This window comes from Aulonocara stuartgranti, assembly GCF_965226115.1.
Source record: "Aulonocara stuartgranti genome assembly, chromosome: 23".
In the NCBI taxonomy this organism is placed as follows: Eukaryota; Metazoa; Chordata; class Actinopteri; order Cichliformes; family Cichlidae; genus Aulonocara; species Aulonocara stuartgranti.
Window position 1 is genome coordinate 53,237,342 of NC_138958.1, and position 233,570 is coordinate 53,470,911.

The following is a 233,570-nucleotide window of genomic DNA, read 5'->3' on the forward strand; positions in this document are numbered from 1 at the left end:
TAACGCTTCTGAAATCTCTGCTTTTGTAATTCCGGATCATTTCTTCCAATACACGGTTATGCCTTTCAAGTTGCAAAATGCACCTGCGCCATTTCAACGTTTACTGCAAAAGGTTTTGTTTCAAGTGAAAAACTGTGAAGCTTACTTGGATGACATACTCATTTATTTTCTGACATCGTCAGAATATCTGCAGACGCTCTCTGTTGTGCTCAGATGTTTCCACGATGTAACTGTCCCTGAGACAGTTAAAATAAAGTTGTTTATTTCACATGTTTCTGTGATAGATTCATGCTTAATTTAGTTCATTTATTTGTTGGAAAGAATTAAACATGTATTGGATAAGATGATAAAAGTGTAGCATTGATTAAAAAACCTTGGCTAAAGTATGTGGTTACAAAATAATGGTTTGTTACAGATGTAAAGTGCTGTAGAGTTTGTATTAGGTAGAGTTTGTAATGGTCACATGAGCAGAGTTTGGTTGAGAGCACAACCATGGCATTGTGGGTCAGAAGCTACAGATGGGGCTACAGCACAACATGAATGTTATTCTGCGTGTGGTCCAAGAGGCGCACACAGCATGGTTTTCATGTATATCGTAAGGTTGCATACACGTTCTACATTGGTAACAAGAGGACATTTTCAGTAATATCCATTATTTTGCATTTTTTCTGTTCTGCTTGCTCAAAACATGAGACTCTGATAAGATCAAATACATTTATGTTGTAAACCTTATGTTTCTTCAGTTTTCACGGTGTCTGAAGACAATAGAGACTCACAGACCACGTGACTTTTGCACATTGCATTGTGGGTATGAGTGGCAACAAAATCAAAACACTGCATTTCCAGCACCGGTAATCATTAATTCTGCGGTTTTAATCACTACTTGCATTTTATTTGTCCCAAAAACAGTTCTGTACAAAACGACGGAGAACACGGCAGCTGCGTATGAAGACAGACGTGACGAAGAGGCAAAAGAAAGTACGAGGAACAAATCAAAGGAGTGAAAGGGTCAGACCCACACGAGCATACAGAGTGGAGTAAGGACGTTAGCGTGCTGCCCAACTTTCATCACGCACATATTTATTATTATATGGTCCTAAGTGAGAGTGCACACACTCACAACATGTTTAGTAACTTCAGATCCTGCAACAAGCCCAGGTCCAGTTTACTTTGGTGATTTGGACGATTCCATCTCACAGCTGTTGTTACAGGCCAACGCATCTATTTGTCCTTTCAGGTTGTAGTGTTACACAACATTTTCAGATCTAATAGAAATAAAATAAGTGTTTCATAATTTACTCAATTTATTGTCTTTATTTATAACTGGCATTATTATTTAATTCTATTATAGAATCTTACAAGAAAGAGGCAAAATTGTAAAAATCCATCGTGCTTTATTAGCTGCTTCGGTGAAAAACAAATCAACAATGCAACAAAAAACCAACAACATTGCAAAACATCGTACTGGAAAACAGTTATTCATCACTTGATTGCTTCAATACAATGATATTGTATTTTATGTTATGATAACTCACGTAATAACTATTAGGAGTTGGTGGTGTTTCTCTGGTGTGGTGTCACGGGGTCTGCTTCTGTTTTCAGCACAGGTAGGCGGGGTGGTGTGTCACAGGATGCTGACACACCGGCGGTGCATCAGACGTCATTTGATGAAGCGTTACTCAGGAGCAGCGCGACTGACGTCTGGTGTCGGAGTATTGCCACCTCCTCGAGTGGTAACGTGTTTGTTAATTCTCCGCGGTGTGCATTACGGCCAACCTATGTGTAACAGTTGCTATCGTAATGCAGTGTATCACCACATGGCGGCGCCTCCTGTCTCACGACTGGTGTCACCCCCTTTTTGTTCTTCTTCGCACTCCTCCTGTAATGGATGCTCCCGTGTGTACGCGGACTAGTGTGCTCTTCAGTAATGTGTGGTAGAGGTAGCACTTATTTTTGATATTGTAAATAAATGAGTACTTTTTGGAAAGTCAGAAGCTGTTGCTCATTCGCTATCCACCTGCACACCTCCGCGGCTGGCTTCATCTCCACCGCACGTTACATATGTCTGGGATTTTGTTCGCTTACCTGTTGTCCTGTATCCTCAGCCGGATCCATCACCCGCTTACCTGTCAGCTGTTTGTGAAGCCGCATTTCCGGGATCACTACGGAGATCAATCACAGCGTTTCTCCCACATCCCGAGAATCCTCGCCCGAGCCTGTACAGGGCTCGGGCTAACCCTAACCCTCGCCCGAGTGTGACAAGTGAGCTCTCCAACTCTCCCCATGTTTATTGCTGTTTCTTATCGGTGGTTTGGCATCTCCCCCTAAAGTTTCGTTTTTCTTTTTCTCATAGATCCACCCTGCGTGTGCGGGTAACCCCTTTCCCTCCGAATGCGTGTCCTTCTGTTCAGAGGATGAAGCCGACCCCAACTTAACACAAAAGGTCCTATTTAAGAGATAGGACTTTAACCACAAAAGTGCCGAACCAGAAATTCCCACACAGTGCTGCGATCAGCAAATCGTGATCCACTGTGTCAAATGCAGCGGTCATGTCCAACAAGACCAGCACTGCATATTTACCACGGTCTGTCGCTATCAGGATGTCATTCATAACTTTTACGAGGGCTGTCTCCGTGCTGTGGAATGGCTTAAAGCCGGACTGAAAGATTTCTGACAATTTAGAGTCATTCAAGTAGTCCATCGACTGAGTATAAACAACCCTTTCCAGAATCTTACTAAGAAAGGGAAGCTTAGAGATGGGTCTAAAATTTGATATGACTGAACTGTCTAAGCCTGGTTTCTTAAGTAAAGGATGTATGACTGCTTAAATTCCCTAGGTACTTGACCAGACAAAAGACTAGTATTAATGATGTTCAGAATGTGTGTTCCAATGACAGGAAATACCTTTTTAAGAAAACGGGGAGGAACAACATCCTTTGGAGAGCCACACGGTTTAGCATTCAACACAAGTTTCTCTAAATCAGATAAAACAATTGGTAGAAAAGCAGAGAACAGACTTGAGCAAGAACCATGCATGGCTGGGTCAGCAATAGGTAGAGTCGGAGGTCTCAAACTAGCAACCTTATCCACAAAATAATTAAGAAACTTATTGCACATAACCGCAGAAGAGTGCAAAAGAATATAGCCTTCCGGATTAAGTACAGAATTTATAGAGTTATATAGAACACGAGGGTTATGCGAGCTGGCAGCAATAAGTTGAGAAAAATAGGAGTGCTTGGCAGCCTTTACTGCTCCCTGATAGACTTTCCAGCTAGTCTTAAGAGCTTCCATAGAGACGCACAGCCTATCTTTTTTCCACCGTCTTTCACATCTTCTACATTCTTTTCTAGCGACTCTGGTAAAATCAGTTAGCCAAGGACTAGCCTTTGGCTTGCATCGTCTGAATATAAAAGGAGCGACAGATTTACAAGCAGAATCTTAACAAGAAACTAATCCATCTGAGATGGACAACTCAGGAGGATAAGAAATAAATTGGTCAAACAATATGGAGAACCGCTCGGCGGTATCTGAGCCAAAAGCACGATAACATCGAGCAGGTACAGCACGCTTAAGAACAGGACTTCAACGCTCATGTTGGCTGTTGTGGAAAAATTATTTGAGAATCGAAACCAAACTGATTTTCTGAGATTTATTGAACGAACGTTAAAAACTTTGCAAAGTGATCAATAATAATAATAATAATGGGGTTTGTACCAGCATTGAGAAAAAGACAAGATTCCTTCCTCAACTCAGTGGCTGGGAGTGAAATTCTCACCATCATGACACCAGCTTGATAATGAAGTTTGTCATGGTCTTGAGCAAAGCTTACAGTCAGTTCTTTTCCCGTCTTCACACTCGTTGTACAAAGCATTAGTTAGCACATAGTACATTAGCATTAGTTGTTCTACTGCATAAAGAGAGCTTTAAAACTTTATTTAAATAAGTTGTTCATTTATGTGAGACATCTTTATCAAATGTTATATTTAAATCCATCAGCCAATGTTTCTAATTTACTGACTGTTTATGTAAAAGAACTATTAGCAGCTGTATTGTCAGGGATGAAGGTACAACATGCATCACCAAACATCACACACACCCTCCTTTTGTGCCATTATATTTTGCCATGTAATGAGGCTCGCGCTTGGTGTTGACTCTCACTGCGGTAGAGTATCCCTTTCTGTTCCTGTTCCAACACACAGTGGTGCTTTTGTGTAGCTTATCTGCGTAGTCAATTTAATTAAAAACGAAATAATAGACAGTGTGTTATTTCATAGTGTCATTTTCACGTGCTTTATCCAAAGTACACTCTCTGTTACATTCACAGTATTCACTCACTGTTTCTTTTGTGATTTGCTAGCTTACCTCAAAGCTGACTTGCTAGAGGTACGGCCTCTTCACCTGTCCCTCCTGCAGTTTCCTGCTCAGTGTGTCAGATGTTTAGTTACTCCTCAGCCTCCTCTAGCAGTAATGATACTTGTAATGAATGTAGCCTGTTTGCAGTTTGGGCTAGGATCACTGAATTTGAGAGTTGGCTTCGCACCTTCAACAAAACTGTAGCTAGCCAGGCCTCTGTAGCTGGTGCAGCTGAAGGTAGCGTAGGCCCTGTTAGCATTTTAAAGAGGTGCAATTTCACAATTTGTGTATATTTTCTAAGTTCACTATTTTGTCATGTGTTGAGAAAAACACAGATTTAAAAATTACATGGTCTAATATTTACATTTAGCATAACTGCAACATTATTTTTTCGTTGTTTTTTTTAAAGACTCGAAAGGACTTGAAATTCAAAATTTCAGACTTGTGACTTTACTCGGACTTTTACACCAGTGACTTGAGACTCGACTCTGACTTGCCTGACATTACTTGAGACTTGACTTGAGGATAAAGACTTGAGACTTACTTGAGACTTGCAAAACAATGACTTGGTCCCACCTCTGCAAGTTTCTGAGGTACTCTTTTTTTTTTTTCCTTTTGCCTGTCCCATTTGGTTCTTTAGCCGTCAGAATTGTTGTCTGAAGACCAACAAGGAGACCCAATGGATTTACTTTGCCAAATGGATCATCAAGGCCTTGCTTATTGGTCCATTTGATCGACCTTTGTTGTTATTATTTATTTAATTTTATTTTCAGTTGTTACAGACGGGACAGACATGACTGAGGGATAGAAAAGGGAGAGAGAACGATGAAGGAAAAGAAAAACAGAAGGGGAGAGGGACAGTGAGAAAGGGCACTTAAAAAGAGAAAGAAGAGAAAACAAGCAAAAACAACAGAGCAACATACTAAACACAACACCATCACGTTAATCTAGCTGAGTGTAAACAGCAGTAAATACTAAATATTGAATGTTGTTGTGCAGCAAGCAGGACAGACAGCGCACAATGTGCTTGGAAATAGCACCAATAGAGGTGTAGTTTATGTCTATGAACAGTGAACACCCGTGTGCACACCTGTGTGGATCAGCACGCTTGTATTCAAATGGTTTCCCCATGTAACGGTCTGCTAGAGGATGTAGAGAGCCATAGCCCCGCCCCCCAGGGCATGAAGCAGGCATGGAGGAGATCCAGGCTCCAGACATCCAGAGGCCCCAGAGGGCGAGAGCCCAAGGAGGACCACCGGAGGGGCATCCGTGCCACCCTCCTGGGAAGAGCTGAGGAGAGCCCCAGATGCTGAGGTGCTCTTGTGATATTTATGGACCGGATTACATTTTTTTTTTATTTCTCTCTGATATCCGATCCAGTAATTTACGTCAGTATCGGACCGATACCGATACGCAATATTGAATCGGTCCATCTCTAGTTGAGACATTGCAACCTTGTACTATCCTTTGTCACCGAGTGGTATTCAGAAAGATACTCAGCTTTGTGTATATCCACAAAATACACAACTACATCATTTGATGGCTTTCGATAACGTTTGGCACATGATTTTAAAGTTTTTCAGATTCCTGGCACATCTTTTGAAGTAACTATGTTTACTTTTAAAATGCATAGCTCACCTAATCAAGGGGCCAAATTTACAAATAAGTGCAGGATAGTGGCTCAAGAAATTGTGTTTGGGTTTTAGTAGACTCTCTGGAAACAAACACTTTCTTGAATCTCAATATTCTTGGATTATAAGGTCAAGATAAGCTACCTGTGACAGTGAGATCTTTTGTACACGAATCATTTCAACTGTCTTTAAGCTGGAGCATTAACTTTCGTACGTCATCCTTTGGGTTTTGGACTTTATCACCATTTATAACATGCAGCAACCTTAACAAACTCCAGTTCTGAATGGCTTGACCTGAAAGCTTGGTTAAAAATGGGTTGACAGCACACGGCTTTGTTAGCGCACCAGCTCCTTTGTACTTGAACTGTTTAATGCGTCAGTTCAAAAGTGCACATGTAAGTCGCTTCTTTTCCTTAATGAAATACTTCAGGTACACTGCAATGTCGTAGGCTAAGACACCCTCAAACATGTCGTGGCCTAAACCAGGTTGGCAAACAAGAAAAGATTTCAAAGTATTAAAAACAGAGTTTATCCCTTTGATTTCTTGACTGCCTTCAGTTTGTAGATTGTCCACAACAGAATTGTAGCTTTCAGATGTGCGCTGCGGATCACATGCATTTACATCATAACTCTGAAACTCACTTTGTGTGATTTCATAGTATCTGTATTCAGCGCGACTGAAGTTCTCAGTAAACCCACCAACGTTGTGTGAAACCAAATTATCCCCAGAAATACAAGACAAAGCTGCTTTGACTGTTTCATCACCAGAAATGATACCACTTTCCTCCAAATCTCTTAAATCTTCTAACATTTGTAATTTCAACGTGTTGTCGCCTCTTGGCCAGGACTCCCTTGAAAAAGAGGTTTTTAATCTCAATGGGACTTTTCCTGGTTAAATAAAGGTTAATAATAAAAATTTTTGAGAAAACCTTTGTTCTTCCAAATTTTTATTAAGGTCATTCTCTCCACATAGGAAGATAAGAGACATGTGATCAGTACTGGACCACACATGAGCAGGCAGATTTGCCACAGACAGACAGACTCCAACCACTTTGTGTTTTTTCTTAGCAAAGCCAAGAGGATTAACAATTTCAAATACATCCTGGGACAGAATTAGCTTCAGGCATCCTGGATTTTCAATGAAAAACTTGTCAGACTTTTCCATTACGTATGTCTCCAAAAGCATCCGAGTCAGTTTCACCAGACTGCTGTGACACTGAATTCGTCCATAATTCTGATTTTAATAAGCTGCTGTGTTTGTTTCTTTGGTATGTAGAAGGAAATCCTTGGCGTCAAATTTCCAACATTTCCTGACGTTAATTCTTTAGGCTTCAGTATGTTGTTCTCAGTGGACTTGATACAATCACAGATTTTAGCAATAGCATCATCTCTTAGGCACAAATCATTTTTTAAAAGTGACTGTAGTTTACCTAAAGCATAATCCTGACCCAACTCGTGCACATTTTGCATCTCTTGAGCAATTGCCTGTATTGTTGAAGCTGGAGGAAGAAGCAAAACAAACACATTCCTAAGGAAGGCCTCACTGAAATTCTGTGGCACTTCAGAAGTTTGTTGTTGCCTCAATTAAGCTCTGGGGAGCATCTTCACATCCAAATAAAGCGGTGGGGGTGGCTGTAGCTCAGGAGGTAGAGCAGGTCGTCTAGTGATCGCAAGGTCGGTGGTTTGATCCCTGGCTCTCTAGTCTGCATGCCAAATGTCTTTGGGGCCCAAGTTGCTCTCCGATGCATCCATCAGAGTGTGAATGATAGTTATTGAGCACTTAAAAGAATAGAAAACAGTGCTAATGTGGCATGTTGTATACCGCGTTGTTTTTCTCTTAATTTTTTACTGCTCTTGTACTTTCTGCTGTGAACAATCATATCTTTTCTTTAATTATCAACATTGGCTGATGGATTACAGTAGCTGTACATGTAAGGAAGAGGACTCCCTTACTGCATTTATTTATATTATATGTATAGCACTTCGGAGCACACCTTTCACTTTATTAAAAGCACCTTATCAAGCACTTTATTTAGCATGGCACTTTAAGCATGGATTTGCACACAAGCAGTTTAAATATTTATTGACTATTTATTGGGAATTTTAAAATCAGTTGGTAGCCTTATTTCAGATCCTGCACAGCTGCTCCTCATCAAGGAATGTGGTGGTTGTCTGTCAGGAGAGAAGAATGGTGATTGAGATTGTGATTAAGGTTTACCAATAAGGAAAACTAATGCAAGTGTGTGTGAAATCTAGGGATAAAAGTGGTGCAAATAAGTGTTTGTAAGTTAATGATTACTCACCTTTCTTGCTTGTGTCCTCTTCAAGGTGTTTGGACAAATGTTTCCCCGGGGGTCCAGACACCATTTAAAGGTTCCGGGAGAGACCATTGGTAAAGAGAGTGTGGTGAATCTTTGTGCTTGGGTTTCTGGGTTTTTATAATATTGGGTTTGGTGTAACATTAAGTGTGAAATATTTATTAATGTGAAAATGTATTTATTTATTCTTATTGATATATTGTATACTGTGGTGGAAGGTTGGGATTTAAGAATTTACCTGAGAGTGGAATAATGGTTTAGTCTGTGACAGCTGAACATATTTAAGGCTGCCAGTTGTCATTAGAGGGGGATTTTTTGTGCTGTGAAGAAGCTCGACAAGTTAATTGTTGTAAGGAGAGCTGTATAGCAAATAAATAATTTGTTCCACTACTCTTGCCTCGGTCCATCTCACTGTGTTTCCAGCCGCTAAGGGCCACCCTGTAACAGTACATAATGTACATTTGTGAGGTTTATTTGTAAAATAAAATTCATGAAGCCATTACTACAGTGGCCCTGAGAGGCCAAACGGACTGCAACTTCAGAAAACACTTGCAAAAAGAAAAACGCTGAACATTGGAATCTGAACATTGTCCAAACTGGTAGTGAGAATGTCCATATCAATGTTCTTGATGTTGCGGAATGAGATGAGACGGGTTGGCTTGGTAGAAGAGCAGCAGAGTGTGAGGTTAAATGAAAGGAGGAAGTGGTCAGTTATGGGGATTTCAGTAGCAGAAAGATTCAAGGGAGTGAGACCAGAACAGCAGACCAAGTCCAGGGTGTGTCCTTTAGAGTGAGTGGGAAAGTCGATAAATTGTTGAAATTCAGAGCCTTCGAGACAGGAGGAAAAGTCTCTGGTGAGCAGAAGGTCATTATTGTCCATGTGAATGTTGAAATCTCCCACCAAGATCACATTTGGGGAGAGAGATGAAAGATGGGTTAGTAGATTAGCAAAGTCACTGAGGAAGACAGGGTTAGGTTTGGGGGGAGTGGTATACAGTAGCTATGATGGTGGGAATGGGTCCAGTCAGCTCACATGCAAGGACCTCTAGAGAACTAAAGGTATCAACGTTAACTGGCAGGACTTTCAAGTGCTGGCGAAAGAAGATCGCGAGACCACCCCCACGACCTGAGCAGCGGGGTTTAGAAAAGTAAACAAACCCCAGAGGAGTAGATTTGTTTAGCTGAGAAAAGTCATCAGGTTGTTGCCAGGTTTCAGTTAAGCAGAAAAAGTCAAACTTACGGTCAGATAGGAGGTCTTGGATGAGGAGGTCCCTTACTTGTCAATGAACGAATGTTTAGAAGACCGAAGTTGAGTGGAGTATTTTCTTTTTTGCTAATCGTGGTGGGCGCCCTGGGCAGGTGGGCTAGAGATCGATGGTTGACAGCCCGATCAGGGTTCCTGCGAGGGCGGCGAGTAGCAGACCAGAACGATTTAGTTCCATGCGGGACCCGCGATGGATGTATCTCCGGCGAGGCTGGAAAGTGAGGATGGTGGACGAGCGTCAGGAGAATCCAAAATAGTGTGGACCAGCTCAAGAACATCTTGGCCCACATGTTGAATTATGTGGAGGAAAAGGAGCTGGCCGGAGCAACAAACAGGTAGGCTAAAATAGCTCAAACAGTTAAGCTAGTGCAGCTCACTGAGAAGAAGACGTCAGAGCACATTCAGCTGAAATAGCAGATGTTGAGGACAAGCGTTGCAAATCAATCCCTGGCAGAGATCGATCTGGTCCTGAGTGTGAATGTTCCTGTTCATTCAAGTCTGAAGCCAAATAATCGAAAATGAAAATGTACTGGTGAGTAGCGGTAGCCAGGCGCGGCGCAGCGGTAGCCAGGCGGTAGCCAGGCGGCGGCAGCCAGCAGGCGCGTTCACTCAAGCCGGAGATTGCTCTCCTTGATTATTATCTCCTTCTGCGCATCAGTGGGAGAGTTACAATTGTGTATGGGGTGTTTGTGTGTGTCTGTGTGCATGTATGACCATGTTGTAGAGTCTGACAGCAGTGGGGAGGAAAGACCTGCGAAATCTCTCCGTCCCACACCGTGGGTGCTGCAGCCACTGATGGCGCTGCTCAGTGCTGTCAGAGTCTCCTGCATGGGGTGGGAGATGTTGTCCAACAGGGATGACAGCTTAGCCACCGTTCTCCTGTCACTCACCACCTCCACTGGGTCCAGAGGGCATCCTAGAACAGAGCTGGCCCTGCAGATCAGCCTGTTCAGTCTCTTCCTGTCCCCAGCAGACCACACCATAAAAGATGGCCGAGGCCACCACAGAGTCATAGAAGGTCTTCAGGAGTGGGCCCTCCACTCCAAAAGACCTGAGTCTCTGCAGCAGGTACAGCCTGCTCTGCCCTTTCCTGTAGAGGGCGTCTGAATTAACAGTCCAGTGCAATTTATTGTTCAGATGAACACGAAGGTACCTGTAGCTGTCCACAGTCTCAATGTCCATACCTTGGATGTTCAGTGGTTGCAGTGGAGGATGTTTGTTCCTGCATAAGTTTACGACCAGCTCCTTGGTTTTTCTGGTGTTGATGTGGAGGTAGTTCAGCTGGCACCAGTCCACCGGGCCACTGTAAATATAAAATGTAATAAATAAATCATATAATACAAAAACCAACTATTCACATTTCAACTTTTAATTATTTAAACTTTCAGCTTTTTCCTTTTAAACAAATTTAAAGTGAAACAACACAAAACACTGCAAACCACAACACAATTAAATATAAATTATAATATGAAAACATAAAGATGCATATTCTCTGTCATATGGACCTGCATGAATAAACTTTCTGAATCCTTTATCATCTGCAACTGAAAATAGTTGTGGATGATTACTATACCTGTTTTGGAGGAAGGAAGGTTCAGGGTTTCAGTAGTCATCATCATGGGCTCATCGGATTAGAATGAGAATAAGCAGTCATCATTTGCAGGTTTTGTCGTTTTATTGTATAACAGGTAAAGGAAAGAAAGACACACATGGACTGCTCTCTCTAAAAAGGACATAAAGTACGATTTAAGTAACTCAAAATGATACATGAACTCAGGAGACTCAAAGAGAAACTCACCTCAGCTGCCGCCCCATGTGGGAGTGAAGAAAGAGTGAGGGGTAGGTGAGTGCAGTCCTTATATACTGTGTGACATATAATGTGTGACAGGTGAGTGCAATTAAGGCCAAGCACCACACCCAATCAAAGGTGAGGAAAAGAAACAAGGTGCATCTGGTGAAGTGAATGTGCTAGAAGGTGAGCCTTTACAACAGCCGCCCCCATATTTCTACTGAGAAATATGTTCAAAGGATCAGAGATGCTCCTTTTCACAAAGCGGGGGCAGAGGAATCAGACATGCTACAGGTCTACTATAGGTCCAGGGGGTCGACCTAGAGGTCGACAATGCAGGCTAGACAGTTCAGGGGGCCGACCATGTAGCCAGCGGTGGCGGCAAAGCAGGTCCAAATGCCAACCACCTGGGATGCAGCGGCAGGCCCAGACCTGCAGACCGTTGGGCAGTTTTGCAGGTGCTGGGGGCAATGTACGGGGCTTGGCAGAGGCAGGACCAGGTGATGCAGGAGCAGGCAGCGCCCTGACCACTGGCGGGATGGCAGCCACAGGCGGTGGAACTGGTGATAGTGGCACTGCCAGTGACGACGTAGGTACTGCTGATGGTAGAGTATGAGGTGGCTGAATGAATTCAGAGCCATCAGCGGACACAAGGATGTGCTGGAGCGGTTCTCCTGAACCTGAACTGGAAGATGTGAATAAACATTGGGCATGTGTGGAACTGCTCTGGGGTTGGAAGTCTGTGATTGGACCTTGGAGTGTCCATCCTAAGCAGGTTTTGACTGCTGCAGGAGATCCGAATGGTCCATGTCTAACTGGTGCAATAGGCGTAATAAGGTGGGTATGATCAGAGCCTATGAGCAGTAGTGGAGCTGCTTTGTTAATGAAGGTTAATGGGATACCTTGAAGATGCTTGTATCTCCGTTGAAGAGAGGATACGGGGTAGGTGTGGTCTGAAAGTGCTAAGCGACTTGTAGCGAAGGCATTATTAATTGTGTAAGTTTTCTCTGGATGTGCGATGGGAGAAATCTGGAAACTTACACAAGAACCTTGAATGGTTTCAACTTCTTGATGGACAGTTCTGAGTGATAATTTTTCAGCTTTCCCGGTTAGGTGGAGATGCTTAGCTGCAGATGTCAGAAGCATGGTACGTTGGGAGCCATCGTCAAGTATTGCATATGTTTCCAGGGTTCTTTTGCCATTACGCAGGAGCACTTTCACAACCTTTAATAGTACACTAGGGCGATCGCTAGGTCTATCAAAGTACAGTGTCCTCACTACAGGATTAGTTTCAGTTCTAGGTCTCTGATTCACCTCACATAGGATCTGTAGATGTCTTTCCATGCAGGTGGCACATGCTTTCCTCAGATCACACTTTGCGGCCTGATGAGTCCTAGCACAACGCCAACACCGTTTGTTTGCTTTTATCCAGTTTATTTTCTCATCCTTTGTCTTGTTAATGAACTCAGGGCACTTGCTAATGTGGTGTTCAGGTGAGCAGCAATATGCACATCTAGCCTTAGTCATTATGATGGGTTGTGCTGCCTGTACAGGATCGGATGCATTTGTCCCATGTAATATTGTTGTGAGTGGAGAGGTGTACTTATGGGCAGGTCGTGGCTGGTTAAAGGATGAAACAGGACTGTCCTTTCTTGATTGACACTTGCATTCCATTTGCAACCAGGATGAGAACAAAGGTAAGTCATACGTCATATCTCCTTGTTCCCTGTAAATGTGCCGTTTGAAGCGACTGGAATGCTCTGCGGGCAACTTTTCAAGTAGGCGATCGACATGGGAGCCACAATTTAGTTCTGTCCGTCCTTGATCACCCATAGTGCTAAGCAAACCAACTAAAGCTTGCACACGAAGAGCAAAGTTATCCAGAGTCCGACCATCACCTGCTCTGATAGGAGGAAGCTCCATTATATTCCGTAGCTCTTTCAATGCTAGCTGTCTTGGTTGCCCATAACGCTCATCAAGAGCTTTGATGGCTTGAGTGTATGGGTCAGGAGCATAGGAAAAGGAAATAGCTAACCGTTTAGCTTGGTCTACTTTCAGATGATCGAGGAGGACATGATATTTAAAGTGCTCCGTCTCATGAGGGTCAAGCAGGTTAGTAAGGGCCATTCGTAACAGCCTATACTGGATTTCATCTTCTCTGGTAAGGTCTGGGAAAGAAGGACCCTCAAGCTTATACACATGTGTTCTAGTGCTAACAGGGTGACTAGAACTAGCAGTAATGGGCACTGAAGGGTTTTGTGCATGCAAACCATCAGATGTAGCTGGTTGCTGCTTTACAGGAGGGTGCTGCCTTGGTTCTGGAATGCAAACGAGAGGTTGAGCTGGGTCTTCATCTAGAGCAGTGCTTCCCAAACTTTTTCCAGCCACGTACCCCTTGAGACATGTCACCCTCAGCTGCATACCCCCTACTACGAACGACTCTTAATTAGTGTCTATAAATACATTGCAATATCGCATGCATAAAGATAAATACTGCACAGTCGATTATTTCTCACCACCAAATGAATTTATCAATATTTTTTAGTAATGACAGAGTTTTAATAACAAACTTTACTACTTAATACTAGCAGTGTATCAAAGGATTTATTAGAATTCACTTTTTTGTCGAGAGCATAAAGGCCATGAACTTTCATTAAACAGAACTTTATTTAATGTGATGGATGTGCTTGAGCAGAGGCACACAGCTCTTCAATGTTTGGCTCAATTTGGGAAAGGCTGAGTCTTAAATCGTTTTCCACACAAAGTCTTGCTCTGTATTTTGTTTTCATGTTTGTTAAAGCAGAAAATCCCTTTTCGCATAAGTATGTGGTGGCGAAAGGCATCAGAGTCTTGACAGCGCGCTTAGCCAGCGCGGGCTGTTCAGTGCGCAGCCCTATCCAGAAATCCGCCAGGTTCTTTTGAGCGTGTTCAACTTTTAGAGATCCATCTGTGGCGATTTCAATTAGGCTCTCCTGGTCAGACGGTGATAACGAAGTAGGCACGGCGGTGAACGGGTGACGTATCCAATCATTTGAGCCGTCCGTCTCTGGGAAGTATCGGCGTAACTGCACCTCCAGCTCCTCAAGGTGCACATTACATTCGCGCTTTACACTTTTAGATAGTGTGAGATCATTAGAGCACAGAAAATCATGCAGCACAGGAAAGACTTCAGTGTTGTTTGTATCCAAGCAGTTCTTCCAAAGGTTTAACTTCTTTATCATGGCCTCAACTTTATCTTGAACATTGAATATAGTTGCAGAAACGCCTTGTAATCCGAGATTGAGCTCGTTCAGACGAGAAAATATATCACACAGATAAGCCAGGCAGGTAAGGTACTCTTCATCATGCAAATGTTCAGACAGCTCAAAGGGATGGTTACTGAAGAAAACTTTAAGTTCATCCCTCAACTCAAAGAAACGGGTCAGCACTTTCCCTCTAGATAGCCAGCGAACCTCTGTGTGGAGTAATAATGTCTCATGCTCGCTGCCCATCTCATTGCACAACGCAGCAAATAAGCGGGAGTTCAGCGGCCTGGCTTTCACAAAGTTAACCATTTTTACACTCGTGTCCAAAACATGTTTCAAACGGACAGGTATTCCCTTTGCAGCAAGAGCCTCTCGGTGGATGCTGCAGTGTACCCAGGAGGCATCTGGCGCGACTGCTTGCACACGCGAAACCACACCTCCGTGTCTCCCAGTCATGGCCCGTGCGCCATCAGTACAGATGCCAACACATCTGTCCCACACGAGTCCATGTGTGTTCATGAATGTGTCCAGCTTTTGAAAAATATCTGCGGCAGTTGTCCTTTGTTCCAGCGGTTTACAGAACAGCATGTCCTCCTTGATGGTTCCTTCATGAATGTAGCGCACATATACGAGAAGATGCGCCAGGCCAGCCACATCCGTGGACTCGTCCAGCTGTATTGCATAACATTCACTGTGGCGTATGCGCAGAAGTAGCTGCTGTAAAACATTTTCTGACATTGCATTGATGCGCCGTAAGACAGTATTGTTTGATGATGGAATGGACTGTATCGTCTTTTTTGCCTTTTCCCCCAACATTGTCCCTACCATATCTAAAGCTGCAGGGAGAATGAGGTCCTCCACAATAGTGTGGGGTTTGTTGTTTTTAGCCACTCTGTAACTGACCATGTAAGATGCTTGTAGTCTGTTTTTATTCATAAGATCTGGCACCTGAATGCAGGTTTTACTTGTTGAAAGTGATTTTAGCTGTCGCTCAAAATATTCCCTTGGTTTATTTTTCAAATGGGGATGATTTGTCTCTAAATGTCTGCGCAAAGGTGAAGGTTTCATTGAGTTCTGAGACAATACTTTTGCACAAATAACACACTGTGGCCAGGGAAATCCACCAATATTTATACACGTAAACCCCAGCGAAATATAATTGTCATCATATTTGCGCTTCTTTGATGAGGTTGTGTTACAGTCCGTGCTGTCATGCTTTCTCCCACTTTGACGCTCCGCATCAGACACTTCATCACTTTCCACATGGCTGGCTCCAGCTATGCTAGCCACTTGGCTAGTAACCACAGATACATCCCTGCTAGCACTGCTAGCATCCAAATCTGACGAACACATTGTTGTTGAACAATCACCTGTGCGGTCACTGGAAAATGCATCTTCAGATATGAGCTTATTGGTTGTTGTGGCCGGTGTCTCTGTGGTAGGGCCTTTTTTTCTTGTTAACCACTTGTCCATTTTCGCGCTGCACTGAATGCTTGGAGGCAACTTCAACTGTTAGGTGTCAGTCATTTGGGCAAATCACGCCCATGTATTTTGTCAGAGCTATTTTTTTGCTGAACACCAGAGGGTGGTATATAGTCATGTATTTGACAGGCAAAAAAAACTGCATTAGCGCAAATTTCGGCTTTTAAAACTTTTGATCCCCACTCCAACCCCAACCCACGCGTACCCCCTACAGCCACTTGCGTACCCCCGAGGGTACGCGTACGGTAGTTTGGGAACTACTGATCTAGAGGAACAGCAGGTTGAACACATGAAATCTGGTGGGGACCTTGCAGTGGTGTGGCCAGGAAATTAAAAGGAGTCTCATCTGGTGTCGGAAAAACTGGTCTAGGCAAACCACTTGAAGGAACTGCAGCATCTAATATTGTTGAATTAGGGAAAGGAGGGCTAGCAGCCAGAACTGCACCAGAGTGACGGCTAACCTGGGGGGGCTGAGAGGGTGATTGACATGTTGCTGGATCAATCACTGGGAACTGCTCATGTTGCTGATGTGTTTGGGGAATGGCTTGTAAACCGCAAACTGAGGATTTGCTTTCATCAGAGACAGTGTGAATTGAAGATCTGGAGGAACTGCGAGAATGGGGAGGAGATAACTGAATCATGAGTTGCCTAATCTCCCTCATTGTCATCAGGAGTTCCCTCATCACCTCATCTTGATTGGTGGGTAAAGGAGCAGGGGATGTCTCTGGTTGTCTTTCAAGGTTCTTTATTTGTCACATGCATAGTTATACAAGTATAACACACAGTGAAATGTAGTCTGACATGCTCCTCGACATGTGAAAAAAATGGGGGGGGTGGGTGGGTGTAGAAGACAGACAGACAGACAGACAGACATACATACATACGGTGAATGTGCAGTGGTAGCAGCTAGCAGCTTTCTGACTCTCCGACAGGATCCTGCAGCCCATGTGTGTCTTTGTCACTATGTTGGCATTCTGTTTGACTCCCTGTCTCACATGTAGCTCTTCTAGCTCCAGGATACTGAACGTCATACTGCTGCAGGTAGGCAGGAGGTCGACTATCACGACCTGAACGTCTCAAATCTTCAGTCAATGGCTGCTGTGAATCCATGACGCTAACGCTACTCCGGCTCGGAGGACCATGTTTTGGAGGAAGGAAGGTTCAGGGTTTCAGTAGTCATCATCATGGGCTCATCGGATTAGAATGAGAATAAGCAGTCATCATTTGCAGGTTTTGTCGTTTTATTGTATAACAGGTAAAGGAAAGAAAGACACACATGGACTGCTCTCTCTAAAAAGGACATAAAGTACGATTTAAGTAACTCAAAATGATACATGAACTCAGGAGCCTCAAAGAGAAACTCACCTCAGCTGCCGCCCCATGTGGGAGTGAAGAAAGAGTGAGGGGTAGGTGAGTGCAGTCCTTATATACTGTGTGACATATAATGTGTGACAGGTGAGTGCAATTAAGGCCAAGCACCACACCCAATCAAAGGTGAGGAAAAGAAACAAGGTGCATCTGGTGAAGTGAATGTGCTAGAAGGTGAGCCTTTACAACAATACCTTTCTAATGTGACGTTGCTCTCTTTCTCTCTCTCTCCCTCCCGCTCTGTTCCTGTGCTACTGAGTGTAACTACCGCCCCTCCCCCCTCTGCCCAGCGCAAAGCACAAGGCTCGCGTGCAGAGTGAAGCGGGAAAAAGTGCGAGAGAGAGAGAGAGAGAGAGAAAGAAAAAAAAACCTACGGCTCGCGTCGTTCACGTCAAAGACCCGGCTCTAAGAGCCGTTTCGTTTGCGACCGACACATCACTATTAGGGGCATATTGTACCAAATGATTCGTGACGGTTGCACTAGAGAAGAACACACCCAGTTGTTGGTGCCAAAAAGCCCTCAGGAATTAATTTCCCAGGTGGCTCATTATAGCCTGATGGCTGGTCACATGGAGTATGAATCAACTGTGGATCAACTTATGACCTGATTCTATTGGCAGGAGGGCTGTGCAACTGGTTTACCAGGCTGCCAGTTGGTAAACCAGCTGGCCATTTCAAAAGTGTTGTTGGGTCTGTTACCTTGAATTCAATTCAATTTTATTTATATAGCACCAAATCACAACAACAGCTGCTTCAGGCACTTTATATTCTATGGTGAAAATCCTACAATTATACAGGGAAAACACAGAGGACGTCCCAGTGTCAGGTGAGTTACAGGGTCATTCTAAAGAGATCACTAAATTCAGGTGTTAGCTTGTAGTAGCATGCCAACTTTGCAACAAGACATCTTCCCTCCATAATGAACTGTAATTGACATTATTGCAAAGGACTTGGGAAACCCAAGCAACTTCAGCATGAAGTTACAGAGTTGGCACTTTGTGTGTAGAAATCACTAGTGCTCTGCTAAGCGATGAGTCACTTCTTTTCAAAATGATATAACCTCCCAAAAAACTACTCTAAAAACTGTGTTTCTATTTTAAGATCCATTTAATTCCCTCTAATAAAGAAACAACTGTCCAAAGAGATTTAGTTGTTGGCGTGAACATTCAAAGTTTGAAGTGGAACAATTAGTCCTGACATCCATGCTAGAGAAAATTCATTTAAATTCAATTCAATGTTATTTATATAATGCCAAATAACAGCAACAGTCGCCTAAAGGTGCTTAGAAAAGGTTGGATTCAATGCCAGTAAAGACAAGGCAGCATTTATGACTTATAGAGTTATACTTCTTATCCACATAGCTGCAAGGGCCCGCATGATGCAAGCTTTCATCGGCATGAACCTGTTATACACTGTGCCTTTATCACAAAGTGGAACTACAAATCCTGTGATGTTTTTGAATTAAGTGAAGACTATATTTTTCATTTATGTGAGAGACATAAGGATGCACGTAATCATTCTAACTTGTGCAAACCAATTTGACACTAAAAATGTTTAATAAGATTAGTGTGTGTGTGTGTGTGTGTGTGTGTGTGTGTGTGTGTGATAGAAAACATGAATTATTGCAGTGATTAAGCGTGCTGTAGTTATTAAACGCAGTGGTTTGTATCATATCTATCTAATAGACTCCAGTTTGTTCATGTAAATGGAGAGTCCTCTTCACACACTGAGGTTAATTATGGAGTTCCACAGGGTTCAGTGCTAGGACCAATTCTGTTTACATTATACATGCTTCCCTTAGGCAGCATCATTAGAAGACATAGCATACATTTACACTGCTATGCAGATGACACCCACCTTAGGTGCGACCATAAAGGGAGTGACTTTTTTTAAGTGGCAAGTAATTTCAGATGCAACGTTTCTATCAGCTCAACAAACTGCACACAAAATGTTTGTGTGCAGTTTGTCTCACAGTGTGTTGCCAGCTAAAAGGTCCAGCTGCTTATTTCACAGGAAGAGAAAAGAAAGAGCTAACCTCACTCAGAGATGGAGAAAGATAAGAAAGACAGGAGAGGAAGAAGAGAGCTTAGATTTAAAGGGAAGGATGATCAGGAGAAATGTAAAGCTCACATGTAAGTCGTCATGTTTTTAAATCAGCTCTTGGGTCTGTACATGTGACATTATGTTTTTTCATATTGTGAAACCTGCTGCTAAACAAACTGAGGCAGAATAACAGTTTTGTAAAGGCTGCATGAAAATCCTCTGCAGGTTAGTGCAGGACAAACAGGTTAGTTTGCTGCACTGTGATGGATTTAAAGTAAAGGACAGTGTGTGACTGGTGCACAGTGGCTGTGGTTTCATCGTTAGGTTACATCAAGTGTAGCAGAGATTCATATACATTGTAGCTGATGATGCTGAGATCCATTGACTGAATTCCACCTTCACACCAACTGTATAGTGTCTAATATAAAGACAGCGTAAACAGTCAGTGTAAAGGATGAAATCAGCCAGGACCGCTTATGAAACATCTGCTCACATCTGGTTGAATTCAGCTGTGTACATCCACAGCGAGCAGCAGATCAGCTGATCACAGCCTGTACACTAAAAAAATCTGCTGGAGCTCTGTTATGATTTGTTTCACCACACTGAGACATTACAACCCCAGCCTGCTGAATCCCTCCTGACTGTACATATTTTACAATGTAGGCAACAGAAAATAGAAATAGATTTTCCTTCTTTTTCTTCAGATTGAAGCTGATTATAATTAGAATTTAAAAAATAAATTCTATGAACGTTTATATGTTCATAAGCAATTCTGCTCCCAGGTCACAAACATAAAGAAGAACTAGACTAAATAAGCTGTAATATGTTATATATAAATGTAACTGTAACGATTACAAGGACCTCACAGCACAAGCATTACTCCCAACCTATTATAACAGCGTCTTGTACTGTAATATATGTAATGTTTTATTTATCTGTTATCTTTACAAATTTCATCAAGCAAAGGGAGAACACAGCAAGACACCTGATCAAACAAGGAAGGTTTCTTCTTTAAAATGATTCATTAGTCGAGTGGACATCACATCATTGTTCAATCAAATCCATGTTCAATGATCACTCAGAACGGTCACATTATATCAAACAGAACCTGCTAACTGAGCTCTGAGAGCGGGCAGTTCATTGAACTTGTAGATTCAAGCTGCGTTTCATGTTTTTGCCAAAATGATGGCACCAAAGCAGACTGTATTGAAAACTTAACTCAAGCTTCATTAGGCCATCACTACTGAATAGCCATTTCAGTTTTATTGTAGTGTAGGTGGTAGGCTAAACACCAAGCATGTGATTAATAGGTGACCTGCTGAACTACAGCCAAAGATGTGGAGAATGAATCTGCTGAAGACCAGAAAATGTCTGTTTGTTAGCAAAAGTATGTAGACAGGTGGAGTTACAGCTAGAGGTTTTTGAAAACCCATTTATCAAAGGAGCAGTGTTAGTAATTTAATTTTAGTGAATAAAGCATGTGACCATAGAGTGGAAAATCACTAATGCATTACACTGTAAGACAAAGAGGGAAGTGTTTCTGGAGATGCAGATCTGGGTTTTATACCCACATAATCTCACCGAGTGCGTGACTAATGACAGATTTGTTGCATTCCTTTTTTTGGGAATATCCAGCAGCATTACAAAAGATCAAAACTGATTGGCCTTTTACGGTGGCCTTTGATTTAATGAGCCAAATATTCACTTTTAAAAACAGACTTTTATTGTAGTTCTGAACATCAGTGTTACTGGTGACGAAATCAAGAAAAAAGCTTTTGACACAATTAATCATGACATATTACTTGATAAACTGGAGTACTACGGCATTAGAGGAGTGGTGTTAGAATGGGTAAAGAGTTATTTGAGAGACAGGCAGCAATTTGTGAAAATTGGGGAATATCAATCAGAGTGTATGGACATTGTTTGTGGAGTTCCGCAGGGGTCAGTATTGGGACCAAAGCTGTTTATCCTCTATATCAATGATATATGCAGAACATCAGATATACTACAGTTTATTCTATTTGCAGATGATACAAATATTTTTTGTGCTGGAGAGAACTTACAGCAGCTTTTGGAAATTGTCACACAAGAAATGATTAAACTGAAAACATGGTTTGATAGAAATAAGCTATCATTAAATTTGGAAAAAACTACATTTATGTTATTCGGAAATTGTAAAAAAGATGCAGGAGCAAAATTATTAGTAAACAATGTTGAAATAGAGCAAGTTTCGGATACAAAATTTCTGGGTGTGATAATAGATAACAAAATCTGCTGGAAACCTCACATAAAGCATATACAAGCCAAACTGTCAAGAAGCATCTCCGTACTAAGTAAAGTTAAATATTTTTTGCCTTCCAAATCACTCCGGGTACTTTATTGTTCACTTATATTGCCATATTTGGAATACTGTGTGGAAATTTGGGGAAACACATATAAAACTGCACTTCAACCAATATGTAAAATTCAAAAAAAAGCAATCAGGATGATTAATAAAGCAGGATTTAGAGACCATACTAACATCATGTTTTTGAAATTAAAAATACTGAAGTTTATGGATCTTATAAAATATAAAACTGCAAAAATTATGTACAAGGCCAGATACAATATGTTACCAGGAAATATACAGAGGATGTTCTATGACAGAGAAGGAGACTATGAATTGAGGGGGAAATTGAATCTAAGGATTCTTAAAGCACGGTCAAAGGTTAAAACCTTTTGTGTCACTATTTATGGGGTAAAACTGTGGAATAGTTTTACTATAGATCTACAGCAATGCTCAGGAATTAGTAAGTTCATGAAAATACTTCGAAAACTGATTTTGGAAGAATATGATACCGATAAAGATGATCACCCATTGTATGTATAAAAATATCAAATTATATCCAAATTATATCAGTCACGGTAGCCAAGTTTATATAGGTTCTCCTCGTGTATCGTGTGGAGTATGTGATGATGGGAATTAGGTGAATTATGTGGGATCAATAAGATGTTGAGCAGGGGTAGGAATTAATAAGTATGTTCATACTTCTTCCTACTCCTTTTCAGACCAAACATTATTACATTATGTCAGACGATTTTGTTTTATTTCATTATATATTTTTTGTTTATCTGAACACATACGTGTGTGTGTGTATATCTACATATATATTCGTATCTGTAAATGAAAATATATGTAGTGTGTATATATTGTTTTTTGTTTTATATGTCTGAAACAAATAAAGATACAATACAATACAATACAATACAAGATTTGTTGGATATTTGCAATAAATCAATCATCTGTAATCATGTGTGCTTTTGTTGGAACGAACCAGGAGGAGCTAGATTAGAGATGAGTTTATCTGAGAGATAAACTAGATGTCCATGGAGGCTTTTCTGTGTGAACTAGAGATGGCACGATACCACTTTTTTATGTCCGATACCGATATCATAAATTTGGATATCTGCCGATACGATATGAATCTGATATAGTGTGTTTTAATCAACAAAACTGTTTTTTAAATATCTTGCTGCATTTTGTATAAGTTCATACTCAAGTTTAAAACAACAACTACACTAAAGCTATTCTGTTATACCTGTATGCAAAAAAAAAATTTCATAGTTCAGCAATACTGATCAATCTAATAAACTTAAACCTACACCATCCTCCCTATTCTGGTATTTTAAAGAGTACTTAGTGTAAATATTAAGCAACCTAACTAATAGGGTTCCAACTCCCAGCAACAACAAAAATAAATAAATAAAAAATAAGGAACCACCCCTCACGCTCCACCTCATGATGCTTAATCGACGTAATCAACCTTAATTTGATGCAGTGTGAAAAAAAAATGCACAGAAATCAATTATTTTTCAAGAAATATTAAATAGATTCAACATCTTTCTTCAACAGAACTGCAGACTGCACAGATGGTACCTTCCCAAAGAAAAAAGTACTATAGCTTACTAGGGTATATATATTAGACTTAATAGTTACTATATACAGTAATGGACTTCTATTTATTTTGCATCAAATTAAAACTTTGGGTGTCAGATAATTATTTATTAAAAGCTAGACATTTTAAATGAGAATAAGAAAGAAAAGTATGTCTTTGTGCCCCCTTTTCCCTGTTCATGCCCTATCGGCCCCCCTGGCTAAACTTTGCTAGATCTGCCCCTGCACAGTTACCAGCGTCAGCTACGTAGAAAAAGATCCTGGTGTAGAAAGTAATATTAAATACATTCTAACAACAGCTGATCAAGCTTAAACGTGCTGCTGTTGTTCAGCCGCTGGTTTCCTCTTTCTGGTGCAAAGTGGGCCAAAAACAAACCAGAGAGACGGACTCGCGACAGAAAAGCCGATCAGCTGATCGTTAAGCAGTTTCATGATTGAAGTAGCAGCAGGAGAGGCAGTCGCTCCATATATCGTTTGTTAAGCTTAACGCAGGAATGCTTTACAAACATTCAGAGATGGACTTACACACTTGCTTTACTTCTCTCGGGATAACTTTGTCGGAGATGAAATGCCAGGTTGCTAGCGAAGCTCCACATGCTATCCAGACCACCGACAGGTCCCGCATGCCACAGCCGCTCTATCACGTGATGCATACTGCTCCGACGTGCTAACGTTCTGAGGTGAGTTACGGCGTGTTGCAAGTTTTGTGAGGTGCTTTCGTGATATTTAATGGATCGGATTACATTTTTTATTTTTCTCCGATATCCGATCCAGTAATTTAGGTCAGTATCGGACCGATACCGATACGTAATATCGGATCGGTCCATGTTTAGTGTTCGCGTTTATAAAACAAATATCTCTGTATCTTCTATCATTGTAGGATCTACTGTACAATATAAAGCACCTTGAGGCAACTGTTCTTGTGATTTGGTGCTATTTAAATAAAATTGAATAGAATTGAGTCATTCAGAAAGATGTTTCAGTCTAAACTATCATGTGATAGATTACAGTCTCGTGTCACAGTAAAGCTCCCTCAGCAACAACAGAAAATATCTGAGCCTCACTAATACAGCAAGTTTTACATGTTTTTATTGTCTGTATTTCTTCCAGCTGGTTATTGTCTGCCAAGGAATAGAAATTTCGGTTACTATGGCGAGTTTGGTTAAGCTGGTGGAAAATATGACTTTGACATTTAGCTGATGTGTAACCTAGTTATTAGTAGTGACGGTCTGTGAAGCTCCAGTGCATGTGACAAAAAACAAACCACACTATGCTTCAGAGGCTCTGTGTCAAGGTACCCCTGTCCCCCCACTGGGACATATTGTTTTATTGTGTATTCTATTTTCATTGTTGTTAATGTTGATACCAATAGACATGTGGCGGGTCTGCACCTCATCTCTGCCCCTACTTTAACCCCGCTGCTATGGCCCAATAAATATACCGTCTGAATAAGGCCATCAAACAGCTCACAGCCTCTTCATCAGAAACTACAAAGTACCGATACTGTTATTATTGTTGACATAACGACAGCAGATGCATTGACGTGGCTGTTCAAACTAAACACTGTTCACAGCTTTAGCGGAGAAAATGCGTTTCAGCTCATTTGGTTCCGCCCTCTTTGCGTCAAAACTTCTTGAGGGCGGAACCACTGACAGACTTATCCCAGTGAGGCGTCCACACGGACTCATTAACGGAAGCGCACTCGGACTCGGAAGCGTTTCGGTGTGGGAAGCAGAAGGATGTCTCTTCAGTCGGTGCTGGTGCCTCTCTTCAAACTGTACTTATGCGGAATTAAAGTTCTTCTCTACCAAATTTTCAACCGCTCCTTTACGCTCCCAGGTCAGTCCCGCTTCTCTCTTACACAGCTCTGTGTCTGCTGGTTTGTGCCTGATGCATATTTGTCACCATGTGCGGTACTGATGTCGTGTCGTCGTCGACAGAAGCGCCTGCAGGTATAGAACTGCTCGGTCAGCTGCAAGAACAGGACACGGAGAGTTTGAAGTACTCGTTAGTCCGTAATTCCGATCGATAGCGTGAGGAAGATGTGATTTCAGCCAGAGCCGTGCGGTGCGTGTGTTTGCGGCTGAACAGCAGTTAAAGTAGCGTTTTCTAACTCGCAAACGGTTTTATGCTGGGATGAGATTAAACTGAGATGATTCTTACGGTGAGTCCGTCTCCTCGTGGGCTCCTGCGCGGGCTGTGACACAAAGGGGACTCAGATCGCATCAGAGCAATCCTGTTTTCAAAGGAGGTTCATTTAATTTTCATTATCAATCATTTGTTTTTATTTCTTACACTGATTCATGTTTGTACACTTCCTGTGATGGTGAATGCACTGACCTTTACACGCACGTTTCTATGCTTTTTCTATTGACGTGCATTAATGTCCCCAGGGACAAGCTTCATACCCCACTGAGCTCATAGGCACTGTGGTAAAGGTGTGACATGAGAGCCGCTTTGTCTTTACAAATGCAAAGAAAAGCCTGTGGAGCTGTAACAGCCTGGGCCCATTAAAACTGTGACAGAGGTCATAAGAAGTGGCTCTCTGAAGCATGTTTTACCAGCTGTTTTAGTCCGAACTAAACTATATTTATATAACATTAGTGGTGCAACGGATCCAAAATCTCACGGTTCGGATCAATTTTACGGATCTGCGAAAAAAGACAAAAATGTAACATTTACTTATTGAAGTATTTTTGCCTGTTAAAAACATTCAGCTCAAGACTCATTCCACGCAATTATAAAAAAAATGATGGTACAATATGGGGCAGTACAGTCTTTGTATCTACCACTCAATTCAATTTTATTTATAAAGCGCCAAATCACAACAACAGTCGCCTCAAGGCGCTTTATAATGTAAGGTCGACCCTACAGTAATACACACCGCTCGTTATATCGCACTCTGCTGTGATATAACGAGCGGTCACGTAGCTTTCCGTTGCCCTGGAGCTCCACCCGTTTGTAGTAGTTGGGTAACAGAAGATGCCTGGGACAGTTCAGCCATAACTTTAAACTTTTCCTGCTCATACATGCTTGGAACGATGTTGCCACTGAAGTGGACGCAAACGGGATATCACAGCGTGGCTCAAGCACGTCCATCATAGTTTAAACCCCTTGTTTTGCGCAACAGAATACGGCCTCCCGTCTGCAGCTAAACACCCCAACAGCTTCTGTAATAGCTTTAGCCCGGGGGGGAGAGCTGCTAAAAGCTGTGAACTTCCTTTTGTGTTCGTCTTGATGCATTCTCAATCATCCAGGGAAATAAATCTCCAAAAGTCACCAACTTGGAGTGTTTCAGTTTGCCATCTTAGGGAGAAATCAACACACTTGGGTGTATGTCCTTTGTTGCTGAGATTTATTGATAAAAACAGTATAAAAAACCAACCATTTGTACACATATTTACAAATAATAATAAAAAGTGAGTGAGTACATTTCAACATTTTCAGCAATCACTCACAATCCTGGCACTGCCATGGTATCTGTAGTCTGCATTTACCACATGTGTATCTGTAGCCAAACGGAAGAAGACAGTCTATATTCTTAGCAGCATGCACGGCGTGGTTCAGACTGATAACACCACCAAAAGGAAGCCAAACACTGTCACCCTTTACAACAAAACAAAGTGTGGCGTGGATGTGATGGACCAGATGGTTCGGGAGTACACTGTCCGCAGAGGAACACGGCGCTGGCCAGTTGCCGTGTTTTATAACATGATTGACATGGCAGCACTGAATGCACATGTGCTGTATCAAGCATGCACCGGGACGAAGGAAAGACGGGTGGACTTCCTGGTGGAGCTTGCAAGAGAGTTGGCTCACTCTCATGTAGCTGCGAAGAAGGCAAGAAAAGAACAGTTGCTTCGGACACAACCCTCCACACCGAGCCCTGGAAAAGAGCCACGTGTCAGGTCAAACACAAATGCAAGAACAATCATGCCACTATGCGACGTGTTCACTGCTACAGATACACATGTGGTAAATGCAGACTACAGATACCACGGCAGTGCCAGGATTGTGAGTGATTGCTGAAAATGTTGGAATGTACTCACTCACTTTTTATTATTATTTGTAAATATGTGTACAAATGGTTGGTTTTTTGTACTGTTTTTATCAATAAATCTCAGCAACAAAGGACCTACACCCATGTGTGTTGATTTCTCCCTAAGATGGCAAACTGAAACACTCCAAGTTGGTGACTTTTGGAGATTTATTTCCCTGGATGATTGAGAATGCATCAAGACGAACACAAAAGGAAGTTCACAGCTTTTAGCAGCTCCCCCACCCCCTCATCCACACACCCCCACTCCCCTCCCTCCAGAATTCCCAGGTAACAACCTAATTTACATATGAATGACTAGCCAATTTAGCTTCCACTTGGCTGAAGCTAAAGCTTAGCTAAAAGCCTACCAGCCATTTGGCTGGAAGGCGGGTTTTTAAAGGTAGAAAGGTAGAAGGCTGGCCGGCGGGTGTTAAACTCCTCTGCTCCTCCACTTGGACTGCTAGCGCTAACCATAACTACCACTTGACAGACCCACCACGCCACCTTACACATACTTGTTTTTCTTCTGTTTCCTATCTTCGGATCATGTGTGTACCGAACCGTGGAGTGGGATCGGTTCGTATTATGGATCAACGGTGATCCGTTGCACCACTATATAACATGTAATGAAATAATAGTATATGTGAATCCAAACTTTTATTTTTAACCCAGACAGAACTCCTGGGTTAAAGTGGAGTTCAGCAGGCAGGGGAACATCAGCTGTAGTACTTTAACATATCTGAAAGGATCCCAGTGATTCGTGCTGTGAGCTCCAGCAGATCTTTGTGTACCCGTGATTAGCTGCCACGTGTGACCACTGCTGCTCCATAGTGGACTTACACAGCTGACTTCACCATGATCTAACCCAGTGTTTCATTTTTCCATTCCCTACACTGAGGTGGTTTTTCAGGTGAACTTCTCATCGCCAGAAAATGTTTGTTTTTATTTGTTTTTTCAAAATCATAGCAAAAGTATGTAGACAGGTGGAGTTACAGCTAGAGGTTTTTGAAAACCCATTTATCAAAGGAGCAGTGTTAGTAATTTAATTTTAGTGAATAAAGCATGTGACCATAGAGTGGAAAATCACTAATGCATTACACTGTAAGACAAAGAGGGAAGTGTTTCTGGAGATGCAGATCTGGGTTTTATACCCACATAATCTCACCGAGTGCGTGACTAATGACAGATTTGTTGCATTCCTTTTTTTGGGAATATCCAGCAGCATTACAAAAGATCAAAACTGATTGGCCTTTGATTTAATGAGCCAAATATTCACTTTTAAAAACAGACTTTTATTGTAGTTCTGAACATCAGTGTTACTGGTGACGAAATCAAGATTTGTTGGATATTTGCAATAAATCATCTGTAATCATGTGTGCTAGATTAGAGATGAGTTTATCTGAGAGACTGCTCAGGTTGGAGGCGGGGCTTTAGACATCTACACAGTAGGATTGTCAAGAAAAAAATGTTACTCCAGTATTTATTGATACGAAAATGAATACAGAATTACGATACTTTGCATCAATATTGATACAAACAGCTTAAGAGGAATGTTAGAGGTCTGTAAAGCTCCCGTTTCAGCAACATTGAAGTTATCATAAATGTTAACCTGGATGATGCACACATTAACATTAGACACTTAACTATTAGTTCAGTGGCTATCAGGTAATTGCTGGGTAATCATTGCTGTGGCAGCTAGCAAACTGTAGCTGGATAGAAGAAGAATTGTTCCGGCTCAGCTGGTCACAGATGGAGTGACCAGGGCAGATTATATTGGCACAATATAAATATTGTTTCTTATTCTTTTTTTAAATGTAGTTATAATGTATCGGCAATTTTCAATTAAAAAAATTCAAGGGAATGTATATTTCTAATCTTCAGCTCATTGTTGTTACATCATAATATAATAATGATACAAAACAATTAAAGGAACACTTTGAAAACACATCAGGTCTCAATGGGGAAATAAATCTATACTGATATGGAGTGGGTTGATAGAAATGACACAAGACTGAGCATTTCCTTGCAGCAGGTGGGACCTAGAACTAACTGCATAGGGTTTGACAGTGGGTCTAGGGTAGTCTGAGTGCTGTTATCCAGCCTGTAGAGATCGGTGCGTTGCTCCATGGATATACCCTACCAAACTCTCACTGACCCACGGCCGAATGCTGCACGTTCTCCGCAGTATTTCCAGACCCTTTTACATCTTTCACGTGTACTGAGTGCTGCAGGTACTACGGCTGCTGCTTTGAAAACCACAGAGCCCCACTAGTGGACGTGACAATTCCAAAATTCTATGGCAAATGCTAATTAGGCTCCACAGGGCCAAACAGTAAGCACATAATCTGCTGGAGGACCTCGGACCCTCAGGCCACTCTCATGAAGTCTGTCCCAGGGACAGCAGCAGGGAAGCCCAGACCTCCCTCTTGCCACTTCTTCCATCTTATCTGAAGGAACATCAAGATGTTCCCAGGGAACAGATACACACTCTCCAGTGTGTCCTGGGTTTACGCCGGGGCCTCCTCCCAGTAGGACATGCAGGGCTGGAACACCTTATCCAGAAGAGGACACCCTTAGCTGTTTCCTTTCAATGTGGAGCAGTAGCAGCTAGGGCTGTGCGATATGACCAAAACCTCATATCCCGATATCAGACATCTATCGTCCGATAACGATATAAATCACAGAAATGTAACATTTCCTGTAAATTCTGTGAATCTCGAGCAGCTCGACTTGCGTGAAGTGTTTCCAGCTGCGCGTCGTGTAGCTGGAGTCGAGTGTTTTAACCGATGCATGAAACGATACGTTTTTAGACATAAGTTGTAACAGCTGTTGTTTTCTTTGTGAGTATTTATTACACGGCGTGCTGCGGGGAGAAGCCTGTTCTAACGTTTGAGTCTAAGGTTTATTTTTTAGCACCTGGCGGCTCTTTTTACTTCTCATCCGTAAATAATCTGCTCTTTCACGTGATTCAGTTTATTTTGAAAAGTCTCAACAGGATCTTGAGCTTTATTGTGAAAGGTTTATGTGGAACATAAACAAGCGGACATGCGATGCTGTTACCGTCGTTGTTGCTAACGACAACGCATAAAAACAGGCGCTTGTCCGTCCGTAGTGTGGTTATATTAAATATAAGAGAAAGAAGAAATTAATACAGCCGCTACAGTGACCATCAAAACCATGAAAAAATATTGCCGTAAACAGTTTATTTTGCGACACCACGAAACAAACGATAGCGTAAAATGAAACGATGGACGTTTTTATATCGTCATCCGATATATATGGTTATATCGAACAGCCCTAGTAGCAGCTATACTCTGAACCCTTCCCAAATGACTGAAAGCCCATCCAGGAAAGGTGGAAGCTAATATTCGCTATATATGACAAAAACATCAGGCCAATATTAACCATTTCACCATTTGTGGCATCTGGTGACAAATGGCTGCCACCAAATGGCAGATGGACACAATAATTTACCTGTATTGGGCATCAATTAAAATTTTAACAATTAAATTAAGCAACTAGTGTGTCTGGTACCAACTACTGATGACAGCAACAGTCGGTTAGTCTCTAGTTAACTCTTCATCATCTACGATAAAACCACCACCAAAAGCCACCAGAGCTTATCTTTGCATTGTTACAAGCTGTAGTGCTATGTTTTTTTTAATTATTTTTTATTTAAGCATTTCAATTTATTCTACATGGGTGGCACGGTGGTTAGCACTGTTGCCTCACAGCAAGAAGGTCCTGAGTTCAATTCCACCATCAGGCCGGGGTCTTTCTTTGTGGAGTTTGCATGTTCTCCCCGTGTTTGCGTGGGTTCTCCCCGGGTACTCCAGCTTCCTCCCAGCGCCCCCCGCGACCCTGAAAAGGATAAGCGGAAGCGAATGGATGGATGGAATTTGTTCTACATCAGTATTACATTTTTTTTTTTTATTAATCCTAATTTTATCAACTTTAGTTCATAGTAACTAAATAAATTGCTAAAAAGTGCAATAAAACCACAAAGAAACTGAAAGCCATTTTTCTAGATGTAGACCTCAATTTATAAATAAAAGGTTGCACAAAATCCTTTCAAACCACCTAAAATTAATTTTTTGTTTTCATAACTTTGTTCTTGATATGTATTTATTTTTATATATAAACTATAGCAAAAATGAGAAAAAAAAACTGTGTATATTGTGCTCAATTTATAAAAAGTCATCAGTACTAAAGTAGTGCAATCAAAGTGTCCCAGTAACCAACAGGAAATGTATATAGAAGAGGAAGTATATAGAAGGCCACAAAGTTAAACAGTATTTTTTTCTGTTATTAATTTCAATAATGCCAAAGCAGCTGAAGCTGATTGACAATCCTCTCGGCTACTTAACTGACCATATCAATGTCTCAGAAGTTTAATTGACTTAGTGCTGTACTCTGATTAAAAAGTGTCCCTTTAATTTGTTTGAGAAGTGTGTTTATATAATTAGCGCGACCTGTGGCAGTCATTTTCACCAGGGCTAAACAACCATTACACAAACTTGAAATTTGGTTCCAAGAACGTGAACGTAGTTGAAGGATTCGGCTGAAGAGCGTGTGAATTGACCGTGTCACGTCACATGTGCCACTTTGGAATGTGAACAGCATTTCACACACATTAAATGCGCCATGCTTTAGCAGTATTTGCAACCGATAGCCTTCATTCCTTAAGGTTAATGTTAATATGCCTGTTTATAATTTGTCATTCCTGTAATTAAATGGTTATGTCTGAGTACTCTGACTCACAAACATTTATTTTGTACAGCCAAATATTGGAGAACTGCAGCTCCATTTGGCTGTTATTGGTCTTGAGTTAGATACGATGTGGCTGCCAAATAGTTGTGGGTGGAACCGTAGTGTAGTAAAACCAGCAGTTAAATGATGTGGTAAACAAATTAGATATGAGTAATTTGTTTAATTGACTAATATTTCTGGTGGCGACCTAAAAGGGCAGCAACATAATCGACTTATTGAAGGTAGGTTTAAAGTGGACATGAAACACTGTGTAAAGGTTAATTTACACTATGGAGGATGCGCTGTCAAAAACTGACATAGATGTGACACTTAAATAAGAATAAGTGCTTAAAGGTTTTAGAACATGCTTGGCACTATCCTGTGCCAGTACAGGATGTGACATCACAGAGTTGGTTGGTTGTGGTTAACAGACTTCTATAAGTTTAGGTAAGCTAGTGACGAAAACAAGAATACTAAAACTAAAAAATGTGTTCAAAGGGTAATTTTTTTTTAATTACTCCTGGCTGCAACAACGAGTTTTTGTTAATCTAATGTGGGTCTATCAGTTGCAAATAACCAACCAACCTGGTGACCTGATATTCTGTACTAACTCAAGATGGTGCTAAACCAGTTCTAAAAATTTGAACTTTTAAACAGTTAATTCTTAAATCCAGCTTCAGAGGCAGTGTTAAATCTGTCAGTTTTGAGAGCAGGATTGCATAGTGTACATGTAGTGTCTCATGTGGCATTGTTATGTTAGGGTTACTTGTGCAAACCTCAGTATCAGTGTTAACCATCATGCAAATTCCTATCTTAGCCAGATATTTTATCTGCTCATTTGCATGTTACTTGTTGGGAGAATTGTAAAATCCAGTTCTCAAACACTTAAAATGTTTTTATCACCAAAATCAAATGTTTATTTCACTGTTCTTGTTAGGTTCTCGATAAGAGAAGCCATCCTGATGGACTTTATACCTAAGGAGCCAATGGAGGGTAAAAGTTCAGGACCTTCGTGCTCAGGCCTCAATCTGGTCGCACACCCACGTGCCAAAAGCAAAGTGTGGAAGTACTTTGGCTTTGACACAGATGCAGATGGCTGCATATTACACTGGAAAAGGATTTACTGTCGTGTATGTATGAGCCAAATTGCCTACTCCGGAAACACCTCAAACTTGTCATACCACCTTGAAAAGAACCATCCCATAGAGTTCAGTGAGTTTGTGAAAAGCAACACAGATCAGATGCGGGAAGCTTTTGCTACGGCGTTTTCTCGGATAAAGACTGAGCCTACAGTTTCACAGCAGCAGTCCCAGGAAACCTATTTAAGGCAGAGCTTAGACTCTGAAAACAAACGACACAATGATTTGACAGTAGCTATTATCAACTTCATTTGTGAGGGGTTATATCCTGTATGTACAGTTGAAGAGCCTACGTTCAAGAATTTAATCGGTATTGTCGACCCTGGATATTCTCCTCCAAGCAAAAGTGACCTCGCAGCCAAAATGGTTCCTCAAATGTACTGCCGTACCCAAAATGTGGTCTTTAATGAGCTAAGTGGAGTTATGAATTGTGGCATTGCTACAGATCTGTGGCAAAGCCAAACACAAAACAGAACGTATATTTCACTTTCTGTGCATTCAATCAATTACAACAGTGCATCTGGCTTCTCGGTGACCAACAAATGCCTTAAAACTTTTGAAGTACAAGAGGACAACAGAGCTGAGAATATCACCAGAGCCATGTATGAAGCCTTTGTGAAGTGGGGGATAACTCATAAAGTCATTGGGGCTACCACAGATGGTTCGGTGGATGTGGTGAAAGCATGCTCCCTCCTGGATCTGACAGTGGAAATGCCCTGCCTTGGACACACAATCAATCATGCAATGGCTGAAGCCTTCCAGCTGCCACGAGTGAGTGGCTTTTTGGGATGCTGCCGCAAGCTTGTCGATCATTATAGAGAATCTGCAATGTATACAGTACGAGAAAAGCAGAAGCAACATGGCCTTGCTCAGTGTACACTCATCACAGACCAGGACAGGTCATGGTTTGGTACATTGGCAATGCTACAAAGACTGAAAGAGCAACAGGCTGTTATAAGTATGACACTTATAGAGAGTTCCAGTAGCCATCATTTCACCTTCAGTGGTTCTGACTGGGCCTTGTTGGAGGGCTTGATTGAAGTCCTCCAGCCCTTTAAAGTTGTGGCAAACATGATCACTTCTTGTAAGTATCCAACCATTAGCATGGTGAGACCTGTCCTTCATATGCTGCTGAACACCACCCTCAAAATTAAGGAAGGGGATCTCAAAGAGATCAGCATGAGCAAAGAGCTCATCTCCAAGGTCTTGTCAAGCACATATTCACAGAATTCACAGTTATCCCAAGAGATCGCAACATTCCTCAACATTGCTACATTTTTGGATCCTCGTTATAAGAAACTGCCTTTTCTTTCCACCCAAGAACGCTCCAAAGTTGAGAGTATTATTATTGAAGAGGCCAAAGCAATCCTTGAGAAGCAGATTTCGGAGCGATCGGGCCTTGATGATTCTTCTTTGGTGTCTGATGAGCCACCTTGCAAAAAACTGGGACTTCTGGGTGAATCTTCTGCCAGCACTTCAGTTCAAGACAACCCTTTGGCTGCCATATTTTGCCAGTCAGATGCAGACCAGAGCCAGGAGGAGCTACATGCTCAAGTAGTAGAGGAGCTGAGCAACTACAAGTCACAGAGGGTTCTAGGTCTGAATGAAGACCCTTTGCTTTGGTGGTCGAACCATGCACCTTTGTTCCCCACACTTCCTAAGGTGCTCCAGAAGTATTGGTGCGTTCCTGCCACAAGTGTTCCTTGTCATAGGTTGTTCAGCTCATCAGGTACTTTTCTTTCTGGGAAAAGAAACCGCATACCTTCAGCTCTAGTGGATATGCAGGTTTTCCTGTATGAGAACTCTCGGAGCTACTATGAGCCTGAACCCTGTGAGGATGAGTTTGAAACTGTTTTGGAAACCAACTCTAGTTTGGCTCAGCACTAAAGTGACTGAGGTTTGAAAGAACTTTATTTACTTTGCTAAAGGCTGAGGTTCTAAAGGCTGAAAAGCCACTGGTGGCATAAAGGGACAACGTTTTCAGCCTTTATAACATATGGGACACTTTAGCTTTTAAGTTAACTGCTGTAAACACATTTCTCCTTTACAGAGCGGATGTCCTTATGCATTCAAAATCTGCACAGAAACTCTATTGTATTAAAATGAAGTGGAAGGTTACAGAAGAAAGATTTATCGTTTATGTAGCAATATTGTGTTTTGTCTTTATTATAAATGTGTCAGCTGTTTTTTGTTTGTTTGTTTTGTTTTTTAAATTTGTGGCCATTCCCAAAGTCTTGCTTGATGGTCTCACCTGTACACATCTCGGTGGGGGAGCGTAGTGCACAAACACACCTCTCCAGGTAAAACATTTGCTGCCCATGTGGGCATGGAAATTCCACAGTAAGGGCTACAAGCACACTCTGCCATCCTCTTTTTCATTTAGAGTAAGTACAGAGTGGAACAGGGTACAGGCCAGGAAACTGGTTCCAGTGCCCAAGCTGTGCACTGAGGTGAGCCTAACTATCTAGTCGCCGTCACTCGCTTGCTTAGGATCAGACTCCTTTCCCACCAGTGAAGTGACACTGCATGTACCACAAGCCAATGTTGGAATGATTAATTATATCTCTTTAAACTTCATACATTTAAACATGATATTATGTGATAAGGAAACGTGTGAATTATTGGTTCATAAATATCTCTTAAGAAATACCACTAGGGTGATCAGTTTAGACAGTCTGAAACAACAATGTTTTATTTGCTGTTAAATTTAATTTTCAGTTGCTGTTGAGATTTATGTACCAAAACTACATTGCAATGGTTAGGAGAAGATCATGGTACAGATTAAAATAGAATATTTTAAACTCATTAACCATGTGAAAATCTTCCGGTTTGTATGTTGGGGGACGAATGCCTCGGCAGACTTACAGAAACCTTTGATAGTAGTTGGGCGCATCTTACCTCACCGATCAGTTGTTGTGACTTCCTAGTATACTCTGATGTTTAGTTGTCCTTTTGTCCCCTCAAGTGTCATTCAGGCTATGTACTTTGTAAATACTTGTCCACATATTGCAGAACTGACTGATAATAAATGTGAGTAAAGGTTTTGCTTGTCTGGCTGCTTGATGTCTTCACTTTGCATGGGAACAATGTTCAATATTTGAAAATGCAATGCAGTCATACAAACGGATTTCACCAGTCTGTTCTGGAGCGGTGCATTTCATAGGTTTCATATATTCCTGCTGTTTTCCTGGGTTACAAGCAAAACAAAGCAGAGTAACTGGTATTTATTTCTTAACGAGCGCTACAAGAAAGGTTCTGTGAAAATTGATCTAAGAAATCCACATGTCATGCTCTTCATTACACTATTAAAAAATGTCAGTCACTGGCCTGGGTAATTGGTCATTGTATTTCCCAGTGGCAGTCAAGTAGAATGACATGTCATTGCATTCATAATTAAGTTCAGATATGTTTCTAAGTTCTATACAAAACCAGCTGAGTAACTATAGAAAAAGCTTCTTGTAAATCACCTGACTTACAAAAGTGTGTATAGCCTTATCTGCACTCACTGTAATTCTGTTCTGTTGATTCTTCGAATGCTGTGTTGCTGCTGCATATTTACAGATGACTGTTAATAGATCAGTCACGGAAGACTTTTGTCCCAGCATTGTCTTAAACCTCATCGTTACTGAACCTCGCCAGAGTTTAAATGAAAGATTGTGCAATGTTCTTATGTGGTCCCCTCTCTCCTCCTACACAGTCTTACCCAAGCAAAATGGAAGGGTTGCCATTGTGACTGGGGGTACCAGAGGAATTGGTTTTGAAACAGCAAGACACCTGGCAAGCCTTGGCATGCATGTTATCATAGGTAGGCTAATGTCCGATCACATGCCTTCACTCAGTCAGTTCCCCTTTCTATACTTTTTCTTAGTTGTGGCAGTGCCTTAAAGTTGCATTGTTTCAGATGTCCCGCAGGCTGGGACTCTGGTCTCAAAAACTGTGTGTACAACTATGTAAAAAGGAACCTACTGCCCACTTGAGCTATAAATATTTTGTATGTTGTCTATGGAACTAAACAGCAGTTGTGTTTAATATGAACTTTTTGACCTTTTATATTCATTTATTGAATGACTTGCACAAAACAGCACTGGAATCTTTCCATATATGGAGCTGAATGCTTCATATCTGCACTGGCAGTAGATCCTAGGTTCTCAAAGTGTAGCCCACAGGCCAGCTAAATGTATTAATGAAAATGAAGTGATCTACAGGGTGGGACAATTATATGGATACACCGTAATAACATGGGAATGATTGGTGATATTAAAGTCCTGTTTGTGGCACATTAGTATATGTGAGGGGGCAAACTCCTCAAGTGGAGGTACAGCATACACCACATTGTTAAGTCTGGAGTTTTGTCTTTCAGGTGAAAAACTCCAAAACACAGACTTAACAATGTGGTGTATGCTGTACAGTGCAGCGAGGAATGCCCAGACCTCTACATCGGAGAGACCAAACAGCCACTTCACAAGCGCATGGCACAAAGTAGAAGAGCCACCTCCACAGGACAAGACTCAGCAGTCCATCTGCATCTAAAGGTCACAGGTCACTCTTTGAGGATGCCAACGTTCACATTTTGGACAGAGAGGACAGATGGTTTGAAAGAGGAGTGAAAGAAGCATCTATGTCCACTGTGAGCGACCATCTTTGAACAGAGGCGGGGCTTACGACACCAACTCTCTGTCATCTATAATCCAGTTTTGAGATCCCTCCCAGACGCCTTAACGCCCACTCACATCCTGGGCCATCTGACCTCAGGAAATCACATGATAAGGTGGGGCCAGGTTTCACAATGAGCTCGCCCGAAACTCTGGCTGATTGGGACCCATGCCCAGTTTCACACCTTGGCTCAGGCGATTAGAGGATCATCAGGTGGTCCTTTTGTCCCTCTGTGGGGGGAAACTCCCACTAGGTTTATATCTGGGACTCTCCACCATTTGACCTTAGAACTGAAGAAGCTTCTCGGATGAGAGGTGAAACGTCTTCAACTTTGACTACGATGACCTGGATGACTGAGAACCTTCACAGACATCTTCATTAGTGACAGTTTTCCTGCGTCCACATTTTGGCAAATCCAACACTGAACCAGTTTCACGAAACCTAGCAAGCAGTTTGCTGACTGTAGCATGGGAGATGGGTGGTCTCGTAGGGGGTCTTGCATTGAAACCTGCTGCAATGACCCGGTTACTGCGTTCACCAGATATCAACACAATTTCGATCCGCTCCTCACGTGTTAACCTCTTCGACATGTCAATGGCTGTGACCAAAGAGAAACTTGTAAATAACTCATGAAAGAATAAAGTTACGTTGAAACCAAGCACACCATTGTTTTTCTTGTGACATTACCAATAAGTTTGATGTGTCACATGGCCCTCTTCCTATTGAAAAAACAAAAGTTGTATCCAAGATGGCCGACTTCTAAATGGCCACCATGGTCACCGCCCATCTTGAGGAGTTTGCCCCCTCACATATACTAATGTGCCACAAACAGGACTTTAATATCACCAACCATTCCCATGTTATTACGGTGTATCCATATAAATGGCCACCCTGTAGAATGAATCTACAGTTCATGCAGGACCAACTGAGCGCTTTACTTGGATTTAAAATCTTTAACTTTTCTAGCACAATAGGGCTAACTAAATGTTCCTGGTGTCAATGCATGCCACCTTACTACTGATTAAAGATTGTTACAAAATGAGAATTCCAACAATAAATTCTTTCTGAAAAGACATTAACATACAAACTTTGCAAACCCTAACTCTGGAGCAGGGATGTCAAACTCATTTTATATTGCAGGCCACGTACAGCATTTTGATCTTAAGTGGGCTGAATCAGTGATGCCCTCGTTTCAGTCAGCGTAAATACGCTAAACTACACCTTTTAACCCCCTTAAGTCCAATTTCAACAGTACGTCTCATTTTTACTACAAGATGCTGCTGTAGTGATTGAAAGAAATCTGTTTCACAAATAAATGTGTAAAATTATAGAAAGTTCTGCTGTCTCATCGCCCAGGAGAGTAATCCACATGAATTCTTCTGTCTTTTAATTATTGTTTATCTAATTACTGTGGTGTACTATGAATGGTCATGGTACTGGTGTTCATCAGCAGGAAAAGCTGTAAAACCCATGAAAATACAGCTAAAAGTCCAAAATCTATAACTTCCTAAACATATTCCAAAACCATCCAGTGGGCCCCATCGGAGTCTTTGGCAGGCCGATTCTGGCCCCTGGGCGTCATGTTTGACAACCCTGCTCTAGATTATTTTTTCATTACCTCCATCATCCTGATGACGACGGACTAAAATACCAGAATATTACCTTCCCCTGTTGATAGACGCGTTGTGATTGGCTTTTTCTCCAGTGTTCATTAGTATCAGTCGTACCAAAGGTTTTGTTAGCGAGTGTAGGCTGTAGCATTGAGTGGATCAGCTGCTGGATATCTGCCCACCAAGCCTCTCTTTGATCTTCATCATCTCCAGCTGGGAATGAGAGAGAAGAAGGTGCAGCAGCTGTTAGGAAGATTCACGAAGAAGGGACCGAAGGAACCGGTAAGTCCAGTAACACGGAAGCTCTCATTCAGTATTGTCTATGAAACAGGAAGTGGGTCTTCCAAAATAAAAGCTCAAATTTCAGATAAAAATGTTATACCATGGCAATGCTTTACATCATAAATACATATATGAAATAATGTCAGCTGTGATACTTGCTCTCTGAAAAGCTAAATAACAGGATCACATCTGAGTTGACACAGAGAGCAAATGAAAGCCGACTGTAGACCCAGGCACAGGCTTAAATAAGTTAAAATAAACTGTTAGTGTAGTCCAGCCTAACTGGAAACTCAAAAAATACAGTGCAGAAAAACACACACACCTTTTATCCCTACACATGGTGAGTATCAGTCATCCCAGCCTGTAGCAAAACATAAGTGATAATCTAAAATAATGTCAATGACAATAATCCTGATTTCTTCCTAAAAATGATACTTTAACAGTAAATAATCGGTGTTATGGACCAGGTATGTCACATTTTCTTCTCCATTACCATGGCAACATTGAGGGTGTTAAAACCAGTTTGACCTCGGACATGACCTCCCCTCAGAATACAAAATGTAAATCCTGACAAACCAGCATCTCCTGCTGTGTAACGACACGTAAAGAAATGAGCATGTGTGCTAATGCTTACTAGTATAAAGCCCTTCGTCGTACATATGTTCCATACTGTCCTCACTTGTTGAGATGTTTGCTACCTTTAGGGACTTCTGGGAGACAAACTCAATCATTTCTGCCTATTGATGGTGGGGCGTATGATGTGGCGTGCACAGTGACCTCGAGAGGTCACATGCACTGCAGCTACTGACTGCTGTTACCTGATGACAGTCAGGATTCAGTGCTGTTCTTTTCTTACTGCAGCTGAGTTTGTCTTCGTGGACATGACGTCACTGAAATCTGTGCGACACTTTGTGCGGTTGTTCAGGGACAGAGGTCTACCCCTCCATGTCCTGGTTAATAACGGTAGGCTATACAAACGCACACTGATGATGGTCTTTGCAAAGTCACGCACCGGTTTACTACATATTAAACTTGTTCCTTTCACGTAGCTGGGACCATGATGGTTCCTGACAGACAGACAGAGGATGGCTTTGAGTACCACTTGGGCCTCAATTACCTGAGCCACTTCCTGCTGACCAACTTGCTGCTTGATCTGCTGAAGAGGTCAGGAAAACCGGGCTGCTGCTCTAGAATCATCAACATGTCCTCTGCTACACATTACGCAGGAGTCATAGACATGGAGGACTTAAACAGGAGGTGAGAAGATCAATCAGTGGGTGTGAAACCCTCTGAGTCTGAAAGAATACAAAAAGTTTGAGTGATTACATTTTATAATAATCACACAGGAACTCTGCAACTTCACTGTCATGTTTAAACTGGAACACTTTGTCATCTTCATTCCCCTAGATCCCAGCGTTAGCACTGTTAGCGCTCCTGCACACCACTAAAAACAAACTACAGAAGGTACATCCTGCTGCAGGTCACAGCGTAGCTGCAGACTTTAATCAGACACATCTGAAGACTGTGCTTCCTGATTTCAGCCAGCATGTATTCTTAGCATGCCTACAGAGCGGCGGGCCTGTTGGAGCATCTCTTACTGCTCCTGAGTAGGAAAAACGAGGCACACGTGTTCAAAGGTTTTATCTTAGTTGGATTACTGTGTGAGGATACGGGGTAATGCACACAGGCACACTAGATAAGCTGAATATGTGGAGCACACAAACTCGTGGATGTGGTCAAATAATGGACAGGAAACAAAATAAGGTTCACAGACAGAGACAAAGGAGGGTTATGAGCTGAAGGCTGCATTTAAAACCATGTGCATAACAGTCTATGGACTGAATTTTATAGAATCTGGAGAAGTTAAAAAAATCAGAATCAGAATACTTTATTCATCCCGAGGGAAATGATTTCCAACACACTCTTTGAAGTGTTTTTATGGTGTTAAATGTTTCCATGGTTGTGATGTATGTTACATAATGGGCTGGGATGATGTGTGAACGTGTAGACAGGACTGAGAGCAGCACTCTCACAGCAACGATGCCTTTTAGAAGACTGTTGAATTTCAGACATTTAAGGTTTTTGTTCACAGGAATTGTTGGTTTGTGTTCTAGTTGGGAAGAGTGCATGTTCTCACCCCGAGATAACGAGAGTGATAATAGGATGTCGGAGTTTTCATGAACGCAGCACTGACCTGGACGCTGAGAAAGCTGCTCTCAGCTCTGTACCGGCTGCAGTACTCTGGGGAAGTTTGGGATATATAAAAAAGCCAGGTTAACTCTGATTCTCCCTTCACCCTCTTCTTCCCAGGATCCAGTACAGTTCCCATGGTGCTTACTCCCAAAGCAAACTGGGTCTGGTCCTGTTCACCTACTACCTGCAGGAGCAGCTGACTGCCAGCAGCTGCTCTGTGACTGTGAATGCTGTGGACCCGGGAATGGTGGACACGGCGCTGTACGATAACCTGTGGACTCTGGTGCAGCTGCTCAAGAAGCCAGTAGCCAAGATATTGTTCAGGGTGAGGACCAAGTTATTGTCTTCAGCTGGAAGGTTTTCCTCCGTTATTATTACTCTTTGTTCATGTTTTTGAGTTTATGTTTGGGAATTTCAGAAGCAGGAGCAGGCCTCCAAACCTTCCAGCTGTCATCTACAGAGGTTCCCCCAGTTCTGCAAGCTGTTCATTCTCCTTTACGTGCCCTCCCTCCCTCCCTCCTTGTTCTCAAATCTTTAACTTCTTCCTTTCTATTTAGTACACGGGGATCTGCCAGGCCCAGGAGCCGTCACCAGTCCCCTTCGAGGCCTTCCCCAAACCGCAAAATGAGGACGTGGGCCCAGCGAGTGAATTCTTATCTCCGATACTGATAATGATGCATATAAAGACCTGGTGTGTGTGTGTGTGTGTGTGTGTGTGTGTGTGTGTGTGAGTGAGAGAGATCCTCTGTCAGTTATAAATAGTGAGTTGTCCATTGATATTCATCATCACTCACTCACTCACACACACTCACTCACTCACTCACTCACACACATTCACTCACTCACTCACACACACACACATTCACTCACTCTCACACACACACACACACACACACACACACACACACACACACACACACACACACACACACACATATACTCACACACACTCACTCTCTCACACACACACATTCACTCACTCACTCACACACACACACATTCACTCACACACACACACACACACACACACACACACACACACACACACATATACTCACACACACTCACACACACTCACTCACTCACACACACACACACACATTCACTCACACACACTCACTCACTCACTCACTCTCTCACTCACTCACACACTCACACACTCACACACACACACACACACACACACACACACACACACACACACACACACTCACACACATTCACACACACACTCACACTCTCTCTCTCTCTCTCTCTCTCTCTCTCTCTCTCTCTCTCTCTCTCCCCTCTCCCTCTCCCTCTCCCTCTCTCTCTCTCTCTGCAGGTGTAAGCTGCTGGTCAGCAGCTGTGTGTGTGGCTGATGTTCTGCACTAAACCTTCAGTTCAGTTTGAACCACATGGTTGTGAAACTTTGTGTGATGCTGTTATGATGACATGATGTGTTCACTGACAGGCACAGAAATCAGACATGCTGCAGCTGAAGTATTCTAAAGCATCTTTATGAGAGGAAACACTCACTTTTGGAGATGTTACGAGGCTTTGAAGCTGTTGTTGTTCTGTGCTTTGCTCAGACTCCAGCAGAGGGAGCCTCTACAGCCGTCTATGCTGCAGCTGCTTCTGAGATGGAGGGGGTGGGTAGCTGTTACCTGTACAACGGCCAGAAGACGCAGTCTGCGGGTGTTTCCTACGACTCTGAACTACAGGCCAAGCTGTGGAAAAAGAGCTGCCAGCTGGTGGGTCTGCAGGAGGCCTGACCCACCAGCTGACCTTAAGGCTGGATACTTCTGCATCCTCAGTCCTCACTGGGACAATCTTATCTAACAATGTTTCAGAAGCCAAACATTTCAAAGTTTTGCAACAATACGCTTGATTTCATATATAACTTTTACTCATATGGACGTGTTCATTGTGTTATGATTTTAACCACCTCTATTTGAACTTTACCTGACAAAAAAGATAACTATACCAAAGGAGCAATTACATCCACGGCCTGTGGTAGGCCCGAGCTCATGGCCCATCATATGTACCAGACATCACATGTGCCTGTTTTTAAACCACACCTTAATATGATTAATATTCCACACAAAGACAGACGTAGAAAGGTCTGAGCTCACATGAAGCCTTCGTGCCTTAGCTTTACCTGTTCATGCCTGTAAATGACTTCTTACTGATTTATTCTTCACTTTATATTTCACTGTGTGCTGTGATGTTGCTGCTAAAGGAGCAAAGCGTGCCTCAGGAGTGATGTATGCTTTATCGGTTTTATTTATATAGCACCAAATCACAACAACACTCACTTTAAGGCGCTGAAATGACTGGAGGTGGAGCCGGAGGTGGAGCTGGCAGAGTTCAGTACGCTGTGATTTTCATTGGCAGTGAGCAAGATGGATGCCAGTGTAAATGAATATTGTCTGCTCAGGCTGGGACAACGTTAGAGGTGAGACGTGCATATGCTGGACAAACACAGCTGCCAGGGTCAAAGAGGAAGTTCATGGATGCAGTGAAGGAGGGTGGGAGCCAGGTGATAGTGACAGGTTAGGATGATCTGCTGTGGTGACCTCTAAATAGTAAAGGTACACAATAAAGTACTACACTGATGTGTTTTACTGCAGAGTAGGTGAGTACAGTCAGACTTGGAGCTGAGAGCAGTGCCTTTAACTCGGGCTGTAAATGGGTGGAGTTGGCTTCACCCACAGACTTAGTGTAACTGTAATGCTTCATGAATGTGACTCCATAAAAGAAACATGAACCTGTCAGTGTTAGTAAAACTAATGATCACTGCTGCTTTAGTCTGGTTTGCTGTAATGAACTCGTCTCCTACATGTTAACTCTCAGACGCTGTCACAGGCTCACAGCGCCACCCTGTGGACACTATGTACATTCTGCTCTGTTTACGCACTTTGGACCAATGTAGCCATGTTTCTGCTGTCTGTGCTGTTATTTGATCTCTGAAATGGTAAATAAAAGTCACGTCTCGGTCTATCAAGGATTGGTGTTGTTACTCTGTAGCTTAGTACTGTTGTAAGTACTTTTTCTTGCATGTACTCTTTTAGGGAAGAGTTTTTAGAAAGGTCTAAATCAAAGTCACTCACTGGGCTTTTGTAAAAATCTGCATCTCTACTGAAGCAGCAGTTTGCTTTAACGGATTTGGTAACATTACAAAGACGAATATTTCCTCAGACCAGGAAACCCAAGCTGAGCTGAAACAAGAGTTAAATCAGATGTTTTATTTAATAAGTAAAACAAACATTCAAATGGTGTCATTAAACCAGGTAAACGTGCAAAAATAAATGCTGAAGTGCAAGCTGTTAACGATTAAACGTGCAGCTAAGAGAAGAAGTGCTTCTTTACACACTGATGAGAAACAAAACTTCTATACATCCACACAACATCAGGGAGAAGGTTTTCCCAGAAATGAGATGCCGGGTGTGAGTAGAAGGTGAAGCAGGGCGTTTAGTACATGCGTGGCTCGTCAGCCTCTGTTCCGCTTTGCTGTGCCTCCACCTCAGCACTGCTGTCCTCACATACAGTAAACCAAACGGATCACGTGACGTGCACTCGGTGCTCAGCGGTCACACAAAGTGCTCACACAGAGCTTCTCTGTCACCTTACACTCCCTCACAGCCTCGTGACACAGTAACCTGGATCACTGCAGGCGGATTACTGACTTAAGGTCCACGGGCTTTAGTGTCAGCTGTGGATGGATAAAAATACCCAGCTTGGCCTGCAGAGGGAGTCTCACCGTCTGTGATCTGATTTAAAGGCTAATAGCAGTTACTGTTGTGAACACACAGTGTGCGTTTGTTGTACATCATGGAGCTGATCATTACTGTTCCCTTAGTTTATTTCATAAAGAAAACTAAAAGGAGAGAAAAGCCGTTAAAAGTACACTCGCTCATGTCCACCTCCACTGACCCCACAACCTTCAGCGGGCCACAGTAACCATGAAAGCTGCTTCATATATTCACCACACAGAGAAGTTCCCGTCTGATAATCCAAAGCTAGTAAAGCATGTTTTTCACGTTCCCATTGAATCAACACGATGTTCAGTCAAGTCAAGCAGACACTGCACTGAAAGGTCGTTTGCAATAACGATGGATGAAAATAAGCTGGGAGATATAGGTAGTGCTCCACCACATCCTGGGTCAGTACTGATCTGACCCAAAGAAGTGGCTCCTGGCTCTGGATCTAGAGGCTCTCTTTGACCCTCCCTGTTGCTCTTTATCTTTGAATGAAGTGCTGTGCACGATCTGGGATGTCCTGTCACGAAGCTTCTGCAGTTTGGGCTTCATCCTGCTCAGTGAGGACTTCCTCCAGAGGGGCATTTCCCTGGGTTGGCCCTCACTGTCCCCAGAAGCACAATCGTTGGAGTTCAGCTGGCTGAGGGGCTTCATGTTAGAGATCCTCCAGCGTCTTCCGTCCCTGAGATGAGAGTTCTCACCTGCAGAGCACTCACAGCCTCCAGCGATGCTCCGTATCTCCACGCTCACGTTGTCGGTGAGGTACTGGCAGGCCTTCCTCCCACTATAGTCTCTGATCTCCACATCTGCATTGTAGGTTCTGACCAGAAGCTTGACCACCTCCACGTGACCGTGCATGGCGGCGATGTGCAGAGGTGTGTAGCCGGTGCTGGATCGAATATCAATACTAACAGAAATGTTGTGCAGCTTGGCAAAATTAATAATCATGGCTATGAGCTCAGGCTTGCCGTGCTTGGCGGCCCAGTGCAGGCAGGTGAAGCCAGTCACAAAATCCTTCTTCAGGATGAGGCTGGGTTCTGCGGTGAGGAGGCGATGCAAGCTGCTCCACTGCCCGTCTGAAGCGCACATCATCCACTCGTGCTCCATAGGCTCCAAGGCTACAGCTGTCCTGTCTTCATCCAGGGTGGAGGAAACCATAGAGGTGGAGTCAGCTTCAGCCCTGGGGGACAGGTAAAAAGAGCGCCGAATCCCTGGGGAGCTGTTCATCATGACCTCTATGAAATGCTTGCGACTCCCTCTCGGGGTGCTGTTATCGTCACTTCCAGACAAACTGTGCGTATCTACGCGCTCCTCCTCCTGTGACTCCGGCGGGCCAAAGGGAGACCTGTGCTGGGACTCTGCAGACTTTCTGCACATGGTCACACTAAGCCCCTCTGCTGCGCTCAGGCTTTCCTGTGACTCAGCCTGCTGCTCAGCAGCAGTAAGTACCTGCCCCGTCCTACCGGTGTGTGCAGGCCCGGGTACGCTAAAGAAAGATCTCTCTGGAGCGAGCGGCGACGCTTCGGCCACTGTAATTTCTGGTACGTTGGGCTCTTTTCCAACCGGCTCCTTTCTGGACTCCCTGTCGTCTCGTCTGAAGCTTTCCCAGTTTCCCATCGCCTTCCAGCTGCTGTCCTCTGTACAAACACACCGAGGACACTTTGTCCTGTCAAATTCTTTCAGTGTTGAAATTATGCGGAACTCTGACTTGGCTGTTATTTCCGTAACCTGAACCAGGTGTTTCTCCTCACTTCTTGTTCCGCGGGCTGGCTGTAACGCATCCACTAAAACTACTCACAGCTGTGATTCACTGGACTTCTACTTGTTAAGTACCGATTGCGCCAAAGCACCATTTTTCTTTGAAACAGGCAGCGCTTATGAAACTAAAATACTCGCAGACTTTTTATTTACACGTGTACCTGTGTGCGTAAAAACCCACGACGGAGTGTTAAAGCCACATTAGGAAAATATTATCGCTCAGTTTGAGAAGAAAATCTCTTGCAGAGGCTTTTTTCAAGGCAGTAATACCCGCAGGAGTCCAACTGGACCCCACCCAGTGTTTACTGGACAGGATACTGGGACTAAACCAGAACTGATGGGTGTCTGTGCCGCACTCACAGCATGTATTACAGTCTAACCTCCTGTTTCTTACGACTTTACTATAAAGCTTTTTCGAGGGAGATGTTATTATTTTAAGTGAAATAGTAATTTGGTGTATCATGTTAATAGTTCCGTTGGATACTTTTAAACTAATTATCTCTCGCTTCACTGTATACATTGTTTTATTGTTTTTACCTCTGATATCTGCGCAAAATGCTGAAGCGTTCTTGTCCTGGTGATTTTCTCAGAGCCGTTTTCAGCTCTGAGTCAAGTTAATTTTTAAAAAGTCAGGTTAGACAAATAACCAGTTTAACCTTTTCTAAAAACAATACCTGAGAGTAGCTATGAAAATATTCTGATAACATTTACATTTCTTTACGGCTGCTCATCATTTTACCGTCACATTTGTTCATTCTCCTTTTTTGTAATTCGATGAAGTAGGAACTGTTTTTAAATCACCTTCAGTCATGTATGTATTATTGTAGGGTCTGCCTTACAAAGCGCCTGAGACGACTGCTGTTGTGATTTGGTGCTGTATAAATAAAGTTGAATTGAAAATCTGTTTGTCTTCTGGGATTCTCTCACTTTGTAAATATAAATAAACAAGTTGACTTTTTCATTACCTGAACAGGATTTTTTTCCACCATCATTTAAACTTTATGCGTTAAATTTCCACCATTTGTGTCAGAGAGTTAGTTCTGTTCCAGGTTTGAAAGTAATAGTGACGCCACAATGATCAATAATTTTTATATTAAGGAGTGCGCATGCGTCAACCGGCATGCAGCCTGTTTCAGTTGCTCCCGCTTTTCTCTCCATACTTTGTCTTACTTTTAGTTAAAGTGCTCTGATTCAGATGAATGGCAGCTGCAGAGATGTTGGCTTGCGACACATTTAACAAATATCTTGGGTAACAAACCAAAAACTAATTCTTGATCAACAATTTCATTTGGGTCTGATCCATGAAAACCAGCTTATTATGGGGTTAAATGTGTCCATACACCAATTACATTATTATTATTCAATTAAATTCAATGTTATTTATGTAGCACCAAATCACAGCAACAGTTGTCCTGAGATGCGTATTAAAAGAATCTTTGGATTGTGTTCATGGTATAAATAGGAGACTACCACACCATTCATCAGGGCCACAACGAACACCAGCTAATGTAAAGTCATCTGGGTATTTTGCTTTTAGATCTCCAATAACATCTCCAGTAATATCTTGTTCTTAGAGTCTCCATTATATCCACAAACATTCAAACGAATAAAGACAGACTGTTCGACATTCAAAACTGCAGAAATCCAGTTTGTTTCCTGGGAAACTGTTCAGGTGTACGGCTAATAAAACTGTCCCTCTATCATTGATTACTCCAAAAGTTCGAGTCTTCCTTACTGGAATTAATTTTATTGTAGAACGACTCAGAGTTCATCATTAGTTTACTTCAACATGATTTCTTCTTGAATCAGTCGCACATGAATATGACACAACATCTCCTCTTAGTTTCACAGGGTTACCTTTTCTCTTCACGACTCTTCAATCACAACATAATCTAAAATCCCCTTTTCAGTCGTACATGGTAAAGTCGGGGCTTCTCACATATAACACACTACCTGCTGCGCTCTCACAGCAGTGATAACAATGCTCCTGGGAGTCAGGGTCAAAAGGTCAGGCCTACAAATCCTTTCCATCACTCAGACTACATTTCTCATTCATGAGTTTGATTATATTCTGATTAGGATTTATTTTATTTATTTAAGTATTTATTTTCATTGTCAGAGAACAATGAAATTGCGTTTGGGGCTTCCGTACAACCCGTAAATAAAATAATGAAGAAAATAATAAATACCCCTTAAAACCCAAGTGTAAATATTTAACCCAGTGTGACTCCAGTGCAATAAGACAATCCTTAGCAACAACATGAGAACATGACAAGTAATGTTCATAAGAAATTCAGACAAAGACCTGAGAAACATGACAAAGTACAACAATGCAACCCATTCAATATTATTGTACTGTGAGATATGATGTCAGATATGATAGTTATCTATTTAAGAAAGAGAATAAAGATATGATGCACCAATGCAGCCCAGCTCAGTGCTATTAAGAAGTTGGATATGGTTATTGTCCGTGATTAACCATGATTCATCAAACTGCTAGTAACTGACAAATGCTTTATTCCTCCCATGTTTGGGGCCTGCTTTTGTTACAGCTATGTACACATGTCAAACACAAGTGCTGACAGTACTGACGTGATTTTCAGAGACCACACCTCCTACGGCACCACCACCATCACATCGTGCCTTTAACTCATCTACTCCTGCCAGGTTTACAATGGTAAGTATCAAAAGTGTAAAAATCTGCTGGCATCATCCACACAGAGGTGAAAACAGCATCAGCCATGCTTTCAGGCAGCTTATAAAATAGAGGTTTGACTAAAAACAAAAAGCTGATCAGGTCACTGTGCTGTTTCTGTCAAAGCCTTCAGAGCTGGCAGGATGTTGTCTAGGTGGCTCACTCCTGTAACACACAGAGAGAAGAGCAGCAGTAGAAATCTCAGGCTTAAAGTCAGCTCGGCCAATCCCAGCCCAGGATCGTCTTAAAATCACATGACAACGAGCAGTTCACAACGAGTCAGTGCTCGGAAGGCACCCAACACCACAATGATTCTGACTGCGAGCTCCTGGAAACACCACGATCTGTTCATCTTCATGTTTCCTCAGTAATATTGGATGAGAGTCCTGGATTTATTTCTACCAAGAAGTCATTTGTAAATAAAATAAATAGAGTTGGTTGAATTTACCTAGAGTCTGTAAGATTCCTGTAACCAGGGCATGGAACGCAGGGAAGAACTCCTCGTGCTGTTTCACCTTCATGATGATGCTGAAAAACAGGAGCAAAGATTGAAGCAGGCCTGAGCAGCTGCCATCTGGTAGTCCAACTCATGTGTGAGAAAAGCAAACCTGTCAATATCAATGTCTCCCAGCAGCTCAGGGAACCTCGCCATGCTTTCAATGGAGGACACCAGTCTGGACACATGTTTCACAACTTCAGCAGGAGAAACGCCACCGTCTGACAAAACCACAGACAGCCCTGTTAGTCTCATGCTGAATGATGCTGAATGACAGTAATCCACTCAGTGTAATATGGAAGACTCTCCTGATTATGGAAGCAGCATGAAAAAGAAGCCGTTATGAAAGCTACTGCTGTGGTCAAGGTCAGGAGGAAGATGCTTGTTAGTAATCGAAAACAAAGAGTCACAGCCAGTGGAGACATGACACTAATCTAACCACACAAAAACAAAGAAGACGATACAGTTATACAAATATTCATTTTTGTCAGTCGGCCCCATCTAGTGGCCAAGGCGTGCATTAGCAGATAAGTGTAGGTGATGCTACCTGCAGGGAGTAGCAGTGTTCGGCAGGTCCAGGCCTCTACAGTCACTGCTCTTATGTTCCAAACACTCATTGTTTTTAGTTTACTCTGGACAGTGTGTCTGCCAACAGTTTTAATTAAGCACTACTGTGCAGTACTTTGGAATATCTTGGATGTGAAGAACGAGCAGTTCACATCCACATGTTTATACAGTCAAACAATGGATTATCATGAGGACAGCAGCACGGTGGTTAGCACTGTTGCCGCACAGCAAGAAGGTCCTGAGTTCAATTCCACCATCAGGCCGGGGTCTTTCTGTGTGGAGTTTGCATGTTCTCCCCGTGTTTGTGTGGATTCCCTCCGGTTACTCCGGCTTCCTCCCACCGTCCAAAGACATGCAGCTTGTGGGGATAGGTTAATTGGATAATCCAAATTATTCACAAACTAGGTGTGAATGGTTGTCTGTCCCTGTGTGTTGGCCCTGCGACAGACTGGCGAGAGGCAGGGTGTACCCCGCCTCTCGCCCTATGACAGCTATCCCTGAAAAGGAGAAGCGGAAGCGAATGGATGGATGGATGGCATTAGCACTAGTACCTCCTCGTACAGGTCTACTCTGCCTCCAGGAGTGAGTTTGCTTATTTTAATGACTCTTAGTTACTTTTAACTTCAGGGTTTCAATCCAAACGAAGGAAAATGTGTCCAGGAGATGCTGATAGAAGCCCAGACTGTCATACTGCATAAATAACATCCATAACTAGGCACTGTGTGTAAGTCACCTAGATCAAGGATATCTCGAAGGTTCCTCATGGCATTGGTCATCTCTCCCAGTTTAGTGTAGACCTCATTCATACGGGGGTACACTCCTCTCAGAGAGGTGACGTCAAACAGCTTCTGAAAATGAGACACCATGGACTCCAGAGTGTGTCGAGTGGGGCTTCTGAGGACCTAACAAGGAAAGAAAACGCTGCAATAAGCAGGCTTCTCTGAAGTATACGCTCAGACATGTGAGCCACCGCGCCCTGCAGTGTCATTTACACAACAGCCTGATAAAGTACTACAAACAAGAGTAACAAACTTGTACCTTATCATCAGCCGAGGCATTTTCCAGCATGGCGTCTACAAGCAGCAACATGTCTCCAACCTCTGCTGCTTCGTCAGTGTTATAACCACCATCGCATGGTTGTAAGGGCATTAGTCTGACAGACAGTTCTTTTAAACTGCACTGAAGACCCTACGTACAAGCACGCATGCACAGGAAGTTCATCTTCAAAGCAAACGTCACATACCTAACCGAGGGCTCGAGATAGTTTGGCAGGTTGTTGGTGTTTACCTTCAGCAGATCGAGCTGCTCTGCCCACACTTTCAGTGTAGACAGGACATCCTGGAAGTCCGGTCTGTGCACTCTCACAGGACCTTTATGATCAGTTACAACTGCACTGATCTCATTCAACAGCTGAAATTTCAGGAAAGAAAAGAAGAAATATTTCTGTTATGTCAGGAAAAAAGGCTCAAAGCAGTACGTGCCCGAGACCACATCAAGTCACACTTACATGATGATAGTAGACACACAGCCGGGCTTCCTTGGCTGGGTCACTGATGAGCTCGCTAATCTCAGCTGTGCCGTCTTGTTTTGGCGAGCTCCACAGGAAGTTGGCTCTGCGAATGAGAAATGAGATGAACTCCTGGATACAGAAATTCTGTTTAATTTCAGGAACAGGGGTCAAATTCACTTTGGTCCTCTTCACACGGTTAAAGTCTGGACAGCAAAAAACTCACGAGACTCATATTTAAACACTATTTGGAGGCTTTTTGTTTGTCAGTGGGAGTTCAGTTTCTACTTAAATTGGATTTTGTGTCTATCATGAGTCACAATGCAGTGCATGACCATTTCTAATGGAGTGTGACTGACGATAGGGCTGCTCAATTAATCGAATTTTAATCTTGATTACGATCTGGGCTTTCAACGATCATTAAAAATGACTGAGCCGATTATTAGCCCCTCCCTCGTGCTTTACAGCTGCCGTGAATACTCAGAATAACACCTCTGAGCGTATATTGGGTTACATCGTAGAACAGCTGACTGCAGTTGTGAGTTTTCAGAATCGGCTCTCCGAGCAAAAAATGACAACACCACGGAGCGCAAGTTTGATACCATCATGGGGAAGCTCACGGTTCTCCAACAGGAGATTGAGAGACCAGTGTCGGTGTCGGAGTGTTAGAGAACAGCTTGAAATTCTCATGAGTTGTTGCAAAAGAAAAATTACCATCATAATGCAGCTACCCCTTGGTGCCAGCTGTGGGCTCAAGGCTGGAACTGAACAACAACTCCCTGATAACGACTGTGTTGAGTCTGTTCCTTCCCTTTCCCTGCAAGGCCACCTGGGTTGGCTGGAAGACTGTTTACTTAGCCTGGCAGGGCGAAGGACACTGTCTCAGCTGAACTCTGGACTAGGGCTGGCACGATTAGTCGACTATCAAAATCGTCGACGACTAATTTAATAGTCGACGCGTCGTTTGAAGCTTTGTAAGATCCCAAAAGACGCAGGAATAAGTAGCAGGATTTAAGAGTGTAATAACGGACTGAAACAGAAGATGGCAGCACTGCATGTACAAGGATGCCAGCTGCCGTTAAACCCCGAAGAAGAAGAAGCTGTGTCCCAGAATTCATAGCGCGGCCCTGCTCAGTTTCCAACAATGGTGGCAGCTAGTTAGTTTTAATATTACTCTTATTATTCTTTCTGGGTCACAAAATAAACGTTTAACATATTTTCAAAAGCGCTCCGACGTTTTCGGAGACGTCTGTTACCCACTAGCTCGATAGCTAGCCGGGGGCTAGGCTAACTAGAGCCGTGAGAACACCGGACTCCCGGCAAATCGTTTTCAAACCCACCGCCGTCTTTCGCTACTCAGGTTAAACATGATATATGAGTCACTTAGATAACTTAAAAATGTTATTGTTTGGCTTTTTTCAGTGTTTTATTTGTTCCTGAGTAAATCGGTTTGGCTGAGATTAAAGTTATAGTTTTTACACAGCTGAATAAACATCAAGCAGACAGCTGATTATCAGAAGTGTGAGATGCTCGAGAATTTACTCCGGTGTCCTGTTATATTTTAGATAGCAAGGAGTTTATTAAACTTCACCGAAACAATCTGCAGATTTCATTAAAATTCATTAAACTATCATCTTGGCTTTATTCTTAGTTAGCACCTTAAACACTTAAAGCTGTAAGCTAATGATAGTTATATAAGAGCAGATGCTGCTGGTGCAATAAGCTGTACGTTTTACGTCCAATGGATGATGATCTGATTAGTCGACTAATCGCAAAAATAATCGGTGACTAGTCGACTATCAAAATAATGGTTTGTGGCAGCCCTACTATGGACACGCACACATATACTGATACTGATAAGCACTCACTGATGCATCACCCTCCCTACCCCGGATCCAACGCCACCTCTAACGCTTACCTCGCCTCTGATGTGGACATCGGGTCAGCTGGAGGCGCAGTCAAAGATTGCAGCGGTCCCAGATCAGATGTACACACTGGAACTCTTTCCCATGTTGCTGTCTGTGTTTATTGTGCTGTGGTGTGTTGATATCTGTGCATTCCTGTATTATCCTTCTGTGTTACACATTTTGATGTTTTTTTTCCTCGCTACCTAGCCTGACCTGTCTCCCCAATGTGATGTTTGTGTATTGTATGTACGGTCGGCAAGGTCTGTCATCTCGGTTGTGGGCAAAAGACCTGCAACTGACAAATCTCATCATCTCTTTACTCTCGCGCTGCTCCGTGTGGCAAATCGAGCACACCTCTCTGCGTTTCTAACACGTGTCACAACAATTAAGTTGTGGGCCTGGGCCCTACAGTGGGCACGGGGCCCTACAGTGGGCACGGGGCCCTACGGTTATTATTGAGATAATCGCTGATTAATCGACTAATTGAAGAAATATTAGGCAAATTCGTCAACTATCAAAATAATCAGCAAAGCGGTTGCTGATAGGTTTTTCCGTCCCTTCTCTGTATTATTGTGGGGTGTTTGCTTTACAACAGTAAGCACCTTGATGCGACTGTTGTTGTGATTCGCTGTTATATAAATAAATAACAACACTTCCTCCTGATACCAGGACTCACAGTGGGCCATAGAGGGCCCAAGGCTGCTTAAGAACAAGCTGCTCTTTACCACATAACTGACTTGGCAGATGTTTACACCCGATTCCCCTCACAGTACAACCTACAAGGGTTTTACAGTATTCACTGCCCTTCACTGGCTCCACATTTTGTCAGCCTTGTTTGAAACTGGATTCATAAAATGCAAATTCATAAAATAAATAAATGTAACTTTAACAAAAGTGTTCATCTTTTAGTCTGTGAAGGTTGTCAGTCATCCAGGTCATTGTAGTCTAAGGAGCTCGGAAAGAAAAGGGTCTGGATTTCTTTGAAGTAGGGGTGGGCGATATATGATAGAAACGATATAAATTTGGCCAACGATAGAGATTTAGACTATATCGCTCTATTGCGATAGCGCGTGTTGATGATGTCATCAAGCTGCGCCGGCTTTGGCCGAAAGCGTTGCAGCGGCTACAGCCATTATCATCTGCAAATTATGCCGACAGTCACAGCAAAGAGATGAAGCACTTTTGAAATATGGGGGAAGCCAAAAACTGCGCTTCCTCCACTTCCGTAACATTGATTCATTAATGTTGAATTCTCTCGCAGCTGCTCTGTTCCCATGTTGTTACTGTATATTAATAACTAACCTCGTATTGTGGATGAATGATCTCAGTTGTTCTCCTGACTGAAGTTTGCCCCGTGTACAGCATCCTGCTATGCGACTGCATTTGTCCCTGACCACCAGAATCCCTCACGTTAACTTTTATCGTGTGGAAAAAAAGTTGGCTTCATCCTCCAGCTTCACTGTGCTAATGTTATGCTAACATAGCTGTGTCGCTAGCAGTCACGTAGCACAACATTATATACCAGCTAGTCCAACTCCAGTAACCCTCCAAACGCCACTGCTGTTTAGTTTTCTGTCTTCATTTATGTTGGAAGTGATAGCAGAGCTGTACATTTGAATTAGTTAAAAAAATCTCTGTCAGAACATGGTATGAAATGTTTAGGTGGAAACTAGCGAGCTAACTTCCTGTTAACTTCTAACTCTGTTAAATTTAATAAATTCTGTTTGCATGGATGTTAAACTTAATTGTTACACCTGGTAAAGCAGCAACGCTGATGATTTAATTAAAGATGAAATAATTTAGACAGTTTAACTCTCAGTGTTCGTTTGACTTTGGGACCTGAACTGACGGAGTTTTGGACCCAGATTACTCCGTGAAGCTCCTCACTACGGCAGCGTAATGCTCTGACATCCATCAAGCAGTGCTGCTTACCAAAGTTGTACTAAAACATTTTTTAACAGATTTCTGCCAAAATCGGTTCGAGGTCAGTAAGCACAACCAGAAATCATACATGAGGCACACTCTCGATTTTTGAGAAAAATTAAAGGATTTTAAGTCCTTATAGTGTGAAAAATACGTTATACAGAAGAAAAGAATATATCCTGATATATATCGTTACCGCACATGCTTCAAATTATATCGCAATATGAATTTTAGGCCATATCGCCCAGCCCTACTTTGAAGGTGTTTCATCTGAGAAGTTTCTTCAGTTCTAAGAGGAGGAAGTGGAGAGTCCCAGCTTTTATTACACCAGTTGCTCTTAGAACTGAAGAAGCTTCTCAGATGAGAGGTGAAACACATATGTCTGAACACAGACAGTGGAAAAATGTCAGTCCTAGTTTTACTGGATCTCAGTGCAGCATTTGATACAGTTGACCACAACATATTACTCAAACGACTGGAGAACTGGACAGGTCTTTCAGGAACTGTACTAAACTGGTTCAAAACATACTTAGAAAACAGGAAATACTTTGTATCAATAGGTAACTTCACATCTGAGCAGACAAGTATCACATGTGGAGTTCCCCAAGGTTCCACCTTGGGACCCCCTCTGTTTAACATTTACATGCTCCCACTGGCACAGATTATAAAGAACAACAAAATAAACTATCACAGCTATGCAGATGACACACAAATATATATCACGATGTCACCAGGAGACCGAGGCCCTGTACAGGCTCTTGGTAAATGCATTGAGGAAATCAATGACTGGTTGTGCCACAATTTTCTCCAGCTAAACAAAAACAAAACTGAGGTAATAGTCTTTGGCGCCAAAGAAAAACGATTACAGGTCACCAGAGAACTTCAATCTATACATCTAAAAACCACAAACCAGGCGAGAAATTTGGGTGTAGTGATGGATGCAGACCTAAACTTAGAAAAACACATTAAGACAATAACAAAGTCAGCTTACTACCACCTCAAGAATATATCAAGGATAAAAGATCTGATGTCTCAACAGGACCTGGAAAAACTAGTCCATGCATTCATCTTTAGTAGGCTTGATTACTGTAACAGCATCTTTACAGGTCTACCTAAAAAATCAGTCAGACAACTACAGCTCATTCAGAACTCTGCTGCTCGAGTCCTCACTAAGACCAAAAAAGTGGACCACATCAGTCCAGCTCTGAGGTCCTTACACTGGCTGCCTGTCCGTCAGAGGATAGACTTTAAAGTTCTGATGCTGGTCTATAAAGCTCTGAATGGTTTAGGACCAAAATACATCAATGACCTCCTGACCCAGTATGAACCTTCCAGATCCCTCAGGTCATCTGGATCCGGTCTTTTATCAGTTCCCAGAGTCAGAACCAGACACGGAGAAGCTGCATTCAGCTTTTATGCTCCTTATATCTGGAACAAACTCCCAGAAAGCCTCAGATCAGCTGAAACACTCAGTTTATTTAAATCCAGGTTGAAGACTCACCTGTTCTCAGCTGCATTTGAATAAAGCACCAAATCCACACTTTAAGCTTAAATTTCAAAACTTACATTTAACTACTGATTTTATCTACTGTTCTGATTTTATCTGTTTTGATTTTATATACTGTTTTGTTTGTTTGTTTGTTTGTTAAGTGGGTTTAGAGCTCTGGGTAGCTCCCCAGCTGGGTCTAGACTGGGTCTAGAGAGTATTTTAAATTCAGGGAATTTAAAATAGAAAGTAGCTCGTCCACAGAAGGACTGGTAGCTCCCCTTACGATAAGGGTTCAGATCGCGCGAACAGGTGTGAAATGTGTGTGTTTAGTTAGTTTGTTTGCTTGTTTTAATCAATTTTAAATCATGCTTTTTATTTGTTTTTGTTTCTAATGTCTCTGTAAAGCACTTTGAATCACCTTGTTGTTGAATTGTGCTATACAAATAAATTTGCCTTGCCTTGCCTTCAAGAAACTTAAAGAAGTCCAGAAGCTTTTCTTTCCAAGCTCCTTAGACTGCTTATCTTTTAGTTTCTACAACTTGGAGTCCACCTGTAGTAAATTCAGTTGACTGGATACATGTTGTGAAGTAGCACACTTGTCTATATAAGATCCTATAGTTGACAGTGAATGTCAGGGCACAAGTCCTGAAGTCCAAAGAGCAGTCTGCAGACCGCAGAGACAGGACTGTATCGAGGCACAGATCTGGGAAAGACTACAGAACAATCCCTGCAGCACCGATGGTCCTAATGAGCACAGTGGCCTCCAGATGGCTCTGAAGCTCAGACCTGGGCAAAGGTTTATCGTCCAAAACGACAATAACCCTAAGCCCACAGCTGAGATAACAAAGGACTGGCTTCAGGACCAGTCTGTATATGTCCTTAAGTGGCTCAGCCGGAACCAAGATACAAATCCAACTAGACATCTTTTGAGAGATCTGAAACTGCTAGCAGCAGCCAGTACTAGCCCTCAGCCTCCTAACAGGTTCAGAATCGCCTTGTTTTAAAGTTATTGCATTCACTGAATTTTCAGAAAACCTGACCCCTGATCTTGAAGTCGAGGTCACCAGGATTCAAACTAGTCTCCGATTTGTTTTTATTACATGTAACTATGGTATCAATTTGAAAATCCTACATCGCATTGTTCTCGAGACATCGCATTGACAATGTGACGTGCACTGACCTTGGGTCAGATTGGTCTGTTTCCTCCAGGTTCTTCTGCTGGTGCTCTGACTTAGAGGGGTAGAATGAGGCCAAATCTGAGGCAATCTGAGGTCAGATTAAGCCTCGCTGACTCAGTCAAACTTCCCCAAAAACTCACAGCATGTTCCCGTCTGCATGTCTGAGCACGTCTGGGGCACAGGCCTGACTTTTGAGCATGGGCCCTGCTACAACATGCCATGTTTGACTGATGTGGATACGCTCACTTTGACTTGGTATTGTTGTAGTATTATTTGATATGAGCCCTCCTCTACAGATCTGCACAACAGTATGGCTGACTGCCCTCCCTAGACAGTCTAGAACAGACTTTACACACTGTTCAATGATCTTGTGTGTGAGGTTTTCAAATATCTTACTGTTGATCTGCAGGAGACCTCTGCTGGGAGGCTTGACGCTGCAAAGCCAATCGCTGCTCTTCTTTTTTGGTGATGAAATGGAGTTTCCTCTGAAGCTGGGTTGCCTCCTCTTTCTGTTTCGACAGCTTTTGCTCTAGAATCTCACACCGTCTCTGAAAGTACGCAGAAGGTTTTTCTTTTACCAGTACACGGAAACTGCAAACCACTGAAACATGAAACATAACATTAATGTTTAAATGTGTGCTCTATGAGAAAACATGCAGTCGATGAAAATAAACACCTACACTCATCTTAAAGAGTTCAGGGTAGCCTGTTAAATGTTTGGGAAACAGCTCAAGGTTCAGTGTTAACTTTAGTGACTTTGTTCATTACAGATAATATGTTCACATCATGTAAACTTTAGCAGACACCTGGAGACATCTGCTTATATGAACTATAGTGTTTTTTCAGTGTTTTACATGCACAGAGCTGTTCAGCATGACTAAGACTTCCAAAAGAAATTTAATTTACTTGGTGCCGAGTTGTAAGAAGTAACTGTGGCTTCGAGTGCTTGTGCCGTTTGTTTTGACTCTTTGTAAATGCCCTTTTGTTAACGGGAAATTCAAAGACAGTGAAATAAAAAGCTGAACGACCCACGTGTGCTTCCAGTTTTTCCTTCTGCAGTTGCTGTGTGTGGCTGTGCTGCTGGACTGCCTTGCTAAGGTAGCGGTCCTCCAGATCCTGGACTCTGGTCTTCACCTTGTCCAACAGTTCCTCCAGCTCTGTGACCCTCTGACACTGCTGAGCTGCTCGGCTCATGTGCTCCTGAACCTCCATTCTGACGACACACAAAGCAAAGCATGTCTGCACCTGCTGACTGCAGTTTGTGTAGTCCTAAGGCCCTGAACGGCTCACTGAATACTTTATGGCAACATGACTTCAAACTTCTACGTAAAATTATTAAAACAGCATCAACAAGTTAAAATCTCAAAGGGTGAGAAAAGAAGAGCACATGTAGCCAGAAGAATGTGCCAGACTCTTACTCTGGATGGCATCACCATGTCGTCTAATAACACTGTGAGGAACCTTGGAGTCATTTTTGACCAGGATATGTCCTTCATATTAAACAAATATGTAGGACTGCTTTCTTCTATAGACCTCTCTGCATTGAATCATATCTGTTATTAACCTCTGTCTCTCTTCCACAGCATGTCTTTATCCTGTCTTCCTTCTCTCACCCCAACCAATCACAGCAGATGGCCCCGCCCCTCCCTGAGCCTGGTTCTGCCGGAGGTTTCTTCCTGTTAAAAGGGAGTTTTTCCTTCCCACTGTCGCCAAAGTGCTTGCTCATAGGGGGTCACATGATTGTTGGGGTTTCTCTGCTCTAATTTGGAGTCTTTGCTTGAGAATATAAAGCGTCTTGAGGAAACTTATCATTTGGCCCTATAAACATAAACCAGACCACCCAGTCTCACATTTCATGCCTGTACTGGTCTGTGAGGATCAAGAAATGTGTGTTCCTGATACTCATCTGATGTTGGAGAGGTTAAATGACAGCAGGACAGGTGGTCTATACAACACTGCATATACATTATTAATATCCAGCAGTAGCATTGCACATGTGTCACTGAAACAGACCCCAGCTCTCCTAGCCACGTTACAGGACAGTCTGAGGTTCAGTCCAGTAAGATGACATTCGTAACTGCAATAATGTCCTTGGGGTGGGGGGCTATTTACAGTTTCCATGTTTAAACAGATAGTTACAAACACGTTTCACTGAAAACATCACTAAATAACATCCCAGCACCACTTAGGATGTTTCTTACACAGTGCTGAACTTACTTGAGCTGGTTGTTGGACATGACAAGCTCCTGGATCAGGGCCTGCCTTCTCTCCGAGTCTGTGAGCATCACCCTCAGAGTTGTCCTCAGCTCAGCAGCCGACTTCTTATCCAGAAGGACCAAATCTGCAAACACACAGACAACCGTATACATTACTCATCAAATCACACTGACAAGCCAAACATTTTGCTTAAAACTCAAAGTAGAATTTATAAACAAGTAAACAACAAAAAGACCATTTAAATCATTCTTTTCATTTAAAGTTGCATGTAAATTAAATCTATTGAAATTTAACACAGTAACTATATTGTTGAGCCACTTTAATTTTAAACACTCTGTCCTTAGCCGTCTTCAATTCTGATTTTTGTTTCCATGTATAGTTGTTACAGTCTTCAGCCTGATACGATTGTTCACTTTCGGCCACCGTAACACGTGACCTTTGATAAAGTCTCGTAGTGACAATTCTTACCTGCAGGACTCTTATTCTCAGCGGGATCTGCAAAAAACACCGGTTTAAAACCATGATGTTGTAAACGTTTGTTCACGTCATCCCACTCCACTTGTTCCTGCTGCAACACACACAAAATAAAATAAAATAAAATAAATACAGGCCATTTACAAACCGTCACTGACAGCGGAGTTCAACACTTTCCAGTTAACACAAATACAGCTCTACCTGAAACTGCTTGTAGCTCCACAGATAAACATATGTTTGATTTCTTGACTGTAAAGCATAAGTAGTCCTGAAGTCCATATCCACGCGTAAAAACGTCCCACTCAACGTAAACCCAGCTTTCATTAACAATGCAGCTCGTGTATCGGAGAGCGGTCGCTAAGCAGTGTATGAAAGGCGATCCAACAACCCAGCAGCCTCGGACCACCTTAATCATGCTGTTTTAATCACGTAGCTTACCTGTTTCATCGGTTCGGTCTGCAGAAAGAAATCAACAAGTGTCCAAAGGGCTTCAGTGAAAAGCTCTTCTTTTGGCGTCTCAACACAACTCGGGAACCTTCGTTTAATGTATTCTTTACTCAGCCATTCACATTCATTCACCTTAGACTCCCTAAAGTGGTTAAATTAAGTCCTTACTGTAAGTATTTCCTGTAGAAAGTCGATAAATAAACGTCCACTTAAAAATATAATTGTAATCGAGCAAACAGGCACAGACTGTGTTAGCAGCACTAGTAGCTAACAAGTTAGCGTTGGCCCTGAACGTTAGCTTAGCAAACGTAGTGAACAAAGAAGGCTGGTTAATTTAGTTTAAGTTACCAGCTGTTGATGTACACTTTGCTAATTTTTAGACATCTCATGCAGAAAATATGCTCCTTCCGTCATTCAAATAAGTGCGCGATGATGTCACTATAGTAAACCAATAGGAAGTGGTTATTCGACTTGTTGACCAATCAGCTTACACAAAAAAACTATCCGACAGGGTTTTTTTTTTTTCAAACAAGTGTAACAAGCAAACTATCCGACAGGTGTCGTGCCAAGGTAGGTACCCCCCCCCCCTTCTCTTCTTCTTCTTCTTCGTCTATCTTGTCAAACTTCAGGTGCATTACCGCCACCTTCTGGGCTGGAGTGTGGATCGGAACAGTTTTACACCTATGGTCTCATATAAATACTTATTGCTCTTTAAAAACCCAAATATTTCCATTAGTTCCTTTTAAAGGATACTCCGGCTCAGCCCCTCACTTCCTGGCTGCTAAACAGGCTTGGGAAAGAGACCTAGGCCGCTCTAGAAATGGTCCAGACTGGCAGGAGATTTGGGCCTGTGTCTCTAGGATATCTGTCTGTAACCAAGATAAATCGTTTCAGTTCAAAATTGTGTGATGTATTGATTGTGCATACATCACACCCTCTTTAAAAAGTAAAACAGATGTAAACCGCTCCCCTGTATGTTAGATGTGAATGGGGGGGGGGGACTTTATGCATTGTTTTTGGTCATGTGGGAAAATTCTAAGGTTTTGGTCTGATGTTGCAACGGTGCTTTCAGTTATTTTCATTCCTGCTGTTCCTCTGGACCCTCTAGTTCTTATACTGGGAGTAATGGACAATCTGGTTTTCTAAGGCAAACACAAGAGGCTGTTCCAGTTGTTATTTTTCATCCAGAAACAATATCCTGCTCCTCTGGGGCAGGCTAGCCATCCCAACTAAGAAATCCTGGCATAACATTGTACGGACTGTATTCCCAATGAATATATAACTTGTATGCTCAACTCCACCTTGGACTCTTTCCACAGGCCTGGGACCCATATCTACGTTGGACCTGTACTGGCATCCTCCTTGTTGCAGGGCTTTCCCAAACTGAATTAATTTGCCTGACTGTTGGTCTTACTGTGATTTGTTTTGATTCCTGGAGGGGTTGTGGTTTACCTCAACTGCCTTGTATGTGCCTCAAAACAGCCTGAGCTAAGTTCTGGTTTTCTTTTGTCTTTGTCTGTTACTATGAAGAAAATCCTAATAAAAATATTAAAAACAAACAAAAAAAAAATCAAATATTTCCCTATAAACTACACCACCTGTGTCCCTTTGAAATATTTCTTTTACCCTTAATTGAACTCTATTCTTCTTCAATTCAGATTTGAGCATTTGTCTTTCCCGTCTATGTTTACCATATTCCAACATCACATGTTCAAATGTTTCCTGTGGTCCACAACGTTCACAATTCCCTGTCTCATTCTTGTTCATCTTTTTTAGTGTTATTTAAACCTATGTGACCAAATCTTACTCTTGAAATGATATCTTCTTTTACTTCTATGACTTCTTCTACAGTGTCCCACTGCTCTCTGTATACTATAATAATATACCTTTCCCTGCTCTGTTCCTTTAACCTCACCTTTACTGTATATTATATTCATATCTACATGACTTTTTCTTGTTGCAGCTTTTGCAAACTTATCAGCCTGTTCATTTTCATCCAAACCGACACGGAAAATGTATTTCTATTCCCGTATGTTTGACTCTATAGATTAAATGGTAAATGGTCTGTATAGCGCTTTACTTGGTCCTAAGGACCCCAAAGCGCTTTACACTCTGCACAATCATCCACACATTCACACACTGGTGATGGCAAGCTGCAGTGTAGCCACAGCCACCCTGGGGCGCACTGACAGAGGCAAGGCTGCCGGACACTGGCGCCACCGGGCCCTCTGACCATCACCAGTAGGCAACGGGTGAAGCGTCTTGCCCAAGGACACAACGACCGAGACTGTCCAAGCCGGGGCTCGAACCGGCAACCTTCCGATTACAAGGCGAACTCCCAACTCTTGAGCCACGATCACCCAGATCAAATGAATTATATCAAAAAACAATATTGTGTCTAGAATCCAAACACATATCACATATGCTCAATGGTGCGCTACTAGAGTCTGAGTAAGGCAAGGCAAGTTTATTTATATAGCACAATTCAACAACAAGCTGATTCAAAGTGCTTTACAGAGACATTAAAAAACAATAAAAAGCATGATTTAAAGTTGATTAAAAAAAAACAGTAAATCAAATATTTGTACTTCCAGTAGGTGTCATGGTCTGCGGTGGGTGGCTGGAATTTCCATAAGGCTCCTGAACTGACCTGGGATCCGCCCCTGGGCAGGGCCAACTCCAGCTCCCGCACACCTGGAGCCTATTGCAGGCAATCAAGCCAGAGGGATTTAAACCACACGTTGATGTTCATTCACTGCCGGTTCGTCATCAACACATGTTGGTAACAGGCCGTATACGTTAAGTTCTTGCTGTGAGTCATCCTGTTAACACGACTCGCTTGTGCTACAGTTGCTGTATCCACCTTGGCTCACACTCCACCTCTGGACTCAGGATACCTAGTAATCATTCTGGAAATCTCTCTGTGCCTCACCTGCCTGCCCTCCTGCTAGTGATGGGCAGATGAAGCCCCATGAAGCACTGAAGCTTTTCATCCAATTGGTTCACCCCAATGCGAAGCTTCATGAAGCTTCATTTGCTCTAGCAGGACACCTACTGGACGTAAAAATAATAGCTGGCATGAATTTGAAGAGTGTGGCATTTTGCACACAGCCTGTAAATGTCAACAACAAAAGGAGTGTGTAAAACATGTATATTGTAGTGATGCAGTATACTGTGTATATTTATAGTGGCAGTATGGAAAATGATTATTTGGAAATGCTTGAAATGGAAATGATCATTTACTGTGAGGTGAGGTGTGGTTGGGGTGTGGACAGTGGTTGTGCTTTTGTAACGTTGAGGTATGGACAGCTACACACTGAGGCTTTGAGCCTCAGTCCTGCCTGTTCACATTTTATTCTGTAAAAACTAAATTTTCACTGCTTTTATGACCTTTTTAGTGGGGAGAACATAGCTGGGATTTAATGATTTAACAAATCTTTTGAATCCTTTGTCCTCCACAATGCTAAATAGCTGTGAGTCCTCAATCACCATGCTAACCAGGTCTTCATCTATTTGAGATTGTTCTCCTGAGGAAAGACAATAAAGATAAAGCACAAATATAAATATCACACACGTAACTTATAACAGTTGTATAATATTGTTATATCATTTAGTAACATTACAGCATGCTATATTATCATTGCATTTGATGGCTCACCTGGTCTTGCTCCACAATCGGTGTTCCCCTTATTCTCATGCAAAGCTCTGTAGTGCCTAAGCATGGATGAGGTGTTGTTGTTATATCCCAGCTCCCTGGCACATAGCAAACACTTCACCTTGTACAAAAGTACAGACAGCTTAACATAAATTGTATTGCACCATCAGTATTATGAAAATACATCTTCTGTAGAAATTTACATACCTTGTTGGGAGGAATAAGATCAAAATGTTCCCACACAGGGGAGGACATCCTCCTCTTCTTAGCTGGCCCCATTCTCTCCTGACTTTCTCTCCTCACTCTCATAAACCTCCAAACGGTCTCCAAACTCTCACTAACCGCAACTCTCCATCAAACACCCACATTTTGATTGAAGTCTGAGGGGTTTATATCGCTGTCATAGCTCGCGGCAAAGTTCGAACCACTTCATGAACCAGTCACGTGGTACAGCCGGGCAGCGAGGCTTCGGACGTCATCATTTTCAGCTCCTCCCATAAATGAAGCAAGCCTCGATACGCGCTTCGCGGAAACGCCCCCTCCATTACTCGACACACGCTCCGAAGCCTCGATACAGAACGTCACATCACTACCTCCTGCCATCACACTCCATCTGAAGCCCCGGATCTCAGGCCAGCTTTTCCACGCCACTCAGCCTCCCCTGGATCTTCATCACCCCCCTCTCAACACTCCAGGTCCCTAACTGCAAGTAAGAATTGCTGCTCTTACAACTGGCCACTGCAGAGCTGCCTTCACTACCTACCTAACTCCTATATCCTCTTCCTTCAGTGTGACTGTTCCCCACTCAGCTCCGTTCCGCAACTCAGGCCTCATTCCCTCGCCATAGCCACGTTCCCCAGGCCACGCCGCACCAAGACTCCACGTCTCGTTGTTTTTTGTCTTTGCCACGTTTTTCTCTTGCACTTAAACCTAATAAATTGTTGCATCATCTGCTGTCTCCGCTCTGGGTTTCTGCACCTGAGTCCTGTTCAGTACCGGCCACCCGGCCACGTGACAGTAGGAAGCACAAATACTTCCTACTGGTGCCTCCTCTACCCAGTTTGAAGTGATTAAAACTGCTACAGTTCTCCAGTATAAACTGTTAGGTCATCAGCCGAAGGCTGTCCAAATTCTTGTTTTTTTAAATGAACTTTATTTAGAACAAAAACAATGACAGTCTCAAAGAGACAAGCAACATATTGAATCATTCAGAACAGAATCACACCTTTTTTCTTTTCTCCCAATCAGAGGAATACACATCACTGCCACAGTGCAGTTGGTACAAGGCTGTCCAAATTCGTAGACTCCTCCGAATGCAGCCGACAAATGCGTCCTCCTTTTTCCCGAATTTGAAGGATGGGTCGGGTGTGTCCTTCATGGCCTACCATATCCCAGAATTCATAGTGCTAGTGATGGTAAATTTGATTCTTTTTACTGAATCGAGTTTTAATGAGTCACTCACCAAATTGAATCGGTTTTTGAGTCATTTGATTCACTGAGTCAGTCGACCAGAGAGTGCAAAAAAATGTACATTTTCACTCAAACTTAATTTGTTTCTCTTTTCATGTAAATCCCACTGCTAAGTTGAATGATTCTAAAAAAACAACTATTTTATGGAGCAAAAAGGAGCAAAAACATTTCTAAAATTAAGCAATTTCCTATCAAAATTGCTTAATAAACATTTATTTTGTTTATTTTTATTTTATTAGCATTTTCCTTAAACGTGTCAAATATATATTTTCTCATCTAAATGTCCACTGAGCTGTGAGCCAGGGGGCGGTAATGCACCTTAACATTGGTTGCCAACCAAGCATATCTATCTATATATATATATATATATATATATATATATATATATATATCATATATATCGCATATTTGCAAAAGTGCTTCGACGTTTTCAGAGACGTCTGCCACCCACCAGCTCGATAGCAAGCCGGGAGCTCGAGGGTCACTGATGCGGCCGAGAACGGCACAACTCCCGGCACATCATGTTCAGATCACCACGGACTGTCGCTGCTCGGGTTAAACGTAATATATAAGTCACTTAGACAACCTAAAAATTTTATTGTTTGGCTTTTTTCAGTGTTTTGTTTGTTCGTGAGTAAATCGGTTTGGCTGAGATTAAAGTTATTAGATTAGATAAAATAAAACTTTATTAATCCCCGGGTGGGTTCCTCCTTGGTTTTCACACAGCTGACTAAACGTCAGACAGAAAACTGATAAACAGTGTGTGAGATGGTCGAGAGTTTACTCCAGTGTCCTGTTATATTTTAGACCGCAAGGACCCGACGGCCGAGTTTATTAAACTCCACCGAGACAGCGGTGACGCAGATCAGAAGGCTGGACCGTCCAATTTCACAGCCGTTTACTTCCGGCCTACCCGACCTTCTGAGGACCCGGCCCACGTAGACCATGTAGACCGGGTCCTCAGGAGGATGCAGCCCATGAATTTGGACGCGACCTCTTTCTCTTAATTATACACCTTGCTTCCGTGTTTATGTCCTGAGCAGAGATGGGCAGTAACGCGTTACAAGTAGCGTGTTACTATAATCCGATTACTTTTTCAAGTAACGAGTAAAGTAAGGGATACTATTACAAAAAAGGTAATTAGATTACTGTTACTTTCCAGTAAGCACGCTGCGTTACTAAAACCGTGATTTCTTTGCGTCTCATGACAGTGACGTAAGCGTGTGCGACGTTCGTGACAACAGCTGTGTGCAGATCAACAATGGATCATATAACACGTGCTGCAGATAGTATGAGCGTGCAGCGTTTAAAGCGTGGAAGTACTGACCTTACTTTGAGTTTGATTCCGCAAAAAGTGACAAAAACATTTGCGTCTGCTGTTCACCGTGTGGGAAGAAAACTTCTTTTTACAGCGAAAAAACCCCTGAACTCCCGAGCAAACGCCAAATACGCTGCCGCTGGAATGTGAACTTCACAGAGACACTGCCGTATCCTTCCACTGACCGCTGCGGCACACCTGCACCAGGGTAAACCTCCGCCTACCTCACTCCTGCTATACAGGTGAAAATAGAGCAACAGGACCGCTAGTCTTTGATTTTATTTATTTTCTGCTGTGTTTTACTTGCATCTATTTGAAAGACTGAGTGTAAACACAAAAAATATTTTATTTTATGAGCTGGAATGTGCAGGAAATAGGTTTAAATGTTAAACTAATTTCTTCCAGTCAGAGAATGTTGCATATAATCTAATGTTTGCTTGATGCATAAAGTTAAAAGGTTAAAACTAATAAAACAAGTTTTAAAAAGAGACTTTTCCATTTGATTACATTTTGTATGATGGATTATGCAGAAAAAGTAGAATTGGGCTGAAAGATCTATCGCTTTATCACCTATTCAGGTTGTAAATCGTGTTTTTAAAAAGTAACTAAGTAACTAATTACTTTTGAAAATAAGTAATCAGTAAAGTAACAGGATTACTCTTTTCAGGAAGTAAACAGTAATTAGTTAATGATTACTTTTTTCAAGTAACTTGACCAACACTGTCCTGTGTAACTGAAAATATATTCTATTTTGGTTTTATACATTGATTAATGACCTGCAGAATGTCCTTATCATATTAAGTGATTCATAATTGTCACTTTATGCTTTCTCCATCTCTAACGTGAAGACAACAACAATGTCCACAGCACAACATTGTGCTGTGGACATTCATGTGCTTTTTTGTGCAGAGGAGTTTTTTGTTTCCTGTTCTCGTGCTGTCCTACCATGGAAGCACAGCATGAGTGGAGGTCTCTCTTTTGCCTCTTGTACCTTCCCGTTGTTATGTACTTTTCAGTGTTTTTCAAGGTCGGGGGGTCCCATTTCACTGCAGGGCAACCTGCTTGTGACAAATAAAGCTTTGATTGATTGATTGATTACATACTTTAGGTTCATTTTTTGCAGGTGGGTTTCTGACAGAGAACAGGCAGATTTAGAATATAACAGCGGCGTTCTATAGATGGATACATAAAAAGATCAAAAATGACATGTATGTGCTAACTTTCTAAACACTTTGTTACATTTATGATAAAGTAGATTAAACACATTTGCGTCGGCCTTGGCTCATAGTTCTTGTCTTTAAATGAACTTTGTCTGTGTGTGTTTCAGGTCCTGCACTCTTTAAGACTAAATGAACCAGCATTGCAGCCATGAGTCACTGTGAGCATCACAGGGAAGGTTGAAGCCGCCCACTGCACCTGTAAGGCCGGAGTCATGGAGACCTGCACCCACGTCACTGCTCTTCTGTTTAATGTAGAAGCAACAGTGAGGATCTGTGGCACAAGGACTGTTACAGATGAACCTGCATACTGGGTTTTGCTGGGTAATATGACCAAGATACAGCCAGAGGTTGGCCATAAGATAGACTTCTCCTCTTCAGCTGCCCAAAAAAAGGCTCTTGATCAAAACATAAACAGACCATCTGTAGTGACAGGTAAAAGAAGCTGTCCTCAAAAAAGAAATCCCACCTGCTACTGTGGAGGAGTTGGATCAACTGATGGGAAAATATTTCTCCAAGCATAGTTCCGTTCTGAATAACCCATAATGTTTTAATTTAGGGGGGCATGTAAATAATTTGCATTTACTGATAATGTAGTTACTAAATACCACTGTTCAAAAGTTGAATGAAGAAACAAACAAATGTTTGCCTATTTTTAATTAAAAGCACTTTGTAGAACATCACATCAGTTACAATGTAGAATCAATGTCATGTATAGTTTACAAACGACAAAATGTTCACATAAAATCATGACAGCATTTAAATAATATCACCCACTATAGCGTTCTGTAATTTACTGTCACTACATAAACAGCACAAGACTTTTAAGAGTATTTAAAAAGAGCATTTTCCCTGGTTTTACTGCCACACTGGGAACCTTTGCCATCAGAAGGGTCGCCTCTTCACCCCGACATGGATGACGTAATCTGATTGGCATGCTGGTATGTAGCATGTGGTTTGAAGCAGGGATTTCGTAGTGCCCCATGTGTAGCGTCGGAACTCAGTCACGATGTGTTTCATTCATTTCATCGGCTGGTTTGCTGCAATAATGAAAAACAATTAGCATCTCTATAAATAGAAGGTAGTTCTGCAAAATCACTCATTAGGATGTTGTTCTAATTTGCTATGACCTCAGAGCGCAGTGAAAATAAAACTAATGGGCTATAAAGAGTGATATGAACTTATTTAGATCTTACCTGAATGAAAATGTGTGGAGCACCAACAGATATCTGTGGATGATAGAGAACTGGATATCAGCTGGTCTCACAGCTGCTATCCAGGCTAGACGCCTTCTCTTGGTAACATCCGATACATGAGCTGCCTCACGTTGCTTCCAGGTGAGGAAATGATAAAAAGAGAGCCCATTTTCCAGCTTATTCCCTTCCCGAAGTGCATGCTATTGCTGATGCTATCTGTGTGCTTTCGCTCCTTTAGCCCTAAGCTTGACCTGCTAAAATGGCGCTTCGGTGGTTACGCCCCCTCCCGTGACATCACGCTCCAAAGCCCTATAAGAGGGGACTGAGGTAACACCCCTGTGGGACACCTACATTCAGAGTGAGGGTGGAGGAGGTGTGCGCTCCCATCCTGACGTTCTGGGGTCTGTCACTCAGGATGTCCAGTATCCAGCTGCACAGTGAGCTGCTGGGTCTCAAGTTGCTTAGTTTATTAACCAGTTTGTGGGGTTGAACTGTGTTGAAGGCCGAGCTGAAGTCCACAAACATCATTCTAACATAGGTGTTACGACTTCCAGGTGTGTGAGGGCTGTGTGAAGAGCTGTTATTATGGCGTCCTCTGTCGACCTGTTTGCCCTGTATGTAAACTGGTGTGGATCGAGGTCTGCAGGGATGGCAGCTTTAATGTGTGACATGATGATTTTCTCAAAGCATTTGGTAATTATGGGTGTTAAAGCAACTGGACGATAGTGATTCAAGCAGCTCACTGTGTTCCTCTTGGGCACTGGAACAATGGTGGCTGACTTAACATTAGCTTGCGGCGGCACATAAACTGCTATTATTGTGATCGCTGTGAGCTCTCTCGGCAAGTAGAAGGGTCTACACTGAACCATCATGTACTCTGTGTCCGGGCAGCAGTGTTGTTAACTGTGTTGTTGGTGTATAATGTATATTTTATTTTATACACACACACACACATACATATATACTGTATATATACATATTTGGTATATTCAGTAATGTGCATACATTCTTGTACATATATTTATTCTTATAATTCTCAGATTCCCATTCTTATATTTTGCTTTGTTCTTGTTGTATTTTGCACACCTCTGTTACTTGTGAAGCTCGCACACAAGAATTTCACTCGCATGTGCTGTACCAGTGTACCTGCACATGTGATGCTACAATAAAAGTGATCTGATTTGTTGTTCATTGAGCGTGAGTTGGTGAGGAAGAGACTCGGAATAGCCGGTCTGTGTGGGTTAGCACGTAGCCTAGCCCTCAGTCCCGCTCTCTTCCCTGTGCCTCCGTCGCCTACGCCACTTCAGCGGTGGCATGGTGAAATTAGAGTCTGTGTCACTTTGGATCTCTGGGGGGAGTGAGTCCCAGTCACTGTCAGCGAAGGTGTGCAGGTTTTTGTGGTTTAGAAGCGTGAGCAGTTCAGCCTTACTGTACTGCATATGTGCTCCTGCATATCGGAGGAAAAGTGAAACAAAAACACACAAAATAAAAAGAAAGCCGCAAAGTTGTGGAGAGCACCGGGCTGCTGTGACTGCTCGCGCCGCCCTCTTAGTTAAGATAACATCATTAAGATGTTAAATTTGCCGTTTAATAAATCAGGATGCTGTCACTGTCACTTGTTCAGCCTACTTTTGCTTTTTCTTTCTTTGGAGGACCAGACCTGGATCACTCTGTTAGAGAAGCATGAATGTTTACAGGGTGGTCAGGACATTCCCATTACCATGGCAACCATCCTTTGTCCTCCAGTCGGGCCTGTAGACTTGAAAAAGGTGGGAAGAGTGCATTCCTCAACAGGCCCAGGCCACATTCCTTTGAGGGGGTCTGTCAGTATCACAGTGTTACAGACTGCTTCCACCAACACCAGCTGGCATAAAACACGATGTTCTGGCACAGTTTCCCCGACGTTCACGGGGCCGAGTGATTAAATGGTGATTTTTAGGATGGTAGCGTTGTCTCTGGAAGGAGGAGGACTGATTATAAAGCCTAATGCTATGTGTGACCAGGGTCCTTGGGCAAGTTCACTGCACTGGTTTGTTTAGGTACTAATTCTCTCTGGATTGGTTAAGCAGGCACACTCCACCCCCTGGGTGGATTCTGGAGTTCCCCACTCCTCAGACAGACCACCTCATCATCTCTGTTTCTTACAGGGGAGAGCCTCGTTTGGTCTCTAAACGGTCCACACTGTTCGAGTCCAAAGAACAAATCCTTCCAAAGCTTTCCGTCTTTCTTAGTCAAACGTAGGATAGTAAGGGTGAATATAAATAATCTACTTTAAGAAAAGATTTTCAAAGACCCAAACAACCCAAAACAAAACACTTCAGTGCATTTTATTTGATCATTATTTCAGTATTCATTAAATCAGGGACTTGACTGTATTTGTATATATTAGACACTTACATGTTACATGCTTAACAGGTAGACCTCACACATTTGGCCCCGAGGGGTTGTTTTATTTTATGGAACGATAACAAAGTGAACAATCTGCAACCAAAGAAGCTCACCTGTTAGTGGCACATGGAGAGGAAAGATTCAAGCACAGAGGGGTCAGGTTCACAGGTGCGCAAAGATGGGGCGTGTCTTCAGCATTAAACTACGAACAGCAGGATTCACATTACTTTCACTCTTTACAAATGTTAAACTAGTTAAAAATGGCTTTTGTTGGTTGCAGTCCATTCACATCCTCCTCTGAGGCTTGAGATATAAGGTCTACTGAGGTATATTACAATTATAAAAGAACAGCAGGAATCCTGGAAAAGGTGGAATTTCACAGGTTTTAACTGGTAGTAAAAAGGACTACAGTATCTGTGCCAACACCACGTCTACAACCAGATATGCTGGATTCCAGAAGTATTGTGATTTACTGCCTCTGTACAAATGAAGATGTTGGTTTAGTTGAGCTTCGCTGCACAAAGGTTGGTACTGTACTCTAGTGTAAGAGGGTTTGTGTAAGGAGAGCAGTTTCACTGCTTAAGTTGCAGTTGGGTATCTAGTTAGTGCTAGGTATATAGATAACTGCAGCAGGACCCTTCCAAACGAGACAACTAAAAACTGCAGGACTTAAAGGCAAGGTGTGTACAGTTTGTGACATTTGGGAGCAACTCCTCATTCTGAAAGGCAAGCAGCAGTCTTTTAAGCAGTGCTGAAGGATCACGTACACTATGGGAGACAGAACATGATTTCAGATTGATAATACAAGACTGAGAACTTGTTTGAGCTGACTGATCATTCGTAGTGTTGGAGATTAAGAGTTGAGTGCTAATCAAAAACACCCACAGACGACCTCTTTGGTGACATTAACAGTGTTGGATTTTCGTGGGAAGCTCTGGACTCTCACGTGGCCTGAAGTTTGCATGAATATTCTGTTTACAAAGTTACACTGTTGGGTGTAACTTTGTATCAAAACAGTGTGGTAAGAGGGAGTATTCAATAAAGTCATACTGTCAGACTTGTAGCTCAAAGATACTCGAGAGTGGTCTTGGTCTCATCTAGGTCTCGCTGTCTCGGTCCTGCGTTCTCAAATCGACATAGTGTTCGTGAGATTTGGAGTCAACCATCAGCGGAGCGGGGGGGTGGCATACTGGGCTTACGCCCAGGTCATTTTTTCAGAAGCATGGGGTCTTTTGGAGTGTAATTTGTTAGTTAGATGCCTGGCTGACAACTGTATAAAACAAAAACAGCACACGAAGCACAGAGCGCACCGTCGTAAATTCCCCCTAATTTTGGTATGATCCGAGCTCAGGCACTAGGCGACTGAGCACAGCACCCATGTGAGCGAGGGGGGAGAAGCTGCTGCCTGCGAGTTTGCTGCAGACAGAGGAGAGCTTAAGTTTGACCAGGAACCAAAGCAAATCATTCGTACTGAACTAATAATGTAAATATGACGGTGTATCACAAAAGATTGATATCAAACTGATCACTTGGTTGCGTTACTTGCTCTTCGAGTGAATCAACAAATGGACAAATAAAAAGCCGAACAACAACAATGCTGTTTATTTTTAGAGAGTCTCAGCTTACATTTCATATTTTCAGTTGTTTCCCTCCACGGCTAAACAAACTCTCTAAATCGGTTTCAATTGCGTACTGATGAACACAACAATGGACACAAAGAGCTTCTTTCAAAGAAAAAACTCTGGTAGATGTTATTTTATATATTATGCTTTGGATGTTGTTCAGTATATCTATGCAAAACAAGAGAAATTTCAATACACAGCAGGATATTCACAGTTGAAACCAGATATTTACACTTTAGGGAGAAAACAAAAACTTTTTTACTGTTAAACATCAATTTAGAGTAAACGTGTTTTGATTTAGATAAAATTCCAGTCTGGTTTTAAACCTCACCACAGCACCGAGACAGCCCTACTGAGAGTTTTTAATGACTGTTGATACAAGGCGTCCTGTGGTTTTAGTTCTTTTAGACTTGTCCTCTGCCTTCGATACGGTTGATCATGACATCCTCCTTTCAAGGCTTGAACATGTAGTTGGTCTTAAAGGCAAAGTACTTTCATGGTTCAAATCATACTTAAATGAGAGGACTTTCTCTGTCTCTATGGGGAATCGTTCTTCCTCCTCTGCACCCCTCTGCTGTGGTGTGTCCCAGGGGTCTGTGTTAAGTCCTACCCTGTTCTCTTTGTATCCGTTACCCCTGGGACAAATTTTCAGAAATCATAATATTTCTTTCCATTGTTATGTGGATGATATCCAAATCTATTTTCCTCTGGATTTGGATCTCCAGTCCCCTCTATTGCCTTTGTTCAACTGCCTGCTGATGTTAGAGACTGGCTACTGCACAACTCTCTCACCCTTAATGAAAACAAAACAGGAATGATCATCTTTGACAGTCACATGCCCTTGAAACAGCTATCGGATACCTCTGGAACAGCTTGCCGATGGATGTCCGTGCGTCGGAATCCATCCAATCCTTTAAATCACATTTAAAAACCCACCTGTTTAAGCCTTCCAAACAACTTAGTTTTTAACTTTCCCCCGGTTCATGCTTGTTGTCACGTCACCCTTTTATAACTGTATTTCTTTTGCTGATAATTGTATTTCCTGCTCCTTTACTGCTGTAACCCCACAAATGTGGCTCGTCTGTGAAGCACTTTGATGTACCTGAGACTTTTAAATGTCAGAATAAAAAGAGGGAGCTTTCATCAAATTTAGGAGCACATGTACACTAAGTTTATTGTTAATTAATAAGAAACTCCAGACGATTCCATTCTGAGCTGAAGAAGCTTCTGATTGGTTCGTAGAGTCCATGTGAGTAAACTGGTGGCACAGCTGTGGATGCATATAAGGCAAAACACAGAGCCTGTTTCTGTGACATGGGAACATCAGGAGATGTCAACCAAAACACCAGGAACAGAACTGTGGAGCTCCATAAGTGTGGCTCAGTTTGAATACAATTTGGTGCCATTTACAATTAAGAAATACAGACAGTTTCTCTCTTTACTCTTAAAGTTAACAAATATGTTTTTATATTTATCTAAAAAATAAACATTTAGTCTGATTTGATGTTACAATTAAAAAAGTGTTTTTATCTGGAGAGTAAATAAATATGTGGTTTCAACTGTATATTTGATGATTGTCAGCACAAAGAGGGAGAGAGGAGCAGAGAGGGAGAGAGAGGAACAGAGAGGGAGAGAGAGGAGCAGAGAGGGAGAGAGAGGAGCAGAGAGGGAGAGAGAGAGGAGCAGAGAGGAGCAGAGAGGGAGAACTCATCAGAACATGTATCCAGTGTAACTTTTTAGATACCATTTGTTACTTTTCAAATTCTACATTTATTAAGTTCTGCAGCTTGTTTGCACAACAAGGCTGAATAATTATATAAATGTTTCTGAATCTAAATATTGTACTTTGGTAGAATTAAAAAATAAGTGTAGTGCAGGTCTATGATGATTTTTAGTGCTACTATCATCTAGTTTTGTTAAGTCCTCAGTAGTCCTGATTTTGAACTGTTGTAGTCCTGTTTTAATTCCGGATCAGTTCTGGGTCTGGTTGAATTGGGGTTCAGTCCCTGTGTCTTGATACAGCCCTGACTGTGTTCTGCCTTGCTGCTTAATTAAAAAACTAGTTTAAGGTGTCCTGCATATGTGATATTTATTTTTTTCCTACATGAAGTCATTCTTTTTTGAACAAAACTCAAAACAGAGCCTATTAATCTTTCAGTCATTTCTACCCTCACTTCATTTCCTTTTGCTGCTCAGCTCTCACACAGTGGCTCTGCTACGCTCCAATCCCTCCATATTGTGGCCAATCACATGCGAGGATATAGGATAATGTCATTGTGTGAAAAACAGAGAGGGTGAGAGAGGCGACAGTCAAGTGGAGCGTGCGTCCGTCCTCTCAGTAAGTGAGTGAGACAGTAGACAGCGGTGAGGAGGGCTGTGCGAAAGCAAAAACACATAACTATGCCTGAAACCCGTAAACGAAGCAGCATCTGGCTGCAGTTTAAAGACTGTTTTTGACTCTGTCTTGGTCTCGTCTCGACTTGGTCTTGTCTTGGTCTCAGATTAGGCGGTCTTGACTGCAAGTCTAACAGATTCAGTCTGTGACTGAAGAGTCACAGACTGCTAGAGTGCTTGTTTACTGTGAAGAAAGATGGGATTGAAAGATATTGAAGTCTGCCCGGCATACCCTTCATGAAAAACTGAGCTAGACCGCAACACTCTGCAAATCTTGCAATTTAGAAATCCTGGTAACTCCAAAGTGTTCACAAAGGTCTTTTCTGACTTTTTGTTTTCCCACTGGAACTCAGGAATTATTCTTCATTCACGTTTCAGTTTCTGTAATTGATACGAAATTGACTAAAAGTAATTAAAATATTGTAACTGTTCCAACAGTTACTTGGTTGTGAACATGGCAGTTTAAGTGTGCCCAGGCATGTTAAACCGCCATGCATAAAAATAAAGTTGATAAACAGACTGTAGGTGTGCTTACCTGAGAACAGAAGATGCAACGACACACATTTTTCAAGCAGATAAGACATACGAGTGTGTGTATTAGAACTCAGAAAGAAATGCTGTGTCCTTGTGAGTTTAGTCAGTGAGAGATGTGCAGCTCTGATCATTAGAGCTCCCAATACAGAATGTGAAAACAAAGGTTTTCATACTTGATTAATTTTGCATAACCATACCTGAGAAAGAACTAACAGTTTACAAAGTTGCTGCTATTCTCGGTCTGTTTTTACATTTACCCTTCGTATGAAGTTGTATAATTGACTGAATATTGACCTTTTTAACATGTAGTCCAGGCTAAGAGGGAGTAGCACAATGCTACAAAATCAAGGTAGAATGAGGTACATCAGCTGGAGAGAGCAAACTGGTCCTGCTCTATAGGCTTCTTTATCCACGCGCCCAGTCCAGCATTGTGGAAGGCCCTGAAGAGTGTCTGCTTTGCAGAATGATATTCCTTTGCTGCCTGTTTGGCCTCATGGTAGCTTCTGGGTCTCACCGTTCTGATTCGCAGCATGGAGGAGAGCTATGGTATAATGGAGACAAGCCTTCACTTAGACAACAGCAACAATGTGCAACAACCAGGAATGACTTTTTAAAAATACATCTTTTTGACATTTGCCTTTATTGGACAGTGCAGGAAGAGAAAAGAGCTCGCGCGCAGGCTTTCTGGCCAGACCTCCTGCTCACACACTTTCATTATTAATCCGGTCGTTAAGTCTGACGTCATTAGCCGTAACTGGGCCCAAACTCCGCTGCAGGTCACACAATCACTGGGACATCACAGAGAGTTAAAAGCTGTCTAAACTCTTTCATCTGTAATAAAATGATCAGCGTTGCTGCTTTACCAGGTGTAACAATGAAGTTTAACATCCAGGTATCCATGAAAACAGGATTTATTACATTCAGAGTTAGAAGTTAGCAGGAAGTTAGCTCGCTAGCTTCCACCTAAACATGATATAACATGTTCTGACTGAGAGATTTCTGAAACATTAAAACGTACAGCTCTGTTATCACTTCCAAGATAAATGAAGACAGGAAACTAAACAGCAGTGACGTTTGTAGGGTTACTGAAGTTGGGCTAGCTGGTATATAATGATGTGCTACGTGACCACTAGCGCGACAAAGCTATGTTAGCATAGCATAAACAGTAAAGCTGGAGGACTTGATAAAAGTTAACGTGAGGGTTCCTGATGGTTAGAGACAAATGCAATCACATGGCAGGATGCTGTAAACGGACCAAACTTCAGCCAGGAGAACAACTGAGATAATCCATCCACAATACGAGGTTAGTCATTAATATACTGTAGCTACATCGTAATTGTTTAAAAACTGAGCTTTAAAATGATTAGCGATAATAAAAACCGAGAGGCCGACAGTGATCACTGACTGTTTTTAGGGGCTCGTTGAGATTAAATAGAACAAGATAAAAAGCATTAAAACATGTTAAAAACACAACAGCCGTATTAAATGCAGACTACTTTGGGCCCGGAAGCAGGATTCATCACGTCATCACTTAAAGACTGGATAGATACAGTATGCAATCTCACACTACAGTACATGCATTGAAAAATCAGCACTGTGTTACCTTGCAGTGTAGATTCATCCATCGGCTGTAGAGGGCATGTTTGCAAAGCCTGGAGGGTCGACCCAGATCATCTTTCCCAGTGGTGGCATTGATCAGCTCTAAACCCTTGTCCCCCACCGTCCAGTTCACACTGAAGTTTGGAGCTTTTCCTGGCTGACGGGCCTCTGTGTTACTTATTCCTGCATATTGGGCACATTAAACCATTTTAAAAAACATGAATGAGATAGCTGTTTGGCTGTACAAAAGGTCAGAGTTTCAGAGTCGGCTCATTGAAAACACCAATCCAGCCCACCGGACAGTTTTAGAAAAGGTGAGGAAATGTGTGTGTGGTGGAGGTGTGGTCCCTGGCGTAGCTGCAGCGGAGGGGTGGAGTGGTGAGCTCAGGGGGGTGGTACCGGGAGGCAGGGGAGCCACAGGTGGTGGCGATTGTATCATGAGTGTCTTCCTTCTGTGTGTCTATATAGTGACGGCAGAGTCGAGCGGGAGGTTGGCTGGACTGGAACGAGCTGTCACGGTGCATAGGTGTGTGTGTCGCATACTTCACAAGTGGTGCTAAAACCCAGTGTGGGATGTCTGACCCCCATGATGCGTCGCCCACTCAGCCTGTGCAGTTGTTGGCACAGATGCTGGCGGAGTTGGCGACGATGTGCCGGGACCAGGCCGTGGCCCAGCGGGAACATCTGATGAAGCTCCAGGAACATTCAGACCACCAGACCAAGGTCCTGGAGCAACTGGTCAAAAGGTGCTGCGTCGCCGAAGTCGCCGCCTCTGTTAGTGGTGATGCCCAGGATGGGGGACGGTGACGATCCCAGGTTTTTTTTGGAGGCGTTCCGTGCTACAGCGGAACGTGCCAGTGGCTGCGAGCGGAGTGGGCCCACGGCCTGCCGCCAGCCTCGTGGAGCAGCTTCGACGACGTGTGCCGGGCCATGTTGGACCGGATGGGCCTCACCCCGGAAGACCTTCGCCGGCGGTTCTGTGCCTGCAAGCTGACTGGCGAGGATCGGCCGTTCGAAGTGGGGTGCTCGACCTAATTAAAGAAAGCTGGGAGGATGGTCCGAGCGCCGCAAAAAGACGAGATTCAGTACGTGTTGGACCTGAGAGGGAAACTCCACACTTTGGGGAGGTTATCACGGAAGAATTTGCTCCAGGCTCAGCAGCGTCAGCAGCGCCTGTATAACAGAGGGGCTAGACTCAGGCAATTTTCACTGGGAGACAAAGTGCTTGTATTACTCCCTTCTTCTAGCTCAAAGTTACTCGCCAAATGGCAAGGTCCCTTTAAGGTCACACGGCGAGTGGGGGACGTTGACTATGAGGTCGCACGAATGGACAGGGGAGGGGCCACGCAGATTTATCACCTCAACCTCCTGAAAGCATGGAGGGAGGCCGAGTCTGCTTCTCTAGTGAGCCTGGTTAAGGAGAGAGATGAGTTGGGGCCAGAGGTGCCAAATTCTATCATTCCCGCCTCCCTCCATTGTGATGACCATCTCACACAGGCCCAGAGAGCGCTGCAACAGCGCTTTGTCGACATGTTCTCCCCCCTGCCCGGCTGAACGTCTCTCATTGAGCATCATTTTGAAACACAGCCTGGCGTGATGGTGCGTTCATGGCCCTACAGGCTCCCTGAACACAAAAGGCAAATCGTTCAGAGGGAATTGGCCGAAACGCTGAAGATGGGAGTAATAGAAGAGTCGCACAGCGCCTGGTGTAGCCCCATCGTTCTCATGGTGAAGAAGGATGAGACCCATCCTTCTTCACCATGAGAATGATGGGGCTGGATGGCTCCCCGGCCTCAGTTGTGCGGTGGGGGTGTGTGGGGGAGGTGTGTGTGTCGCATACTTCACAGTGTGGATTTTAACTTTTAACTGTATTTTTGTACATTTTACTAATTATTCTAATAATAAAGACCCCCACGGCCATGAATGCCATCCACACTACTGGCCCACTTCACATCAGAGTGGGCTGTACATGGCCCATGATGTAAAATGGGTTTGATATCAATGCTGTGTATTGTACACAGGTTCAAAACATGTGAACACATTTTGCCAGCCATTTTCATTACCTCATGGATTATTTTACTAATTAATTGGCAACCTTTCAAATGTTAAAAATTAAAACAAAAATTATATCTCTTGGTTTGGGAATTTTCCATAAAATCTGTGAGCAGGACCTGGTTTCAGATTCTCAGAACAATCAGGTCCGAATGAACAGATCAGAGAAATCAGTGAACTGTGGAAAACTACAGTGCCTCTCACCACTGAGCAGTGGCCTGTTCAGGCTAAAGGACTGTGGCAGCTCTTCAATCTCAGTAATCCGCTGGTACATGGCTCTGGAGAGGTGGTCGGCATGGTACAGGCTGCCCAGGATGATGCTGGAGAAATAGATGGGCTCAGTAAAGTAGCTCAACAAAGAGCCTTGAAATCCGACAACGTTCCACCTGAAGGAACAGAGTAAAATCTTCAGAGAAATTGACAGAAACAAAGAAATAAAGCAGATTAGTATTTCCTGAAAATATAAATCTGATACAGGCACAGAGGGGTCTGCTGCTGTTAGTGTCCTCCTAGATTCAGCCTCTGTACACATCAACAGGATTCCCATTGATTTCTTCCAAAACACTTCAAACTAAAGTGATTCTGCAGAGCTGGTTTTAATATTTAGAACAAATGGATAGTACAAGGCTATAAATATGAAGATGGAGTGTTAAACTTGTGCATTTAGACGACAGCATAGACAATGGCTAGTAGAAATGAGTTCACACCAAAATCTATTTTGCCTATTCGACGACCTGTACAATCAAAATTCTTCTTCGCCACCGCCTTCTTCTTTGCCTTCTCCTCTGCCGCCTTCTTCTTCTCCTCTGCCGCCTTCTTCTTCTCCTCTGCCGCCTTCTTCTTCTCCTCTGCCGCTTCTCCTCCGCCGCCTTCTTCTTCTCCTCCTCCGCCGCCTTCTTCTTCTCCTCCTCCGCCGCCTTCTTCTTCTCCTCCACCGCCTTCTTCTTCTCCTCCTCCGCCGCCTTCTTCTTCTCCTCCTCCGCCGCCTTCTTCTTCTCCTCCTCCGCCGCCTTCTTCTCCTCCTCCGCCGCCTTCTTCTCCGCCGCCGCCTTCTCCTCCTCCGCCGCCTTCTTCTCCGCCGCCGCCTTCTTCTCCGCCGCCGCCTTCTTCTTCTCCTCCTTCTCCTTCTTGCCATTAGCTCACTCTGAATTAGGAGGAAACCAAATGTGTCCAATGATGATGATGACAGCTGAGCCCATTTCATTTAAGTTTGCCTGGCTAATGTTATCTCACGATGTGGAAGCATAAGATGCTTGTTCATAGTATTCCCAGAGTACTATTATTTATTTAATAAAACATTAAATAAAACCAAGGCTCATGGATGTACTTGGTTATTACATATTGTATCGGCCCAGCCTCTCAGCAGTGCCTTGTATAATTTTCTTTCCAGCCACAAAGGCCACCTTAGAAAGTTAGTAATTAGGGCACATATCATATTGAAGAAGGTAAAAAGGGTTAGTATGTTTATAAATGCTATGTTGAAAATCCCTTGCTCAGCTAAAAATGAACTTCAGAAATTTTTGACAAAACTCTCAAATTTATATGAGGGGGTGGGGAGGGTATAATTTTAATGTTATCTGTATATCTGTGAAGGTTCTCGGTCATGCAGGTCATGGTAGTCTAAGGAGCTTGGAAAGAAAAGCGTCTGGACTTCTTTCAGTTGCTTGAAGACGTTTCACCTCTCATCCGAGAAGCTTCTTCAGTTCTAGAACGAAGCATCTATGTCCACTGTGAACAATCATCTTTGAACAGAGGGCGGGGCTTACGACACCAACTATCTGTCATCTATAATCCAGTTTTGAGATCCTTCCCAGATGCTTTAACTCCCACTCACACCCTGGGCCATCTGACCTCAGGAAATCACATGATAGGGTGGGGCCAGGTTTCACAGTAGGTCCACCCGAAACCTTAGCTGATTGTGACCCACGTCGATTTTCACACCTTGCCTCATGTGATTAGGTAGTCGACCATAAGGGGGTCCATGACCTTCTTGGGGGGACACTCCCATAGGGCTTAAAATCTGGTACTCTCCACCAATTTTTCTTAGAATTTAAGAACTTCTCAGATGAAATGTCTTCAAGAAAACTTAAGTCCAGACGCTTTTGTTTCCAAGCTCCTTAGATTGTTATCTGTACTTTCATACTTTACAAAGATTATATAAAGGGCCCAGGTATAAGAGCTTTTATGCCCTTATACCTGGCCATAAAAGCCCCCAGGAAAGGACAACATGTGATGTTGCTAATCACCATGTGAGCATGTAACAAACAAAACAGACACCTTGCAATCTTGTCGCTGCAAGACATGGTAAGCAGCCTTTCTCCGTGAAGAACACCGTCCCATGTCTTGATGGTGTTACTGGAGTGCACAGGTATGGTTCCCTCACCAGACTCAATTTTAGTGCGCAGCTGCCCACGGGCCTTTCTGTTGGGATGTCCATCTCCCTGATCTGACACAGGTAAAAAATCACTGACGACATAACAGTAACCTACATATTTTCAGGCAAACAAATATTGTTTCATCACTATGAATCTCTATTTGTAACGATCATAATAATCCACTTACCGTCCACTCCGCCTTCATGAGGTGAAAAGATGCGAGCATCTCCACAGGGGGAGGTGCTGATATACAGGTGGAATTGGACATTTTCCTTTACTCTGAAGCCTTGACTGTTATCGCACCGCATAAAAATGGATTTCTGATGTTCTTCTTCACTGTTACTAAAACAGAAATGCAGACAAAAGACTGGTAGGCTAGCAGTGCTTTCTGAAATGTTCAGAACGGCTGGTTGACAGTAATTGCTCATTTGTTAAAACACTAGAGGGGTGTGAAAAAGTGTTTGCCTCCTTCCTGATTTAATATTTTTTCCATTTCTATTACACTTAAATGTTTCAGATGATCAAACAAATATAAACATTAGAAAGAGATAACACTAGTAAACTGAAACCGGTTGAGATGCTGTGGCATGAACTTAAACAGGTGGTTAATAGTCGAAAACCCTCGAATGTGGCTGAAATACAACAATTATGGAAAGTGGGCCAAAATTCCTCTGCAGTGCTGTAAAAGAGTTATTGCTAGTTATTGCAAATGCTTGACTGCAGTTGTTGCTGCTAAGGGTGGCCCAAAGAGCTATTTGGTTTCGGGGCCATCGCCAATCACTTTTTCCACACATGGCCATGTAGGTTTGGATTTTTTCCTCCTTAATAATAGACACGTTTACTTGTGTTATCTTTGTCTAATATTTATATTTTTGTTTAATGATCTGAAACATTTAGGTGTGACAAACATACAGAAAATAGGAAATCAGCAAGGACCCAAACACTTTTTCACACCACTGTAGAAACAGTCAACAGACCAACTGTATTTAGTTCTTTTGATTCAGTAAGTAAGGGTAAAGACTGCTTTGGTAGACTCAGTTCTATGTACAGTGTTTGTAGGGAGCACTTTGAAAGTAGGTGGGAGGCTTTTACCTGAGGAAGTACTCCAGCTGGGAGTACAGGAACCTAATGAGAGACCGACGAGCTACAATCTCTGCATGGCAGTCATTGAGGGCCAAACCTCGGTTACTCATGTATTCACGACCGATGCACTTTGTCCCTGTGGATACGCAGATGACCTGAGCCTCCTTCACATCTGCACCTGGATGGGTAAAACATTGCACTGGTTCATAAGGTCCCTAACATCTTGTCACTTCAGCCGAATCAATTTGACCGCTTCAACTTCAGCATATTTTATTATCCAGAAAATTTAAAATGAATAGTGTCTGGAACAGTTTTTCTTCAAGGAAAGATGTCCTGCTGAGAAACCACTCTCAGAGTAACCAGGCTACCACGTGCCTGCTTATGTGGCTTCAACTGAAAATCTCCCTGTTTCTTTTATCTTTCCACATATCTTATCTTCCAATCTGCATAATAAGGATACCTGTCCAAACATGGCCCTGTCTCCCTCCTCTTACCCCAGCCAATTGCTGCATATGGCTGCCCGTACCTGAGCCTTGTTCCACCAGAGGTTACTTCCTGTTAAAAGCTGTTTTACCTTCCTACTGTCACCAAATGCTTGTTTATAGGAGACCAGTAAGCTCCAGTATGAAGAGTTGGACAGCATCAGGCCCTGACATGATTCATGCCGGCTGAAGGAGCTGCCTGGACTCCACAAGCGTCTGGCAGCACAAACCAGCTGATCTGGAACCACATAACTACTGACCATTTTCTCCTGACCCATTGTCCGCAACAGAATGCCAATTTTCCTTCCTGAAAGATTCAGCCTATTCATGAGCCCATCAGTACAAAATGAAGCTGAACTCCCAGGATCTAGAAAAGCAAAGGTTATCAGTGACTGATTACCTTTCTTGGACTTCACTCTAACTGGTATCATGGACAGAGCACTATTTTGCTCACCAGCCCCAGTAACACCACTGCTTTGCACAGCACACGAAGGACCTTCATCTGGTGGTTCTCTCCCTCCTATAGTTTGCATTGAAACGCTTTCCCTCTGCTTGGAGTGGATATGTAAGAGTGTGGGGTGTTTCTGATTACAGACTTTACACATGAGACGTTTCCTGCAGTCCTTGCTTCTGTGCCCAATGCGCAGACAACCAAAACACACCATTCTCTTTCAAAAAAGATAATCTTTCACAGTGCAACTTTCTTTCAAATGAAGGACACAAATCCAACATATGCCCTGCTCCACAAAACAAGCAAGCCTTGGTCACAACTGAACCACTCAAACGCCTCAACACTGGCTCAATCTTCCCTTCCACCTTGGCCACCGTAGTAGCAAAACTACTCCTCTTAGCCGTAGGGTAAAACTGAGACTTACCATTCCTCGCCTCTTTTCTGATGTCTGTTGGAGGATCCTTTATGTCTCCAAACAATGGGTCACTTGCGATCTTCACTTGCCTTTCGACAAACTCAACAACATCGCTAAAAACCACTTTACGTTGAAACCTCTCCTGCAGATTGCACACAACATTCCTCCATTTATCCCTGAGCTTATAAGGCAACTTTTTTATAACTGCTTGCATATTAGCAGAGACATCCAACTCATGCAAGGACTCAACGTCTCCCATTGCATTGCAACATTGCCTTAATAAAAACCCATATTCCTGCAAAGCCTTCACGTCATCAGATTGTATAGGAGGCCATTTACTGACCCTTTCAATGTAGGCAGCAGCAATTCTCAGCGAATTGCCAAAGTTCTCCTGGAGCAAAGATTTAGCTTTAGCATATCCATACTCAGCAGTGCACCAATACAGTGAGTCCATTTAAACCAACGCACTTAATCAAAAAAGGAGCAACTCATATGGCTCCTATACCCCCAAAGGAGGTGGAGAATGAACGAGCTAAGATCCTGTGGGACAGATAGAGCTTTCTTGCTGCCACTCGTCCTGTCAAACCGGCAGCTTGCAGTTTTCTCTTCACAGCTGAAATTGAGACTTTCTCACTACGACCACTATTGAGCTGCTTGAAGCTGTTGTCCTGTGAGCCGCCATCACACAGCTCTTAACTTTCAGAAACTTTTCCTCTGAGTCAGTCGTGTCTTTGGGTCTGCAGACCTCCTGCTGTCACAGTTTCTGAGCCTTTGATGCTGAAGGAAACTGGACTCACTGACACCTTGACTTTCTTTGCAGATCTACATTTATAAGTGTTATGATGGTCTGTCTCTCTTCCATTGGTTTTTCTCACCATGTTTGTAGCAACACATTACTTTCTGCAGTACAATACTGTTCAGCTGATGCTCACGAGGGTACATCAGTGTGTCCCAGCACTGCTTTTATGCAGACAGAGGGGGAAGTAATCCAGAAAAGTTGGAACAGCTGTGGGAATTAGTAGCAGCAGCTTTCAAGGCTTGATCAACCTGCATTGCTGCAGAACAAGTTACACTGAACTGGACTTCCAATGATGGACTAAATTCGTCACTCACCTTTGTTTGGTGCGTGTTTATATATCACTAATGTATTTAATCATTAACAATCCTTTAGTTTACCATATTTCCAGTCTCTCTCTCTCTGCTGTCTTCTCTTTACTCTCACCTCAAACATGATGGATGACTGTCCCTCCATGAACATGGTTCTACCAGATGTTTCTTCCTCTTAAAAGATAGATTTTCCTTCCCACTCATGCTTGCTCACATGAGCCATCTTTTGTTGTGAAGTAGTGCTTTCACTGAACTGAAACTTATCAACTTGGTAGATTAGTGTTTTCTATTTATAACCTTTACTCAATTTTGATGTAACATCGTCCATAATCTCTTCACTAGTACATTTCTGATCATGACATGACCTCGAACAATTAGCCGGCCCAAGTTATGATAAATCGGATTTGCACTGGTTCTTGAAGAGCACTGCAATGCACAATGAGCAGCATGATTTAAACTTGGAACTTTTAATTACTTTAGTTGAAACACCTCCACACAATGATCAAGCTGTGACTAACCTAATGTATTCAAAATATTTGGTGTCATTTATTTTGGAATTTGCCCACCGCTGACAGAGCTCTACCCATTTTACTCACCAGAGGACACTCAGTTTATATGCCAAGAATTATGCATAAGTTGAACAATATATAAACACATTAGAACATTTACAAATGCAGGATGTATTTGTATGAACCTGAATTGCTTGAAGCATGATCATGCACCATGTTTGGTTTCACTCGTGTCTTCTCACTGTTGAGACTGTCAGAGACTGCTGATTAATTTTTAAATGTTTAATCCCATATAGTCCCACACGGGGGAATTTCTAGTCCTCTGCATTTAACCCATTCACTTAGTGGGCAGCTACCAATCCAGCACCTGGGGAGCTGTGTGTAGAGATGGAACCTCAGGGTAACCGCTCAGTGGATTCAAACCCCCGACCCCCTTCTGATCATGGGCCGACCACTCTACCTACTGAGCTATCCCTGCCCCAGCTGGTTTAAAGAAGTTCCTGAGTTCAAATTGGTTGATTTGATTAACAGCAGTTGCTTGACCTCCAACCAACGGCCACTTTGCCCCTGAACTAATGGTTCAGCTGATACTGTGATTTAGATGCATTAAGATCAATGCCAGGCCACCAGATGTTGACATGCTAGGAGTAAGGGTTACCTTAGCTAATGTAAATGTATTATTTTCATACCTCCTCTCAATGCCTCCCCCTATTGTACCTGTGTCCCTTTGTGTGCCTGCTGTCATGTATAGAAAATATGCTCACATGTGCAGTTACAGTGCAGCCCAGAAGAAACAGAATATTAAGTATCCCAATAGTCTGGTCTTTGTAAGAAGTGTAAAAGTTTATCAGTAATTGAATTTGCCTAATTTACATATTTGATTCTAAGCTGTAGTTATAGTAAGATTGATCTTTCTGCATTAAGCCAGCTTTACATGTAGTACTAGTAAGGCTTTCATTCAAACTAATACTTCACTATTTGACTTGTGAATAAACAGATTATAAAGAGAGATGCATCCATCCCACCTTGGATCCATCCCACAACTTTATTAAACCCCCCAAAATATGACTATCCAGAGTTGGGACCAGGAAGCAGAGTCGCAGTCTTACACGCCTCTCTGCAGCTTCTCTCCTCCTGCTACCCCCCAAACCCATCTCCACAGAGACTGTGTCAGCTCCCAAACAGACAAAAAACAAACTAAAAACCAGCAACAAACAACTTAAACATTGAATTCAAAATCCTGCTCCTCACATACAAGGTCTTAAATAATCAGGCCCCATCTTATCTTAATGACCTTGTAGTACCATATCACCCTATTAGAGCACTTCGCTCTCGCTCTGCAGGCCTACTTGTTGTTCCTAGAGTATTTAAAAGTAGAATGGGAGGCAGAGCCTTCAGTTTTCAGGCCCCTCTTCTGTGGAACCAGCTTCCAGTTTGGATTCAGGAGACAGACACTATCTCTACTTTCAAGATTAGGCTTCAAACTTCCCTTTTTGCTAAAGCATATAGTTAGGGCTGGACCAGGTGACCCTGAATCCTCCCTTAGTTATGCTGCAATAGACATAGGCTGCCGGGGATTCCCATGATGCACTGGGAGTTTCTTCTTCAGTCACTATGTGTTAATAGACCTCTCTGCATTTTCCTTCCCACTGTCACCAAAGTGCTTGCTCACAGGGGGTCATATGATTGTTGGGTTTTTCTCTGTATGTATTGTAGGGTCTACCTTACAGTATAAAGCACCTTGAGGCGACTGTTGTTGTGATTTGGTGCTGTATAAATAAAAGTCATTTGAATTGAGTTGAACAAGTACGCGTACCTCACTATAGATCTCCTGCAGATTTGGTTGGGGGTTGGTGGCATGAGCCTTATGTACACATTTAAACTCTCGGAGCAGCTGGGATCAGACTAGCAACCTTCTAATTAGGAGATGACCTGGGCTACAAGAATACCTGCTGTCATGACAACACCTGCCAAGACTTTCCGTTGAGCATGTGGAGCCCTGAAGTTATCCGTCAGTTTGCTGAACTTATCAATAACTAGATGAGAGACTGCATCTGCCAGGACCTGAGGAGTGACACATAAGTGCAACAGTGAAATTATGTGAAATAAGACATAACAAATATCCAACCAACAATTTTAGAGAAGCAACTGTTATTCAATTGTATTTAACAAACATTAGCAAAAGAAAATGTTAGTGAAGGAGGATAAGAAGTTACTTAAAGCAGCTTAAATCCATATTTCAGTATATCATTCCTTATTTCATTAAGGAATGCTGCATAACTGTGAAAGCCAAGCAGGGATGTGAGTAGCTTCAAAAAACACCCAAATCCTTTAATTCAACAAATGACTTGGAAAGGCTGGTATAACAAATTGCAGTGTTTGAATAGCACACAGAGGGTTAACATAGCAGCTTTGTTGTAATATAGGAATTGGAAGCATGTTTATATAGCTTCTCAGCATCATGAAAGTTATCTCCTAAAGCTATCATCTTCAATCAGCCTTAGACAGCGTGGTCATGAGCAATGAGGATCTGTCCATGATCAATACAGCCCTGCCTCATTCAACTCAGGCTGTAGTCCAAAAGAAATCCTCACTCCTGATTTCTTTTTCTTATATTTGTCACTTACATGGTTCAGGTAATCACTTTAAATCCCCCTCATCAGAACAGGAATGGATTTGTTGCACAATCACATCCGTATTCTCCAAAAGTTGATTCTGTTCATCTGGATGTTTTCAGTGGGAGAAACATTTCGTCATCATCAGGTGACGTCTTCAGTCTCAGCTGACTGCAGGTTCCAATCTTATAAACAGGACATTTGCATAATGACTGAAACCAGCCCACTGAAGGAACAATGGGCTGGGAGGTCAGCTCCTTAATCTTAATTATGCAAATTCTTATGACCATTGATCAACAACCACTGATCAATAACCATGAGTCCCATTCACAGAGAGGTGGGGAATGGCTGCAATCACAGCATTGTAAGATGGTGACAGATGTACCCTTAGGCCCCTCCTCGATTCAGAGATGGTCTTTCTCTTTTCACGTAAATGGACTCCTTGACTCCGCCCTCAAACCAGCGTTCCTCCCTGTCCAGGATGTTACATCCTCATCATTGAAAGAGTGTCCACTGGCCTGTAGGTGTAGATAGACTGCAGAGTCCTGGCCTGACGAGGTGGCTCTGCTGTGTTGTAGCCAGAGGTTGTTTGGTTTCCCTGATGCATAAATCCTGGCAATCCTCCTATGGCGTTATCTTTGTGCCACTATTTTGAGCGCACGTAAAAAAAAGTTTGCAGGTGCAAGTGTTGCATTTTGAGGAGAAATTTATTTTGAGCGAAGAAAAGCTGAATTTGAGTGAACAAAATTCATTGCTGCGTGCAAAACATGTATTTCAGTGTTTGCTATTATCCACACACACAACAGCAGCCCCTCTCGCTCAGTTTTTGCATTTGCGCTCGATCACAATGTGTTGCTCACGCTCTCAACATTTCTGCCCGTGCCTTCAACTCTTTCTCTACACCGTTATATTTGTGCCACAAAACCAGCCAATCACAGACTTGGATGCAAAAAAACCTGATTGGCTGTTCTGGTCTCCAATCAGCTCGAAATGACAAAATGCAATATCACAGAATGCATTTCATGCAAAACTCAAACGAGGCAGTGGCGGAGGAACACAGAGGGGCGGAGTTTGAAATGTTACTCTTTCTGGGTCACAAAATAAACTTTTAAGATATTTTCATGCGAGAATGTTTCTGTGTAAACTTCAAATATCTGCTCGATTCATCAAGACATCACATATTTACAAAAGTGCTCTAACGTTTTCGGAGATGCCCGTTACCCACCAGCTGACCGGGTGGTCACTCGGGTTAAACATAATATAAAAGGCTGAACTGACAAAAAAATCACCGACTACACCACCAGGTGTTACAGGAAAAACCACAAAGCCTTTGAACTAAAACAAACACTGTTGTGACAGTGATGTACACTGTCTTGTTGGTATGATTTGTATCACCTTCATGTTTCCCTCTCACCACGTATCCAAACCGATATCATGAGCAGCAGCTTTTACAGCAATTTTTTTTTATGTGCACTCAGAATAGTGGCTGGGGAAACCTGCAGTCAGCTGAGACTGAAGAAGTCACCTGGATGAGTGACGAAACGTTTCTCCTGGATGACTGAGCATGCATCAAGACACATCCGTGTTCCACTTTTCCATCGTTTCTGGTTAAAGAAAGGGGCTCTTACAGAGTTCAAGAACTCTCAAAATAGAGCATCGCTGAAGTTCATCAGAAACCCCGGCCAGCAAATTAGATAAAGGATTTAAACATGAGCTAAGATCAAATGCAGAGTTACTCTTCTATGTAGTTACGGTCAGCTAAGCACCTCGAAGAAACTGTTGTTGTGATTTGGTGCTATTTAAATAAAATTGAATTGAACAGTCTTTGCTGGTCCCAATGCACAGACATGCATAATTCTGGCCCTGTGTATTAAAAGAAATCCAAAATAAATACAAACTTGTTTTTTAAAGTTATTAAAGATGCTGTATAATCATCTCACTCTCACCAATGATGATCTGAAACATGTGTGACAAATATGCTGTCATCAGGAAGAGGCCACACATACGTCAGTCTGTCAGTGAGTCAGATGGAGGGACAGACTGATTTCTTCCATGCTCACCTGTGGCTGGTGAAGCTGCAGTCCCTCTCTGGGTATTGGCTGTCGTGATGGTGTCTGGTCCAGCTGTATCTTAAAGAGAGCAGACAGAGCAGCTTGGGCAGCCCGAGTCTTGGCCAGCTTCTTATTGCGCCCAGAACCCTGGAAATTCTCAGAGTCTACCGTCACCGACATGACAAAGTTCTTGGCATGACTCTCCCCGCTTTCTGACACAAAGTCATACTTGAGGCCTGGCCGCACCTCATTGAGAAACATGACAGGATTCTTGCCGGCTGTTAGGGAGATGAAGGCGGAGGGTGCTGGAGGTATGGGAGACTGTGCCAGGTTTGGGACAGGAGAGGATGGCAATGGGTACTCTATTCCCAGTGAACTGAAGAAACTGGTATTGGAACCAAGGTAAAAAGTGTCTTCTGTAGGGTTGAATGTCTCCGATGCACTAAAGAGCATATCTGGAATGGCATGGTCCGAGGTGAAGTCCGTGTGAGCAGACAGGGTCCGGCCCATGGCAGCATGTGCTTCCGATGCATTAGGAAACTGGACGAAGGAGCACAGTGCCTTTTCTGCTGCACTCAGCTTAGCCTTCTTCTTGGTAGGACCCAGACCTTCAAAAACCTGCCCATTGACCTCCACGGTCATCTCAAAGACTGGTGCATGGACCGGCCCAGTCTGAGAGAGGAGCTTATACTGCAACCCTGGCTTGATCTCGTTCAGCTGCATAAGAGCATTTTTGGGCGGTATGGGCCGAGGGACTTTCTTACGCTTCCTGGGCCTGTACCTGGAATTGGTATGTCCATTATTGCCTTCTTCTAAGGGACGTTTCCGCCCATGCCTCGCATTCCCACTGGGGAGTTGAACAGCCTCAGCTGCAATTCCCTCTTTGGAGACGTGGTTGTCCCGGTTCTGATTTTCCTTAACGCTGCATGAACCTGCAGTGCCCAGAAAGAGTAACTCACTATGCCTTTGTTGAAGGATCTTGTAAATGGAAAATTTAGAGATTGCTTTATCTTGTGGATGTAGATCGTTAACATTTAATACTTTCCTTAACATGGAAAGCTTAATATGTATCTCATTATACATTACTCACTATGTATCTTTCCTGAAGTCTTTCTCGAAATGATTTTATATTTTGGGAATACAGTAAAAGGAGCTTGGAAAGAAAGTGACTTTAAGTTTTGTGAAGACATTTCACCGCTCATCCAAGAGGCCTCGTCATTTCTAAAACCCAATGGTGGAGAGTCATTGGTGTTTAAACCCTCGTGGGGGTTGTCCCTACACCGCTTCGACCTGGATGACTGAAAACCTACATAAACAGTCTGGGGGCACACATCACAAGGCCCGGTCAACAAAGCCAAACTTGGTGCCAATTTTCATTTATAACATCCTCACGCAACAGCTTAATAGGTTACTCTGTCCAGTGTTACGTACAGAAAACATTCCTATAAAATGCAGGATTCACCTTATATATATGTAGCAAAGGTTTTAAGGAAATGTGGTTACCAGAGATTAGAGTCAGCAGCATCTGAACAAATGTGGAGTAAACCCATAATCTCCCCTTCTGTTTTCAGACTATTATGCTTAAAATGTTATCTTATTTAACAGAAATTGTATTCTAATTACTTTGTAAATTCTGGATATTTGGCCAAAAATATCCTGGAAGCGACGCTGGAGGAACACTGGGCTTACACAGGACAGGGACAGGATTACTGCTGTCTAACACGAATAATAAAGTGTGTACTGTACTACTTCTGGAACGTAACTCTTAGGGGTCTTTAGAGGGAACTTCTTTAAGAGCAAGGGAACAAGCATAATCTGCCATCAAATCAGACTGAAGTCTCATAGTAGATCAATCCTAAAAAAAAGCTAAAGATGATACATGTTCAAGGACCATCCTATGTGAATATGTGGGATATTTAAATAATAATTGTGTTTCCTCATAAAATACCTGGACATATATTATGTATTATTCATTTATTTTTAAATTTCAAATGAAGACTTTATCTTTAGCAGGATTTGAAACAAAGACATTAGTGACTCACTCATGCTTTCTACTTTGTGTCCTCCAATGATGAGCAGCCCTTCACCTGCAGGAAACATGCAAAGTTGAGTCAGATATGTTACAGGTGTTGACCATTTCTAATAAAAAATGTAAATATTGGATTTGGTGGAAGAGACTCTGTTTTTTGTTTTTTTTCAGCACTGTTATATTCATATCGTCTAGAGTCGGGGTTGTCAGCAGAACTTCAGACCAAACTCAAGCAGCAGTGCAGAGGTGGGCGGAGTCAGAGAAGAGGGGTTGTATCAACTCCTCCTCATCAAGGAGATCATCTTTTGTGGTTTTGGCCCAACAAACACAGTCCTTGTACTGTTTACTTTCTGAATACCATAGACTAAATTTAATATACCCACATGGGGTAAAAGATTCTAAATCGCTGTGCCAGCTGAACTCTGAACTCATGTGAAGATTAAGAGCCCTCCAGTTCTGCAGACAGTGAAAATATTAGCAGCTGTTGCACAATGAATGAATGAATCTCTGAAACTATGGGCTTGAACACGAAGAGTGTCACACTGAGCCAAATCGGTTGACCATACATACTGTATATGGGGAGCCAGAAGCACCACATCCATGTACCATAGATGCCAAAATTGTTATTGCACCTTGTCATTAACTTGACTTTATCCACAAGACCTCACAGAATGGATACAAATACCTATGGTTTCATGAAGCTGCTGATCAGCACCATAGTAACATTCTGCATTCTAGTTAATATCATAAAGGTGATGAACAGTTTGAACATTATCCTGAGAATGTTTAGTGGATGTGATGCCCCAGTGTTTAATCAAGCCAAACTTGACCTGCCTCGTGGGATCTGTGAGAGCTCCAGCACTGGTGTGTAAAAATACAGTGTAGTTAGTAATTCAAATCATTTAAGCCACTCCAGAATCTGCTTGTATTTCATGTCATGTGTGATGTCAAAGAACATCCAAAGAATTTTAAAGCTATGGGATAGAAATAAAATAGCCAAAGTAATTCTGAGGTATGTGCTTCTGCAATAAACACATTTTCCCTCAATCTTCAGTCTTCAGCTCAAGTTCCTTGCTGCCATTTTTCTTTATGTTGGGAGCTTTTATCTGTAAAGCCACTCCACTGAATGAGTCCCCAGAGCATTGCTGAATTTCACCAGCACAGAGGCCGTTCGATTGACTGTCTCTTACTGTATTGGAAAATGTCTGTCTTTGAGCCGGGTCTGTCACAACCCAGCTCAAAGGAAGTGACAAGCAAGTGGGAGACCACACACAGGCTTTTAAAGGCTGTACGATATATTTAATGAAAATAAGGTGAAGAAACTGAAACACAATTGAAATGATATAACAGCCGTAACTGAAGCCTCAAATAAACACGATGGATGGAGACAGCCGCCCATGGTTCAGTCAAGATGTCTTTATATACTGGGACTGGCCTTCTCAGGTGTGCTGCATCTATAATTGGGTCAGCTCCACCTACCTGCAAGAAACAGGTAACAGAAAAAGCAAAACAAAAGGCCAGCCCACTGGCTGTCACACTCCCCCCATAGAATAGAGTTTCACCCTGAGGCGACAAACACAATCATGTACATTATGAATTTGCAGCTAGAAGAACGTGTAGAGATTAATGTCCAACATATGTACACCCACGCAACACCTTTCTGCATGCTCAAAGTCCTTCCATCTTCAGCACATTTCCAACCTCAGCAACCTTGGTACCTAGGAGCAATTTAAGAGGAAGGAAAACGATACTGGAGAGGACATACTTCAAAGCATATGAGGAGTGAAGCTGCTGGTTACAAAGGGGCACGGGACAAAGCATCTGCCAAGACATTATCTTTGCCCTTAATGTGCTGGATGTCCAAAGTGTAAGGCTGCAAAAAGAGAGCCAATGCATGAGCCTCTGATTTGGGTTCTGCAATGAGTTCAAGAAAGTGAGAGGGTTATGGTCAGAAGATACCTCAATTGGCCGAGCAGAATCCAAATATACTCTGAAATGCTGCAAGGCCAAAACTAATGCCAAAGCTTCCTTTTCAATGACCGAATAATTCAGCTGATGGGAGTTGAACTTCTTGGAATGCCAGGTTGATAGTCAGATTTCCCCAAACTAGTCGTTCAAACAGAGTGCGAATACGATCCAGATGATCATCCCAGGTGCTACTATATACCACCACGTCCTCTAGGTAAACAGCACAGCCTTTCAGCCCATTAACAACCATATTTATGAGTCGCTGAAATGTAGCTGGAGCATTGCGTAAACCAAAACCCATGACTGTATATGAATAAAGACCGGATGGCGTGATGAAAGCAGATATTTCCTGAGCTCTGGGAGTCAGTGGCACCTGCCACAAACTTGCTCACATATTCTGCTGCACCAACTTGGTCAATACAGTCGTCAATATGAGGCAAAGGATAGGAATCGGGTTTGGTCACTGCATTTACTTTACGAAAGTCTGTGCAACAACATGGTGATTTATCAGCTTTTTCAACCAACAAACATGGGGAAGCTCAGCTTGATGACGACGGCACTGCAGTGTTGTTTTCCAACATGTACTGAACTTCCTGCTCAATTATTTTCCTCTTTTCCTCAGAGACTCTGTAGAACCTCTGCCGGATTGGTTTTGCATCACCCACATCAATATCATGCTCTATCGAAGTTGTTTTAGAAGGTGTGGATACCTTTTAATAAAGGTATGAACGAATGCTGAGAACTCCAATCTTCAGTTTTTGTGTGTACAGGTGGACATCACATTTTTAATTATAGTTATAATTATAGCTTGTCCTGTAAAGAGGCTCTTTAGCATGGTCATCAGCAGCTGGGAACATCAGCTCAAGCCTCCCTCAGAGCGTTTCCACTGCATCATCTGTAAACTTGTTATTGAAATAATCGCTGACTAATCGAGTAACTGAAGAAAAATTAGGCAGATGATTGGATTAGAAGTACTCAAAGGAGTAAGAAGCTTTACAAGTGATCAGTAGAGCACTTATTAGTGTTTAATAGTGTGCCATTAATAATACAAAAATGTTACTGCTAGTTTGATTAAAAGCCTTACAGTAGCATTGACTGCAATCTACAGTCTAGTGACATCTAGTGGTGAGATTTTGCACACTGTATGTCTGATCGTGAACATAATGATTGTGCCCACTAACTTCACTATTACAAACCTGTGAGACACTTTTAATAGATCATAGATCATTTAAAGTCTACATGTGTCAAATATGTGATTAAACTTTCTTACTACTGAGTGCTTTAAGAGATGAGACCTCATTATTAGAAATAACTGAACAAGCAACAATGAAAATGAGGGCAAACCTCAGAGATTCAGCTTTTTTGAACATTGTTTATAGGTTCAGACCAGTAGTAATGTGCGACAGAGACCATGTAAACTAATGTACATGCGAAATGGGTCGTACTTTCAAAGCTGATGTAAATCTAACAGCCTGCAGCTCATATCTCAGACAGCCCTTCAACAATCGATAAGACCAGGTGTGCAACACACTCTTTCAACTGTTTCATGGAGGTCAAGTCAGCACTGTGGAACTTCATGTTCACTCGTTAAAGTGGACATTAGCTGTAACTATGTAACATCATGCTGTGTTAGTTTGCTATATAACTAAACGCTCTGAGCTACCACCGCCTCCATAAACAGTGAGTAAATCTGTTCAGTATGTAGAAGCTCTCCTTGTCCAGAAAACTTTCATCACTTAAAACTCATCATGTACCAGTCAGAACTTTGGACACTAGGGCTGCCACAAACGATTATTTTGATAGTCGACTAGTCACCGATTATTTTTGCAATTAGTCGACTAATCAGATCATCATCCATTGGACGTAAAACTACAGCTTATTGCACCAGCAGCATCTGCTCTTATATAACTATCATTAGCTTACAGCTTTAAGTGTTTAAGGTCTGTGCTAACTAAAAATAAAGACAAGATGATAGTTCATGAAATTTTAATGAAATTTGCAGATTGTTTCGGTGAAGTTTAATAAACTCCTTGCTATCTAAAATATAACAGGACACCGGAGTATATCCTCGAGCATCTCACATTTCTGATAATCAGCTGTCTGCTTGACGTTTATTCAGCTGTGTAAAAACTATAACTTTAATCTCAGCCAAACCGATTTACTCAGGAACAAATAAAATACTAAAGAAAGCCAAACAATAACATTTTAAGTTATCTAAGTGACTCATATATATTTAACCTGATTTGCGGGGAGTCCGGTGTTCTCACGGCGCTAGTGAGCCTTGCCCCCGCCTAGCTAACGAGCTAGTGGGTAACAGACGTCTCCGAAAACGTCGGAGCGCTTTTGAAAATATGTGGTGTCCTGATAAACTGAGCAGATATTTGAGGTTTACACAGCTACATTCTGGCCTGAAAATATGTTAAACTTTTATTTTGTGACCCAGAAAGAATAATAAGAGTAATATTAAAACTAACTAGCTGCCGCCATTATTGGAAACTGCGCTGGGCTGCGCTATGAATTCTGGTACACAGCTGCTTCATCTTCTTCTTCTTCGGGGTTTAACGGTAGCTGGCATCCTTGTACATGCAGTGCTGCCATCTTCTGTTTCAGTCCGTTATTACACTCTTAAATCCTGCCACTTATTCCTGCATCTTTTGTGATCTTACAAAGCTTCAAACGACTCGTCGACTATTAAATCAGTCGTCGACGATTTTGATAGTCGACTAATCGTGACTAGTCGACAAATCGTGGCAGCCCTATTGGACACGCCTTCTCATTTAATGGTTTTTCTTTATTGTCATGACTATGATATCATGCATTCTTATCAACAGTAATTTCACTATATGAAAAACATTGTCCTTTAATGAAGATCACTAGAAAGCATCACAGATCAAATAAGCCATGGATCACAAAGGGGATAGAAGATGCATGTAAAAAGAAAAATAATCTATATAAGAGATTCATAAAACAGAGGACAAAAGATGCTGAAATAAAGTACAAGTTATATAAAAATAGATTAGTAAATATTATAAGAACAACTAAGAAAGAATATTACCACAAATTATTGGAGCAAAGTAGTAACACACAAGAAACATGGAGGATATTAAACAGTCTAATCAAAAAGGGCTCAAAAAATAAGAATTATCCAGATTATTTAAAAAAAGATAAAGATATTGTGCTTGATAAAACTAAAGACATTGCAAATGAATTTAATGATTTCTTTGTAAATATTGGCTTTAATTTAGCAAAAGAAATTCCAGAGTCAAGAAATAATAACGACCTAAATAAACATATTACTCAGAATGTGTCCTCCATGTTTATTGGTGCTGCAACTCATAGAGAAATAATTAACATTGTGAAGACATTTAAAAATAAAAAGTCCACTGACTGTTTTGGTACTGACATGATATTAGTTAAAAGTATTATAGAATATATAGTGCAACCTTTCGCATACATTTGTAATCTGTCCTTTCAAACTGGTGTGTTTCCCTCACAAATGAAAATAGCAAAAGTTATTCCAATCCATAAAAACAGAGAGAGATGTCAGTTTACCAATTATAGGCCAATATCACTACTCCCACAGTTCTCAAAAATTTTAGAGAAGTTATTTGTTAATAGACTTGATAAATATATTGAGAAGCATAATCTCCTAAGTGATAACCAATATGGCTTTAGAGTGAAAAGGTCCACTTCGATGGCAGTGATGGAACGTGTAGAAGGGATATCTAATGCTATAGATAATAAGGAATATACTGTGGGTGTATTTATAGACTTAAAAAAGGCGTTTGATACAATTGATCATTCTATATTAATGAATAAACTAGAGAGATATGGCATAAGAGGGATAGCATACAAGTGGATGAAAAGTTACCTGGATGACAGATGTCAATATGTCGAATTCAATAATGTAAAATCTAAGCAGTTGAAGGTAACTTGTGGTGTTCCTCAGGGCTCTGTGCTGGGCCCTAAATTATTTATATTATATATAAATGACATATGTAGTGTTTCCAAACTGTTAAAATGTGTATTGTTTGCTGATGATACCACTCTGTACTGCTCAGGTAAAAACTTAGAACAGCTTCTGACTGCAGCGGAAAAGGAGTTAAATATATTAAAAAACTGGTTTGATGTAAATAAGTTATCATTAAATATAAAGAAAACAAAATTGATTATTTTTGGCACTAGACAAATGAAAAATGTATCTAAAATCAGGGTTAATGGAATTGAAATTGAAAGAGTGTACGAAAATAAATTTCTTGGCGTGATAATCGATGATAAGCTGAGTTGGAAGTCTCATATAAACCACGTGAAAACAAAAATGTCAAAAACCATTGCTATTCTCTATAAAACAAAGCATGTCCTGAACAAAAAAACATTATACACACTTTATTGTTCTCTGTTGCTTCCATATATGACTTACTGTCTGGAGATATGGGGTAATGCATATAAAACGAACACTCTTCATATTTTCAAGTTACAAAAAAGAGCTATAAGAATTATACACCAATCAAACTATATAGAACCAACTAACATTTTGTTTATTAATCTGAATACCCTGAAATGTTATGATTTAGTTGAATATAAAATGGCACAGATAATGTATAAAGCACAAAATAACTTGCTTTGCCGCAGTACTCAGAAGCTGTTCAAAGTCAGAGAGAGTCAATATGACTTAAGGGGAACAGATTTCTTTAAAAAAAAACAAGATAAGGACAAATATAAAGCAGAGATGTGTTTCTGTTAGAGGAGGTAACCTGTGGAATAGTTATGACAGTGATTTAAAAAGGTGGAGTTCATTCTCCTTGTTTAAAAATATGTTTAAAAATAGAGTATTAGAAAAATATATAAATCAAGAATGAAAAGAGCAAAAAAAAACAAAAAACAAAAAAAACCCCTCTTGATTCTTTTGCTTTGATGTAGTTACTTATCTAAGGTGGACAGGTTTTTTTTTGTTTGTTTTGTTTTTGCTTTGTTTTATTCTTTGCTTCGAGCCCTGTGTACAGGAGCTACACGCAAAAAGATCTTTTGTTAAAGGGTTGGCGTAATAAGCAAACGCTTCAGCCAGTACCTTTTGATTAGCCTTGTCTCATGCTTTCTTGCTTTGTGGTAGATCTTTGTTCTGTCTTCACTGAGATATTTGAATGCTAATCAATAAAATCAAATCAAATCAATGATTGGTTCTTTTAATAATATGAACTCTAACAGTTGTCAAATAGGTCTGTCAGCTGTGCACCAACCTGACTGCTGCACAACAGTTGATCTGATATCCTCGTGTTGGTGTTGTTCCCAGATCATCATACTAAATGTTGTTCCAGGATCAACATTGCAAGTGACCAATCAGAATGTTGTGACGTCATACTTTTGCGACTTCGGGAAAAACCGGCGTAAAACAAAAAACTGTACTTAAGCTGCGTGAAACCGCCTCTGTCCGCCGATCAACGGACCCTGACCCTAACCGTAACCCTTTAATAAACAGTAAGCAGAATTGATATTGTCCTTGCAACACTGGAATTTCATAAATGCACGAATGGCTTGGTGCGCAGAAGAATAACGTCACAACAATGTGATTGGTCACTTGCAATGTTGAACCTGGAACAACATTTTCATGATGGTCTGGGAACAACACCAACACGAGGATATCAGATCATCCGCTGCACAACACACCTGATGGTCCCAACTAGAGCAGGGCGATATGACCAAAAGGTATAAAATTACCCAACATATCCTCAGCATAACCATGTATAATATCCACAAAACTTAAAAACAGTTATACACACACAATACGGTAACATTATGTTGAAGCACAGTACGTATCACTCCGCGAGGCTCCGCCTACGACAGCCGTAACGCTCCGACAATCCATCAAGCGGTGCGGCTTCGTAGCGCAAAGTCGCACTAAAACATTTGATATTTGACATAAAATCGTTTTGAGGTCAGTAAACACAATCAGGATTCATACATAAGGACACGGGATTATAAGGGGCTCTGTCGATTTTCAGAAAAATCAAAGGATTGATTTTAAGTGCGCCGTATTTTCCAAACAACACGGTAATAACGACGGCCCGCTAGCATGCGCTACCAAAAATAGTGCTTTGTTGTGTATCTGACGGACGAAAGCTAAACCAGTTCCACACCACTGAAGCTGCAGCATTTTTACAAACCAGTTCTGGTTCATCTGTTTCATTCAACGATCCGCTTTCGCCCTCCTCATTCTGCGTCGCCACCGTGTGCGTATGAAAACAAAGGCACTGTGCGTGAGCATTTTACCCATATTCTATCGCCATATTTCATTTTCTTATCATTGCCCAACATTACACCGGTATTACCGTGAACGGTATGACATGGCCCAGCCCTAGTCCCAACCCCATTAAGAAGGCAAGAAACTCCACCAATGAACCCTGACAGGCTCATGAAGCTCACTGAGAGAAGGCCGAGTGTTTGCAGCTGTCGACACAGCAGAGGGCGGCTACTGTCAGGAATCGAAAACATAGTTAGAGTTATTTATCTTTTCTTTTTACATGATTCCATATATCTTGCTTCATGTATTTGATGTCTTCAGTTTGTATCTACGATGTAGAAAATAGTAAAAATAAAGAAAAGGGGTGTCCAAACCTTTGAGTGGGAGTGTGTGACATATAGGCTGCTACATCATGCAGTAATTAGAATAATGTGATCGTTAAAAACCTTCAACATGAATTATTTGCTCAGTTCTTTGTTCAATGCGCTGCTCTGTAGCGTCCCATTGTCACCCTGTAATCGCAGGTGCTTCAGATGTGTGTGTGGAGTTCATCTGTTACTGAGATGATGAGGTCAGGCTGAGAGAAAGAAATGTGTTTGTAGCATCCAAAGCAGGAGCTCCTGTTCCTGTAACCACAATTTAAACCTTTACTGGGGAAAAGCTGCGGGAGCCCTTCCTCAAAGCAGCTGCTCCAGACGTTAGTCTCTATGGTCAGGTCAGCGTGCTGAAGGCTGACAGCAGCCATCCTACTTTACATGGAAGCAGGAAACAGCGCTGAGTCTAAAGAGATGTACGAGACCATATTTATTTCAAGGCTTTTGTAACATTTTTCAGATTAAAAGTGAAATAAAAAAAAACAACTCTGTTATTAAATTGGTTTCATATTTTAAAAATATAAAAATAAAATATTTTTTCACAAAAAAATCTAAGTACAGAAAATCTCTGAGCGTTGTCCAGTTGGACACATTAACGTCTACACCGTCATCATGTCCTGTTTTCAGCAGCACACAAACTGCTGAAAACAGTTTTAGGCTCCGGTTAATGCCAGTGAGCCTCCTAACAGAGAACGCTTGTTATGCATGTATAGCTCATATTATTTGACATTACTATATTTATTTTTACAATTAAGAAAACGTTTTCTTTAAAAAATACAACTTTAATAAGGCTTTAATGTAAATGCTGTATTAGTTTATTTGGACAGATGTTGCATGCAGTTACAGTTTAAAACTTTCAAAAACTGAAACCAACGACAGATCATTTGGAAATGCCTGTTTTTTCTTTTGAATATTTATTACTATTCATTAATAAGGAAAAGAAATCAGATTACTCGATTGATCAATGGACTAATGGAAAACAAATGAAAATACTTGTTTACTAAACTAATAGGTAACTAGCTTCTGTGGCTGAATACATCACATGCTCTTTTTTTAGTTTCAACAGGGAAATTATGAGGAAGCATCATGGAAGTCATATGAGCGCTTACTTTAATGCTTCTGATGACGGCTATGTATTATTTTCCAATTAGATCCTTTTTAAAAAAACTTTCAGAATATGAGTCGCTCCAAACAAGCCCACTGAGTGTCCCACAGTAGTGTGAAGGCTCAGTGCAGCCAAAGAAAATAGATGTGATAATATTCTGAATGTGGGGATGATCATAAAGACTTAGTCAGTGTCTCCTGGAGGTGACGTATTTGATGCCGTTCACATGAAAAGTGAAGTGTTGTATCCAAAAACGTTTATTAACATCATCCGACAGCGAGGAGATGTTTCACATGATGATCAGAAATATTCCAGCTGGCTCATATCAGCCTGGACGGACCAACGCTGCACCCACAGCTACAGCCTGCCAGCTCCCCTTTAACCTTTACATGCTCCGCACTGTTTCTTTGTCTGTGCTGTCACCCTCAGGGACAGACATGATTCATCCTGAGGCTCTTTTTGCTTTTACAAGAATATTGTAAATATCTTTTAATAAATGTGACACGTAGGATATTAATAGAGTCACGTTTTCCTCTTCATTTCTTGTCCTTTACAGCAAGAGTGAAAGTCAGACTGATGCTGCACAGAAGAAGCTGCTCAGCTTTACAGGAAATTCTGACGTCAACCATAAGTTTCAATTTGAACTACAGCAGGGATGAAAAGCTGGACGGAGGCAGCGGCACAGAAACACACAGACACTGCAGTATGAATGTACCAACACATAGCATCAGCTGTTTGAACTGCAGCCAGCCCCTGTATAACCCAGGCCCATCATCGAGTGAGGCAAGCTGAGGGAAAATGTGAACCTATCGTTTTCTGTAAGCACTGAATATGAAACCCAGTGATTACTTCTTCCATAAGTACTCACTGTACTTACTGCACAAACCTGTCAAAAAAATTTTTTTCTATGAGGCAACAAAGGCTGAAAATCACAAAACTTTGTTAATTTCATTTGTAGACAGAAAAACCCGAGTTTGAGGGAAGATTCACAGATCTCCATATTTAGACTGATGGCAGTATTTCTGTGATGCAGCAGATTCAAATAATATGAAGGATCATATTTCAAATATGAATCTAAGCTCTAATGATATTCCACGACCATGTGAACAAAAAGAGCGAAATATTAACCATTGTTTGTTTGTTTGTTTACAACGCTATTTAATTAGACACACACGTGTCACAGCAGGGAGCCAAACCTGTGCTAGAGGTCGGTTCGTGTGACCTCCCCCTAAATATTGATCGACTGACTGATTTGTTATATTTTAGCTGTCCGCCCCAGCTTAGTGCACCGCGTGCGTCTGCGCACTTCCAAGCACTCGCGCCAAAGTAAAAGGATTAAAAAAAAAAAGACAGTAATTAAAGAAAACGGGTTCCTAAAGTTGAGAATAAAAGACACATTTTAAGCAACATGACTAACCTGATGCTTTCTTGCTAAAGCTCTTGTCCTGTTTACTGACCGCGCGCTCTGACAACACTGACAGGAGGCTGGAAAACCAACCAATGAACTAATGAGAGCTACTCACAGCGAGCTGCGTGACGGCGCTGAAGCCTCCTCGGTGTGACGGCGCCTGCAGAGCGTGAAGGTTCAAAACTCCTCTGGATGCTTCAGGGCTGCGCTTCTCATTGGACAGCAGCGGCGCCATATATGGTAACGATTAAATGTTTGCAGCATCACCCCTGACACCCAGCTTCATGCAGCGGCTACACCACCTCTCCGCGCAGCTAATGAAAGGAGGAGCTGCTGGACAAAACATTAAGAACATCATGGCAGACGAGGTGTGTTTGTTTTTAACAAACTTCAGTTCACTGACATATTTTTATTCACTCTGTAATTATTGTGTGAATGCAACTGTTACTCATTTCATTTTTATTATTCTGAATAATGCATGCTTGTTTGGCGTTTGTTCCTGTCTTTCTCCCTAAAAACTCCATGAAATTAAGATGTGAACTGTTTCAGCTACAGAAACTATAAAAAATGTCAGTTTTGGTGTTTGTGTTTCTTCTTTTTATTTCTTTTTATTTTTTTCTTGTGTTATTTACTGCACAATAATCTTACACGCTGCAGGATGATGCCAACGAAGTTAAAAGAGCTTGTGTAATTGTTTATCTCAATGAAGACCCAGAAACCCTCATAAAGGCGTACATGGTAAGTTTAGTGACCTCTGCTTTCCACAGATTTAGCTTTTTTGAATGTTGTGATGATGTTTACATTTTTAATTTAATTGATTATTAATTATTCATTCTTTTCCTCATTGATATTAATAAAGTATTTTTATTTTCATTTCTTCCTGGGATCAGAACAGATGGCCCACAGAATAAACCCTGTTGGGGTGCATGCACAGAAATACAGAATATCTGTTCTTCCCTCAGGACAACTGCATGCAGTAAAGATCTCTTCTCACCAACATTAAGAATTTATAGACTAACGTTTAACAAATGTTTTAGCGGATGTGCTGTTGAGTTTTCCAGTGCAGCCTTTGTCTTATCCATGGCTGGGAACAGATACCAACAGGCCAAAAGTGGATGTTAGCACAGCTGGAAAGCTACACCAGATATTTACTGTGGTTTGTGTTCTGGCTGAAGGTTTATTTCTTTTGTTTTTGAGGATGCTGAGGAGAACCAGGAGGCAATGCGGCAGATCCTGGGAATCTTACCATTAGGAAGGAAGGAGCAGAACCCACCGGTGACCTTGAAGATGTCGGAGTAATCACTGAAGATGCTGAAATGCTTCGTGACCTTGGTAACACTGCAGATGCAGTCGCTGTTTTGTTTGGCCTCGTTTACTTACTGGACTGGAGCCTCCCCACAAAGCTGAAGTACACATCTGAGGTTTTACAAAGAACTGTGACAGAAACGGTCTCTCGACGAAAGCTCAGGTGGTAAAAAACTAACTGAATGGATCCACACACTGAGCTACTAATGCGCTTTGAAACGATGTCTGGATGTGTTTTAACAGACTTTCCACTTGTTCACGTGAGGTTTTCCTTTTATGTCGGTCAGGGAAGAGGAAAGAAATAAAACGGAGAGTGGAGCAAGTGAGGAAATGAATTGACTGAAGTATTTCCTGTGGCACAGCACTGTGTAACCCTTTGAAATATTGTTTGAAAGTTTCTCTGGGTTTGTGCAGGTCCAACAAGTCCAGAAGGTTTTTGTTGATTGCATGTTTTGATCATATTTAGAGGCAGAGAAAGTATATTCAGTTTTTTACAATCTCATAAACTGACTCCAGTGTTTCCTCTGGTTCTGGGAGTTTATCTTAGAATATTAATGACAGCTGGTGGTTGTTCGAGCTGAAGGGTAAAGCTGGTGATTAGCTTTTTCACATTAACAGACAACAGATTCAAAGTAAATATATTTACTCTATGCATTTTCTGTTTCTCTCCACTTCCTTTCTGCTACGAGTCCATTTGTTGTTGGTTTGACAACAGTAACAAATTTAAAGCAGCATAGAAAATGGCAGCTATGACCGCATTCATGTGAGAGTGAAATAGAAACACTTTTCCTGCTTATTATAGGAAAAGTGTTTCTATTTTTAACAGTTTAACAGTTTTAGTGAAAACTGTTAAACATTAAGCTCGGTGAGGAAGAAAGAACATGTTCACTGATACTCAGCAGAGTAAACAAACGTTTGTTCCACTAAAGTGCTGTCATTTCAGTTTACTTAACTACACTGTGTGGAAGCTGTGGGCATATCCTGGTGTAGTAAGTCAACTTAAATATTCTACGGTTATACCACTTAAAACGGGTTTAGTAAAATAAAACCCAGCGACTGCCTCACTAGTGTCAGTCAGGTAAGTGTGAGCTGCAAAGTTTCACTGGTTTAACTAAAGTTGTCTTTACATAAGTGAGTTAAGCTAATGAAATATATTTATGTCTGGATTCATCAACACTTTATTTATGTGAACACAGACTTCTAACCTGATCTGGTTATGTTGGTTACACACACACACACACACACACACACACACACACACACACACACACACACACACAGGGAGTGCAGAATTATTAGGCAAGTTGTATTTTTGAGGAATAATGTTATTATTGAACAACAACCATGTTCTCAATGAACCCAAAAAACTCATTAATATCAAAGCTGAATGTTTTTGGAAGTAGTTTTTAGTTTGTTTTTAGTTTTAGCTATTTTAGGGGGATATCTGTGTGTGCAGGTGACTATTACTGTGCATAATTATTAGGCAACTTAACAAAAAACAAATATATACCCATTTCAATTATTTATTTTTACCAGTGACACCAATATAACATCTCCACATTCACAAATATACATTTCTGACATTCAAAAACAAAACAACAACAAATCAGCGACCAATATAGCCACCTTTCTTTGCAAGGACACTCAAAAGCCTGCCATCCATGGATTCTGTCAGTGTTTTGATCTATTCACCATCAACATTGCGTGCAGCAGCAACCACAGCCTCCCAGACACTGTTCAGAGAGGTGTACTGTTTTCCCTCCTTGTAAATCTCACATTTGATGATGGACCACAGGTTCTCAATGGGGTTCAGATCAGGTGAACAAGGAGGCCATGTCATTAGTTTTTCTTCTTTTATACCCTTTCTTGCCAGCCACGCTGTGGAGTACTTGGACGCGTGTGATGGAGCATTGTCCTGCATGAAAATCATGTTTTTCTTGAAGGATGCAGACTTCTTCCTGTACCACTGCTTGAAGAAGGTGTCTTCCAGAAACTGGCAGTAGGACTGGGAGTTGAGCTTGACTCCATCCTCAACCCGAAAAGGCCCCACAAGCTCATCTTTGATGATACCAGCCCAAACCAGTACTCCACCTCCACCTTGCTGGCGTCTGAGTGGGACTGGAGCTCTCTGCCCTTTACCAATCCAGCCACGGGCCCATCCATCTGGCCCATCAAGACTCACTCTCATTTCATCAGTCCATAAAACCTTAGAAAAACCAGTCTTGAGATATTTCTTGGCCCAGTCTTGACGTTTCAGCTTGTGTGTCTTGTTCAGTGGTGGTCGTCTTTCAGCCTTTCTTACCTTGGCCATGTCTCTGAGTATTGCACACCTTGTGCTTTTGGGCACTCCAGTGATGTTGCAGCTCTGAAATATGGCCAAACTGGTGGCAAGTGGCATCTTGGCAGCTGCACGCTTGACTTTTCTCAGTTCATGGGCAGTTATTTTGCGCCTAATAATTATGCACACCTGATATAGGGTGTTGATGTCATTAGACCACACCCCTTCTCATTACAGAGACGCACATCACCTAATATGCTTAATTGGTAGTAAGCTTTCGAGCAAATACAGCTTGGAGTAAGACAACATGCATGAAGAGGATGATGTGGACAAAATACTCATTTGCCTAATAATTCTGCACTCCCTGTACACACACACACGCATGTATGCATGAAGAGAAAAGATTAAGGGTAAAATCACACAGCGCTTTATACAACGTGCCTCATTCACACACATCGCTTGAAACAAACAGAGAGAGGCAGTCTCACAGTTTGGGTGCAACAACCTCAAAAGCACATCTGGTTTTAAGATCAGAGCGAGGGACAGTTAAAGAGAGGCCAGCAGCACTGATACAGGCTTAGAAAGAAGCTCTGCTGTGTCAGCAGCGGTGTTCAACTCCAGGCCTCGAGGGCTGGTGTCCTGCAGGGTTTAGATGTGTCCTCGATCCAGCACAGCTGGTTCAAATGGCTAAATGACCTCCTCAACACGTCTTGAAGTTCTCCAGAGGCCTGGCAAGGAATGAATCAGGCCCTCGAGGCCTGGAGCTCCCCACCCCTGATGTAGAGAGTTATACTGCAGTAGTGAGAGAAACGTACCTTCAGGAGTTCTAACCTTGAAGTAAGAACACCTGGATATTTCATATTCTGAAAGTATTTATACTGAAACTTAAATCTTTTCCTAAACTGAACTAGGTTTGGTGCCTGAATCTGACTGTAACTTTAAAATAAGTCATTAGCACATGGGCTACAGACCCAGCCTCCACTAAATTCTCCTAACGCACTGGATCACTTTGCTTTGTCCTAGTGAACCCAGCATCTGTAGCCTTTCAGGCACTATTATTATTGTTGTTGTCACAGTTCATTCACTGCCACACTTGAATTGCGATTGTGTTCTTTCATAGCTGCGTTTGTGTCTGTTGGTCATGAAATATTTGTGCTTGCAGTTTAAGGCTGTGAGATCTGAGAACAGTGGATTCACAGATACAAGCCTGGGAAGCGCCGTGCTTCATATATTCACTTCATTTGGAGGCTGCTAACAATGAGCTCTGGTTACTTTAATTCAACACTGCGCTCGTCCCATAGATCCATTATTAATGAGTTCTAATGGCAGCACCGGACTTTGTATTGATTAGGTTTTTCTTGCCTCTAATTATAAAAGGGCTTCGGGTGGGGGGTGGGGTGCGAGTCGATGACTCTGGAAACAAAGGAATACATTTATTAACTGGATGGCTTTCATACAGTAGCATTGTCTCTCTAACTGATCCATACTGTGAGAGCCTTCATATGGGTCACATGAGGTCAGACGGCTCTCAACATGATCCCTACGCTTATCCCCAGCACAGGTTCTGCAGCACATTGAACATATGCTGTAAATGTAATTGAATTATGAGGTGGTGCTTTTGGATTGAAACTCTAAATATAACCCGTTTAAGACCCGGTTTAGTGTTAAGCATAAACGACTAATGTGATTTAGCTGTTTAAATAAAAGCAGAAAGCAAAGCTCTGACTTACCATTAACCCCAGTTTGTAGTACAGCCGTGTACAGAATGACATGTAGGAGTTTGTTTGCATTTTGAACCACAGACAGAATCCTGGCATCACTGCCCAGGCCGTTTCCTGTTCACTGTGCTCTTCTTCTTTCTGTCATTCACTCCTGTAATGTTTGGTTTGTCCTTCGGTGCATTCAGAGCCTTGATCGTATGTTGTGGCTTCACATAAATGTCTTTAATTGCAAATTAAATACTTGGGAGTCAAATCCAGACCTTCATTCGTTCATTTCCCATTTCCCCATGGGGATCAATAAAGTCTCCATTATTATCTCATTTATTAAGATTAATAAAGTACTAAGAAGAGCAGAAGCTAAAATCACACATCAAAGCTAGCACGTTCCTTGACATTACTTATGTCTTCTCTCTTCTGATTTCTGCATTTCCTGTAAGTCAGACTTGGGTTTCACACTGTTATTTCATTTGCATCTACAGCGGAGAGTCAGCACGGAGACATGTGCCACATTCCTGGGAACACACCAGGCTGAGAGAAAGGGGAATTATCAGAAGCATCCACATTTCTGTATGTTAGAGGTATGTACATGTGGTGACAGTCTGAACACTACTGTCAGGTCACGGCCTTATTCACAGGCAAGCAGCTGAAAGTACACATCCTGGGATGTTATTATTATTTTTAATGAACACAGTGATTAAAGTTTGTGACCTTGTAGGAGAAATGAAACAGAACATGTTGGGTCTGAATGTTGTGATTTATTATTTCAGAGAAACCCTGCTGTGTCACTCACAGGTATCAGGGTTGTTGCTGTTCGCTGACAGTTAGAAATGTTCGTGTGTGGATACTCTTCAGCCTCCCACAGTCCAGCTTTGGGATCTTGCTAAACGCAGCTTTGCTCTTCCTCCTGTCTCATCTTCTTCCTCAGCAGCTCACCGATATCAGCCAGAGGGTTGGTTTTACCTGAGAGCGTCCTTACTGCTTTGCTGAACCTGCTGGTCTCAGTCTCCCTGTAAAAACAATAAAGAAGAGTGGCAGAGGATTTCCACACAGGAGTGTAGTCTGGCTCTCAATCACTGTAAGAAAGAAAGAAAACTCTTACAGCAGTCTGCGTTTCTGTGAGCGTTTCATCTGACTGAAATCTGTGGGCTCTGGTCTCTTCACCGGGCTAAAGGGAGGACATCGGACAGAGACATGGGGACACTTTAACACATCAAGAACAGTGGACAGTTTCTTCTAATGGTGTCTCCTACTGGTCTTCCACACAGCAGGGAAACGCTGCGGGGTTTATTTATCAGGCAGTCACTACTTTAATGTTGCTTTGACATCAGTATGTGGTGGTCACATGACCACAGAGTGTAAATCAAACTAAAGATGTTTTTATCACAGTCTGTGGGAGAAGCTGCTCCTTCAGGTAGCTCCACCCAAACTCTGCAAGACATCTGACGTAGGCCAGGAAAAAGAAATGGAGCTGATGGGCACAGACAGGGACGGACGGGGACAGATGGGGACAGACAGAGACAGGACAGGGACAGATGGGGACAGACAGAGACAGGACAGGGACAGATGGAAACAGACAGAGACAGGACAGGGACAGCGGGGGACAGACAGGGACAGTCGGGGACAGGACAGGGACGGACGGGGACAGATGGAAACAGACAGAGACAGGACAGGGACAGCGGGGGACAGGACAGGGACAGTCAGGGACAGGACAGGGACAGTCGGGGACAGGACAGGGACAGTCGGGGACAGGACAGGGACAGTCGGGGACAGGACAGGGACGGACGGGGACAGATGGAAACAGACAGAGACAGGACAGGGACAGTCGGGGACAGACAGAGACAGGACAGGGACAGACAGAGACAGGACAGGGACAGATGGAAACAGACAGAGACAGGACAGGGACAGCGGGGGCAGGACAGGCACATATGGGGACAGACGAGGACAGACATTGAAGCTCATTTAATTACTAAAGGTTCCCTCTCTCAGACAGACCTGTGGTCATGAGTCAGCTGACTGTACTTAGGAGATATCTGACACTGATCCAAATGAAAGCATCACTTAGTGTTTGCTTTTGATATTCTTCTTCTTATCATTGTTGTTGTTATTACTGAATAGTGTTAAAGTTGAACTTTGACCTAGATGAACCCAGGCCTGATTACTGCTGCTTGAATAACAAATTTACAGTTCAAGGTTTGTTTTTTTTGTCACTCATCATGAACACGACAGAACAAAGTGAAGTACAAATTCTCTAAAATACAAAGAAAGTGATTGAGACTAAAGATGTGAAAACCAGCACATCAGTGTACAAAGATGACAAAGTTTCTGAGGACTGTGGTGAACCATGGTGACAATGGAAAAAACTGACTGGACTGACGACTCATCCGAGTCCAGCAAAAGATGTAAGTGCAGGCCTGTGTCAGCAGTAAAACAGTGGTGCTCGTGCGATGGTCCATAATTCATTTTGTGTCAGTATAGCAGGCACTGATGGACACGCCTGCGGAAAACAGTTAAGCTTAGAAAATCTCTTTATTATTGAAATAAAACGTCTTATTTTGGCCTGATCAGCCCAAAGTAAGCTCATTTTTCCAACCTCTGCTCATTTCTACTAAAATATTTGGTCATTAAGAAACGGACAGCGAACACAAGTGAGAGCAGCCAGTAGATGAAGCCTCATCAGCCACAAACATGCCATTAGTCCTGATTTGCTGTCTTCAAGGACAAAAGAAACGGGATCACTTTGGGACGCTGCACTTGATAATCAACAACTGTCATGTTGACACTTGATGCCTGGCTTGCTCAGCGGTCACCTTGGCACTTACACTTTGATTTTCCTGCTTTTGCGGCAAGCGACGGGGGCTGTGGAAGCTGGGGAGATGAGCTGAGAGAGATCCGGTAAGGCGTCAGCCAGCGGCCTCATGTCTCCCACTACAGGAGTGGCCTGTCTCCGGACCTCGGCTGCTTGGAGCTCTTTCGCCTGCTTAATGGAGCTGATCTCTGAGAAACAGCAGCGAAATTATTACAGTGAGACATATAGTAACAGGAAATGTCAGTACAAGATGTGAGGTTTCTATATAACATACACTTATTCTTCTTCATTTTATTACTGAAGTTACTGTGATGTGCCGTCGTGGGACAGTTATCAGTGTCATTGTGCTATTGTACCACGTAGGACTGTGCAATGACACCGTTATCTCTCACATGTGAACTTAAACATGTCAAAGTTGATTTAAACTGAGATGTTACATTGAGTAACACACGCAGACAGTGTTTGCAGACTACAGAATAAAGACGAGGGACGGCTGACAACAACAAGCCGAACCTGTGAGCGACGGCGTTCTCAGCCGCTCTGTGATGGCAGCTCTGTGACATCACACATGCAGACCGTTGCACATGAAGAAAGCCTCTGTGGTACTTTAACAGGAGGGTTTTATCCATTTTACTGTCACTTAATTCTTTTCAAACTATTTTCTGGCATCACAGTGAAAATGAGCGGCGTGTCTACCAAAACAATAAGAAGTATTGATCCCAAAGGAACCTTCATGCCAACTAAACTCTCCACAGCTGACGACCAAGTACCAGGATTCATTCTCCTGTCAAACAGCTGAGCCCCAGTGATGTGGAAACAAACCATTAAAGTATGTACTGCATATTACAGGGGCGATCGTGGCTCAAGAGTTGGGAGTTCGCCTTGTAATCAGAAGGTTGCCGGTTCGAGCCCCGGCTTGGACAGTCTTGGTCGTTGTGTCCTTGGGCAAGACACTTCACCCGTTGCCTACTGGTGGTGGTCAGAGGGCTGGTGGCGCCAGTGTCTGGCAGCCTCGCCTCTGTCAGTGCGCCCCAGGGTGGCTGTGGCTACAATGTAGCTGCCATCACCAGTGTGTGGATGTGTGTGTGAATGGGTGGATGACTGGATATGTAAAGTGCTTTGGGGTCCTTAGGGACTAGTAAAGCGCTATATAAATACAGACCATTTACCATACTTCTTACTCCCCAAGCATCAGAATTACTTTAAGTTTAGCAATTCCTGGAAATGAATCTTCTTTCCCTAACGTGTCCATTCAAGCTGTACATTTAACGTGAAAGCTGGATGTCCTTGGCCAGTGGAGCCCAGACTGTAACACTGGGACGATCCACTGTGGAGCTGGTTTAGGGTTTCAGCAGGGCTGAGACATGAAGCCATTAGTAACTAATTATACGCCTGAAGAGGAGACGTGTTGTGTTACTGACGAATTGATTGGCTCATCACAGGGCTACTGTTACAGGCTAATCCCAATTAGCTGAAATGATCACGGAGAGAAGATTCCTGATTGGAAGAAGATGTCGTTTTTAAAACCTTTAATAATCTGTGTTACATGAAAACAACTAAGATCCCACAAACACACAGTTTCCAAACACGCGTGTCCACGGTGAGTGGAGTGTGACGGGTTCACCTTCTCCACAGAACGACGCGTCCGACTGTTTTTTCATGAGCTTTCAGTTCTAGCAGCACTGATGCGACACCTGGACCGTACACAGGTCCCTCTGGACGGCAGATCGAAACCTGCCATTGTTGTTTCTGATGTTTTTGAAGAGTTTGTGGACCACAGTGGGGCTCGAGCACAGAGCGATCAGACACCAGTACCTTCACCTCAGCCTCCCTGCAAACTAACCCTAACTCAGTAATTAAAACAGTGTAATAGTGAAGTGACACTGACAAAAATATTACATTAATAAGAATGAACACAGGTCCCAACGTGGCAGACTCCAGAGTGTGTTTGGACTGTTCACTTAGATGAAAATACGTGTTGGCCTGAGATTTTTGGTAAGAAATGGAGCTGTACGACTGAACCACAGCTGCCAGACTAAATAAGAGCAGGTTACATTGTTGTGTCCATGTGAACTCACTGCTGAGCCACCGCTCCCTCCTCTCCTTCATCTTTTCTTTCTTTGACTGCATTTTCTTGATTTCTGTGCCTGTAGAAACACAAACACACACAAACAGGAATATCAGTCGATATAACAGCACAGTGGGAGGGGCCTATGAGAGGCAGCTTTATGTGACTCATCATGGCTGCAAACCTTCCTTCGTGAACAGAAAACAAAGCTTCGTGCTGCATAAACCAGCGCTGACACTCCGTGCATGTGTCAGGACCAAAACCCATGCAGGGTTAACCCAACGTAGAAACACAGTTCTTTCCTTTTGGAAATGAAAGAGTGAAGACAAAAGGCTGTAGAGGCTCTGAGCAGTCCTGTCCCTGTAGCTGCAACAGCATCAGAAATATATTGAAGCTTATTGATCCATGCTTTAGCAGCAGCTTCAAACATGCTGTTCTTTGCTCTACGTCCCTTTTTTAAATCATAGCAGTGCCCAGCACTAAAGTAAAAGCTAGGTCAACACTGACCCATGAAGCGCCCACACAGGCAGCTTTACCCAGTCAGTGTGTTCTGGTATACGGTGCACTACTGCTCATATTGGGGTTAATTACATTAGAGATGCAGTATTCTGTCAATATAAACACTTTTAAATAAAATCTACTGACTATATGTTGGTGTTTTAAATTCCATAACAACTCCCTCTTGTTTAACATTAAGGCTGAGTGAGTCCACATTTGTTCTGTGAAGACATGCGGCGAAATACGAAGCAAATTAAAAAAGACGAGGAACCATCATGGGAGGACAGGCCCCTGCATGTATGTACCACCGGCAGATAGAGGAGGTGGCTGATATCCAGAAATCCTACCAGTGGCTGGACAAAGCTGGACTGAAAGACAGCACAGAGGCACTAATCATGGCAGCACAAGAACAAGCTCTGAGCACAAGATCCATAGAGGCTGGGGTCTATCACACCAGGCAAGACCCCAGGTGCAGGCTGTGTAAAGATGCCCCAGAGACAATCCAGCACATAACAGCAGGGTGCAAGATGCTAGCAGGCAAGGCATACATGGAACGCCATAACCAAGTGGCCGGCATAGTGTACAGGAACATCTGTGCCGAGTATAACCTGGAAGTCCCGAGGTCAAAATGGGAGACGCCCCCAAGGGTGGTGGAGAATGACCGAGCTAAGATCCTGTGGGACTTCCAGATACAGACGGACAAAATGGTGGTGGCTAACCAACCGGACATAGTGGTGGTAGACAAACAGAAGAAGACGGCCGTAGTGATCGATGTAGCGGTTCCCAATGACAGCAATATCAGGAAGAAGGAACACGAGAAGCTGGAGAAATACCAAGGGCTCAGAGAAGAGCTCGAGAGGATGTGGAGGGTGAAGGTAACGGTGGTCCCCGTGGTAATCGGAGCACTAGGTGCGGTGACTCCCAAGCTAGGCGAGTGGCTCCAGCAGATCCCGGGAATAACATCGGAAATCTCTGTCCAGAAGAGCGCAGTCCTGGGAACAGCTAAGATACTGCGCAGGACCCTCAAGCTCCCAGGCCTCTGGTAGAGGACCCGAGCTTGAAGGATTGACCGCCCACAGGGGCAAGTGGGGAATTTTTTTATATATTTTATATAACAGGAACTGCCAAGGACTTGTTTAAGCTAGCGATGGGGAGACATGCCTAACTCAACATCTTGTACGTTTGCTCACTTACAAAGAATGAGCTGTCTATCATTTTTATCATGTTTAAATGTAATGGAGAGACAAAATACCAACCAAGGCAACAACAGACAGGCTAAGGAAGAGGCCCATTAAAGGCTCCCCAGTCTCCAAACGTCAATGCTCCAGGACATCTGTGGAGGGAGCTGAAGCATGGAGTTGTTTGTCAAGTGGAGTGGGCCAAAATCCCCCCTGAGATGTGTGCAAACCTGCTGCTCATCCAATAATTATTTACCCCACTGTATGTCAGCCAGTGTTGTTCAGACAGGCATGTTATCTCCACACTGTGAACAGTGCAGACATCCTAGCAGGCCTTTATCTACCAGCACAGCACCAAACAACACAAGTGTTTCAACAGAACAGGCAAAGATAAGCATCTGCCACTGGCTACAACTGTGAGCACAGGTGGAGAAATCCAATCTTTCACAAGTAGGTGGGGGTTTCCAGTGTGTTTGTTAGGCAGGGGGCATGCTTTACCACCACTGTTCCCACTGGGAGCCTCATTTTTCCACTGTCAGATGAAATGGATCTCTGTGATTGAGGTGGGCAGAAGACGAGTTCTCCACCTAACCGTCGTACATCCACCACACCGCACACACTGCAGAGTAAGTGATATCGAACAGCTGAAGGCAAATGAGAAAACAACACCACAGCAGGGAGAGAGAAGACTGGTTCAGCACATCACAGCTTTGCAGCTGCTTTAGACGACTCTAAGTAGTGACGAGCATTTCAACAGTTTCATGGAGGCCTTCATATACACGGAAGAACCAAAACAGGCTCATTAAAGACACTAGGGCTGCCACAAACAATTATTTTGATAGTCGACTAGTCACCGATTATTTTTGCGATTAGTCGACTAATCAGATCATCATCCATTGGACGTAAAACTACAGCTTATTGCACCAGCAGCATCTGGTCTTATATAACTATCATTAGCTTACAGCTTTAAGTGTTTAAGGTCTGTGCTAACTAAAAATAAAGACAAGATGATAGTTTATTAATTTTTAATGAAATTTGCAGATTGTTTCGGTGAAGTTTAATAAACTCCTTGCTATCTAAAATATAACAGGACACCGGAGTATATTCTCCAGCGTCTCACACTTCTGATAATCAGCTGTCTGCTTGACAGTTTTAGCTGTGCAAAAACTTTAATCTCAGCCAAACCGATTTACTCAGGAACAAATAAAATACTAAAAAAAGCCAAACAATAACATTGTTAAGTTATCTAAGTGACTTATATATCATGTTTAACCTGAGTAGCGAAAGACAGCGGTGGGTTTGAAAAAGATTTGCCAGGAGTCCGGTGTTCTCACGGCTCTAGTTAGCCTTGCCCCCGGCTCGCTATCGAGCTAGTGGGTAACAGACGTCTCCGAAAACGTCGGAGCGCTTTTGAAAATATGTGGTGTCCTGATAAACTGAGCAGATATTTGAGGTTTACACAGCTACATTCTGGCCTGAAAATATGTTAAACGTTTATTTTGTGACCCAGAAAGAATAATAAGAGTAAAGTTAAAACTAACTAGCTGCCGCCATTGTTGGAAACTGAGCTGGGCCGCGCTATGAATTCTGGGACACAGCTTCTTCTTCTTCTTCGGGGTTTAACGGCAGCTGGCATCCTTGTACATGCAGTGCTGCCATCTTCTGTTTCAGTCCGTTATTACACTCTTAAATCCTGCTACTTATTCCTGCGTCCTTTGTGATCTTACAAAGCTTCAAACGATGCGTCGACTATTAAATCAGTCGTCGACGATTTTAATAGTCGACATAATCGTGACTAGTCGACTAATCGTGGCAGCCCTAAAAGACACACACAATTATGCTGTTTTTCTGCCTCTGTACAGTTCAAACTTGAAACTGCTCTATTCTCAAATTACAGAGATTCTGAAGTCTTCTTACCTGTTGTTGCTTTTTCTCTGTTGTTCTCAAATGCTGAAATAAAATCAAAACACTGAGTGAAAACCAGCATTTACACTCCGGGGCCTGAGCACATAAACCTAAGATTAACTGCAACTGGCTTCACAGCTGAGCAAGAGAGACACTCAGTCAGCTCAACAACTTGACTGAATTTCATTTTATTTCTAAATCACATCAACAGTTTACAGAGATTCAAGCATAGTTTGTTCCTGTCACACCATTTTTTAAAATTTTGTACATTTCTTAAGTAACCATATCGAGCAGCTCTGTTAGGTCCCAAACACAAAATATTTCTCTCATCAGCATTTTAATAACACTCATTTTAATAAGTCAGACACAAGGGGTGGGCGATAGAAACGATATAAATTTGGCCAACGATAGAGATTTTGACTATACCGCTCTATCGCGATAGCGCATGTTGATGATGTCATCAAGCTGCGCCTGTTTTGGTCAAAGCATGGCAGCGGCTAAAACCATTATCATCTGCAAATGATGGCGGCCGACAGTCACGGCAAAGAGATGAAGCACTTTTGAAATATGGGGGAAGCCAAAAACTGCGCTTCCTCCACTTCCGTAACATTGATTCATTAATGTTGAATTCTCTGCAGCTGCTCTGTTCCCATGTTGTTACTGTATATTAATGACTAACCTCGTATTGTGGATGAATAATCTCAGTTGTTCTCCTGACTGAAGTTTGCCCCGTGTACAGCATCCTGCTATGCGACTGCATTTGTCCCTGACCACCAGAATCCCTCACGTTAACTTTTATCGAGTGGAAAAAGTTGGCTTCATCCTCCAGCTTCACTGTGCTAATGTTATGCTAACATAGCTGTGTCGCTAGTAATCACGTAGCACAACATTATATACCAGCTAGCCAAACTTCAGTAACGCTACAAACATCACTGCTGTTTATTTTTCTGTCTTCATTTATGTTGGAAGTGGCAGCAGAGCTGTACGTTTGAATTAAAAATCTCTCTGTCAGAACATGCTATGAAATGTTTAGGTGGAAACTAGCGAGCTAACTTCCTGTTAACTTCTAACTCTGTTAAATGTCATAAATTCTGTTTTCATGGATGTTAAACTTAATTATTAGACCTGGTAAAGCAGCAACGCTGATGATTTAATTAAAGATGAAAGAATTTAGAGAGTTTTTAACTCTCAGTGTTCGTTTGACTTTGGGACCTGAACTGACGGAGTTTTGGACCCAGATTACTTCGCGAAGCTCCTCACTACAGCAGCCGTAATGCTCTGACGATCCATCAAGCAGTGCTGCTTACCAAAGTGTGCCTTATAGTGTGAAAAATATGTTATACAGAAGAAAAGAGTATATCGTGATATTAGGGGTGCAACGATATTCGTATCGATATTGAACCGTTCGATACAGTGCTTTCGGTTCGGTACGCATATGTATCGAACAATACAACATTTGTAATTTATTTTATCAACTTTCCTTCTGACGATGCTGTCTGTGTTGAGCGCTCAGTGAATCTGCGTTCGACTACTCCGCCTAGGCTGCACTGTCGAGCGCAGATCCACTGAGTGCTCAACACAGACAGCATCGTCAGAAGGAAGAGCGCAGGGCAAGCTAGCAAGACAGAAGTTAAGCTCTCCAGATCTGGCGTTTGGAATTATTTTGGTTTTCATGTGACATATGACCCTGAAGGTAAGCGAGTCATGGACTAAAGTAAAACAGTATGTTGGATGTGCCATGCAATGCTCAATTACATGGGTGGGAGCTAGTGTGTTAGCGCAGTTAGCTCATTAACGTGTTGGCCGTCTAGCCCCATGCACGGGGCGATCGGCGGTAGCTCGTTAACGGAGATTTGCCGTGTTGTGGCGTTAAGGTCATTTCAACGAGATTAACCTGAAAGCACTAGTGGGAACACAACGAATATGACTGCACATTTACGCCGACATCATCCTAGTGCAAAGACAAAAACAACAAGCATGCTACTAACTTTAGCCGAGTCATTTAGACAGCTGTTAGCACATGATTCTCCTTATGCTGCTGAGAATATAGCCCAGAAGAAGCGGATAGTATAGCTTTTATTTTGGAAAGAGACATTTCTCTGTAATAAACTCTCTTTTCCAAAGATGAGTGATTCCTCAATCAGATACAGGGCTCGCAATATCGCTAGCCCGACGTCCCGGAGCTAGCGATTTTTTTCAGTCGGGCTACCAAAATCTATCTCTTCCCTGCCCGTCGGGCTATTGTAGGAAAAATATATATCAATGCTTTTGCATTCTTTCAGAAATGTAGCTGGGTAATTATGTCATTGGCATCGGTGAGCCACTGTCAATATGTGACATATTGAAGTCGCGTTTGAATTTGCGCTTGTTTTTTTGCTTTCACTTTGCAATCGCGCGAACTGTGTATAGAGAGCGACAGCACTGATCTGTGAGTGATGATAATTTGTGCACCAATTCCTCTGACATCGTCTTATTAATCGTTAGCTTACTATGCAAACATGACAAGTGAAATCTCCCGCAGCTTAAACATGTGAGAGGTTGAGGATATATATTTCATTTCTTCTGAGCCAAATAAGACAGGTCAGGGTGAAGAAGTGACAGCCAAAGAAAAACTTACCACAAAACGGAGAAGTTATGACAAATGAGACTATAAGGCAAAAAGAAAGTGCAGCTTTATGGTTTCATGGACAAAATAATTTCTGTGGCTGCAATATGACGAGCTAAATAACCAGGGCTGCACATAAGTGGTCCGCAGGTGCGCATTCGCTGTCAAAATAAAAAACACGCACAAGGGTTAGGGTTAAATTTAAAAACTGTACTTTTGAGTTAAAATATATATTTATAATTTTAATAAATGACAAATTAAAAAGGCATGAACATTTTTTTTGTATCGAAAAAATATCGAACCGTGACACCAAAGTATCGAACCGAACCGAACCGTGAATTTTGTGTATCGTTGCACCCCTACGTGATATATATCGTTACCGCACATGCTTCAAATTATATCGCAATATGAATTTTAGGCCATATCGCCCAGCCCTATCAGACACCTTACAAATGTCACTGATATAAATAAATAATGAATCGTTTTCATTTAACTGTAGCAGTTTACCCGATTAGGAATACATTTTCTGAATTATTTACATGTAGGTTAAGACTCAGGCACAGAAGCAAAGGACACAGAGCTTTGTGTGCTTCAGTGCAGCTTTAGACCTGAGCCACACTTATACCGTCTTTACAGTTGATACCTTAATTTGCTTCACTGACCTCTGTGGGTCATAATACAATAATCAAATAAGCCATCACACTGACATGGACAAACGTCTCTTACCTTTCGTGACAGGTGTGGGCACATCTGGAGCTTCATCAAACTTGAGTGTCTGTACCAGAGCTTCAGGAGAGATCTTGGTGCCAGCAAAAACACTGGAGGGGAAGGATGCCAACGCAGGCGCCTGCAAGGGTTTGAAAGTGCATCTATAACTCAAAGACTTCTATCCACCACATTTGTGCTAGAATGGAGCCTAATGTGTGATTCTGTCTGTCTCTAAGTGTAATGGTCTCGAGCTGGTAATTAGTTACTCAGTAATTCAGTAATTACTTCCTCCAAACCATCAACGTGTCTTTTAGACCCATTCCTACAAAACTGCTCAAAGAAGTCCTGCCATTAATTAATGCTTCGATCTTAAATATGATCAACCTATCTCTAATAATCAGCTATGTACCACAGGCCTTCAAGCTGGCTGTAGTTAAACCTTTACTCAAAAAGCATCTCTAGACCCAGCAGTCTCAGCTAATTATAGGCCAATCTCCAACCTTCCTTTATATCAAACATCCTTGAAAGAGTCAACCAGCTAACAGATCATCTGCAGAGGAATGGCTTATATGAAGAGTTTCAGTCAGGTAAAGGTTGATATTGTCACGTCCGTCCCAAGAAAGTGGCAGTGACGGATTTGGACTGTTCGTTATGTCCATGGTTTTAAACACACACCTGTCTGTGAGGCTTGCTCCCCAGTCTTAGATTTGCTGTGAGTAGTTCACCAGGATCCTTCCGTACAGTAGAAGACACCAGTGAGCCGTGCTGCGCGAAGCCGATCGGCCCATCGACCTTTACGGCCTCGTGGTGAAGCTTCTGCCGAACATATTTTATCTTCCCAACCATTTTAATACCGCCGAACCAACTTTAAGTCCACTTCTTACACGAACTCCCTCGTGTTGATATTTCCATTAGAGAGCGTGCAATGTAGGTCAAGTCGTCCAAGCTAACACCGGAAATCGTTCTGTTTTGCCTTCAAAAGTGTTTTCTCTCCTTTGAACATGTTGCCTCAAACAAGGTTTTGGTATTTCCTTAATGGGAAACACGCCGCGTACTTAACTTCCCCCCTGTCATCGCAGCTGCCATCGACGGTGTTAACATTTTAACTGACTTAGAGAGCGTATAAGAAGCTTGAACATATTTTACTTTGGTAATAACTACCGGAAGTAGTTATAGTAGTTCTGAGGCGACTGGTGTACCAGCTTAGTGCCTCGGTGTAAAACGAGGAGGAGTGAAAGTTCCTAGTGATACTAATTTCCAAAAGTTGTTCTCCAAAACTTTAATATATATATTGGTATAATTTCCAAAAAAGGTTTAGTACCAAGTTATGTTATTTATTTATTTTTACCTTTTAGAAAATGGGAAAATAATTACTTCCTTAAATTTGCTGAATAACTTGGTTTGATGAAATAAAACAAATAGTAGTTAACATTGCAACTCGAGGAGAGTGCACAAAATATTTATTCTGATACATCTTTTTATATTTTATTTTCTATTTATACAATAGTTGGAAGTAAGCCACAAAGGTAGCCAACCAATTCATATTCACATCATCTGCACATTTAAATTCAGTATGACAAAACATTTATTTATGTGAATAATTTTAGTCTTCTTAAATATAGCTCACGAAACAAGTAAAAGTACAAATGCGTATACGTTACGGACGTCCTATTTAATAATTTGTGCATGACTATTTTGGAATGGTTTGAACTGTGGGTTAAAGGAGAAAGAGATTAGGGACTGAACGCATGTAAGTGTCAATGTGAGCATGTTTAACTGCCTCAGTGATAGACTGGTGTGCTTTCTCTCTATGACAGCAGGACAGGCTCCAGCGCCCCCACAAACCTAAAATAAGATGCAAGATTTAAAAAAGAAAAATAAGCGAATTATTACTGCCCTGAGTCTCTTATTAGAGTTTTCTCAGGATTTATTTGGTTAGAAGCAGGTTTTCCCTGTAAACCTCTGGCTGTTCAGCTCTGCCACTGTCAGGAATAATGATTTTGGACATTGCTTTATGCGAGTTGGCCCTTCATGTAATAAGAGTCAAAAGCATCGATTCAGCGCTATGACTGAAGTGAGTTATTGAGAATAACAAGTAGAGACCAGAAGGGATTTTGCAAACATACTTACACATCATAGTTAAAGTCAGGGTGATATTTCCTCTGGGCCGAACAGAATGCCCCAGACTTGGATTAATAGGTAATAAGATCATCAGCATGCAAGAAAATGAAAGATAAAATAGTTCCATCATTACGTGAAAACGATGTTTATTTGTTGCTGGATTTAGCAATAAAAAATAACCAGTCTTTTCAGCACTAGTGTGCTACACTGTACATTATGTGCCTGTGTAAACAAACACAGACATGGTGAAACACAGCTGGATAATAAGAACTCAAGCAAATCATCTACAATCATTTTGACTTTTCTGAGAAACTCGTGCAGCTGGATGTGGGGGAAATGCACACAAGCAGCCGTGTTGGGAGGTGTGCTCATGCTTCTTCATTTCCAGCCTCCAGCTGGTTCACAGTGGGACAGTACAAAGCTTTACCAACTCAGTCTAGTCACTTACTGTTGTCAATAGAAAATAAAATAATTCAGCAGGTTTTTTATAATGACTCGTTTACTTTATAAGAAGCATTTCTAACGGGATCAGCTCTGCTATGATTCTGCTGTTATAAAGCTTTTACTTACACAAAGTGTCTTCCTAAACATTTGTATGTTGGCACTGGGGACAAAACATTAAGAACACGCATTTCAGTAATAGGTGTAAAGTAAAATATTCAACTTTACAACATATAATAACATAATAATCAGTTTATCATGAGCAGATGCTCTCTTCAGCTTCCACCCGCAGTCAAACACATGCATCCACATTTATGAGTGATTCCAAATCAATGGCAGGTGTGAATGGTTGTCTGTGTGTTAGCCTGGGACATACTGGCCTATGGTGTTATTTTTGTGTTACTACTCTGAGCGCACGTGAAAAGAATTTGCAAGTACAAGTGCTGCGTTTTGAGGAGAAATTTATTTTGAGCGAAGACAAGCTGAGTGAACAAAATTCATTGTTGCGTGCAAAAAATGTATTTCAGTGTTTGCTATTATCCACACACACACACACACACACACACACACACACACACACACACACACACACACAACAACCTCGCTCAGGTTTTGTATTTGCTCTTGCTTAGAAAAAGAAATATGAACATGCAGATGGATACACAAAAGTATCGCAATGTCTCCAAGTGTCAAGAGCTGAACTGATAAGTATCATTGAGATGCTCAAAGGAAGCCACACAATTAAGAACAAGCCTGGCAGAAGTAGGGGAAATAAATAGTGAGAGATGTATCTAAAGACTCCAGAACAGCTGCCAACACTGAATGACTTCAGGAACTGTAGTCTCAAAGCCAATGATCACCCAAACCCAGCAAAACTGCTGGTTAAGGACAGAAACTGATCGAGTAAAATCAGAATTCACGTCAACACCCACTTGTGTCAATTGGCGGTCTTCTTAAATAAGAAAAGATAATTCTTCTTATTAGGAAAGATTGGATGGAGAACATTTGATGTTTAGAAATCTGATGAAACTTATTAAACCCCCCAAAAACTATTGAGAGTTGAGACCAGGAAGCAGAGATGCAAAACCTCTTTTCAGCTTCTCGCCTCCTGCCATCCCCACAGAGACTGTCTGGGCCCAGACCACCAAAAATGATCACAAACAATCCAAGCATAAAATATCACCACAATTTAGAGAGAGAACAGTATTCAAAACAAACCAATAAAGAAAGTAAGAAAAAAGTTGAAAACACAGGAGCACCTGAACCAGGCTGCAGGCCGGCTGACTCGGGCTTGTGACACCCTGTGGGAACCAAAGACTGAAGCAGTTAAATGTGGACAATTAAACATCATGTCTCTGTCTTCTGATGACCTGTTAGTGAATGATTGATGTATTCTGCCTCACAGAGACCTGGTTACACCAGGATGAATCAGTTAAAGCACATATGCTGTAAAAGGAGGAGGAGCAGCAGTCTTTCAAACCTACGTATAGATTTACCAAAACATCCATCCATCCATCCATCTTCATCCGCTTTGTCCGGGGCCGGGTCGCGGGGGCAGCAGCCTAAGCAAAGAGGCCCAGACCTCCCTCTCCCCAGCCACCTCCTCCAGCTTATCCGGGGGAATACCAAGGCGTTCCCAGGCCAGCCGAGAGATATAATCTCTCCAGTGTGTCCTGGGTCTGCCCCGGGGCCTCCTCCCGGTGGGACATGCCTGGAACACCTCACCCAGGAGGCGCCCAGGGGGCATCCTTGTCAGATGCCCGAACCACCTCAGCTGGCTCCTTTCGATGTGGAGCAGCAGCTGCTCTACTCTGAGCCCCTCCCGGATGGCCGAACTTCTCACCCTATCTCTAAGGGAGAGGCCAGCCACCCTTCGGAGGAAGCTCATTTCTGCCGCTTGTATCCGCGATCTCGTTCTTTCGGTCACTACCCACAGCTCGTGGCCATAGGTGAGGGTAGGAACGTAGATCGACCGGTAAATTGAGAGCTTCGCTTTTACACTCAGCTCCCTCTTCACCACGACGGACCGGTGCAGCGTCCGCATTACTGCAGCTGCAGCCCCAATCCGTCTGTCGATCTCCGGCTCCCTTCTCCCATCACTCGCGAACAAGACCCCGAGATACTTGAACTCCTCCACTTGTGGCAGGAACTCATCCCCGACCCGGAGTGGGCACTCCACCCTTTTCCGGCTGAGAACCATGGCCTCAGATTTGGAGGTGCTGATCCTCATTCCCGCTGCTTCACACTCGGCTGCGAACCGTTCCAGTGCGAGCTGGAGGCCTTCACCCGATGAAGCCAACAGAACCACATCATCTGCAAAAAACAGAGATGAGATTCTGAGGCCACCAAAGCGAAAGCCCTCCGCCACTTGGCTGCGCCTAGAAATCCTGTCCATAAAAATTATGAACAGAACCGGAGACAAAGGGCAGCCCTGGCGAAGCCCATCACCCACCGGGAACGAGTCCGACTTATTGCCGGCAATGCGAACCAAGCTCTTGCAACGGTTGTATAGGGATCGAATGGCCCGTAGCAATGGGCCAGACACCCCACATTCCCGCAACACCTCCCACAGGACACCCCGAGGGACACGGTCGAATGTCTTCTCCAAGTCCACAAAACACATGTAGACTGGTTGGGCAAACTCCCATGCACCCTCAAGTATCCTGGAGAGGATAAAGAGCTGGTCCAGTGTTCCACGACCAGGACGAAAACCGCATTGTTCCTCCTGTATCAGAGGTTCGACTAACGGACGAACTCTCCTTTCCAGCACCCTGGCATAGACTTTCCCAGGGAGGCTGAGGAGTGTGATCCCCCTGTAGTTGGAACACACCCTCCGGTCCCCTTTCTTAAAGATGGGGACCACCACCCCGGTCTGCCAGTCCACAGGTACTGCCCCTGATCTCCACGCAACATTGCAGAGGCGTGTCAACCAGGACAGCCCTACAACGTCCAGAGCCTTCAGGAACTCGGGGCGGACCTCATCAACACCAGGGGCTCTGCCACCAAGGAGTTGTTTAACTGCCTCAGTGACCTCGCCCCCGGAAATTGGCGGGTCATTCCCCTCATCCCCAGACTCTGCTTCCTCCTCGGAAGACGTGTCAGTGGGATTAAGGAGGTCCTCGAAGTATTCCTTCCACCGCCTGACAATTTTCTCAGTCGACGTCAGCAGCGCTCCGCCAGCACTATACACAGTGCAGGTAGAGCACCGCTTTCCCCTCCTGAGACGTCTGACGGTTTGCCAGAATCTCTTCGAGGCAGTCCGAAAGTCTTTTTCCATGGCCTCTCCGAACTCCTCCCACACCCGAGTTTTTGCTTCAGCCACTGCCCGAGCCGCATTCCGCTTGGCCTGTCGATACCTGTCGGCTGCCTCCGGAGTCCCACAGGCTAACCAAGCCCGATAGGACTCCTTCTTCAGCCTGGTGGCTCCCTTCACCTCTGGTGATTTACCAAAACAGTCATTTGAAAGTGTGACAGACAGAGCAGCTGGTTAAACTCTGTTCCCACAGAGGTGGATTATATTGGTCATAGTGTTACATCCTCACTGCACACAACCCTGCACATTGTTGCCCGTCTGGAAAGAAAAGCCTCCGTTCAGAAGTGCTTGACTCCCTGTTCACAAATGTGCACCTTTAAAAACGTAACCTGTAAGCTGGAGAAGAAATGGTGCTGGACTAACCCAGAAGATCTTCATTTAGCCAGGAAAGAGTTTCTTCATCTATAAAAGAGGTCTAGGGTGGTGTGGGGTGCTGGTGGATGCTGCAGGGGAGTCTGGGGCCTTGGTGTTCAGGGTTACCCGTTTCCTGGTTGATTCCCTCCCTCCATGGGAGTGATCTACCTCTCGGTCTCAAATATCTTTGTGTGTTCTTGTGTCATTCGTTTGTGTGTGTGTGTGTGTGTGTGTGTGTGTGTGTGTGTGTGTGTGTGTGTGTGTGTGTGTGTGTGTGTGTGAGACTATGCCTGGGTGGTCGTTTAGTGTGGGGAGGTCGTCCCTCCCTATTTCTCTCCCTGTAGGAGCTGGGTGACTGCAGCTCAGGAGCAGAGAGTGATTCTCTCGCCGCTGCCTCCCAAAGGATCCTCGATGACCCTGATCCTTTGTTTACTTGTGCTGCAATATGCCGAGGCTGCCGGGGGCTTCCCATGATGCACTTCTTCATCAGCCTCTTTTCACTCTGTGTTTATACACCACTTTGTATTCAGTCATTATTAAACTCTAGCTCTGCTTCACACTGTGTCTTCCTGCGCTCCCCCCAGACCGGTCAGGGCAGATGGCTGTCCCTCCCTCACTCTTCCTCCTGTTAAAAGTTCTTTCCATTCTTCTTTGGTGCAATGACTGACCAAAGAAGAATGGGCTGGGATTACTCAGGAGATGTGTGTGAGACACAACAAATACCTGCAGATACCTGTTATCAGCAATAAGCAAACTTGATTTTATTTTTGTGAACTAATTTTGTTTCTGTGTGCAAAGTAAAACGATACAGTAACAAAAATATAACTATGGTAAAATAACAGCAGTAGGAAAATAATCGTTAAAATAATATAAAAAATGAAATTTTCAAAGGGGGGCGAATAATTTTGTCCTGATCTTTGACCAGAGTTAAACCTGAGGACTGGAGAGTAGTCATGATTGTCTAAGTAAAAATCTACAGTGCACTGATAGAAAGGAGCACATTCACCTGTACAGCAGGTGCACACAGTCCACCCAACAGGAGCAGTAATGTTGGGCAGGGAGCAAAGAAGAAATATGCACATTTACTTACTAACCCTACGACCCACACTGGGCAGTGTATCAGTGATGTCAAATAAGACAACAAATACAAATGGTTCTATGATTTGGACGTATTCTCTCATCTCATCAAAGCACGAGTACAATAACTGCAGCTATAAAGTGAAGCCATCATATTATCCATGATTCCTTTCATATCAACTATTTTATAATGTGGTCAACATCATTACATGAACGTAGGACCATTTAAAGTTGAACTGGAAATGTTTCCTCCAGTGAAGGATCAAAAACAAACAGTACAACAGTACTGTAATAGTTCTGATCCACCACTGAAACTATGATTTCTCATGATATCGATGTTTATATTTGTTCATAGAAAAAAATTCTGCACAAAATCGATATTTTGAGATTTTTTTTTTTATTTCAAACATTAAAAGTATGACAGAGTAAGAATAATGCAAAAATCCTGTAACTTCATATTTTTCTCATCATGAATGTTTTGACATTTTGTGCAGCTTCATTAAATAAAGTGATTGTTAAAAAAATGATCTGAATGTAACAGGATCAGGTGGGAACTGTTTTCAGATTAATGTTATAGTATGAAGAAAGAATCCCACAGCTATTCCAGATGTTTGATCCTGAGGTAAACAAATAAGGAGGAGGGAGGTATACTGGTCCCATCTTTGGATAACAGGTGAATGTGACGATAACCTAAGAACACAAGAGGAAACAATTAGGAGGCAACGAGGTATATTTATACACGCCGACAGATGAGAGACAAAATACTGCAAATGTCATGTTATGGTTCTACTAGTGAGGGTTTTCACCACATCTTTCAGACTCTTATTGTATAATGGAAAATAAACTGGTTCCCAGTAGTCCAGTTCCTTGGAATCGTTGGTCTGCCTGCCTATTGATCCCACTTATCTGTTCCACTCTCACTACAATCAGCTGATTTGTGTGTCAGAGGAGGAAAATAGTGGTGCAGTGTACAGTGTGGATATGGAAATTACTTATTATTGCACAAAAGGACGAGAGCACGATGGTAAAGTGCAAACTGCATCCAGGACAGAAAGAAATGCGTTATGTTGCTAACACAATCTTCTCTTTGCAAGCATCTGCACAGCATGCTAACACTAGGTTAGCTTTAACATCAGTCTGGGTTCTTGGCTCAGTGAATGGCGACTCCAACCCAGCAGCCAGATCCTAAACTTCAACAGGTAACAAAAGCAGTGATGAGCCGTCAGGCTAAATACTAAGAGAAAGATCACATGTGTGTCCTCACACGTAGGGATGTGTGTATGTGGTGTGTAACTGTAGCCTCAGGTTCACATTGTTAAATGCTAATTATGAGACATTTCAGGTTATTTTATAGAGAAACGCCAAAGTAGCAGTTCAACATTGTTTTCTTCTCTAATTAATTAATGTACTCCATTACAAATGTAATGTGTGTGTAATGTGTGTAATATATGACCGCTTCTGAATAATGACCGCAACACTGATCACAAACAGTAAGTTTGCATAAAGAATATAATGTGTTTGATGCTTCTTAGCAATGGTGATGACTCTCAAAGAGGAGCACATGAAAACCCAATGAGAACATGGGGGGGGGTTGTATCCTGATAAGTCTAATTGTTGAATGTTGCCATTGTGTTTCTTAAATTTGTACAGCGTTAGTTCAAGCAGTACGATCAAAGCCATTCCTTTGATCCTGACCACCTCTCCAACCATTCTGTGCTGGGGAGGTTTTATTGTAGATACATCCTATCTGAAAGATCTGTTTCTTTTGATGTAAGCTTCCAGGGTTTACGACCCTTTGGTCAGCAGAAGGTCTGACACACACACACACACACACACACACACATTCTCACATAACACACACACACACACACACACACACACACACACACACACACACACACACACACATTCTCACATAACACACACACACACACACACACACACACACACACACACACACACACACACACACACACATATACATACAAATGCTTTGTCTCAGAACCAAGGGGGCGTGGCTTTGTTCTGACATGTTTTGTGTGAACTGTGTCTCAATAAAAAGGGCAGCGAGGGAGGTCGTGGTCGAGGTCATTTTCGTGGTGGACACAGATGAGGCCTCCCTTGCGCAAGTGTTTGATCGATCGACTGTCTTGTTTTCTTCATGATGAATAAGTCTCTAGAATTAGCGGGGCTTGTGGAAACACAGACCCAACATAGCCTTGTAGGGTCTAGCTCACAATATTAACCACCTTGAGGCAACTGTTGTTGTGATTTGGCGCTATACAAATAAAAATTTGTTTTAAATGTTAATGTGAATATGAAGACAAAGTTTAAAGAAGAAACTGATCCGTACCTTGCTGCATGCAGCTCAGAGGGAGTGTGTACTGGCCCACAAAGTCATTCTTAGATGTCTTGTCATAGTCTTCCACTACAAAGCGCACCATGGCCAGCTCAGGCGTGTGAATGGTGAAATGCAGAGTGTCATACCACATGGGGTTAAACCCTGTGAAAAGGATGAACTGCTCAGCACCAGCGCTCAGACAGGGTCTAATATATCACATTTAAAATGGTTTCTGATGAAGCTTAAACATAAGTGCAGTAAAGAAGGCCTGTAATCACTCATCTACCTGCTTTCCTGTTCTTTACATGACTACTGCTGTACCACGCTGTCAGTGTCAATGCTGACATCATTACTAGTCTAATCTGAGCCAATCAGCCTCCGCTTTGCACGGTTTAAATCTGTGCTCTCCGTCATTCTCCCTTTAAGACCCACCTCTTCCCCATCTCCACCTCAGACACCTCAGCCAGAGCTCCTGGGGGGTCCGGTCCTAAACCTACCACGGCTGGGTTTCCATTCTGCCACGATGGGTAATCGCAGTCTAACTTTTCTATCTCTATAAATGATGTCCAATTCTTCCAAGTGATCTCTCCTTATCAAACTGAAGTCAGTGTGAGTATGTACCGTTGTTCTCAATATATCTCGTCTCTTGCTTGGCCTGGTCCATAGGAACTCCATGGACCTCCACTCTGACCAGAGGATCCACTATAGAGTCTTCTTTGATGTTGACTTTGGGTAACTGCTGACCACTGATCACCTTCATTACATTTAATGAAAACACACATTTTGTTCAGCGTGGTAAAGACGTCACTTTTAAAGAGATCCATCGATTTTTTAATGAAAATATATATAAAAAATCTCTCTTTCACCTGTACGGTGAGGACAACAGGATGGTAGTGATCCCGTTTCTGAGGCATCTCAGGGTCAAACCTTACGTCCGCCTCTCTCATGAAGCTGGGCTTCAACACATAGCCACAGCAGCCGTTCTGACTAAAAAGTCCATCGTTCACATCCATCCCCTCCCCTGCTGTCTGGAAGTTTAAAGCAACTGAGTGGAAGAGGAGAAAAATCATTTTTTGTGGGGATTTTGGGGAAATGTTTGGGTCTGTTCAGTTCTGATTAAGTGCATGATGTGCTGGGCCACTTGGCATTTTGTTGTTTTATTATTAAAGCTGCACAGATTTTAGCTTCAGCCAGGATCATTCAGTATAATAAGTGGTGACATTATGTGGACAGATATTATTTATGTTTTATTTGAAGGAAAAATATTTGTTTCATCTTAAAGTAATTTTAATTTTCCTTTCTGGATCTCCTTCCTCATCTGTCACTGACATTTGAATTTAAATGAATAAAAAGTGTTTTACGAAAGTCTCCTTACATTTGTATCAGTTTCTTCCTGGGACGCCTAACTGTCACGTTTTGTTTGTCAGCAGGCTTAGTTGTGAATTTAATTATATTAATATAATATAATTATATTAATTATGAAAAAACTGAACAAAAATGTGAAATAAATAATTATTATATCCAAGCATATTTGTTAGAACTCAGAAAATCACAGTTTTGTGTAAATAATAATAATAAAAATTCAATACAATTATTTGTTGGTGTCAAAGAAAAACACAATAAGATAAATAAAGGGTTCATTTTGCAAAGCTGAGTTTCTACTATGGAAACTTAATGACCATTGACGCACAAACAATACTTTAGACTGTGCTGAGCCTGCTGACCAACCCTGTTTCTAACCCTTCAAACACGTCATCAGTACGTCATTATAAAAAGCTGAAAAAGAGCATCTTTGTAAATGTACACACAGAACTCAGATTGTTAGGATGCCTGGGTCGTTGACCCAGGGTATTTGAGTTTATTATATTATTTATACTTTTTAGTCTTTGGTTTCTTTGAGTTCTGTCTTATGGTTTATGTCTCTGTCTTCTTTAGTTGCTCTGTCTCCCCTATCACCTGTATCCCCTTGTCTAGTTCGCGTCTCTGTGTATCCTTAGTTCCTATATCCCCGTGTTCAGTCAGTGTTTGTGTCTGCCCTGGTCCCACGTCTCTGTTCCCTCTGTAGTGCCTGCATGTGAGTCTGTGTTATGTGTTTCCTGTTTTACTTTGAAGGTCTCTGTCTTATCTCAGTGTGTTCAGTTTACGCTTCCTTTTGTCTCGTCAGTTCTGATTTGCCCCAGCTGTGTTTCCCTCCTGTTATTCATTCCCTGATTGCTCCTTCTGTGTATTTAAGCCCTGTGTTTCTCTGTGTCCGTGTCGTGATCTACCGTTTATTTTGCTGTGTCTTTTGTCAATCCGCTGGTGTTAGTTTATTTTTGACCTTTTTCCCCAGTTATGTTATGTTTGAGTTCAGCATTAAAGCTGTTTTGGTTTAAGTTCTGTCTCCGGAGTCTGCACCTTGGGTCCTATTCCTGTCTGCACACAGCCACACCTAACAGAAGATCGCGACCAGAACATGGACCCTGCAGACTCCTTTTTCTCAGAGTTCAGCGGCGAGATGGAGCGGCTGGTGAGCCTGCTCGACCGCATCGCCCAGTCCTCGGATTTAAGGACCATGGCAGTGGGGCTGAGCGCGGTGGAGGCCATCATTCGGCATAATCCCCGGCTTAGGCAGTTTGCTAAGGACACTGAGTTGGGGAACACCATAACTGCCTGGAGAGAGCAAGTCAGGGCTAGTGAGCTTGCTCTCTCCCTCACTACATCTTCCCCACCGCTGCCGCAGGGCAACGCACACTCTGCCTCATCGCCACTGCAGGCTTCCTCCCCTTCCTCACGCCAGCCGGGACCTTGTTCGCCTGTCCGTTCGCCTGCCTTTTTCTGGCGGCTGTGTGGTCGGAGGATGAGGAGGAGGTCTCCGTTTCTCCACCGGTTCCTGTTCCCTCGTCTAAAAGGAAGCGACGCCACCGTCGCTCCTCTCCTCGGTCATCCGTTCAGCCTCACGCCACGTGAGCTGGAGGGCCCGGGAGCCCGTTCAGCCTCACGCCTCGTCAGCTGGAGGACCCGAGGAGCCCGTTCAGCCTCACGCCTCGTCAGCTGGAGGGCCCGGGGAGCCGGTTCAGCCTCACGCCACGTCAGCTGGAGGGCCCGGGGAGCCGGTTCAGCCTCACGCCTCGTCAGCTGGAGGGCCCGGGGAGCCCGTTCAGCCTCACGCCTCGTCAGCTGGAGGGCCCGGGGGGCCCGTTCAGCCTCACGCCTCGTCAGCTGGAGGGTCCGAGGGGCCCGTTCAGCCACCTGTCTCCGCTGGAGGGTCCGAGGGGCCCGTTCAGCCACCTGTCTCCGCTGGAGGGTCCGAGGAACCGCTTCAGCCACCTGTCTCCGCTGGAGGGTCCGAGGAATCCGGTTGTTCAGTCTGACGTCACTAGCCGTGTCTGGGTCTAAACTCCGCTGCAGGTCCATATATCAAACGATCACTATGGCATTACTGAGAGTTGAAAAACTGTCTAAAGTCTTTCATCTTTAATAAAATGATCAGCGTTCTGCTCTACCAGGTGTAACAATTGAGTTTAACATCCAGGCATCCATGAAAACGGAATTTATGACATTTAACGGAGTTAGAAGTTAGCAGGAAGTTAGCTCGCTAGCTTCTATTTAAATACAATATAGCATGTCCTGACTGCGGGGTTTTGGAAACAAATTAAAACGTACAGCTCTGCTATCACTTCCAGCATAAATGAAGACAGAAAACTAAACAGCAGTGACGTTTGTAGGGTTACTGAAGTTGGGCTAGCTGGTATATAATGATGTGCTACGTGACCGCTTGCGACACAGCTATGTTAGCATAATATAAACAAGCTAACTTTTTTTTCTCCACTCGATAAAAGTTAACGTGAGTGTTCTCGGTGGTCAGGAACAAATGTAATCGCATGGCAGGATGCTGTAAAAGGACCAAACTTCAGCCAGGAGAACAACTGAGATAATCCATCCACAATACGAGGTTAGTCATTCATATACTGCTGCATGGGCTGGGCTGTAGTTACATCCTAAGGTTTTAAAAACTGAGCTTAAATAAATGATTAGCGGTAATAAAAGCCGAGGGAGGTCAACAGTGATCACTGACTGTTTTAGGAGCTTTTTGAGATCAAATAGAAGAAAATACATAACATTAAACATGTTAACAACACAAAAGCCATATTAAACGCAGACTGCTTTAGGCCCGGAAGTAGGATTCGTCGCGTCATCACTGAACAACCGGATTGCTTCAGCCGTCTCTTCCTGCTGGAGGATCCGAGGGGCCCGTTCAGCCACCTGTCTCTGCTGGAGGGTCCGAGGGGCCCGTTCAGCCACCTGTCGCCGCTGGAGGGTCCGAGGAACCGCTTCAGCCGACTCTTCCTGCTGGAGGATCCGAGGGGCCCGTTCAGCCTCTTGCCTCGTCAGCTGGGGGTCCGGGAGGACCCAGCCAGCACGTCCCAGTGTCTGCTGATGGTTCTGGCGAGGCCGTTCAGCCACCACCGGCTCCTCCGCCTGGTCCGGCCTCAGCCTCTGTAGCTCCGCCTGGTCCGGCCTCCGAGTGTTCAGCTTCATCTGCTCCTGAGGTCTCCATGCTGTCTGTTCCTGCACGTCCTGCACGTCTTGTCCGGCCTGCACGGCCTGCTCGTCCTGCACGTCTTGTCCGGCCTGCACGGCCTGCTCGTCCTGCACGTCCTGTCCGGCCTGCTCGTCCTGCACGTCTTGTCCGGCCGATGACTGGACGTCATTGCCGTCATGGACGGCCCCCTGAACTACGTCGCCGTCGGTGCCTCCCGCCCGGCCGGCCTCCTGATCTGCTCGGTCGCCGTCGGTGCCTCCCGCCCGGCCGGCCTCCTGATCTGCTCGGTCGCCGTCGGTGCCTCCCGCCCGGCCGGCCTCCTGATCTGCTCCGTCGCCACCGGTGCCTCCCGCCTCCTGGCCGGCCTCCTGACCTGTTTTCTGGGCTCTTGGACCATCAGCCTCCGGGCCGCCCCCCTGACGTGCCCGGGTTTGGACTGTTGTGCCGTTAGCCTCCGGGCTGGCCCCCCTGAACTTTTTTGAGACTATTGCCTGGGCCTCTGCGCCTTTCGTGAGCTCTTTTGTTTGTTTGCTTTTGGACTGTGCCTGGGCCTTGGTGCTGTTGTTTTGGACTTTGTTCCTGTGTTTTGTTCTGTTGCTTTCCGGGCTCCGTTGTTTGTTCTTTTTTTTTTTTTTTGTTTCTGGCTCCTTGTTTGGTTTTGTTTCGAGCCCTCCATCCTGTTTCCCCCGCCGCCCGCCCTGGTTGGGTTGTTTTTGTTTTTGTTTTTAAGGGGGGGGGGGGTACTGTTAGGATGCCTGGGTCGTTGACCCAGGGTATTTGAGTTTATTATATTATTTATACTTTTTAGTCTTTGGTTTCTTTGAGTTCTGTCTTATGGTTTATGTCTCTGTCTTCTTTAGTTGCTCTGTCTCCCCTATCACCTGTATCCCCTTGTCTAGTTCGCGTCTCTATGTATCCTTAGTTCCTATATCCCCGTGTTCAGTCAGTGTTTGTGTCTGCCCTGGTCCCACGTCTCTGTTCCCTCTGTAGTGCCTGCATGTGAGTCTGTGTTATGTGTTTCCTGTTTTACTTTGAAGGTCTCTGTCTTATCTCAGTGTGTTCAGTTTACGCTTCCTTTTGTCTCGTCAGTTCTGATTTGCCCCAGCTGTGTTTCCCTCCTGTTATTCATTCCCTGATTGCTCCTTCTGTGTATTTAAGCCCTGTGTTTCTCTGTGTCCGTGTCGCGATCTACCGTTTATTTTGCTGTGTCTTTTGTCAATCCGCTGGTGTTAGTTTATTTTTGACCTTTTTCCCCAGTTATGTTATGTTTGAGTTCAGCATTAAAGCTGTTTTGGTTTAAGTTCTGTCTCCGGAGTCTGCACCTTGGGTCCTATTCCTGTCTGCACACAGCCACACCTAACACAGATGGTGGCTGCTGCTAAACATAGTGTTAAAATAAGGACAATACCGACTTTCTGCTTTAGTTTTGCTTCAGAAAAGATCTAAAGACGCTGAAAGGAGCCTGATTTAGGGGATTCCTGCCAGCAAACCTGGTATTTCTGTATTTTACCTGGACTACCATGAAAATAAAACTCCTAATCATTCCAAATTAAGAGTGAAATTATATCATCAAGCAAAACATATCACAGTGAGAAGTCAGGCATTAATGTAAATGATCTGAGAGCAGCGTTGAAAAATGCTTGATATAGACTTAAATCTGTCTTATTGTTGCATCACCAATTTGGCAACCAGCATTCCACATTTCCTGAGGATTAAAATTGGAAGAGTCTGTTCGAAAACCACTGGGATAAACTCTGCTCAGCTGCCGTGAGTTATGGTGCACAAATTCAGCCCCTGAAATAGATATCAGAAAAGTTACACTCTCGTGTGGTCAAAAACAAAATCTGTATCAGAAAACAAGCATGTGAGTGAACTAACCGGCGTCTCTAAGGTGTTTCCGGGCTTTAGACTCTGTGAAAGAAGCCACCTCATAGAACTTGGAGTGAATACGTGAGTGTTTGAAGCTAGTGAAATGGACACTTTTGCAGTAAACAACACAGTCTGACAGCTCCTTAGAGAGGCGTTGCTTTGACTTCTGTGAAAAACACAAAGGACAAATGAAGTAAGACACTGAATGAAGGTATATATAGTCTTTGCTATGGAGACGATACCCCGTTATATGAAACCAGAAACCTATCACAAATCAGTCAATTGAAATATATAGCATTCTTAAAGCCGTGGGTAAACTGTAGTTTTCTAAATTCAGACAAAAGTTCTTATTGTTCTTGGCCTTAAAATTTTTAGCAACCTGATGTGTAGCCAGATGCTAACTGTGGATGACCTTACCTTAGCCTCGAGGAACACTGTGAGGAACCTTGGAGTCATTTTGATCATTTTGGTCCTTCAGTGCACATATTAAACAAATATGTAGGACTGCTTTCCATCTCCATCATCTGTTCAGTTGCTAGTTTTGCAATAGGTTGGGGTCCTCATTATTACACAAAATTAGAAGCATCTCCAAGTGTTGCTGAAAAAGTAGTTCATGCATTTGCTACTTCTAGGCTGGAGTCCTATAATTACTTTATTATCAGACTGTTTTAAAATCATAATTAAAATCAGCCTAAAAGTTGATCCTTAACACTCCAGTGAGAGTAATAACTACGTGTAGAAAGAATCACCATATTTCTCTGTCAGTTTCTTTTCAGGGGAACTACATGTATGTGAATGAGAGGGAAACGGGTCGAAAGGTGAGCATCAAGGACAAAAAACGGGGAAGATAGGTGAATTTAAATACCTGGGGTCACCCATTCAAAGAAACGCACAGAGCACAATAGATGAAGAGAGTGCAGGAAGGGTGGAGTGAGTGGAGACAGGTGTCAGGGGTAACGTGTGAAAGAAGAACAACAGCAGGAGTGGAAGGGACTGTTTAAGATGGATATACTAAATAAAGGATTTTAAATATGGAGTTGGCAGGCAGGAGGAAAACAGGAAGACCGCAGAGAAGATTGATGGATGTAGTGAAAGAGGATATGCAGAGGCTTGGAATTACAGGAGGGTGACAGGGATACGGTGAGATGTAAGGAGATGATCGGCTGTAGTAACTCCTAAGAGGAGCAGCCTTTTAGGGGAAGAAGCTACTTCTCCTTGTTGGCATCTGTAAAGTTCATTTAAGATTATTTTCCTCCCAAACTAAATCTTGAATAATGACTCTAAAACACTGTATTATCCAAATAAAGCACCCTAGGAAAAACTGATGCAGGCTTATTTGTTTGTAGAAGTAGAATGGGAGGCGGAGCCTTCAGCTATCAAACACCTCTCCTGTGGAACCGGTTACAATTTGGGAGAAAAACACAACTGCTACATTAAAGATTCAACTGAAAAAAACTTAGAACAGGACAGGCTGATCCTGAACCATCTGTTTGTTATGCTGCTAAAGATTGCTTTATCCTTGTCTCCTTATGTTCTCTTTTTTCTATTTTCTTACCCATCTTCTCTTTGCTGAGCCTGGTTCTGCTGGAGGTCTCTTTGTTTTAAAAGGGAGTTCTTCCTTCCCACTGTCGCCAAATGCTTGTTTAACAGGGATCATGATTGCTGGGTTTTCTCTCTTGCATTATTAAATACTATGTTTCAGTAAAAACCAGTCAATATTCATTCCTTCATCCTCCATGCTCGTGAACAGCTCCCAGTCTCAGGTGGATACTCCTGCTACATGAGGCCTAGCTGGTTGAGGTCTAAGCATCCCCCCAAGCATATTTCTTCCCAGATAATTAATGCCCCAACACAAAACATCTCATGCTGAACGATGTTACAGGCTACATGACTTTGGGCTTCCCCTGACCCTTTCATGTCTGTCACTTGTGCTCAGGGTGAACCTGCTCTCCTCTGTGACTCTGTGAAGTCTGTTTCTGATTGTATGGTCAGAGGCAGGTCCAGCACCTCCTGCCCAGCTGTCCTACAGTAACTGCTGTCTCCTCGAATTTCCTCCATGCTCTTGAGACTGTGCAGGGAGTGAAAAACTGGTGAAAGAAAAAAAAAAACAACAACCCCAAAATCCAGAAAAGATGATGTGTGTGAATGGGTGGATGACTGGATATGTAAAGCGCTTTGGGGTCCTTAGGGACTAGTAAAGCGCTATATAAATACAGGCCATTTACCATTTATTTACCATGATGTGGAAAAATGTGTTGCCTCCACCTGTGAAACGTTTCCTGTTTTGGGGTTGTTTCATTGCTGCTCCTCTGGTGCACTTGTTGTTAATTTTATTAACACCAAAGCAGCAGAAAATGAAGCAAGCTCCTGTGCTACTTAACTACCAGGTCAGTATCCCAACAGTTTAACTGACTTGATGCTATACTTTTTTAAATAGTGCTCCTTTTCATCTTTTTCTTTTTTCTTTTTTCTGGAGTAGTGAATATCATGGGGAAAACGAAAGAGGTCTGAGAACAGTGAGTTGTTCATGCTCATCAAGCTTGAAAAGGCTTACAGAAGCATCTCTAAGGACACTTAAATAAACTGTATAAATGGTAAATGGACTGCTTCTTATTTTGCCCTTTTCTACCCTACCTGAGCACCTCAAGCTATTTATATAACATGCCTCATTCATTCATTCACACTCACTCATACAAGCATTTTTTCAGTTGCTTTTTCTATGTAGGTGATTTCTATCTACTGTTACTCTTCTAACAAAAGCCTAGCTCCATCTGTGAAACATGGTGAAGGCAGTTTCATGGTTTCAGCTTTGCTGTATCCCGGCCACTACGTCTCAGCATCAAAGACAGAACAAAACAATGTTGAATTACAACCACTTCAATTTCTTACATAAAAGCTGTCTGACAAAGCAAAGCAGGCTAAGCGATCTCAAAAACAACATATCAAGTCATCATTTAAAGAAGCTATAAACTATAGAACAGAAAACGATAAAACAAAGTAATTGAGATCAACAGTCTGGAAAAGCTTACAAACCCACTGCTAAGACTCTGATCCTCCAGTGAACCATGGTAAAAGCCATTATCCACAAAGAGCGTAAACTGGAACAGAGGTGAACCCTCGTAGGCCTACAACAATTATTCCAAGAGTGCATCAGCGACTCATCCTGGAGGTCACAGAACCCAGAACAATATCCAGAGAACTGCCCCTCTACTTCCCACTGTTAACACAGTTAAAGGTAAGTGTTCATGAATAAGAAAGACTGGGAGACTGGGCAAGAATGGCATTCAGGAGTTCCAAGACGAAAACCACAGGTGACCAATAACACAAAGGCTCATTGGCCAATAAAACAACTTAACAATCTCCAAGACTTCTGGGAAGATATTATGTGGACTGATGAGACAAAAGCTGAATTTTTTGGAAGGTTTCCATCTCATTCCATCCGGTATGAAACTAACACAGCATTTCATAAAAAGAACATCATACCAACAGTCAAACGTGATGATAGTGTTATGGTCTGAGCCTGAATAGGTGTAAATGATGGATCATGTAATCCAGCCAATATTTGTCCTGGTTGTGAGAACTGGAATCGGATCCCTCTGATTGACTTACAGACTTTTAAGGATGACCAAATCTGGATATTTGGTACTCTAACTGAGATGCAACGAAAACGCTAAAAAAAAAAGACAAACAGATGGCAGCAAAAATTTGCTTTCTTAAATCTGCACACTATCGAAGTTTTAGAACACCCCAATCTTTCCAGTTATTTATTGCAATTCAGGTCGTTTCCCGTCCAATGAATAACTTGAAATGGTACAAAGGTAAGTGGTGAACTGCCAGAGGTTAAAAAAAGGTAAGTTTAGTTCTTACCTTTGCTTTAGGGCAAAGTGGGGTGATTTGTGCCAGCGGGGAAGTTGTGCCACCCCTGTTTCTAGGGAACCATAGAAGAAATTGGTCATGTGACCACACATTTTTGCAGAGCCAGCCATTTCACTCATCCTGCAAAGAAGAGAGCCTCATTGTAGCTCAGAGTAGCTCACAAGAGATTTATAGTTTCATTCCACTTAACAACAACATTGACTGTGAGAGTTCAGACACCCAGAATGATGATGATTGTGACAGGAATCTATCTGCTGGGAGTTTGCCATGATTTGCTGGTGGCTAATTGCCAATGTTTTCAAAGTATATTTTGAAATGTTTGAGTGTCATGCACCACTCTTTTGAAAAAAAAAAAAAGATGTTTGGCTTCAATTATTGTGGTCTAAATGTGCAGCAGGGCCCCAAAGCAGAGTTGGATAATGTTTTGCATAATGATGTTTAGGTTGAAGCCTAACATCAGGAAAAACCTCTAGCACTACCTGCCTATGATCATTGATTTTACACTCAAAGCAGCACAGTGCTGTAATTTTTGCCTCACAGCAAGAACATCCTGAGCTTGATTCCACCCTCAGGCCAAGGCCCTTCTGTGTGGAGTTTGCATGTTCTCCTCATGTTTGCATGGGTTCCCTCCGGGTACTCCAGCTTCCTCCCACAGTCCAAAGACATGCAGTTAGTGGGGTTATGTTAATTGGAAACACTAAATTGCCCATAGGTGTGAATGTGAGTGTGAATGTTTGTCTCTTTGTGTTAGGCCTGCGACTGACTGGCGACCTGTCCAGGGTGTACCCTGCCTCTCGCCCTAAGACAGCTCCAGCACCCCCACAACCCTAACAAGGATAAAGAAGAGAATAGATGGATGCAAGTTTCATCAGTACTTCCATCAGCAAATGTAGGGTGCAATGCCAACTCAACCACAGCCCGGTACTCTGTTTCGTTCACCCTCACTGATGAGTCCAATCACCGCAGAGTCATCAGAAAACTTCTGAAGATGGAGGTCTCTGTGCAGAAGCTGAAGTCTGTGGTGTAGAGGGTGAAGAGGGAGGGGGAGAGGACAGTCCTTGTTGCTGATCACCTTGTCAGGCACACAATGTTGAAGACACATATTGTAGTCAGCAATGCAGGCCACGGAAAAGGCATCCACCTGCATCGCTGTCAGCTTATCACCCAAGAGGGTCAGGCTGGTGGTGTTCAATACACTGGACAAAAACATGACACTCACAGTGGTCACCAGCTGGTTCAGCTGGGTGTAGATTGAGCCTCCTTAGCTCGAGGAGACTAAATAGGATCCTGATGTGGTCTGACTATGGGTCGGGGCTGGTCCAGGATGAGTCTTTCCAGGGTCTTCATGACGTGGAAAGTGGGGGCCACTGGGATGTGGCGTATTTGGTACAGGAATCAGGCATGACATCTTCCACAGCACTGGGACGCTCGGACTCATCATGAACACTTTGTGAAAGACTCCATAAAACTGGGGTGCACAGGCCTGGAGGACTCACCCCGTCTGGTCCAGCAGACTGGCCTGATTGGAGTCTTCTCATTAGTCTCTGAACCTGGCCATGAGTAAAAGTGACCGGTGGGGGAGGGGTGTCAGGACTCTCACAGGAAGCTATGGTACAATATGGAGAGAGATGGAGAGACACTGGAGCGGCTGTGGAGTGCTGGCTGACTGCAGTATTGAATCTGTTGAAAAATACATCCATGTTGAAAATTCAATTCAATTCAATTTTATTTATATAGCGCTAAATCACAACATAAGTCGCCTTAAGGTGCTTCATAGATACAGAGAAAAACCCAACAATCATATGACCCCCTATGAGCAAGCACTTTGGCAACAGTGGGAAGGAAAAACTCCCTTTTAACAGGAAGAAACCTCCAGCAGAACCAGGCTCAGGGAGGGGCGGGGCCATCTGCTGCGACCGGTTGGGGTGAGAGAAGGAAGACAGGATAAAGACATGCTGTGGAAGAGAGACAGAGGTTAATAACAGATATGATTCAATGTAGAGAGGTCTGTTAACACATAGTGAGTGAGAAAGGTGACTGGAAAGGAAAAACTCAATGCATCATGGGAATCCCCGGCAGCCTACGTCTATTGCAGCATAACTAAGGGAGGATTCAGGGTCACCTGGTCCAGCCCTAACTATATGCTTTAGCAAAAAGGAAAGTTTGAAGCCTAATCTTGAAAGTAGAGATAGTGTCTGTCTCCTGAATCCAAACTGGAAGCTGGTTCCACAGAAGAGGGGCCTGAAAACTGAAGGCTCTGCCTCCCATTCTACTTTTAAATACTCTAGGAACAACAAGTAGGCCTGCAGAGCGAGAGCGAAGTGCTCTAAAAGGGTGATATGGTACTACAAGGTCATTAAGATAAGATGGGGCCTGATTATTTAAGACCTTGTATGTGAGGAGCAGGATTTTGAATTCTGGATTTAACAGGAAGCCAAACAGGAGAAATCTGCTCTCTCTTTCTAGTCCCTGTCAGGACTCTTGCTGCAACATTTTGGATCAGCTGAAGGCTTTTCAGGGAGTTTTTAGGACTTCCTGATAATAATGAATTACAGTCGTCCAGCCTGGAAGTAATAAATGCATGAACTAGTTTTTCAGCGTCACTCTGAGACAGGATATTTCTAACTTTAGAGATGTTGTGCAAATGGAAGAAAGCAGTCTTACATATTTGTTTAATATGTGCATTGAAGGACATGTCCTGGTCAAAAATGACTCCAAGGTTCCTCACAGTGTTACTGGAGGCCAAGGTAATGCCATCCAGAGTAAGAATCTGCTTAGATACCATATTTCTACGATTTTCAGGGCCGAGTACAATAACCTCAGTTTGATCTGAATTAAGAAGCAGAAAGTTAGCGGCCATCCAGGTCTTTATGTCTTTAAGACATTCCTGCAGTTTAACTCATTGGTGTGTGTTATCTGGCTTCATGGACAGATAGAGCTGGGTGTCATCTGCATAGCAGTGTAAATGTATGCTATGTCTTCTAATGATGCTGCCTAAGGGAAGCATGTATAATGTAAACAGAATTGGTCCTAGCACTGAACCCTGTGGAACTCCATAATTAACCTCAGTGTGTGAAGAGGACTCTCCATTTACATGCACAAACTGGAGTCTATTAGATAGATATGATACAAACCACTGCAGTGCAGTACCTGTAATACCTACAGCATGTTCTAATCGCTCTAATAGGATATTAAGGTCGACAGTATCGAACGCTGCACTGAGGTCTAGCAGGACAAGCACAGAGATGAGTCCACTGTCAGAGGCCATAAGAAGATCATTTGTAACCTTCACTAAAGCTGTTTCTGTGCTGTGATGAGCTCTGAAACCTGACTGAAACTCTTCAAATAAACCTCTGCAGATGATCTGTTAGCTGTTTGACAACTACTCTTTCAAGGATGTTTGATATGAAAGGAAGGTTGGAGATTGGCCTTTAATTAGCTAAGACTGCTGGGTCTAGAGATGCTTTTTGAGTAAAGGTTTAACTACAGCCAGCTTGAAGGCCTGTGGTACATAGCCGATCATTAGAGATAGGTTGATCATATTTAAGATCGAAGAATTAATTAATGGCAGGACTTCTTTGAGCAGTTTTGTAGGAATGGGGTCTAAAAGACACATTGATGGTTTGGAGGAAGTAATTATTGAAGTTAACTCAGAAAGATCAATTTGAGAAAAAGAGTCTAACTTAACATCAATGGTACTAAGAGTAGCTGTAGATAATATTACATCTGTGGGATGATTATTGGTAATTTTTTCTCTAATGATAAAGATTTTATTTGTGAAGAAGTTCATGAAGTCATTACTAGTTAACGTTAAAGGGATGGTTGGCTCAACAGAGCTCTGACTGTTTGTCAGCCTGGCTACAGAGCTGAAGAGAAACCTGGGGTTGTTCTTATTTTCTTCAATCAGTGATGAATAGTAAGATGTTCTGGCTTTGCGGAGGGCTTTCTTATAAAGCAGCAAACTATTTCTCCAGGCTAAATGATGATCCTCTAAATTTGTGACACGCCATTTCCTCTCCAGATTACGAGTCATCTGCTTTAGGGTACGTGTTTCAGAATTATACCACGGAGTCAGGTACTTCTGATTAGAGACCTTAGTTTTCACTGGAGCTACAGTATCCAGAGTCGTACGTAGTGAGGAGGTGAAATTATTAACAAGATGATCGACCTCTGTTGGGGTAGCGTTCAGATAGCTGCTCTGCTCTGTGTTGGTACAGGGCATTGAAGATGATAACAGTGGGTGGATTATATTCTTAAACTTAGTTACAGTGCTTTCAGAAAGACATCTACTGTGATAAAGTCTACTCTCCACCGCTGTGTAATCAATTATTGTAAATGTAAATGTTATCAGGAAATGATCAGACAGGAGAGGGTTTTCAGGAAACACTGTTAAATGTTCAGTTTCTATGCCATATGTTAAAACAAGATCTAGAGTGTGATTAAAGTGGTGGGTGGGTTCTTTTACATTTTGAGAGAAGCCGATTGAGTCTAATAACAGATTAAATGCCATGTTGAGGCTGTCATTTTTAGCATCTACATGGATGTTAAAATCACCCACAATAATTATTTTATCTGAGCTCAGAACTAAATCAGATAAAAAGTCTGAGAAATCAGACAGAAACTCTGTGTAAGGCCCAGGTGGACGATAGATGATAACAAGTAAGACTGGTTTCTGAGTTTCACAGCTGGGGTGGACGAGGCTAAGCATCAGGCTTTCAAATGAATTAAAAGTCTGTCTTGGTCTTTCGTTGATTAATAGGTTGGTGTGAAAAATGGCTGCCACACCTCCCCCTCGGCCTGTGCTTCGAGGTTTCTGATAGTTAGAATGACTCGGGGGTGTTGATTCATTTAAACTAACATAATCATCCTGCTGCAACCAGGTTTCTGTAAGGCAGAGTAAATCAATTTGTTGATCAATTATTAAGTCATGTACTAACAGAGACTTGGAGGAGAGAGACCTAATATTTAATAATCCACATTTCACTGTTTTACTCTTTGGTTCAGATGTGGATACTGTATTGTTCTTTCTTTGTAATTGTTTATGTTTAAGTTGTTTGTTGCTGGTTTTTAGTTTGTTTTTGTCTGTTTGGGAGCTGACACAGTCTCTATGGAGATGGGTTTTTGGGGGGGTAGCAGGAGGAGAGAAGCTGCAGAGAGGCGTGTAAGACTGCAACTCTGCTTCCTGGTCCCAACTCTGGATAGTCATATTTTGGGGGGTTTAATAAATTTGTCCATATTTCTAGAAATGAGAGCTGCTCCATCCAAAGTGGGATGGATGCCGTCTCTCCTAACAAGACCAGGTTTCCTCCAGAAGGTTTGCCAATTATCTATGAAGCCCACATCGTTTCTGGGACACCACTCAGACAGCCAGCAATTTAAGGAGAACATGCGGCTAAACATGTCACTCCTGGTCTGATTGGGGAGGGGACCAGAGAAAACTACAGAGTCCCACATTGTTTTGGCAAAGTTGCACACCGATTCAATATTGATTATAGTGACCTCCGATTGGCGTAACCGGGTGTCATTACTGCCGACGTGAATTATGATCTTACTGAATTTATGTTTACCCTTAGCCAGCTCTGCCCCTGGAAGACAACTGACTATGGTTGCCGGTGTCTCTAGCTTCACATGTCTGAGAACAGAATAACCAATTACCAGAGTTTGACCCCCGGCGGGTTTGTCGCCGAGTGGGGAAAAACGGTTAGACACATGAACGGGTTGGTGGTGTACCTGGGGCTTCTGTTTAGGACTATGCTTCCTCCTCACCGTGACCCAGCCGCCCTCTTTCCCCAGCTGCTTGGGGTCTGCCGGGGAACAGCTAACGGGGCCTACGCTATCTTCGGCTGTGCGCCGGGGAGCAAATCTATTGCACAATCATATGGCCTGTGAGGGGGCAGTGACTGAGCTTTGCTTTTATTAAGCACTTCACGTAAGTCATAGTAAATGGTGGGGACGCCTGTGAGGTCGGGTGACCTCTCACTCAAGGGAGTGGCCTCATTGGGCCTGGGCACACGTGCGCAGGTCAGACAGTTTGAATGGCAAAATAGACTCCAGCTTATCACCTTCTGTCCCTCCCAGTCCAGGTGGGGATTGTGGAGTTTTAACCAAGGAAAGCCTAGAGTGAGGGGCGAGTCTGCAGAAGGGAGAACATAAAAGGTGACGCTCTCTCTGTGATTACCTGAGGTGACTAAAGTGACGGGTTTGGTGATGTGAGAGATCTGGGCGAAAATCGGATTATTTAATGCACGCGCTGGAATGGCCTGCTCCAGTCGAGTCAGTGGAATTCCTAACTGTGTGGAAAGGCCTGTGTTGACTAAATTCTGCTCAGAACCGGAGTCCACTAATGCCTGCAGGGAATGGAGAGCTTGATTACTTTCTAGAGTGACTGTCAGCACCAGTCTGGGTTTCCTGGTGAAGTGTGAACCGCCCACCCGTACCCCCGAAACTACAGGTGGGTCGCTCCATCTCTTCCTGAGGCAGGATGCGACTAAATGCTCCTGCGAGCTACAATAAAAACAGGCACGAGAGCTCAATCTCCTCTCTCTTTCCTCTGGAGATAACCGAGAGTGGTAACCCTGAATGGGTTCGGGCTTAATGTCCACGACGGAGGTGGACGTTCCGGCATCCAGAGGCTGAGAGACCATAAGCATGGGCGCCAGCGAACGCGGCGGGGTGCGGGGAAGAGAGTACTGTGATTCGCGGCTTCTCTCCCTCTCTCTTTCCCGCAACCGGTTGTCAATGCGGAGAGTGAGAGAGGCCAGCTCCTCAAAGGAAGCAGGCTCATCACGGGTAGCAAGCTGATCCTTCATAGCATCACTTAATGACTGCAGGAATACTCCCTGCAGTACTCGCCCTGACCAACCAGCCTCAGTGGCGGCGGAACCCGATAACCAGACTCAAATGCAGATCACACAGAGGCACGGACGAGTGTGATAAACAGAACTTTATTTCCTAGGGCCTGACAAATACTGTGAACTATGAGGAATAACATGGGACTTCAATTACGGTGGTAAACAGGAGTGACGCTAAACTATGAGAAATACTAGACTTAGGAAAGCACCAGAGAATTGTGATGAGGAGATATGTACAGGGGCACGGGGCAGGAAACATGACCTGGAGGCTCTGAACACTAGAATGAGAGGAGACAAGTTTTAGTGACTGAGTCTGTGAATCCTGGTGAGTATGAACCATAAAGAAACATTCTTACTTTGGCAGGTGGAGGAATGGCAAGGAAGGAGTGAGTGGTCCGAGTGAGCAGTTTTTGGTCTCCAGGAGATGGTGGTCTGATTGAGTACTGTGACAGGAGGGCAGGCAGGTGAGTGAATCCGAGAGGTGCTGTGACGCAAAGAGCTGCCAAGCACAAACCAGCTTCCGGATGAAAGTGTGTATTGCCAGGAGATGGAGGTGGCAGACAACAGGATAGTGTGGTTAGCTGAAGACTTGGCGAAGAGGAGAGGTGAGCGCTGGTCTTAAGTACTGGCAGCTCAATTGCCAGCAGGTGTGGAGACATGCAGGAAAGCAGCAACTCCGCCCTGGGGTGGAACTGTGACTGAGTGGAAAAACCCCAGCACTCACCCAGACCACGACACCGTGATGTTGCCAGACCTTTGCTGCTGCAAGCCTCCACAATCCGGTGGGATATCCTCTGATTAGACAGAGCTTTACAGAGATGGCTGGATTAGCAAGAGCAATCAAATAAATATATAATCTGAGTGTGGTCAATATAGGTATGAAGCGCATACACCAGACACAAACTGTGCTGGGAAGGTTACTTTTAAAATGTATTCCACTGCAGATTACAGATTACATGCCCCAAAATCTATTTTACAACGTATTCTGTTACGTTACTCAATGAGAGTAACGTATTCTGAATACTTTGGATTACTTAATATATTATCATGCTTTTTACAACTACACGAATGTACTACTGCTGTTATTACTATCACTGAAGGCTACTCACCATACCAATACCCAGCAGTGGCTTTTGATATGGGGGACATGGGCGGTTGCCTAGGGCGGCATCGTGATGGGGGCGGCATCACAGGCATTGGCAAAAAAAAAAGTTGCTCGTACTCATGCTGCCCCGACATCATGTCAGCAAACTTTGGGAATGTCATAGGCACTGATCGGTTTTCTATCGCCCATTTCCTGGGAGTAAGGACGCCCTCCGTTTGCGAGGTGCGCCTGCTGCTTGCGGCACAGGGAGGAGAGGGCGGGGCGGCGGGGATTCACTGGTGGCTGGAGCAGCGTCTAATAACCAACTCGCAAAATAAAAACAAAATACAAACAAAACAACAAAACACGAAAACACCAGACATCAGGATACAGACGTATAATTTGCACCGATGTTTTTTCGAAATTCTGTACACGAAAACTGAGCGCGAGAGCCCTCGGTGCGCCTGCTCGCTGCTGAAGTCAAAGTAAACTTTATTGTCATCTCCGCTACATACAGTCCAGTATCGTATTTTCACGACCATAAGACGCACTGTACTAAAAGGCGCAGTCTCAGTTATGTGTGCCATTACTGTATTTAACACACACATAAGGCGCACTGGATCATAGGGCGCATACAAATACCGTATGCGTATTTAAAAATAAAGCGGGAGCAAACCTGAGTTCGGTACCTTACTCACATTTTTATTACCAGTAATCGTCATCATCAACAACACACAAGCATACAAGTGTGCGTATTTAAAAATAAAGCAGGAGCAAAACAAAGTTTGGTACTCATGTTTTTATCATCAATCAAACCCATCGAAGTCCTCATCCTCTGTGTCTGAATTGAACAGCTGCGCTAAATCTCCATCAAACATGCCAGGTTCACTTTCTTCACTGTCAGAGTCACTTTCCGTGCCGTGCGGCTCCTCGGAAATGATGCCGGCTTTTGCGAAAGCTCGAACAACAGTGCCAGCAGACATGTTAGCCCAAGCATCTACAATCCATTGGCAAATTGTGGCGTAACTCGCCCGGCGCTGCCTTCCACTCTTAGGGAAACTGTGGTCTCCATCGGTCATCCATCGCTCCCACGCCGCTCGCAGCCTTACTTTGAACGGGCGGTTCACACTGATGTCCAGCGGTTGGAGTTCCTTTGTCAGGCCTCCCGGAATGACAGCAAGCTCACAGTTCATTTGCTTCACAAGTTTTTTCACATCGGCTGTGAGATGGGCACGCATAGAGTCACAGATTAAGAGTGATGGTGATGCGTGGAAAAAACCACCTGGTCTCCTTACATACACCTCCCTCAGCCACTCTTTCATCATTTCCTCATCCATCCAGCCCTTTTCATTTGCCTTAATGATGATTCCTGCTGGAAACTTCTCTTTAGGCAAAGTCTTTCGCTTAAAAATCACCATAGGCGGCAGTTTCTGTCCATTAGCATGGCAGCCAAGCACAACAGTAAAAGAAGACTTTTCATACCCCGTTGTGCGTATCGCTACCGTGCTGGTCCCCTTCTTCTCCACAGTGTGACTCACCGGGATGTCAAAAGTGAGCGGGACCTCGTCCATGTTTGTGATGTGGCTGGGCTGGATGTTTTTGTCGCCGATGTGTTTGCTGCAGTAGGAGCGGAAGATGGCCAGCTTTTCCTTATAATCCGCTGGAAGTTGCTGCGCTGCCGTAGTCCTGGTCCGGATGGAAAAATGGCACAGTTTCATAAAAAGTGAAAGTGAAACTGCTTTTAGCCGAATGGTGACCGTCGAAACGCTTCTCCCGCTCGTTCTTTGCTCGATGATCCACCGCTCGAGTCTTTCCTCCAACTCGGGCCACCTCGCCTTATGTCCGCGGAAACTCAGCTGCGTTTTCTTGACCTGCCGGAGCTTGTTTTCTAGCTTCCTCCATTTGCGAACCATTGATTCGTTAATCTTAAATTCTCTCGCCGCTGCTCGATTTCCATGTTCCTCCGCGTAGCTGATGGCCTTCAGTTTAAACTGTGCTTCATAAGCGTGTCTCTTTGCCATTTTCAGGGTTGTTAAAACAACGATGTTCCACATAATGCACATACCTGTCCTTTTAGACAGGTATGTGCGATTGTCCGGTATATACGATCAACGCCCACACTTCACCCTTTAGCGTTCTCATGGTGTTCTCTACTACGTCCTCCTTACAACACACAGGGCGCACTGCGCTATAGGGCGCGCCGTACTTTTTGAAGAAAATCTAAGACTTTTAAGTGCGCCTTATGGTCGTGAAAATACGGTATATAGAGAGACGACGAGGCTCCAGTTACAGCAGTGCAAGTAAACAAACAATAAATATAAGAAGAGTAAGAAAATAAATATACACTTTAGGACTAGAGGTAAAGGATCAATAACAATTTAAAATTTATAATTTACAGTTTGATGATTTAAAGTCTCACACAACCTGTCGAAAGGGGCGGGGCCGGCTGCTTCCAAATAGAGCACATTTCATTCATAATGATGTAAATCCAAGCCCATTATGTATTCATGATTTCATTCCTGGGTTGTGTGTAACCCCAGAAATACAGCCTAGACAAAGCGAATCTGTGAACTAAGGTGTAGGTTTATTAGGTTATGTTGTGGGGATCCTCGAGTTGGGGGCTGGGTGTTCATACTTATTAAAACCAATGGAAGATGGTCAGTGTTGCTTTTTGGTAATCTCAGTCTCTCAGTGAACGTGCTCCTGTGCCCAGCCAGCACGTCATGGAGTAGCTGGGAGGAATTATCCATGACATCCAAAAACAGTCAGTGATCACTGTCAGCCTCTCTCGGTTTTTATTACCGCTAATCATTTTTAAGCTCAGTTTATAAAACCTTGTCATGTAACTACAGCCCAGCGCATGCAGCAGTATATTAATGACTAACCTCGTATTGTGGATGGATTATCTCAGTTGTTCTCCTGGCTGAAGTTTGGTCCTTTTACAGCATCCTGCCATGTGATTACATTTGTCTCTAACCATCAGGAACCCTCACGTTAACTTTTATCGAGTGGAAAAAAGTTAGCGTTCATCCTCCAGCTTCACTGTGCTTATGTTATGCTAAGATAGCTGTGTCGCTAGCGATCTTGTAGCACATCATTACATGCTTCCCAACAAGCTCATCTTGTAACCGGAAGGTTTATGGTTCGATCCCCAGCTCTGTCTGTCTTGGTCATTGTGTCCCTGGGCAAGACACTTCACCTACCGCCCACTGGTGTTGGCCAGAGGGGCCGATGGCGCGATATGGCAGCCTGGCTTCTGTCAGTCTGCCCCAGGGCAGCTGTGGCTACAACTGTAGCTGCCTCCACCAGTGTGTGAATGTGAGAGTGAATGAATAGTGGTATTGTAAAGCGCCTTGAGGGTCTCGAAAAGCGCTATATAAATGCAATTCATTATTATTATTATTATTATTATTATTATTATTATTATTATTATTATTATTATTATTATTATATACCAGCTAGCCCAACTTCAGTAACCCTACAAATGTCACTGCTGTTTAGTTTTCTGTCTTCATTTATGTTGGAATAGCAGATAGAAGATAGCAGAGCTGTACATCTTAATTTGTTTCCGAAATCTCTCGGTCAGGACATGGTATATTATATTTAGGTGGAAACTAGCGAGCTAACTTCTAACTCCGTTAAATTTAATAAATTCTGTTTTCATGGATGCCTGGATGTTAAACTTAAATGTTACACCTGGTAAAGTAGCAACGCTGATCATTTTATTACAGATGAAAGGATTTAGCCAGTTTTTAACTCTCTGTGATGTCCCAGTGATCGTGTGACCTGCAGTGGAGTTTGGGCCCAGGAACGGCTAATGACGACAGACTTAAGGACCGGATAGGATGGTCATTTGTTTCCTGGCTTTTGGAGTCTCAGTCAAAGGCGTATCCTTCAACTGAAGCTGGAGTTGCTCCTGATGCATCTACTGGAGTTTGAATGTGTATCTAAATGTTAGAGAAGGCACTCGGGTATAGGAAAAAGCTTGCATGAATATGCGTGTCATTGGGTGAATGACACTTGTTGTAAAAATTACTTTTCAAAACATCAACCCTAGAAAAGGACAACATGCTAATCCTGGCAAACACTTGCTATTCATAAGCATGAAGGCCCTTGGTGGACGGAGCCCTTGCACTTTGGTTGCAGACATCTTATGATCACATTTGACCTCTAAAAAGACAAGACAGAAAAAGCACATTCGGATTGAAAGGGAGTGTCCCCCCGTTGCTCTATGTAACCACCGTTGGACTGTCTTTTCTTAAATTAGAACTGAAGAGAAACATCTCTAGAGCTAGAAAAGTGTCTAGCAGCTCTAAACAGCTGATATGGAGCTTGCATTGTGCTGTGCCATCACATATCACATTTTGAAAATTTCCCTGGCCAGTTGCATTCAAAGGTCACCAAACTTTATTGATCTCCATGGGGAAATTCCTCTCTGCATTTAACCCATTCACTCAGTGAATCAGTGGGCAGCCATTGGGCGCCTGGGGAGCAGTGTGTAGGGACGCTACCTTGCTCAGGGGTACCTCAGGGTAGCCATTCAGTGGATTCGAACCCCCGACCTTCCAATCATGGTGGTGTTTATTTCCTCCCATAGTAATGCTGCTGCCTTGTCTCCCACAGGAGTGTTTGTTAATGGGAGGAAACATGGTGGCCTGACCCAGAACTGTAACCATTAACCTTGAGACAGTTCTCGCTGCCCACGGTGGGTGAGGGGTTGTCACTCCCTAAAACATCTAGAGACAAAGAAGATCTGCAAATGCTATTTGATCTATTTAACTATTTAAATAATATGCAAATATAATACTGTCATATACTGGGATTTTTCCAGTGTTTTCTCCAGCCACCAAGTCCAGATCCAGCCAGATTTTCTGCTACTCTTTAGTGGTAACTTGGCTTCTCTATGTAATTTCTTAGATCTTTTGACTTCTCGTGGCTAATGATATTCTCTCCCTGTTTCCAGTCTGTCTCAGTTTGGGTCCAGGTTATATCACTTACCTGCTTGGTTCACCTGTTCACTCAACACTGCTCTTCTTCTCTCCACCGCACTGGTCTAAGCTCGGTCACTGTTTCATTACTCACCTGTCTGCCCTCCTGGACCCTGTCTCCCACTGGAATCGGAGAGAGCGATTGTTGGAGCTGAGAGAGTCTAGCAGTTGCTTCCCCTCCCTGAAAATCACTTTACTCTGCTCAAGTAAGCAAAGTTCACCACCTCCAGTCAGTGTAACTGGAAGGTTTTCCCCTGGACCAGTGACACCAACTCTATTTCCCTCTCTCCTAGTGAGCCCCCTCCTTGTGAATCCTGTTCTGTTTCCCTGGGTGGGTCTGCCTTTGAGTTCCATTGAGTGCTCATGGCTGTTTCAGCCTTGTGACAAACTTGTGTGAGGTGTTTGACACTTAGGAAATGAAAAACAGGAAGAAACCTCCGGCAGAACCGGGCTCAGGAAGGACTGTCATCTGCTTTGACCGATTGGGTTAAGAAGACAGGATAAAGACATGATGTGGAAGAGAGACAGAGATTAATATGATACAGTGCAGAGAGGTCTATTAACACATAGTGAGTGAGAAAGGTGACTGAAGAAGAAACACCCAGTGCATCATGGTAAATGGTAAATGGCCTGTATTTATATAGCGCTTTACTAGTCCCTAAGGACCCCAAAGCGCTTTACATATCCAGTCATCCACCCATTCACACACTGGTGATGGCAAGCTACATTGTAGCCACAGCCACCCTGGGGCGCACTGACAGAGGCGAGGCTGCCGGACACTGGCGCCACCGGGCCCTCTGACCACCACCAGTAGGCAACGGGTGAAGTGTCTTGCCCAAGGACACAACGACCGAGACTGTCCAAGCCGGGGCTCGAACCGGCAACCTTCCGATTACAAGGCGAACTCCCAACTCTTGAGCCACGATCGCCCTATGGGAATCCCCCAGCAGCCTACACCTATTGCAGCATAACTAAGGGAGGATTCAGGGTCACCTGGTCGAGCCCTAACTATATGCTTTAGCAAAAAGGAAAGTTTGAAGCCTAATCTTAATAGTAGACAGGGTATCTGTCATCCAAATCCAGACTGGGAGCAGGCCTCAGAGAAGAGTGGTCGGAAAGCTGAAGCCACTGCCTCCCATTCCCATCAAAGTCATCTGTTTGAGTGGTACAATGGCGGGTGACGGATGCAATTGGGAGAGGGTAAATTATTATATATCGTGTATGTATTAATAGGGTTACACCCATGCCTTGGGAAACCGCAGGTGGGAAGCAAATACAATGTAAACAAAATTGGTGTTAGCACGTAATGCTGTGGAACTCCAGTTTGCCCATGTAAACAGGGAACCTTCTTCACACAATAAGGTTAATTATGGAGTCTATTATTCCATAATTGGTTGGAATCATATATAGATATGCGAATAAAAGTTTACAGATTTTAGCAAGGCTATCTCTCTGCTCACTGTAACTTCTCCCAAGGACTACTTCTGATAAGACTCATGGTTCAACCAGCATTTGACTTCCTCAGGAAACAGTTTTTAATGCAAGCGATTTATCGTAGAGATCAAAACAAATGATCCTGAATAGGGATGGGTATCGAAAACCGGTTCTTGTTGAGAACCGGTTCCCACTGTTTCAGTTCCTTGGAATTGTTTGCCATTTTTGCAAACGATTCCCTTATCGATTCCTGCCAGGTAAATGACGTCACCACGTTGCGGAGCGTCATTTACCTGGCAGGAAACACGGCACGTAAGCGGCTCAAACGCTCAAAAGTTTGGTTATACTTTACGAGAACGGATGACAACAGGGCAACTTGCAATACTTGTAAAGTAGATATTTCATTTAAGGGAGGAAACACTACGAATATGCAAAAGCATTTGCTCACAAAACACACGATGACATTAAATGAATGTCGTGTTTTTAATTCGCTCCGGACTCGTGAATCTCAACCCAGCAGCAGCGGTAACGTTTGCATGTCCTCTCCCGTTAATGCGGCAGGTAAATAATCACCTAACAGTGCATATTATGTTAGCGCGATCTGCCTTATTACAAACCTGCCATTATGTGCATTTAGGTGACCATGATGAGACAGACAGAGTCTGGCTCAGATGCTGGCAGTTCTCGCTGCAGTCTACCGGTAGCGTCTCCTTTCAGGCCAGGATAGACGAATGTCACCGAGCAGTGACTAAGTTTGTGGTAAAAGGCTGCCGCAGCAGATGCCCCCAATTTTCGGTAAGTGAATGTGTTTAATTGTAGACAGGGACATTTCTGGATATTCTTGTGTAATTGCTACTGAATAATTTATGTTATACTTTGTTATTGCCACCGAAGAATATTTATTTTATTATTTTACATTTACAATTTTTTTTCCTGGGGACCCTGTGACACCCATTGAAGAGCTGTAGGCTGGATCTCTTAAGATCTCACTGTTGGGTTTGTAAGGCAAACTCCTCAAGATGGGTGGTGACCATGATGGCCATTTAGAAGTCGGCCATCTTGGATATAACTTTTGTTTTTCCAATAGGAAGAGGGCCATGTGACACATCAAACTTATTGGTAATGTCACAAGAAAAACAATGGTGTGCTTGGTTTCAACGTAACTTTATTCTTTCATTAGTTATTTACAAGTTTCTCTTTGTTCACAGCCATTGACATGTTGAAGAGGTTAACACGTGAGGAGCGGATCGAAATTGTGTTGCTATCTGGTTAACGCAGTAACCGGGTCATTGCAGCAGATTTCAATGCAAGACACCCTACGAGACCACCCATCTCCCATGCTACAGTCAGCAAACTGCTTGCTAAGTTTCGTGAAACTGGTTCAGTGTTGGATTTGCCAAAATGTGGACGCAAGAAAACTGTGACTAATGAAGAAACATCAGTGGCTGTCCTCGCTTCATTCAGCAAGAGCCAACAGCATAGCACTTGGCGCATGTCACTGGAGAGTGGCATTAGTCGAACATCCCTCCGGCAGATGTTAGCTACTCACAAATGGCACCCTTACAAACTCCAGCTACTGCAGCATCTCAATGAGGATGACCCAGATCGGCGCACAGAATTTGCAGAATGGCAAACTTTTATGTGAATGGTGACGTTAACAAACAAAAGCACCGCTATTGGTCTGACACTAACCCACATTGGATGGATCCCTCCAAGACTGTTGGAACAACAAAAGTGATGGTTTGGTGTGGTATATGGGGCACAACGATAGTGGGTCCATTCTTCATCAATGGAAACCTCAAGGCCACTGGATATTTGAAATTGCTACATGATGATGTGTTTCCTCTTTATGCACTGAAGCTGGCACGTTCCCTGAGTTTTTCCAGCAAGATGGTGCACCACCACATTATGGGTGCCAGGTCCGAGCATTCCTAGATGAACAGTTTCTGGAAAGTGGATTGGTCGTCGTGAGCCAATTGAATGACCCCAAGGTCTCCCGATCTGACCCCCTTAGACTTTTATCTTTGGGGTCATCTGAAGGCAACTGTCTATGGTGTGAAGATACGAGATGTGCAGCACCTGAAACTACGGATACTGGATGCCTGTGCTGGCATTTCTCCTGCGGTGTTGCTATCAGTGTGTGCAGAGTGGGAGAAGAGGGTTGCATTGACAATCCAACACAATGGGCAGCACATTGAACACATTTTATAAGTGGTCAGAAACTTGTAAATAACTCATGAAAGAATAAAGTTACGTTGAAACCAAGCACACCACTGTTTTTCTTGTGACATTACCAATAAGTTTGATGTGTCACATGGCCCTCTTCCTATTGGAAAAACAAAAGTTGTATCCAAGATGGCCGACTTCTAAATGGCCACCATGGTCACCACCCATCTTGAGGAGTTTGCCCCCTCACATATACTAATGTGCCACAAACAGGACTTTAATATCACCAACCATTCCCATGTTATTACGGTGTATCCATATAAATGGCCCACCCTGTATATCAGACTGGATCATCAGCACATGCACAGTGGGTTGTCTGAGAGTTGTGAGACTGTGTCAAACATCTAGACCCACCTTGAGTCTGCAATGGATACTCTCATGGTGTGGGTGATCTTCATCAATTTCAGCTGCCTCATCGTCATCGCTGACCTCCCCATTCAGAGAATCTTCCACCATCCCACTTAAACTCTGCTCTAAACCACCATCTTTCTTCGCCTTCACAAGAATCTTCCCCTTAAGATCCTAACATAGGGGTCAAAAAGTCATCTTTAACATATACCATAGGTGTTCGGGGTTTCTTTGAATTTAGCATTCTAGTAGTTGATAATTTGCATTTCTATCAAATGATATGGCATTAGAGTTGGACAATAGATTACAGCCCTCACCTCAGGAGAGGGCAGTCTGATGGGGGCCTTGCCATCCAGTATAGTTTTCAACAACCTGTCACCAAGAATGTGGTTTAGATGATGTGCCATGACTCTCTGTTGTTCAACACTGCAGTGGTTCTCAATGGACAGGATGACTGGATATTGTGATACCTGAATGGGGGAGAGGAGGAGGAAGAGAGATGGAGGGAGTGAGTACCTTTTGTAATTGAAGACTGGAAACAGTTACAGTGAAATGGTAAAAATAGTAAATGGCCTGTATAGTGCTTTACTAGTCCCTAAGGACCCCAAAGCACTTTACACAACCAGTCATCCACACACACACATTCACACACTGGTGATGGCAGCTACATTGTAGCCACAGCCACCCTGGGGCGCACTGACAGAGGCGAGGCTGCTGGACACTGGCGCCACCGGGCCCTCTGACCACCACCAGTAGGCAACGGGTGAAGTGTCTTGCCCAAGGACACAACGACCGAGACTGTCCAAGCCGGGGGTCGAACCGGCAACCTTCCAATTACAAGGCGAACTCCCAACTCTTGAGCCACGATCGCCCCTACAGTGGTGTGAAAAAGTGTTTGCACCCTTCCTGATTTCCTATATTTGTATGTTTGGCAAACTTAAATATTTCAGATCAAACCAATTAAAATATTATAACACAAGTTAACACAAAATGCAGTTTCAAAATGAAGTCGTTTATTATAAAGACAGGCCCTGTGTAAAAGTGACTGGACCCCAAACCTACTAACTGGTTGGCCAGCTTAGCATCTTAGCAGCAACAACTGCAATCAAGCATTTGATTAACTGGAAGTCTTTTACAGCACTGTGGAGGAATTTTTTCCCACTCATCTTTGCAGAATTGTTGGATTTCATTAACATTGGAGAGTTTTCAAGCATGAACTGTATTTTTAAGGTCAAGCCAGAACATGACAGTTGGATTCAGGTCAGGACTTTGACTAGGCTACTCCAATATCTTCATTTGTTTTTTCTAAGCCATTCAGGTAGATTTGCTTGTCCATTTTGAATCCAGAGCCAAACCCAAGTGCACATTAGCTTCAGGTCACAAACAGATGGATGGACATTCTCCTTCAGGATGTTTTGCTACACAGCAGAATTCATGGTTCCATTTACCACAGCAGGTTTTCCAGGTCCTGAGGCAGGGAAACAGCCCCAGACCAACACACTACCACCACCATATTTTACTGTTGGTATGATGTTCCTTTTCTGACAATGTGTTTACAGCTGTGTTACTTTTATGCCAGATGTAATGGGACACATGCCTTCCAATAAGTTCAACTTTTCTTCTCGTTATTCCTCAGAATATTTTCCCAGAAGTCTTGGGCATCATCAAGATGTTTTCTGGGAAACCTGAGACTAGCCTTTAAGTTCCTTTTGCTCAGCAGTGGTTTTTGTCTTGGAACTCTGTGTCAAGGTCTGGCTGTGTGGCAGCCAGGATGAGGACCCAAATGCAGGACTCTGGAGACAAAACCTGAACTTAAGCAGCTTTATTGCCGATAACTACAAACTAAAAATACAAAACACTAAACTCTTGGCATAGTAGCTAGACACTAGAAAGCAAAGCATGGAGCACACAGCACAGGGGTAACATGACCGGAGGACTACCTGAAGACTGATGATGTGATGAGGAGCAAATACAAACTGAGGACTTAAATACACTGGATAACGAGAGGATGGGCAACAGGTGGTAACACAGGTCATAACAGACAGAGGAGACAAAGGAAGAAATATAAGGAGAGTAACATGGGAACAGGTAAGGGAGACGAAACAGAGACATGGCTAAGAAACAAAGAGAGAGGGAGCGAGAGACACAACAGGCCAGGGAGACTAAGGAGTAAAGACAGAACACAGAGACAAAGACTGTGGGAAATGAGAACAAGACTGACATACACAGGAAACAAAGGGAAAGGAAAACACTCAGGGAACTAGACCAGAACCACAAGGGATAAACACAATCAGAAAATCTCAAACACATAAGAAAACTGAACTAGGAAATATAAGTTACCCTAGGAATACGACAATAATGAATAACCAAGATTCAAAAGTCTTCAAATGCAAAACACTGGGTCAAAACCCAGGACCATGACACTCTGCCATGCATGCCATTTTTGCTCAGTCTCTTTCTTATGGTGGAGTCATGAACACTGACCTTAACTGAGGCAGCTGAGGCCTTGTTTGGATGTTGTTCTGGGGTCTTTGTGACCTCTTCGCCATTTGTGGACAATGGCTCTCACTGTGGTTCACTGTACTCCCACAGCTTTAAAAATGGCCTTATAAGGCCATAATAAAGCCATATAATGGTTTTCCAGACTGAGAGATCTCCATAAATGTGTTTCATATTAATTCCTGAATTTCCTTGGATCACAGCATGATGTCTGGCTTTTAAAGGTTCTATTGGTCTACCCCACTTTGTCAGGCAGGTCCTGTATAGTGATTTCTTGAATAAGAACAGGTGTTGGCAGTAATCAGGTCTGCGTAGAGAAACTGAACTCAGCTCTCCAAAGATGTCAGTTTATGTTAAAACGAGGGAGGGTCAGTCATTTTCACACAGGGCCACGCAGATTTGTTTTCTTTCCTTTTAATAATAAACACCCTCATTTAGAAACTACAGTTTGTGTGTACTTGTGTTATCTTTATCTAAAATTTAAATTTACTTGATTATCTAAAACATTTAAATATGACAAGCATGTAAAAAAATTGGAAATCAGGAATTGGAAAGACACTTTTTCACACCACTGTATGATAACAGAAAACTTAAATGTCTGCACATCATCTCGGGTTGTGCCTGACTGGCTGTAAGACCAGCAGATGGATGGGCAATATTGAGTTTCCAACAAATATGAAATTTGGAATTAGATTCCTTTCATGTCAATTCAACAACCCATGCGTATAGAATTCAGCAGCCTTGCATACAAAGAAGCCATCATGCCTGGGACAGTGTCTGCTTTGCACACGCTGCTATACTCTTAGGCTCTCACAGATAGCTCTCTGCACCTTCTGCTTGTATGAATAAACTTACTTTTGACTGTCTGGAGGCAGAGCCCAAAGGAAGACGAGGTCTAATATGATTGGCCACTATGATAGACATTTCAGGTTACATTAAACTGAATTATACTGTGGCAGCAACAGAAACCATCTTTTAAACTGTATTTGTTTACAATTTGAAAAATGAGATTTGCCAAATGAACTATTAACAATTATTGTTTGCTGTGCAGTAGTGGAAATACTGACAACTGTCACTGGGTTACTTTACTGTTGAAGAAATATTTTAAACCAGAGGCTTCTAAGGCAAGTTCTGAAGCCACTGCACTGCTGTCCCATTAATCTGTTATACAGTATAACATACAGTGGCTTGAAAAGTATTCGGCCCCCTTGAACTTTTCCCACATGTTGTCACAATACAGCCACAAACATGAATCAGTTTTATTGGAATTCCAGGTGAAAGACCAACACAAAGTGGTGCACACGTGAGAAGTGGAACGAAAATCAGACATGATTCCAAACATTTTTACAAATAAATAACTGCAAAGTGGGGTGTGCGCCAGTGATTGTGGAGTGGCTCCCACAGACAGCCCACTGCAGCCTCTTAATGGGTTCAGAGTCACCATGGGTTACATTCTCCATGTAGCTTACTGTGCAGCTCTCTCTTTCAGCACGGAGGGATGTCTCTCTAATATCCAAAGGACAGGGAGGTAATGAATATTAGTAAGAAGTAAAGCCATGTGAGTGGTCTGGAATAAAAAAAAAAGAGGTTGGTTTATGACTGTGATGACGGGGATGTATATGTGCAGGCAGGGCCTCACATGTGCCATTACAGGTCATCTGCTTTAAAGGTGTGAGTAGATGTTTCTTCAGCCAGGACACATGGGGGTGTGATATCCTATACTAAATACATTGTACGTTGTTCTGTTTCTCAGGGAGCAGAGGTTTTAGGCAAAGCATTCTGCTTAAGCTGTAGGACAGCTATCAACCGAAACACTGCTATTCCCTTATAAAAGTGTAAAATAACCCACTCAGGTGATCCTACCTTGAAGGCATAGTTTCCAACTGCACTAACCACATCCTTGAAAAGTATCTTGGAGGTGAAAGTGTGTCCATGATATACAATGGGCTCTCCATTGGCACCATCCCAGCAGTCTACTTCAACACATCGGCAGCCACGATTCAGAGCCCTGAAGAACAAGGACAAATACAATCTTTCCTTTATTATTGATTCTGTTCTGGTTCACAGAAAGGTAAAAAAATACAATGGCCATGAATATATCCTTCATCTTCTTCTTCTTCTTCTTCCTTTGATTGCTCCTACAGTGGATCATCTGCCTCCGTGTCACTTTATTTTTAGTATCCTCCACTGTCACACCAACCCTTTATATGTCCGTCACTACATCCCTGAACTTCCTCTGAGGTCTTCCTGTGTTCCCCCTTCCAAGCAGATCCATAATCATAATCCTTTGTCTAATATATCCACCATCTCTCCTCTGCACAAACCATTTCAACCTTGCTTCTCTAACTTTGTCTCCAAACTCCTCTACATGAACTATCCCTCTAATACACTCATTTTTTTAAAATGAAAATGTTATCATTGTCAACTCTGCCACCTCCGGCTTACCATCCTGTCTTTTTGTCAGTGCCACTTTTTCCAAACCATACATCACAGTCTGTCTCACTATGATCTTGTACACCTTCCCTTTCACTCTTGCTGCTATCCCTGTGTCACACATCATCCCTAACACTTCTCTCCACCCAGACAACCCTGCCTACACTCACTTGACCCCGTCTGCCTTTTATTCACACATTCTGGATTCTGGATTGCTTCTACTGACTTTCTGACAGGATCCTGTGTGAAAAAATCATTGCAACCCCCTGTTATAACTTAAATTAATGGTGGTGTATTATATCTTTGGAAAGCCGAGTTCAATTTCTCTAGCCACACCGAGACCTGATTACTGCCACCACCTGTTCTCAATCAAGAAATCACTTAAATAGGATCTGTCTGACAAAGTAGAGTATGCCAAAAGATCCTCAAAATCTAGTACAGCGATGAAGATGTTAGAAAGACCCAAGAGAAACATCCAAAGACCCGAATGCCTCGCTTGGTTGAGGTCAGTGTTCGTGACTCCACCATGAGAAAGAGATCCTTCATGACAGAGTTCAAAAACCACTGCTGAGCAAAAGGAGCACAAAGACTCATCTCAGTTATGCCTGAAAATATCTTGATGATCCCCAAGTCCTTTGGGAATATACTCTGAGCTGACGAGACAAAAGTTTAACTTTTTGGAAGGTGTGTGTCCCATATCGACATCCAGTGTAAAAGTAACACAGCATTTCAGAAAATGAACATCATACCAACAGTAAAATATGGTGGTGGTAGTGTGTTGGTCTGGAGCTCTTTTGCTGCCTGCCAGGACCTGGAAAACCTGCTGTGGTAAATGGAACTCACTCCACGGTTGATTACATGGTCCACTATTGTAGCTCTGATGTCATCAGTAATTCTATTTCTTACTCTTCTTACCCTTCCTCTTCCCCCTCCTCATCCTTGTCCTTGTCCTCTAACTTCACCTCCTTGTCCTTGTCGTCCTCTTCGTCCTACTTCTTCACCTCCACGTCCTCTTCCTCGGCCTCCTCTAATTCTCACTCTTCTCACTCTTCCTGCTCCCTCCATTGTACTCCACACGCACAGCTTACCTGTAGCTTATTTATAGTGCGTAGGCTGATTGCAAAGTGAACTAATTATCTAACACAGTTTTCACATGAGACAGTGTGCCAGACAGTTGGCAAAATACTGTAAATAACAGCCATAAATGTGTATAGTTTTGCTAGGAGTGTGTTGATCATTTGGAAGCTGAGTGCAAAGCAGTGTTTGTGCTTTTAGTTTTGCAAACTCAGTGAGTGGTTTTGCTATAAGTATTAATAGTTTTAGGAATTGTGCTATAAGAATCACAGTTAGGGTTTAAGCATTCAGAAAAAACTGTATTGCTTCAATCTTAAATATGATCAACCTATCTCTAATAATCAGCTATGTACCACAGGCCTTCAAGCTGGCTGTAGTTAAACCTTTACTCAAAAAGCATCTCTAGACCCAGCAGTCTTAGCTAATTATAGGCCAATCTCCAACCTTCCTTTCATATCAAACATCCTTGAAAGAGTAGTTGTCAAACAGCTAACAGATCATCTGCAGAGGAATGGTTTATTTGAAGAGTTTCAGCCAGCCTGAGGTTAATTATGGAGTTCCACAGGGTTCAGGACCAATCCTATTTACATTATACATGCTTCCCTTAGGCAGCATCATTAGAAGACATACATTTACAGCTCGCAAGCTACTGTAGCAAAACCCAGGCAAATATCCCAGAATGCATTTTGTCCAAAACTTAAACAAGGCAGTTGCGGAGGAACGCAGAGTGGCGGAGTTTGAAATATTACTCTTTCTGGGTCACAAAATAAATTTTTAAGATATTTTCACGTCAAATCCCCTGATGAAAAATGTTCTGTTCTTATTTAAACAGCTGACTTTGAATTTAATCTAACACTAAAAAGAAATATTTAAATTAAGGAGGAAACATTTTCATAATATCTTGTCTTAATGACCTTGTAGTACCATATCACCCTATTAGAGCACTTCGCTCTCGCTCTGCAGGCCTACTTGTTGTTCCTAGAGTATTTAAAAGTAGAATGGGAGGCAGAGCCTTCAGTTTTCAGGCCCCTCTTCTGTGGAACCAGCTTCCAGTTTGGATTCAGGAGACAGACACTATCTCTGCTTTCAAGATTAGGCTTCAAACTTTCCTTTTTGCTAAAGCATATAGTTAGGGCTGGACCAGGTGACCCTGGATCCTCCCTTAGTTATGCTGCAATAGACGTAGGCTGCCGGGGGATTCCCATGATGCATTGAGTTTTTCCTTTCCAGTCACCTTTCTCACTCACTATGTGTTAACAGACCTCTCTGCATTGAATCATATCTGTTATTAACCTCTGTCTCTCTTCCACAGCATGTCTTTATCCTGTCTTCCTTCTCTCACCCCAACCAATCACAGCAGATGGCCCCGCCCCTCCCTGGGCCTGGTTCTGCTGGAGGTTTCTTCCTGTTAAAAGGAAGTTTGTCCTCCCCACTGTCGCCAAAGTGCTGCTCATAGGGGGGTCATATGATTGTTGGGTTTTTCTCTGTATCTATTAGTGTACGATCTACTGTGCAATATAAAGCACCTTTAGGTGACTGTTGCTGTGATTTGGCGCTATATAAATAAAATTGAATTGAATATTAATTTCCAAACTAAGACTATTAGCAAATCTTTCATGGTATCCCTTGTGTTATTCTAATATTTTCATTGATACATTTAATGGATGAGAAATAATCACTTAAAAATAATATGATGTCAAGGCCCTCTCTTTATTTTATTAAACTCAGCGGAGTATAGTGATAAGAATGTTTTCCAGTTAGAAAAGCTAGTCAACTGTGGGCACGAGTGAGTGCCCACAGTTGCAAAAATGAGTTTTTACCAGCTATGCCAAATTTCCAAGGCAAAGCCCTATATTCCACATTAAGACTTTGAAAAGCTTATCCACGCCTTCATTAGTTCTAGATTGGACTATTGCAACTCGCTATATTTCGGCCTCCAATTCTCTCTCCTCCAACACTTGCAATTAGTTCAAAATGCCGCAGCACACCTCTTAACTGGCTCCAGAAGGCATGATCACATCACCCCTGTTCTAGCCAATCTACACTGGCTCCCCATCAAATACCATATCGTTTTTAAAATCCTTTTGTATACTTTTAGAATTTTAAATAACCTGGCACCAAGTTACCTAACTGACCTCATCGACTTGTATAGCCCCATAAGAGCATTTAGATCCTCTAACCAACTGCTCTTAGTGCAACCAAGGCTCCGCCGAAAGACTAGAGTTAGACTTAAATCGCGCTTAAAAACTCACTTGTTTAATCTAGCCTTTTAAGCACATTAGTTCGGACTTCCACCTGGTCTGCATTTGTGCTACATAACTGTAACTGTTTTTGTTGTCTTTTGTTGTAACCTGCATTCCGGCACTTGTGTGAAGCACTTTTGTGGACACTGGTCCTTTTTAAATGTGCTATAGAAATAAACATTGATTGATTGATTGATTGATTGATTGACTGATTGATTGATTGATTGAGAAGAAAATTCTGAAATCAATTAAATCATTGTCTACTTACTTTTAAAATTTAGAATTTTACATTTAAATTTAAAAAGTAGACGTTGTGGGAAGCATTAAGCCACTTTGCTCTGTTTTAAGTGTCGTAATAAGAATTGAATTGAATTGCCCTTTATTTCCATTGCACATGTAAAATTAAATTATGGGTGCTCCACACCAACTGTGGATAAATAAAATATAAATAGTAAGACAGCAGGTATAATTAACAAACAGGAGAAATATATACAATCAAGACGAATCTATTAAAAACAATAGAAAAGGAACACGTTGGAGAAAAGGTTGCAAAGTGCTTGAAAGTAGAGCAAAGGACTTGGTCTGAGTAGAGTCTGTGTGTGATTGGCCTTAGTGATGAGAGTTACTCAGACCATGGCTCATATTGATGAGGTGGGTGGGCAGGGGTGGGTTTTGCGAGGAAAGTGTTTGCTGATAGTGTTTGACCCCTGTGTACCAAACACCATAGCAGTAGGAGAGAACGCTTTCCATTGAGGAGTCGTAGAAGGCCAGTTGCATCTTCCAGTACAGGTTATTCTCCCTGAGGACACAGAGGAAGTGAATCCGCTGCTGGGCCTTCTTTACCGGGGCGATGGTGTTTGTGAAGCCATTCTCCATTTGTAAGGTGGGGAGTGGACCTGCCTGTGCCTCCCAAAGTTCATGATAAGTTGTTTCAGGTCCTCCCTGGACGACCTGCTTGTGGTGTGCTTGTGTGCTCTCTCCCTTTTTTTCTTCTCCCCGCCCTCTGGGTCTGCTTCTGGGAGAGTGAGAGTGTGGCGACCCCTGACCCGGAAGTGTCTCCGCTCAGCAGCCAACACACCTGTACCTAATCTTCAACCCAGCTGTCACTAATCAGCCCCCATTTTGGGCTGAGGTAACGGTGTGTCCGGATGGCAGTCGACGCTGGTTTGTACTCGTAAGTAAAGTGTGCTCGTTATTGGTGATGTAGCTTTAGCTGGTTAACCTGCTCATCTGTTGTTGTTGCTTGTCTTTTAGGAGGAAAAGTACGGGGAGGAGGGTTGGAGAGAAGAAGCTTGCTAGGATTACCACTGGGGAGACTCACCTGCACCACTACTGGGAATTTGGAGAAAAGCACTGTTGGACTATTGCACTTCTTTTCATGTTTAAGACTGTTTTTTTGGGACTGTAAATAAACTCACTGTCTGCTTTGCATCCAGAGCTTCACGACTGAGTCTGTATTTCCCATTACCCGTGATAGGATGTTCAGTTTTCGGTTATTTTCTGAGCACCAAGGGGACAAGTTCTCCAACAGAAACCTGGACTCTCCGTAGCAAGTGTCCAGTTACCAAGACCCTCTGAAGGTCTACTAGAAGATGTGGCCTGGCTCAAAAATGAACAGCTACAAGAAGAAGTGCCCTCCATGGAGAAGGAGACAAGAAGCCAAGATCAAGCCATAATGGAGGGAAATTAGCCAACTATCGGAGCTGTAGAAAGGTGCGATGATAAAAGAGGTACCTAAAAAGTGCTGTTCATAACTGAAGCCTTGGAAACTCCCAACCAAAGACTCACAGCCTTGGCCAGCTGCTTAAAGAGGTATGCCAGAGAGAAAAAAAAAACAAGCTGAACTCCACTGAACCACCCAAGGAGTACTCTTAGTGGCAGAGCACACTTAAAGACAGCACACTTAAAGGAAAGAGGAACAATTTTTTTGACTGACCAACGCGTTTCGGCTTGTGGTCTTCATCAGGGTCATAGTAACACATACAGGGAGTGCAGAATTATTAGGCAAATGAGTATTTTGTCCACATCATCCTCTTCATGCATGTTGTCTTACTCCAAGCTGTATAGGCTCGAAAGCCTACTACCAATTAAGCATATTAGGTGATGTGCATCTCTGTAATGAGAAGGGGTGTGGTCTAATGACATCAACACCCTATATCAGGTGTGCATAATTATTAGGCAACGTCCTTTCCTTTGGCAAAATGGGTCAAAAGAAGGACTTAACAGGCTCAGAAAAGTCAAAAATAGTGAGATATCTTGCAGAGGGATGCAGCAGTCTCAAAACTGCAAAGCTTCTGAAGCATGATCATCGAACAATCAAGCGTTTCATTCAAAATAGTCAACAGGGTCGCAAGAAGCGTGTGGAAAAACCAAGGCGCAAATTAACTGCCCATGAACTGAGAAAAGTCAAGCGTGCAGCTGCCAAGATGCCACTTGCCACCAGTTTGGCCATATTTCAGAGCTGCAACATCACTGGAGTGCCCAAAAGCACAAGGTGTGCAATACTCAGAGACATGGCCAAGGTAAGAAAGGCTGAAAGACGACCACCACTGAACAAGACACACAAGCTGAAATGTCAAGACTGGGCCAAGAAATATCTCAAGACTGGTTTTTCTAAGGTTTTATGGACTGATGAAATGAGAGTGAGTCTTGATGGGCCAGATGGATGGGCCCGTGGCTGGATTGGTAAAGGGCAGAGAGCTCCAGTCCCACTCAGACGCCAGCAAGGTGGAGGTGGAGTACTGGTTTGGGCTGGTATCATCAAAGATGAGCTTGTGGGGCCTTTTCGGGTTGAGGATGGAGTCAAGCTCAACTCCCAGTCCTACTGCCAGTTTCTGGAAGACACCTTCTTCAAGCAGTGGTACAGGAAGAAGTCTGCATCCTTCAAGAAAAACATGATTTTCATGCAGGACAATGCTCCATCACACGCGTCCAAGTACTCCACAGCGTGGCTGGCAAGAAAGGGTATAAAAGAAGAAAAACTAATGACATGGCCTCCTTGTTCACCTGATCTGAACCCCATTGAGAACCTGTGGTCCATCATCAAATGTGAGATTTACAAGGAGGGAAAACAGTACACCTCTCTGAACAGTGTCTGGGAGGCTGTGGTTGCTGCTGCACGCAATGTTGATGGTGAACAGATCAAAACACTAACAGAATCCATGGATGGCAGGCTTTTGAGTGTCCTTGCAAAGAAAGGTGGCTATATTGGTCGCTGATTTGTTTTTGTTTTTGAATGTCAGAAATGTATATTTGTGAATGTGGAGATGTTATATTGGTGTCACTGGTAAAAATAAATAATTGAAATGGGTATATATTTGTTTTTTGTTAAGTTGCCTAATAATTATGCACAGTAATAGTCACCTGCACACACAGATATCCCCCTAAAATAGCTAAAACTAAAAACAAACTAAAAACTACTTCCAAAAACATTCAGCTTTGATATTAATGAGTTTTTTGGGTTCATTGAGAACATGGTTGTTGTTCAATAATAACATTATTCCTCAAAAATACAACTTGCCTAATAATTCTGCACTCCCTGTAGTAGAAGTGTGCTTCAGAAAACAGAAAAAAATTCAAATGAACCAATCACATCTTCATAGATAAATCAGCTGATATATAACAGGTTGGTATTGGTTAATTGGTTAAGTCATGCCCAAGTAAATACTGGCCTAGATCATTAATGATGAAGACGGGGGGGAGGAGACATAATCCCCACCTGTCTTAAAATAATACATGCATGAAATACATAAGAAGAATATTACAAATATACAAAAATGATTACAAAGGAAAGCATTTAATTATTAATGATCTAGTCCAGTATTTACTTGTGCGTGACTTAAGCAAACCAAAATGATCAAAATTGATGATAATCCAACTTTGGACTACGAATACGTACTGATAAATCTCAACCTGATGAATTAGCTGTGAGCAACCACGTTTTGGCTTACTGTGCAATTTTACAAACCCCTACTCTTTCAAGGTACTACTCTCTAGAAGTATCTCTGGACAAGCTAGCATATTGCAGACACGCTTGTTAGAAGGAGTGGTTCACTAGCTACCCCAGCTCTTCATGTGCAACATATTTTAGAATAATGTTGGGGTGAATTTGATCAAAGCATGGTAATTTTAAGCCAGTACTGCTACCTGATGTATCCCTCCACACTGCTTTGTCCTCTGAGCTGGTCCTCCATCAGGTAGGTGTTGTGGGACGATGAGATGAAATAATGACAGAGTGGCTGAGTCATGTCCTGAAAGATCCCCCTCTGCTGTGGGTTAAAAATGGAGCCTTCAGCTGAGCCGAGGTACATCAAAAAGCCATCAAATGTCATGGCATTCATGCGCTTGGCTGGAATGACAGTAAGATGGTGTCAATGGTGTAATGTGCTAACTGTACCATAAAATCTCATGAGGGAATAGACTGATCCTAATGTCATAAAAATTATATTCAAACAAAACATCAAGATGCAGTGTATTCTTTACAATGTGTGCACCTTTGTCCGAGGGTTCATAGCACTCAATGAGCTGCTTAGCATGCAGTTGGATATCATCCCCCTCAAGCTGTTCCTCTCTAAGGAAGTCCTCCAGGTTGCTTTGGGATAGCTTCTGACCATCAACAGAGTATTCCTGAAATACCTTCAGTACATCCTCTCGCTGAGTCAACATCTTGTAGAAGAGCACAAACTCATCATTCTCCAGGGTACCTGATTGGGACTTATCAGCCATCTGAGACAAGAGGCAAAAAATGTGTACTGTAGCCAGGTGGACAGATGCATCAAAGTGTAAGATCTTGTTGAGAAATAAATATATATTCTTAATGCTTATTTGCTGATTAGATTGTTTTATGAGAGGCCCAAACTTCAGTGTAAAACTAGGTCGCAGGCTGACAGGAAACTGCATGCTTTTGCAAAAATAGGAGCTGCAGGCCGAAAGTGAAACTAAGTAGAGTGTTTGATCGAAACTTAAAGTGTGTGTGACGTCTAGATGAAGTATATAAATAACCAAGCTTCCTGTTTTTGCCTGAGACTTGAGCTGGCATTGCTGTGTGTGCCTAGTCTCCATATTCTGGAATATGTCAAATTAAAGATCTTTTGAGTTAGACCACTTTGAGCCGTGTCTTTCTTGTTCGTTGAAGAATACAAAGAACTGGATTTAATAATCTCCTAATCCTAGTACCAAGAAAATTACAACAGAACCCAAACAACCTTAATACTGAATATTTAAATCACAGGAATGTGTATACTTTGTTAGTATACACATTTAGTACAGGTCTCTCACTGTAAAAAGGTGGTGAGCATGATGTTCATTCATGTCCACATTCATCATCTTCAGCAGGTCTTGCACTTCCTTAAAGTTCATCCTGCCATCATTGTTCTTGTCTGCCTTTTTGAACCATTCACCAATCCATCTGAGTACAACAATCAAGGAACTTTCTAATAAAACTTTTTTTTTTTGCTACAGTAATGGTACAATGGTCACTGTAAAGATAGACAGACAGATACCTTATTGATCTCACAAGGGAAATTGTTACCTAACAGCATCATGACAAAGAATAAAAATAGTAAAGTCACAATAAACACCACAATTAAAAGAGTCACAGGGGCCTGGTAAGGGCCTATACTATGACAAAGTGCAGTATGTCTATCTATCTATCTATCTATCTATCTATCTATCTATCTATCTATCTATCTATCTATCTATCTATCTATCTATCTATCTATCTATCTATCTATATACATATATACACATATATATATATATATATATATCCCAAGGTCCCAAGGTCAAAATGGGAGATGCCTCCAAGGGTGGTGGAGAATGACCGAGCTAAGATCCTGTGGGACTTCCAGATACAGACGGACAAAATGGTGGTGGCTAACCAACCGGACATAGTGGTGGTAGACAAACAGAAGAAGACGGCCGTAGTGATCGATGTAGCGGTTCCGAATGACAGCAATATCAGGAAGAAGGAACACGAGAAGCTGGAGAAATACCAAGGGCTCAGAGAAGAGCTTGAGAGGATGTGGAGGGTGAAGGTAACGGTGGTCCCCGTGGTAATCGGAGCACTCGGTGCGGTGACTCCCAAGCTAGGCGAGTGGCTCCAGCAGATCCCGGGAACAACATCGGAGATCTCTGTCCAGAAGAGCGCAGTCCTGGGAACAGCTAAGATACTGCACAGGACCCTCAAGCTCCCAGGCCTCTGGTAGAGGACCCGAGCTTGAAGGATAAACCGCCCGCAGGGGCGTGCTGGGTGTTTTTTTTTTTTTATATATATATGTACAGTACCTCTATTGCTTAAGCATTAAGCATATTGCTACTATCTCTACTTTCAAGATTAGGCTTAAAACTTTCCTTTTTGCTAAAGCATATAGTTAGAGCTGGACCAGGTGACCCTGAATCCTCCCTTAGTTATGCTGCAATAGGTGTAGGCTGCCGGGGGATTCCCATGATGCATTGAGTTTTTCCTTTCCAGTCACCTTTCTCACTCACTATGTATTAACAGACCTCTCTGCATTGAATCATATCTGTTATTAACCTCTGTCTCTCTTCCACAGCATGTCTTTATCCTGTCTTCCTTCTCTCACCCCAACCAATCACAGCAGATGGCCGCCCCTCCCTGAGCCTGGTTCTGCCGGAGGTTTCTTCCTGTTAAAAGGGAGTTTTTCCTTCCCACTTTTGCCAAAGTGCTTGCTCATAGGGGGTCATATGATTGTTGGGTTTTTCTCTGTATCTATGAAGCGCCTTGAGGCGACTTATGTTGTGATTTGGCGCTATATAAATAAAATTGAATTGAATTGAATTGAATTAAGCCACTGCACTGAGCAGCGGTCACAAGGTGGTTGGTGTCTGTCGTGGTGGTAACCCCCGAACCAAATGGTGGACACCAGAGGTGAAGGGAGCCACCAGGCTGAAGAAGGCTTGGCTAGCCTGTGGTACTGTGGAGACAGCTGATAGATACTGACAGGCCAAGCGGAACGTGGCTCAGGCAGTGGTTGAAGCAAAAACTTGGGTGTGGGAGGAGCTTGGAGAAGCCATGGAAAAGAATTTTGGACTGCCTTGAAGAGATTCTGGCAAACTGTCAGGCGACTCAGAAAAGGAAAATGGTGCTCTACCTGCACTGTGTATAGTGCGGGTCGAGCACTGCTGACTTTGACTGAGAAAATTGTAGGAAGGAATACTTTGAGGACCTCCTTAATCCCACTGGCACATCTTCCGTGGAGGTGGCATCTGGGAACGAGGGGGGCAACTCGCTTATCTCCAGGGGTGAAGTCACTAAGGTAGCTAAACAACTCCTTGGTGGCACGGCCCATTGGGTGGATGAGTTCCTAAATGATCTGGACGTTGTATGGCTGTCTTGGTTGACATGCCTCTTTAGTGTTGTGTGGAGCTCAGGGGCGGTACATCTGGATCGGCAGACTGGTGTGGTGGAAAGGAAAGTCCTTGGATACAGGAGGAACAATGTGTTTTTTGTCCTGGTCGTGGGACACTGGATCAGCTCTTTATCCTCTTGAGGATACTTGAGGGTGCATAGGAGTTTGCCCAACCAGTTTAAATGTTGTTTGTGGATTTGGGGAAGGCATTCAACCATGTCCCTCGGAGTGTCCTGTGGGAGGTGCTTCAGGAGTATGCGTTGCCATTCAATCCTTACACAACTGTTGCAAGAGCTTGGTCCACATAGCCGGCAATAAGTCAGACTTATTTCAGGTGGTTGATGGACTCTGCCAGGGCTGCCCTTTGTCACCTATTCTGTTTGTAATTTTTAGGCCATGGTCCTCAGCTGGAAAAGGGTCCCCACTCCGGGACAGTATCTTGGGGTCTTGTTCACGAGTGACAGGAGCAGGAGATGGATTGGTGGTGCGGCTGCAGTGATGCAGATCCTGTACTGGTCCATTGTGGTAAAGAGAGCACTGAGTGTAAAGTAGAGCTGTTGCTCCTCTACATTGAAAAGGTGGTTTGGGCATTTGAAAATGATGCCTCCTGGGTGAGGTGTTCTGGGCATGTCCAACCCGGGGCAAACCCAGGACATGCTGGAGGGATTATATCTCTTTGAGGAGGTGGCTGGGGAGAGGGAGGTCTGGGCTTCTCTTTTTAGGCTGCTGCCCCCCTGACCTGGGCCCAGATAAGCAGAAGAAGATGGATGGATGGTGATAAAAATTAAAGAAAGGTAGAAATGAAGTTAGTTAAAAACAGTAAAAGTAAGACTGATAATTTGTAAGAGAGATGTGCAAATTGCATGAAGGTATAAATACAAAAATAAGTTTGGGATCTTATGTGTGACAATGTAGTAGTACAGGTAAAGCAAAGCCGGGAGCATTGAAGGTGGATTCAAGTACGTCCATGGTGTAAATATGAAGAGAAATGGAGTAGTACTCTTGAGTATATGAATAATACTATGGCAATGACAAGACTGTCAGAAAGAATCACAAGTTTGAAACAGGCCACCTGTTCCAGCTTCCCAAAAGGCACCTGAAGGACTCCTTGTGGGACACCACATGCCAGAGAGGCTGAGGAAGATACAGAGTCACCAAAGTGGACTGAGAAAGTTCTCTCCTGAACCACTCAAAAGCTGTACCTTTGATGCCCACATGGTATTCTAAATGGGACATGAGATGGTCTACTGCAGGAGTCCCCAACTCCAGGCCTCGAGGGCCGGTGTCCTGCAGGTTTTAGATCTCACCCTGGGTCTGCACACCTGAATCAAATGATTAGTTCATTACCAGGCCTCTGGAGAACTGCAAGACATGTTGAGGAGGTAATGTAGCCATTTGAATCAGCTGTGTTGGATCATGGACACATCTAAAAACTGCAGGACACCGGCCCTCGAGGCCTGGAGTTGGGGACCCCTGGTCTACTATATCAAAAGCAGCAGTCAGAGCAGGTCAAGGAGAAACTACTGTTGACCAATAAGGACATTAAAGGCTCACCTCAGTTTTGCCAGAAAACATCTTGATGATCCACAAAACTTTTGGGAATATATTCTCTGGACTGATGAGACAAAAGCAGAACTTTTTGGAAGGTGTTTGTCCCCATTATATCTGGGGTAAAAGTAACACAGTTGTAACACACCTTTTAAGAAAATGAACATGGGGGTGGGGGGGTCATAGTTTGGTCCCGCCTTCACTGTTGTGATTGGTGTGGGGGTAGGGACAGGCTTAGGGCGTCGGGGGGTTCCCCGGAGGCATCTTCCTTGGGGGGCTCAACCCGGGGTAGCGGTTATGTCCGGTTGGGGGCTCTTTTGGCTCTCGAGTGACTGTTTCCTCGTGGCTGCATGTAGCGGGGCTAGGGGAGAGTCTGTGCTGACGGACGTGGGTTACTGACCTGGTAGCCTGGCTGCCCCTGGGTGGGTCCGGGATGGGCGTGAGGTTCTGGGGGCGCTCCGTCTCTGGGCTGGGGCCCTGGCCGGGCCTCGGGGCCTTGGGTCCTGGTTTGTGTGTTGCCGGGGTTGTGGGCGGGTGGGTGCATGGGGGCCCATCCCTGGCGCAGGGTGCTGCCGGTGCGTCGAGCCACCTGGGGGGCTCTTCAACTGGTGGGGGAGATTGTCACACCTTGCAGGAGCTTTCCTCTCCTCAGGAACTCTCTGCAGGAGGGGGAGATACAGGAGAGGTGGAGGAAGATCTCAGCCTGGGTGTTTATTGTCTCATGTAGTCTGGAAGATGAGTGGATGGTGGGGTGGGTGCAGTTTTCTCTGTGGTGGGGTTGGGTGGACTGTCCCGGGCTCTGTGGGGCCGGGGGGCGCTGCTGCGCTGGGCCCCGGTCTGGATGGGCCTGGGCCCCCTTTCCCTGGCGGGTCGCGGAGTATGGGAGTGCCTACTGGGGTCAGCGGGGGAGCTGGCCCCAGGGAGGGGTCACCTGCCCCTCCCTTCCTTCCCTCCCCATCTCCAGCTGCCTCCCTCTTCCCGCTCCACCACAACCACCCACACATGCAGGGCCTTGGAGTAGGGGTATGTCACCAGGGTGCAGAGGAGGCTACTCCCCCCTCTGTCCCCTTCTGGCTGCCTCTGCCTCAATTTTATCCCACAACTTAGACATTCACATTACTCACACTCTCATTACACATACATATAGGATCTTGGGGGTGGGCACGATACACGGAGTCCAAATTACCATCAGGGTGTACACCCCACCCCTGGCGTCGTTGCCCACCTCTCAATTTTAAATACACGTAGACATTGAGGGCTAGCAGGAGGGACCATGCGCTTACCTGCTGCTCTCTGGCAGGTAGCTCCATGCCCTCCTGGGTTTTAAATGCACCTTAGAACACACATGCATCAACACTACAATGAGCGGGTGGAGGGAGGTTTGGAGTCTTCTCTCATCCCCGTTCTCTGCGGCCTGCTAGAGCGGGGGGGCTAGGAGGAGGAGTTGGCCGTCCGACTGCGGTCTGGAGTGTGGGGCCTCCCTGCTGCTGCGGAGTCGGGGCGGTCTGCCTCTCCCCACCGCAGGGAAAAGGGTAACACCACCTGGGTCTGGGTGCAGTTCCCCCCTCCAGGGGCAAGGGTACCTAGACCCGGTTCGTAGAGTACGCTTGGGGAGTATGATCGTGTGTACAGCGTCTCTTTATGTCTGTCTCCACGTTGGTTGAGTGTGGAGTAAGTGCATATGAGAGCATGAGGGTGGGAATGGATGTTTGTGTCTGTGTGTGCCTGTATTTCTGTGTCTATATGTCAGGCTGGGTATCAGACGCCACCTCTCTGGGGACATCTCAGGCCCTCCAAGGTTTGGAGGCCTATCTCCACCCACCACCACTTCCCCTGCCAGTGGCGGACTCCCTCAGGTGTCGGTGTGTTGGTGGTTCTTTGTGTCTGGGGGTGGGCGTCCGGGTACACACCGGCTCACTCCTTGGCGGCCACTTATCGGGGCCTGGAGCCTGGGGCTCGCTCGGGCACTTCAGGGGTGGGGTGCCCTTGGCCTCTTGGCCTGGGGCTCGGTCACTCAGGCGCGGCTGGCTGCCGGCGGAGCTCACGGGCGCGTCACTGCAACTCCCCCTGGCTTCTGCTCTGCGGCTGCTGAGTGAGCCCTCATCTGGGACTCTCCTCAGCTCTTTCTGGGACAGTGGCGCGGCTGCCCCTCTGTTGGTCTTCCTTGGTCTCTTGTGTTCTGGGGGCCTCTGGATGTCTGGAGTTTTGATCTCCTCCATACCTGCTTCACACCCTGGAGGACGGGGCTGTGGCCCCCCCACACTCCCTAGCAGATCGTTACATGGAGAAACCTTTGGAATGCAAGCATGCTGATCCACACAGGTGTACACACTGGTATTCACAGACGCGGACTACAGCTTTCCTGGCTGCTGCCTCAAAGCACATTGTGCGCTGTCTATCTTGCGTGCTGCACAATATCGTTTATTATTTAGTATCTACTGATATTTACTGCTAGCTAGTTTATTGTGATGGTGCCGTTTTTTTTATTATGTTGCTCTTTGTTGTTTGCTTTCTCTTCTGTTTTTTTTCTCCATACAGGTGACCCAGGTGTTTGTTTGTTTTTTCTTCCCCCCCTTCTCACCGTCTCTTCTCCCCTTTGGTTTTCTTTCTTTCTCTCCCTCTCTTTCTTTCATTCTTTCTCCCTGTCCTATCCCCCAGTCATGTCTGTCCCGTTTATAGCAACTGAAAATAAAATAAATTCATAATTATAATAAAGGTCAATCAAATGGACCAATATGGCAAGGCAATGATGATCCACTTGGTAAAATAAATCCGCTTGGCATCTTTCTTGGCCTTAAGACAACAATTCTGATGCTAAAGATCCAAACGGGACACAAAAAAAAAAGAAAAAAAAAAGAAAAGAAAATGAACATCATATTAACAGTAAAAAAAATGGTGATGGTGGTCTGGGGCTGTTTTGCTGCCTCAGGACGTGGAAAACTTTCTGTGGTAAATGAAACCATGAATTCTGCTGTCAAATAAAACATCCTAAAAGAGAATGTCCGGTCATCTGTTCATGACCTCAAGCTGAAGTGCACTTGGGTTCTACAGCAGAGTAATGATCCAGCAAGTCCACCTCTGAATGGCTTAAGAAAAACAAAATGAAGACTTTGGAGTGGCCTAGTCAAAGTCCTGAGCTGAATCTGATTGAGATGCTGTGGCATGAACTTAGAAAGGCGGTTTGTGCTCGAAAACCCTCCAAAGTGGTTGAATTACAACAATTCTACAGAGATGAGTGTGCCAAAATTCCTGCATCACGCTATAAAAGACTCATTGCCAGTTACTGCAAACACTTGATTGCAGTTGTTGCTGCTAAGGGTGGCCCCACCAGTTATTAGGTTTAGGGGCAATCACTTCACACCAGGCCATGCAGGTTTGGAGTTTTTCCCCTTTAGGGTTTCCCCCTTAATAATAAACACCTTCATTTAGAAACTGCATTTTGTTTACTTGTGTAAACCCGACTGCTCATCACTTCCATGTTACCTGCACTGGCTGCTGGCTGAGGTCAGCATACATGTAGCTGTAAGATCACACTGGGTTTTTCGCCAGTTTTGTGTTCGCCTGCTATCTGTTCAGACGTTTGCAAAGAGCTGACATTTTGATAGCAGTATACTGCAGTTTCTTTCCTTGACATACTTTATTACTGTGTTTTCATGCAATAAAAATAAACCCCAAATCTCCACTCCCGAAACGTTGTAGACCCGGCACTATAGTTCTCCTCTCTGCACACAAAAGAGTAGCACATGTCTGCAGGAAGAAGAAGAAGATATGTTTATTTTTTTTCTCTTTCTATCTGACATGCAAATGTGATTATAAGATTACTGAGTTTAGTACAGTAACTCATTACATTACTGTATTACTGAAAAATGTAATGTGATGTAATGTACACCCAACACAAATTCTTTATATATAGTTAGGTTGACCGCATATGTATGTAAACTGAGTGAAGGATACTGATCGAGTTTCTCCCTCTCACCCATGTTTTCCACATTCTCAATCAGTTTCCTCATGCCCCATATCCAGGACTGTGCTTCCTCAGCTGACTCGGCCACCAGGTCCAAATTGCCCCTGCGACCGCGAAAGACCAATGTGAAGCATCTGTCAGGTGGGAACTCATCTGCAATACTGAGGAGGACCTCACTCTGGTGCCCCTCTCGAACTGCTTCCACATCATTCACAGAAACTAGGAACAAAGAAAGTGGAATTTAGGAGGTTTTAGACACAAAAATAAAGCAAAAAAAAAGAAAAATTGTGCCAGATTGTGAGCATGCTTAATGCCAAGAGCTTGTGACCCACACACACATATACTTGTAAGCAAAACGCCCACTGTTGGATCAGGTCTATTAGGTCATTTTTCCACTGGTTCTTTAATTATAACTGTTCTCTTACATGTGGAGCGGACATTGCCAGTCTTCTTAGACTGGTACCAGATGGTCATGAAGTCATCCTCCAGCTTGAAATATCGCTGCTTCTTCCAGTTACGAGACTTAATTTTCCTCATCATCGCCCCCACCAGCATGGCCTGGAGGTTATCATCCCCCTGACTACCTGTGTAAAAGAGACAGTCATCACAAATAAAAAAATAAAGCATGGTTCGAAGAAATTTAAATGCAAACATGCCATGTTTAATTTTAATTTCAAGTTTCTGACAGGCTAATGTGAAGTTCCATCACACATCCAAAGCGTTATGACACTGTCTAGACATCTACTACTGAATAGATATGCTAAACAAAAAAGATTATTGTGCATCTTAAATGTGAATTTTAAAAAAAGAACATTTCATTTAAGTCAGGTTTAGCAAAATAAGATTTAGTTTGTTTCATCTGTGAATCAAATATTAAGCAGATATTCTACTCACATTTGTATCATTTGTGTTCTTTGATTATCTTTCTAAAATCAGAGTGACAAGAATGATGCTATAATGAACTGTTTAAAATGAATCAGATGTTCCAGTGTACACACACAGGAAAAAGGTCAGGGGGGAAAAGGAACATGTACTTATTAATCAAACAAAGTTACCCCAGCAGGCATAAACAAGACGTGAGCTGACTTACGGAGGCCATTTCCTGTGGAAGCCATTTGTTGTGTGGTCACTCTGCCATCTAAAGGGCATAACATAGCAGTCAGTGCAAGGAAAGGAGAAAAGCTCTGACTGTAAAAAATGCCTTGTTTCAAGTAACTCTTAGACGTCCTTTCTAGACGTCACATGTGCCGAGATGACCTCTGGCATCAACTTTATTGACATCCAATCACCTGATGTCCAGCCACACCCTGTTACCCTCTTTCTCTCTCATTTTTCAGCTACCAGGTCAGAGATTACTTCATTTAAATCATCTTATTACTCTGGTTACATTTCTCATGGACATAATGTGCAGACTCTCAGCGTTCATCCACATTCGAATTGGATCAGCGGTTTGGGCCTCTTTTTAAAGGGACGACAATTAACTGGACAGTTGACTCAAAGGCCATTTTATGGGCAGGTGTGGTCAGCTCCTTTGTTATGTCATTGTCAATTAAGCAGATAAAAGTCCTGGAGTTGATTTGAGGTGTGGTGCTTGCATTTGTAAAATGTTGCTGTAAACTGACAACATGCAGTCAAAGGAGCTCCCCATGCAGGTAAAACAAGCCATCCTCGAGCTGTGAAAACAGAAAAACATCTAAGAATTTGCTACGATATTAGGAGTGGTAACCAGCAGTTTGTTAAAGCAAAGAAGTGGGATATTCTTGAATGGTCAAGTCACTCGCCTGATATTAACCCAATGAACAGACAGAAAGGCCCTCAAACAAGCAGCTCTCATTAGCTCAGTCACAGATAGATTCAAATGATTTTTTTCAGCGTAATCATATATTTATATACTTGACATGACATGAATATACCGTTTCTCTTTATGATTGTATGATCTCTCAATACTTCCTTTTAACGCAACCCCATATGAATATCATGATTCCAATATGATTACGTTTTAACTCAGTTACATAGGAATACTTGTTCTCTTCATGGGTCTGTGGTTCAAACACAATATACTCTATATGGTTCCTTATATTAAATCATACATGGTAAAGTCAGACATTCCCTAAATGTTTGCTTAGTCATTCTGACCATACACTAAAAGCTTGTCCGCCTCAGACAAGATGTGGGCGTTGTGCCATTGCTACGTTCTCAGTTAACACAAACAATAGCAGCACAGAAGCACACACTGTCATGGTCCTGAGTCTGTGTGTTGTGTTTTGTGTTTCTTTGTGCTTTTGTTATTCTGATTAGGTATCCCAGTATTATTCGCCGTTTTGTTAGGTTTCTGTTCTGTGCCTGTCCTGCTCCCTCCTTCCATGTCCCCCCCTGTCTGTCCATGATGTCATTAAGCCTGCTTATGAGTCTGCGTCTGTGTCTCTGTCTGTCATAACACGTAAGTAACGCGTAAGTAACGCGTTACAGTAACTAGGTTATTATTGTGGTAACGAGCACGGTAACTAGTTATTATGCCAAAACCGGGAACGCGTTACTCGTTACTGGGATTTTGATAGGCTCGTTATTCGTTACTTCGTGTGGTGGCTATCGCGGAGCTTCCACAGATTCAGCAACATTAGCAAGTGGTGGAGGCCAGCAGGTGGATGAGAGAAAGGGAGGAAGGAGGAGGAGAGACCCGAGGCGGCCGCCGGTCCGAGTATCAGGTGAACTGAACTTCAGGTAAGAAGTTATGACCTGCAGTCTATCTGGGTCAGATATGAACCAAGTTTAGGTGGAGTTTATTTTCGTTATGCTGGGTACTAGCTAGTATGACGGAGTTTCTATACAGCTGGGTGGTGCTATGATGTTACTGATAGTTAACTTTATTTTATTCATAAGGTTAGGTAGTAGAGTTGCCAACTGTCCTGTAAAACGACGGAATCATCTCGTATTCAGAGAAAATATTACGCGTTTCTTATTGAGGTGAAAAGAAACACAGTTTGTCCCGTAATTCAGCTACAATGGAAAAGGCACAAAGCTGGAGTTACTCTGTGTCTTTGCTGCACAGCTGCCTCTTCTTCTCTCATTCTCTCCCCTCCCTCTCCCGTTTCTACTTCAATCATGAAACTGATCAATGATCAGCTGATCGTCTCTCTTGTTTGTTTATCGCTAACTTTGCGCCAGAAAGAGGAAACCAGCAGATGTCGCGCTAAACAACAGCAGCACGTTTAAGCTTGATCAGCTGTTGTTAGAATTTATTTAATATTAATTTCTAGTATCCGCAAATGTTTGCTGGAGCCACAGCTGTAAAGCTGCTGGTCATGATATGGTTTGGATATGTGATGAGAGGGAAACATGAAGATGAAACCAGGAGATGTCCTTACTGAATCATCAGAGCTGTGATTAGGGTTGCCAACCGTCCCTTAAAAAACGGAATCGTCCCGTATTTAGAAACAAAAGCACACGTCCCGTATTGAGCTAATAAGGGACGCACTTTGTCCCGTAATACAGTGAGAATCAAAAGTAGTCTATAAATGTTAATGGAATTAACGCTTTGTTTGAAAGCATAATTCCCAGCCCCTCTCCTGCTTTGTGACCAATGAGCTGACAGCACACTTATGACAATTCAGATTACCGCTCATCTCATTGGTCGAGGAAAGGTCGCTTGCGGAGAAAATACCGGAAGACAACAGATGACCACAACAAGAAGCATGGCCAACAGGGAAACAAACGCCGACACTGCGGTGCAAGTCTCGGACGACAGTACACCTAAAGCTGGGCAGACACTGTGCGATTTTTTCAGTCACGTTATTCAGCTCCTGCTCAAACTGCACGATTGACTCGCAGGGGTTAGAAGTTGGTAGGTCACGATGCAGGTCTCACACTATACCGCCCGATGCTCTGATGCGACCTGAGTGCTCACACTGTGCGTCCATAACATGAAGGTTATAACAGAAAATCTGTCGCTCGCTCTCTCTGTCTTTCACTCACACAGACACACCACCACCATCAACTTTGCTAAATTGCTAATGAAAAACATTGATCAGGCTGTGAATGAGCAGCGATGTAAATCCAACTATTTTCACGGTTGTTGTGGTCGTGATAATTTTGTGATGCCACATCGAAAAGGCTCGGATGAGCTTTCCAAAGTTCTACAAGTTGTGCCTCCATCGCTTGTGTCCAGATCACACGCTGCACAGCCGTGCTGCTCCATCTTTTTCACCGACGTTTACGTGTTTGCGCGTGAGCAGTGTGAGCGGCTCACGAGCAATTCTCGTTACCCCACGTATACTACACCACGCACGATGAAGGCCAAAATTGGGCCGATCACCAAATCGGTCGCACGACTCAAAAATCGTCTCAAAATGGGCCAAAAATCGCACAGTGTAAGCCCAGCATTAGAGCAGCAATGTTTGTTCGCTCAGAGAAAGGAAAAAAAAGGCTGCAAAAGCACAGGGAGGAATGGGAAAAGGGAAACACCTGGCTGGAAAAGGTCACCATAACACCTATAAAGCGCACTGCACTGTGTGCCGGCGCACTTTTTCCATAGGCATGCTTCTAATGGTGGGCACATGAAGAACATGAGGGGCGTGAAAGCTCGGGGAACCCTTAACCAATTTTTTGTCCACCAGGCCACGGCAGAAGCAGATATGGTATGTAAACACTGGTTTGTTGTTTAAACCCTCTAGTTAAGGTTAATATGGGCATGTGCAGTGAATATCAGCGCTATGTGGCCAGAAGTGTGATAATATAATTTATTTTGTGTAATAAACAACTGCAAGGATAGATGATTACAACAAATACATGACTAATACATAAAAGTAATACATAGATGAATAATGATGATGAGTTAAGATGCGTAATCATGGGAACAAGCGGGTTTACAAACAGGAGCAGCTAATTAGCATTAGAAAAGCTGAAATAATACCTCAACTGAAGCCAATTGTACTAAATGCACTATATGTGCACTGTTACAAGAATATTTTTCGTTCTATTGCTTTCTATTAATTTATATAATTTTAAGTTAAGCAGGACAGAGTTCTTTTAAAGAAAGATTTACTTATATTCTCAAAAGTTAAGCATGACAGGCTTCTGTTTAAGAAAGAGGCCTGTTTTACTGTGTTAATGTTGTCATTTTGAGCTAAAAATAAATGGCTAAATGATCATTTGTTTCCCATATGGTCATATCACAAAGAATATGCATCTGCTTAAATCAAATTCAAGTCAAATGGTTAAAAAATAATTTCACACACACAAAAAAGAGCTACCACACTGGGAAGGGTGAAGACAACTAGGTTGCCCGGCCCTGGCCATGAGGTGTCCCTTATTTATTTTTCAGGGAGTTGGCAACCCTAGCTGTGATGGAGAAACAGGTTTACCTTTTAGGTGACATGGATGAGTTGAAGTTATGAACTGTTTCTGAGAGACAAATAACACCAGGATTCTTTTCTAAGCAGCTGACAGCTGGTAACTGTGCAGGGGCGGGTCTAGCAAAGTGTTGCCAGGGGGCCATGTAGGGCATTAACAGGGAGAGGGGGGCACAAAGAAATACTTTTCTTTCTTATTCTCATTTAAAATGTCTCACTTTAATAAATAATTATCTGAATCTTACAACAAACGATTGATAGATTGATACATATATACCATCAGAACAGTGTACATCACTGTCACAACAGCGTTTGTTTGCATTCAGAATCAGAATCAGAATCAGAATACTTTATTCATCCCGAGGGAAATTAGGGGTTACAGCAGGCAGCACGCTAATGGCGCATGCGCACTCACAAAGGAACCTTCTGACCAACTTTACACAAACATCACATTGGGCAGACATGTCAGAAGGTAGGCTGATAGGAAAAAAACAACGAAAATACACTACATGAGGTAAGAGGAGGAGAAAAAAAACTCCACTCAGACTGAGCTCCTAGTGGGAGAACAGTTTGATAAAAGAAAAAACACCTCAGCACAAAAGCACATGACTATCAATACACCATAGAAACACGAGACAAGCAACAGGGGCGGGTAAAGGGTAAGAGAGAGCCGGCGTAGACAGCGCATCCGGTCCTGCAGCATCTGTGCTGGTCCAGTTGACTGCTATCATCCCCGGTAGGGCACAAGCATCGAAGGCGTTGGAAAGGGAGGGGGATGAGTGAGTGCTTATCAGTGTAAGTGTGTGTGTGTGCGTGTCCATAGTTTAGCTGAGACAGTGTCCTTCGGCCTATCAGGCTAAGTAAACAGTCCTCCAGCCAATCCAGGTGTCCTTCATGGGGCGGGAAGAATAGTCATCACACAGTCGTTATCAGGGAGTTGTTTTGGTGGGCTCCAGCCTTGGGCCTGCAGCTGGGGCCGTGGTGTCCAAATGTTGAATATTGTTGATTTCTCCTTTGTGAGCAGCTCGAATTCTAGCACTCCGAGGCTGGTCTCTTGATCTCCCGTTGAAGAGTCGCGAGCCTCCCCATGATGATATCAAACTTCTGTTCCGTGGTGTTGTCAGTCTTTTGATTCTGAGACCTCACAACTGCAGTGATCCGTTCCGCGATGTTTTCCAGCTGTCGCTCAAGGGTCTCATTTTGAGCAGGCCTCTCTCTGATGTTTCCCCTCATACGCTCAATGGTGTTGTTTTGAGCCTTCACAGCAGCTGTAAGCGTCTCCAAGGTGTTGACCATATTACGTTCACACACACACACACACACACACACACACACAGACAAAAGACCAGAACTCTGGTATCAGAAACATTTCATTGTGGTGATTCTAACTTTATTGATTACATTTTGATTAGATCTATTTAGTGTGTGAATGTGTGGATGACTGAATGTGTAAAGCGCTATACAAATACAGGCCATTTACCACTTATTCTATCATATTCTGATTAGATTTAAGAATAATTAACTATTAGCAAAACCACACACTGTACAGATAAACTCTGGTATGTCACTCTATATAACTTTAATCATAAAAGGCTGTATGTAAAGTCCTTTTGCCCTCCCTCAGATGTATTGAGAGATAAGCCGGAGGAACCTGTCTAATCTCTTTCACCTGAATAGCTGTCTCACTAGTACCTGTGAGCATTGCTACAGTGTTCAGCGTTCCATGCTTCAACAGAATTACTTACAAAATAAATGCATAGAACAGGCCTGGACAAAAATGATGGTACCCACAACTTAATATTTTGTTGCACAACCTTTTGAGACAATCGCTGCAATCAAATGATTCCTGTAACTGTCAATGAGACTTCTGCACCTCAGCAGGTATTTTGGCCCACTCTTCATGAGCAAACTGCTCCAGTTTTTTCCAGTTTGAAGGGCGCCTTTTCCAGACGGCATGTTTCAGCTCCTTCCAAAGATGCTCAATAGGATTGAGGTCAGGGCTCATAGAAGGCCACTTTAGAATAGTCCAATGTTTTCCTCTTAGCCATTCTTGGGGGTTTTAGCTCTCTGCTTTGGGTCATTGTCCTGTTGCAAGACCCCTGACTGCGACTGGGACCAAGCTTTCTGACACTGGCCAACACATTTCTCTCTAGAATCCCTTGATAGTCTTGAGATTTCATTGTACCCTGCACAGATTCAAGACACTGTGCCAGATCAAGCAAAGTCTGTGAACATAGACCCGATGTGCCTTGGCAAAAGGTTCCATTTTTGTCTCATCCTTCCATAGGACTTTCTCTCAGAAGCTTTGTGGCTTGTCAACATGTAGGTTGGCACATTCCAGTCTGGCTTTTTTATTGTTTGTTTTCAGTAATGGTGTCCTCCTTGGTCGTCTCCCATGTAGTCCACTTTGGCTCAAACAATTCAATTCAATTCAATTTTATTTATATAGCGCCAAATCACAACATAAGTCGCCTCAAGGCGCTTCATAGATACAGAGAAAAACCCAACAATCATATGACCCCCTATAACTACCAGAAATCTCGAAGCACAGGCCGAGGGGGAGGTGTGGCAGCAATTTTTCACACCAGCCTATTAATTAATGAAAGACCAAGACAGACTTTTAATTCATTTGAAAGCCTGATGCTTAACATTGTCCACCCCAGCTGTGAAACTCAGAAACCAGTCTGACTTGTTATCATCTATCGTCCACCTGGGCCTTACACAGAGTTTCTGTCTGATTTCTCAGACTTTATATCTGATTTAGTTCTGAGCTCAGATAAAATAATTATTGTGGGTGATTTTAACATCCATGTAGATGCTAAAAATGACAGCCTCAACATGGCATTTACTCTGTTATTAGACTCGATTGGTTTCTCTCAAACTGTAAAAGAACCCACCCACCACTTTAATCACACTCTAGATCTTGTTTTAACATATGGCATAGAAACTGAACATTTAACAGTGTTTCCTGAAAACCCTCTCCTGTCTGATCATTTCCTGATAACATTTACATTTACAATAATTGATTACACAGCGGTGGAGAGTAGACTTTATCAAAGTAGATGTCTTTCTGAAAGCACTGTAACTAAGTTTAAGAATATAATCCACCCACTGTTATCATCTTCAATGCCCTGTACCAACACAGAGCAGAGCAGCTATCTGAACGCTACCCCAACAGAGGTCGATTATCTTGTTAATAATTTCACCTCCTCACTACGTACGACTCTGGATACTGTAGCTCCAGTGAAAACTAAGGTCTCTAATCAGAAGTACCTGACTCCGTGGTATAATTCTCAAACACGTAGCCTAAAGCAGATGACTCGTAATCTGGAGAGGAAATAGCGTGTCACAAATTTAGAGGATCATCATTTAGCCTGGAGAAATAGTTTGCTGCTTTATAAGAAAGCCCTCCGCAAAGCCAGAACATCTTACTATTCATCACTGATTGAAGTAAATAAGAACAACCCCAGGTTTCTCTTCAGCTCTGTAGCCAGGCTGACAAAAAGTCAGAGCTCTTTTGAGCCAACCATCCCTTTAACGTTAACTAGTAATGACTTCATGAACTTCTTCACAAATAAAATCTTTATCATTAGAGAAAAAATTACCAATAATCATCCCACAGATGTAATATTATCTACAGCTACTCTTAGTACCATTGATGTTAAGTTAGACTCTTTTTCTCCAATTGATCTTTCTGAGTTAACTTCAATAATTACTTCCTCCAAACCATCAACGTGTCTTTTAGACCCCATTCCTACAAAACTGCTCAAAGAAGTCCTGCCATTAATTAATTCTTCGATCTTAAATATGATCAACCTATCTCTAATAATCGGCTATGTACCACAGGCCTTCAAGCTGGCTGTAGTTAAACCTTTACTCAAAAAGCATCTCTAGACCCAGCAGTCTTAGCTAATTATAGGCCAATCTCCAACCTTCCTTTATATCAAACATCCTTGAAAGAGTAGTTGTCAAACAGCTAACAGATCATCTGCAGAGGTTTATTTGAAGAGTTTCAGTCAGGTTTCAGAGCTCAGCACAGCACAGAAACAGCTTTAGTGAAGGTTACAAATGATCTTCTTATGGCCTCTGACAGTGGACTCATCTCTGTGCTTGTCCTGCTAGACCTCAGTGCAGCGTTCGATACTGTCGACCATAATATCCTATTAGAGCGATTAGAACATGCTGTAGGTATTACAGGTACTGTGCTGCAGTGGTTTGTATCATATCTATCTAATAGACTCCAGTTTGTGCATGTAAATGGAGAGTCCTCTTCACACACTGAGGTTAATTATGGAGTTCCACAGGGTTCAGTGCTAGGACCAATTCTGTTTACATTATACATGCTTCCCTTAGGCAGCATCATTAGAAGACATAGCATACATTTACACTGCTATGCTGATGACACCCAGCTCTATCTGTCCATGAAGCCAGATAACACACACCAATGAGTTAAACTGCAGGAATGTCTTAAAGACATAAAGACCTGGATGGCCGCTAACTTTCTGCTTCTTAATTCAGATCAAACTGAGGTTATTGTACTCGGCCCTGAAAAGCTTAGAAATATGGTATCTAAGCAGATTCTTACTCTGGATGGCATTACCTTGGCCTCCAGTAACACTGTGAGGAACCTTGGAGTCATTTTTGACCAGGACATGTCCTTCAATGCACATATTAAACAAATATGTAAGACTGCGTTCTTCCATTTGCGCAACATCTCTACAATTAGAAATACCCTGTCTCAGAGTGACGCTGAAAAACTAGTTCATGCATTTATTACTTCCAGGCTGGACTACTGTAATTCATTATTATCAGGAAGTCCAAAAAACTCCCTGAAAAGCCTTCAGCTAATCCAAAATGCTGCAGCAAGAGTCCTGACAGGGACTAGAAAGAGAGCATATTTCTCCTGTTTTGGCTTCCTGTTAAATCCAGAATTCAAAATCCTGCTCCTCACATACAAGGTCTTAAATAATCAGGCCCAATCTTATCTTAATGACCTTGTAGTACCATATCATCCTATTAGAGCACTTCGCTCTCGCTCTGCAGGCCTACTTGTTGTTCCTAGAGTATTTAAAAGTAGAATGGGAGGCAGAGCCTTCAGTTTTAAGGCCCCTCTTCTGTGGAACCAGCTTCCAGTTTGGATTCAGGAGACAGACACTATCTCTACTTTCAAGATTAGGCTTCAAACTTTCCTTTTTGCTAAAACATATAGTTAGGGCTGGACCAGGTGGCCCTGGATCCTCCCTTAGTTATGCTGCAATAGACGTAGGCTGCCGGGGGATTCCCATGATGCATTGAGTTTTTCCTTTCCAGTCACCTTTCTCACTCACTATGTGTTAACAGACCTCTCTGCATTGAATCATATCTGTTATTAACCTCTGTCTCTCTTCCACAGCATGTCTTTATCCTGTCTTCCTTCTCTCACCCCAACCAATCACAGCAGATGGCCCCGCCCCTCCCTGAGCCTGGTTCTGCTGGAGGTTTCTTCCTGTTAAAAGGAAGTTTGTCCTCCCCACTGTCGCCAAAGTGCTGCTCATAGGGGGTCATATGATTGTTGGGTTTTTCTCTGTATCTATGAAGCACCTTGAGGCGACTTATGTTGTGATTTGACGCTATATAAATAAAATTGAATTGAACTGAATTGAATTATGAGCAAGCACAAGTTAAATGTTAATTTTACTCTTAGCTTTAAGGCCTTAAGCATTTAAACTGAATGGAAAGTATTTGATGCTTTCATTCTGTATCTATCAATCAGCTCCACAATAATATGCCTGAAGATCAAGTTATGAGCTACACTACCAGTCAAAAGTTTGGACACACCTTCTCATTTAATAATAATAATGGATTGTATTTATACAGCGCTTTTCGAGACCCTCAAAGCTCTTTACAATGCCACTATTCATTCACTCTCACGTTCACACACTGGTGGAGGCAGCTACAGTTGTAGCCACAGCTGCCCTGGGGCAGACTGACAGAGGCGAGGCTGCCATATTGCACCATCGGCCACTCTGGCCAACACCAGTAGGCGGTAGGGTGAAGTGTGTTGCCCAAGGACACAACGATCGAGACTGTCCTAGCCGGGGCTCGAACCGGCAACCTTCTGATTACAAGGTGAACTCCCAACTCTTGAGCCACGTTCGCTTTAATGGTTTTTCTTTATTTTTAATAGTTTACTTTGTAGATACAAAGTGAAGCCATCAAATATATGAAACAAGATATATGGAATTATATAGCAAAAAAAATTGATGAATAACTCTAAATATATTTTATATTTTACATTCCTGACAGTAGCCGCCCTCTGCTGTGTTGACAGCGCTGCAAACCCTCGGCCTTCTCTCAGTGAGCTTCATGATGTCATCACCTGATATGGTTTCACCTCACAGGTGAGCCTGTCAGGGCTCATTGGTTGAGGACTCAAAGCTTGTGAAAGATGCTAGGATTTGGCGTTGCAAACAAAAATGGTTGGCGGACCCTGGTTTTGTCTCACTTTTGGATGAACAAATTAGCCTCTATTTTGAAATGAATAAAACAGAAACTTCTGCAAGCATAAGATGGGAGGCTTTTAAGGCTTTTATTAGGGGCCAAATAATTAGCATCACTAGCTCTAAAGCAAGATTGACTTTCCAAAAGGCAAAACGGATAGAGACAAAAATAAAGGAATTAGAAAATGAATACTATCAAACAAGGTCCCCTGAAATACACCAAAATTTATTGCTGCTTCGGGCCCAATGCAATGCTGAGAACACTAATTTACTATTCAGAAGAGAATGTGCCACTGTGGATATGGGGAAATGATAATTTTCCCCCAGGACGGGGTGAAAGGGGGATTTAAAATATGGGCTGAGAGGGGGTTACAAAAAATAGGAGATCTTTACAATAATAAATAAACATTTACTGTCCTTTGATGAAATGGTTGTAAAGCATGACATAGTCCGCAGCCAGTTCTTTAGATATTTACAGCTGAGAGATTTTATTAGAGCACAGCAAAACCAGCCCTTGTCCATTCCTGGCCTATCAACACTTGAAGAAATGATGGTGAAAGATTGCCGGGGAAGGGGCTTGATTTCCAAAACCTATAATGAACTGGTGGCTGCCTCTACAGAAACGTCCGTAAAGAAGCTTGAATCCTGGAAAGAAGACTTACAGGAGAACATCTCCCTTGAAGAGAGGGAGAGGGCTTGCGCCAGGGCACAATCACAAACAGTGAACACGTGTTTAAATCTCTTGGTTAATGCGTACGTACATGACTCCAGTCAAACTTAATGCTTTCTACACTACCATCCCGGATGTTTGTATAAAATGCAACGAGGAAAAGGGCACACTTCTCCATTGTTTGTGGCAGTGTCCTGAAATTAGGAAATTCTGGGAAGAAGTGAAACAATGGACTGAAGAAATATTAGAAATAAAAATGCATTTAGAACCAAAACTTTTTCTGCTGGGCACCTGTCCAGCTAACTGTAATATAACAAGGAAACATCGCTTATTTTTAGACATAGGGCTGCTGATGGCTAAGTGAGTGATTGCCATTACTTGGAAAGAGGTGGATAGACCAAGAAGAAGTAAATGGATTTCAGAGTTAACATCTACTCTGCCCTTAGAAAAGATCACCTACGCAATCAGGGGTAAGCAACGATGCTTTGATAGCATCTGGGGCCCCTTCAAAAACTTCCTTGCTAATAAAAACTTGCCCCACTTGGTGGAAATTTTTGGGGAGGATTCATAGGTGGCCCTCTGCAGTCCATTTGGGAATATGTTTATTGCTTGACATTAAACAACTACTTTCTAATTTACATTGAACATATACCTGTGAGGGTGCATAATTTTTTTTCTTTTTTTTCCTCCTTGTTTGTTTTGCTTTTGTGTTGTGTTGTGTTGTTTTTTGTTGTTTTGTCGTTGCTGGTTTTTTTTTCTCATCCTCTCCTATATGGTGTTATGTGTATAAAGGCAGTATGTGTAGCTTGTAGTCTCTGTAAGTGTAGCTACTTGAAGTGCACCTGCTGATGGTTCCAACACCATCATTAAGTTTGCAGATGACACCATGGTGATTGGCCTCATCAGTGACAACGATGAGGCCGCCTACAGGGAGGAGGTGGATCGTCTGGCTGAGTGGTGCGACACAAACAACCTGCTGCTTAACACCGAGAAGACCAAGGAGCTCATCGTGGACTACAGGAGGAATGCTGACCCACATCCACCCATCCACATTAAGGGGACGGCTGTGGAGCGTGTGAGCAGCTTCAAGTTCCTGGGAGTCCACATCTCCGAGGATCTCACCTGGACGACCAACTGCTCCAAGCTGGTCAAGAAGGCTCACCAGCGCCTCTTCTTCTTGAGGACTCTGAGGAAGAACCACCTGTCCTCAGACATCCTGGTGAACTTCTATCGCTGCACCATCGAGAGCATCCTGACCAACTGTATAACAGTCTGGTACGGGAACTGCTCTGCCTCGGACCGGAAGGCGTTGCAGAGGGTTGTGAAAACTGCCCAGCGCATCGCCGGAGCACCACTTCCTGCCATAAAAGACATCTACAGGAAGCGGTGTCTGAAAAGGGCTGGGAAAATCATCAAAGACCCCAGTCACCCATCACATGGACTCTTCACCCTCCTGCCCTCTGGGAGGCGCTACAGGAGCCTCCGGACTAAGACCACCAGGTACCGGAACAGCTTCTTCCCCACAGCTGTCAGACTCCTGAACTCTGCCTCCTGACATCTGACCCACGTTAACACATGGACTGAACATACACACACCCACAATGGACAACTGTACCCTCAAACACACAATAATAACATGGACTGAACCACCACTCACAACCACTAGCACTTTATATAGCCTCTGTAGAAACTATCTACACCCTCACTTATCTTAACTGCACTACTGTATAGCTCTGTGTGAATAATCATTCTGTACATTCGATAATCTTTAATCCTACAACTGTTTACAACTTGCATAGTTCCCATTTCTGTATAGCTGTATATCTCAGATTTCTGTAAAGTTATTTATTTCATATTCTGTATAGTTTTTCATATTTATATCCTGTTCATAGCCTGTACATAGCTTGTACTCACTACAGCCTGTACATACTTATAGTTATAGAATATTCACAACATACTTCATACCGTGTACATTATAACATACCATAATAGACCCATTTCTGTAATATACTCACATATCTATATTATTGCTAATATATATTGTAATATATCTATATCACTAAAGCACTTCTGGATGGATGCAAACTGCATTTCGTTGCCCTGTACCTGTGCATGTGCAATGACAATAAAGTTTAATTCTATTCTATTCTATTCTATTCTATTCTACTTGTTTGGTTACGCTTCATAGATGTGTACACTGCTATGTTCAAAATAAATAAAGACACTGCTGGAAAAAAGAAGAAGCAGAAAGTTAGCGGCCATCCAGGTCTTTATGTCTTTAAGACATTCCTGCAGTTTAACTCATTGGTGTGTGTTATCTGGCTTCATGGACAGAGCTGGGTGTCATCTGCATAGCAGTGAAAATGTGCACGGTGCCTATCAATCCTAAAAGCTTTTAGAGCTAAAAATATCCTCCCAACTTGCATAATCTGCAAAGACTGTGATAGTGTTTGCAGCTTATGCAGTCCTTCTACCAACTGAAAACATTTCACAACTAGACAAGAGTGCAACAACATATCTCTCCTAAAAGTCCTGCAGCTGGTCTCCTCAGACATTTATGGACTCTTGTTTAAAGAACAGGGTGTGGTACGCTGTCCCAACTTTTGTTGATATGTGTTGCTGCCAAAAGAATTCAAAATTAGCCTATTTTTTTTCTTAAAATGGTACATTTTGGTGGCTTGATTCCAGTCTACATGCCAAATATCCTTAGGCTAGATAAGGATCTGGATGCTTATCTAGCGTGAACATTAGATAGAAAGAACATAGAGAAAGTGCTTGTGTGAATGAGGCAAGTTGTTCAAAGTGCTTTGAGTGCTCAGAGTAGAAACGTGTTATATAAGAACCAGTCCCTTTACTTTTTAAAAGATCGGTTTTTGTACCACTGTATTAATACGATTCTGTAGGATTTTCTTATATTATTAATAAATAAATTATTAAATAAATCAAACCAGTTCCTGGCCCGCATATCATTTTAGGCTGTTAAAGAAAACAACAAACAGTAAAGTGGATGCTGAAGATAAACAATCTGAAGGTGTAAAGAAAGGCTTGTTCATCCATTTACCATGAGACAAAGTTGTTTTGTATTTTGGAAGATCTGTGTTGTCCCCTCAAAGAAAGAAGGTCCTATAACATCTCCAAAAGTTGATTCTGTTCATCTGGACGTTTTCAGTGGGAGAAACGTTTCATCATCATCCAGGTGACGTCTTCAGTCTCAGCTGACTGCAGGTTTCCCCAGCCTTATAAACAGTGCATAATAACTGACACCAGCCCACTGAAGGAACAGTTTATAAGATTGGGGAAACCTGCAGTCAGCTGGTCACCTGGATGAGTGACAAAACGTTTCTCCCACTGAAAACGTCGAGATGAACAGAATCAGCTTTTGGAGATTTACTCACCTGGATGATTGAGCGTGGATCAAGACATCCTATTCACCAGCCAGCTGTTTTACTTCATGAATGAATGCAGACTCACTTTCTCCGAGTGCATATTCATGAGATGCCTGCTCCACGAAGAAGCTTCCTGCCCTGTGCTGTTTATGCTGCTGGGAGTTATTTTGCTGGTCTTTCATGGTTTCATGTCTCATAATACATTTTTCATACTGTCTTTGTTAAGCTCTTTAATCCAGCTACGCTTGACAAATCTCTTTTTTTCATTACCGTTAGTCATTTATTTCTTTAACCAAGCTCTTTCTGTTTCACAGAATCAGTTACAGTTGTCTCTGACATTAGTAAAGTCATTTGCTTTACCTAAACCACTGGCAGAGCTACACTATACTCTGACTACAGCAAAAACCACAAAGCTGCTGTGTTACATATTGGTAAGTGCAAGGTGTTGTTTTTTATCAAGTGATAAAAGGTAACATTTTACTAGAAAACAAAAAATATGACAAAGATTCAATTCACGTATTCAAGTATTACAGCAAGTAAGTGAGCGTGCTCCTGCGTTTCTGAGGAGTATGTGTCCTTTACAGTTCATACATAAGGAATGTAAACGAAGCCATGGAAGAATAAAACTGAGGCTGGGAGGAAAACACTGGAAAATGAAGGTGAATCTGACCTGTTGCAGGATCATCCCGGTGTCCAGCTGACTGCTGCTGTGCTGTTAAAAGATCATAAAATCTGGGAGCCTCTGCTGCTGCTGTGTATCTGCATGCCACAATGCACTGATAAGAGAACAAGTCAAACCTGGGTGAGCAGGTGAGTGAGCTGCCCCTCCTCCTCACTGTTCCCCATCTGCTTCCTGTCCCCTTTCTTAAAGTGTTCTGCAAGCTGTGCATGCATTACATGTGGAGCTGAAGAAAGACTTCATTTGGATGCAAAAGTTCAGCTCCTAAAACATCATGAATAGCACAGAGTTGGGTTGAAAGCGCCGTAAATAGCCTGAATTGTTTGGTGGGGAAGGGTTTCAGTACAGTGAGTTTCACTGGCATTATGAATCCATGTGAATACTTGCACCTTGGCCATGAGCATAAATGTAGTTTTGACTCACCTTGATTGTGCTCATTTCACATTTAAATGTAATAAATGATTTTAAGAATTTTCAATGCCTATTTACCGAAAATGATTTACTGTGCATTTTAAATAAACATTTTCCAACTAATTGAAAGTTTTCAATATTTAGGAAGTTGTTGAGTGAGACTGACTCACAGCAGCCAGACTCGTTATATCTCTTGTGTTGAAATATTACAGTGTTTTATTTTTATTAAATATTTATTGTTGTCATTCCCCTAAACTCTTTGGCAGAGAATTGCACACAGACTACGTTGTCTGTGATGGCAGGTTTAGGAGCAGCAGAACTCAAACTGATAGTGCAGCATGTGTTCTGCCCTGTGTCATGTTACCGATCCCCAATCATCAAAGTTTGATCAAGTCAGTTTAACAGCAGGCTTGTGGAGAGAATACATCAGGTAATGTTTTCCTATCAAAACAATAAACAATGTGACAGATTACCAGTTGCCTGATTACTAACATTACTTATGCAACGGAGAGCTGCATTACAAATTTGCCAGTTTACAACATGAATATTCTCTCTGTGCTTTTCATCTGTGTTTCTGCTCAGGTTCAGGGGCATCAATAATTTGTGGCTTCAGATCAGCTCCTCACCTCAAATTACACTCACTAAGCCAATGTTAAAATGGATGGGCTCCCTCACATCAAGCACAAGCTGTAGAACCCAGTAGGTAGAAGGCTAGAAGAACTGAGACTATGCATCAGGGGGTTGGCTAGTTTATTCATCAGTAGAGTCCAAAAAGAAAACTACATTCAGAAAGCAGTGCATAACAAATTCCTGCATACACCAATAAACTGGCAGTTACTGCTGGTAAAGGTGGTTCCATAAGTTACTGAATCATGGAGTCAACTTATCACAGGACTCTCATCATGGTAAAACCTTATTTTTAGATGGACTATAACTACAATAGCATCTTTAGAAATATATTTACTTAAAAAGGTAACTTGTTACCAAAGTGTCACACGAGAAATGATGGGTAAAACCACTGAGCTCTCTCAAGACCTTTGCAATCTCATGGTTGCAAAACATACTAATGGCAGTGATTAAAGAAAAAAAATGAAACCACTGAAGATTTCCTATAACAAAAGTTCCCAGAGTTGTCAGACAAATGTAGATAATATGCACCACAAGCTTGAACAAGCGGGCTGAAGTCTCTTTGGAGAGTTGGAGGACCATTTCCCCTGAAAAATCATCTTTATTTATTTTTCTTTGGACCAGTAAATTGACATTGACATGATACAATGTGACGATTTTGTCTCTCCCATTTTCAGTAAAACCTGTTGAGTAAAACTGGCAGGACAACCTATATGCTGAGGAATTCAGACAGGAACTATGGGACAGTATTCCCAAGATTCCAGTGCAATTTGAGCTCTGCAAAGTTAACAGACAGTGGCTCATTCTTCTGCTTGAAGAGGTAACACCCACAAAAACTGGAACCAGAAACCTTCTGGGTCGCTGCAATCCTTACATCTGTTTAAATGTTTTCAAATGTTTCATTCAGGTGGTTGATATGGCAACATAATTTATTGTTATTACACTTACTGTAACTCAGTGGCTCTCCAGTCAACAAAAAATTGTCTGAGCCATTTTTTAAAATGTCACTGTTCAGAATAGTAAATGCTGTGATGCCCATAAGACTTTCAGACATTTCTCTGATCACTCAAGTCTCAGAGAGACAGCAGTGTATGAACATACTCCGCTCAGACCACGCCCCGCTGCAGCCGCCCCAATAAAAGTGATTTGATTTGATTTGAGATATATATATATATATATATATATGGAATGCTACTACGCAAGTAACGCCGGCGGAAGGGGCTACATGAATAGGATGAGGGACCTATGGATTCTTCGATACCCAACATCCACAATGACGGCGAAACAACTAGTAGCTCAGTGTTCCAACATTCGAAAGAAGGGACTGCTCTCACAGCTAGAGATTGACGAGGTACAACACAAATGCTACGGCAAGGAGGAGTCAGGACGCCAGGTCAGGGGGGCGATATCATCACTCCCACCCGAGATTGGGTACATAGCCCCAAGTGCGATAGGAGAAGGATCGTTGAGTGCGAGAGGAACTGACCTGAAAAATAGGATCATGGCCAAGCTTGAAACCTGGATCCCCCGTAGCCGGTTACCAAGATTACGTGAAGTACCCTCAGAAGGTCTGCTAGATGATGTTAATGCAGCACTACGGGCAATACCTACAACCACGATTACCGACACTAACAAGCTGATCTACAATACGGCAGCAGTGATCAGTGAGATGCTTGGCTACAAGTTGAACAGCCACAAGGGGCAGTACCCTCCATGGAGAAGGAGGCTAGAGGGCAAGATCAAAGTAGCACGGAGGGAGGTTAGCCAACTAACGGAGTTGCAGAAAGGTGCGACAAATAAGGTGCCTAAGAAATACAGCAAGCTGTCCATACCTGAGGCCTTGGAAACTGCCAAGCAAAGACTCACAGCCTTGGCCAGCCGCTTGAGGAGGTACACCAGAGAGATAGAAGGCAGGAGAATAAACCAGCTGTTCTCCACAGAACCAGCAAAGGTGTACTCTCAGTGGCAAGGGAACAATAATAAGAGAACAGCACCACCAAGGCTGGAGACGGAGCAATACTGGAAGAGCATATGGGAGAAGGATGCAACCCATAACGGCAATGCTCAGTGGCTAGAGGATCTGAGGGCAGACCACAGCGACCTCCCTGAACAGGGTCCAGTAACCATCACAGTGGCAGATATCCAAGAAAGGGTCTCCAGTATGAAGAGTTGGACAGCACCAGGGCCCGACATGGTTCACGCCTACTGGCTGAAGAAGCTGACTGCACTCCACGAGCGTCTGGCAGCACAAATGAACCAGCTGCTAGTTAACGAGAGACACCCGGAATGGCTAACTGAAGGCCGGACGGTCCTGATCCCCAAGGACCCCAAGAAGGGACCGGTCCCCTCCAACTACCGACCAATAACCTGCCTCAGTACTACATGGAAGCTCCTGTCAGGCATCATATCGGCTAAGATGAACAGGCACATGGGTCAATACATGAGCGGGACACAGAAAGGAATTGGCAAGAATACCAGAGGCGCAAAACACCAGCTACTGGTAGACAGAACAGTCAGCCGAGACTGCAAGACCAGACTGACCAACCTGTGCACTGCCTGGATTGATTACAAGAAGGCCTATGACTCAATGCCCCACAGCTGGATACTGGAATGCCTAGAACTGTACAAGATCAATGGGACCCTAAGAGCCTTCATCAGGAACTCAATGGGGATGTGGCGTACAACACTAGAGGCCAACTCCAAGCCCATAGCACAAGTCACCATCAAGTGCGGGATCTACCAAGGAGATGCTCTGTCCCCACTGCTGTTCTGCATAGGCCTGAACCCCCTCAGTGAGATCATTAACAAGACTGGCTACGGATACCGACTACGGAACGGAGCAGTTGTCAGCCACGTCCTGTACATGGATGACATCAAGCTGTATGCCGAGAGTGAACGAGACATCGATTCACTGATCCACACTACCAGGCTATACAGCAATGACATTGGAATGTCGTTCGGACTGGAGAAGTGTAGTCGGATGGTAACAAAGAGAGGGAAGGTAGTCAGAACTGAGGGGATTGAACTACCAGAAGGCAACATTGCAGACATAGAGGACAGTTACAAGTACTTGGGGATCCCGCAGGCGAATGGGAACCATGAAGAGGCCACTAGAAAAGCTGCAACCACCAAGTACCTGCAGAGGGTCAGGCAAGTCCTGAGGAGTCAGCTGAATGGTAAGAACAAGATCCGGGCCATCAACACGTACGCCCTGCCCGTGATCAGGTACCCTGCTGGGGTAATAGGCTGGCCAAAGGAGGAGATAGAAGCCACTGACATAAAGACAAGAAAGCTCCTTACCATGCATGGAGGGTTTCACCCCAAGTCCAGCACCCTGAGGCTGTACGCTAAGCGGAAGGAAGGGGGCCGGGGACTGGTGAGTGTCAGCACCACAGTCCAGGATGAGACAACGAACATCCAAGAATACATTGGGAAGATGGCCCCAACTGACCGAGTGCTCAGTGAATACCTCAGGCAGCAAAAACCCAAGAAAGAGGAGGGAGACGAGGAACCATCATGGAAGGACAGGCCCCTGCACGGTATGTACCACCGGCAGATAGAGGAGGTGGCTGATATCCAGAAATCCTACCAGTGGCTGGACAAAGCTGGACTGAAAGACAGCACAGAGGCACTAATCATGGCAGCACAAGAACAAGCTCTGAGCACAAGATCCATAGAGGCTGGGGTCTATCACACCAGGCAAGACCCCAGGTGCAGGCTGTGTAAAGATGCCCCAGAGACAATCCAGCACATAACAGCAGGGTGCAAGATGCTAGCAGGCAAGGCATACATGGAACGCCATAACCAAGTGGCCGGCATAGTGTACAGGAACATCTGTGCCGAGTATAACCTGGAAGTCCCGAGGTCAAAATGGGAGATGCCCCCAAGGGTGGTGGAGAATGACCGAGCTAAGATCCTGTGGGACTTCCAGATACAGACGGACAAAATGGTGGTGGCTAACCAACCGGACATAGTGGTGGTAGACAAACAGAAGAAGACGGCCGTAGTGATCGATGTAGCGGTTCCGAATGACAGCAATATCAGGAAGAAGGAACACGAGAAGCTGGAGAAATACCAAGGGCTCAGAGAAGAGCTCGAGAGGATGTGGAGGGTGAAGGTAACGGTGGTCCCCGTGGTAATCGGAGCACTAGGTGCGGTGACTCCCAAGCTAGGCGAGTGGCTCCAGCAGATCCCGGGAACAACATCGGAGATCTCTGTCCAGAAGAGTGCAGTCCTGGGAACAGCTAAGATACTGCGCAGGACCCTCAAGCTCCCAGGCCTCTGGTAGAGGACCCGAGCTTGAAGGATAAACCGCCCGCAGGGGCGTGCTGGGTGTTATATATATATATATATATATATATATATATTAGGGGTGCAACGATACACAAAATTCACGGTTCGGTTCGATACTTTGGTGTCACGGTTCGATATTTTTTCGATACAAAAAAAAAATGTTCATGCCTTTTTAATTTGTCATTTATTAAAATTATAAATATATATTTTAACTCAAAAGTACAGTTTTTAAATTTAACCCTAACCCTTGTGCGCATTTTTTATTTTGACAGCGAATGCGCACCTGCGGACCACTTATGTGCAGCCCTGGTTATTTAGCTCGTCATATTGCAGCCACAGAAATTATTTTGTCCATGAAACCATAAAGCTGCACTTTCTTTTTGCCTTATAGTCTGATTTGTCATAACTTCTCCGTTTTGTGGTAAGCTTTTCTTTGGCTGTCACTTCTTCACCCTGACCTGTCTTATTTGGCTCAGCAGAACTAAAATATATATCTGTCTGTGAAGGTTCTCAGTCATCCAGGTCATTGTAGTCAAATATATATCCTGCTGCTTTTACACACACACTCACATAAGCTCAGCGATTCTCTGCGCGATCAACCTCTCACATGTTTAAGCTGCGGGAGATTTCACTTGTCATGTTTGCATAGTAAGCTAACGATTAATAAGACGATGTCAGAGGAATTGGTGCGCAAATTATCATCACTCACAGATCAGTGCTGTCGCTCTCTATACACAGTTCGCGCGATTGCAAAGTGAAAGCAAAAAAACAAGCGCAAATTCAAACGCGATTTCAATATGTCACATATTGACAGTGGCTCACCGATGCCAATGACATAATTACCCAGCTACATATCGTTGCACCCCTAATATATATATATATATATATTAGGGGTGCAACGATACTCGTATCGATATTGAACCGTTCGAAACAGTGCTTTCGGTTCGGTACGCATTCGTATCGAACAACACAACATTTGTAATTTATTTTATCAACTTTCCTTCTGACGATGCTGTCTGTGTTGAGCGCTCAGTGGATCTGAGCACAGGGCAAGCTAGCGAGACAGAAGCTAAGGTCTCCTTGCAACATGGCAAACTGAACCTCCCCCACCCTCATTCAGATCTGGCCTTTGGAACTATTTTGGTCTTCATGTGATGTATGACCCTGAAGGTAAGCGCGTCATGGACTAAAGTAAAACAGTATGTTGGATGTGCCACGCAATGCTCAATTACATTGGTGTGAACTAGAGCGTTAGCGCAGTTAGCTCGTTCCAGCAAAGTATCCAATAGCAGTGACAACTCCTCCACAGTAGCAGGTGGGATTTTTCTGTTTTGAGGGTGGCTCCTTTTACCTGTCACTACAGATGGTCTGTTTATGTTTTGATCAAGAGCCTTTTTTTGGGCAGCTGAAGAGGAGAAGTCTATCTTATGGCCAACCTCTGGCTGTATCTTGGTCATATTACCCAGCAAAACCCAGTATGCAGGTTCATCTGTAACAGTCCTTGTGCCATGGATCAGCACTGTTGCTTCTACATTAAAATGAAGAGCAGCGACATGGCTGCAGGTCTCCGCGACTCCTGCCATACAGGTGCAGCGGGCGGCTTCAACCTTTCCTGTGATGCTCACAGTGACCCATGGCTGCAATGCTGGTTCATTCAGTCTTTGAGAGTGCAGGACCTGAAACACACACAAAGTTCATTTAAAGACAAGAACTATGAGCCAAGGCCGACATAAATGTGTTTTATCTACTTTATCATAAATGTAACAAAGTGTTTAGAAAGTTAGCACATACATGTCATTTTTCATTTTTTTATGTATCCATCTACAGGGAGTGCAGAATTATTAGGCAAGTTGTATTTTTGAGGAATAATGATATTATTGAACAACAACCATGTTCTCAAAGAACCCAAAAAACTCATTAATATCAAAGCTGAATGTTTTTGGAAGTAGTTTTTAGTTTGTTTTTAGTTTTAGCTATTTTAGGGGGACATCTGTGTGTGCAGGTGACTATTACTGTGCATAATTATTAGGCAACTTAACAAAAAACAAATATATACCCATTTCAATTATTTATTTTTACCAGTGAAACCAATATAACATCTCCACATTCACAAATATACATTTCTGACATTCAAAAACAAAACAAAAACAAATCAGCGACCAATATAGCCACCTTTCTTTGCAAGGACACTCAAAAGCCTGCCATCCATGGATTCTGTTAGTGTTTTGATCTGTTCACCATCAACATTGCGTGCAGCAGCAACCACAGCCTCCCAGACACTGTTCAGAGAGGTGTACTGTTTTCCCTCCTTGTAAATCTCACATTTGATGATGGACCACAGGTTCTCAATGGGGTTCAGATCAGGTGAACAAGGAGGCCATGTCATTAGTTTTTCTTCTTTTATACCCTTTCTTGCCAGCCACGCTGTGGAGTACTTGGACGCGTGTGATGGAGCATTGTCCTGCATGGAAATCATGTTTTTCTTGAAGGATGCAGACTTCTTCCTGTACCACTCCTTGAAGAAGGTGTCTTCCAGAAACTGGCAGTAGGACTGGGAGTTGAGCTTGACTCCATCCTCAACCCGAAAAGGCCCCACAAGCTCATCTTTGATGATACCAGCCCAAACCAGTACTCCACCTCCACCTTGCTGGCGTCTGAGTCGGACTGGAGCTCTCTGCCCTTTACCAATCCAGCCACGGGCCCATCCATCTGGCCCATCAAGACTCACTCTCATTTCATCAGTCCATAAAACCTTAGAAAAACCAGTCTTGAGATATTTCTTGGCCCAGTCTTGACGTTTCAGCTTGTGTGTCTTGTTCAGTGGTGGTCGTCTTTCAGCCTTTCTTACCTTGGCCATGTCTCTGAGTATTGCACACCTTGTGCTTTTGGGCACTCCAGTGATGTTGCAGCTCTGAAATATGGCCAAACTGGTGGCAAGTGGCATCTTGGCAGCTGCACGCTTGACTTTTCTCAGTTCATGGGCAGTTATTTTGCACCTTGGTTTTTCCACACGCTTCTTGCGACCCTGTTGACTATTTTGAATGAAACGCTTGATTGTTCGATGATCACGCTTCAGAAGCTTTGCAATTTTGAGACTGCTGCATCCCTCTGCAAGATATCTCACTATTTTTGACTTTTCTGAGCCTGTCAAGTCCTTCTTTTGACCCATTTTGCCAAAGGAAAGGACGTTGCCTAATAATAATGCACACCTGATATAGGGTGTTGATGCCATTAGACCACACCCCTTCTCATTACAGAGATGCACATCACCTAATATGCTTAATTGGTAGTAGGCTTTCGAGCCTATACAGCTTGGAGTAAGACAACATGCATGAAGAGGATGATGTGGACAAAATACTCATTTGCCTAATAATTCTGCACTCCCTGTATAGAACGCTGCATGTTATATTCTAAATCTGCCTGTTCTCTGTCAGAAACCTGCCTGCAGAAAATGAACCTAAAGTATGTAATGCAAGGATGCCATCACTTTCAAGATGGAGAAAGCATAAAGTGACAATTATGAATCACTTAATATGATAATGAGATTCTGCAGGTCATTAATCAATATATGAAACTAAAATAAAATTTATTTTTAGTGACACAGGATACAAACATGGAAGCAAGATGTATAATTAGGATTATTTATAATAAATATGAATAAATCATTGCAATTTCTTTAACCATAAAGAATAACTAAATCCTTCAGGACAGTGTCTCATCAATGCACTGAACTCATTATGTTATCCACCTAACAGCCTCCACATGTTCTCACTGTAATTTCCCCTCATGAATGAATTTATGCTGCACTAATGTGAATGTTTGCAGGGAAATCAAACGCATTTTACTCGCAGTACTCCAGCTGACTTACCTTTGTTTGAATGACGACTTGTATGCGCTGACTCCACAGACAAGGTACGAAAATATGTCAGGCTACGTCAGTAGCGGTTGGTCTTCAGGGTTTCTACTCCACGGCCGTATTTCATATGGGTCCACATTTCCAATGCACGCTATTTTCTGCAAGTACCGCTGCTTCGCCTCTGGACGCAATCGGTCTCTATACAGTTCATTCTCTTTTGAGCTGCTTTTAAGCATCTTTCTTGTAGTCGTCGTTCCAACACAGTGTGTTTGTTTTGATTCGTAGACCCCGAAAATGGCGCTGCGCTCCCATAATGCATTGCGGCGTGACGTCAACTCCAAAGCCCTATATAGCCCAGAAGAAGTGTATAGTATAGCTTTTATTTTGGAAAGAGGCATTTCTCTGTAATAAACTCTTTTCCAAAGATGAGTGATTCCTCAATCAGATAGATTTATTATTTTATTACTTTGTTGTTTCAGCAACATTAAATTTAAAAACTGTACTTTTGAGTTAAAATATATATTTATAATTTTAATAAATGACAAATTAAAAAGGCACAAACATTTTTTTTTGTATCGAAAAAATATCGAACCGTTACACCAAAGTATCGAACCGAACCGTGAATTTTGTGTATCGTTGCACCCCTAGTAAAAGATGATTGTTGGGCTTCATTTCTGTACTGAACAGTCATTTTAAGGTTTGTTAGTAAATAACAATTAGCTGATGTTGTTCATGAGACTAAAATCATCTCACTTTGGTAATGTAAATACAATGTGGCCAATATTATATTTATTGTCAGATTATTATGAGATATTACAGCAGTGAGCTTGAACTCTGTGTCAAAGATTCAAGCTATTTATTTAAAGTTATTTATATTTCCTATCACCTTAAATCTTCACTCAAAGACAAGTATCTTTGACAGTGTATGTATAGCTGTATTATATATATGAGACAAATATTGTTCGTTTAATATGTTGTCATTATTATAGCCGATCATTAGAGATAGGTTGATCATATTTAAGATCGAAGCATTATTTAATGGCAGGACTTCTTTGAGCAGTTTTGTAGGAATGGGGTCTAAAAGACACGTTGATGGTTTGGAGGAAGTAATTATTGAAGTTAACTCAGAAAGATCAATTGGAGAAAAAGAGTCTAACTTAACATCAATGGTACTAAGAGTAGCTGTAGATAATATTACATCTGTGGGATGATTACTGGTAATTTTTTCTCTAATGATTAAAATGTTATTTGTGAAGAAGTTCATGAAGTCATTACTAGTTAACGTTAAAGGGATGGTTGGCTCAAAAGAGCTCTGGCTTTTTGTCAGCCTGGCTACAGTGCTGAAGAGAAACCTGGGGTTGTTCTTATTTTCTTCAATCAAGGTTCAAGGTTCAAGGTTCTTTATTTGTCACATGCATAGTTATACAAGTATAACACACAGTGAAATGTAGCCTGACACGCTCCTTGACATGTGCAAAAATTGGGGGGGTGTAAAGGAAGAACATTATATATATCTACATATAGTATATACACTGGGTGAATGTGCAGTAGTAGCAGCAAGCAGGTGAATTCTGTACATTAATATGAATAGACATCTGACTATTTTACAGGATAGACAATATAAACATATTTAAAATTAAAGGAATTGAAATGTACATTGTGCCTTGGTTTAGTGTCTGGAAGAGTCCTGTCTCAGTCAATTATAGATGATGTGAGAGGGCGGGTGTGTGTGTTTAGGGCACGGATGGCTTGGGGATAGAAGCTCCTCTTGAGTCTCTCTGTCCTTGCCCGGAAGATGCGGAACCTTCTACCAGATTGCAGAAGTTGGAACAGTTTGTTGCCAGGATGGGACGGGTCCTTCAGTATCTGCGCTGCTCTAGTCCGGCATCTCCTGGTGTAGGTGTCCTGAAGCGGGGGGAGAGCAATCCTGCAGCAGCGTTCTGCTGTACAGATCATTCTCTGGAGAGCTTTTTGGTCCTTCACACAGCTGTTCCCAAACCACGATGTCATGTTCTGTGTGAGGATGCTCTCCACAGCGCCTGTATAGAAAATCCTGAGGATCTCTGGAGAGACCCTGAACTTCCTCAGTTGTCGTAGGTGATACAGGCGCTGCCTAGCCTTTTTGGTCTGGACCTGAATGTGGGCAGCCCATGCCAGGTCTGAGGAGATGTGGACACCAAGATACTTGAAGGACTGCACCCTGTCCACTGGAGCTCCATTGATGATAATGGGCTTGTAGTCTCTGTGCTGACCCCTTCTGAAGTCCACCACCAGCTCCTTGGTCTTGCTGACGTTCAGCTGGAGGTGGTTGTCCTGGCACCACGATGCCAGATTCTTCACTTCATCCATGTAGGCCGCCTCATCATTGTTGGAGATGGCACCCAACACCACTGTGTCGTCAGCAAACTTCACAATGGTGTTGGAGCCGTGGGTGGCCACACAGTCTGAAGTGTAGAGGGAGTAGAGCAGTGGCGAGAGGACACATCCCTGAGGTGCTCCTGTGTTGGTGGTGATGCTGTTGGAGAAGCACCTGCCCACCCTCACCACCTGAGTTCTGCCAGTGAGGAAGTCCAACACCCATGCACACAGACGGCTGTTAAGTCCCAGATCCCTCAGCTTTGTGAACAGTCTGCAGGGCACTATTGTGTTAAACGCTGAACTGTAATCAACAAACAGCATTCGCACATAGTTACCCTGTTTCTTGTCCACGTGGCTGAGAGTGGTGTGTAGGACGTGGGCGATGGCATCCTCGGTGGATCTGTTGGATCTGTAGGCGAACTGCAGCGGATCTGTGGTGTCTGGGATGGAGGAGGAGATGATGTTCTTCAGCAGCCTCTCAAACACCTTCATTACTACTGAGGTCAGTGCAACTGGCCGGTAATCGTTCAGGGATGAGGGTTTGCTGTTCTTGGGCACAGGGATGATGGTGGATCTTTTGAAGCATGTGGGGACCACAGACTTCGCCAGGGACTCGTTGAAGATGTAAGTGAACACACCTGCTAGCTGGTCAGCACAGCAGCGCAGCAGACGGCCGGTGATGCCGTCTGGCCCCGCCGCTTTCCTTGTGTTCACTCTCCTCAGTGCCGCTCGGACGTCATGCTCCGCGATGCTGGTCACCGGTCTCTCGCTGATGACGTCACTGTCCTCGGTAGTCAGGCGGTAGATAGCATTAGCCGCCTGGCTAACCTCGAAATGGGGGTAGAACCGATTCAGCTCGTTGGTGAATGCAGAGTCGGCGTTGATCGGCGCAGTGTCCCTGGCTTTGTAGTCCGTAATTGTGCGTAGTCCGTGCCACATACTCCGTGTGTCGCCCTGGTGGAAGCGGGACTCCACACGTTCCCGGTACCGGCGTTTGGCATCTCTCACCGCGCGCCGCACGCCGTATGAGGCCGCTTTGTAGGCGCTCATATCGCCAGTGGCGAGACCCGCGTTGTAGGAGGCGGTCCTGGCGTCAATCAGTGATGAATAGTAAGATATTCTGGCTTTGTGGAGGGCTTTCTTATAAAGCAGCAAACTATTTCTCCAGGCTAAATGATGATCCTCTAAATTTGTGACATGCCATTTCCTCTCCAGATTACGAGTCATCTGCTTTAGGGTACGTGTTTGAGAATTATACCACGGAGTCAGGTACTTCTGATTAGAGACCTTAGTTTTCAAGGAGCTACAGTATCCAGAGTCGTACGTAGTGAGGAGGTGAAATTATTAACAAGATAATCGACCTCTGTTGGGGTAGCGTTCAGGTAGCTGCTCTGCTCTATGTTGGTACAGGGCATTGAAGATGATAACAGTGGGTGGATTATATTCTTAAACTTAGTTACAGTGCTTTCAGAAAGACACCTACTTTGATAAAGTCTACTCTCCACCGCTGTGTAATCAATTATTGTAAATGTAAATGTTATCAGGAAATGATCAGACAGGAGAGGGTTTTCAGGAAACACTGTTAAATGTTCAGTTTCTATGCCATATGTTAAAACAAGATCTAGAGTGTGATTAAAGTGGTGGGTGGGTTCTTTTACATTTTGAGAGAAGCCGATTGAGTCTAATAACAGATTAAATGCCATGTTGAGGCTGTCATTTTTAGCATCTACATGGATGTTAAAATCACCCACAATAATTATTTTATCTGAGCTCAGAACTAAATTAGATATAAAGTCTGAGAAATCAGACAGAAACTCTGTGTAACGCCCAGGTGGACGATAGATGATAACAAGTAAGACTGGTTTCTGAATTTTACAGCTGGGGTGGACGAGGCTAAGCATCAGGCTTTCAAATGAATTAAAAGTCTGTCTGGGTCTTTCGTTGATTAATAGGTTGGTGTGAAAAATTGCTGCCACACCGCCCCCTCGGCCTGTGCTTCGAGATTTCTGGTAGTTAGAATGACTCGGGGGTGTTGATTCATTTAAACTAACATAATCATCCTGCTGCAACCAGGTTTCTGTAAGGCAGAGTAAATCAATTTGTTGATCAATTATTAAGTCATGTACTAACAGAGACTTGGAGGAGAGAGACCTAATATTTAATAATCCACATTTCACTGTTTTACTCTTTGGTTCAGATGTGGATACTGTATTGTTCTTTCTTTGTAATTGTTTATGTTTAAGTTGTTTGTTGCTGGTTTTTAGTTTGTTTTTTGTCTGTTTGGGAGCTGACACAGTCTCTATGGAGATGGGTTTTTGGGGGGTAGCAGGAGCAGAGAAGCTGCAGAGAGGCGTGTAAGACTGCAACTCTGCTTCCTGGTCCCAACTCTGGATAGTCATATTTTGGGGGGTTTAATAAATTTGTCCATATTTCTAGAAATGAGAGCTGCTCCATCCAAAGTGGGATGGATGCCGTCTCTCCTAACAAGACCAGGTTTCCTCCAGAAGGTTTGCCAATTATCTATGAAGCCCACATCGTTTCTGGGACACCACTCAGACAGCCAGCAATTTAAGCAGAACATGCGGCTAAACATGTCACTCCTGGTCTGATTGGGGAGGGGACCAGAGAAAACTACAGAGTCCCACATTGTTTTGGCAAAGTTGCACACCGATTCAATATTGATTATAGTGACCTCCGATTGGCGTAACCGGGTGTCATTACTGCCGACGTGAATTTTACCCTTATTTACATACATTTACCCTTAGCCAGCAGTTTTAAATTTCCCTCAATGTCGCCTGCTCTGGCCCTTGGAAGACAATTGACTATGGTTGCCGGTGTCTCTAGCTTCACATGTCCCCGGTGGGTGTGTCGCTGAGTGGGGAAAAACGGTTAGACACATGAACGGGTTGGTGGTGTACCTGGGGCTTCTGTTTAGGACTATGCTTCCTCCTCACCGTCACCCAGCCGCCCTCTTTCCCCAGCTGCTCGGGGTCTGCCGGGGAACAGCTAGCGGGGCCTACGCTACCTTCGGCTGCACCAGCTACAGGGGCCTGGCTAGCTACGGGTGAATGAAGGGTGCGAAGCCGAGTCTCCAGTTCAACAATCCTGGCCTCCAGAGCTGCAAATATGCTACATTTGTTACAGATATCATTACTGCTAAAGGAGGCCGAGGAGTAACTAAACATCTGACACAATCAGCAGGAAAGTGCAGGAGGGACAGGTGAAGTAGCCATGGTGCTAACGAGTCGGCTACGAGTTAAGCTAAGCTAAGCTAGCGAAACAGTACAGAGACAGAGAGTGAATACTTTGGCTATAAGTTAGGTAGTGAGTACACAGAAAGTGTGCTTCGGATGACGCACGTGAAGATTATACTATGAAAAAAGAAGTTATCTAAAAGTTTTTAATTAAATTGCTAAGCAGATAAGCTACTCAGAAACACCACTGTGTTTGAGCAGGAACAGGAAGTGATACTCTACCGCAGAGCGAGCGAACACCAAGTGACAGTCAACTTAATGCTTTATTGTTCAGGAAAAAAACCTCATACATCAGCTTGAAAACTATAATTCTTATGCAGTAAGTGTGGTGTGTATTAACAACATATAGAAAGTACTGTATAAAGATTTAAAATATCATGTCACATTTGACCTCTTCTCTGGAGTTGAAAGATCTAGGGTCAACGTGATAAAAGTCCTATATAAAGCTATTTAAAGCTGTTTGTCTTTGTTTGTATTGACAACATATAGGCATATAAGGTAGTTTATACATGGAGATTTTGAAGATCAACTTACTTTCTACCACAGCATGCAGAGGTTACCTGCACTGGATCTCCATCTCAGGAGAAGTGCTTTTGTTTTAAATAAATGTAATTTCATACACAGACAAAAAATATCTTATTTATTTATAAACAGAAAGGGTCTCCCAAGGCAAATTGATCCTGGGTGAGGGGCCAGACAAAGAGCAGTTCAGTTGACCCCTAAGGAAAGAATAAAATCAAGGGACCAGTGTATCTTGCCTTGCAAAGCGTTACCAGGGCCCTACCCTGGAGCCAGGCCTTGGGATGGAGCTCAAGGGAGAGGGTCTGGTGGTCAGGTTAGCCCATGGGTCCTGGCTGGGCACAGCCTGAAGAAACATCCTACTGGGAGACTTCAACACTAAACATGGACAGCAACAGTGAAGATGGTGGAGCAGACCTGCCTGATCTGAACCCGAGTGGTTTTCTTACTTTTGTGAATAACAAGGACCATGTTCGAACACAGGGGTGTCCATAAGGGCATGAGACACCAAGATGCCCTAGGTCGCAGGTCGATGTCTGATCTTTGTAATCATATCATTGGATTTGTGCCCACATGTTCTGTACATTTGGGTGAAGTGAGGATCTGAGCTTTCAACTGATTGCCAGGTGGTCAGTTGCATCAGGTTTCAGAGAAGGAAGCTAGACAAAGCTGGTATGCCTAAATATATAGTGAGGGTGCTCTGGTAACACCTGGAAGAGGTGCCAGTCTGCAAGATCTTCAACTCTTTCCTCTGGCAAAACGTTGACAGCATTCTGGGGGAAGTTGGGGACAAATGGACCATGTTCTACACCTCCATCGCTGAAGCAGCTGTAAGGAGCTTTGACAGCAAGGTGGTTGGTGCCTGTCATGGTTGTAATCCCCAAAACCAGATGATGGACACCAGAGCTAAAGAGAGCTGAAGATGGAGTTCTGTTGGGCTTGGTTAGCTTGTGGGATTTCAGAGGTAGCTGATGTACAAGTGCAACATGGCGCAGGTGGGGAAAGCAGTGCTGCCCTTACATGGTTGTGCAGTAGAGGTGGGGTGGTGCTGACTTCAACTGGGGATATAGTTGGGCAGTGGAAGGAATATTTCAAGGACCTCCTCAATCTCACAGACACGCCTTCTGTAGAGGAAGCAGAGTCTAGTGACAAGGGGAAGACCCGCCCATCACTGGGGACGTGATCACTGAGGTAGTTAAACAGCTCCTTGGTAGCTGGGCCCCTAGGTTTGACAAGGTTCCCCCTGAGTTCCCCAAAACCTTTGGATGTTGTAGGGCTGTCTTGGTTGACATGTCTCTGCAACATCACATAGAGATCTGGGGTGGTCATGGTCTTCAGCCAGAAAAGAGTATATAGTGCTCACTTCAGGCCAGGAATGACTTGCTGCCCCAAGTAGAGGAGTTTAACCATCTGAGGTCCAGGGTATACTTGGCTGTTTTAACTACTTTGATTTTACCTCTATATTTCACCTTTAAAAACTATTTATCTTGCCTTGTTTGGTATCAACACAACCTCACATGTCTGAATTTACAGCAATTTTTTCAATTTTGACAAATTTTATTAACACAGTTGATCTAAAATCAGACATAAAACATAAAATCAGTGTAAAAAATGTATATATTTTAGTGTAAAAACCACAAACATGTTTAATGAATTATTTTTTGTTAAAAATGAAAATAGAAATTGTACATTTTAAAAACCTATGCACAAGTTTTGCAGACAACAAAGTTATATGCAACTATTTTCCTAAAAGACATCAGGCATTATTTTTTTTTTGTAACCATTTAAAACAATTTACAGAACAATCAGGTGTTTTGTATCAAATAAGATGCTGCACAAATTATTTGTGCCACTCCAAAAAAAATCATTTCTGTCCACCATAAGACAGAGGAGCACATAACCAGCCTGATACCTGCAGGCCTGGAAGCAGGAGGTATTTTGACACACAAAACAAAACAGACAACTACACTAAATACTAACTACACAAGACAACAGACTAACTTCACACTCCAAACACACTAAACGTCACAAACCTCTCACATTTCAAAATTTGCTATCTCGCTCTTTCCTTTGCTCTTATGCTCTTCTTCCTGCAGTAAACATTACGATAGTATTCAGGAAAAAACATTTATTTTTATCATAACTCTGGTTTTACCTGGTCTATCAACACAATTTAAAAACTGGTATATAGTTTGAAGTCCACATTTCCAACACAAGTTGAAATGGAGACTCAGGGTGGCTGCAACTTATTGCTCTGTCATCTTAAATTGGTCATGTGATTTGGATGCGCTGGCGCATCCGTGGACCCCAAAGGGTTAAATATCTTAGGGTCTTGTTCATGAGTGAGGGGAGAGGGAAACAAGAGACTGACAGAGCGATTGGGGCTATACCAGTTTGTCATAGTGTAGAAGGCTAAGCTGTCGCTTTGCTGGTCGATCTACATCCCTATCCACACCTATGGTCACAAGCTCTGGATGGTGACTGAAAGAAAAACAAGAACGCAGAAACAAGTGCCAGAAATTATTTTTTTCCAAAGGGTAGCTGGCCTCTCCCTTAGAGAGAGTGTGAGGAGTTCAGTCTTTTGAAAGGGACATGCTGGGCATGTCCCAGCAGAAGGAGGCCCCAAGAAGACCCAGGACATGCTGGGGGAGATTACATCTCTCAGCTGGCCTGGGAAAGCTTGGTGTTCCCCTGGATAAGCTGAAGGAGGTGGCTGGGAAGTGGGAGGTCTTGGAGTCTCTGCTTAGAATGCTGTCCACGTGACCCATGCCCAGATAAACAGAAGATGATGGATGGATGGATATTTATGGACATAGAACTTACATGAACTGTACAAATTGTACTCATGTTTAAATTTGGTCTACTGACAAAATGAACTTTGAAGATTTCCACTTGGGTAACTTCTGAAGTTGAAAGCAAACAAAACGAAACAAATCAAGATTTCATGGGCAAATTTTATAGCAAAATAATTCAGCATGTATGCATTAAAGAGTAGAGAGAAGTGACCTGAAGAAAGGATTCTTGAGATCCAGGATGTTCCCAGATCTGAAGCCTGATTGGTCCACTGTAGCTGTGATGTGGATGTCATAGCTTTGTCTGGAGTGAGAAAGATAAGGGTTGGTACAAGTTGAAATCTGTAACCTGGGAAAAACTTGTTGTTGAACCTTTATTGATCCCCAACCCCACTGACCTGTCTGCGATAAGTGCCTTTATTTGCCCACAAAGGTACATAAAAAGTGATTAGGAAGGCAACTGACAGATAATTAACTGGCAAATATTGTATCATTCATATTTGTAAGTAACGAGACAGTCTGAATTAGCTGATTATGTATTTTTCTGTGAGTTTCTCTCTTTTCTTGTGAAAACGTGTCCAACTGGCAACTCGAGCACTTTAAGCACCTGTGGAACTAAAGCAGGGTATTAAAGCTCCTTTGCTTTTCCCTCTTTGCCCTATTGATAATGCAGTCCTATGGACAGCACAGCTGTACCTGTTGTTAGCAGCCAGTTGGACTGTCCCAGACAAAGTCTGTCCAAGCTTGGCAAAGAGCGGCGTCTGAAGTAGACATCTGACCTGGAACCAGCGGGTCAGAGGCTCTGTGGGAGCAGTGGAGAACCATACTGTGGCCCTACAAAGAGAGTGAGAGAGATCACCTCCATACTGAACGGCTTCAGGTGAATATACCTATTGAGGGGGACATGGCTTAATATTTTGTTTGTCAGATCAAAATTTTCTGTGTGCTTGAATAATCAAAGTTTTTCTGTTGCTATAACATATTTTCGTTCCATGCATCCTTCCATTTGGTCTGCATTGAAAATCCTTCATTAAATCTTAGAAAGAAAGCATTGGATTACTTACTTGGATCCCAGGTAGGCCACATCAAACCAGAAGGCAAGTCCATGGATCAGACCAGACTGGAGCAGAGTAAACACAAAGGGAATCTCTATTCTGTAAACACAGATTTTGTTTTTCAATTTTCATCAAATAGTTAAAAACCTTTGCACACAAAGGTTTTGGCATCCAGTGTTCGTTAATATGTCATTAACTTGTGTTTTTCTCAAACTGTTTGGACTATCTAGCATCACCTTACTTTCCAACCAGAAAAAGTAAAACATTAAGTAGTAACATATGTAAAGTATAATAAAGTATTAAATCATAAAGTAAGTCAATAATTCAACTTTGAACATTAAAAAAATGAAATGGCAAAGCTATCATTTATAGCACACTATAACAAAACCAACAGGAATTCTTAGAGTTAACTGATGTACGCTGTGTTTTTACTCAGGTGTGACTCGTTTATTTATATAACCACTCATCTGTTTTCTGCCTATAAGTACATTCCAGTCACATCTTAAATCATCAATAATGTGACATAATCACTGCATAGATGAGGTGTAGATACAATGTTTCTGATCAGGCAACAAATATGATTCAGTGTATAACCTGAGTAAATCCTCTTCTTTAGCTTCCATGAAATTGATGCAGTGCTTGACAGACCTGGCCATCAGGATATGAACATCAAATGTGTCCTGGAACAAACGTTTAAATTTATTACAAGCTTTTGATAAGAGTATAAAATTTAGGAGGAAAAAGAAACTGCGAAAGCAACAATGCCAATTATCACACAGAGTGATGACAAATTAAAAGAGCACACATTAAAAAATGTCACAGTAAGTGTTCGTCCACAGCGGCTCCAGGGCTCCTTTGCACTGATTCTCTGTCCCTTTAGGCTGGAACTTGAACTTCTGGCTCTGTGGACGCATTCGTCCAAAAGACATTTCCTTGTTTTCCTGTTTTGATGTCATGCACAGAGAGTGCTCAGTTGTGTTGAGGAACATATTATTCATGGTCCTGGGTGAGTTCACGCAGCATTTTGCATCACTTTGATGTTTTTGTTTTAAATAGAAAAGCTTATTGTGGTTGCTGCTTTGTGTAATGTTTATAATAACTTCAGGAAGTCCTTAGTGTATTTAGTTCTCAGTTCCTAGTTTCCTTAGCTTTATTCCTTGTTTTGTGTCCTTCCTTCTGGTGACAGTTCTCTTGTATTAAGTTTATGAATATGTGTTTTCCCTCTTCAGTTTTCACTCCTCCTGCTTTATTTTGTGTTTGTTTTGTGTACCTTGCCTTCAGCTCCCTTTGTCAGACCGCCAGTTTACCTTCCCCTCATGCAATGTTGCCTCTAATGTTTCACGTGTCTGAACGAACACAAACTCCCTGAGCGTCTCTTGGACCGCTGTGAGCAACAGCAGACGTGTGCACTGTAGTCACGCCAGCATCCGATCCATCCAAGTCACATGTTTATTAAAGTAATCAAATTACAGCATTTATGTTAGACGACTTCTAATTAACTGCTTTATCCCACTTACAATGAAAATTTAAAAGAATCTTGTTCATGACCTGTAGCATGTTAACACTGTTGGAAGTAAAAATAACTTGAACTCCAATTTTGAAAACACAACTTTCTTTTTTAAATAAAGCTCTGACTGTATTATGAGTCTGTGGTCTGGGAGAGAGTCTGTAACTCTGTCTGCAAATACAGTAAATAATGACCAATGTTGGGTAATTAACTATATAGTTACTTCTTCAAAAAAGTAACTGAGTTTTGCAAACAACAAAGTTTTGCAGCTGTTTACCTAAAAATGCAGCCAAGGTGTTTTTAAACAAACATTTCAAACTATTTACAGAACAATCAGCTGTTCTGCATCAAATCTGATGCCACACAAATTATTTGTGTCGCTCCAAAAATAATTTGTGTCCACTATGAGATGAAGGAGAACAACAGCCTGATACCTGCAGGCCTGACAGCAGCAGATGTGTCACTGCTGTAACACCTGTAACACTCAGCAGTCGCCTCATTGTTCTGACACACAACACAACACTACTGACTACACACTAACTACACACTAACTACACACTAATTACACAAGATTTGTGCTAAACGTCGCAAATCTCTCACATCTCAAACACGCCGTCACTCCTAAAACTTCCCCCTCCCTAAACAACTAAAGGCCATGTTGCCATATCGTTTTTTGATTGGTCCACATGGTACATTTTTCCACCAATAGGAAAGGCTGGGAGTTTTGTTTTTGCTCACAGGCTTTCGAGCGTTTTCCTTATAAAACGCCGTTTTTACCGTTTCTTCCTGCAGTAAATATAAACAACGACAGTATTCAGGAAGAAAAACAAACATTGCAGATATTTTATCATAACTCTGGTTTTACGTGGCCGATCAACACAATTTAAAAACTGGTATAAAGTCCACACTTTCCCGTCAGTTGTTCGTCTGTCCTGCTCACATCTCCAATGGTTGGACACGTTGTCATTAACGTGGCTTCACTCCACATCAGCCGCTTTGCTAAAACACCGGTGTCGGCACATAAGGACGCTGTCAGAGCCTGTCAGCGACGTTGATTAGCTGCATATATACGAATGTGAATCACATCATTGGCTGGACTGTGGGATAAGGTGGCATCGTTCTGATCCCATACGGGAGCAGCCAGTCACTGACTAACACTGCAGAACTGAATTGTTAAAGTATTTATTTTAATTTCAATTCAGGTGAGATTTTTCATCTGTGCGCAGAGACCGTGCCTGCAATTGTGCTGGACTCCACAATTCTGACAATATTATGTACATCATTTTGATCAAAACCATCCAATGAGCCCTCAATAAAACAGCTTTATCTTTTGTTTTTATCATAACATGATGAGGAAGACAATCAAAACAACTGGGAACTGTTCTGCAGTCAATTGAAAAAACTAATCACATGTTCCCGGTCATGCTGACCACATTATTCCCTGCCTGGTTTAGACTGTTCAGTAAAACTCATGATGGTCTCTGGGTTCAAGCCAATGACCCATCTGTGAGAACAATTTTCATTGCTAAAAGTGGAGTCAGTTTAACACAGAATTTGGCATTGATGACCATACAACCCTGAGCATGATTGACCTTGTCCAAACTCAAATGCTAAATACGATCAGGCCTGGTTAGTACTCGAATCGAAAAGTACTTTGATGCCATGATCCAACCGCCATAGGCAGAATCTGGACTCAGTGCTCATGGACTGTCTCTGACACCTCCCATTATATGAAACTTCACCTTCAATTTAGAGATGGTACTAGGCCTCACTTGAAACAATGCTGCTACTTGATTTTGCAGAAGACCAAATTGTAGTTGCCAGATCAGCCAAATGTGTCATGCTTGGATAAGATATCTATTGACTGTTGAAACGGGGTCCATGCTAACAGGTCCTGATAATCAGGCACCAGTCAGCCACCTGATCATCAGCTCTACCAGAAGCTCAAAACAAGAGTCAATCATACAACAAGCTGACTGGAAATGGTAGCGCAGATTTGGCACGTTTTTCATGGGTGCAACCCACTAATACATTTTCCTTACAAATGTGGCACCATCTAAGATCACAAATATCCTTAGTTTTTGTGCTGAGTTTAATGTTCATTACACATTTTCTATTCATCTACATGTATGTTTTGTATCATACAGTGCACCATACCACTATAGGCTGCCTGAATAACTCTTCCACCGCAGCATTGTGAAGAGCACTCAGGTTCACGCCATAGAAGCTCCTCTGCTGCCTGAAGGGAAACATGTAAAGAGCAGAGATCAAGTTATTTGCAGTCGACCGATTGGCACAACTGGTGGTTAACACCGTACCTGTAATTTTACCCCTCAGTTTCTAAATGCGCTCAGATTGCAACTTAATTAGTCTGAGCAAAATATTTAACAATAGCTTATATATACTGTGGTGTGAAAAAATGTTTGCCCTCTTCCTTTTTTCCCATTTAGATAAAACATAACAAAAGTAAACACAACATGCAGTTTGTGAATGAAGGTGTAAAACAATCTGCATCTACAACCTACAAAAGTAATTACCCCCCCTAAACCTAACGAGTGGTTGGGCCACGCTTAGCACCAACAACAGTAGTCAGATGTTTGTCATAACTGGCAATGAGTGTTTTAGAGTGGAATTTAGACCCACTCATCTTTGCAGAATTGTTGTAATTCAGCCACGCTGCAGGGTATTTTTAAGGTCGTGCCACAGCATGTCAGTCGGATTCAGGTCAGGATTTTGGATGGATGAAGAAAAACAAAATGAAGACTTTGGAGGGGTCTAGTCAGAGGTGGACTTGCTGATGTGTTTGGATCGTTATCCTGCTGTAGAGCTCAGGGTGACGAGCAGATGGTCGGACATTCTCCTTCAGGATGTTCTGGTAGACATTCATGGTTCCGTTTACCACGGCCAGTCTTCCAGGTCTCGCGGCAGCAAAACCTCCCCAGACCAGACCCCCAGGGCCATGAAGGTTTTGATTTTTTTTCCCCTTAATAATAAACGCCTTCATTTTGTGTTCACTTGTGTTAACTTTGTCTAATATTTAAGTTTGTTGGATCAGAAATGTGTATGAGAAATACACAACCCCCACCCCCCAAAAAACAGGAAATCATGCAGAACTTCAGAGAATAATTAATGTTATTGTAAATGTGATTACAAAGATTAAAATTGTCAAATGTCTTTCTTCTACTGCTGAAAAGTGAGGGAAGTAGAAACTGATGGAAAACGTTTACAGTTTACATTCATTCCTCAGTACCGACGGAGCCTGACCTGCACATAGTGGTAAAGCAGTGAGGGGAAGAGAGCATAGCAGCACTCACATACACACACATGGTGGCATGCATGCATGCACATGCAAACTCCAAAACAGAGGTGGTATTGTTTGCAGGCTGAACACGTCAAAGGCATGGAAGCGATCATCACCAGAGCTGTATTTTAAACGAAGTCAGAAGTCTTAAAAACATGTTCTGTGAACTGGCCAAAGCATGCTGGCACATACGAGCGGTGATCAGGCCTGAGAGCCCAGTAATTAGGGCTGTATCCACATGAGTCAGGTGCTCAGAGTCCCCTGTATGACCTCTGGTCTAGTATGCATGCCGTTTTCCACTTTGTCCAACATCACATCAAACAAATGAATGACAAATGTTATAAAAACAAGAAAGGCATGCTGTCTCATCATAAAAGTTCTTTCTGTTCCTTTTTTGTTGTGTTTCTTCAAAGTATATTTCTCCCTGTGTTAACATGAAATGATGGGTCCAGGTGATCAGAAATATTCCTGCCTTAGCTTAAAAATCAGAAGGTCAAGACTAGGGTCCAGTTGTGTTTCAGAGAATAAGGTTTAAATACTATTTTGAGAAAACGATTCTATTTGGGAATTTGTGCTAATATGCAGATTACAGTTGTTGTTTCAAGATAAACTGCCATGGATACTACACCCTCACGCCTTATGTAGATGATTAGCCGTCTTGTGATAGAACATACGTCCTTTATTGCACGAGGGTGGAACCGTTGATAACCTTGCATCTGTGCATCACCAGCCATTTCAATTTGTACAAATCCACTCGTCCTATTTGTGAGGTTGACCAAATGGAGCTTTTTGCACCATCTGATTAACCACACTGTGTCTCTGTGCAAAAAGATCATTTCCTTCCTTGCTACTAAAACCGATTTCACTCACTCAGAGGGTACAGCAATATTACTTTCTATGTGTTATTTAGATTTTTTTTGTGTGCCTTGCATTTGGTTTTACTTCCCCTTCTGTCTCGTTGGTCCGGTTCAGTTCACCAGTGCATTGTTTTCCCAGCTGAGTTGCTTCTCTCTAATCACCTCCTGTGCATATTTAAGCCCTCAGTTTGACATGTTTTTCCCTCGTTTGCACCCTACTATATGTCCCGTACCTCTTCAGCTTCTGACTTTTTCCTGCTTTCTTTATGGACTTCGACTGATACAAAAAAACCCAAATCCATTTTGGTTTGTATGAGTCAGGACTGGACTAAATGTTTCACAGCCTGACTGTCAAACGTGCGAGATATAAAAAGGAGCCAGTGTGTTCGTGTCCCCGGGAATAGAGTTATGTCTGTGCATCTGTGCGTGAGTGACAGACCAGAAATTGGCCCGTGCGTAGTGCTCAAAGTACAGCTGGTCATCACTGAAAGGAGCCACGTGAATGTCTCCATAGGAGGGAAACATCACACCTGGAAATTGAGAGAAGTGGATAATAATAGAAAGGCAGAGAAAATGAATAAGTGAAAGACAAAAACGCTAACAGAGGAAGATATAGTCGCTCCTGTTCCACTGCAGAATGTGGGGGCAGGCTCAAGGTGCAGTTTCATAAAACTGCTTCAGCCAATGAGCTGCTGTCACCATAAAATCGAACCAAACCTCGTCAGCAGAGGAAATCAAGATTTCACTGCATTGCTGTTTATTACTTCCACCAATAGAGTGACAGCAGCAGTTTTCATTTGTTATTCCTCTCACGTAAAGAAAATGCACCGAGCTGAAGAGCTGAACTAATCAGTCCAGCCCTGCTCAGTACTTTTTGAGGTGCCACTTGGAACAAAGTACCTTCTTACTCAGAACAAAGAGAATTCCTGCAGTTGGAACTCAATTAAAGGTGTTCTTTTTCTCAGTGTTTTTAATCACATCCATAGTGGCTTATACAAATGATGCCTCGTTACATTAAAACATAGTTTAACCTCAATATCTGGATTCCTACCATTGGGTTTGAGCCATCTCCTGGCAAACAAGAAGTTCTCCATGAGCTTTTCGTTAACTAACATATAACCCATGGGCTCAGAGATGATGACATCCACCATGTCAGGAAGATTGACCTGCTCCATCTCCCCCTCAAAGACCCTGATGTGCTCAGAGAGACGGTTATCCTCCACCAGGATCTGAACAGGAGACAGAAAATATCTCCTGCGTTAAACAACTCACTGTAAGACTGCACGACTATTAAAGAATATTAACTTCACTCCATAGCACCAGGACACTGTCCCACATACTATACTGTACTGTGCAACACTCTGGAAACATGTTAGCAGACGTTCCTATTTTGTCTTATGTTTGTATCCCAGTCATTATCAATCTGTTTCATAATAAGTAATCATTTTAGCCATTGTGAACCCCACTTTTTAGAGAAGTTTGTCTCCAAATAAACTTTCATGTTTATGAGAAATAGTTTTCTCAAGTTTTTAACAGGACTTTAGCTAGGGTTTATTAAACTCATTTGACTCAGGAATGGACTTTTGTAGTCTAAAGCCTGCAGTACTAAAGTACTTTAGCCTACAAGCTACAGTTGCTTGTGTGGCAAGATCTGAAAACTGCTGTTCACAAACGCTGCCCATCTAATCTGACTGAGCTGGAGCTGTTTTGCAAAGAAGAATGGGCAAAGATTTCAGTCTGTAGATGTGCAAAGCTGGTAGAGACAGACCCTAAAAGACTGGCAGCTGGAACTGCAGCAAAAGCTGGTTCTACAAAGTATTGACTCAGGGGCTGAATAATTACACACACCCCACTTTGCAGTTATTTATTTGTAAAACATGTTTGGAGTCATGTCTGATGTTCGTTCCACTTCTCACGTGTGCACCACTTTGTGTTGGTCTTTCACCTGGAATTACAATAAAACTGATTCATGTTTGTGGCTGTAATGTGACAGAATGTGGGAAAGTTCAAGGGGCCGAATACTTTTGCAAACCACTGTACATGCCAATATGTAATTACCAGTCCACCTAACACGAATGTCTTCTAACTGTGGTAGGATGGCAGAATATTTGGAGCAAATCCATGCAGACACAAAGGAAGAATGCACACACAGAAAGTCTCCTGTTGTTAAAGTTTGCATTACTTATTTAACCCAAAGAGTTTTTACAAATAGCTGTTCCTGTCTGTGTTTAAAAAGCACTTTTGCATGACAGTAGTATTGTTTCAGTTACGAATGTATCATTTCCAGCACTGGTGTAAGTCTGTACTGTGTGCTTCAGCTTTCTGCAGCCCCTATCCTACTAAACTCTTGGCCACATGTTGAAGCAATCCATTAACTCCTGAGAATGCCACGCTCTGCATCTCATGTATGTGCCCTATGTGCTTGCACGCATGACTCTGGTCTCACTTAAGACTTTATCAAAGCCAAAATGCATGTAGACTGTAATCCAGGCCCTTCATGTCTTTAGCTCTTACACACCAAAACTTCAAATTATGCTTGTAGGTTAGTTAGAGAATGCTAAACAATGGCTTCATTATTGCAAGAAAGGTTTTCAAATATAAACAAAGAGTTAAACCTGCACAGTTAAGGAAAACAATATAAACGGTAAAAGAATGAACCACGCTGACCTGTGTATACTTGGCCATAGGGCTGGACTCAACAGCATACACTCTGGCAGCCCCTGCCTGCACTGCAAAAAAAGACAGAATACCAGAACCACAGCCCACATCCAGAACCACCTACAGAGACAAGAAAGCATGCAGACGCCAAGTCAAACTTCCCATAGAATAAAGACAAAGTGAAAACCTCAGACCAAAAGTGAAAAGGAAAAGAACTGAAAGTGTCACAAAGCAAAAACTGTAGACAGCTTTTCAGCAAGAGCACAAGCTTTTATATGGAAAACAATAAGAAACCAGGAAATGGGAAAACACGTTTCACAGCAGTGAAATAGGTAAACTGTACAGACCTTATAGACATAATTAAGGAACGTGCTATAACACTATCCATTCATAGAAGTGCACCTTGTCTCTGAAGTCAGCCTCATTGACTAAAATGGCTTTCTGATAGGTGGCGTTCCTCAAGTAGTCCTGAAGCAGGCTCTGCTGCTGGGTCAGACAGCTGTGGAACTGCAAACACGCAGAAGCATTAAACCATGTTCGAGTGTCAAATTTAAGGTTCGAATTCTTGGTTCGCTTACCTGGTAGCACTGTGCAGGGTTCTTTTCAATCCTTCTGTTAAACATTGTTGGTCCTCTCTCTGCATCCTTATTGCCTCCCTGATGTACTTCAATCCAACCTTTCCCCTTCTCTTCATTTTCCTCGGTCTTCAGTAATCTCTGGAAGTTCTGCATATCTAAAGAGTCAAAGACAAGTTTCTTTCAGCAGTCTACAAATCAGAACTTCTCATGGTAGGAATTATTATAGAATATACTCTACAAACCAGCTGGAGTTTTGAATTGCAGCAGAAGACTGAAGTTGTTGTTGTTGGTGACTAAGAAGGACTGACCTCCGACCTGGCAGCAGTCCATCTCCTCGGAAACAGTGAACTGGAAAACCAATGCTTCGTTGGCTGTAAACACGTTCCACACATAAAGAGGACACTTAAAAACAGTAAGATTTGTATCCACAGAGTTTTTAAGTGCCAAACGTCACCGAGATCAGCAGCTGTGAGTCATTTAAAGAACACGTCATAGCAACTGCATTGACACCAGACATGGTGCAGTATTCAGCTTCTTCAGATCATGACACCTCCCCTCTGGGACTGTACAGAAGCAGGGGCGACCTCGTGAATCAGTACCAGAGGGGAGGATGGAAGTCAACTGACTAATGTGTGGCGCAAGGTTTTGCTGGCCATTCACTGTACAAGGTCTGTGCTGGTCTTGCCTTTTCACTTGTTCACCATGAAGGCTGCTGTAAGGGCTTCTAGGTGACTCGGGATTAGGAAGAATGATTCATTAGATGAAAGCCGGAGTATGATCAACACTGGCTGGGCCACCTACGTGAGCTTGAAAGACCCCAAAACCCATAAAGACCTCAGAAACATCACTGAGGAAAACTAAATACAAGACAGAGCGACGTATTTCCATGAAAACTTTACTTAAACAAAAAACATAAACTGCTAATGCTACCCACTCACATGCAAAGTGTTACAGCCAACGTGTGACCCACTGGGACACAAACTTCCATACAAGAGCAGTAAAGTTAGGTCAGAACTAACCACCTTCTATTGCCAGATGATATTCACTATAAATACATATATACATACTTTCAATTACTAACTGGCTTTCTGTTATTACTGCCGCTAACCACTGGTCTAAGCAAACATAGTGTGTTTGTATAGTTGTGTATGTGTTTTGCTTTTCCTTGCGTACTTACCATCCTGCACAGTTACCTGCTGAGCTTCCTGTCCTGTGGTGAGATGAAGAGTGAGTTCTTGGTCGTTTCTCTGTCCGCACACATTCATATGCTGGCCTCTGCTCACCTCTCCTTGAACCTGCTCCTCCTTCAGAAGCCAACCACAGCAAAGTGTTCAGCTCTGTCTTCCAAATCTTAAGTTTGCCTACAAGCGAACTGCATTATGTATAACTGCATTATTAGTTATGGAGCAGAATTTGCTAACTGCAGAGAAAAAACAATACCTATCTTGCACGGACAAAACTATATAAAGTTTTTGCTTTTGTTCACTGGATAAATTCTCAACACAGCAATTTCAGTGATGGGAAATGTCATGGTGGGAATTTCCACTTTCAAATTGAAGGCTGAGCTGGTCGTTCTGATGCTACTGACTTGGCCAATGCAATCCCTACAGTGAAGCATGGTGGTGCGGCATCATACTGTGGGAATGTTTGTTTTTGCTGCAAAAACAGGGAAGACTCGTCAGTGAGTGGTCCAGCCAGAACCCAGGCTTCAGTCAAATGTTCATGTGATGCCAGAGCTACAGGGACACGCCCAAAAAGTACTGCAGTCCTTTGCCCTCCAGCCATCCTTTGAACAGTTTTGGGTTTAACTTGACCAAAATTCCAGATAGCTGCTGTGCTATGCACTAATTGGGCGATCGTGGCTCAAGAGTTGGGAGTTCGCCTTGTAATCGGAAGGTTGCCGGTTCGAGCCCCGACAGTCTCGGTCGTTGTGTCCTTGGGCAAGACACTTCACCCGTTGCCTACTGGTGGTGGTCAGAGGGCCCGGTGGCGCCAGTGTCCGGCAGCCTCGCCTCTGTCAGTGCGCCCCAGGGTGGCTGTGGCTACAATGTAGCTTCATCACCAGTGTGTGAATGGGTGGATGACTGGATATGTAAAGCGCTTTGGGGTCCTTAGGGACTAGTAAAGCGCTATATAAATACAGGCCATTTAATCAGCCTTTATTGATAGCTATCAGAATGGCGTCGATCATGGCACTAACATGTGAACACGCCTCTCCTAACCCGGCCTTACAGCCCATATTGCACCAACCCCTGCTTCTCCACAGTAACACAGGCTGCCAGGCTCATTTAAACTGTAGGAATGATTTACCTGACACCGGGAAAAATACTCTGTCAACCTTACTGTTATAAAGCGACATTAATATGACAAATTAACACTACTGGAATTTTCAGGCCCTATACTGTAAATGTTCAAGTCAACAGGATGTAAGACTTATGTGCATCTGTTAGTTTAACCTTGCTTTAACAATGAACAGTTTCTTCTTCTTCAGCCTAACTGCAAAAAGGTGACAAAGCCTCTGCTGACTTTTACAGATGACTGTAGACACAAATACTTCGACGACTCTCCAGACCTCCTTTGTACATACTGATGAGGATTTGAACCAAAACTTTCACTGATTTTCATTTCAGTTCTTGTGTAATTGTTCTTCTTAACAGCTCAATAATAAATAAAAAGGCATGTTTTTTAGAATTATACACAGCTGATCCTACGTTCTCAACAGCAGCAGCCTGTTTGCTTTCACTTCCACAGCAACAGCATTCATGCAGAATTACAGCTACAGTAGCCAATGCCAGTGCATGCAAAACACTTTATTGGAGGTGAAAGAGTGCACCTCTGTCACCTCCAATATCACCTCTTTATGTGTATCCACGCATGCTTCAGCTCTCACCTTTTCCTGCAGAGTGAAGACCCTGACAGAGAAAGCCAGTGAATGATCACTTCTCGTCTCCATTTTTCAGTGTAAAAGGAAGCTGCTCTTTGGAAAGAGAGAAAAAGGGAGGAGGAGGCACAGAAGGAATGGAAGAAAGAGGGAGGAGGGATGAATGCAGGGAGTCCAGCAGGGAAAATAAATTATGTAGAAATCCAGAACTAACCAACTAACATAACATCGGAGCAGTAGCCTCGCTGGCTCAGTTGTACATTGTGGTATAGCTCCCAAAGAAAAAACGAAAGTCTGCATTTAGTATTCCAGAAGTAACTTACTGGAATACTGGAATACTGCATTCAGTATTCCAGTATCAATCGTGTATTGTAACGTCGAGGTGTTAGATCAGCGTTTCAGTCTCAGTACAGCTACACCCTGCAGCTGAGCTGGAGCACAAACAGTGTTTCAAAGAGAAGAATTGTTTTCTCACACTGGTGTTAACATTAGGTCAGTGGAACTTTACATTATCGACAGGTTCAGAAGTGGATTATTTGCTGTTTGTTCTTGTATTTGGATCGATACTTGATACGTTTAAGATTTGGACAAACGCGCACTGAAAGTGTATTTGTGCTCTGCTCTTTAAAATTCTGTTGACATGAATCATTACTGTTGCATCTTTATAAAACAAACAAATATGATTTATGGTGACTTGACAATAGTGAAAATAGTCTTCTTACATTTTTAAATTAATCAAATAAACTGTTAAAACTCTTTATTAGTATGATTAAAATTATTATGTTGATGTGTTTGTGACATTTTCATTGACTAATCACAGTGTAAGTAAATCCTGGTCTTCTCACTCAGAGTACAAATGTTGGTGTAAAACTACTCTCTGGGACCTGATAGTTTTATAATTTATCGTGAGCAGATGTAGTTTTTTTACAGTGCTTGCAAAGAATAAACTATTTAATTAATTAGCCCAGTGTCATTTGGGGACGATATAAACCATTAAAATCTTGATACTTGCACAATATCAACAATATCCAAAGACCTTACTCTGAAACACCAAAGGTTTTGTACACAAGTTACTCAGACATGTTCAATTCACTTCAATTCAATTTACACAGTGCCAAATCACAACAACAGTCACCTCAAGGCGCTTTATATTGTAAGGTAGATCCTACATTAATAGATACAGAGAAAAACCCAACGATCATATGACCCCCTGTGAGCAGCACTTTGGTGACAGTGGGAAGGAAAAACTCCCTTTTAACAGGAAGAAACCTCCGGCAGAACCAGGCTCAGGGAGGGGCGGGGCCATCTGCTGTGATTGGTTGGGGTGAGAGAAGGAAGACAGGATAAAGACATGCTGTGGAAGAGAGACAGAGGTTAATAACAGATATGATTCAATGCAGAGAGGTCTGTTAACACATAGTGAGTGAGAAAGGCGACTGGAAAGGAAAGAGCCAGAGCATCATGGGAATCCCCGGCAGCCTACGTCTATTGCAGCATAACTAAGGGAGGATTCGGGGTCACCTGGTCCAGCCCTAACTATATGCTTTAGCAAAAAGGAAAGTTTGAAGCCTAATCTTGAAAGTAGAGATAGTGTCTGTCTCCTGAATCCAAACTGGAAGCTGGTTCCACAGAAGAGGGGCCTGAAAACTGAAGGCTCTGCCTCCCATTCTACTTTTAAATACTCTAGGAACAACAAGTAGGCCTGCAGAGCGAGAGCGAAGTGCTCTAATAGGGTGATGTGGTACATGTGATTTCACATATTTGACAGATATTTTCCAGAAGCGTTTTGAATTCATCTATACAGCCTCTCTGGATTTCCGGTTCGTGAACAGACTACACCCTCTCAAACTAGGCCACACACTGTGTTGCCATCAGGTGTTCGATTTTAATCTGAATATAACTGATGCCTGCTTATCAGACCGCTTCCCTGTCATTTGTATGCACTGCTCCATGTTTCCTGTACCTAACACTGAATTGGACACATTACGCTGATCAGGTTGTATTAATTCCTCTACTGCTAAGAATTTTGGTGAGGCCTTTGAAAGCACCTGCCTCCAGCTCCCTCGCCTTATCAACTTATTTAGCACCACTTGCGCCACAGTTATCGAAACCATTGCGCCGTATAAACTGAGTAAACCCAGGCCTAAAAAGTCACCCTGGATCAGTGACACTGCTGGAGCTCTCAGGACAGATTGTATAAAACCAGAGAGACAGTGAAGGAGGAGCAAGTTTCAAGCTCTGTTTTTAATTTTGTAAAATAACCCAGAAGAAATCTGTAAATCTGCTGTTGTAAATATTTCTTTTACAAAATCACAAAAACCTCCAATAATCCCATTATGAGGATTTTGTTCTCCACCACCAACTCTGTTATCTCCTCCAGTGCCTTTTTAGGATGCCTCTGCTAGTAAAGTTCAGAATATTAGGAGTAGTATTACTACCTCCCCTCACATTTTAACTGATTCTTTCTTCTGATCTGTTTTCAAACCACACTATCCCATCCTTCTTTCATTAAATCCACAACCCATCCACTAGACGCTGGTCCAAGCATTCTCTCAATCATCAACAGTTCTGTCTTTCAGTACTGGTTCAGCTCTCTTTAAGCAGGCAGTTGGACCTCTGATGAAGAACAATAACCTAGAACCCACCTTACCAAAAAACTACTGACCAACCTACAAACTTCCAATCCTCTCAAAAGTCTCAAAAGGTGAGTTTCGGATAGTGACGGCCAAATGACACTTTCTGAAGCACTGAAGCTTGTATTGAAAAAGGTTCATTGATCAAAGCTTTTCAATACAGTCTTTGGTGACATCTGGTGGCCAGAAATATGAAGAGCAGCTTGAATCTACAAATTAAAAGGAACTGCTTCATTATGATTGCCCACTCTACCAAGTTTCTGCCCACCAGCTTCAGTTTAACATCATGTGACATATCCATGCTGTGTTCTTCCTTTTCTTGTCACTTCTTTTTATGACACATGAAGCTTCAACTTCAAACAGACCATCATTAGTATCAAGGCAACCTGCAGCATAGAATAGAAACCACAACGGTCTTGTACAACGCCTGCACTTCAGTGCTGGTGTCAGCGGCACAGCACTACACTGGCTCACCTCATACCTCAACAACAGATTCGTCTCTGTCAGCAGTGCAAACTATTCTTCTTCGATAGCGGCACTGCCACCGTCACACTGCCACCACCATATTTTAATGTTGTTGTTGTTGGTGCTCAGTCTCTTTCTCATGAACACTGACCTTAATTGGCACAGATGAGGCCTGCGGTTCTTGGGATGTTGTTCTGGGGTCTTTTGTGACCTCTTGGAGGACTCGTCACTGCGGTCTTGGGGTAATTAGTCGGCCTGCCACTCCTGAGAAGGTTCACTAGTTCATGAATTACACGACTGTAATTCATTATTATCAGGAAGTCCTACAAACTCCCTGAAAGCCTTCAGCTAATCCAAAATGCTGCAGCAAGAGTCCTGACAGGGACTAGAACGAGAGAGCAGATTTCTCCTGTTTTGGCTTCCTGTTAAATCCAGAATTCAAAATCCTGCTCCTCACATACAAGGTCTTAAATAATCAGGCCCCATCTTATCTTAATGACCTTGTAGTACCATATCACCCTATTAGAGCACTTTGCTCTCACACTGCAGGCCTACTTGTTGTTCCTAGAGTATTTAAAAGTAGAATGGGAGGCAGAGCCTTCAGTTTCCAGGCCCCCCTTCTGTGGAACCAGCTTCCAGCTAAGATTCAGGCTCAATCAGGTGACGCTGAATCCCTGAGGCTGTTGGGGATTCCCATGATGCACTGGGTGTTTCTTCTTCACTCATGATGTGTTAATAGACCTCTCTGAATTGAATCATACCTGTTATTAACCTCTGTCTCTCTTCCACAGCATGTCTTTATCCTGTCTTCCTTCTCTCACACCAGCCAATCACAGCAGATGGCCCCGCCCCTCCCTGAGCCTGGTTCTGCTGGAGGTTTCTTCCTGTTAAAAGGGAGTTTTTCCTTCCCACTGTCACCAAAGTGCTGCTCATAGGGGGTCATATGATTGTTGGGTTTTTCTCTGTATGTATTATTGTAGGGTCGACCTTACAGTATAAAGCACCTTGAGGCGACTGTTGTTGTGATTTGGCATTTTATAAATAAAATTGAATTGAAAAGAACCAAATAGGGGCTGTGGCCCCCCCACACTCCCTAGCAGATCGTTACATGGAGAAACCTTTGGAATACAAGCGCGCTGATCCACACAGGTATGCACACGGGTGTTCACTGCTCGTAGACCCAAATTACACCTTTCTTGGCTGCTACTTCGAAGCACATCTGTCCTGCGTGCTGCACAACAACATTGAATATTTAGTATTTACTGCTGTTTACACTTAGCTAGATTAATGCGATGGTGTTGTGTTTAGTATGTTGCTTTGTTTTTTTTTTTGGTCTTTTTTTGCTTGTTTTCTATTCTTCTCTCAACAGGTGATCCAGGAGATTTTTATTTTTTTTCTCCCCCCCTTTCTCACTGTCCCTCTCCTTCTGTTTTTCCTTTCCTTCCTCTTTCTTTCTCCCTTTCCTATCTCTCACTCATGTCTGTCCCGTCTGTAACATCTGAAAATAAAATATAATAAACAATAAAAACAAAGATCGACCAAATGGAACAATACGGCAATGCCACGATGATCCATTTGGCAAAGTAAATCCATTGGGTATCCTTGTTGGTCTTCAGACAACAATTCTGATGGCTAAAGAACCAAATGGGACAGGCGAGAAAAAAAAAAAAAGAAAAAAAAAGAAAAAGAACCAAATAGATGCCACTCATAAGAATGATTCCATTAGCATTTGTCACAAAAACGTTTCATCTATGGCGCTGTTCTACT

General features: G+C 42.9%; 7 protein-coding genes and 2 long non-coding RNA genes across 11 annotated transcripts; 3 read left to right on the forward strand and 6 right to left on the reverse strand.

Annotated features, from left to right (window-relative positions):
* The first annotated feature begins 25,101 nt into the window (after positions 1-25,101).
* dhrsx (dehydrogenase/reductase (SDR family) X-linked) lies at positions 25,102-45,078 on the forward strand. 2 transcript variants are annotated; one of them, XM_082523468.1, is made up of 7 exons: positions 25,102-25,266; positions 37,052-37,159; positions 39,831-39,899; positions 40,761-40,862; positions 40,949-41,156; positions 42,210-42,417; positions 43,664-45,078. In XM_082523468.1, exons 1-7 carry the CDS (start codon positions 25,167-25,169, stop codon positions 43,844-43,846), a joined length of 978 nt encoding a protein of 325 aa, XP_082379594.1. In that variant the 5' UTR covers positions 25,102-25,166; the 3' UTR covers positions 43,847-45,078. The 2 variants fall into 2 exon arrangements, with proteins under 2 accessions (XP_082379594.1, XP_082379593.1); XM_082523467.1 differs by lacking the exons at positions 37,052-37,159; positions 39,831-39,899; positions 40,761-40,862; ... (1 more) ...; positions 42,210-42,417; positions 43,664-45,078 and adding an exon at positions 33,153-36,398 and having other exon boundaries at positions 25,152-25,266.
* A 221-nt stretch (positions 45,079-45,299) lies between these two features.
* Positions 45,300-48,522, reverse strand: LOC309700090 (ankyrin repeat domain-containing protein SOWAHC-like). The gene has a single exon (XM_082523485.1). It carries the CDS (start codon positions 47,447-47,449, stop codon positions 46,238-46,240), a length of 1,212 nt encoding a protein of 403 aa, XP_082379611.1. The 5' UTR covers positions 47,450-48,522; the 3' UTR covers positions 45,300-46,237.
* Positions 48,523-50,084: 1,562 nt separating this feature from the next.
* cep70 (centrosomal protein 70) lies at positions 50,085-63,091 on the reverse strand. Of its 2 annotated transcripts, none has more exons than XM_082523482.1 (12): positions 62,482-63,091; positions 62,038-62,137; positions 61,570-61,693; positions 60,385-60,565; positions 59,749-59,900; positions 52,856-52,961; positions 52,636-52,758; positions 52,387-52,536; positions 52,082-52,250; positions 50,894-51,002; positions 50,734-50,813; positions 50,085-50,450 (listed from the first exon to the last, which is right to left on the reverse strand). In XM_082523482.1, the coding sequence occupies exons 1-12, from the start codon at positions 62,488-62,490 to the stop codon at positions 50,389-50,391; spliced, it is 1,365 nt and encodes a 454-aa protein (XP_082379608.1). In that variant the 5' UTR covers positions 62,491-63,091; the 3' UTR covers positions 50,085-50,388. The 2 variants fall into 2 exon arrangements, with proteins under 2 accessions (XP_082379608.1, XP_082379607.1); XM_082523481.1 differs by lacking the exon at positions 62,482-63,091 and adding an exon at positions 62,245-62,427.
* A 3,653-nt stretch (positions 63,092-66,744) lies between these two features.
* Positions 66,745-67,096, forward strand: LOC309700931. Its single transcript, XR_014274810.1, has 2 exons — positions 66,745-66,854; positions 66,935-67,096. It is a non-coding gene; the product is annotated as an uncharacterized lncRNA (long non-coding RNA).
* Positions 67,097-77,201: 10,105 nt separating this feature from the next.
* LOC309700546 (double-stranded RNA-specific editase 1-like) lies at positions 77,202-106,326 on the reverse strand. Its single transcript, XM_082524146.1, has 10 exons — positions 106,261-106,326; positions 95,066-95,110; positions 93,033-93,955; positions 90,307-90,421; positions 85,403-85,571; positions 84,498-84,652; positions 84,213-84,381; positions 82,140-82,321; positions 79,888-80,066; positions 77,202-78,825 (listed from the first exon to the last, which is right to left on the reverse strand). The coding sequence occupies exons 2-10, from the start codon at positions 95,067-95,069 to the stop codon at positions 78,649-78,651; spliced, it is 2,073 nt and encodes a 690-aa protein (XP_082380272.1). The 5' UTR covers positions 95,070-95,110; positions 106,261-106,326; the 3' UTR covers positions 77,202-78,648.
* Positions 105,991-108,057, forward strand: LOC309700547. The gene is made up of 3 exons (XR_014274695.1): positions 105,991-106,513; positions 106,803-106,883; positions 107,343-108,057. It is a non-coding gene; the product is annotated as an uncharacterized lncRNA (long non-coding RNA).
* Positions 108,058-112,184: 4,127 nt separating this feature from the next.
* On the reverse strand, positions 112,185-124,411 carry slx9 (SLX9 ribosome biogenesis factor). The gene is made up of 7 exons (XM_082523487.1): positions 123,893-124,411; positions 123,236-123,356; positions 119,917-119,949; positions 116,334-116,402; positions 114,269-114,443; positions 112,549-112,614; positions 112,185-112,456 (listed from the first exon to the last, which is right to left on the reverse strand). Exons 1-7 carry the CDS (start codon positions 124,061-124,063, stop codon positions 112,330-112,332), a joined length of 762 nt encoding a protein of 253 aa, XP_082379613.1. The 5' UTR covers positions 124,064-124,411; the 3' UTR covers positions 112,185-112,329.
* Positions 124,412-130,980: 6,569 nt separating this feature from the next.
* On the reverse strand, positions 130,981-197,925 carry plcd4a (phospholipase C, delta 4a; the record flags this gene model as incomplete). Its single annotated transcript, XM_082523465.1, is given in 17 exon segments — positions 130,981-131,213; positions 132,877-133,026; positions 133,486-133,618; positions 133,731-133,909; positions 139,067-139,183; positions 139,268-139,424; positions 160,072-160,239; positions 160,383-160,535; positions 164,428-164,572; positions 172,461-172,662; positions 172,808-173,039; positions 173,592-173,721; positions 181,187-181,415; positions 181,622-181,780; positions 182,287-182,334; positions 197,750-197,898; positions 197,900-197,925. Coding segments are annotated over 17 exon segments (2,469 nt in total). The 3' UTR covers positions 130,981-131,121.
* A 16,792-nt stretch (positions 197,926-214,717) lies between these two features.
* On the reverse strand, positions 214,718-228,797 carry LOC309700160 (histone-arginine methyltransferase CARM1-like). Its single transcript, XM_082523607.1, has 14 exons — positions 228,715-228,797; positions 227,002-227,128; positions 226,067-226,195; positions 225,825-225,979; positions 225,649-225,753; positions 225,256-225,366; positions 223,640-223,817; positions 223,028-223,118; positions 220,588-220,669; positions 217,518-217,603; positions 216,933-217,022; positions 216,565-216,702; positions 216,083-216,172; positions 214,718-215,979 (listed from the first exon to the last, which is right to left on the reverse strand). Exons 1-14 carry the CDS (start codon positions 228,775-228,777, stop codon positions 215,937-215,939), a joined length of 1,488 nt encoding a protein of 495 aa, XP_082379733.1. The 5' UTR covers positions 228,778-228,797; the 3' UTR covers positions 214,718-215,936.
* Between the last annotated feature and the right edge of the window lie 4,773 nt (positions 228,798-233,570).

Bases quoted from the DNA above. Each gene is read 5' to 3' on its own strand.
- dhrsx (XM_082523467.1), top strand. From the start codon at position 33,178: ATGGACTTTATACCTAAGGAGCCAATGGAGGGTAAAAGTTCAGGACCT.
- LOC309700090 (XM_082523485.1), bottom strand. From the start codon at position 47,449: ATGGGAAACTGGGAAAGCTTCAGACGAGACGACAGGGAGTCCAGAAAG.
- cep70 (XM_082523481.1), bottom strand. From the start codon at position 62,367: ATGAAAGCTGGGTTTACGTTGAGTGGGACGTTTTTACGCGTGGATATG. The intron at 52,537-52,635 runs GTAAACACCAAC...GCTTGTACGTAG, and splicing joins AGCAGCTCGATCTGCTGAAG to GGTCTTCAGTGCAGTTTAAA. The intron at 50,451-50,733 runs GTAAATTCAACC...TGTGTGTTACAG, and splicing joins AGGAATCTTACAGACTCTAG to GAGTGAGCCACCTAGACAAC.
- LOC309700546 (XM_082524146.1), bottom strand. The intron at 80,067-82,139 runs GTGAGAGGCACT...CCCAATATGCAG, and splicing joins GAACAGGCCACTGCTCAGTG to GAATAAGTAACACAGAGGCC. The intron at 78,826-79,887 runs GTAACACAGTGC...ATTATACCATAG, and splicing joins GGATGAATCTACACTGCAAG to CTCTCCTCCATGCTGCGAAT.
- slx9 (XM_082523487.1), bottom strand. From the start codon at position 124,063: ATGGTTGGGAAGATAAAATATGTTCGGCAGAAGCTTCACCACGAGGCC. The intron at 123,357-123,892 runs GTGTGTGTTTAA...AAACCCTTGCAG, and splicing joins GGAGCAAGCCTCACAGACAG to GCGCCTGCGTTGGCATCCTT. The intron at 119,950-123,235 runs GTAAGAGACGTT...ATTTTATTTCAG, and splicing joins GCCCACACCTGTCACGAAAG to CATTTGAGAACAACAGAGAA.
- LOC309700160 (XM_082523607.1), bottom strand. From the start codon at position 228,777: ATGGAGACGAGAAGTGATCATTCACTGGCTTTCTCTGTCAGGGTCTTC. The intron at 225,754-225,824 runs GTAAGCGAACCA...GCGTGTTTGCAG, and splicing joins ACCCTGCACAGTGCTACCAG to TTCCACAGCTGTCTGACCCA. The intron at 217,604-220,587 runs GTATGGTGCACT...CGTTTGTTCCAG, and splicing joins TATTCAGGCAGCCTATAGTG to GACACATTTGATGTTCATAT.